Source organism: Pseudopipra pipra, chromosome 1 (genome assembly GCF_036250125.1).
Source record: "Pseudopipra pipra isolate bDixPip1 chromosome 1, bDixPip1.hap1, whole genome shotgun sequence".
In the NCBI taxonomy this organism is placed as follows: Eukaryota; Metazoa; Chordata; class Aves; order Passeriformes; family Pipridae; genus Pseudopipra; species Pseudopipra pipra.
Window position 1 is genome coordinate 84,481,886 of NC_087549.1, and position 286,236 is coordinate 84,768,121.

Below are 286,236 nucleotides of genomic sequence, written 5' to 3' on the forward strand. Positions count from 1 at the left end.
TGTTGATCTGCATACTGTGCTGGTCCTTGTGAATGCCATTTACTTCAAGGGGATATGGAAGAGCGCGTTTAAAGAAGAAGACACTCGGGAAGTGCCCTTCAGTGTGACAAAGGTGGGGGGCACAGACACAGCTTCTGACCAGGGAGACAGGCTATTGGCTTGCACAAACAGTGGGCTGGGTGATGTAAAGACAACATTCTCTTGTTGTCGGCCAAGTGATTTAGCTGGGCCCCTCACTGTCAGATTTGCAAGATCTGTGTCTGACCAGAGCACACAGCAGATGAGAGGAAAATGGAGACACAGCTCTTCTTTAAAGGCAACAAACTTGAAGATCAAACTCTGTCTCTTTCAAAGGGCTTGTACATTTGACTGACCAAAGAAAAACATTGCTCCCCAGTCATATCATCTCACATTTCTGTTTTTGCAGCAAGAGAGCAGACCTGTGCAAATGATGTTTCAGAATGGTACCTTCAATGTAGGAAGAGTGGCTGCAGAGAAAATGAAGATCCTGGAGCTTCCATATACCAGCGGAGAGCTGAGCCTGCTGGTGCTGTTGCCTGATGACATCTTTGGTCTGGAACAGGTATGACTCTGGCAGGGGAAGCAGAAGAGTTATCACTTCAGTGGGGCTTGGCTTCTGTCAGATTTTTTGCTGTCCCTTTACGTCCCAGTTGCCCACACCATGGCTGTGCTGGGCAGGCAGGGGAGCAGAAAAGCCACCCAGGTGCTACCAGGTGCTCAGGCAGAGACTGGCCTCTTAGGAGAACACTGAACTTAGTTTTATAAAAGGAAGGTAAGGCAGCGTAGTGCTGCTGTAGCCCCACAAAAGAGGATGTATATATGCCAGATTTTATTTTTTTTTTAAATTGAGGTAATTTCACACCCATACCATCCTCCCTACCTCTCCTCCCTTGGCTGTAAACTGTTGAGGAAACACTGCTAAAATTGTTGAGAATTAGACATTCTTTGAAGGAATCACTGATGAGTTTTTTAAAATAAAATTATCATCAAACATCATAAGTGGACTGCTTTCAAAAATTGCTGCGATTGTGTCATCATGGAATGAAAATCGAAGTTAGATAAAGCATGATCTTAATAAAATATTCTTGATTTTGAAATTGTGAAACCAATCAAGCTAAACAAACTGATCAAAACCACTTCTTCAGTTAAGACCTCAGAGAGTCTTAAGCATGGAGATGGAAAGGAAATGCATGGAAGATATTTGGAAATTATGCATCGAGCAGGAAAGAGACTTGAGTCTAATTGGATGAATATCAACCACAGAAATAATCCATGAACATAAAAGGACAGAACATGAGAATGATGTAGACAGTAAAAGAAAATGCCAAAACTATTTTTAGTTAGGTTGAATCAGTTTTTTCCAGATTCATCAAAACTAGTAAAAGAAATAGTTTTGTACTTTTAAGAAAAAAAGAGAAAAGTGCGACCAGAATGCAGTGAGGCAAGGATACAAATATAATCTACTGCCTGTGCAACAGGAAATGAAACTTTTTTCTTTGTCTTGGAAGAAAATGAAGCCAAAGACCTGAGTGAATGCAGAATGCTAACAGCAAAGAGGAAAAAAATCGGACAGATGGAAGGGAGAAACAAAACTTGAAAAATTAATTTGATTCAATCACTTAAAATAAAGTTATCAATGTGTTAAAATTTACCTATCTGTACCCAAGAAAGGGAAAAAGCAATGCAGTCTGCATTATATAAACAATTACTCTTATTTCAGCAATACTTTTGAATTAAAAAATAGAATTATTAAAGATGTAGAAGAGTTTGCATTTGTTAGGCACTATTAACCGTAGGTAAATTTTTATGGTCTGTTTTTTTGCAATCTCTTTCACAGGCTGACTAATTTGCTAGGCTGTGAAATTGTTGGGTTGTGCTTTATGAGACGTAAGATTAATTGGACAAGAGGGGATGTGTCAAGTTGATAAAGAACTGAATAAAAGGACAGTGACACAGGCAGTAGTGGAGAAGGATGTCAATAGGATGACTGTAAGAACCACTCTGGTTGGTTGGTTTTTATGACAGCCTTGTCTGAAATGAAGAATTTGCATTTGCATCCCAGGCATTTCATTCCCTGCCTCTCTTTGCAGCTCGAGAACAAAATCAGCTTTGATAAACTTACAGAGTGGACCAGTCCCAGTGTGATGGAGCAGAAGAGGGTGAAAGTGTACCTCCCACGCATGAAGATTGAGGAAAAATATAACCTCACATCTGTCTTAACAGCCTTGGGTATGACCGACCTGTTCAGCCCCTCGGCCAATCTCTCTGGCATCTCTTCAGCAGAGAGCCTGAAGATATCTGAGGCTGTCCATGAGGCGTACATGGAAGTCACTGAGGAGGGCACTGAGGTGACTGGCTCAACTGTTGTGACAGGAGATACTCAAGCATCCTCTGAGTCTGAAGAGTTTAGGGCTGACCACCCATTCCTTTTCTTAATCAAACACAATCCAAGCAACATGATCCTCTTCTTTGGTAGATATTGTTCACCCTAGAGAAAGAATGAGTTGGAAACAATGCTTGCCTTCCCCTCAGAAACAGCCACCCCCCTTACTCTAATATTGTATAATCTCTTCAACATTTTCTCCAAGTGGAAAGGCTCATGTAAGATGCCCATTAAGGAAACTCCCATAGCAAAGAGATACCTGCAGGTGAGGAAACAGTAGCAAGCATGCTTACTTGTGTCCCTTCTCGGACTGTTTTCAGCGTTGCTTGAGCTAAGCAAAGACTGAGCCCACTGAGACTAGAGACTCTCACAAGCCAGGAAGGGGTCAAGTGATTTTCATTCAAGGAACTAGTTGCAGATATGAATGGGATAATCTTTGGGAGTCCATTACATAGAAAGACATGGGCTGTGCTCATCCCATCCCCTGGTAGCATCCTGCTGACAAACCCATGTTGTTGTTCCTGAAACACAGTCCTTGAGATCTCTAGTCTGGAGGAGATGCTTGTGGATAAGACTCTGCTATGCAGGTTATTAATTGGTGCCTATGTAAATTTTATTTTTTTTTATTTAGCTGTTGGGAAATGGTGTACATTATCACCAGAGTTGTCCTCTCACCATGAATACTTCACATAATTCAGAATTTCTTTCAGAGGTTCTTCAAAGTGATGGAGAGTGCAAGGAGATCTAACGTACTTAGGTGCAGTTATGCCTTCTCACAATGTGTAGATTTGAAGCCTTAAACATGGATATCTGGATGATCCAGATTATCCAGGACTCAGAACTACCAGGCAAAAGAGCTGAATTCTTGCCTAAAACACCTGAAGAACTTAAAATTTGAGATTATTTTGATTTTTGTGAAAAATACTGCAAGTGGTGCTAAAGAAACTGATTTTTCCACAAGGAATTTTATGAAAAAACACAGCTTTTAAAATAATCCCATCTCTGTTGGTCTTGCTTAGCTAGTACACTTCAATTAGTCCCTGGAAAGCTCTCAAGTGTTCAAAATTCAAGTACATTATTATTCCATGAATGCAGCTGGGCTTCTTCATTCCCATGATAATTCGAGGCTACATCTCTTGTTCTCAAGAAACACATGAGAATACTAATATTCTCTGTCTTTTGTTCCTATGTGTCTATTGCCATCTCCAAATATGGATATATTGTCTCAATACTATTACCTGTTTTCATTCTAATCATACATTATTGAGTTTGATGCGTACAATTGATTTTTTTGTTAACATAATAAAAGAAAGTCACAAATGCTTGTCATGAAATTATGTTTATTTTCTTAATTTTCTGGACCATAAATCCTTAGAAATATTATTACAGTGATAACTGTTGTGAGCAAAATGGAATTAAGTATAAAATCCTCCTGTTTTAGAATGAATAAGCATGTAGATATGAAGTTTCCTAGGCATTTAGTTAAATGAATGTTAAATGAATGTTTCCAGTTTGTTAAATGAATGAATGCACACATTTAGAGTTTGATTCCCCTCTGTAGCACAGATTACCAAGAAATAGCCTAATGGAATGGAAAACTGATTTCTTCTTATGTATTTTTCAATACAATTCCAATGGGTATTAAAGATGCACTGACAATTAGTATGATAAATATTTCAAGGAACAAGTATTCCATCAACTCTGCCATTTTAGAGGATGAAATCACCTGAAAAATCATACAACTCAAAAAGCATAAGAAAGAATAAGTAAATTGACAACTATTAGGCAAAGCATTTCCCCACTGAGAGTTTTGAGAGGAGGTACTCTATTGTTAATATTGGCTATCAGCTATTCCAATATTAAGAGACAGAACAACCCTGGATGTACATACAGACTGGGGAACAAGATGCTGGAGAGCAGCCCCACAGAAAGGGACCTGATGATCCTGGTTTATGGCAAGTTAAATATAAACCAACACTGTGTCCTGGCAGCCAAAGGGGCCAGCTGTGTCCCAAGTTGCATCCCAGCATGGCCAGCTGGTCAAGGGAGGTGATTGTCCTGCCCTGCGCTGTGCTGGTGCGGCCTCACATTGAATATTGTGTGCAGTTTGGGGCACCACAATATAAGAAAGACATAAATCTGTTAGAGAGCGTCCAAAGGAGGTCTGGTGAAGGGTCTGGAGGGGAAGCAATATGAAGAGTGGCTGAGGTCACTTGATTTTTTCAGCCTGGAGAAGAGGAGACCAAGGGGAGACGTCATTGCAGTCTACAGCTTCCTTGTGAGAGGAAGAGAAGGGGCAGACACTGATCTCTGCTCTGTGTTGATCAGTGACAGGACTTGAGGGAATGTCAGGAAGTTGTCTCAGGTTTAGGTTATATACTAGGAAAAGGTTTTTCACCCAGAGGATGGTTGGGCACTGGAACAGGCTCTCCAGGCATGTGGTTGCAGCACCAAGCTTGACAGAGCTCAAGAAGCATTTGGACAATGCTGTCAGGCACATGATTCTTGGGGTTTCCTTTGCAGGGCCAGGAGCTGGACTTCAGTGATCCCTGTGTGTCCCTTCCAACTCAGGATATTCTATGAAATTCTGTGAAATCTTGGTAGGTCCCTTCCAACTCAGGGTATTCCATGATTCCATGATTCTATTTCCACATTAACATAGGATACTGTATGATAAAAGTGGATCTGTAGAGGAAAGAAGCTGGTGCTACATGTCTGACATCCACAATATTTAAATATCATCAGGATATTTGTGATATAGACTCAATTGTTTTTCAGTGGTAAAAACAGCTATTTTACCAAGTATACATTAATTTTTGTGCTTTAGAAATTAAAGCAGTGGTATGAACAGTTCCAAGAGATGCAAAATTTCAACATCTCAAGGCTTATCATAAGCAGTTTATTCACTTTCTGCCTCTCTTGTAGCCAGAAGTATCTGGTTTCTTCTAGCCAGGAGCAGTTGGTCCAGTTTGTTAAATTTAGAAGCCTGTACACTTAAACAATAAGAAGACTCGAAAAGGGCTACATTTGCAAACTTTCCTTTCTATGATTATTAAACTGGAAAGTGCTTAAAGTACAAAGATACGACTCAGTGACTTATGTTGTTTCCTGAATGACAACAAAGGTCAAAATGAAGGAATGGGAAAAGGGAAAAGGGCCATGACGCTTAAAAGCAAATACAAAGCTTTCCCTTTCCCTAAAGGGAAAATAGAAGACAGCAAAAAGTGCAAATTCAGCAATACTGGACCAAACCTGTAACAAAACACCAATGGTTAGGATGTGGTCTTGTCCATCATGTGATGGGTAGAAGGCAAAATATTTAAAGGGCAGTGGAAAAGTGTTGGCCATGAAGGGGATGGCAGACCTGGACAGTGGAATGATGAATACCTGCTGAGGCCTCCAAGCTCTCCAAAACACTGGAGAGATTTGGAAGAAGCATTCCTTCCTGTGCCCCAGAGAGGCATTGACTGTGGTTCAGCATCCCTGTGTTCTCGCCCACCAAGCAAGCATGTAGTGGAAAGGTGCAGGTGCTCCAGCAGCACGGAGGGACCCCATGCTCTGTCTGAGTACCTGTGTGCTTTCGCCCTCGGGTTTCATTTCCCAGGCATGGATCTGGTTCTCATGCCAGTAGGCAATTGAGCATATATACTTTCAAAAAAAGAAAGAAAGAAAGAAAGAAAGAGAGAGAGAAAGAAAGAAAGAAAGAGAGAGAGAAAGAAAGAGAGAGAGAAAGAAAGAGAGAGAGAGAGAAAGAAAGAAAGAAAGAAAGAAAGAAAGAAAGAAAGAAAGAAAGAAAGAAAGAAAGAAAGAAAGAAAGAAAGAAAGAAAGAAAGAAAGAAAGAAAGAAAGAAAGAAAGAAAGAAAGAAAGAAAGAAAGAAAGAAAGAAAGAAAGAAAGAAAGAAAGAAAGAAAGAAAGAAAGAAAGAAAGAAAGAAAGAAAGAAAGAAAGAAAGAAAGAAAGAAAGAGAAAGAAAGAAAAGGTAACAATATTAAAATGCTCCAGAAGTTTTTCCTTGAAAAAAAGGCAAAAACATAAATAAACCTAGAAAACCTCCTTGTTGCTGCTGGTGTTTTTGTCATAGCCTTCCAAAGGCTTCTGGCTTTTTTGTTTTCTGGAGAACTGAAACCCTGTTTGTCTGACACACTGCTGTGCAGCTCCAGGTGGAAGGTAAGACATGGGGCAACACAAAATCTGAAACCTTCTACACCTCCTGGTGTAAATGACACACCTCCAGAAAGCACAAAGAGAGGTCCAAGGGTCTGCCACTATGAGGCAACGTTACTCTCCATACAACATGGAAACAATTGTTGAACACGCCATACACTCCCATTCCAAGTGAACATGCCATACACTCCTCATCTACACCACAGTATTTTCTTTGAACATCAATATGCAATTACCCCATTGTCTCCATATGCCTTGAGGTTTTCCTCACAAAATCACAGAACAACTAAGATTGGAAATGACTTCTGCTGATTTTCTATTCAGAGTCATCTATGGCAGGTTGCTTGGGACCATGTCCTGTTGGGTTTTGAATATTTCCAAGGATGGAGGATCCACAGCTTCTGCTGTGGATTTACCTCTCTCCTCATAAGAAAATGTATTTTCTTATGTTTAAATGTAATTTATGTTATTTGGGGTTGTGTCTATTCCCTCTTGCCTATTCACAGGAGAAAGTCTGGCTTCATCTTCTTTTTCCCTTCCCATCATGTAGGTTATGCACACGTATAGGATCCTCCCTGCACATTCTCCTCTCCAGGGTAACAAGTCCCATGTCCCATGATCGACATTTTAATCACTTCATCATCTTTGAGGGTAATCTCTGGTCCTGCTCCAGTACATCCACATCTCTTTGATCTGGAAAGCCCAGAGCTGGACATAGCATTCCAACTTTGGTTCCACCAGTGCTGAGCTGAGGGTCCGGATAACCTCCCTTTACATGCTGGCAATGGTTTTCCTAAGGCAGACCATTGTGCAGTTTGACTTTCTTTGCCACAGGGGCACATTGCTGACTCATGGTCAACTTGGTGTCTGCAGGGACTCCCAGTTCTTTAATGCAAAGCTGCCATGATGGCACAGACCTTTGTGCAATGACATCTCTCCTTTTCTGCAGCAGTCTTTTCCTGCAGGAGAAGCAGGAAACGTTAGGAATATTGTTAAGAATCTCAGTAGGCTACTAATCAGAGGAGAGGAAGACTTCATGGAAGGATGTCTGTGTTGAAACAAACCAGGAGGTTAGTTTATCCTATTTCATGCAAAAGAAAAATGCTGTTTTTCCCGGGAGCGTGTGCCAAGATAAAGGACATGCTGGGCAGACTTCCAGTGAGTGATGGGAGGTAAAGTGACAGGCGTGGTGGTATGAGCAGTGTTAGTCACAGGCTGCCATAAACAGTCTTTGTGGGGAGGTAACTAAGTTCCCGTATGGCACAGCCAGTGAACTAGTTGGGTCAGTGGCCAGCTGTCCAGTGCCATGTGTATGCTGGGTGTAAGGACCTGGTTATCCTGCTGCCTCCTCAGGACCCAGTGAGGGAGGCCATACACAGCCTTGTCCTGGCTGTTGGCTGATTCCATGGACTTGAGAGATAAATAAGGGACTTCACATATGCTCTGGTGGTAGATAAAAGGACTACTCTGTGTGTTAGTTCAGAATCTGTATAGCAACAGACCCTGGATGCTGTGGGTGCTGCTAAGCAAATTCAGTGAGCAAGGGTGAAAGACTTGTGACCAAGGTCATCACAGGATCCTTCTGAAGATGCCTTCGCTAGAGAAATTCACTCTGCCAACATTTAGGGATCCACATTTCTGTCACAGCCAGTGAACGAGCAAGGCAGCACTGCAAGCAACAATGTATGACCTTCAGAACGGCACAGGGCTGCTGCAGAAAGGTGCCAGGTGGGCTATGAACTCCTGTCTGAAGGAACTCGACCAGTCAGACTGGGGAAAGAACACAGTCCTAGAGGACAGCTGAGAGGGAAACCATCATTGACAGCTATGGCATCAATGGCAGGTAATGGAACAATCACTGGCACTCACTCTGAGCAAGACAAACATGAAACAATCAGCGTGCTCTTTCCTACTGACAAAAGAACAACAGCATGGATGTGAACAAAATCTTGAGTTCTGCGTGGGATGTTGTGATTGGATGAGAGGCTTTGGTCTGTGAGCTGACCTGGACTTCTTATGCCTTTGTAAAAGTTCAAATGTCCAAGAGTCTGTTGGTTTAGGGACAGCTTCACAATGAAATTCTCGGCAGAGGAAAGGGCAGTACAGCCTTAGCTGACCTCTTTCTTGGGACAAGCATTGTCAAAAAGGACATGTGGATAAACACATCCTTTTGTGTTTGTGCTGCATTACACAGTTGTGCTGGACAGGGCAATCCATTATCTTTTATCCCAGGAAGTGTTTCCACTGCAGGTGAGTTTTGCTTAATCTCACTAGGCTCCATAACAGATCTAAAGTCGCCAAGTTGACTAGGCAGTACCTCTTATATTTTTACAATTCTGTGCTGACAGCTGATCATGATCAAGATTTTTACTTGTGGAATGATTTTGTTTTGCTTCCAGAATGTGCTTTATATTAATCATTAATAAAAATACAAAATAGAAATGCTAAAAAAATCAATAACCTGGGTTGTGTATTAAAATGCGTCTCAAGGAGTGGACTGCTCCTTTTCAACTGTAAACCAACAAATTCCTTTCATTAATGAATATATTCAACTCAGAAGTATTGAACACCACGACAGCAACATTAATGCTGTGAGTTGGCTGCTACAGAACTGTACTGACTCACTGGACATCTTTGTAGCCTACTAAGTTAAAGGCTGTCTATGATGATACAAATGTGATTCAGGTAGATGGTGCACGAATCCAAGGTGGATCACCTGTGGTGAGCTGAAGCATGCCACTAGACAATTTGATTGTCAAGGAAAATGATTCAAGGCATATGCGACAGCTAGAAGTGACAGGGTAGAAGATACTCACAAGTCCTTTGACTTCTGAGCTGTCAAGTATACTACAGTGGACCATGGCTGTGAGCGTTAAAGCCTCTTTGAGAAGAAACAAGGCAGTCTCAAGTGGAAAAGGCAGAAGGGGCAGCAGTTGCGGGAACAGCTTGCAGTCTAGGAAGCACTCCCAGTTGTGTGATTAAGGATTCACCATACACAGACAAATGCGCCCATTTGACCTGTCTTCCACCAGCACGGTAGCACCATTTTCAAGTAAGTGGGACTCACATCAGTGGTGACCAATTTACATACTGCTCCTGCGAAAGAAAAGGTCGTTCTCTTTACAATAGATTTGCAGTGATGAGCCCCCTAAGTGAGTCAAGGTCCAAAGATCTTTCCTCAAAAGCACTTTTGCTGCATAGCAAGGGTTGTAGCAGACTGGTCTGAACTACACACTGTGCCATGTAAAGTATAGTGGTATGTAAGTGCACCAGTCTGGACTGAGCTCTTCATGGTTTCTGTTGCATTAGCAGCTTCATCTAAACAGAATTAGTAAGGACTGTATTAGGGAGAAAAGTATGGATGATTCAGAGGCTTTCTTCTTGCACAGACAACTAAAAGGGTTAAAAAGTCCACCTCTACTCTCCAGAGGCATAATTTGTTCTAGACAATTTCAGAGGCATTTTGTGTATTGACTTTGGATTTCTGTTTTAAAATCACATGGCATTTAGAGAGGTCAAAGCTGTTTCTTTTATTGTCTGTCCATTCTTTTATTTCAAAGGAATTATGTGACTGCTTTCTGCTTTCTATTGTATATTATGACTGTCTTGCAGACCATGAATGTTTCTTCAGCTGGATTGTTCAGCTGATGTGCCATGAAGTTGCTTGTGGAAAACCTGGAAGAATGGTCTCTGTATGTACAAAAGGCACATTTTGAACCTAGCAGCTGGTGCTGTGACCTGTGGAAAAGAACAACTCACCTTAAACTACTCTTCAAAATTCTAGCACTGAGTTCAAATCCTTTTCTGGTAGCATCTGACTGGGATCTAAATATCCTGATGCCTGAATTTAAAAAGCAACAAAAGTCTTTCTTATCTTCTCAACCCTTCTTTCCCCAACACATTTTTCTTTAGCTCTGTAATTCTTTTCTATGCAGATGCTCTGAACATTGCTTTTGAAATTAAGTTGCATTGTCGCAATATGCTCACTGAGTGTTTTTGTTGCACAGATTGTGACTATGTCAGAGTTCCTTGAACTAGATTGCTCTAGCTGTGCTTTGTGAAACGCTGTGTTTATGGTCTTTTACAATGCAGCAAGTGACACCAGACAGTTGCATACAACTTTTTGCAGAAAAATTGACTTCAATATTATTAAATTTAACAACTAAGATTTGAAGAATGTGCTCTTTGTACTCTTTCTCATGTTCCCTAGTAGCAGAATTTTCTCCATTCCTCAGCAAGAGGTATGGATTCTGGTAGGAAGAAAAACTAGTTGTATTGATGGCCCAGCCAACAATAGAAAAAGATTGCAATAAATGCAGTGTGGTCCTGCATATGCTGATCTTACTAAAATTTGTGAGTTCACCAAATGGTGATGCTGAGTGTGATCTGGCCCGTCAATACTCACAGCAGAGGAATAATAAGGAAAATAACAAAAAATTCCTTACAGACATTCTGCAAGACTGAATTCCTCAACTTTTATTCTATTTTAACAAGTTATGCTACACTATTTACTGCCATAACCAAATCTTACTTACTGTTCAAGTTCCATTGAACAGCTTTTATAATTATTTTTGCTTCAGACATTTCGATATGCTCCTTCCTTTTCTGGAAGATTTCACAGGCTATGAATAATGAATCTTCCTTTTCGGAGATTTTAGGGTAAAATCTTTTCATTCAGACTTTTTTTGTTTGTTTCAAAGAATGGACTGATTCCAACTAAAAGTGCATGTTTGACATTGAGCTCCATCCATCACTTTATTGGGTAAACACAGCATGGGGCGTGTCACAAAACAACACAAGATATATTACAAGGAGTTCGTCAGATCTGCCCCACGTACAGCTGAGAAGCTGTGCTGTTGCCTTCGCAGGTGAACCTGATAAGGTAAGCATTTCTTTCAATCATGATTTAAGTTCTAATCTGCAATTTAAAAAAAATTATAAGTATTTTACAGAATTTAGAATCAGATTGATGTAACCTCATGTCTGTGGCCTTCAATATCAGTTGAAGAAACAAATTATTAAAGGATGCCTTCTGCAGAAATCTTACCTACCTTCACATGTGTGTTCTGTATTATTTTACTGTTTTACACTCTGCCATACATAAAGCCAAAGTATTTGTCTGTATATACTACAATTTTGTTTACTAACTCTTCCACACTGAAAAGCAGTGTACATATGTAACACATGTTACAACAGATGTTCTTCCTTCTTCCTTTATTACTTTAATTTTTCATTTAGAATCAAAAGAAAAAAATGAATTTGTTTAAATTCCAGGGGTTATGGAAGATATTCTCTGAATTAAATTAAGGAATGCAGCATGTTCAGGTGACCCCAGCACATTGCAGCTCCGTGTTATCTTTAATAGTTACATTTTCAAAGATTAACAACAAAAACATTTGCTTCATGAATCTCTTCCTTCACCAAGAATATGAATGGAGATTAAAATCTAAAATATAATAGTAAACAGAATAAGCGAATTATAAAAAAATCTACCTTGTATTACCTATATAAGCAGTTCCATTTGGAGAGAGAATGATCATCCATTCTAGCAGGGGAGCAGTTAAATGCATTGTTTTTCAAATTATCCCACATTATGAGATGACTGTCACATGAATGTGTTGATTCCATAGGGATTGTGATACATGTGGCAGAGTACCCTGGATTTTGTTCTCTAGCAGCCACAGAGGGAAACAAATTGCTTGAAGATCCTCAGGAGTTCATATGTTATAAGTGGTATAAACACTATACTGTCGCATTAGACTTTACAGTATTGCATTTTGTACAGTGTGTTGTCTTTACTAAGAAATCCTTCCTTTTGGGGCTAGATGAAGTGCTAGATGCTGAAACTACAGGGAAAATTTTACAAGAATATTAGAGAAAGGGCAGAAAAAATATTTAAATATTGGATATGTGAAGATCTTTGCAAACTAAACATGAGACTAAACAAGCACTGTTTTATTAAAAGACAGATTTTATTTAAAAAGTGCCAATAAAAATTAAAGAACACTTTTTAAAACAGAGTGAGATATTATTGAGTCAATGATGAATGGAATGTATTAGTCATAGATGTTTGTCATAAACTGGATTAATTTATTAAATCATTTGTAGTCTTCATTACTGTGCCTTCATTATTTTACTTAAAAAAAAAGAAGGTAATGTTTTTAACATTTGAGACCTCTGATAAAGTAGGTGGTGTAAGAACCTAGCTTCCATTTACACTGGGGTGAAATTACAGTGAATCTAGTAAAACTTATGCTGTTGCTTCAGCACATTGTATTCTGGAAGTAACTATAGTTTGGATAATAGGGGGCTGCTCCCCTTTTAAGATCACTAATCTTAAAAGTGATGTTAAAAGCTATAGTGAAGAATCTGGTTTGGAGTCTCAAAAAAATTAAGATTTTGAGAACAAACCTATGTGTGTTTTTTTTCCTTAAGGGGTGAGAAATGACTGTCAAGAAGCTTCCTTCAAGATAGCTAATATTCTTTGCAAGATTTTTAACAAGATGGTATACATGTACAGAGAAAGACAAGTTTCAAATACAGGAATCACCAGCCTGTGCATAGCTAGCAGATGTCCAGCATTTTGATTGCTCCTGAATCCAAAAGCATGTCTTTCTTTTAAATCCACACCACTGGATTCTGTTTGCGGAAAAACACCCTGTGCACCAAGTTCAGGGGTTCACGTATACAGACTTTATTGCATTACAATTAACATATTCCATCATAATAAATCAGACTCTTTCTGTTTGCTTCAAACAATCCAGGTTTCACAATGGGCTCCATCAGTGCAGCAAATGCAGAATTTTGTTTTGATGTATACAAAGAGCTGACGGTTCACCATGCCAATGACAACATCATCTTTTCCTCCCTGAGTTTGATTTCAACCCTGTCCATGCTGTATCTGGGAGCAAGAGGTAACACTCAATCTCAGATGGAGAAGGTAAGTTACTCACATGGGTGTAAAGCAACCTCTACTTGTGCTAGTTGTTCCTTCTAAGTAACATCACTGAAAAATATTATCCAATTACAAGGTTCTCGTCTATTTTAATGCACTTTTACGTAAAGAAGTAAGCCAAAGTCACAAAATGGAGAAATGAATCAAGAGTTATATAGAGAAAATAATTTAAAAAATGTGTATTTTCACTATAACAAGCAGTTGGCTTTAATGTAGAAAACAAAATCTCAAGGACAATAGTAAATTTTATTATATGATTTTTTCTAAATTCTCACAACTTCCAGATAATGTAATCAGATTTTTTTTAATATATAAAAATTATATATCCCAAGAAGAGAGGAAGACAGAATATTATTAGCAGTACAAAATATGTAACTCAATTAATTTGTAGATATTAACTATAAAAATATAATCTAAGCAAAGAGTGGTATTTACAGTTTCCAAGAAGGCCACAGAGGGCATAGACCAGTTGTAAGCTCACTTGTAAATTTTTAATTAATCTATATTCTCAGTTAGCACCTGTTTTTTTCCTGAGCCAACAGTTTTACCTCAAGCATCCTGTGTGAATCTGAGTCACATTATTTTTGGTCACGCTTGTAATTTCTACCACTGGTATTTTCTCTTGCAGGTTCTTCACTTTGATAATGTTACAGGAGATAGAGACACTCCTGACTCCCAGGTAGAGAAATAATTTAATCTTTCTTTCTGTCTTATTTTCTCCTTAAAACAAAACTACAATTGTTCTGCCTCTCCTTCTGGCAGTTTCAGACTCTGACAAAAACTCTGGTAATGGCCTCAAACCAAGGGGATCTGTGGAGAGAGGGAAGAAGGGTGTGATTCCCCCGGTTTTTAACAAAGAGAGAAGGACAGCAGGTTGCTCATCTTTCATCAGAACATGGGGCAGAATGCTTTGGACACCAGAGTGCCTTACTGGGCAAGTGCTGGTGGAGGATGGCATGTGAAAGGGACTCATCACCTGGAGCCAGGGTACAGCAGTTAGATTTGCAGCTGAGAGATTCCAAAGCAGGGCAGGAAGATGCAGGGCAGAGAAGAGCCCAGAAGTCTCAGTGACAGGAACACAATGCCATCTTATAAACACCACATTTCAGGGGACTTGTCTTGACGAGGATGAACTTGCCAGTTCAGTGAACTATCACCACAGCACCAGCTGTCCCAAAGGTGACAGCCCTATGTTTGGGGGGGGAGGACTTCTCTGTAGCATGACTCAACTGATAGGGACAATATTTTAGGGTCTTATTTCCTTATGCAATCTGTCTTCTTATTTTCATGTCCTCACCTCAGTGTGGCCCTTCTGAACACATCCACGGTGCATTGAAGGATCTTCTCTTAGACGTCACCAGGCAAAATGCTACATACTCGCTCAGGATTGCTGACAGAATCTATATTGACAAAACATACCCTGTTCTTCAGGTGAGTTACACGGTGAACTGACTTCCATGAGATTTTTTGTAAAAGCCCCTGTGACTCTACCCTAGAGATGCACCACCAACAATTGCCCACTCTCTGTTGATAAAGAGGCAGTTGTGAGCCGTGAGAGGAACTGGTACAGAAGGAGTTTGGACCTACTGTGGCTTTTAGGTGGCTGTTAGTTGGTGGTCAGGGAAAAGTATTGTGGCGTAAAATAAGCCCATGTTACATGTCACGGATACTGGTCAAGATTGCTGTTTGTTTGCTAGGAAAAGGGCTTTTAATGAAAAATGTAACTTTTAAGGGGAATTAAATACATTTTATGACTTGAAATAATGAAGACTAACATTGTCAAATTTGGATTTTTTTCAATGTCAAATATCAAATCTTCCCGGTGAAAGGAAGCTTTGTTTTTGAAATCTAAAAATGTAAGAACACAGTATTCAAAATAAAAGGTAGACAAAAAGAGAAGACAAACATTGTCTGTTCTTGAAAATGTTTGTTAAATTGAGACTGGTTTGGTAAAATAAAGAAAATATTTCAAAATTGTAACTTAGAGCCTTATCTCATCAAAAAGTGCCAGACCTCTATATGTGAAGCAGTCTTTGCTGTACAGCTTTAAGATTCAGTTACAGGAAGACAGCTGTGACTGTTCAATGACTGACATGTTCAATGACTAACGTTCAAACACAGGAGTAAACATTCAATGTCCTTTTAACCATTCTGCTTTATGTCACAATCTTGCATTATACATCTATATAACTCCAAGTTCTCACGAGTCTGACAACTGCAATCTTTCTGCTTATAGGAATACTTAAAGTGTGCAAAGAAATTCTACAAAGCAGAGTTGGAAGAAGTTAACTTCAAAACAGCTGCAGAGGAAGCAAGACAGCTCATTAACTCCTGGGTGGAGAAAGAGACAAATGGTAAGGACTGAAAAATGGGTAGCAAGTATTTTCTCCCACCTACCATAAACTACGTCCTTGTCTTCCACTCCTCATAATGTCTAGAAAAAGTGGGTCAAGCAAGAGCAGGTTGCTTATTGCTACGAAAACAAAACTCCACAAAGCATGACCCCTCACCCTCATCCCTACATTGCAGAGTCTGGTGCATACCAGAGAAGGTGTACCTTACCACTCTCTGCCCTGTCTCTTTATTAAAGGACGGATTCAAGATTTGATTGTGCCAGACTCTGTTGGTCTCGATACTGCGCTAGTCTTTGTGAATGCCATTTACTTCAAAGGGATATGGAAAACCGCGTTTAGAGAAGAAGACACTCGGGAAGTGCCCTTCAATGTGACAGAGGTAGGAGAGCACGGACACAGCTTCTGGCCAGGACAGCTGTTGGCTCACACAGCCAGCAGTCTGGGTGTTACAAATACAACCTATTGCTGTCACAGATTGGGTGATTTAGTTGAGTGCCTCACTGTCAGTGCTTGGCCTAAAGCCAAGTGGTGTTTGCAAGATCTGTGTCTGACCAGGAGTCCGGGGCACACAAGTAGGCAAGAGAGGAAAATGGAGACACAGCTCTTCTTCAAAGGCAACAAACTTGAAGATCAAACTCTGTCTCTTTCAAAGGGCTTGTACATTTGACAGACTAAAGAAAAAAATTGCTCCCCAGTCACATCATCTCACATTTCTGTTTTTGCAGCAAGAGAGCAGACCTGTGCAAATGATGTTTCAGAATGGTACCTTCAAAGTGGGAAGAGTGGCTGCAGAGAAAATGAAGATCCTGGAGCTTCCATATGCCAGCGGAGAGCTGAGCCTGTTGGTGCTGTTGCCTGATGACATCTCTGATCTGGAACAGGTATGACCCTGGCAGGGGAAGCGGAAGAGTTATCACTTCAGTGGGGCTTGGCTGCTGTCAGACTTCTTGATGTCCCAGTTGTCCCAGCTGTGCTGGGCAGGCAGGGGAGCACAAAGGTGACCCAGGTGCTACCAGGTGCTCAGGCAGAGACCTGAGAGAGCCCTGAATTCGGTTTTATAAAATGAAGGTAAGGCAGTGTAGTGCTGCTGTAGTCCTGCAGAAGAGGATGTTGCCATATGCCCCAATCACCATCATGTATCAGAAACTGACACGAAGCCAGATTTTTATCACTTTGAGTGATTTCAAAGGTTTGCTAAAGCAGAAAAGTTTATCCTAGGGGAAATAAAGATTGGAAGTGAGGAGGAAAGCATTCCAAGAGGTGACTAAAAAAAAAAGAGAAATGTAGCACTAGAGAAGAATGACACTGAGGAAAGATATCAATAAAATATGTTCCAAGAGGAACAGTTCTAGGGCCAATTTGATTTGATGTTTTCAAAAACTGTATTTTCACAAAAAAAGACTTGAACTGATGAAAAAAATTTCAGATGACAAAGTTTTAAGGAAATTCCTCAAGACAGATGAAATACAGTCCATAGGAGGAAGCATACTGGATAAACAAACGCATTTAAGATTAAGTATTGGTTCTACTGTGTACATAAAGTAAATGTGAAAAAAAGTAACACATGGTATAAACACAGCTGTTAAGGCCACTGAACTTTTGTTTCAGACATTTCATTCCCTGCCTCTCTTTGCAGCTCGAGAACAAAATCAGCTATGAAAGACTCATGAAGTGGACCAGTCCCAGTGTGATGGAGCAGAAGAGGGTGAAAGTGTACCTCCCGCGCATGAAGGTTGAGAAAAAGTATAACCTCACATCTGTCTTAACAGCCTTGGGTATGACCGACCTGTTCAGCCCCTCGGCCAATCTCTCTGGCATCTCTTCAGCAGAGAGCCTGAAGGTATCTGAGGCTGTCCATGAGGCGTACATGGAAGTCACTGAGGAGGGCACTGAGGTGACTGGCTCAGCTGTTGTGAAAGGAGATATCCAAGAATCCTCTGAGTCTGAAGAGTTTAGGGCTGACCATCCATACCTTTTCTTGATCAGACACAATCCAAGCGACCTGATCCTCTTCTTTGGTAGATATTGTTCTCCTTAAAGAGAAAAAGAGCTGGAAACAGTGCTTTCCTTCCCCTCAGAAACAGCCCCCCTTTACTCTAATATTGTAGTATAGTCTCATCTCTTCACTACTTTCTCTAAGTGGAAAGCTTTCAATATCTAGTAAGATATTCTGGAAGAAGTGTGTGACTTTTCAGATCTTTAGGTGCAGGTATTTCTGCTTACACAAGTTATACTCAGGATTTATGTCCAGGATTAAGCGAGAATTTTGTGAGGTAGCTTAAAAGTATTTCCTATTGTCATTGAATAACTTGAGAGATAGGGCTAGTGTTTTGATTTTTGTGAAAAAATCTGACACTGATATTGAGAATCTGATTTTTCTATAGGAGTTCTCCAAAATAAACACAGCTTTCAGAATAATCTTGTTCCTTTCTGTTGAATTTGTTGAATTGATGCCTGGACAACTTGCAGATGAAATTCTTAACTTCAGCAAAGCATTCTTCTTCCAGGAATGCATTTGTGCTAATTTGTACTGCATGTACTGTAAAGATAGGTGTCTTGTTCTGAGGGAGTATACAGAAATTTTACCATTTCTTCATAAATCATCAAATTCAAATACAACATCTTCCTGATATATAATTTCCCATCTTTATTCCTGTGACATGTCATTGATTTTGTGAATGTTAATTCATGGTCCTTCTATTTATTCTAATAAAAGCATTGCAAACTAAACATGCCTCCACCTGTTCTGGGTTACTGCACCCCACAACCAAAATATATGATACAGTGGGTCGTGATTTTTAACAGAAGTAGTTTAAATAAGGATTTAGATCCTATTTTCAAAACTAGAATGTACCCATATATGAAGTCAATAAAGAGCTTAACATTTTTTTTCTAAAATTTTGAGCTTAAGCAGGTAATTCCTACAGCTCCTACCGTTACCTTGAGCTTATCTCAATATGACACATCAAATAACACCATTTTTTGAATCTGCTATTGTATTTCCAGGGAGTTTTAAAATATTTCCTCTTATTCCCATCAGTAAATATATTGGGGTGATGCTTAAGAGATATATCTTCAAAAACATAAGAGTCTTTTTCTTAGAAGGTAGACAGCTTCAGCTGTCCAATACCCACAGGAACTACATGAGGAAACCTTTGTTCCTGCCTTTCGATAAAATAGTCCCCTAAAGATATTACTTCCTATTTCCCAGTTTTTAGAGGAAGATTCCTTAGGTTGGAGTTTATTCAATTGAAAGAATTATTAGTGGTAATTGCTGACTTAAGAAATCTTCCTTCTGCTGGGATACACATGCAGAACTGCAAATCACAGTATCACTTCCTAAAATGTGCTTAAAGAAAGGAGACACGTGGAGCTGCCTGAGACATTTTCAAAGTCAGTATTAAATATGACTTGAAATGATGATGTTGACTGCAGGGAAACACATTTTCTTACCTGTTATGAAGTCTATGAGAAAACTGCAACTACTAGTCTTCCCAAGATAGTTATAAGAGATTAGATACTGTTAACACAAGTATTTAAGCAAAAAAATTATTTTAATATATATGACATTTCAAGGTTTACTGTGCATATTATGTTTTGCTTCCCTTATGGCCTAAAGCAGTTAACAGAGTTTTGCTACAACTGAAAAAAAAAAAGAAGAGGAAAAGGCAGTATTTATAAAATACTGTTCTAAGGAGCAGAGTGCGAAATGTTATTAAACAATTATAAATCTGTTATCAAGCTGAAACAAGTATATCTGTCACTCTACACTTTCTAGGTACAAAGGCAATAAAATGAACATTTATTATAGAAGTATTTATTACATAACATGAATATAACCCCCCCATTCTGTTTAATTGTTTCTTTGTTTGATGATTATTTTAAAGAAAAGAAATTGAGAAAATCAAGGCTGAAATGGTAAATGGATTCCTAAAACTACATACGAGAGAGGTTTACAAGCCACAGAGTCCACCTAATGTCCTCACTGTGAAACAGAGCTATTTGACTAATTTTGAACAGGCCATTAGGTGTCACTAGGCACACAAAATGATGTCTCAGTCTTCAAAAACTAGGTTTGGTAGCTTAGTGTACGTTCCAATTTTGTTCTTAATTTTTATGCAAGTAGATGGTTATGATCAATATACTGAAAATGTAGACCTGTGGCACTGTGCTTGGAACCTAGTCATTTTTGAAGAAAAATCCAGAAATGTTATTTGATGAAAGATCAGAGGCATTTTAAGAGGTCTGTGTCCTGGATGAAAAAATATCACAAACACTGTAGAAGGAGTAGAGCTATTTGGTTTATGAAAGAGAAAAGATCCTTCATAGAGGCTAAAATGAGAGGTAAAAGTGCAGATTCAGCAAAGTTGAATAATACCCATACCCCTGTATCAATGTCTGGGCCCAGTACTGCACCGGTGCATTGCTGGTCTGGGTCGGCAGGACCTGCTGTAAGGGCACTGCTGTGGTCAGTGTGGCTGCTGCAGCCCCCATGGGAAGCAATTCTGAAAAGAGCAGCATGGATGGTGTTACAAAGGGAGGAGGGAAGGGCAGTCATGAGGAGAGCAAACACTACCTGCTGCTTCTGAGTTCTCCTCTGAAGTCCAGCAAGAGTTTAAAAACATGGATCCCAGCTCCCACGAAGTCTAGGTATTGTCCTAAAGTCCTTTTCATTCCCTGACAGCATCGCTGAAGATGGTATGTCAATAAATTGCCATCTGTCAATCCACTACACTCTGTTTTCACTATGTGCAGTGTTGTTCTGGATACACAGTGCTGGCAGGGGTCTGTGGAATAAAAACAGACATACACATAAAGACAGCATTCAATATGCTCTGTGAATCAAGTGTGCCTTTCCTTCTCATGTCATTTGGGGAAGGGTTAGAGATGGCTTATCTTCTCTGCCCATCTGGGACCATTCCACATCCCTCTGCATATTTGACTTGCAAGATAGGCCCACCTTCTCCTAAGCAAACCAAATCCAACACTGAAAGCACAAGATTTGGCAGGCAGTATGCTGTAACAGAGTCCTCAGAGGAGATGCACTCAGAGAACCTCTTGGACTCCAGGGCAAAGCTGTCCTGGGACCCCAAATGGTATTTGACAAAACATAGCATGCTGAACAAAAACGGAAGCTATATGTATGTTGGGAAGGCTTTGACACAGAGCAGTGGTTCAGTTTTCTTCTGGCTAGTGAGATAAGATTTTTCAATCTGGAAAAGAGACAGCAGAGAGGGGATTGTCAAGGAGCAGAAGGGGTGAGGCTGCCTGGCAAAGGAAGCAGACCCAGGGCAGGAGACGACAGCAAGGCCAGCAGGGCAGTGGCATCCCCCATAAGGTATTCAGTGCTCAAGTACCCTATACTCTTGCTACAGTCCACTAATTCTCAAACAAGTCTGTAGTGATGAGGTAGGTCAAATATCAAGTCTAGAGGTTAAGTCCACACATCATGGTCTGTACCAGCCCTAACCAGAACACTGCTATACACCAGGAATTAGTGACCCACATAAAAATGGACCTGATCAGGCTGACCAATGTGTGCTGTTTCGTGCTAAGTTATGCTGTACAAACTGCTTGGTGTCCTGGACTATACTGTGCTGAACACATCATGTAGCTGTGGGCTAAAATTTAGCTGCTAATGGTAATGGAGAGGCTTGTAGATGGCCCCAAACTGGCACCTGGTGATGATGCTGCCAGCACATCCTTGTCCTCATTGCAGTCTACAATGCAGGAAGAGAAGGGGCAGACACTGATCTCTTCTCTGTGGTGACCAGTGACAGGACCTTAGGGAATGACCTGAAGTTGTGTCAGGGGAGGTTTAGATTGGAGATTAGAAAAAGGGTCTTCACCCAGAGGGGTGGTTGGGCACTGACCAGGCTCCCCAGGGAAGTGGTCACAGCACCAAGCCTGGCAGAGTTCAAGAAGCATTTAGATGATAGTCTCAGGCACATGGTGTGTCTCTTGGGAATGGTCCTGTGCAGGGCTGTGGGTTGAACTTGATGATCCCTGTGGGTCCCTTCAAACTCAGTATATTGTGTGATTCTGTGATTTTGTCATACCGTTATTCATCAGTAGAAATGATAAATGATAAAGAGTTGTTTACTTCTAAGAACATACCTATAAGAGTGTAAAGATCACACAACCAGAGAACCTCTGCATGCACAGGATATCCAGTGCTCTATGCCCTGAATAAAGATTCATCCAGTGCTGCACTGCTTGGGGTTCCTAGCATTGGAAGGGAAATTATCTATGTTATCTCCTTTTTCCCTCCCATGTTATTTCCAATAAAATGCCCTTTAATAATTTTCTTCCTTGTGTCCAAAATAAATACTTGCAGTAGTACATCATGGGGTACATTTTTGTGAGATTCATGGCCAGGCACAGTCATGAAAGCTAGCAAGGACCACAATCAAGAGACTCAGTTTAAATTCTTCTCTCAAGTGAGGGGCAGCCCCATGGAGGCATCTCACAGCTCTATCACAAACAGTGCTCCGATACAAAGCTTGGCAGTTGCTTTGGATGTGCCTAAGCCCAGGCAGTCAAACTCCTAGGAGAGGAATGATGTTTTCAACAGCAGGTTTCTGAAGTCCTGAATTATATGAAGACAATGACAGAGACTGGCTATTCAGTATATCTTCTGACACATAATGGTATTTAAAAAAGTTAGTAGAAAGCAGTTAAAAAAATCGCAGAAGATAGATGAAAACAAACAGGTATTGGAATGATGGAACTCATGGCCAAAGAATGCTGGAGATGATAAAATTTTACATGACTTTAGAGAGAGACTGGACAAAACCATGGAAGAGAAATCCATTGGGAGGTAATAAATATATAGAAAATACTACCACCTATTTAAGTTCCAGGACAGGACTGAATGGCCAATGTCAGAGCCCTGACAGTGTGACCAGCCCCAGCAGGAGATTTCCCCAATACCCTCTGCATATGGGTATGGAGCCTATATTGGGCACTGGCATCATTTTGGTACTAGGCATGGTCTTTGTGAGAGGAGGACACAAACTCCTATGATGAATGAAAAGAACTCATTGTATGCTGAATTTTCAGTAGTATGGCACCTCTGCTCAAGTCTATTTAAGAAAGGGTGGTAAGAGAAATGTGAGAAACATATTTAGAGAAACAAAACAAAAGACACATGGAAGGAGATGTTATTAAGAGCTCAAATAAAGACTCACTCTCGGGAGGCACCTCTGAAGGACTGCAGTCACAAGTAACCTATGTCAGGGTAATGACACCCCTGAAAGGCTGAAACAAGGACATTCCTGTGGAACTGCAGCCTCTGGAGCAGACTATTTTACTCTTTTTTTTTTTCACAGGATAAAAGTGAGCAGCAACAACTGGCAGATAGAAACAGTTATATACCAACCCCGATATCTTCCATTACCTGCTGCTACACCAAAGGGAGTGGGAAGCACTGAGAAGCTTAAACTAATTAGCACAGATTTTTTGTACTGAAGTTGAGTGTGGGGAAGCAGGTTGAAAGGTTTGTTTGTTTCATAGGTTGTTACATTGGTTTTGGTCAATACGCACATTAAGAACAAAAAAATTTTTGTTCATCAGCAAGAAATTATATGAAACTTCTCAAGTCAAGGCTGTTGCCCACAAGAGAAGCCTATTTCAGCCTAGTCTTAGCACTTCAGTCCCTGTCTGAAGTGCACTGCAGATGACCATCTCTAGGCCTGCCTCCTTACAGATCTCAGACTTGTAGCCCTGTCTCCAGGTCCATCTCTTTTGCTTATAAGTGGGTGACAGAGCTCTGAATGCACTAAAGAGCTTTAATAGTCCTGATCAGCCATATCTGGAGGTTCTCTATAGGCCTAGGAGCTCTAAGCTATGCTCTGGACTTTCAGTTCCTCTCTGTGTTACATCAGCAGTATATCAATCTCCAATTCAAACACAGCTGTTCCCATTCCTGGCCAAGGACTCCTAGTGTGACCTTGGCCCTGCTTGTGATCGCTGGACCTGGACCTAGCTCTGATGTGTGAATTGACTTTGTGGTGTGTCTTAGGACCTGCCTCATAGCCATGACATTGCCTTATGATCTGGACTGCCTGTGATCTCTAGACCTGCTCTGCTCAGTTGCTGAGCCCTGGATGGTGAGGCTCCAGCACTGCTAGCTGTGGGATCCCCTTTGCCTCCTGGTTTTTCCCTCTCTGGGGAGAAGCTGGTCCTTGCTGCTCCACTACAGTGAGCCTCAGGCCTCTCTGAGCCCTCTGCCAAGCACTGAGGAGGGTTGTGACCCGAGTCTCTGGTCACACAGGGCCTTGTCCTTACAAATCTTCTTGATCTCCCCATCATGCTCACCTGTTACTCAGACCCAGGCTTCTAAGTGAACCCCCTTCCACCCAGCCAGACCCTCCTTCCCCTGGCTTGTTGCCTACCAGCTTCCGGAGCCATACCTCACTCAGCTCCCAACCTCTCATGCCATGTCTCTTTCCACTGTCCCTGCCCTGGCTCTATGTCCACTGAAACAACCGACCAATATTCCACAGCCATGGGTCACTCTAAAGCAAGTCACAAAATCACAGAATCACAGAATCATTTAGGTTGGAAAAGACCTCCAAGATCATAGAGTCCAACCTTTGACCAATAATCACCTTGTCAACTAGACCAGAGCACTAAGTGCCACATTCAGTCCTTTCTTGAACACCTTCAGGGACAGTGACTCCACCACCTCTTGGCTGTTATGAACCAAAAAATATCTTTCAGAACCTTGAGCACCAGTCTATAATTTAAGTACATAAAGGGCAGGGACATATCAATTCACTCTAAAGCATGTCTCTCCTTAGCCCAGGAGCGAGGACACACCATCCTTGGAGGGGAGGCTGCTGGTCCGAGCCCTGAGGGCACTAACAGCCCTCACTGGTCCTGACCTCCCGTGGGACATCCCCCACCTGCCCACAGCTCAGAATCTCATGTTACCTTCCTGGAGCCATCAGCCCCTGCACTAGCAACACTACATCAGGGCTGTTCTCTTGTTCCCCACAGCCCTGCCCTGCCTGGCCATGGACACTCTTGGTCCCAAATTGTGGACTGATTTCCTCGTTCGCCTTTGAGCCTGCTCTGTCACTGTGGACCTGCCCGGTAGTCACTAGATCTGATCCCAGCCCTCACTTGTGGAAATGACTTCCCAGCTTGGTTTTGGACCTGCCCTCTTGCTATATTGCCTTATGATCTGCAGGCTTTGTTGGACCTGTCACCATTTCAGAGTCTGTCCTATTTCCCTTCCTCAGATGCTCTGGGGCTGGGCCCTGGTCAGTGAGTCTCCCATCCCACAGGCAGCTCTCATTGCTCCCTAGCCCCAGCCTCTGTAAATGGGCCCTGGTCCTGATTCTTCTCTTGCTGTGCCCATGGTTGTTGATGGATCCTGTTACTTGCATTTGGTTCTGCTTTCCTGTGGTCAGATTTTGTGCTGTGGCACTGGCTGGTGAGGGCTCTGCCCACGCTGACCTTTGGCCTGGCTCACTGTCCTCATGGAACAACCCTGCTCTTGCTGCTCCTGGCAGTTAACTTTACACCAAAAACATTGCCTGCATGCTCAGCCTATAGGTCTCCAATCTGATGACAAGGATATTATGGGAGATCATTTTGAAGCCCTTACTGAAGTCAGAGTATAGAACATCCTCTGCTTTTCTCTTGTAGATAGAACAAGCCATCCCATCCTAGAAGTCAATGAGGCTGGTCAGGAGAAATTTGCCCTTGGAAAATCTGTGCCCTTTTTCCCATCATCTTTTATTCCTTGTCTCAAAATGCTCCCAGGAGGCTTTGCTTTGAAGCCTTCTTTAGGGATTTGAGCTTGAATACAATTGCCCACCAAGGTGCATCAAGGACCCACATAACAGTTGACAGAAGAAAGCACAGGCCTATGCTTGCCAAGCATGTAGGTTGTTCTCCGTTCTGTGCTGTGCTGCACATGGCCCTGGGCTGAAGGATGAACTTTGCATGCAAGCCAGAAGGAAGGAACATGCAGGTTCCTCCCACTTGTCATGAGTGACTGCACTCCCTGTGTCCTTGTATTGATTGTAAAGTGAAGTGGCAAGTTTTCATGAACATCCTTTTGTTTCACAGTAGAAATCAATGGTTTTCGTCTTTAAAAATTCCTGGAAGAGCTCTAAAGACCAAAGTATCAGTGAACACCTATCTCCATGGATGGTTCCTGCACTGCAAGCCATTCCGTGACTGGCGGTCTGTCAAATATTGCACGACTTGGGGTTGAGGGAATGTAACCTATGTTATCCTTTTTCCTTCTAATATTAGCTGCAATAAATGGTATTTTAAGCAATATCTTACAGAGTCTGAGTATCTTTCTTGATGCAGATAATAATGAATACTAACCCTTAGTGCCTTGCAGTAGCGTACTATACCTTTTCAGGGCCTGCAGAGATCTGTAGTCTCCTCAATTCTCTTCTTTTATCTTTCTGAAAATTAGTCACTTTTTCAAATCATCAGGAACCTTCTCCAATCGTTCGGACTTTTCCTTAGTCTTTTTGCTGTTCTGTCTAAAGAATCTTTTCTTACTGCCCTTCACATCCCTTGTCAGTTTTCCCTCCAGCACAATTTTTGCTTTTCAAATTCCATTCCTTCATGCAGCAGAAAAGCTCCCATACTCTTGCCTGGTGGATTCTCCTTGCTTTCAACTCTTGTACACTTTCTTTTAGCATTTGAGCTCAGGCAGAATGAAGGCATCTTCATCATCAGAGACACTGTATATTGCTTCCACAGCAAGATATATGGCAAGTGAAAGGCTTTGCATGCATGTGGGGCTAAAACTCATTCAGCCATAGCAAGGATGACTTTCAGGATCTGAGACAAATACTGCCATCCAAACCATTGCTAGCCTGTGGGATGTGATCATTAAAAGTTATACCATGAAGGTCAAACTAATCTATATCAGATCAAATATCCATGGGGGAGCGTTAGGAAATCATCAGCTACACAGTGAAGTCTGAGCCCATGTCAGGTTAAAAGCAGTGTAAGATGTCATATGGGATATTGCAATGACAATTAAGATAAATGCCCCATCATAGCCTGTGAGAGATCAAGGCAGCACTGCAGGCAACAATGTACATCTCCAGAATGGCAAAGAGCTGCTGCAGAAAGGTGCCTTGTGGGCTATGAGCACCTGTCTGAAGGAGCTTGACCACACACCTCATATGTTTTGTACTGGGGAAAAAACAGTCCCACGGAACAACTGAGAGAGAAGTCATCATTGATAGCTACAGCACCTAGGTCTGCAATGATAAGCAGTTAGACAGGCAGCTACAATTGCTAGATGATTTATCCCTCTGTGAATGGTTGCCTCTTCCCCTGATTGAAAGACAGCTTCCAGAGTCACAATGTGAAATGAAGACAAACACAAAACAATCAACATGCTCCTTCCTACTGGCAAAAGAGCAGGAACAAGGAGAATAACAAAATCTTGAGTTCTGCATAGGTTTTTGTGATTGGATGAGAGGCTTTGGTCTGTGAGCTGACCTGGACTTCATATCCTTTTGAGTATGAATTACCTTTTATGCTCTCAGTTGTTCATGGCTCAGGTACTCAAGAGTCTATTGGTTTAGGGACAGCTCCACAGTTAAATGCCTGGTAGAGGAAAGGGCAAGAGTGCCTTAGCTGACCTCTTTCTTGGGACAAGCATTGTCAAACAAGGACGTGGGACTGAACTGTTTGTACTGCTTTGCACAGCTGTGTTGGACAGGGAAATCCATTGCCAATTGTCCCAGGTAAACTTCAACTGCAGGAAGTTTTGCTTACTCTCTCTAGATCCCATGTCAAGCAAACTGTACAAGACCCCCGTGTGTTGATGCTATGCTGATGGTCTGCTCTGATCCAGTTCTGAATTTGCTCATGAGTATATTCAGTTGCTTAAAACTGGCTTGCAATTAATTATCAGTTTCAGCACAGAAAACCACAAGAGACCTCTTAGAAAGAGCACAGCATCCCTTTATCATACACTATAAAAGCGGAGTTTATTATCCTCCACGTATTTGCTTATTGTGGATGTGTTCTGAACCTGAAACTCCAATTCTTGGAGAGAAAATATGGATTTTGCATAACTCATGAAACAGAGCACTGCATCCAACACAAGCAAAGCTGTTCTGCAGGTCTGGAACCAAGACACTATACAGAAGTCAAGTTCACCAGGTATAAAAATATCACCACTGGGATAATTTTAAGTCTGTACTGGTAGTGTGATGGTGTGAAAAAAATGATCATCAGCAAAACTGCAGCTGCTTCCTGGACATGTTTGTAGGTACTAAAATACAGGCCATTTGTGAGGAGCTGGGCTTGTGACACAGGTCTGGACACTTCTGCAATTCAGGCCAGATTAAGGGAAGGGGGATCATGGTTGTTCAGCAGAGAGGCTTGAAGGACATTAGAAAGACAGATTTCACTGAGTTAAATATGCTAGCCAACTCTTACATGCAGCAATGGAAGACCAGCATGGTAGAAGTAGAACTAAACCCCTGTGAACACAAAGTGACCCTAAATAAAAAAGGGATAAAGACTGAAAAGAGTGGCACAAATCCGAGGCTCACTCTAAATAGAGTGAGAAAACAGCTTATTAGATTCAAAGAATCATTGAATATCTCAAGTTGAAAGGGATCATCAAGTCCACCTCTGCAGGACTACCTGTATATAAACCATATGACTGCAGGCATCATCCAGACACTGTAAAGTATCTGGAAGCATCCCTTTAAGGCTAGATGTCTTCTCCAGCATCTGACTGTTTGGTAAACAGTTTCTTGCCTTGGTGAGAGGCAAAACCATCCTCCTTTTCCTTGTTATGTCACTAGGATATCACAGTGTGTCAGGATCATCTGGTCTACATTGATCTGTATATTAACAAACAGATATGAAGAGCCAAGTAGAATAAATGTACAGAACTTGTTACTGGTGTTTGATAGAACAGATGGTGAAGATTTTTGATTGACAATGCACCTGCAAGACTCATTCTCCATTCCTTTTCTCCATTCACATAGCAATATATATTTTATAGGTAAGGACAATGTTTTTTTGAGGAGCACTTTTATCATCACAAAAAGCAGACAAGCTTTTTATGCCTTCTTAAAGGCTGAAACAGAAGTAGTAGGCCTGACTTAAAAAAAAAGTAAGAATTATTCTGTGCTTAAGTATAGATATGTATCTGCCAGTCTACCTGTGGGGAAAAAAACCCAACCCCAAACTAAACCAAAACACTTAGCTGATACCTATGGAGTAGAGATCTAATGAAAAATAACACTTCCACTACAATCTTGTCTTGTTTAAGCCCTCAGACTGCCTTGGTGAGAACAACTCTGCTATCAAGGAGAATGTAGATTTCTACACCATGTTTATTTTTACAAAATAAATCAAACTGAGACAAAGAACACTGCACTGCTTAAACTTTTGACAGCAGTACAGGAGCCTACCTCTTCTTAACAGGGATCACAGTCACGTCCCATATGTTGGAAAGACTTATGTCATACAGACTTCAGGATTTCCCCTCCTCCTTTTTTTAAAATCACATAGTACTTTACAGAGGTCAAAATAGTTTCTTTACTGCTTGTCCCTTCTATTATTTCAATACAGAACAATAGCTTTTATAACTGAAATGTTTTTATAATTGAAATATATTTGCTATTGTACATTATGATTGTCCCACAGGGCATGAACACTCCTCTAGCTGGATTTCACAGTTCCTCTGTCTTCTGTCAGGCCATTAAGTTACTCTTTGAAGATCTGAGAGAGACACTGTAAGTGTATACTACAAACACACTTGGATATTTTTACTTTGTCAAAAGCTATGTTTTGCTATTAAAGCCCTGAGAATAAACCAGTTTGCTATAAAACCACAATCACTAAAAGATTTTTTTTCAACATCCCAGCTTTTCAAAGAAAATGGGCCTGTTTTTAACTTTCGTCTTAACTGTTTTTCCCACATGCACCCTTCTTTAGTTCCCCAGTTTTGTTAGTAGACTAATAGGCCAAGACCTGTTCTCCTTTTCTTCTGTTTGGCATGGCTTGGGTGCATTTTGTGCATTCAGAAAGGATTAATTGATAGAGAGTTCTGGTCTGTTACTACAACCAGAATAACAATTTGACTAATTATTGACAGGTTGACTAATAACTGCTAATTATGTGCTTCACCACTAAGCTGTTCACATTTTTTGTTTTTACTGCCATCCCAGTACCTAGTTGCAAATGAGGCTTTAAGGAACATGAGCATTATTTCCCAGTTTTTTCTTCAGCCTAATGGTACTGATGTACTGATGGAAAGCACTGTTGTATAGAATAAAAAACTAATATTTGCTCTCCCTTCAATCAAAAACAAACCCACTGAAACAAAAAAACTGACCTAATACCATTAAATTATTTTTATGGTGTCAAGGATCAAACTTCTGAAAGGCAGCAGTGGGTGGCTCACAATTCAGACTGTATAAATTCCCAAGGACTCAGCCAGTATGTCTACATACAGCTGGAAAGCTGTATTACTATTGGTGCTGAAACTCAAAAGGTAAGCATTTACTTTCTTACTATATTATTTCAGAATTATGACTAAACTTAAAAAGAGAGTAAATATTGTTCTGTGTTTCATATCTTTGCTCTAGAAAGCATTTTTCAGGACAGAATATTTACATGATAGTTTCTACAAGTCTCACTCGTGTGCATGCATTCCACACTATTTTATTATGTGTAAAATCTGAGTATCTGGGATTTTTTGGAGATTTTTTAAAAGTTATTCATTGTGCTTCAAATATTATTTTGTGCTTAAAATATGATTTTATTTCAGAGCATCCTATCCTACCATTCAGTATCTTTTAAGTTTGATTTTGGCAGTCAAATAATAAGTTTGCTCGGTTGACCTCTGGTTTCAATAGAGTGCACTGAGGGCAAAACTGTGCCATACAGTGAATTTGATAAGTTTATTTTAGTGTGAAATTTCTCTAACAGTTGCAGCCCTGGAAAATATAGCTGGTGAACACTACACGAGATAAAAAGGTGTGTGTGTGTACAGATGTACAATTCTTAAACAACCTATAAATGGGAACATGTATACAGAAAGGAAAGTGAGAGAAATATGTGTGTGAGTGTATGTGTATATCCAAGAGTACAGTCACAAAAAAACCTTGGTGGAGCTTAAGAAGACTACAAACATAAACTTGAGATCCCAGCATTTAGCTCCTACATAAGAGGTTGGATTTTGAAAAACAACAAACTTTCGGAATTCCTATAAATCACAAGATGGAAACTAAATCCATGCTGACCTCAGAAGCTGTGCTTTATATAAGCACAGTGGCTAGACAGGACTTATACCATCCAGCACTCTAGAGCAGCCTCAGACAGAAACAAACATAAAGCTTTTACTGGTCTATGTCACAAACAAATATTCATTTAATTGTGCTAAATGACTGTACACATAGCTATTTTGTCATATCTGCCTTTCTCTTCTACCTGAATGCCACTAACACAATTTAATTTCTCAGGAAGGTTATAGTGTAGTATATTTAAGCAAAGCAAGCTGTATCTGCAAGCACAATAGGATGAAACACAAATTTTGAGCATCAGTCTTGCTCCTAGACTTTGTACCTTAGACAAATTATATCGCCTATCCATACTTCCATTACTAAAACAAAAGTAAAGCTACAGGCCTTTGAAGATCTACTGACAGTAAGTACTGTGCAACAAATAGATATTTTACTGCACTTACTTTTAAAAAACAAAAATAGCCAGCCAACCTCTGATTTTACTTATATCTGTCCAAAATTAGAGCAAGTCTAATGTAATTTGCACTTAAATTTCCAGCTTTGCAAGTATATCAGAGGTAATATTTTCTTGTTTTCATCAAAGCTACTACAAAGTACTAAGGAATTCTAGCCTTCAGTGAATTAAATAAGTACAGGCAACTCTTGTTTGACTGCTTTGAAAAGGTAAACAGACTTAAGACCTCTGAGGAACTGTTACAAAAAGGTAATGATACAAATGCAGAAAGAAACAGATTTATGAATTCAGAGTTTCTAACATTCATGACAGGTGAGAATAACAGTACATGTGTTACCACAGAATGATTTCAAAACCATTTGTTTATATTTCATTGCTCGAAAACTGCTATTAAACCTGCTGTGTTTGTATGCTATGCCATTACATTGTTATTGTACTTCTGCTCTAGACAATACTGGTTTCACAATGGGGTCCATTGGTCCACTAAGCGTGGAGTTTTGTTGTGATGTATTCAAGGAGCTAAGAATCCAGCATGCCCGGGAGAACATCTTCTACTCCCCTGTGACCATCATTTCAGCTCTGTCCATGGTCTACCTAGGTGCAAGAGATAACACCAAGGCTCAGATAGAAAAGGTGAGGCTACAGTTAAGGATTTAAACCCTCCTGCTGCTCAACAGCACTTAATGATATAGCATCCCTTGCATAAATCAGAGGCTAAAAAATGTACATCCAGAGTTATTGAAAGCTATGGCCACCTCAAACTCACGGATTTAAATTTTAACATTGTTAGCAATAGGATTCTCAAAGACAACAACACGTTGTAGTGGTCCTTGATTTGGAGCAAGGAAAGGAGACAAAATCTCTGGGGAAAGAGACAAAATATCTCCAGACTGAGAAGTGTTTCATGTGTTTCCTACAGCTCTCACTACTTCCATAGAGAGTGGCTGGCTTGTTACCTAGAAGAAATTGGTATTATTGATAGTACACACTGGAGCTGATTCCTAGCTGTACAATAGAAAAAAACATCATCCACACAGGCAACAGCAGGCATGGCTATTCACAGATGGTACAGATGGATTGCACTTTTTGAGTCATCCTGCTTCTCAGTTAGCCAATACGTTTGCTTCAAATTTTATGTGTTGATCTCAGCTGCATAACCTTTTTCTTGTCATAACTGTTATTTCAACTACTGTTATTCTCAATTACAGGCTGTTCACTTCGATAAAATCCCAGGATTTGGAGAGAGTATTGAATCTCAGGTACAGAAAAAATTCATCTCCTTCTCTGTGTCACTTTCTCCTGGGAGCAAAAACTATCAGATAAAACAGTCTCTCAGCAGTTCAAACCCTTCTCCAGCGAGCAGTTAGTGCTCTGCATCCAGCATTTTGGGGAACACTACATTCATAAGAAAAGACAGAGAAGGCAGGTAACTAAGGATTCAGAACAAGCATAAAATGAAACCCATTACCATAATATTGGGCAAATAGGGCAAAATTACAGATATTTGTATGATTAGGCAAGGTAGCTGGATGTTACTGGATTAATGGGACTGGTTGGGAATGGAGGAAAGCTTACCTGATCTGCTGGAGCTACACTACTGTAGCAGGTAATTAAGAGTCCCCCTGAGAAAGCTATGAGGAAATTACAGTTAGAAAACCAGCACGGAATTGCACATATCACAAAAACACTATATCATCATAGTTATAGCAACCAGGCTCAAGACAAACAGTTTTACAAGCAGAAATGTCTGAACTACTCTACTCCTTTCATATAGCATATAAAACCTACTAATTATTAAAACTAGGATAACATCATCTGTCTTTTTATTTGTGTTCCTGTCAACGATGCAGTGTGGCACATCTCTGAGCATCCACACTTCACTTAAAGACATATTCAGCCAAATCACCAAACCAAGTGACAATTATACAGTTGGCATTGCCAGTAGACTTTATGCTGAAGAGAAGTACCCAATCCTGCCGGTGAGTTGCTCTAAGATCTGATCTGAATATATTTCCATGTCAAAGCTGTACCTTTCTGTAATGCAAAAAGCACTGTCAGAATTCTAGGTTCTGCAAAAGAAATTTTCTTCCATAAAGAAGAAAGGATTCATGACTTCTCTCTATCACAGCCATAACCCTTGACAGTCTTGAGAAAAAATGTGGCTAGTCAAAAAGATGTTTGTACATTTTTTTTGTGCAAAGTATCATAACAATCCAATAAAGTCAAAGTGTAACTAATAAAGGTAATTTTTGTTGGTAAAAGTTAACTCCAACTGTTTTCTCAACTTGAAAAAACCCCTGAAAAATAACTTCAGATTCTCAAAAATATTCCAATGTTTTCCATTGAAAGGAACATTTACTTTGAAATTAGAGGGAAGTACCATTGAAAAATAAAAATTTTAAAAGTGGGAAAAATGGAAAAAAAATCCATACTTAACTGAAATGAATGCCATTTTTTAACCAAACTAAATTCCAGAAAATATTTTTTAAAAATGTGGGCAGATACTCTTGATTGAAACAATGAATGTAAAATCTTAAAATGCTTATGAACTAGAATAACAGCTTACTGATTAGCCTTAACAAGCACATTATTAATATCTGCTAATTTCATTCTTGCATTTTACATTTGCAAAATGCTTTGACGTTCTGCTCTGAAAATGGCATATTCTTCCTTTGCAGGAATACTTACAATGTATTAAGGAACTGTATAAGGGAGGCTTGGAACCTATCAGCTTTCAAACAGCTGCAGAACAAGCCAGAGAGCTCATAAATTCCTGGGTTGAAAGTCAGACAAATGGTAAGAGGAAGCCAACTATCAGCATAGGTAGTTGTCACTATGTTTGAATAGCATATGAGAAGGAGAAAAAAACTCTAAAACCTCTCCCTCTACTCCTTCTCCTGGATAATAGATCAGTTCCCAATATAGAACTATCATTTAATGAATATTTTTTCCTCAGACATACCATTTTAGAAGGCTCTCTTTATCTGTAGGTGCTTTGTGGATATGTAATACTTCCAGTCTTGATAAAAGGGACAGCACTAAAATATGCTTTGTACTCACTGACAAGTGGTTTGACACTAATGTTTCAACTTTGGTTTGAAGCAAAAGGTATTAAATGTTTGATTTGGAAACCATCCTGAGATAAAAGGTTTCAATGGTTCCTCCCATCGTCACAAAATACACTCATTTTGTAACAAGTAGATCTCTGGGACTTATACCCCTCACTATAACTTTTTATAGCGAGGAAAAATACAGCCATTGCCAACAGCAGTGAGCAAACCAACCATGGAAGTACAAGATAACAGCTACAAAACCAAAACAATGTCCCTGCCATACACTCTTCTCTCCACAAAATTTTTACCCTTCATTTAATGTTGTGATTGCCAAGTAAGGTGTGTTATGCCCAGGTATGTTACACGTGTTCCCTTTTCCTATGTATTCTTACAGGAATTATCAAAAATATCCTTCAACCAAGCTCTGTGAATCCAGAGACTGATATGGTCCTTGTCAATGCCATTTACTTCAAAGGACTGTGGCAGAAAGCATTTAAGGATGAAGGCACCCAGACAGTGCCATTCAGAATTACTGAGGTATGTGTGCATAGATTACCTTAAAGGTGTCATCTTCTAGAATTTAGGAAGGGAGTTGACAAGCTGTTATATATCCTTCCTGAACAGGAGCAATTAGCATTTTAAACCATAAGTAGACATTTCTACACTTTAGGAATGATCTTTGTGGAAACTCTATTATCTTATTTGGTTTTGCAGCAAGAAAGCAAACCTGTGCAGATGATGTTCCAGATTGGTTCATTTAGAGTAGCAGAGATTGCTTCTGAGAAAATTAGGATCCTGGAGCTTCCATATGCCAGTGGGCAGCTGAGCCTGTGGGTGCTGTTGCCTGATGACATCTCTGGCCTGGAGCAGGTATGACCCTGGCAGTTGGGTTTCAGAAAACCATAAAAATGGTGAAATTTAGGTGCTGAAAAGCTCTTCATGATAGAATTGTCTTAAAGCACAGATCTAAATATTGGCAACATGGAATTGGTGCATAGAAGCATGCAGCTGTCTCAGTGGTCCTCCAGTAGTTTGTGATGAGCATGGATTGCTTAAGGAACTGCTATAGTGGGTTAACTATTTGTCACTGCAGAACACATTCTTCTCAGATAAGCAGCTGTTATGCCAGCAGCTTGAACTCCAAAGGTTTTATATCTCCATTCCTGCACACTGACGAGCTTCCTGCGAAATTCATGTTAGCTTGACTATTCGTAATTATTACTTGGTTTGACAGCATTCAACATGTTTCCTTCATACCTTCAAAAATTAAAGTATCTAAAAACTGAATATGAGGAGTAATGGAATGGTTAAAGCAGTTTCAGAAAGCAAAATGTGTATGACATACTATTGTTGATATGAACAGAATACAGTCATGGGATATTGCCACTAGGAGGACTGCAGTTTGAATAGGAAAAGTGATGTAAAAAATCAGAGTTCATTGAAATGACTTTACACTAACTCAAAGAATTTAAATTATAAAAAAAAGAGACATTTGAACATAGCTAAATTTCTTCAGTAATAACTGATCATTCAGGTATTAGTAATAAGCTACCATCAAAACCTTGTTACTTTGCAGTCTTAAATGTAGATAGAGCTTATAACTCATAAGTACAGAATGATTTTTGGAATATATTTCTAAAGAAAAGAAGATAAATAGGCAAGACTTTTGGTGAAATTTGCTGAGTAGCCATCTCATTAAGAAAATTAATTGGCAGTGAGCCTACTAAAGAAATAGAAACAGGACAGCAAAGCAAGGTTTGCTTTTCTCTTCTAGACATATTAATCTGCATACACCTAGAAAACACTATGACAAGAGCAGTTAGTTTAAGAGAAAAAACCCCATAAAGAGTTCTACATTGCCACAAAAGTTGTCCTGTCATCCCAGAGGTCTAATTTGCTTGTCTTCTTGCAGCTTGAGACTGCAATCACCTTTGAAAATCTGAAGGAGTGGACCAGTTCTACTAAGATGGAAGAAAGGAAAATTAAAGTTTATCTCCCTCGCATGAAGATTGAGGAAAAATATAACCTTACATCTGTATTAACGTCCTTGGGTATCACCGACCTGTTCAGCTCATCAGCCAATCTCTCTGGTATCTCTTCAGCAGAGAGACTGAAGGTGTCTTCAGCCTTCCATGGGGCGTCTATGGAAATCAATGAAGCAGGCAGTAAGGTGGTAGAAGCTGGGGTGGATGATACAAGTGTCTCTGAAGAGTTTAGGGTTGACCGCCCTTTCCTTTTCTTGATCAAGCACAACCCAAGCAACAGCATCTTCTTCTTTGGCAGATGCTTTTCACCTTAAAGATAGGGAAGCTGAAAGAGTTTCTGTCTCTCATAGCAAGACCCAAAATGCTGCATTATCAAGGGTAAAAAGAAACACATACTCTCTCTTTCATCCATATTTTCTAAAACCAGAAGGCTTTATTAAAAAAAAAAAAGAAAAAAAAAGAAGTTAGGGCAGAGAAATTATGCCATGAAAACAGAGGCCCTTTGCCTTTCATTCCTGCAGAGGAAGGATTACTTACTTATGCATGAAGAGTTAATGGAGTGAAAATTGGACCCAAAGAAAGCATGAGCATGAACAGAGATGTTTCTGGTGCAAGTTAACAATAATAGTGCCGAATCATCACACTGAGAAAACACAACCCACTTTATCAGCTGAAGTTTTATGAGGGAAAAAAAAATGCATCCTTATAATTAAGCCAGGTTTCTCTATGAACAAATTTTGTGGTGACTTCTCTGGAACAGTCACTGGAAAGTTCTCAGATTAAACTCTAAACTATCATACCAGTAGGTATGGTTGGTACCATACCTACTGACAAAGCAATTGATTTTATTTTCTGCTCCTGATCCTGCAGGGCTCTTCCTCACTATCTGAAGGTCCATTATAGGAATCTTATAATTCATATTTCTCCTTAAATCTTTTTGGCTTAATCATCATGACCAAATATGGCCAGAGTGCTGTTCAAATTTTCTCCATGTATCCATATATAATGGGTCTTGCAGATGTACTCTTTTGCTCCTTTTATCATAATAAAAACATGTTTAAGCAAATGCATTTCATTTAGAGTATTTCAAGTGCACCTGGGATAGGATAATCCTTATTATGCGTACAAACTGGGGGACAAGAGGCTGGAGAACAGCCCTGTAGGAAGAGATACGGGGGTTTGGTTTGATGGCAAGTAGAATATGAGTCAGCAGTGCCCTGGAAGCCAAAAGGACAAACCACGTCCTGGGGTGCATCAGGCAAAGCATCATGGGCCAGTCGAGGGAGGTGGCTGTTCTGTTCCACGTTGAACTGGTTGTGTGTGGCCACACCTCAAGTACTGTGTGCAGTTTTGGGTGCCTCAATGTAAGAACATCACACTAACAGAGTGTGTACAGGGGAGGGTGATCAAGATGGTGAAATCTCTTGAGGGCAAGAGTTACAAGGAGTGGCTGAGGTCATTTGGCTTGTTCAGCTTGGAGAAGAGAAGGCTGAGAGGTGACCTCATCACAGACTACGACTTCCTCAATGGGGGAAGGAAGAGGTGTTGATCTCTCTCTGGTGACCAGGGAGGGCATGAAGATATAGAATGAAGCTGCATCAGGGGAAGTTTAGATTGGACATTAGGAAAAGGATGGTTGGTCACTGTAACAGTCTTTCCAAGAAGTGGTCATGGTACCATGCCTCTAAGAGTTCAAGAAGCGTCTGGACAATGCTCTTAGTCATATGGTTTATTTATAGGTAGTCCTGCGAGGAACAGGGCGTTGGTCCCCTCCAACTTGAGATATTCTATGTTTCTATGATTCTTTTATCAGAATTTGTTCACTGATTTCAGAGAAGTGAGGAATGAGGGGCTGTCCTAACTCTGGGCTACAATATTGATACAATATTGATAAGCAGTGTGGAAGGCAGCTGGATATGCGCAGAATCTACATGTCGCTGAGACCACAGCATTGCCTCAGAGAGTCCAGGGGAATGGGAAATGGGAAGGAGTTTTTCAGTTATCTTTGTGGTTGGTTTGTAAAACTTTACAGGCTTTTATTTAGTAACTGAAGAGAATAACTATGCTAAGAGACATGACATTTATGGCAAGTTAGTTTTTCTCCAGAATTAATTATTCTTCTCTTTGTCACTGAAGCAAGAAGGGAAACAGAACTGTGAGGAACCGTCACAGAGAAGTACCAGAAGAGTGAAAGAGAAAGGTTTTGGAGAGTGCAGTTACTGCAAGAAGGCTATGCTTTTTCCTGATCCCAGTATGTACAGCATAGCATCAGTGCTGGGTGGTCTGTGGCGGAATGTTTTTTCACTTCCACCAGACAGTATTTTGCTTGTTCTACTTGTTTTAGCTTTCCCCCTTCATCCTCCAAGATAACACATACTTTGGCAGGACCTAGGGGACATGACTTGCTGGGAGCAAACATGGTCTTGCAAAAGAAGGAAGATAACATGACACCACCTTCACTAGTTCGTAAATAGTTTAAATATTTTCATTCACTTTCCTTTATCTTAGTTGATTGCTTGCCAAGAGATAACAAGTGGGGAAATTTATTGCAAGAGAGCTAACAATGTGTTTACTATTGACCTGGAGTTTCTGTTGATCTCCACATAGAAATAGGGCACCTAAATTCCTTAGGACACTTACTTTCAGCAGATTTGTTCTAAAACTGCATTATTTTCAGGCTGTTGTAGTTCTTATCAATTAAAACATACTTCTTCACAAACAGAAGACACAAAGAAGTACATTTGCTCCTGTATGTAGACAAATAGTTTCAGTGCTGTCTCCTGATTTCTGTTGACTTCTCCTGCCAGCACAGCAACCAGCAGCCATATTCTTGTCCTCCATAGTCACTTCCTTAACCAGTTGTGCAGTCTGTCCATCCCTAATACACAAAAATAAAATAAATAAATATCCCCTTCCAAAAAAAACAACCCAAAAACAAAACCAAAAAAAGAAATATGCATTCCCAGTCCCATATTTTCAGAGACTGAAAACTTTGAAACCATTCTGGGACTTGGCAAATCACACTCCTATTAAGGAATGGATGCTGGAGTTCTCAGATCTTAAAGAAATATCTGTCTAACCACTAAAATTTTCAACAGCCTTTCACACCTGAGGTACTGTAGCTTCTGTATTAAGAAATACCTAAAGTACAAGACTATAAAGGAACAAGCCTGGACCTAATCCCAAGTTGTATGCCAGATATCAGGCCCCATTGTCCACCATGGAACAAATCCTCTCCTTTGTGCCAATAGATGAGGTTATAGCTTCTTCTCTCCATCCTCAAAGAAGCAAAAAGTAGGACCATGTCACAAAGACTTCAGCCTTCTGCTGTGTCATGAAGTACAGGTAGATTGCCCTCTCATTTACCCCCAGTATTTCTTTCAGCTCAAATATGGAAGAAGGCTCATACTCACAGCTTTAGGCTCCATCTTTAGAGGCTTTTACTGCTCTACCACTACACCCCATATATATTTGCAATTTCACACATGCAAAGACACAAAATTAATTCAAAGGATTAGTGAGTTGTGCAGATATAAGACCACACTTGCTTGCTTTCCTGTGGTCTTACAATGGGAAGATAATTCCATAGAGATGACAGAAAGAGATCTTGGGGCCTTACTGTTTATTCCAGTACTAATTCTTCTAATAAGTAAGAATGAAAGTAATATTACTCAGCTGAACAAAGTCAGTTATTTGCAAAAACTGGTGTCCTGAAGTTCATAGAGTTAGAGAACAACTTGGGTTGGAATAGGAGGCTAACAGTCATCTGGTCTTAACTTCAAAGACACACCAGGTTGCTCAGGGCCCTTCCCAGCAAAATTTTGCATATCTTTAAGTTTAGAGATTCCACAATATTCTGACTAATTTAATTTTAAACATAAACATAAATATCACTATTGTATAAGAGGTGTCAACTATCTAGCCAGCTTAGCTTTCTATCACCAAATCAGAGTTGGACATGTGTGTGAATGAGTCCCACCAGTTCCTTCATTTTGATTCTCCCCTGCTCAGTCCAAAAAGCTCTCATTGTTTTCCCTCACTTTTACCCTCTTGTAGCCAATACAGAATATCTCTGAAAATCCCTAGGAGTGTTTACTCACTCTGTGAACAGCAAATTCCTAGCATGGTTAACAGTGCTTAGGAGCAAAAGTGAGATAATAGACAGCTTCGTGCTGCACATTTTTAGTCCCAGTAGCATAATTTATACTTTATCTCCATTTTATTCTATGTGGATTATCAGTGGGATATCATTTGCACCTGGCCTCTCTTTCCTCACTGTTACAGTATTAAACATCACAAGATACAGAGTTTAATACCATATAGTCCAACTGTCTTGAGACAGGAACAAATGCTCTCACTTGCATTCTACTCCCAGGAAAAAAAATTGTTCCAAATTAATTTTATGTTTTTATTTCTTCAATTTATTAATCATTTTCCTACTTTTTCTAAATGTTAGAAATAGCATGCCTCACTCTAAAATCATTGCAGGCAAACAATGAAATTCTATTAGTGGCATCTTCAGAGAACAGGAACAGGTTCCCAGAGGTGAGCAAATCCTTACAGTGGAAGGCTGACTTCTCAGTCACACAGGTAAAATTCCAGTGTTGTGGGTCTGACAAGAGGCCAAGATGGAGTGGGAGAATAGTGAGATGCCAGTGTTTTTGTAAGGTAGGGAATTAAAGGTCAACAAAGGAGGCAGAGAAGGAATCACTGAACTTTACAGAGATGTGTGTAGAGGTAGTTCCTCTTTCCTCTTCCCTCTTTTCTCTTTCATTCTGCCTCATTTCCCTTGGATGCAGTTCATTAACCACTTTCCCCAAGGTGCTGACTATCCCCACCCTCACCATGACCTCCTTTTTCCTCCTTGCCCTTCAGCAATCTTCTTTGGGCAGTGAGGGAAGACGGCAGGGCTGGGGTCAAGACTTGTTTCTAAGAAGAGAAATGCCAGGGAGAGGAAGGAAGTGGGAGGAGAGTGTTACTGCTCCTGCTGCCTTGAGGGATCATCTGCCATGCAATTATGGTGTGTCAGCTACAGAGTCCAAGCTGCTTCTCAGCTGCATCTGCAGGAGGTGGGGTGAGGGCCCATTCCTCCAGCCACAAGCAGAGAGAAATTGCTCTGCCTCTCCTTACATGTCCTCTGCTAACTTTCCATTTCTCCTGCTAACTTTCCTTAGCCTGATGTTGCCTCTGTACCATTGAATTCAAATTATTCTTCACCTATGTCTTGGTCAGTCTATGTTCCCAGACAGCAACCACATAAGCAAGGGATACTAAGAAAGATAAAGAATATTAAGGAAGATAAAGCCCAAGGTCTAGAAAAGGAACAGAGATAGATCAAGAAGAAAATAAAGCCTAAAGCAGATGGAAGGGACAACTGCACTAGTTTTAAACTATGCAGAGAGAGTTCTGCTTTTGGCTTTGAAAGATCTAAAAAAGCCACAAATACCAGTCCAAAAGATAATGGAGCCATGAAGCTCTGCATGCAGCTGAATCACAAATGGAAAGGACCACTCCAAAGAGTTTGGAAATGCTTTGGTAAAGAAGTGCAGATAATCATCAGGATAGTTTAAAAGAAGGTCTTCAGTGCAATACCCTGCAAGTTCACACTTTTGCAAGCCTCAAGAAAGGTTGAGGAACAAAATGAAAACTTTCCATCTTATTTTACCAGAGAGCAGAAACGAACATGAGATCATCTTGTCTTACTTGTCATGTATCATGTCATTAATTGCCCCTTGGTCACTATTTCTAAAAGCTTGCTAACTTGAACCACGTAAAAGGATGTCAGGTCTCAAGAGTCTGAGATCCTTTGTGCAACAGGCAGTGAATGAGAGAGATGGAAAGATGGAAGAATCTTGCAATGGCAAAGGCATTGATAAGATATGCTCAAGTGATGCTAATGACACCAGCTCACTCAAGGTCCTTCTCAGTCTGAGGGGGAAATTCCATTCCAAGCCCCTCTTTTTGGGGTTACTCTCTTCCATGACAAAGTATTACTGCCTTTGTATGTGCACTTAACCAGATAGTTCAGATCAGTTCCAAGATTAGCCTAAAAGGCATGAAACTGAAGGGCCAGCAAGTGCCAAACAAGTCAGTGAATAGCCGAGATTTCCTCTACACTTCCTTAAGTGAGTATTGGGAAAATTCTCCTGATAAAAATTCCTAAAAATACCAACTGCCTTGGGAAAATCCTGGTCATTTTGCCAAGCAAGAATATTTACAGTCAACCTGTATGAAAAAAAGAGCAAATGTTTAAATGGGTTTCTTAAAAGAGAGTCCTTCCTCTATTCTGTGTTCTGGCACATCAGCACAAGGCTCTGGTTTAGAAATGTGTTTTGAAGATACATCAACTTGATATTCACATTCTTCATCCCATAACTTGGCATATCTTGCACTATTGAACTGGAACAGGAAGCAGGGATCAGCTTTCTGATTCAGTAGTTGTGCAGCTGACATACAGTTACACCCTTTGAGAGATTTCTTCGGAAAAATGACAAGTTTCAGCAGAAGTGCACACAAACCACATATACATCATTACTCATAATGCAGCACTGTGCATCATGATTGAGAAATTCAGGTCACTCTTTCTACTTTTGATGTCACTGCTACCTGGGATACTTTTAAAATGCTCACCACCTGAGTCACTCAAAGGAAAACTGCACCCTTGCACATGTGAAAACAGCGTGCCTTTTCATTAACAGATAAACTCTCTCTCTTCAGATATAGAGATCAGTCCTTTCTCAGAAGTGTTGCGCTTCTTAACAGAGCAGAATTTCTCAGGACAAACACTACCTTTATTAATTACAGTGTCTAAGCTAAAGCATGTAGAAGTAATACTGAAGTATGGTGAATTGTGCCAAATTCCACCACACCTTTGCTTTTGGCAGACGTGGAGCAAAATGCCTCAATAATATCTATACAAGAACCTCACCACACCCTTTGGAAACTCATATGGTTTTAAATAGTGTTAGAGTATGTCAGCAAGGATTGTTTGGCAAGGGAAGGCTTGCAAATTTACTAGTAGGAGGCACACAAAAGATCACTATCTACTCTCTTTCAAAATAAAGACACGTGTACTGACAACCAAAGCTTTAAAGAGAGAAAAGATACTCAAAGAATGAATCTTTTTTAAACTTAAAAACTATTTGAAATTTCAGGTTGATTCAAACTTATTATCCTACATATAATTCCGTTAGAGCACAACCCAAAATCTGTTACAATCAGCCTAGGTGATACATATAGGGGTTTTTTTTCAGTTGACAGCATCAGGAAAAGCTCATGCCATGCTCTCAATAACACCACAACTGAGGCATCACACAAAAAAGAGTTCTTCTTAGCACTGAAAAGTTTATGTTTCTAGTCATAGAATCATAGAATATACTGAGCTGGAAAGAACACATCGGGAACATCGAGTCCAGCTCCTGGTCCTGCACAGAACACCTCAAGAATCACACCATGTGCCTGAGAGCATTGTCCAAACGCTTCTTGAACTCAGACAGGCTTGGGGTTCTGACCACTTCCCTGGGGACTCTGTCGCCTCGTGAGGGGAAGAGGAGGGGCAGGCACCGATCTCTTCATCAGATTCTATGATTCCATGATTGGTACCTGCCCCTCTGCTTCTCCTCACGAGGAAATTGTAACTGCAATGAGGTCTTCCCTCAGTCTCCTCTTCTCCAGGCTGAACAGACCAGGTGACCTCAGCTGCCCCTCACATGGCTTCCCCTCCAGACCCTTCACCATTCTCATGGCCCTACTTTGGATGCTCTCTAATAGCTTAATGTCTTTTTTGTACTGTGTTGGCCAAAGCTGCATACGGTACTCCAGGTAAGGCCACATCAGTGCAGAGTAGAGCACTTAGCACTCTTACTATTTCTTCATTTTCTGTGCCCCTCCTTACAGTTTTTAACTTTAAATCACACAGAGATTTTTTCTAAAAAAATTACATCAGACCTCCAAAGATATTCAAATCTTCTCAGATTTCAAAATCCTTTTCCTCCTCATGCTTCTTGTATCTCCTAAAGTCCTTTTAAAGGTTTGGGGACATTTAAAATTCTTTCATATTTAAAATCTACTGGCCTGCTCTGGCTCAGTCAAAAACTTGAATAGAGTGCTCAGCTGGCTGAATTAGAAATTCTTCCCTCCCAAGTAAATAAACAGTGCTTATACTGGTAAAAAACACTTGAGGATGTCAGGAAAACTGAATAGCTTTCCTTCAAACATCACTTTTTCTTTTGATCTTCCCTGAAATTTAGAACATGTTAATTTTGAATTAAAAGAGATTTCCAAGAGCTGTACAGAGTTGATAGCTAAAATAAGCTACCAATGAGTATGAAAACCAGTCATGGAAAGTTGTATCCTAAAAATCCTGTGGGAGAGGAGAAGCTACTATTTTTCTGCAACAGTAAGTCTTTCTCTCAAGACCCTCAAGAACCTTCACAGAATCACAGAATAATGTTCTGTTCAGACATCAAACATATCATCTACTCCTGAACCCAGATGCTAATGAACAGAGCAACATACTGTGCAAAAAAGTCAAAATGACGTGTGCAAAGTTACACTGAAACTGGAGGAAAACAAAATGCCTTTAAAAGGCTGAGATCTGGCCAGGGCACTGATACCCTGCCAATATTTGTTCTAACCAAATGGAAACACGAATGACTGCAGTGAAAGGGCCCACAGGTTTACTTCCCACAGGAAGGGCACTATTAACACAAATATAAGTCCTCTAGTGTACTGCTGTGTTGACTTAGTAAAGAGTGGGAGTGAGAGTACCACTGCTACTGAGTCAGCAGTAGCACCATTCAAAGAGTCGTGTCCTCTGGTGATACTAACTTAAAAGGATATTAGAAAACATTATCAACCCATCACATGGATTTAGCATATTTTGTCCTTTGAGATGAGTATAATTCTAGTTACTCAGTATGCTATTTTTATTTTTATTTCTTAACTACCAGCTCAAGAAGTGTTCTAAAAAGGTAGCTTTAAAACCTTGTGCAAAGGCACAAGCCTCTCATTCAGTCTAACTGTGCATTTCTGTGTAAATAGAACACCTCAGTCACTTCTTGTAAGGCAGCAAGCAGTATCACAGTGTAGAAAATTAAATTGCTCTGCTTTAAAACCAGAAAATCCACAGTATTGGATTGCTCTAAGAAATGAAGACTTTTCAGGGTATCTATCACTTGTTCAACAACATGGCTAAATTTGCAAACATTATTCAAATCATTTAAGCCTTGGAAACCACTGAACGCCAATATAAACAGATTACAGCTTTCCCAGGTGTAATGGAAGCAATTAATTATGCAGTGAGTATCTCTCCTACACTATGTTGCTGTCTAGAAAACCTAACAGATGAATCTAATTAAAACTCACACTGAAACATGTTCCTTATGTGTTGCTACAATTTTAAAAGACCCGAGGGGTAGGAAAACATCCAATTAAAGTAATGTGGCATCTCACAGGTAGGAAAGCAACTTTAACAAAGCTTTCCTTTCCCAATTATATTGATGCAGAAGGTTCACCATTGGCAGGGAATTGGCAGCTGCGCACCCATATGCCCTACACCAAATTTTGCAGGTATTTCCATAGTTCATTCCTCATTACAGGATCCTCCATGACAGCTGCTGACCATGGAGTCCATGTTTAACCTATGCTCATAGACAGCAGGTCAGAAGAAAGCTCCAAAGGTAGTTTGTGCCGAGGAGAGAGACCTTGTGAGTCCTGCTCGATGTCGAGGAGGCAGCCCTGGAAAGCAACTCCTATCCAGGTTTTCAAGGTGGAGTTTTCAACAATGCAGAGAGGTAAAAAATGAAATAAAGGGCAAGGGTAGGATTACATAGGATGCTTTGGTTAGGTGTCAGAGTGGGGATGGACGGCTACAGGAAGGACAATGGAGGAAGGGACAGCATGATTGCAAGGAAAATCAGGAAAGGAGGCATTTTTGTAACCAAGGAAAGATGAAATGAAAAAAAAAAAAAGGAATATTTTGACTGCTACATCAGTCAAACAGCTTTCAGATTAGGTGGGGAAACAGAAATGAAGTCTAATTTAAGACCCACATTAGATTCTAGTGATGTTGCCACTGACAGTACAAGCAAGGGTCTCATGCCTGTCTCTTAACCTTGCCTATCTCACAGTGGAAGCATTTCTCTGGTTGTACAGTCTTCAAATCCTTCAAGATTAGCAAAACCCATTTTTCCAAAACTGAAACCCACCAGGAATGACCAATTCTTTCTGAGAAGGAAAAGGACAACAGAAAAACTCACACATAAGAAGTCACTCTCTTTTTTTTTTGTCTGTCTGTTTCTCAGAGATAAATTCTTTAGACAAATCATAAAAAAGTAGGTCAGGAACTGCCTTTTTTTAAACTCTCCAAACCACAAAAGAAAGGCTGTTCAAAGTAGTGTGGGTTCAAGTTGTTACTAGCCTGTTGCCACAGAGTGTTTATAGAAATACTTATGTAGTCAGTTTTGTAAAGTTCTTGTATGGTATCATTCTTACCATCACTTCACATCCTACTCTGAGATGATTCAGCTCTCCCACAGGGATGTGGGCTACAGCGCAGAACACATTGCCCAGTCATGAGTCATAAGAACCTTTGCAGAACCGGCCAGGCACACTATAAATTCACCCTACACTTCATGTGAACTGCAGAAACCTTGGAGACACCTGGAGCAGCAGTGTTTCTTCCTGTACAGAACAAGGTACTGTAATGATTTCTAGATACCATTTATTTCATACATTCTTGGATGATGTTGCTTTGTTGACAAATGCATAGCAAAAAAGGAAGCAGGGATCTGAATTGGAAACCATCTAATACTGGGGAAAGTAATTAACTAAAATTGCACAGGCATATTCTAGAAGGTTAAAAGTCTTAAAAATATACAGGAAGAGTAATTTATTGTTCAGAGTTCTATAATTTCTAGGGCTCATTGACTAGCATATATATCATAGCAGAGTAAGAACCACAATGTTTGCTTAAGTCAGCTAATTTGTTCTTGTGCTCTTTAGCGCTTAGAATTATCAGATCAGCTCCTGGTATGCAAGCTACTTGGGGGACAAACTGTCTTTATTCTAAGGCCATCCTATACCAACCAGAAAATCTCCTAGTCCCTGTCTAGAGCTCTCAGTTAAACCTGAAAGACAAATGACAAATAGCAGCATTCGTGGGCTACTGAATACAGAAACTTTGTCCTGCAGAAGTACTGGGAAGCTAGGATCTGGGCTACCACTGTAAGACAGAGCTCAGGACACTTTTGAAAGTCAAAAAGTTAATTTAGGATGCTTAGCATGCAACAGCTGGGGCGGTGCTTCCTCAAGCATAGGAAGGAATCTTTTGTCCTCACCTAAATGAATAATTTGACTCTACTGTTACCAGAGTATTTGTTCACTACAGCAATGAGCATCAAAACGCTCTTGCACAAACTGAAGCATAGAATTTGTCATAAGGGAGAGCTTCTCCATATTTTCTAGTCCAGGCACTGGTGAGTATGTTATCAACTGTTACTCCAAGATGCTGTAAAGGACAGTGCAGCAAATGGTCAACAAATAGGAAACAAGATTGGAGGCTGGTTTATCCCTAAAAATGATGGGTAGTGCCATCAGTGAAATATGGACATGGACAGGACATGCTAAACTTTATATGACTTTATTATAGTTAATCCTCCTCATTCTTCATATAGATAATTTTAGAAAGCCTTTAAATCACAAAAGGAAGTTCAAAAAGTGAAGAGACACATAGCAGCCATAATTAGTCGTTTGTTAATAGCATATTTTCTCCCTTTCTTTGCAGCTTCAGAACAATGGATGCTTTAAATAAAGCAAACACAAGCTTTGCTCTCGACTTTTTCAAACAGCAGTGTCAGGAAGATGGTGACAAGAATATTTTGTTTTCCCCTTTAAGTATTTCATCTGCCCTGGCTGCGGTTTATTTGGGAGCCAGAGGTAACACTGCAGATCAAATGGCAAAGGTGAGTGTGGCCTTCAAAAAGTAGATGTCTGAAAGGGTAGGTCTCTTGGAATAATGTCCTCCATGACAGAATTTTACTGTGATGGAACAGAGGAAAGCCATATATGTGTAGAGTTTTGATTAGAGTGATTTCTCTACTTATGCCAGCTCCCATTTTACCCCTGATGTGCTTTGCAATGAATAGACCAGTTCTCCACTTGTGCAGATCAACTCTACTCTAGCCTCTGCAAATAGGATCCTAAGAAATGACAGAAGTGGCACTGATGCCATTGTCACCTTTTAAATTTCACCAGTAGAAACAAGGAATTTTTATCCCAAAGCTCAGTAACTTGAGCACTCACCAGGAGATTTGGATTCTTCTTCTACTCTGCCACAGAAAATTCTCATCTCATATCTCATCTCATTGGAAATGACTGCACAGAAAAGGACTTTCCCTTATAGTTATTATAAGTTTTACACTTTGCTAAACATAATTCCACATCTCCAAGATTAGAGAAGAAACAAGTTGAGACTACAACCCTTTCTTTAGGATGCATATTTTACTGGCAAAATCACTGACTGAATTCACTAAGTTGCACTTGTTCAAAGCTCATGGTTTCCGCACGTGACAGCAATGACAGCCCCAATGCACGGTTACCTAACACCTAATGCAGTTACCTACCTCCTATCGTAGGAGGTGATCCTTATGAATTTGCATCTGCTAAGGCAGAAGTTGTCCCACCTGCTAGGGCAGTGATGTAACTCCTGATATATAGGAAAAAAGAGAGCCAGTAGGGTAAAAAAGAAAGGAGTGATCTGCTGTTAGGATGAAGGGAAAACAAAACAAAAGCCACAGCTCTTCTCAAAAATGTTCCAAGGTTGATCATGCCCCCTTCTAGCCTGGGTAAGGTGAACAAGACCAGAGAAAGGGATTTAAGGCATGAAACTGTCTGCACAATTTTCAGGCTTTCAAACACATATGCATGCTCCATTTAGACTTCTGTTTTGATAGGCTCCACCTGGAGATAATTGGCTCTTCCTAAGACATAATTCCAAGCAGGCAGATTTCTCTATAAAGACTAGGTATGTTAGAGTTTTGCACTGCAGCCCTCAGCTTAGTGTACACAAGCCATTTTGTACACGAGCCTCAAGACTTAACCAAAGATTTTACATTCAGAAAGGCCTGAATAAAATCTGAGCTTGACTCTCTTCATTACCAGTTCCCATGACATCACTGAAAATTTTAACAGAAACGGCAAATTTTCTATTGATCCATTTATTATTGCTTTTTCCACTACAGGTACTTCACTTTAACAAAGTTGAAGGAGCCAAAAACGTCACCACAACCATAAGAATGCAAGTCTATTCTAGAACAGAAGACAGTCTATCAAATCGATGTGCATGTTTCCAGAAGGTACCTCACCCAAGACAGTGATCAAGCTATGGGCATGGTCACATCTTTTCTTGCTTGTATTTTCCTTCCACATTTGCATTTGCTTACATTTGCCTTCCTCAGAATTAGTGTACACAACTAATTGGTACAACATCCTGTGATACCTTCACCTAATGCAACATTTATTACATGCTTCCCCTTTTTAGGCAGAATTGCAAAAACTAATCTCAAATTTGCAAAATTTAACATTTGATGTTATCATTCTCTGTCAGTAGATCTCTTGTTCTTTCTCTCTTAGCTTTGAGGGCAGATTTCTTTCCCAAATTATTACTGTTCAAAAGCTAGCACACTTCCTACCTCAGAAAGCTAATTCCAAGGATTAGCTGCCCTTCCACACATTTGATTGCATCATTAAGACAATAAAACCAAAACATTAACTTTTCCAAGCTACCTATGGTTGATATGTTTCAGAAATTAGTCTCCATTTCAATTGAGCAGTTAACAAAATAAATTTACATATTGGGATTTCCTGAAGTAGACCAGTTGCCTGCAATAAATCTTAGAGAGATGGGAATAATTATATTCCTGAAATATTTCTTTGCCATACTGGCAGGCATCTTGTCCCAAAGTATATGTAATTGAACATAGCAGAGAAACACAGAAAGGCAAATGTAATCCCTCTGAGGGAAAAAAGCTCTTTTTCCTAGCTGACAATTTAACCAGGGTGGTGTCAAGCTCTTCTCCTTGCTCTTTCCCATCATCCTTATTTGTTATGGGAGTGAGCCATTTCCCTGCAGTCTGCCCACAAAACCCCAACTCCTATGTGTTTTGATGAGTGGCCACTTGGTTCTCCATCCCATGGCCAAATCCCGTGGTGGGAAGATTTATTTTAGGGGTTATGTCAACATCTCATTGGCACTGCATGAACAGGAGAGGGGTTGTTGCTCATGAGTAATGCTTGTCCTAATTGTAAGAATTACAGAGTGCTATGTACAGCACTATGTGTAGTGCTACGGGTTTGAACAGTTTAGAGATTTAAGTGTCTGTTCACGCCTCTGATTCTGAATCAATAACAAGGTGAATACAGCACAGGTGCAGACTTTTAGGTTACTAATTCACAGTTTATCTTCCTTGAGCTCATTTGAGAGTCTGAGCCAACATTCATTTAATCCTGTTGTTACTTTAATATAAATAACCTACTGCAATTACTGAAACATTAAGAAAACCCAACAAAACAAAATAAAAAACCCCAAACAAACCACAAAATTTTAAGAGAAATTAAGAAATTAAGGGCAAACCTTCCATGTAACACCCTTGACTTTCATAAATGAAAGGAGTGACAGAGCCAAATCTTTATGCATTGTTTAACAATTACTCTCTCTCATTTTCTGGATATCCTAAATTTTATAATCTTCACTTATAAATCCTTAAAGATTTTACATAGTTCAGGCTCTTAAGACTTACATTGTGTACCATATCTGCCTGCAACTTTAAAATTATTCTTTTAATATTGACAAGTTTAGAGTACCTCTTCTGTTGTGATACAGGTAACAGATCACCTGAAAAGAAATACTTTACTTGGAGCTGTATGAGAGAAAAAAATGTGAATTTTTAACTATTTTACACAACAGATGAATAACATTTTTTTTCTTTATTCAAGAAAGAAATTGGCAAATCAGATAATATCCATACTGGATTTAAAGCACTAAACTTTGAAATCAATCAACCTACTGAAAATTACCTGCTTAAAAGTGTCAACCAGTTATATGGAGAAAAATCATTGCCTTTCAGTAAGGTAAGCCTTTTATTCAGATTATGCAGTGCCAGTTAACCTTCATAATCTCTCTATGACAATATAAACCACATACTTTTAAATATTTTCACTACATTTGCAAATCATGTTATTATCCTTGACATAAGTGTTTTCTATGAGACTTTTCCTGAGACTTTGGACACTAAAATTTTAGTTTTATGGGATGTGTATCTAATCTAAGAATCATTTGCAGATGTAGTTAGACAAGAACATTTAAACTGAGCATTTCCACTAAAAAAATACATTGCTCCTTTGACAAAATGCTATGCTTTTGTCCATGCAATTTTTATCTCTGGCTGTAGTAGCACTCATATTGTAAAAGAACAAGCCTAATACCAATGTCTCTCTTGCACTGCAGGAATACTTACACTTAGCCAAGAAATATTACAATGCAGAGCCACAATCAGTTGACTTTGTGGGAGCAGCAGATGAAATCAGAAGAGAGATCAATTCCAATGTTGAACAACAGACTGAAGGTAAGTTCCAGCCTCTCCTCTCCAAATCAAAAAGAAGCCATTTTGCTTTCTCTGTACCCAAGGGGCCAATGGCAGGTAAACAATTAACCTCAGAAAGGTAAATCAGATCACTTTTCCTAAAGTACTAATCTCGTTACAAGGCCTTACTAAAATTAGTGTCCTCCATCTGAATGTGGGAGAAATATGGCTTGTTCTTTGTAATTCAAGATTAGCCCAATATATTTGCGAATAATCTCAAAATAGATGGGTGCTATGGCAGCACTTACAATTTCCCTGGCTTATAACCACAGAAGCTGTGCCAACACTTGCACTGAAACAGTAAAAGTACACAGATGTGTGAATGTCCTTCTATTTTCTCTAGGTAAAATCCAAAATCTTCTGACTCCTGGATCCATAGATTCACTCACCAGGCTAGTCCTGATAAATGCACTCTACTTCAAAGGAAATTGGGCAACAAAGTTTGAAGCTGAAGCTACCAGGCAAAGGCCTTTCAGAATAAACACGGTATGGGAATATGCTGCTCTATATGCTACATTGCAGATGGAGAAAACTGAAAGAGAAATTCCTGTCACACTTTAAATCCACGCGGCATAATAGTTACTTCATTTAAAGCATACAATATATTTTCTTCACCACACCTTCAGCACTAAGGCTGCACACACATAGTAGGCCCTGAGCCACAAGTAAAATTGTCAGAAGCTGACTTGAAAAAAGCTTCCATTCTCTGATAGCAGGAAAAACAAAGAGGTGAACAAAACTGTGTGGGTTAGTTCTTCACATATTTATTTTTAACCATACAACAAATCAGAGTGAAATAGAGCTTCCCATAATGGGAGTCATCTGAGACAGATCAGATAGCTTGTCATGCCTCCAAGTGCCTTTCCAGAAGACCAGGGGTCCTCTGAAGATCCTGTGTCCTAGCCATAAGGATATCTCAGATACACTGGGCAGCTTGTAGAGTAAATAAAATAATCATCCACTGTGCTGTTTTAACTCAGTCCTTTAGTGTTCAGAGTACAAATGGAAACCATTTAATTTGATTTGTTGCAGCATACAACTAAACCAGTGCCGATGATGCACCTGAGTGACAAATTTAACTTAAGCTACGTAGAATCAGTCCAGGCTGATGTTCTTGAGCTTCCATACGTCAATAATGACCTCAGCATGTTTATCCTGCTACCAAGTGACCTCACCGGCTTACAAAAGGTAAAACAACTGAGAACATAAATCATCTGAGAAAATAAGAGTTTCATTAACCTACTTACTTTATGCATGTGTGAGGAAAAAGACCAGGCTGCAGTCATGTTTCTAGGAAGGAGGGCACTGATCAGGCTCAAGGTAAAGCAAATCTCAAATTTGGTCTAGTACTGTGAACCTGAACCTCTTGAAGCTCAGACTAGATTTCTTACTCTTGGAAGCTAGCACATCTGTGCTTTCCAGTGTTGATCAGTCCTGGAAACAAGTAACTCAAACCCATAAGATTGCTCCTCTTCCTGCCCAACAAAAACGAAGACAGCCAGGTAGCCCTGCTGAGATCCACTGTCTGTACTGATTTAGACAGATATGATGTCATTCTAAAAAAAACCCACCAAAAATTGGGCAGCCTCTGCTACTTTTCAGGATGTCCAGAACTGATATGTATGGACACTGCCACCTTCTGTAAAAAGACTGATTATGCCTTTGGATAACAAACTCTTAAAAAATTCTCATTTATAGGGTATTCTGTGAGAGGAAAAAAAAAAGCTCTTTTCAATAAATTCTAAAATGCAGGGAAGACAGAACTGGGAACAGAAAATCAACCTATTTCACCCTGCTATATTCCCTGACAATTACTGAAAACAGTTCAAATACTGTGTTGACCAACCATAAGCAACATTGTTGTTTAGTCAAAAAGATTTCCAAACTGGCATTTCCCTACTGTTTTTCTTGTACACTTATGACAGCTTGAAAAGCCCTCCATTTAAGAAAAGAGAAGAACATTCTGTAATTTTCTAATTCTCTTTTTACTTACTGCAGCTGGAAAGAGAATTGACTTTTGAAAACTTGTCTTCATGGACCAACCCAGAACTAATGGAGAAAATGAAAATGGAGGTTTATCTGCCAAGGTTTACGTTGGAAGAGAAATACGACCTCAAATCTACTTTGAGCAGGATGGGGATACAAGATGCCTTCACGGAAGGCCAAGCTGATTTCACAGGAATGTCAAAGGACGGTGATTTGTTTTTGTCACAAGTTTTTCACAAGTGTTACCTGGAAGTCAATGAAGAAGGCACAGAGGCAGCAGCTGCCAGTTCAGCAGCACTGGCATCACGAAGTCTTGGTGCTACTGTTATTTTTGTGGCAGATCACCCTTTCCTCTTCTTTATCAGGCACAACAAGACCAAGACTATCCTCTTCTTGGGAAGATTCTCTTCCCCCTAGAAACTCAACCATTACTAAACAGGTTATTGCAACAACAGTAATGAACAAAATACACACCACGAAGAGCATCTCAATAGTCTGTGCACTTCTTAACTTTCCTTTACTGTTGACAAATGTCTCAATGTTAGAAGAGAGCATATATTAAAAATAACCATGAATTCATGCCTCTGGCTCATTTTCCTGTCCAAAGAACCTGAAAATGCTAGCTTTACCCTGTAAGTACCAGACTGTGCATGGAACAATATGGCTGTGTCTTTTCAGTACTTTCTGAACCAGAACTGCCACCATTCAGAACAGGTTGAGTTGATCTAAACAAGTAATTTTCAATATATGTGTTTTGGTACCTAAGAAGAAAAGAAAATCTTCCTCCAGAATGCTGCTCCATCTCCATTAGTTTCAGCTCACTATGCTGATCCCTGTAGGAGGGCTACCTCACCCACATTCTTGTCAGTTTTTTTACCAACTTTGTGGCCTGGCAGAGCCGATAATGAAATAAACCTGCAAAATCCTCTGTGTTCCTGGTACTGATGCTTCTTTTTTTTTTTTTGAATGAAAAGAGGCTAACGCAAGTACTTTCTAATCTCTGGCCCACAGCAACAGGAAAATATTGAATAACACTATAGAACTGGAGGAAAACAAAACCTTGAAACCTTCTCCTTTGTAACCTTCCATCCATACAATACTGTTTCCAGCCTAGCACTGCACTGCTTTACTCTCACTTTGCTTTGCCACTTATTCCGCTGTTTTGAGGCAAGATCAAATGGGAGAATTAAGTCTAATTTAATACAAGCAATATGTACCCCTAAGTGCTTTCAGGAAGATGACACGCGAAATCCCCCAGGTTGTATTTACTCCTGTCACAGCTCTTTCTCCTAAGAAAGTGTTCTAATCAGTCTTGCATGTTTGCTGCGAGTACTCCTGACTACCTGAATTCACAACAGAGAACAAAGGACTGGTGTTCTTAATGGACTTGCACACACCAACAGCATCTTTCTAGAAACACATCTTCTTGGGACAGCAAGACTCCCTTTTCCTGGCAGAGAAGAGGCTGTTGACTGTCACTGAGTCCTTTCTCTTTTCTTTCAAGTGCTTAACTGCTTCCAGGGTTCCTTCTGCTTTTGATTTCCAAAGGGGAAGGAGCATAGAAAAAGTGTCATGAAGAAAGTACTTTACATTACCCCTATACAACCCCAGCAGCACTGCCTTCTGTCTGTCTCAGTTGTGAAACACGACACAGGATCCCCATGAATTCAGGTCTAATTCTACCTCGCTTCACTAGTACAAGAGCTTCATGTCCCCAGGGATAAGCATCTTAAGCACTTCCTGATGTATCTTGGGAATAAAGACAGGAAAGCCACACCTTGGAGGCCAATGAAAAACAAAATCATGACAACATGCAAACAAACTCACAGGCCTTTAAAGTCAATGGAAATGTGAGTCACCTTTTCTCTCTCCTTCAAATATTTGAAGCACGATTGCAAAGATGACAGACTTAATGTCCTCTTCTCAGTGTCAGGTCATTACCAAGTGGCAATAGCCACAACACTTGAAGGGTGAGTTGTATATTAGGGAACAACCTTTTTCCAAGGTGAGCAGCCGTGAACTGGAGAAGGTTACGCAGAAACATTACGTAATCTCCATCCTTGGAAGGGCTTTGGCTAACCTTATCTACTGGTGGCCCTGCTCCCAGCAGGAGATTGACTTCTGGATGCCTCTTTCAATTAATATGTGATTTTTTTTCTCTCCTGTCAAAAGCCACTCTGCCTTGCCATCTCTCTTTCTCATCCTGCTTGGCATCCTTGCATGTTGACTAGCAAAGGCAGCTAGCTTGCTCACATTCAGCATACTTCTTTGGGACTTGGAAGTCTCCTGGCTTGGGCTTTCCTACCACCTAACCATTCATCTTACCTTTCAGCTATCCAGATTTCTTGAGGACTTACTCACCATACTAAAACCAACACTTGTTTATTTTCTGGCATTTCTCCACTGCCTTGCACAACATTGATTTCTGCCGTTTTTTAGAATTCTTAACCCACTCTGTTCCTGTAATCAGGCTTGCAGCAAAATGCTTAGCACACAATTTCCTTCCCTTCCTTCACCTTCCCCTGTCCTCCAGTTGGTCTCACAGTAGTTGCCACCACCTTCTTCTTTCACCACTGTCTCTCTTCCGGGACTGTAGAGTGACAACTACAGTGCCATGTTTCCCTCCACTGTCTGTTTTCACTCCAACCTTGCTCAAGCCCTCCCAGTGTGGTTGTTTCAATTCTTGTCCTCCTTTACTACATGTAAGTACTGTGCAGTAACTCAGTGTTTTGTAGTGTTTCTCTCAAATGATTCCCATGCATGGTTGCAATGAGATTTCTTCACCAACATAACCAGTGGGGTGTCCATCCTTTACCCTCTGCATGGTCCTTCACGGCTTTGGCTCTGTCTATGTTATTAATGATCTTCAACTTGAAGCTGGACAAGCAGTGTCTAATTCAATCACTAAGCTTGGTGTTTTATGCTGATGTACTGAATTGGAAACACAGGAGTCACAGCTGCACAAAACCAGAGAGAAGAATCAGGCCTTCAATATCTGCTTAAATTCAGAAAAAAAAAAAAGTATTGTGTAACCTTTTTGCTAGTCACTTATTTTAAACAACAGACTTGTTTTCTCCACAACACTAGAAAACCTTTGGAATGGGTGACCTGCTCTGCTATCCTGTCAGTAGACTACTGTGGTGTAACAACAGAGCTGAGACTTTAACTCCATTGTCCTTTTGAAATGTCTAAAACTGAAAAGTGACAAGGTTAACAAAGAGGCCAAAATTATGCAAGATCTTTTGGGGATAGAAAAGAGCTTTGGGTAGAAGGAAACAACATGGATGTAGGGGAGAAGGAAAGGGAGGTGCAAGTAGTACTATATTTCTTAATTTAAAAATTGCTTAACACACAAACGCAGAACCTGACTGAAGACAAGACCTAAGTCTTCTCTCTCACAGGATCAGAGGTAAATATTTAAACTAAAATATTTAAACTTTGAGTAGTAACTTCTACAATGCTTTTAAAAAGCAATCTGTGCCATGCATGTATAGATAAAGTATAATATACCAGTGTTATAGTGCATAATTCTTGCCTCGTGTTTTCCTAAATGTCGACCATTAGACAAAATAAATCTTGAGCCTAAGGAAAACTGCTAATTTGGGGCAGAATTGATTACAAGAAGGAAAGTTTTCTTAGGGCAGTGACTGCCTTTCAATTAAAATCTTCAGTTCAATAAAGGAGTTCCATATTTCAGGTGAAGGCACATTAAGGGACTCAGAGGAGTATTCATTAGCAGACAACAGAGAAATTTCCATCCTGATGCTCTCTTGGTTGTGTTCTCCAAGGGGAGAAAATCACTCAGTGGTCCAGATGTGGTACTGACAGGATACTGGCTGCCAGAAGAACTGTAGTGGTTTGGCAACCAAACACTTGATAAATATCTGTAGACTTCAGAGATTGCTCCACTGTTTCTGATGCTCCATTCCATAGATACAAATATTAATAACAACAACAACAACAACAAAATCAACATTTTTGGTCTTCTGAGTAGAAAACGACATGAGGCAGGTACTACTGGGCAGATATCCTTAGGTCTGGAGTACTTATAACCTCCACTCATCTGCCAGTTTCTGGGGAAAATAAAACTGCTGGAACATACAGAAGGGGTGGTAGGTACACATAACGAATAAAACTCCATCAATCTAAATGGAAGTACCAGCTTTGCTGTTCATGATAGGTGGCTGGGCAGGAAAAGAAAATGAGCCTAAGAATCATGCCTAAATTCTTTCACAGAATCAGCTTTCAATTCTATACAGATCCAAAATGAAGCAGTGGGAAACTCAGACATGCTGTGAATTAATGTATTAAAGATGCATTTACAGTCCCCTGTGAACAATAATTTGATAAATCATTAGTTAAGGATAAAAAGGAAGAAAAATACGCAATTTACAAATTGCATATTTTTGAAAAGCAAAGGCAGAAAGAAACAAGGAGAAAACTGCAGCTCTGTAAAAGAAGACATATTCATAGTTAGAGGAAAATATTATTTGGCTAACAAAAAACCTAGAAGAAATTACTGTTCCTAGTAGGTGGCAAACAGTATCTGTGTGGAAGATAAATACACAAATATGCTATTAGTTTTTGCTGATGTCAATGCATTGTGTTGCACACGTAATATTTCTCACTAATACGTTTTGTGTACAAAATTTTAAACATTCAAACAGTACCATTCTGTCTGTTGCCTCTTTCCAGGCTGTAGCAATGGAAGTGGTCTCAACCTCAGTTGGCAAGTTTACGGTTGATCTTTTCAACAAGCTGAATGAGACCAACAAGGGAAAAAACATTTTCTTTTCCCCTTGGAGCATATCAGCTGCTCTGGCTCTGACATACCTGGGTGCAAAAGGGAATACAGCAACTGAGATGGCAGAGGTAGGTAGCTCTACAAAACATACACCCCATACAATACCTATCTCCTGTACTAGCTACAAATCTTAGTGTTAGAAAAACTTGCCAACATAATGACAAGGAACCAAGGCACATAACAAGTGAATGGCAAATTTTATTAATGTCATAGCACATCACTTTCTTCACTAAGAGAAAGGGTCCTGCTGGTATCACATGCTGTGCACAGAGGTTCTCTGAACCTGACTTCTTCTAAATTATTTGACATCTTCTAATTTGTCTTATGATTCCATGACTTGGTCACAGATGGGACATTGCCTCTGTGAAGCAAAAAGCTGATGCCAATAGCTCCTAACTAATTGGTAGGAGGCTTGCAGGTCCCTGCATTCCCCCTCTCTATCTTGGCCGGGGTGCATCCTTCTATCCTGATTTATGCTTTCCTAAACAACTGCCTGACAATCCAACAGTAAAATATGAAGGGTTTTGGTATATCCACAGCCCCAAACCCAATCCTACTTAATGTCACATGGGCACATTGCTGGCTCAGAAGGAGCTGTGATGCTCAGCACCGCCCAGCACTCTCCTCTGTATCACTGCACTCCTATTCAGAGGCCTTTTACCATTATCATGTGGAGAACAATTTGGGCTTGCACAAACACATTCCTGTTGCTGGAAGCAACAGCTGTGGAAGGGAGATCTGCCTTGCAGTGTGCAGACAGAAGCATTGTGTTGATGCTCTGGGAGAGGGACAGAGCTAATCATTGTTATTCTATGGGTTTTATGTGTACTACAGCTTCAGCATCACTTTGATTAGTCACCTAAGCAGCAGACAGCACAGTGAGTTATCACAAGGAGTGAAACAAGACAACCATTTGATCCCCATTTGTCTTTAAGTAACACCAGTTCCTCCATGCCTGTTTCTTATCTTTAGAAACTCTTCTTGCAGGTTCTTCATTTTACTCAAGCAGCAGGAGCTGAAGCCTCTTCTTCTGCGGTCAGGCCTTCTCGGGGGAGACCGAAGAGAAGAAAAATGGTATCTATTAGAGCTGAAATTCGAAGACAAAGAACCTCCAAATCTAAATGTTCAGATACAGCTTTAGGAGTCCAGTATTTATTGTCTGCACCCCCCTTTAAAGTACAAATGCCCACCATACTTCACAACAGGTTGAAATTCAGTTCCTTTCACTCATTCAGACTCTGAGAAGTGTAAAAGGACAAGTCATTGGGATAGTAGGGAAGGTTTGCTATATGGTTTGATGGTAAACTTGAAAAAATAATGAGTAAGAAAGGGGAACCCAAATTCCTGTCCCACATACATCACTTAGCATGTTTTGAAAGCTTCATGCAAAAATGCAATTGCTGAATGTTTGGTTTCTTTTTCCAAGGATCCTGAGAACAAGCAAGCTGCAGATGTCCATTCTGGCTTCAAAAAGCTCCTGACTGCCATCAACAAACCCAGAAGCACCTACTCGCTGAGAAGTGCCAACCGCATTTACATGGAAAAAAGCTTCCTATTATTACCTGTAAGTTAAATCTCAGAGAGGAGTAAGAAAAGGTGCAAAAAATATTTCTCACTTTAATTACTTGCCATTAATAGAACAGGTTTGAAGCTGACCCTGAATACTGCAAATGAGAGCTCTGGACTCCAGTGATAAACTCAACTGAAAAATACCAGTTGGTCTGCTCACAGAATTTAAGGATGCATTGCCCTTTGACTGTACTGTAGGGATTCCTTTCATGCAACGTGCCTTTAGTATTGGAAACCCCGATAGACAAAACTGTAAAAATTAAGCACATCCATGGGATGCGTGCATCCTTCCTCACTTCTCCAGATAAAACTTGGAACAAATACAGGAAATTTCTGTTCTTCAGTTACTTCTTAATTGTTAACCCACAGTCCAAGAGAGTGCGATAAGGAGAATCTTGCAGTCCTCAAGGCCCAAAAATCTATCAAGTACAAGAGCTAACAACTTCCCTTTGGGACTGAAAAATAGCGTAGTTCTCTAGCACAGAATGTTTTCATTGCTTTTTTGTTATTTTTCAGACATATATACAGCTCAGTAAGAACTACTACAAAGCAGAACCACAGAAGGTTAACTTTAAGACAGCACCAGAACAGTCTGAAAAGGAAATCAATGCTTGGGTTGAAAAACAAACTGAGGGTAAGCTGAGCTTAACCCCAACATCTTTGCTCTCCCATTAAGTCAGCCTGCCATTTCCTTTGGGCAGGTGTCCTTGCTTCCCCAGGTGCTACTGCAGCAGCCAGGTCATGCCTTCCAATGTGGATGTGGACAGTGAGCAGAGATGTGGTAGGAGGACAGAGGAAAAGCAGCACATTTAAACAGCTTCAAATACCTGATCCAGACACCAGTGAGATCCTTGGGGAGACTCCCACTGACTCTGCTGTGCTCTGCATCAGCTGATCCTCCAGTACAACCACTGTCCTGGCACTGCACCCATGCATCACTGGCAGAGTAGACAGAGGGGAAAGACAGCTCTGCCTATCAGTGTGCTCCAGGGCAGGTGGGGATGCCTGCCCAGCTGTGCCATCCTGCACTGGCCAGAGGTGCTGTTCTCCTTCTACCTGGCGCAACCAGCTGGTGAGGCAATATATGGCTTTCTGCTTCTAGCTGCTTGTCACGAAGCTGTGACACTCTTGGGGGAAGGAGTAAATCCCTGTCAGTTAGCCAGGAGGACAGCAAAATGCTTTGGAAATGGTAAAGAAATTCATTGATTTATGTTAAGGAGCATTTTAGGGAGCAGGGCGCTGACGACTTTTTACTAAGAAGTTGAACTGAGGGAAAAAATGATCAAAATGTTCACACTGCTGGAATGAAATTTGACTCTTCTGATTTCAAAAGGCAAAATCAAGAATTTGTTGACTCCACGAGATGTGTCAAACACCACCGAGCTGATCCTGGTAAATGCAATTTACTTCAAGGCAGAATGGGAAGTGAAATTTCAGGGAGAACATACAGATCTGCAAGCCTTCCGACTGAGCAAGGTAAGCTCCTCCTGTGTCCTTCTTACTGTAAACAACCTGGTGACAAAAGCAACTGCTGAAATCATAAGTTTTTTAGGTACCCATGTGGTAACCCTCTGTGAAAAGCTGGTTACAGCAAAATCTGTCAGTGCTCAGCTCACTGAAATATTAAGATACTCAGGTAAATGTTAATGAGCTCCAGATAACAGCTACTGTTTCCAAAAGTACTACAATCACTCAGGCTCCTTTTGCAAAAGAGTGCTAAGAATGACTAGATCATAAAAACATGGTTTTGAGAGCCCAGGCTTCAGGGACAAGAACTACATGGCATGTCACGGCTGAGTAGGGTACCCAGACCTCTGAGGTGTGCAACCTAGCTAGGCACAAACATACCTGACCAAATACAGCTGCAACGGTGTACCCTGAAGTTTTGCATGGTTGGAAGGGACTAGGAGAAATGATAATGGCATGTATCCAGAAGAGATGTTAATGAATTCACATTAAAAGACAAGAACTCTGCACATTTTCCACAAACTCTACCTTCTGCCTTCTGATTAACCTGTATACATTGTCTGGTTCCCTGAATGAAGGGACATAGATGTTAAGGGAGGTTACATACTCCTGACAAGGTGACTGCTTGCCAGGAACTCCCTTCATCATGAGCCCTTTTGCTCTGACACTAGTGTTTTCTTCACTTAAGGGCTGTGACATAAGGAACAATCAGCTGACCATTTTTTATCAACAGAGAGAGGAGACCACTGAAAAACTGCACAATATTTTTCCTCCTAAACCATAGCTGTTTCTCTGCCACAGTGTTGTAAGGCCATATCCCATGCCTCCTCCATCCCCCTAATCCTTGCAGACATTCTAACTCTCTTCCTCCCTCCTCTGTTGGCTGCTGTGCATGTTTTGAGGGGGGAAGAGAAAAATCTGTCAGTTCAGCCCCCAATGAAAGCTTTAGGACAAACATCAAGATGAACAATACAGTCCAGTCAAGAAAAGCTTTGGAAAATGAATGATAAATTGCTGTTTTAAAAGCTGTTTATAAAAGTTTCTGCTCCCTGCACTGTACTGAGACATCATCATCCTTCCATTCAAGGAATGATTTCTTACTTTTAAATAAACACTTTACAGAACAAGACCAAGCCAGTAAAGATGATGTACATGAGAAATACATTTCCAGTTCTCATCATGGAAAGAATGAACTTCAAAATGATTGAGTTGCCATATGTGAAACATGAACTCAGCATGTTCATCCTCCTTCCTGATGACATCAAAGACAACACTACGGGTCTTGAACAGGTAAAAAAACATGATACATCCATTTTGTATTAGCACACAGTCATTTAAAAAAAAAAAAAAGCAGGCTGGCAACCATATCTCCCTTTCTGAGGACATGCTGTCATACTGTTTGACCCCTCCACTAGCTGAGTTAATTTCCTTTGATACTTATCTAATCCCAAGGAAGTTCCTCCACGCTGAGCACCCTTAATTTGGTAAGAACTGAAGAGAGTAAACACTGTGCATAATCAGATGCTTAGCTCTTCAACAGCCCCATGACTGACACCCAATCTTACATGTTCTTTAAGGGTTAAATCTCACTGCACATTCAGGAGGGACAGTACTGCACAAGTAGTAACAACCTCTTCCTAAAATAACAGACCCCTCTTCCCCATGGCCTGGAAGTTTGTTTACCATCTTCTTCTCATTCTGTTTTTCCCCCTTCCCCCCATCACTTGTTTGCTGTCTGAAAAACCAAGATTTTGGTGAGACTGTATTTGCTATAATAATGAGATCTACCACTGTAGTTACTATAATTCCAAGGTTGTTAAATTCTTGGAGTCTATACCATTCATTGCTTTCCTCCATTTGATCTGAGCTGAACTGTCATGGTGTAGTGCCCAGGACACAGAGTGGCAGTGAAAGACCTTGCTGGAAGACGTTTGTTTCAAAGCTGTCATGGTAATATGTGCAATAATGTCAACACCTGTTTTTATAGAACCGGACCAAACTACATGCCACGCAGCTGTCAATCTCACAGCAATTTTCTTCACATCAAGACTGAATTAAAAGAGAGGAAAGAACTCTTAGGGAATGGCAGCTATTCAGTGCCCTCTCTGTCTTCCTTTTGCAATGAATTTGGTAGGGTTGGTGCTCAAAACTTTGCAGTATTTAGACTCAAATATTTGTTGCATATGCTGTCTCTGATAATCAGTAAAATCAGTTTCTATTTCATGCTTTGAGATAGATGTTAAATTTGCTATTTAAAAAATGTTTAATTCATTATATTGCCATAAAGTTGATTAATTCATAGTTAATTAATTGTTTTTCCCTTGCAAACATCAAATTCCTTCTCTTTCTTTTAAATGATAGCTGGAAAGAGAACTGACCTATGAGAAGCTGTCCGAATGGACTGATTCCAAGAAGATGACTGAAACTCTTGTGGATCTGTACCTACCTAAGTTCAAAATGGAAGAGAGATATGACCTCAGTGATAATTTGGTCAGGATGGGAATGCACAGTGCCTTCAGCCGCAATGCTGATTTCAGTGGAATGACTGAGAAGGGTGTTCTGCAGATCTCCAAAGTTTTTCACAAGTCTTTTGTCGCAGTTGATGAAAAGGGCACTGAGGCAGCTGCTGCTACTGCTGTCATTATAAACCTAAAAAGTGCACCTGTTGGCCATGTTCTGAAATTTAAGGTTGATCACCCTTTCTTCTTCTTCATCAGACACAACAAATCCAAGAGCATCCTCTTTTTTGGTAGATTCTGCTCTCCCCTAGAATGAATTATTACTTGCTCTCAGACAGCAACCAAGGTTCACTGCTCAACGGAAAAATGTGAACTGCAGTGCTAAAATCTCAACCTTAAGCCATATAGCCACCTGTACTGAAAATGTATGTTCTTCTCCTCCCACCCCAATCCCCCTCAAAGAAGGCAGCACCCAGAAACCATCCTGTGCCATCAAAGAACGCCCTTCTACTGCTCCTTTCCATTGTCCTAATGAGACAGCCCTCCGCAGAAAACAGTGTGGAATTTTGCTCCCTTGTATCAAACCTGCTCTTCTGGCTTTGTTGTTTGAGAGTAAGGTGGAGTCATAAAAGCCCTCAGCACCTAGCTAGATGGCATCATCTAGCCTGTGTCAAATGCTGACTTCAAGGGAAGTGCAGCTCATTCTCTTGGCTCTCCCAGAGAGAAAAAAATCCCTAAAAATTAAAAAAAAAGAACTTGTAGAAATCTGTTTGACCTCTTTTCCTCACTGAGAAGTGAGGAATTTGCATTTCCTTATGTTAATTTCCAATTTAGGACTGTTGGGGATTAACAAAATTTAATACAAACCCAGAATAATCTTAAAAAGCTCCTTACCTTCTCCTGTCTCACCACACGTATATAGACACATCACACTTCTTCTCTCCTGCTCCTTCAGCTACTTGAAAAAATTAGGCTTTGAGGAAAAATTGTCCAGCCCTTAACATTTAATTGCTGACTTCTAATCATCTTGCATTTTTTCCTCATTTTTCTAAACTTTGTAGTTTAAAGTTGCTGAGAGTTCCAACCATCAAAAATGCTAAGAAAACTATGAGCAACATGCCTTCTTGCTACCTTTTACTGATATGTAGTCTAAATCCTTTAGAATTTAAATCTGCTTCCTCTTTTTAATTTTACTTAATTATACCTGTTTCCTGTCTAATATCTGCACAGCTTTCTTGCTTCCTGTGTTAATGACCAACATTTGATTTGTACCTTATGAGTGCATCTCAGCATAGATATTCGTGGTATTGACAGAAACACCAGTGAAATTTTGATTGATGCTTTACTTGATAATTTTACCATGACCTGCATTTAATAAAGTAAATTAACTAGGAGTTGTGTTGTTATTCAAGACAATTAACTACTTGGTTCTCTTAGAATATCCTGTAATGTGCATGGCTGGAGCATGTTTCCACTCTTGCCATTCCAAATCAACCACACACTATCCCAATATGCCAGTGGGCTTCAAATAGGCCCCAAAATACTGTTATTTCACATGTTGTCCTAGGCATTCACTAAACATATCTGTCCCAACACACTAGAAATAAGAAGTATGACCAGAGGCTATGGCCCAGAAGATCACCTTCCAAACAGCCCATTTGCCCATGTTCAACAGCAAACAAGCAACAAGAAAAAAGTGAATCTTCCACACATCCCTTTTGCCCGTGTACAGTAGCAAACAAGCAATGCTTGTTGGCTTGGGAGGGCAGCAGTTGTGCTATCCTGCGGCCAAAAGGAATAGCATAAAATTTTGTAGACGTTGTGGTACTCTGACTATGTGTCAGAAAGCATTGTCTAAGACAACAACATTTGAATGCAGGCTACTGTAAAAGCATTTACTCTCAGCAAAATTCCAACAATAATTACAACAATAATATAATTACAACTCACTCCACCTCACCAAAAGGTATTCTATGTGGAACTACATCTCCACCCAACAAAGCATACCTGCATCTTGTTCACTGTACCGAAACAGAGAAGTTATTGTTAGGACGGAATAGTCAACATAGCAAGGCTTCAGGAGAAGAAGCACTTGCATGAGGAGATATAAAATATAATTTTTTAAAAGAATGAAAATTTGGAAGGTGACCATTATCAACACGAAGACTGAAACTCTTCTGAGGAGCAACAAAGACCATTCCTCTTCCACTTAAGTGATGCCTGGCCATCAAAGACCCATCAGGGTGGGTAAGCATGTTAATTCTTAGCCTTGTAGCATTGTAATCCTATCTCTCTGCTGTGTGTATTCCACAATAAGTAATAACTGGGAATTCCTAAATAGTGCATACCCAGCCTGAAGGGTCACTACATGTAAGAGCAGAAGTTTACCCAAAAGGTGGCAAGAGTTCCATACCAAACCCAATGAAAGGTCTTCCCACTTCAATTTTTGTGCATCTCCTCACTCATAGCATGCTGCAGGGCTCTGCAAAGCAATACCTCTAAGGCTCTCTGAGGAACTACAGCACAGTGACTGCCATTTAATGAGAGGTGCAAAGGGTCAAACAGACTGGTTTTGGTACCAAACTACTCCCAGTCTCAGCTTTTCTTAAAGTGTATCCCTTCCAGTATAAGACTTGGAATACAGATGAAAAATGTGAAAGAGAAGGAAAGAAACCCTTTCACGGGTGTAACACTCTTCAGGGCTCATCTACTGAAAACAACACACGGAGCTGTTTTGTTTGTGCCTCCCTGCACTATTTTCATGATAACCAGCACCTGGCTCTCAAATCAGGCTAACCCTTACAGAGTCAGAGAATCGTTCAGGCAACAAGTAACCACTTGAGATCATCTGGTCCCATCCACTATGCAAAGAGAGTAAGCTAGTGCAGGTTGCACAAGACCATGTCCAGTTGGATTTTGAATATCTGTCTCCACCAATGGAGACTACACAAACTCTCCAGGCAACCTGTGCCAGTGTTTGATCATCCTCACAGTAAAAAAAGTGTTTATTTATGTTCAGATTGAATTTCACGTTTTCAGTCTGTGCCCATTGCCTCTTGTCCTCTCACTTGGCACCTCTGAGGAGGGCCTGGTTCCTTCTTTTTTGTTGCCTCCTGTAAGGTATTGGCCAAGTAATAGGTGTTACATGACTGCATTTCCCAATAACTATTTACAAGAAGACTTGGATTTATTCTGTATCATCAAGATTTGTAACTTCAGGTCCACAAACTCCTCCTTGAAAAGTCACAGTACTTTGAAAACTAAAGAAAGAAGTACCTACATGAAACTGATAAAACCAGCCTCAATATATAGATGTTGTGAGCGTAGACTGCTTGTCACTTAGTGATTCCATGCCTGTCAAAACATGCTTTCAGTTTACCCTTCAGTGAAAGATGGAGCTTTTGTGTCCCAGTGCAAATCAGCTTCATAAAATAATCCCTGACACCTCTGTGATGGATGAACTTCATGACAAGCAGAAATGGTAGACACAGCACACAAAAACAGAACCAAGAAAATTTACAATGGTTGGTGTACTGTTAGTATTCAAGACAAGGACATATAAAAACTCCACTGCTTTCAAACTTCAAAGCAAATACACTCATACCTTTAAAGGTTTTATTTTGCCATCAATAACAGGCACAAGAAACCCTCTTTTTACATGTTAGTTATTGTCCAGTCCTTTACAGTTCTATTGCAACAGATGTGATAGTTAGTTTCATTTCTCTTCCCAGGGGACATAACTGAATAGGATTTTCTGCAGAGTAAAAATCCATACTTGGACTTAGTCTAACACTGATTTTAAATTCTGCTGCTTTTTACTAGGTGTACCTGTAAGAGAACTGATCTTCAACAGACGCCCCAAAGGCTACTCAGAGTGGACCATTTACAGAGTACAGGTACGGCAATATGGCAAATCAAACAGGCAGAAAGATACAACCTCACTGCTGAGCAAGATGGGGATGAAAGACAGCTTCAAAACAGACCAAAATTACTTCACCATATGCCAGAGGAAAACGACCAGTTTTATCAAAAGACTTTTTTTATGACCATTTGTAAGAGGTCAATCCACTTGAGGTCAACAGGTCAGGTGTTGTGATGCTGTGAAACCTTGTTTCTATCATTCTGGCTTTATCAATTAACTAATTTATCTCACTGTTTTAATCTGGCACAGCAAAACCAAGAGCAGTTCTTCTTCAGCTAATGTGCTCCCCTTTGTAACCCCAATTACTAAAAAGGATCTTGCAGCAACTGGTACATACCACAAAGAGTGTCTACACAATTTGGGTACCCTTTCTTCATTTTCCTGTATTTTTGGCCAATCTTTCCAGCTTACAGTACCACTAACTGCTTGGGTTTTTTTCTTCTCCTATTACTTTATCTAAAAAATAAACAACGGCAGCTTAAGATACATAGCAGAACATTTCTTAGGCTCATAACTAAATATAATAGTGTCTAATATATTTCTGAAGCAAGAAATTAAGAGGATATTCCTGGCATGAAAGCTGCACGCACTTAAAACCAAAAGATAGGAAGAAAGAGAGGCACATATATCCCTCTTGAAACCTTGTGCGGTATACGTACCAGTCAGATTTCAAGTGAATAGAAGCACTAATATATAATTCTTATTCAAAATATGGACTCGTACACTTTACACAGATGCTTTTTCCATATAGGTTGACTGCATGGTAATTGGTTTACTTTGCATTTGTCATACTAGTGGGCAGAGGCCATTACTAACCCTAAATGTAGCAGAAAAGACATATAATGATCACAAATGGAATTTATCAACACAACCTAGTGTAAGTCACACAAACTAGAATCAGAATTACACCAATTTAAAGTAAAACATTTGTGCACATGTAAGTCTTTTATATTTCACCTTTACTGATATCCAGTTTTACACATCCTCCTGTTTTTGCTCTCTACTCCTAGACATCAGTTTCTGCAAAAGTCATTACAAGCAGCACTTTCAAGCAGTTTTGCAGTTTTTGGTGGATGATTCAAAATCCCTCAAACCATCAGACAGGAATAATGAGCTCAGTATAGTGTAGGGCCTGTAGGTATCTAAAGCACCTTCACCTCCTTTGTGAGGAGCAGCGGTCTCTTAAAACAACATCCACCATTTCAAATGAGCCCAGTGTTCACTCTCATTTCATCACTTATTTTAGGTGACTGTGTAAATATCTTCTGAGCTTCCTTTGTGATCTGCTTTCTGTAACAGAAGAGAAAAAATACAAAATATCCCTGTACAAAGTAAGGGCTTTATTTGACCTGAGTGCCACAAGAATTCAAATGCTTTCCCTCTCAAACCTAACCACAGGATGAATGAGACCAACAGTCTATTTCAATATTCTCTTTTAGCCATAGCTTTGAGATCAGTTTCTATTTATTTCCCCAGTTTGTTGAGTAAAAAGAAAAGGAAGCCCTAAAGTTATTTCAACATATCTTGTGCCAACACAGGGTGGTTGATATACTTTTTGCAATTCCTACACTTTTTGCAGGCCAAACACCAACGTTGTGGAGGACATCTGTGGGCAAAAGGCATACTGGCCTTCACGTTCCAGGATATACATCCATGAACAGTGGCCTCGAATTCAGGAGATCTTCCCCTCTTTCTGAGTTCTGAAAGCAGGTGATAGAGAGAAGAACTAGGAATAAATGAGAGAATGTGCACATTAATGCAAGAAGAGGATGTAGATAAGAAAATGGAGGTGCAAACATTTCTTCATTTCCAAAAGTACTTGTTGCCCCACAGACTGTCACAGATCCTGACTGAAGACAGATCTTAACCCTTCTCTCTCTCAGGATTTCACGTAGTGTAAATATTTATATCAAAATAACTAGCTCTTATTTGGAAGTCTTAAAAATTCATGTCAAATTCTTTGGAATGGAGCAGTTAAAAGATGGCATAGAAGTTATGCAGAGGAAGGGAGTGCTTATTATTTAGTACAAAGTGTAGCCCTTAGGGAAACCCTGTGCCAAGGCACAATGGACAGAATGCAAATCGAGGTTGGGCAAAACCTACATAGCCTGGGAAGGCAGAAAGTCTCCTCACCTGTAGCAAGGGTGCTTTAATCACCAGGCTACTGGTCAGTTTAGATCAGAGGACTGAGAACAAACTCCAGGAGAGAACACCCTCCTACTGATGATGGAATTGAACACAAGACAACATGACTCTCTAGAACAGTGTTTTGGATGCCCAGCACTGGGTATATTAGTTCAAGCCTCTAATTTATTACTTTCAAATAACTACTGAATCAAGCATCCAGACCTTTCTTTTGCCAGAAGACCAAAGTTAGGAGACTTTGGAGACCAGTTAGGAGACCAGGGAACCTCGCAGAAATACAAGCCTGAGAAATACTTGATTGCTCCCCAGACACTCTCTGGGAACAGGAGAAGGAGATGTCAGTTTGAAATCCTTCACGTAAAAATATTCAGCTCAGCCCTGTCCCCTGGATATGCTCTGGGAGTATCAGCATCTCCAGGAACAGCAGTAAGATATCACATTTGAAGATCCTAAAAATACTTGGGCATGAGACAGGCTGCATGGTATTCACCTCTGAAGAATGCTTCAAAGCTGTTGCAGATTCTAGGAAGCTTTGAAAACAAAACTTGAGGACCCCAGAGGTTCTAGGCATCTCTGACACTTTGTGGCAGTTCTCTTTAAGGACTGCAGTTTTTGATTTAATCACACAAATTGTGGGTGAAGATAGATTTAAATGTCCGGTTGCCGTTGTTGATCTAATGCTTAACCTTTCACCTGATGCCATTTTGCACTGACTTCACCATATGTTTTTAGTCATTATGCTGGTGAAGACAGTGGAAATTTCTGAGTTTATCCTAATATTTATCAAAGTATTAGATTGATCTAAAATATGCTAATAAGAAGCACAGGTTTGTTCTGGATCCATTACAGAAAATTAGTTTAATCCTGGGGTTGTGGTTATGTGTTTGCTTTGGTTTTGTCCTGTAAAAACATACTTAGAAAAGAAGCAGAACAAGGATGGGAAACCTGCAGATTCTGATAAACCACCAGGAAACCAGAGAAAATTTGTTGTTGGTTACAACGGGAACTACTTGGGGTTCTATGTAAGCTACAAGACTTGAAAAACAGCAATTAACAAATCCAGCTACAGATTCCAAATGTGAGTTTACATACACCAGAAATGTATAAAAATCTACATATCTCTAGTAGCCATCAGGATACATACAGTGAATCACATTAATTCACCATGTTTTTTTCAACGGAAAATAATAGCACAGGAAGTTTAAATAAACAGAAGAAAGCCCAAAGCAGCACAGTGAGAAACTATTTTGTTTCACTCTCTCAGAATTGAAGAATAACTCTATGAAAATTAAGCAAAGAGTGAATGGAGTTTTGAAACAAGTCTGGACTGTGAAAACATTTCTCGCTAAAACTGTACTCAACTGACAAAGAATAAATAAAAAAGCTGAGGACACTGAAAGTTATGTGGAAGGAAGAAATAATGCAGGTCTTAGAAAGAGACCTATTAGCTGACTGTACTTGGCATCTGTGCAGTATTTTACCCATTACAGGGACACCCTCAGACAGTATTTGAGAGGGAGCAGGCAATCCCCCAATAACAGCTTTGTATTCTTTGACAGACATGAAGTAGTCATCACCTCTCTCTGACACTCATTTGTCTCAGGTGTATCAATGGAGTCTCAGTGTCAACCAACAGCTTCACTCTGGACCTTTACAAAAAGCTGAACGAAAATTCCAAAGGACAAAACATTTTCTTTTCTCCTTGGAGTATTGCAACTGCTCTTGCTATGGTCCACCTGGGTGCAAAAGGTGACACCGCAACCAAGACGGCTGAGGTAAGTTCTGAAATTAGCAGTGTGGTTCCTATGTAAATTGCATTGTTATTTTACCTATGGGGAACAGAAAGGAACAATATGGGAGAACAGTGACCTGCCATAATGTGGTACAGGAAATAGCCCCAGGTTACATGGTCAGCACTGGAAATCACTATTCTTCCACTTTATTTCCAAGATCTTCCTGCTCTGCACTACCTCTACATTTAGCTTGTGTTTACAGTTCCCAGAGCAGAACAAGGGGTCTGCCAAAGAGAAGTTATTGATATTAGAGATTACTGCTGGTCTTGTTTGAAACACTACACTCCATTTTAATTGCCCTCTGAACAGAATAATCCACCTAATACAGTGCTTAAATAGTAATGAAGAGACAACTGTATTAAAATAAAGTAATATGGAGCTAAGATATGCTAGAGAAAAGAAATCTAGAGATAATATCAGTGCTTCCAGACATCAGCGGGTTCTGGCAGCAGTATATCTGCTTCCTCATACTGCATGCAGAAGTTAGAAAGCTCTCCCGAACGCATTTTTGGCTGCACAGGAGTGGCATAAATACCTTTGTTTGTGACACAGTAAATCTATAAAAATGGTAATCCTACCATGAATAATGGAGACATATGAGTATTAAAAATATCATAGAATCATAGAATATGCTGAGTTGGAAGGGACACATCAGAATCAAGTCCAACTCTTGGTCCTGCACAGGACACCCCAAGAATCACACCATGTGCCTGAGTGCATTGTCCAAACACTTCTTGAACTCAGACAAGCTTGGTGCTGTGACCACTTCCGTGGGGAGCCTGTTCCAGTGCCCAACCACCCTCTAGGTGAAAAACTTTTTGCTGATATCCAATCTAAACCTCCCCTGACTCAGTTTGATGCTGTTTCCTCAAGTCCTGTCACTGGTCACCAGAACCTGCCCCTCTGGTTCCCCTTGTGAGGATGTTGAAGACCACAATGAGGTCTCCCCTCAGTCTCCTCTTCTTCAGGCTGAACAGACCAAGTGACCTCAGCCACTCCTCATACTACTTCCCCTCCAGACCCTTCACCACTTTTGTTGCCCTCCTTTAGACACTCTGTAATAGCTTAATGTCTTTCTTATATTGTGGTGCCCAAAACTGCACACAATATTCAAGGTGAGGCCACACCAGTGCAGAGCAAAGCAGGACAATCCCGTCCCTCAACTGGCTGGTGACGCTTTGCCTGATGCCCCCCAGGGCATGGTGTGCCCTCCTGGCTGATGGGGCACTGCTGACTCATATTCAACTTGCTATCAACCACGACCTCCAGGTCCCTTTCCACAGTGCTTCCCTCCAGACTCTCATTCCCTCATCTATGCACACAAACAGGGTTGCCCTGTCCCAGGTGCAGAATCTGGCACTTGCCCTCATTAAACTTCATATCACTGGTGATTGTCCATCTCTCTTATTGTCAAAGTCTCTCTGCAAGGCCTCTCTGCCCTAGAGGGAGTTGATGGCTCCTCCCAGTTTGTCATCAGCAAATTTACTTAGTATTCCTTCAAGTTCTGCATCCAAGCCATTAATGAAGATGTTGAAGAGAACTGTGTTGAGACGAAGCCCTGCAGAACCCCACTAGTGACTGGATGCCAGCCTGATGTTACCCCATTCACTATAACTCTTTGTAATTGACCTGTGAGCCAATAGCTCATCCATTGTGTAACATGTTTATCCAGTGTATGCTGGACGTTTTGTCCAGAAGGATCCTGTGAGAGACAGTGTGCGCTCTTTTGCAGAACTTTTCAATATTTGTACTCTTTTAGGTTATACTCATTTACTTAAAAACATTAAATGCAGAGTTTTACATTTATGTCATGTTAGTAAGACTCTAAGTGTGCTATGTTTTTTGTTGTGTTTTGCTATGATCTGAAAATAGAATCCATGCAGCTAAGCACAAACTAACCACTTATCTAAATAAAACCATATTTGAGTCACAATATTGATCTGTTATTAAGCAGTCAATGGGGCTAAAATCTATTTAGCAATGATACAGTTATAGAAATTTATTGGAGGGTCCTCAATAACTTGTCCTCAATAACTTTAATAACTTTAACAGACTAACTATCATTACTTGTGGCTGTTGAATTACCATAGAAAACTAAAATACTTACAACCCTTGGGCATATTTATCTCCAGCAAACAAGCTGTCTTTATGAACATTTATCATCATCACAGGTTCTTCATTTTAACCAGACTGCAAGAGAAGAAGGTTCATCTGAGACAAGGCCTTCTCCAGGGAGACCAAAGAAAAGAAAGATGGTATTTATTACAACAAAAGACTTAAAAATCTCTGAGAATGGAATAGTCCAATGCAGCTACTGCTTTTGTCTTCTAACATCTGCTTATTTTCAGTCTCTTATCTACTGTCTCACTTCATTAAGAACTTTATATACAAAAAGTGAACAAGTAGGTAATATTACTGTAAACTCATGAACTCAGGCCTTCAAAATCAGAACTCAGACACTAACAGCATTTTGATTAGCCCTAAAAGTGTCTTACTTGGTTTTAGCTGGGCTGTTGAAATACCAAGAAAACAACTGTCCTAATAGGCTTTGGACAATTCTATTTCTTATCAGCTTCAGGTTGGTTTTTTTCTCTCTGTAGTGTTAGCAAAAAACAACTACAGCATTCACACCTCACTCCAGCCCTACCCAGTAAAGACCCTTCCACCTTTCTTACGCATGGACACATCAGGTAGACAAAATTTCCCTTTAAGGTAATGCATGTTGACTCACCCTTGCTCATCAGCTCCCCAAAGACTTGCCACCAGGACAAACTGCCCAGATCTTTTTCATCAAAGGAACTCCCTAAACACTGAAAAATTTGTAAACTTGAACAAGCCTTTTTTTTTTTTTCCAGCATAGAAACTAAAAGAAAGCTCAAAGAAATTAAATTAGACAAACTGGAAACAAAAGGGGGTAGGAGGCTATATCATTCTCTCCCTAGATGGTGCAGGGTGATTCTCCAAGATGAATCATTACATTCACATTCATTTTAGCAACTCACTGACTTCATAAGTTGTGGCAAAGTCTGTCTAATCTTGTCTTTCAGATATTTCACTCTATTACCTCTTCATTCTGTTCCCATCCCACAGCAAAACTCAGCCTCTGCTATCCTGTGTCCTCTGGATACCAAATTCTTTCCTAGGTGTCCTTCCTAGCAGCCCATGTCTCAGCATGAGTGAGAAAAGATCAGAGCAAGGAATGTCACCTCACCAATCTTATGACAGGTCACCATGAGTCAGTGGCAGAGACTCTCAGTGTCTCATGTCCAGGGCATGGTACATGACATGGGGGAGGAGATCCAGGCAGCTCATGGGGAACAGCTGACTGGTAGCAACTTATTCCTCCATTAGCAAAGCAACAGCTGGCAAGAAAGCTCATGCTCCCTAAAACCATCAACAATGACATCCAGGACAAGCAGAAATCATGTGAAACAGGGATAATTCGAATAGTTGGTAAGTCCATGGTCTGACACCAGTGTCTATCACAATAGAACACCTCCTCAAAAACTGCAGGCTGCATTGATGGGTCCTTGTGAATCTAAAAGGTCTTGTGAAACTAAAAATTAGGCCTGACCATGACAAAATGAGGAGATTCAACTTCCTGGAAGCACAGTCAGTTGATGTCCCCAAAGGCCTACACTGCACTGCAGAAACAGATCATTGCCCTACAGACAGAAAACAATTTATCCAGTTATATGCAGTGCTGCTAACATGCAACATACACAAAAAAGTGTTTAATTCCCTGAAACTCATTTTTAATTAAAAAAAAATTGAACAATTTAAATAAACATAGCAAGTGCAACAGAAAAAAAAATACTTCATACTAACTGGTATCTCTTTCCAAGGATCCTGAGCATGAGCGAGCTGAAAATATCCACTCTGGCTTCAAAAAGCTCCTATCTGTCATCAACAAAAGGAGAAGCACCTACTTGCTGAAGAGTGCTAACTGGCTGTATAAGGAAAAGACCTACCCATCGCTACCTGTGAGTTGAACATCTTTACTTGAGAATATGTTGACATTATGAGGGATTATCAATAGAGATGATAAAAAAATTCCAAATGATAGCATTGAGGTTTTAGTGAGAATATGAAGACAGCCATACATGGCTATCCTTGGACAGACAAGAGGTCCATTTTTTCCAGCAGTGGGCAACAGTTTAGGAAGTGTGTGAGAAAAAGGCATGTTGTGTAATGATGCTTTTCCAGAATCTGCTGTGGTCACCAAGTGATCTGCAGCTCAGGGACTTTGTGAACCAGGAGGCATGTCTACTTAATAGACTTTGACGAGCTGTTGTTTCGAGACTTTGCAGACTTGTCTTTTGAATGTACTTCAGCCCTCAGCACCAGGATTTCCACAGCTGAACTACACATTGTAGGAAGTGCCTGTGCCTTTTGAGCTTGCTGCCTGTTGGCATCGTTACTGGTTAGTTTATCTTCTAAAGGATGCTTCTCCACATCTCTGGTCACTCTCATCCCCTGTCTCTGTATCTTTTATACTCTAGCATTCCTGAGATTGGGGAAGTCACAGCTGCATTGAGAACTCAGACAGGGGGCACACCAGAGTGCTATATGGTGTCATGCTAGAAGCCTCTCTTTTGTTGCCTACTCCTTTCTTTCTAACTCTAAAATTTTTATTTGCCTTTTTGTCACTATTAGGCAGATTTTTTTTCATGCAACTGTTCATTATAGCTTCAAGACCTCATTCCTAAAGAGTAATAATCCCTTTCTATACCTTACACTTCACTGGATCAATTATGAATATGTTAATATATATATATTTTAATGTAATCATTTAGATTTTGATTTTATAGAAAAATACTTTAGCACAGACCCCAGCACATATACCCCTGTGGTACTCCAGCAGTAACAACCCTTCACTGTGAACATTATTTCCTCCTACACTTGTTTTCCAGTCTTTCAAACATGACCTATCTCTGCAGTCCCACAGATGCTCACCCTTTGGTGAGAAGTCTTACGAAATGCCTTTTGGTAATCCAAAAGACTGTAATGGCTCAATCGTATTACCCATGTGCTTCCTGACACCTCCACAAAAGTCCAACAGATTTTGATTTAGGATTTCCCATTACAAAATGTTGTTGACACTCCTCTGATAAGTCACGTTAATTCATACACCCACTACACCTATTCTTGTTCATTTGCCCCATACTGACTCATGAGCTTGTAATTACCTGTGTCTTCAAAATCTTTTTAAAACTGACATTGTATTAATCATCTTCCAGCTCCTTGGAAGGTGGTTTTAAATGAGATTACTGTTCTTTGATCTTGGAGTGTGTTTGGTTTCCTGAGTAATTAGCAATTTGTCCTTCTGAATGTGTATTGTTCATTTTCTCCATAATCTCATGTACTTAGGCTTTACAGAGAATCTAGGGGATTTCCTACTGGGAATCTCCATTAATTGTTTCACAGCAGACAGCAAGGCAAACATTAATTACGCTTTTCTGCCTTGACTTTATTCAACCAGAACTTCCCCTTGATACCCGATCCCCTATTGTGCTCACAAACTTTTGGCAGGTTCCTCACCTCTGAAGCAAACTAAAAGCCTTTTTTCAACTTTATATGAGACTATTCTTCCACCTTGTACTGAACACTATGTCACAAAGCTGGGAAAAAAGTATTTAAATGATGTAAAAATGTAATTTTGAGAAAGTTAAAAAAAAAGATGAAGAATCTTTTTTTCATGGATATTTCAAAATTACAAATGTGCACCTTTGATTTCAAACACAAAAAAATTTGAAGTAATAGTTTCCTTGAGACTGAAGTTTGATCAGTCCATACTTAATATTTAGTATAGAATGTATCAGGCCTTAAGATAAGGGTTATCTCATCTAGAACAAATTTTATTTTCTTAAATTATGTGTTAGCTGATTGTCTAATTTGTCAGTTATTAATTCTAACATTTTTATAAGTCAAATTTAACTAAATAAGCATACATTTTCAAATCCTATCTTTCAGAAGCTCTTACAGCTCATTACAGGCTATTACAATGCCAAGTCACAAGGTGTAAACTTTAAGACAGCTGCAGAACAAGTTAGAGCACAGATCAGTTCATGGGTTGAAAATAAAACTGAGAGTAAGTATCACTCTGATGGCTTTTTTTCTTGACTCATTTTCAAATTATTTGTATTTCCAGATTTATTGCTCTTGCAGTCAAGGCTCCACAAAAGATGGAAACTCAGAGGAGGGAGGTGATGAGCAAAGTATGGTTAAATAGCTTGAAGAATGCCTATCTCCAAACCTAACTTCTGATCCTTACAAGGTCCTTCCTTTGACTTTTTATGTCGTAGCCTCTTTGAATTATTGCTGTTCAGAGGGATGCATGGCAGATACTGTGTAGTCCTCAATTAGTGAGGGTTTTACTTCTGCATTCTTCGGCTGCTTGCAACCAACTTCAGAGAACATTCAAGCTATATCACTTGACCCACTTTCCAATGCTGTTTACTACCAAAGCTCCAATATTAAAAAAATTAATCATAGAATCATAGATTGGTTTAGCTTGGAAGGGACCGTAAAGACCATCTAGTTCCAATACCTCTGCCGTGGGCAGGGACACCTCCCACTAGACCACTAGTTGTTCAAAGCCCCATCCAACCTGGCTTTGAATACTTCCAGGGATGGTCTTGTTTTAACACAACTTCTCCAGGTAAAAGATACAGAGATACTTAAAACCCCATTTTTACCATATGTACATCATAGAAATGTACAACTAAAAAAACCCCTCCGAAATGCAAACATTTTTGCAACAGGGTTAGGCACAGAGAAGTCACAATTAAACTTGGCAACTTACACAGTCACACTCAAATAACAATCCTGTTTGTCTGATTTTGAAGGGAAAATACAGAGTCTGCTGCCTGCAGGATCTCTCCATTCTCGCACTGTGTTGTTCTTAGTAAATGCCATTTATTTCAAAGGAAAGTGGGAAAAGAAATTTCTGGAGAAAAATACTTCTGAGATGCCCTTCAGATTAAACAAGGTAAATTCCTTGTCTATATGCCTGTTGTGATATGTCAGTATGACTATTATTGAAGACTAAATATTTAACCTGTATTTCATATGCCACTGCAACACTTCTTACAGCTGAGTACATGGTATAAACTCAGTGAGAACAGCAACTCTGAAAATAAGTCAGCATTATCTTATTTACATATATCCATGAGAACAGGATTTTTAATCAATACGTCCTTAGTATCAAAACACTTGAGAACAGTCAAAGTTAAGAAAAGTAAGTTAAGTAAGTTAAGTAGCTTAAGGACATGACGAAATGTCTCTAAGTACCATGTTCGCATTTTCAAATGGGACCAAGTTACTTTTCACAAGTTGTAAGCATTGCTTACACACTCTCTTCTGCTCTTGGGACCTTGAGCTCAAGGGATCTGATCCAGCTGCTCTCTCCACACATCCTGGGTGTTGAGTCAAACTTCACAGGGAATTTTCACAGGAGTTTGTCATTTTAGCTGAGTATGGGAGTATGACCTATTCAGTATTAACTGAGGAGACATTATTGAGCTAACAGTATTTAAACTATCATGCGCTGACAATTCCCAGTAGCTGACTGCATGCATATTTTTGGACTATGTCAAAAGCAAGCAAAATTATTTGTCAATGGAAGCAAGCATTTCTGTGACATGGATTAAGAGTGCAAATACCTTTTGTATGCCAGGCAAAGTGAAGCAATTGTGCTGACGATGTGACTGTGTACCCGAAACCTACTGCACTACATGTCCAGTTTTAGGATCCATCATGGCAGATGGCTGTGGTGGGTCACCTTGGCTGGCCACCAGGTGCCCATCAAGACTCTCTATCACTCCCCCTACTCAACAAGGCAGGGGGAGAAAAATAGGATGAAAAGATCATGGGTCAGGAAAAGGACAGGGAGATCACTTACCGATTACCCTTATGGTCAAAACAGGCTCAACTTAGATAAATGAATTTAATTTATTGCCAATTATTCAGAGTAGGTAAATGAGAAATAAAGTCAAATATATAGCACCTTTCCCCAACTCCTCCCTTCCTAACAGGATCAACTTCACTCCTGATTCTTCCAGCTGTGCCCCAGAGCAGTGCAGGCAGACTGGGAATGGGGATTACAGTTAGCTCATCACATGTTGTCTCTGTCACTCCCTCCTCCTCACACGTTTTCCTTGCCCAAGTGTGGAGTCCCACTCATGGGATACAGTCCTTCACATCCAATGTGGGTCCTTCCCATAGTCTGCAGTTTTTCAAGAACTGCTCCAGTATGGGTCCTTTCCCTGGGGTGCAGTCCTTAGGAATGGGCTGCTCCAGCATGGGTCCACTGCAGGGTCACAGGTGATGCCAGAAAACCTGCTCCTGCATGGGCTCCTCTCCACAGTGCCACAGGTCCTGTCAGGAGCCTGCTCTAGCATGGCTTCTCCATGGGTTGCAGCTTTCTTCAGGGCACATCCACCTGTTCCAGCATGGGGTCATCTACAGGCTGCAGGGTGGACATTAGTACCACCATGGTCTTCACCATGGACTGCAGGGGAATCTCAGCTCCAGCACCTGGAGTGCCTCCTCCCCCTCCTTCCTCACTGACCCTGGTGTCTGCAGAGTTGTTCCTCTCCCATTTTCTCACTTGGCTCTCCCAGTTGCTTTTGTCCAGCAGTTTTTGCCTATTCTTAAATGTGTTATCCCAGAGGCAATACCAACGTCCCTGACTGGCTCAGATTTGGACAGTAGCAGGTCTGCCTTGGAACCAGCTGGAACTGTCTCTGCCTGACACAAAGGCAGCTTCTGATGTCTCCTCACAGAAGTCATCTCTGCAGCTTTCCTGCTACCAAAACCTCACCACACAAACCTAATACATTGGTGCCCAGAGAGGGTTTAACTCACAGGGTGAATAGTGCAGCCTGCAAACAGATAAAACTTTAGCACTTAGTAACAGCTCTGTGAACATAACACAGCACAGGGATTCAGAAGTTTATTGGGCAGTCCAATTCCATTTAGTAATCCAGTCCTATACAGTTTGGGGAAGAGGAAAACCCAGCACAGGTCACAGAAAATATGTTTCAGAGGCAGAGTGTGACAATCAGTATTGCCTGGAAGGAAGGAAGTCAACACTTTTTTCTCCTCCGTCAAGGCTCTCATTTCAAATAACACAACCTTTCAGAGAAAACATGAAACCCTTAACAGTAGTTACTTATCAAAGCTAACTCCTTTACTTTAAATTAAGAAATATATTACGTGGAATTCAGCTGGTAGGTAGTTAGCACATGTGCCTATGCTGACTTTTTATAAAGATCCCAAAGACTTTGAGAAGGGGGTGAATGCAATACTGTCCAAAGGAAAGGGTCCTGGGTATCCAAATGCTGCTCTCATACTTGTTTTCAAATTTTTGCTTTCAGTTTAATGAAGCAAATAAATTTTACCATTCTTTAATGTATAAAGGATTTTTTTAATGCTGATTTTTTTCATAGACCAAGACTAAACCTGTACAGATGATGTTTCTGAGAGATAATTTTTTTGTACTCTATGAAACAACCATGAAATTCAGAATCATTGAACTGCCATATGTGGAAAATGAACTCAGCATGTTCGTGCTCCTCCCAGATGATAACACTACTGGTCTAGAGCTGGTAAAGTTGGCCTATTGTTGCACCACATACACTATGAAAGAGTATCAGAATCAGATTAAAAGAGTGAAGAAGAACAAGTTTCAAATACACAATAGAATAGCTCTGATGTTTGTTTCAGAAACTGTGATATCATGATTTCTCAACTTAGGATTCAGGGCATTTGATAACATTGCCAACATAGTACTTCTAAAACCTATGTCCACACAACTATCTCAGCCTATTTTGTGTCCTCTTTACTATTGCCAGACTAGCAAAAGGAAAGCAAGGACTGCATCTGAATCACTATGCCCTAGAGTTATCTTCTCCTGAAGGCTGCATAAATTCATTTTTATGTCCTTTGCAGTCTGGATTTGCACCTAATAGTTTGTGGTGAGCTTTCTAAAACTAAGTGATGACTACCCTGACCCAGAAGGTGCCAACAGCCACCCAAGACCATGCCAGGATCAGTTTCAGATTCTAAACAGATCAGGGCAAACATATTTTTATTCGTATGTCAGTTCCCATGCATTCTATTTATTTATTACTACTAAGAGAAAAGTTATACACACACAGCAAGCGCCTATTATTATGAGTCACACATTGCAAAACAGCAATATTTTTCACACCAGAGAAAAAATAATAAACTACTCTCAGGGTTCAGGCCTACATCTCACCACCTTTAAGAAAATAAACAGGAGTATAAGTCACTCGGCACTTTGCAGGATCATGCCCTGTGAATATGGTGCACGTTCCATCGGTACTCACTGCTGGTAGCTCGGTTTTGTTTTACATGTTCTTGATGAGCATTAAGACACTGGTCTGTGCATGTCTTGTCTCTGTCCTTCACATTCCAACTATCTTCTTCCCCAACTCACTGCAGGTGGAAAGAGAGCTGACCTATGAGAAATTGGCTGAATGGACCAAATCAGCCAATATGATGAAAGCTGAAGTGGATTTGTACCTGCCCAAGTTGAAGCTGGAAGAGAATTATGACCTTAAATCCCCTTTGAGCAGCATGGGGATACAAAATGCTTTCGACCCAGTTCAGGCTGATTTCACAGGGATGTCAGTGAAGAAGGATCTTTTCATCTCACAAGTAATTCACAAAGCTTTTCTTCAATGAAGAAGGTACTGAGGCAGCAGCTGCAACAGGTGTCTTGGTGATGAGATCAAAAGCACCAACAATGACTTTTAAAGCTGACCACCCTTTTATCTTCTTCATCAGACACACCAAATCCCAAACCATGCTCTTCTTTGGCAGACTCTGCTCACCCTAGTCAGTTACTCCTTGCCCTGCAGAGCAGGTAAGGCTTGCTTGCTAGCATAGAAGCAAATACCAAACCTTGAACTCTTTCTGCAACCCGGGGGGAGCAGAACTTGAACTCTCTCCACCAGGCCAAACACTCTGGGACCTGAGGCACAGCTCCTCTTCCCTCCTACCCTAAAGAGGCAATCAGTGCAGTGCCAAGGGGAGTGCAGATGCTTTGCATCCAGCAAGCAATTCTGATTCTCATTCAGATCAGGCCATCATGGGTAGCTCTGTCCTCATCGCTATTAGCTATGGCATTTCTATCCCTCCCCCTCTCAGCAGTGTGTACAAACGTACTTTAGCAAATTCCATCCCCTCACCCTCATGACAGGGCCCCCGATCCCTGGTCCTAGCCTGCAGCAATTAGCCCCAACTCGTTTTCTAACACTTAATCCTTCTAGCCCTTTAGGTTCTTGTGTTACAGGTGGAGGTAAACCCTGCCAACTCTCACCCTTGCTTTCCTTCCACGTCCCAGCTCTAAGTCTTCATCAGCTCCCAATTAGCCTAACGTCACTCCACAGATTCCTTTTTAAAATAAAATAAAAATAATTAAAAAATAATTAAAAAATAAAATAAAAATAAAAAATTAAAAATAAAAAATAAAAAAAATGAAATAAAATTAAAAAATAAAAAATAAAAAAAATAAATTAAAATAAAATAAAATAAAAAACCCCACACCTCTATAAGGGCTATTTGCCTCACTCAAACCTCAGAAATGCGAGGAAGGGTTAAGCCTGTACGGTCTCTGGCTACAGCAATAGCTGACTTTTGCTCAGAACCACCCCTGCTTCATAAATAAATAACAATAATAATTAACCATTCACGGACTGAGGGTGTTTTCTGTACGCTCTGCCACGAGAGGGAGGCAGAGATGGAAAATCACTGGCTGCAAAGGCTCGGAGCGGGGCGGCTCTCAGGGCAGCCGACTCGCGGTACGGCCGCCATCTTGTCGGGAGGGGCCGCGGCCCCGCGCTGTTGGCGCGGCCCAGGGCGGAGTGTCGCTGCCGCCGGCTGAATCCCGGGAGGGGCCGCGCTCCGCTCCCTCTGCTCGGCTGTGCTTCCAGGAAAAGGGGAGCGCGGAGGCCGGCGGGGTGAGTGCGGCGGTTCCGTTGTCCTGAAGGTTTTCTGCGGGAAGCTTGCGCTTGTGTTTGTTGGTTTTTAGGGTTTTTGTCTTCCTTTTTTTTTTTCCTCTTCCCCCCTTTCCCTTTCCTCCTCCCCCTTTTTTTTCCTTAAAAACAAACAAACAAACCAACCAGCCAACCAACAAGTAGTGCTGTATGGCATTGCTTTCCTTGTGGTTTTCTTTTTTCTTTTTCGGGACGTTCCCTACACACCGCTGCTTCTTGCCAGCTGGAGCCGCGGCGGAGCGCCGGGAGCGCTTCTTGTGTGTGGGAGCGACGGGGGCGCCGCGGCGATGCCGAGCTGAAACGTCCGCCCTGCGGTGCCAAACCCGGGGCGGGGGCGGAGGAGGAACTCTTCGCCCGAGGGAGTGCCAAACCCTAGGCTTCTTGTGCCTCAGCTTGCTGGGTCACTGTCAGGCTCCTCCCTGCCCCCCTCCACTCCGGCTGAGGCACAGGGGCCAAGAGCTGGCGGGGTTGGGCTGTGTCCTCCCACGCATCCCACCGCCTGCCCCTGGACAGGTGTGTTGGGAAGAGCCATTACCAGGAACTGTCAGCGGTCTTACCCTGCAGACGTTTTAACATCGCTCCCAACTCTCCAAATCCTAAAATGAAGCCCTGTTTCTCAAGGAAGCTTGCTTTGGTTCAGAGGGTGGGAAAAGGGGTATCCGTACCACAGACGCAGTTTTCTCTGTGTTTGAAAAAGTAGGCTTGTGGCTCCTCTGAGACAGCTTACAGAAAGTGGGGAAGGTCCTTGTACACTGGACGGTGATCCACGTCACAGTCTTCGTGGGAAATGTCTCTTGGGCTGCAGGCTGGAGAAGAGCTGCACCCTGCTCCGACCGGGTTCCCCCATGGCCCCGCATTGCAGCGTGTGCTGTCTAACCTAGATACAGCTTTTTGGTCCATAAAGACTGTTCTAAAGCATAGGTGTTGATTGCTGAGACAAATGCTTCAAATTCATACTGGTAGGAACACACAGGGTCCAGGCATGCAGAAACGAGCATCAGCACGAGTGCCTTACTGCTGACCTGCAGAGCCCACGGGGAGACCTGAGTGAGGAATGAGTTGCTGTCAGAAAACCTTCTGATCACCGAGGGTTTTGCCGCAAACAGTTTACAATTGATTGACAAATATGTACGTATATCATAAGTTCCTTAAAGTGCAGTCACTCTACGTTGTCTCCAAAGAGGGATGTCAGTAGTTATGTTGGTATTCCTGAGCTGCAGAGAAAGCATAGTTAACTGCACAGATAAAACTCCTAATCGTGTGTCCCAGCTATTGCAATATTACTTATAATTTGGTTAAATGCGCTGGTTTTGAAGCAGGCAAATAGTGTGAGTTGCATCCTTTTGTCTGTACATTCTTGCTTGTCATGGAAGACCTGCAGAAACTTCCTAGGAAATAACTGCTTGCTGCTGTCACTATTCCTGTGTGCTTTGACCTGGAAGTCAAAAGACTTTATTGCTAGCAATCTGCAGGTATTGGGATATTAGTAAAATTCCGGTTTTCACTGTAACTAACATGAACACTATGTGTCTCCTACTTACGCTACAAAGTACTTAAGTTACATGTTTCAGACACAATTGGAGGATTCTTTCCCTCTAAGCTTGCTTGGTTTTTTTGTTCGGTTAGCGTTTTTTTCAGTTATGGGAGAAGAGAAACAGGAGAAAATTGCTACTGCTTATAGTGAAGCTCCTAGCAAGAAATTTTCTTGGGTGGAAAACCATGTATGCAGAAACTGGCACTTTTCAGCTAGTTATCTGAGATAATGAATCAGTAGTATGAATAAGGTGTTGGCTTTATATTTTTTGGCAACGTATAAACAGTAGGCCCTACCTTAAGGGAAGAACAAAACACGGAGACATTTACTACCAGCTGCTATCTTATGATTCATGATACTTATCTGTGGTTAACTCAGTGTTCTAGTATTTATTGCTCTTTTTATAGGTGTGTGGTTTAATCTCAAGTTAACTACCTACAGAGATGAGGATGACAAGCACCAAGTTTTTTCTTGTGTGTGTTTCCGTGTTGTAGGCAATGAAATGGAACTGAAATGGACTTTGATTTTTTCTTTATGCTACAGTAGGAAATTGCTGTAATCTGTCATGCTGATGAAATTAGTTTTTTTTTCTTTCCTTTTTTATCTTGTAGGACAAGTCATTCTGCTGACTTCTCCCAGCCCAGCTGTTTAAAACACAGCGTGCACACGTAGGAGTAAGCTGAAGGTACAGCTGAAGATCTATAGACTTAGAGAAGGTAAGAGTTTGTAATTGGCCATTCTGATGTCTAACTTTTTGGTCTGGTGTTTGTATAAAGGCAAATTATTTTCTTTGTGAGATAAGAGAGCTTTCTTTCAGTGAGTTCTGAAAATAATCCTGTTGTGCCTGATCATCTCAAAAGATGCAATGTTACGTAGGTATGGGATTGAAATACAAAAGCAGACAGTAAATCCCTAAAATAACTCAAGAGGGTTGTATGGGGTTTAAGGTGCTTGTGCCACCAAATCAGTTTTCCATTCAGGGGATAGTTTTCTAGCCTAATGCTGACATTTGCTGGCTAGTTTATGCTGGGAAACGTGAAAGAGAGAACCAGTTTTTTTGTGTTCCAATAAATTCGATCCATTTTTGTTCTGTGTTTTATCTGCCAGGTTTGAAACCATGGCAAGCCTGTGTGCAGCAAATACCACTTTTGCCCTGGACCTCTTAAGACAGCTGTGTGAGAAGAAAAGTGGTCAGAATCTATTCTTTTCCCCTTTTAGTATTTCTTCTGCTTTGTCTATGGTTTTGCTGGGTTCAAAAGGTAACACCGAAGCCCAGATAACAAAGGTAGGTGAAAATAAACTTAGTGGATTGAATGCGATGTGAGCATATGAGCAACAGACATGTCTTATAGTCTGCGATGTGTGCTTCTTCTTAGCTGGGGTTGTCACTCTGCTCTATAAGAACAGAACTCTTCCTTTGGGGTGTGTGTGTGCAAGCAGAACATGTTTTCATTAGGAGGAGCTTCTTTCAGTATGAAATTAAGAGAGTTTTGTTGGGTTTCTGGGTTTTGTTGTGTGTGGGTTTTTGATTTTTTTTTTGAGACAAATCTTTCCATATGTAATTAAAAAGTACCTGGTTTCTTTTTTGGATTTTTTTTTGTTGGTTCCATGAATCTCTAGCTATGTGTAATACTGCCTTCTGCTTTCTTGTTTGCTCTTATTGTCTGATGAAATATATTTTTAAAATGTAGCCAGGCACGTAAAAAAAATAATTTAAAAAATCTACGCTGTCTACATGTCAAAGTGGTACCTGCACCTTGGTTTACTTTTTCTTTTTAAACTTGCTCAGTTGGCAAATACCCCATGGTATATGTTTTACTAATGAATTGGCATTATGAAATGAACAATCAATCATTTGTGTTATGATGTTTGCCTCTTTTGCAAAGTGGAAGAGGAGTGTAACCTCCTATATTGTTACTATTTAAATCTATAAAAATTTCTCCAAAATCATATTTTTGCCATACTGGAGTTATTCAGAGTCCATCTGGACACAGTCCTGGGCCGCTGGCTATAGGTTTTCTGGGTTGGCAGGGGGTCATACTCTGATCTCCAGAGATCCCTTCCCACCTCAGCCATTCTGTGATCCTCCAGTGATTGACCCGAGGGAAGAAAACTCAATACTGCTGACTCTTCTGCTCCTTAATTAATTACTTGTGCAACCAATGAAGATGTTGTCTTTTTGCAGGTGCTTTCTCTGAACAAAGCTGAGGATGCTCACAATGGGTATCAATCCCTTCTCTCTGAAATTAACGATCCAAACACCAAATACATCCTGAGAACTGCAAACCGGCTTTATGGGGAAAAGACGTTTGAGTTTCTCTCAGTAAGTAACCATGAAATATGTGGCATTTCTTAGTCTAATGTACTTGCTACCTGTTTTATTTGGAGGTCAAAGGCAGGCTTTGGGCTCTGCTTTCCAGATTTTCTGAGCTGAGGACTAGCAATGCAATAGATGATGCCAGAGCCTGGTATCTGAATTTGGTGGAGAATCTCCTTTCAGATACCCTGAGTGTTGCAAAATAGGGTAAACTCTGTCAGTCTCTCCATTGTCTGAGTTTTGTGATCCACTAACATTTTTGGCTGTGGGACAAAAGGATGATGTATCTCTTAGCAGAAGTCTTATAAACAAATCATATTTTATCTCACTGAAGCATAAAGTAAAAACAACAAAAAACAGCAGCCACTTAATTTGTCAGTGAAGTTACATAGAGGTTTGTAGCACAGTAAATCAACCATACAGGGGACAATTCCTAGTTCAAATAGTTTGTATACACCTTATAAATGTCAGCCAGAACTTTAAGTGTTCTATGTGAAGCTGGGGGAGGAAAGTAGGCAGATTTTCTTGGTGTGTTTAAGAATCCTGCATGTCTGAATGAGAGCCAAATCTCTTGCTGCAAATCTGTTGGGCATGTCCCTGTTAGTCATTTCTAGAGTCGAGTCAGAAATCCTACCACGCTGGACTGGAACCGACTGACTTCATGAACGCTTGGGAGGATTCCAGAAAACAAATCAATGGCTGGGTGGAGGAAAGGACTGAAGGTGAGTGCTTTGCAAAGGGCCCTGTTGTATTTCCTGGTGGCCATGGCTTGGGTAAGGAGCTATTTCAGGATATGAGGTTGTGAATTAAAACAACCCAACTGTTGAGCTCCTGCTCTGTGTGGTACATAATTCTCTTCTGTATTATGTCTTAATTGCAGAGTCGATAGTCTATGGATAATAATTAGATATGTGTCCAACTCTGAAATGTTGTTTGTTTGTATCACAAAGGTAAAATTCAGAACCTGTTGGCGGAGGGGGTTCTTGATTCCCTGACCAGACTTGTGTTGGTGAATGCCATCTATTTCAAAGGCAACTGGGAAAAGCAGTTCAATAAAGAGAGAACGGAAGAAAGGCCATTTCAGATTAACAAGGTATGATGTGCTGAAATGATGGGAATATGCTGTGAATCTGAAATGAACCCATAGCATTCTGAAGAAATAGCATTCAAGCAAGGTGACCTTGGTTAGGCTATATGAACTTCCATATGCCCCCTCCCTTTCCTATGGATGCTGTCTTTGTTGAGTTTCTGTAAAGTTTCACGTAATTACTAGAAAGTTGAACACAAAGACAGGTGCAAAAACTTGTGGATGTAAGTCTTCTTCAGTCAATGCTTTTTTGCTGCATTTCTACCAGTGAAGTGATCCAAAAGAAATGGGGGAAAAATCTCTTGTGAAGACCTCCAAGTTTTACTGTCTTGCTTTTAGAAGCAGATCAGGGCTAGTGAGGAAGGCTTGGCTACTGTCATGAACAGGGCCTGGCTGCCCCTCAGGATCCCCTGCACCTCTGGGTTGGCCTCCGGTGTCAGGAACAAGACCTGCTAACATGCCTTCCTTAACTCACCTGCTTCAAAGAAGCATTATGCAGAACAGAAGCCCTCCTGGCTGACTTGGAAGTGTCCCTCCCCCAGTGCTGGAACATATCCAAGAATGTTTGAAATGGTTAATACCACTTTTTCAACAGGGAATGTTACTGCTCACCCTATACTACCTACTGCAACAATGAGACTGAAAAGGAGGAAAATAATGATTGAAGCAATAGTAGCTGTTGGTCCATGTGGAAATGGAATGAGAGAGCAGAAAATGAAAATCTCTGCCCTCCTTACTATGCTTATGACTTGTAAGAATTCAAAATAATGCTCTCACTTCCTTGGTATTTTTAGTATAATTTTAAAGTATTTAAATTCTTCTTTTTTGTAGTACTTGGAACCAAATGGACTAAAAATGAAAGTCTATATATTGAAATTACTTTTATTCATTTAGAGCAAGGAACAGAGCCCCTGCTTCTTAGCGGCTCTGTTCAGGGCTTGTCACTAGTTCTTCAGGGAGAAAAAGGGCAAGGACACATATTTGCCATATTTCCTTAGAGGAATCTTCACCGAGATTTCTAACTTTGTAATTAAGAATTAAATCTCAGTGAATCTTAGTGATGTACAGAAGACAGTGCTGTGTCTCTACTCTGTGATGTGTGATTAGTTCTCTTTGGTCAAATTCTCGAAAACTCTCAATAACTGGCTGCCTGCTCTGTATTTTGAGAGCAGCACAGTAGCTCAGCACTAACTGATGACATCTCTTAACTTTTAGAACGAGACCAAGCCTGTGCAGATGATGTTCAAGAAGGATAGATTTAACATGACCTATATTGGAGACTTGCAGACCAAAATCCTTGAGCTGCCCTATGTTGGTAATGAACTCAGCATGATCATCCTGCTCCCTGATGCAATCCAGGATGGATCCACGGGCTTGGAAAGAGTAAGTTGTTGAGCTGAATGCAAGGACAGCCTGTATCCTTCCCGGGAAGAAAGTCTGGTATAGCACATAGACCTCAGTTTGGTTCCAGAGCTATTCTGTCGCTGATGCTCAATGCCAGCTGAAATGTCCAATAGTTCCCTGCCCCCAAAGTGAGTAGCCCACCTGGTGTCACTGCTGCTCAAGCTGGGTGCTGCCTCCTTAGGCAGAGGCTCTGGAAGAAGATCTGACCCTCCTCAGGAGCAGAGGTCAGCTGTGGTTCTGGTGAAGGCGTGGTATGGTGAGCATCATAAGTGGAGAGGGGGAATTTGGGTGGTGTCTTAGGAAGTCCTGCGGCTTCTCCTGTAGATCTTCTATTCTGAGCAGCTGGCAGATGGTCTATGGCACAGCACCTGGCAATAGGCTCACAGGAGAGGGTAGGATCTCCTCTGTTGGAGATGGGATACAAGTTTGGAGTATTTTGTGATCTGGACAAGTTTATTAATAAGGTTTTCTGTCACTGATGGTGAAGGGCCTTATGAGCAGACTTTTTCCTTCCCTGTCAACGTGAAGGAGGAACCATTGGTTAAGAGACAGAAGAACTGAGTTCAGTTGCTTTGGGACTTGGCCAGCAGTTCCTGTGCCATTGCTTCCCATATATAAAAATGTAAAAAACCCCAACAATCCTAACATGTTCTGTAAAAGTAAAGATTACATGGAAGGCATTAATCCCTATTGTCCCTACCAAAAAAAGCATATGGGAATGATCTTGGCTGGGGCCGTAGTCTGTAGTAAGAAGTATAACTTGCACTTTTGGCTTGAGACACTCTAAACCACTGTAAAAAAGATGCATGTCCTGCGCTAGGTAAACAAACCCAGTAATCACTTCTTTTGCTTGTGTCACACTGACTCACTTCTCACTGTAACTAAAAAAATGTGGGGTTTTTCTTTAGCTGGAAAGAGAACTTACATATGAGAAGCTGATAGATTGGATCAATCCTGAAATGATGGACTCTACAGAGGTGAGGGTGTCTTTACCCAGATTTAAACTGGAAGAAAATTATGATCTGAAACCCATTCTGATCTGCATGGGAATGCCTGATGCATTTGACTTGAGGAAGGCAGACTTCTCAGGAATGTCATCTGGCAGTGAGCTGGTGCTCTCTGAAGTGGTTCACAAGTCCTTTGTGGAAGTCAACGAAGAAGGCACTGAAGCGGCTGCTGCCACAGCTGCAATAATGATGATGCGCTGTGCAATGATCGTTCCGGATTTCACTGCTGATCATCCCTTCCTCTTCTTCATCCGGCACAACAAATCTTCCAGCATTTTGTTCTGTGGCAGGTTTTGCTCTCCCTGAAGAGGAGTTGTCTTGGCAGGATAGGGGCCATTACACAATAAAGATTTCTCTAGAATAGGGTGACTCCTTTTGCACTAATTGCCTCTTTGAGCTGTGCCTGAACCCTCTTCTGTGGTCTTGATCTGGGGCTTGGCAAGAATAACTGAGCTGCTTAGAAATCGACAGGAAGCGCTGTGTAAAACACCTCTCTCCCTGTGCACCTGTGTGGAGGTTCTTGCTGACAGAAGTAACATCCCACTTGCTCAGCGAAGGCTTCTCCTGTCCTTGACTTGACTTTTAGTGTCCATGAGGCTGAGTCGGGCAGCCTGTTCCAGGTGTTGCTGAGCACCCTGCCTAGATGTTGTTTTTTTTTTTTTGTCTACTAACTGGACAAGGACTTGGGCAGGAATGGGAATGAAAGTATGTTTTTGTAGCAGATGTCCTTATGGGGTGTTTGTGGGGTGAGAACCTTTGTTTCATCACCACAGAACTCCTGGGTTTACCTGTCTCCTGGTTCTAGTCCTTTAACAAAGAATGTAACAAAAGAGCATATGGTGCCTCTGCAATATTTGCATGACAAAGCTTTAACGTTTTTGCTATCGTTATATATTTATCCTATTCATAGTTTCTTAAACATCATAGCTGAACGGTATAATGCCAAAGACACAGCTGAAACACCTTTCTTAACGCAGGGCTGTGTTTGTGTTTTGGAGTTCCTGTTCCTGAAATAATAAAAAAACCACGAGCACTGTGGGACTCTGTTCCTTTTTTTCAACCCTAACTTATAAATACCTTTTTAAGTCTGTCGTAGGAAGAGAACGATTCTGGACAGAGCACACCTGGGTTCTGTGTGGCTGCCCTGCCCCGGCCCTGGGTCCCCGCCCCAGCCGGGCGGTGTGTCCGCGGTTGTCGCCGCTCCCGCCGGCCGGGCAGGGCTGCGGGCAAGTGAGCTCGGCTGCGCCGGGGCTCCGCAGCCTTCCGCAGGTCTCCGCCCCTACCCCCGCCCCGGGGCGTCCTCGGGCAACGGGGCGGTAACGGGAAGAAAAGCGGCAATGTTTAGTCTTGGCGCAAAATCGGGGCTGTTCTCGGGCAGGGTGGGCTGGAGGCCGTCAGCTGGCTGGTTTGGGTGAAAGGCTTGCTCGGCTGGTGTAAGTAAATCAAAGTGCGCTTTCGGGTATTGGTTTGGTTTGGGGGCGGGAAGGTGGCGGTGGTTTTTCTTTGGTAGAAGAAGATTGCAAAGCTGCCGGGGGGTTATCCCTCTGTCGGAGGGAGCCGGCAGTGATATTTTGCAATTGCTGTAGGAAGGCTGTCCTGGAAATCCCCAAGTTCTGGTGCAAACGCCTCCACGTAGGAGTTTGCAACGGTCTGAAAGGATGCAGCCAAATTGGACAGTTGTGCTGTAAGAAGCAGGGGTAAAGGTGTGGGAGTGAGATGTGTGGGGTGTGCTGGTCCTGGGAAGCTGAACAACTTTAACCTGCAGTCCTGGCACTACACTTGCTTCCAATTTCAAGTTAGAAGGCAAGGAATTCTTTTAAATAATGCCATTAAGTGAGTCTGATAAGTAGGATTGGGATATGTAGTTTATGTGGGGAAAAAATACGGTATTTCAATGTGACTTGGGGGAGTTTTTTGCTTGTTTTTGTAAGAGGATGTTCCAGTGACAATGTTTTTGTTTCTTGTAGGACAAGTCATTCTGCTGACTTCTCCCAGCCCAGCTGTTTAAAACACAGCGTGCACACGTAGGAGTAAGCTGAAGGTACAGCTGAAGATCTATAGACTTAGAGAAGGTAAGAGTTTGTAATTGGCCATTCTGATGTCTAACTTTTTGGTCTGGTGTTTGTATAAAGGCAAATTATTTTCTTTGTGAGATAAGAGAGCTTTCTTTCAGTGAGTTCTGAAAATAATCCTGTTGTGCCTGATCATCTCAAAAGATGTAATGTTACGTAGGTATGGGATTGAAAAACAAAAGCAGACAGTAAATCCCTAAAATAACTCCAGAGAGTTGTATGGGGTTTAAGGTGCTTGTGCCACCAAATCAGTTTTCCATTCAGGGGATAGTTTTCTAGCCTAATGCTGACATTTGCTGGCCAGTTTATGCTGGGAAATGTGAAAGAGAGAAACAGGGTTTTTTGTGTTCAAATAAATTTGATCCATTCTTGTTCTGTGTTTTACCTACCAGGTTTGAAAACATGGCAAGCCTGTGTGCAGCAAATACCACTTTTGCCCTGGACCTCTTAAGAAGGCTGTGTGAGAAGAAAAGTGGTCAGAATCTATTCTTTTCCCCTTTCAGTATTTCTTCTGCTTTGTCTATGATTTTGCTGGGTTCAAAAGGTAACACCGAAGCCCAGATAACAAAGGTAGGTGACAATAGACTTCTTGGATTGAATGTGATCAACAAATGTGTCTTACAGTCTGTGACGTGCACTTCTGCTAAACTAGGGTTGTCATCGTGGTCTGAGAGAGCAGAGATCTTCCTTTGGGAGGGGGTGTGTGTGTGTGTAAGGACAACCTGTTTTCATTGCTTTTATAGGGGAATCTTTGTTTAGTAGAAATTTCAAGGTTTCAAGGTTTTGTTGTGGGTGGGTTTTTTGATTATTTTCACACAGACAGATCTCCTTTCCAAATTTGATTCAGAGGTATCTGGGGTTTTATTTGTTGGTTGGAGAAACCAACTAGCAATGTGTAATAGTTTCTTCTGTTTTCTTGTTTGCACTTAAGATCAGATGACACATGTTTTCAAAATGAATCCAGGCACATAAAAAGAGAAATCCATGCTGTCTGCATGTCAAAGTGGTAACTGCACCTTGGTTTAGCTTTTGGGTTTTTTTTAAATCTGGCTCAGTTTGCAAATACTGCTTGGCATGTGTTTATCATATGCAAATGACAGCATGAAATGAGCAGTCAATCATTTGTGTTATGATGTCTGCCCTTTTTGCAAAGCGGAAGAGGAATATAATATCCTGTTTTGCTACCATGTAAATCTATTAAATTGACTCCAAAATCCTATTTTTTTCATACTGTTGTTATTCCAAGTCCATCTGGACACAGTCCTGAGCTGCTGGCTGTAGATGTCCCTGCTTGGGCAGGTTGTTGTACCCCGGTCTCTTGAGGTCCCTTCCCACCTCAGGCATTCTGTGATCCTCCAGTGCTTGGCTTGATGGAAGGAAAATCAGTATTGCTGAGTCTTGTGCTCCCTAATTTATTCCTTTGACAACGTCTGGCTGGGTGCATCTTATGTGCCTTGTATGAGAAGCTCCAGATGGGAGGTGGGATGAAAAATCTTTTGGGTTCAAGTCACAGTGTTTACCGTAGAAGTCCTTTAAACCTCAAAGTCATTGTGCTGAAGCAGGTGTGTTTCAAGAAGGCCTGTTGAGGATGTTTGTGTTTGTGCAGGTGCTTTCTCTGAACAAAGCTGAGGATGCTCACAATGGGTATCAATCCCTTCTCTCTGAAATTAACAATCCAAACACCAAATACATCCTGAGAACTGCAAACCGGCTTTATGGGGAAAAGACGTTTGAGTTTCTCTCAGTAAGTAACCATGAAATGTGTGGCATTTCTTAGTAGAATGTACTTTTGACCTGTTTGGTTTGGAGGTCAAAGGCAGGCTTTGGGCTCTGCTTTCCAAATTTTCTGAGCTGAGGACTAGCAATGCAGTAGATGATGCCAGAGCCTGGTATCTGAATTTGGTGGAGAATCTCCTTTCAGATACCCTGAATGTTGCAAAGTAGGGTAAAATCCATCAGTCTCTACATCTCTAGGGTTCTGTGATCCACTAACACTGTTGGCTGTGGGACACATGGTTGATGTATTTCTTTTTCCTTCATTGTGTGGAAATATGACCAAAGAAAAGAATTGTTACTGCTCTTCAGCATGGGCAGTATTTTGTAGTTTTTGTCTCCTAGGTAAGTGATCCAGATAGCATTGTGAGAACAATAGAGGACTTTTAAGATTTTCCTTATCAGAAGATCTAAATAAGGATAATAGATACTGTGTTATACATGTTTCTTTCAATGCTTCCCTAGGTGCAAGAACATGTAAGGCTCTATTTTTTTTCCTCTGGGTGTCATTTCCAGTGTTTCTTTTATGAAGAGTGCTATTGTTTCAGTTGTCTAGTAGATAAAAAGTACCCGGACTCTAGTCTCAAACATTGCCTCTGTGTAATAAAGCTATATTAAGTCAGACAGAAGGGATGATTTATCCTGTCTACTAAAGATTAATTTCTCAACTGAACTAAAAGTTTTCCATTGGTCTGGGAAGTGTAACAATTAAATTTATGTAGAGAGTAGCTTAGAAAATCATATGTTCTCTCGCTGAACCATGAAGAAAACCCCACGAAAACAGCAACCACTTCATTTGTCAGTGAAGTTACATAGAGGTTTGTAGCACAGTAAATAAGCCGTTGCTGAAACCATACATGGGACAATTCCTAGTTCAAATAGTTTGTATAAACCTTATAAATGTCAGTCAGAACTTTAAGTGTTCTATGTGAAGCTGGGGGAAGAAAGTAGGCAGATTTTCCTGGTGTGTTTAAGAATCCTGCATGTCTGAATAAGAGACAAATCTCTTGCTGCAAATCTGTTGGGCATGTCCCTGTTAGTCATTTCTAGAGTCGAGTCAGAAATCCTACCACGCTGGACTGGAACCGACTGACTTCATGAACGCTTGGGAGGATTCCAGAAAACAAATCAATGGCTGGGTGGAGGAAAGGACTGAAGGTGAGTGCTTTGCAAAGGGCCCTGTTGTATTTCCTGGTGGCCATGGCTTGGGTAAAGAGCTAGTTCAGGATATGAGGTTGTGAATTAAAACAACCCAACTGTTGAGCTCCTGCTCTGTGTGGTACATAATTCTCTTCTGTATTATGTCTTAATTGCAGAGTCGATAGTCTACTGGATAATAATTAGATATGTGTCCAACTCTTAAATGTTGTTTATCTGTATCATAAAGGTAAAATTCAGAACCTGTTGGCGGAGGGGGTTCTTGATTCCCTGACCAGACTTGTGTTGGTGAATGCCATCTATTTCAAAGGCAACTGGGAAAAGCAGTTCAACAAAGAGAGTACGGAAGAAAGGCCATTTCAGATTAACAAGGTATGATGTGCTGAAATGATGGGAATATGCTGTGAATCTGAAATGAACCCATAGCATTCTGAAGAAAAAGCATTCAAGCAAGGTGACCTTGGTTAGGCTATATGAACTTCCATATGCCCCCTCCCTTTCCTATGAATGCTGTCTTTGTTGAGTTTCTGTAAAGATTCACGTAATTACTAGAAAGTTGAACACAAAGACAGGTGCAAAAACTTGTGGATGTAAGTCTTCTTCAGTCAATGCTTTTTTGCTGCATTTCTACCAGTGAAGTGATCCAAAAGAAATGGGGGAAAAATCTCCTGTGAAGACCTCCATGTTTTACTGTCTTGCTTTTACAAGCAGATCAGGGCTAGTGAGGAAGGCTTGGCTACTGTCATGAACAGGCCATGGCTGCCCCTCAGGATCCCCTGCACCTCTGGGTTGGCCTCCGGTGTCAGGAACAAGACCTGCTAACATACCTTCCTTAACTCACCTGCTTCAAAGAAGCATTATGCAAAACAGAAGCCCTCCTGGCTGACTTGGGAGTGTCCCTCCCCCAGTGGTGAAACATATCCCAGAATGTTTGAAATGGTTAATACCACTTTTTCAACAGGGAATGTTACTGCTCACCCTATACTACCTACTGCAACAATGAGACTGAAAAGGAGGAAAATAATGATTGAAGCAATAGTAGCTGTTGGTCCATGTGGAAATGGAATGAGAGAGCAGAAAATGAAAATCTCTGCCCTCCTTACTATGCTTATGACCTGTAAGAATTCAAAATAATGCTCTCACTTCCTTGGTATTTTTAGTATAATTTTAAAGTATTTTAATTCTTCTTTTTTGTAATACTTGGAACCACATGGACTAAAAATGAAAGCCCATATATTGAAATTACTTTTATTCATTTAGAGTGAGGAACAGAGCCCCTGCTTCTTAGCGGCTCTGTTCAGGGCTTGTCACTAGTTCTTCAGGGAGGAAAAGGGCAAGGACACATATTTACCATATTTCCTTAGAGGAATCTTCACCGAGATTTCTAACTTCGTAATTAAGAATTAAATCTCAGTGAATCTTAGTGATGTACAGAAGACAGTGCTGTGTCTGTGCTCTGTGGTGTGTGATTAGTTCTCTTTGGTCAAATTCTCAAAAACTCTCAATAACTGGCTGCCTGCTCTGTATTTTGAGAGCAGCACAGTAGCTCAGCACTAACTGATGACATCTCTTAACTTTTAGAATGAGACCAAGCCTGTGCAGATGATGTTCAAGAAGGATAGATTTAACATGACCTATATTGGAGACTTGCAGACCAAAATCCTTGAGCTGCCCTATGTTGGTAATGAACTCAGCATGATCATCCTGCTCCCTGATGCAATCCAGGATGGATCTACGGGCTTGGAAAGAGTAAGTTGTTGAGCTGAATGCAAGGACAGCCTGTATCCTTCCCGGGAAGAAAGTCTGGTATAGCACATAGACCTCAGTTTGGTTCCAGAGCTATTCTGTCACTGATGCTCAATGCCAGCTGAAATGTCCAACAGTTCCCTGCCCCCAAAGTGAGTAGCCCACCTGGTGTCACTGCTGCTCAAGCTGGGTGCTGCCTCCTTAGGCAGAGGCTCTGGAAGAAGATCTGTCCCTCCTCAGGAGCAGAGGTCAGCTGTGGTTATGGTGAAGGTGTGGTATGGTGAGCATCATAAGTGCAGAGGGAGAATTTGGGTGGTGTCTTAGGAAGTCCTGCAGCTTCTCCTGTAGATCTTCTATTCTGAGTAGCTGGCAGATGGTCTATGGCACAGCACCTGGCAATAGGCTCACAGGAGAGGGTAGGATCTCTTCTGTTGGAGATGGGATACAAGTTTGGAGTATTTTGTGATCTGGACAAGTTTATTAATAAGGTTTTCTGTCATTGATGATGAAGGGCCTTATGAGCAGACTTTTTCCTTCCCTGTCGACCTGAAGGAGGAACCATTGGTTAAGAGGCAGAAGATCTGAGTTCAGTTGCTTTGGGACTTGGCCAGCAGTTCCTGTGCCATTGCTTCCCATATATAAAAATGTAAAAAACCCCAACAATCCTAACATGTTCTGTAAAAGTAAAGATTACATGGAAGGCATTAATCCCTATTGTCCCTACCAAAAAAAGCATATGGGAATGATCTTGGCTGGGGCCGTAGTCTGTAGTAAGAAGTATAACTTGCACTTTTGGCTTGAGACACTCTAAACCACTGTAAAAAAGGTACATGTTCTGTGCTAGGCAAACAAACCCAGTAATCACTTCTTTTGCTTGTGTCACACTGACTCACTTCTCACTGTAACTAAATAAATGTGGGGTTTTTCTTTAGCTGGAAAGAGAACTTACATATGAGAAGCTGATAGATTGGATCAATCCTGAAATGATGGACTCTACAGAGGTGAGGGTGTCTTTACCCAGATTTAAACTGGAAGAAGATTATGATCTGAAACCCATTCTGAGCTGCATGGGAATGCCTGATGCATTTGACTTGGGGAAGGCAGACTTCTCAGGAATGTCATCTGGCAGTGAGCTGGTGCTCTCTGAAGTGGTTCACAAGTCCTTTGTGGAAGTCAACGAAGAAGGCACTGAAGCAGCTGCTGCCACAGCGGCAAAAATAATGTTGAAGTTCCTTGAAATCGTTCCGGATTTCACTGCTGATCATCCCTTCCTCTTCTTCATCCGGCACAACAAATCTTCCAGCATTTTGTTCTGTGGCAGGTTTTGCTCTCCCTAAAGAGGAGATGTCTTGGCAGGATAGGGGCCATTACACAATAAAGATTTCTCTAGAGTAGGGTGACTGCTTTTGCACTAATTGCCTCTTTGAGCTGTGCCTGAACCCTCTTCTGTGGTCCTGATCTGGAGCTTGGCAAGAATAACTGAGCTGCTTAGAAATCGACAGGAAGCGCTGTGTAAACACCTCTCTCCCTGTGCACCTGTGTGGAGGTTCTTGCTGACAGAAGTAACATCCCACTTGCTCAGCGAAGGCTTCTCCTGTCCTTGACTTGACTTTTAGTGTCCATGAGGCCGAGTCGGGCACTGACAGCACGTGAGAGAGCAGAAGTTACTTTTGCTTCTGACAAGGCTGGAGCACCTTTTTAGCTGCACTCCCCTTTCTTCTTCCAGTCTCATCCATTTAGTGCCTTGATCCATTCCCTAGAGCTGAAAGGAGTCTTTGGCAGCCTGTTCCAGGTGTTGCTGAGCACCCTGCCTCGATGATTTTTTTTTTTTTGTCTACTAACTGGACAAGGACTTGGGCAGGAATGGGAATGAAGGTATGTTTTTGTCCCAGATGTCCTTATGGGGTGTTTGTGGGGTGAGAACCTTTGTTTCATCACCACAGGACTCCTGGGTTTACCTGTCTCCTGGTTCTAGTCCTTTAACAAAGAATGTAACAAAAGAGCATATGGTGCCTCTGCAATATTTCCATGACAAAGCTTTAACGTTTTTGCTATCGTTATATATTTATCCTATTCATAGTTTCTTAAACATCATAGCTGAACAGTATAATGCCAAAGCCACAGCTGAAACACCTTTCTTAACGCAGGGCTGTGTTTGTGTTTTGGAGTTCCTGTTCCTGAAATAATAAAAAAACCAGGAGCGCTGTGGGACTCTGTTCCTTTTTTTCAACCCTAACTTATACATACCTTTTTAAGTCTGTCGTAGGAAGAGAACGATTCTGGACAGAGCACACCTGGGTTCTGTGTGGCTGCCCTGCCCCGCCCCTGGGTCCCCGCCCCAGCCGGGCGGTGTGTCCGCGGTTGTCGCCGCTCCCGCCGGCCGGGCAGGGCTGCGGGCAAGTGAGCTCGGCTGCGCCGGGGCTCCGCAGCCTTCCGCAGGTCTCCGCCCCTACCCCCGCCCCGGGGCGTCCTCGGGCAACGGGGCGGTAACGGGAAGAAATGCGGCAATGTTTCGTCTTGGCGCAAAATCGGGGCTGTTCTCGGGCAGGGTGGGCTGGAGGCCGTCAGCTGGCTGGTTTGGGTGAAAGGCTTGCTCGGCTGGTGTAAGTAAATCATAGTGCGCTTTCGGGTATTGGTTTGGTTTGGGGGCGGGAAGGTGGCGGTGGTTTTTCTTTGGTAGAAGAAGCTTGCAAAGCTGCCGGGGGGTTATCCCTCTGTCGGAGGGAGCCGACAACGATATTTTGCAATTGCTGTAGGAAGGCTGTCCTGGAAATGCCCACGTTGTGGTGCAAACGCCTCCACGTAGGAGTTTGAAACGGTCTGAAAGGATGCAGCCAAATTGGACAGTTGTGCTACAGCACAAGAAGGAGGGGGAAAGGTGTGGGAGTGAGATGTGTGGGGTGTGCTGGGCGTGGGAAGCTGAACAACTTTAACCTGCAGACGTGCCAATACACATGCTTCCAATTTCAAGTTAGAAGGCAAGGAATTCTTTTAAATAATGCCATTAAGTGAGTCGGATAAGTAGGATTGGGATATGTAGTTTATGTGGGGAAAAAATACGGTATTTCAATGTGACTTGGGGGGGTTTTTTGCTTGTTTTTGTAAGAGGATGTTCCAGTGACAATGTTTTTGTTTCTTGTAGGACAAGTCATTCTGCTGACTTCTCCCAGCCCAGCTGTTTAAAACACAGCGTGCACACGTAGGAGTAAGCTGAAGGTACAGCTGAAGATCTGTAGACTTAGAGAAGGTAAGAGTTTGTAATTTGGCCATTCTGATATCTGACTTTTTGGTCTGGTGTTTGTATAAAGGCAAATTATTTTCTTTGTGAGGTCAAGAGAGCTTTCTTTCAGTGAGTTCTGAACAAAATCCTGTTGTGCCTGATCATCTCAAAAGATGTAATATTACGTAGGTATGGGATTGAAATACAAAAGCAGACAGTAAATCCTTAAAATAACTTAAGAGAGTTGTATGGGGTTTAAGGTACTTGTGCCACCAAATCAGTTTTCCATTCAGGCGATAGTTTTCCAGCCGAATGCTGACATTTGCTGGCCAGTTTATGGTGGGAAATGTGAAAGAGAGAACCAGTTTTTTTGTGATCCAATAAATTCGATCCATTCTTGTTCTGTGTTTTATCTGCCAGGTTGAAACCATGGCAAGCCTGTGTGCAGCAAATACCACTTTTGCCCTGGACCTCTTAAGACAGCTGTGTGAGAAGAAAAGTGGTCAGAATCTATTCTTTTCCCCTTTTAGTATTTCTTCTGCTTTGTCTATGGTTTTGCTGGGTTCAAAAGGTAACACCGAAGCCCAGATAACAAAGGTAGGTGACAATAGACTTCTTGGATTGAATGTGATCAACAAATGTGTCTTACAGTCTGTGACGTGCACTTCTGCTAAACTAGGGTTGTCATCGTGGTCTGAGAGAGCAGAGATCTTCCTTTGGGAGGGGGTGTGTGTGTGTGTGTAAGGACAACCTGTTTTCATTGCTTTTATAGGGGCAGCTTTGTTTAGTAGAAATTTCAAGGTTTCAAGGTTTTGTTGTGGGTGAGGTTTTTTTGATTTTTTTCACACAGACAGATCTCCTTTCCAAATTTGATTCAGAGGTATCTGGGGTTTTATTTGTTGGTTGGATAAATCTCTAGCTATGTGTAATAGTTTCTTCTGTTTTCTTGTTTGCACTTAAGATCAGATGACACATGTTTTCAAAATGAATCCATAAAAAAAAGAAATCCGTGCTGTCTGCATGTCAAAGTGGTAACTGCACCTTGGTTTAGTTTTTGGGTTTTTTTATAAATCTTGCTCAGTTTTCAAATACTGCTTGGCATATGTTTAACATATGCAAATGACAGCATGAAATGAGCAGTCAATCATTTGTGTTATGATGTTTGCCCTTTTTGCAAAGCGGAAGAGGAATATAATATCCTGTTTTGCTGCCATTTAAATCTATTAAATTGACTCCAAAATCCTATTTTTTTCGTACTGTTGTTATTCCAAGTCCATCTGGACACAGTCCTGAGCTGCTGGCTGTAGATGTCCCTGCTTGGGCAGGTTGTTGTTCCCCAGTTTCTTGAGGTCCCTTCCCACCTCAGCCATTCTGTGATCCTCCAGTGCTTGGCTTGATGGAAGGAAAATCGGTATTGCTGAGTCTTGGGCTCCCTAATTTATTCCTTTGACAACGTCTGGCTGGGTGCATCTTATGTGCCTTTTATGAGAAGCTGCAGATGGGAGGTGTGATGAAAAATCTTTTGGGTTCAAGTCACAGTGTTTACCGTAGAAGTCCTTTAAACCTCAAAGTCATTGTGCTGAAGCAGGTGTGTTTCGAGAAGGCCTGTTGAGGATGTTTGTGTTTGTGCAGGTGCTTTCTCTGAACAAAGCTGAGGATGCTCACAATGGGTATCAATCCCTTCTCTCTGAAATTAACAATCCAAACACCAAATACATCCTGAGAACTGCAAACCGGCTTTATGGGGAAAAGACGTTTGAGTTTCTCTCAGTAAGTACCCATGAAATGTGTGGCGTTTCTTCCTAGAATGTACTTTTGACCTGTTTGGTTTGGAGGTCAAAGGCAGGCTTTGGGCTCTGCTTTCCAAATTTTCTGAGCTGAGGACTAGCAATGCAGTAGATGATGCCAGAGCCTGGTATCTGAATTTGGTGGAGAATCTCCTTTCAGATACCCTGAATGTTGCAAAGTAGGGTAAAATCCATCAGTCTCTACATCTCGAGGGTTCTGTGATCCACTAACACTGTTGGCTGTGGGACACGTTTGATGTATTTCTTTTACCTTCATTGTGTGGAGATATGACCAAAGAAAAGAATTGTTACTGCTCTTCAGCATGGGCAGTATTTTGTAGTTTTTGTCTCCTAGGTAAGTGATCCAGATAGCATTGTGAGAACAATAGAGGACTTTTAAGATTTTCCTTATCAGAAGATCTAAATAAGGATAATAGATACTGTGTTACACATGTTTCTTTCAATGCTTCCCTAGGTGCAAGAACATGTAAGGCTCTATTGTTTTTCCCCTGGGTGTCATTTCCAGTGTTTCTTTTATGAAGAGTGCTATTGTTTCAGTTGTCTAGTAGATAAAAAGTACCCGGACTCTAGTCTCAAACATTGCCTCTGTGTAATAAAGCTATATTAAGTCAGACAGAAGGGATGATTTATCCTGTCTACTAAAGATTAATTTCTCAACTGAACTAAAAGTTTTCCATTGGTCTGGGAAGTGTAACAATTAAATTTATGTAGAGAGTAGCTTAGAAAATCATATGTTCTCTCGCTGAACCATGAAGAAAACCCCACAAAAACAGCAGCCTCTTCATTTTTCAGTGACGTTACATAGAGGTTTGTTGTACAGTAAATAAGCCATTTGACCTGAAGCGATACAGGGGTCAATTCCTAGTTCAAATAGTTGGTATAAATCTTATAAATGTCAGCCAGAACTTTAAGTGTTCTATGTGAAGCTGGGGGAGGAAAGTAGGCAGATTTTCTTGGTGTGTTTAAGAATCCTGCGTGTCTGAATGAGAGTCAAATCTCTTGCTGCAAATCTGTTGGGCATGTCCCTGTTAGTCATTTCTAGAGTCGAGTCAGAAATCCTACCACGCTGGACTGGAACCGACTGACTTCATCAATGCTTGGGAGGATTCCAGAAAACGAATCAATGGCTGGGTAGAGGAAAGGACTGAAGGTGAGTGCTTTGCCAAGAGCCCTGTTGTATTTCCTGGTGGCCATGGCTTGGGTAAAGAGCTATTTCAGGATATAAGGTTGTGAATTAAAACAACCCAACTGTTGAGCTCCTGCTCTGTGTGGTACATAATTCTCTTCTCTCTTGTGTCTTAATTGCAGAGTCGAAAGTCTACTGGATAATAATTAGATATGTGTCCAACTCTTAAATGTTGTTTGTTTGTATCATAAAGGTAAAATTCAGAACCTATTGGCGAAGGGGGTTCTTGATTCCATGAGCAGACTTGTGTTGGTGAATGCCATCTATTTCAAAGGCAACTGGGAAAAGCAGTTCAACAAAGAGAGAACGGCAAAAAGGCCATTTCAGATTAACAAGGTATGATGTGCTGAAATGATGGGAATATGCTGTTAATCTGAAATGAACCCATAGCATTCTGAAGAAAAAGCATTCAAGCAAGGTGACCTTGGTTAGGCTGTAGGAACTTCTTTATGCCCCCTCCCTTTCCTATGGATGCTGTCTTTGTTGAGTTTCTTTAAAGTTTCCCGTAATTACTAGAAAGTTTAACACAAAGACAGGTGCAAAAACTTGTGGATGTAAATCTTCTTCAGTCAATGCTTTTTTGCTGCATTTCTACCAGTGAAGTGATCCAAAAGAAATGGGGGAAAAATCTCCTGTGAAGACCTCCGTGTTGCAACACTGTCCTGCTTTTAGAAGCAGATCAGGGCTAGTTAGGAAGGCTTGGCTACTGTCATGAACAGGGCCTGGCTGCCCCTCAGGATCCCCTGCACTTCTGGGTTGGCCTCCGGTGTCAGGAAGAAGACCTGCTAACAGGCCTTCCTTAACTCACCTGCTTCAAAGAAGCATTATACAGAACAGAAACCCTCCTGGCTGACTTGGAATTGTCCCTCCCCCAGTGGTAAAACATATCCCAGAATGTTTGAAATGGTTAATACCACTTTTTCAACAGGGAATGTTACTGCTCACCCCATACTACCTACTGCAGCCCTTCAGAGAGTGCTGGACTGACTTGGTTTTGTGGACCTTGCCCTCTCACTGTTGAAATGTGTTGAAAAAGCTGGCAGAGTATCCAGAGACACAATTCTGTTTTCTCGTCTTTGGACCAAGGCAAAGCTAGGGCCAGGTTTCAAGATGTAACAGCAACAGGATGTAGTGCTGGTGAATAATCTGCCTTTGGATTTGTGATGGAATATTGTGCAGTGCTACTGTGTATCAATGGGTTTTACCTCTTGCTTTAGAAAAGGCCACGGTGGGGCTGTACTCCATGGTGTGTGATTAGTTCTCTTTGGTCAAATTCTCAAAAACTCTCAATAACTGGCTGCCTGCTCTGTATTTTGAGAGCAGCACAGTAGCTCAGCACTAATTGTTGACATCTCTATATTTTTAGAACGAGACCAAGCCTGTGCAGATGATGTTCAAGACAGATAGATTTAACATGACCTATATTGGAGACTTGCAGACCAAAATCCTTGAGCTGCCCTATGTCAGTAATGAACTCAGCATGATCATCCTGCTCCCTGATGCAATCCAGGATGGATCCACGGGCTTGGAAAGAGTAAGTTGTTGAGCTGAATGCAAAGAGAGCCTGTATCCTTCCAGGAAAGGAAGTCTGGTACAGCACCTAGACAGGAAAGGGTAGGATCTGTCCTGTTGTGGAGATGGAATAAAAGTTTGGGCTATTTTGTGCTCTGGCAAGGAGCTTAATAATAAGTTTTTCTAACGCTGACTGTGAAGGGCCTTGTGAGCAGACTTTTTCATCATCCTGTCACCATAAGGACAAACGTTTGGTTGAAGAAGAACTGGGATCTGTTTGTTTGGGACTTTGTCAGCAGTTCTGTGCCTTTGTTTCTCATATGTAAGAATGTGAAAATACCCCAACAGAACATGTTACGTACTATGTAAACAAACACGGTAGTTGCTACTTTTGGCCATGTAACATTGACTTTCTTCTCATATTAATTACGTAAATTTGGGATTTTTTTTTAGCTGGAAAGAGAACTTACGTATGAGAAGCTGATAGATTGGATCAATCCTGAAAGGATGTACTCTACAGAGGTGATGGTGTCTTTACCCAGATTTAAACTGGAAGAAGATTATGATCTGAAACCCATTCTGAGCTGCATGGGAATGCCTGATGCATTTGACTTGGAGAAGGCAGACTTCTCAGGAATGTCATCTGACAATGATCTGGTGCTCTCTGAAGTGGTTCACAAGTCCTTTGTGGAAGTCAATGAAGAAGGCACTGAAGCAGCTGCTACCATGGCTGAACTGGTCAGCATTTGCTCTGCAATGATCATTCCGAAATTCACTGCTGATCATCCCTTCCTCTTCTTCATCCGGCACAACAAATCCTGCAGCATTTTGTTCTGTGGCAGGTTTTGCTCTCCCTAAAGAGGGAGAGATAGGGGCAGGATAGGGGCCATTACACAATAAAGATTTCTCTAGAATAGGTGACTCCTTTTGCACTAATTGCCTCTTTGAGCTGTGCCTGAACCCTCTTCTGTGGTCTTGATCTGGGGCTTGGCAAGAATAACTGAGCTGCTTAGTGCTCCACAGCAAGTGCCGTGTAAAACACCTCTCTCCCTGTGCACCTGTGTGGAGGTTCTTGCTGACAGAAGTAACATCCCACTTGCTCAGTGAAGGCTTCTCCTGTCCTTGACTTGACTTTTAGTGTCCATGAGGCCGAGTCGGGCACTGACAGCGCGTGAGAGCAGAAGTTACTTTTGCTTCTGACAAGGCTGGAGCACCTTTTTAGCTGCACTCCCCTTTCTTCTTCCAGTCTCATCCATTTAGTGCCTTGATCCATTCCCTAGAGCTGAAAGGAGTCTTTTTGGCAGCCTGTTCCAGGTGTTGCTGAGCACCCTCTGTCAGAGACTGAAATGGTTAAGGATTTATGCATTCTAAGAGACTTTTGCAGGCTTTCGACTTGCATGATACATCTGATGAGCAGTCAGGCCCCTCCCTCCCTCTGCTAATCTTGAAAGGCGGGAACCAGGCGAGACACAAAAAAAACTCAGCACAGACCTAGGAGATGTTGGAGGCTCGAGGCACGGCCCTCGACACTAACCATGGATATAACTTCTTGGAGTATGGGGGCTTCCCTCCTTCACCCCCAGCAGATCAAGGCCACCACTTCAACTGACAGACATGGAAGCGTCGCTGGACCCTGTGGGCGGTGACTATATACATCTGTCCACTCTCAGCTTTTCTTTCCCTTACTCTCCCTTGCTCTTATCCTGCCTTTCTCTCCCCTATGCATTTTATTTCCCCCCCAAAGGTTATCTCTGTATCACACTGTCGTATGACAGCACCCAAACTGCTAGCATGCTTGTTGATACAGAATTGTTAAAATAAACCTTGCCATTATATGTTTTCAGCCACCGATTATTTAGTGTCATTTCACTTTAATCCACCCCAAGGGAATTATTGATAAAAACCTGAGTTACCCCCTCTCCCCTTTTCCTGGGGCGGGTCGTAACACCCTGCCTACATGTTTTTTTTTTTCCTCTACTAACTGGACAATGACTTAGGCAAGAATGGAAAGAAAGTTTGTTTTTGTCACAGATGTCCTTATGGGGTGTTTGTGGGGTGAGAACCTTTGTTTCATCACCACAGGACTCCTGGGTTTACCTGTCTCCTGGTTCTAGTCCTTTAACAAAGAAGGTAACAAAAGAGCATAGGGTGCCTCTGCAATATTGGCATGACAAAGCTTTAACGTTTTTGCTATCGTTATATATTTATCCTATTCATAGTTTCTTAAACATCATAGCTGAACAGTATAATGCCAAAGCCACAGCTGAAACACCTTTCTTGACACAGGGCTGTGTTTGTGTTTTGGAGTTCCTGTTCCTGAAATAATAAAAAAACCACGAGCGCTGTGGGACTCTGTTCCTTTTTTTCAACCCTAACTTATACATACCTTTTTAAGTCTGTCGTAGGAAGAGAACGATTCTGGACAGAGCACACCTGGGTTCTGTGTGGCCGCCCTGCCCCGGCCCTGGGTCCCCGCCCCAGCCGGGCGGTGTGTCCGCGGTTGTCGCCGCTCCCGCCGGCCGGGCAGGGCTGCGGGCAAGTGAGCTCGGCTGCGCCGGGGCTCCGCAGCCTTCCGCAGGTCTCCGCCCCTACCCCCGCCCCGGGGCGTCCTCGGGCAACGGGGCGGTAACGGGAAGAAATGCGGCAATGTTTCGTCTTGGCGCAAAATCGGGGCGGTTCTCGGGCAGGGTGGGCTGGAGGCCGTCAGCTGGCTGGTTTGGGTGAAAGGCTTGCTCGGCTGGTGTAAGTAAATCATAGTGCGCTTTCGGGTATTGGTTTGGTTTGGGGGCGGGAAGGTGGCGGTGGTTTTTCTTTGCTAGAAGAGGATTGCAAAGCTGCCGGGCGGTTATCCCTCTGTCGGAGGGAGCCGACAATGATATTTTGCAATTGCTGTAGGAAGACTGTCCTGGAAATGCCCACGTTGTGGCGTAAACGCCTCCGCGTAGGAGTTTGAAATGGTCTTAATGGATGCATGCAAATTCAACAGTTGTGCTGTAAGAGGGAGGGGGAAAGGTGTGGGAGTGAGATGCGTGGGATGTGCTGGGCCTGGGAAGCTGAACAACTTTAACTTGCAGACCTGGCACTACACATGCAAGCCCTGCAGAAATAACTGCTTGCTGCTGTCACTATTCCTGTGTGCTTTGACCTGGAGGTCAAAAGACTTTATTGCTAGCAATCTGCAGGTATTGGGATATTAGGAAACTTCCGGTTTTCACCTTAACTAACATGAACACTATGTGTCTCCTACTTACGCTATAAAGTACTTAAGTTACATGTTTCAGACACAAGTGGAGGATTCTTTCCATCTAATCTTGCTTTGTTTCTTTGTTTGGTTAGCGTTTTTTTCAGTTATGGGAGAAGAGAAACAGGAGAAAATTGCTTCTGCTTATAGTGAAGCTCCTAGCAAGAAATTTTCTTGGGTGGAAAACCATGTATGCAGAAACTTGCACTTTTCACCTAGTTATCTGAGATAATGAATCAGTAGTATGAATAAGGTGTTTGTTTTGAATTTTTTGGCAACATATAAACAGTAGGCCCTGCCTTAAGGGAAGAACAAAACATGGAGACATTTACTACCAGCTACTATCTTATGATTCATGATACTTATCTGTGGTTAACTCAGCGTTCTACTATTTATTGCTCTTTTTATAGGTGTGTGGTTTAATCTCAAGTTAACTACCTACAGAGATGAGGATGACAGGCACCAAGATTTTCTTGTGTGTGTTTCCGTGTTGTAGGCAATGAAATGGAACTGAAATGGACTTTGATTTTTTCTTTATGCTACAGTAGGAAATTGCTGTAATCTGTCATGATGATGAAATTAGGTTTTTTTCTTTCCTTTTTTTATCTTGTAGGACAAGTCATTCTGCTGACTTCTCCCAGCCCCGCTGTTTAAAACACAGCGTGCACACGTAGGAGTAAGCTGAAGGTACAGCTGAAGATCTATAGACTTAGAGAAGGTAAGAGTTTGTAATTCGGCCATTCTGATGTCTAACTTTTTGGTCTGGTGTTTGTATAAAGGCAAATTATTTTCTTTGTGAGGTCAAGAGAGCTTTCTTTCAGTGAGTTCTGAACAGAATCCTGTTGTGCCTGATCATCTCAAAAGATGTAATATTACGTAGGTATGGGATTGAAAAACAAAAATATACAGTAAATCCCTAAAATAACTCAAGAGAGTTGTATGGGGTTTAAGGTACTTGTGCCACCAAATCGGTTTTCCATTCAGGCGATGGTTTTCCAGCTGAATGCTGACATTTGCTGGCCAGTTTATGCTGGGAAATGTGAAAGAGAGAAACAGGTTTCTTATGTTCAAATAAATTCGATCCATTCTTGTTCTGTGTTTTGTCTACCAGGTTTGAAACCATGGCAAGCTTGTGTGCAGCAAATACCACTTTTGCCCTGGACCTCTTAAGACAGCTGTGTGAGAAGAAAAGTGGTCAGAATCTATTCTTTTCTCCTTTTAGTATTTCTTCTGCTTTGTCTATGGTTTTGCTGGGTTCAAAAGGTAACACCGAAGCCCAGATAACAAAGGTAGGTGACAATAGACTTCTTGGATTGAATGTGATCAACAAATGTGTCTTACAGTCTGTGACGTGCACTTCTGCTAAACTAGGGTTGTCATCGTGGTCTGAGAGAGCAGAGATCTTCCTTTGGGAGGGGGTGTGTCTGTGTAAGGACAACCTGTTTTCATTGCTGTAATAGGGGAATCTTTGTTTAGTAGAAATTTCAAGGTTTCAAGGTTTTGTTGTGGGTGGGTTTTTTGATTATTTTCACACAGATCTGCTTTCCAAATTTAATTGAGAGGTATCTGGGGTTTTATTTGTTGGTTGGATAAATCTCTAGCTATGTGTAATAGTTTCTTCTGTTTTCTTGTTTGCACTTAAGATCAGATGACACATGTTTTCAAAATGAATCCATAAAAAAAAGAAATCCCTGCTGTCTGCATGTCAAAGTGGTAACTGCACCTTGGTTTAGTTTTTAGTTTTTTTTTAAATCTTGCTCAGTTTGCAAATACTGCCTGGCATATGTTTAACATATGCAAATGACAGCATGAAATGAGCAGTCAATCAGTTGTGTTATGATGTTTGCCCTTTTTGCAAAGCGGAAGAGGAATATAATATCCTGTTTTGCTACCATGTAAATCTATTAAATTGACTCCAAAATCCTATTTTTTTCATACTGTTGTTATTCCAAGTCCATCTGGACACAGTCCTGAGCTGCTGGCTGTAGATGTCCCTGCTTGGGCAGGTTGTTGTACCCTGGTCTCTTGAGGTCCCTTCCCACCTCAGCCATTCTGTGATTCTCCAGTGCTTGGCTCGATGGAAGGAAAATTAGTATTGCTGAGTCTTGTGCTCCCTAAGTTATTCCTTTGAAACGTCTGGCTGGGTGCATCTTATGTGCCTTGTATGAGAAGCTCCAGATGGGAAGTGTGATGAAAAATCTTTTGGGTTCAAGTCACAGTGTTTACCGTAGAAGTCCTTTAAACCTCAAAGTCATTGTGCTGAAGCAGGTGTGTTTCGAGAAGGCCTGTTGAGGATGTTTGTGTTTGTGCAGGTGCTTTCTCTGAACAAAGCTGAGGATGCTCACAATGGGTATCAATCCCTTCTCTCTGAAATTAACAATCCAAACACCAAATACATCCTGAGAACTGCAAACCGGCTTTATGGGGAAAAGACGTTTGAGTTTCTCTCAGTAAGTACCCATGAAATGTGTGGCGTTTCTTCCTAGAATGTACTTTTGACCTGTTTGGTTTGGAGGTCAAAGGCAGGCTTTGGTGTCTGCTTTCCAAATTTTCTGAGCTGAGGACTAGCAATGCAGTAGATGATGCCAGAGCCTGGTATCTGAATTTGGTGGAGAATCTCTTCTCAGATACCCTGAATGTTGCAAAGTAGGGTAAAATCCATCTGCCTCTCCATCTCGAGGGTTCTGTGATCCACTGACACTTTTGGCTGTGGGACACATGGTTGATGTATTTCTTTTTCCTTCATTGTGTGGAGATATGACCAAAGAAAAGAATTGTTACTGCTCTTCAACATGGGCAGTATTTTGTAGTTTTTGTCTCCTAGGTAAGTGATCCAGATAGCATTGTGAGAACAATAGAGGACTTTTAAGATTTTCCTTATCAGAAGATCTAAATAAGGATAATAGATACTGTGTTATACATGTTTCTTTCAATGCTTCCCTAGGTGCAAGAACATGTAAGGCTCAATTTTTTTTCCTCTGGGTGTCATTTCCAGTGTTTCTTTTATGAAGAGTGCTATTGTTTCATTTGTCTAGTAGATAAATAGTACCCGGACTCTAGTCTCAAACATTGCCTCTGTGTAATAAAGCTATATTAAGTCAGACAGAAGGGATGATTTATCCTGTCTACTAAAGATTAATTTCTCAACTGAACTAAAAGTTTTCCATTGGTCTGGGAAGTGTAACAATTAAATTTATGTAGAGAGTAGCTTAGAAAATCATATGTTCTCTCGCTGAACCATGAAGAAAACCCCACAAAAACAGCAGCCTCTTCATTTTTCAGTGACGTTACATAGAGGTTTGTAGCACAGTAAATAAGTCATTTGACCTGAAGCGATACAGGGGACAATTTCTAGTTCAAATAGTTTGTATAAATCTTACAAATGTCAGCCAGAACTTTAAGTGTTCTATGTGAAGCTGGGGGAGGAAAGTAGGCAGATTTTCTTGGTGTGTTTAAGAATCCTGCGTGTCTGAATGAGAGTCAAATCTCTTGCTGCAAATCTGTTGGGCATGTCCCTGTTAGTCATTTCTAGAGTCGAGTCAGAAATCCTACCACGCTGGACTGGAACCGACTGACTTCATCAATGCTTGGGAGGATTCCAGAAAACAAATCAATGGCTGGGTGGAGGAAAGGACTGAAGGTGAGTGTTTTGCAAAGGGCCCTGTTGTATTTCCTGGTGGCCATGGCTTGGGTAAGGAGCTAGTTCAGGATATAAGGTTGTGAATTAAAACAACCCAACTGTTGAGCTCCTGCTCTGTGTGGTACCTAATTCTCTTCTCTCTTGTGTCTTAATTGCAGAGTCGATAGTCTACTGGATAATAATTAGATATGTGTCCAACTCTTAAATGTTGTTTGTCTGTATCATAAAGGTAAAATTCAGAACCTGTTGGCGGAGGGCGTTCTTGATTCCCTGACCAGACTTGTGTTGGTGAATGCCATCTATTTCAAAGGCAACTGGGAAAAGCAGTTCAACAAAGTGGGAACCGCAGAAAGGCCATTTCATATTAACAAGGTATGATGTGCTGAAATGATGGGAATATGCTGTTAATCTGAAATGAACCCATAGCATTCTGAAGAAAAAACATTCAAGCACGGTGACCTTGGTTAGGCTGTAGGAACTTCTTTATGCCCCCTCCCTTTCCTATGGATGCTGTCTTGTTGAGTTTCTGTAAAGTTTCACGTAATTACTAGAAAGTTTAACAAGTATTTCTTTCATTCTCTCTCTCCTTTTTTTCCTTTAACCCTTCTTTGTTTGAGAAAGTTACCTAATGACAGGACTTAGAACTGATGAGGAGAGAACACCTGAGCAACGTTGTCAGGTTATTTCAGTGTCATGAACAATTTCACAGAAATAGTGAACTTGCTTATTTCAGCCTAAAAATGGAGTTGATCAGAAAAATATTTTTTCTTTAGGTTTTAGGCAGAAAAGAGTATTTATACTCCTCCAGAAATTTGTATATCTAAGTCTTCTTCAATCAGTGGTTTTTTGCTGCATTTCTACCAGTGAACTGTTCCAAAAGAAATGGGAGAAAAATCTCCTGTGAAGACCTCCGTGTTTTACTGTCTTGCTTTTAGAAGCAGATCAGGGCTAGTGAGGAAGGCTTGGCTGCTGTCATGAACAGGGCCTGGCTGCCCCTCAGGATCCCCTGCACCTCTGTGTTGGCCTCCGGTGTCAGGAACAAGACCTGCTAACATGCCTTCCTTAACTCACCTGCTTCAAAGAAGCATTATGCAGAACAGAAGCCCTCCTGGCTGACTTGGAAGTGTCCCTCCCCCAGTGGTGAAACATATCCCAGAATGTTTGAAATGGTTAATACCACTTTTTCAACAGGGAATGTTACTGCTCACCCCATACTACCTACTGCAGCCCTTCAGAGAGTGCTGGACTGACTTGGTTTTGTGGACCTTGCCCTCTCACTGTTGAAATGTGTTGAAAAAGCTGGCAGAGTATCCAGAGACACAATTCTGTTTTCTCGTCTTTGGACCAAGGCAAAGCTAGGGCCAGGTTTCAAGATGCAACAGCAACAGGATGTAGTGCTGGTGAATAATCTGCCTTTGGATTTGTGATGGAATATTGTGCAGTGCTACTGTGTATCAATGGGTTTTACCTCTTGCTTTAGAAAAGGCCACGGTGGGGCTGTACTCCATGGTGTGTGATTAGTTCTCTTTGGTTAAATTCTCAAAAGCCCTGAGTAACTGGCTGCCTGCTCTGTATTTTGAGAGCAGCACAGTAGCTCAGCACTAACTGTTGACATCTCTAAATTTTTAGAACGAGACCAAGCCTGTGCAGATGATGTTCAAGACAGATATATTTAACATGACCTATATTGGAGACTTGCAGACCAAAATCCTTGAGCTGCCCTATGTCGGTAATGAACTCAGCATGATCATCCTGCTCCCTGATGCAATCCAGGATGGATCCACGGGCTTGGAAAGAGTAAGTTGTTGAGCTGAATACAAGGACGGCCTATATACTTCCAGGAAAGGAAGTCTGGTACAGCACCTAGACAGGAAAGGGTAGGATCTGTCCTGTTGTGGAGATGGAATAAAAGTTTGGGCTATTTTGTGCTCTGGCAAGGAGCTTATTAAGAAGTTTTTCTAACGCTGACTGTGAAGGGCCTTGTGAGCAGACTTTTTCATCATCCTGTCACCATAAGGACAAACCTTTGTTTGCGACAAGAACTGGGATCTGTCTCTTTGGGACTTTGTCAGCAGTTCTGTGCCTTTGTTTCTCATATGTAAGAATGTAAAGAAACCCCAACAGAACATGTTACGTACTATGTAAACAAACACGGTAGTTGCTACTTTTGGCCATGTAACACTGACTTTCTTCTCATTTTAATTACGTAAATTTGGGATTTTTTTTTAGCTGGAAAGAGAACTTACATATGAGAAGCTGATAGATTGGATCAATCCTGAAAGGATGTACTCTACAGAGGTGAGAGTGTCTTTACCCAGATTTAAGCTGGAGGAAGATTATGATCTGAAACCCATTCTGATCTGCATGGGAATGACTGATTCATTTGACTTGGAGAAGGCAAACTTCTCGGGAATGTCATCTGGCAATGAGCTGGTGCTCTCTGAAGTGGTTCACAAGTCCTTTGTGGAAGTCAACGAAGAAGGCACTGAAGCAGCTGCTGCCACAGCGGCAGTAATGATGTTCCCAACCAGTGTAAGGATCATTCCGGATTTCACTGCTGATCATCCCTTCCTCTTCTTCATCCGGCACAACAAATCTTCCAGCATTTTGTTCTGTGGCAGGTTTTGCTCTCCCTGAAGAGGAGTTGTCTTGGCAGGATAGGGGCCATTACACAATAAAGATTTCTCTTGAATAGGGTGACTCCTTTTGCACTAATTGCCTCTTTGAGCTGTGCCTGAACCCTCTTCTGTGGTCTTGATCTGGGGCTTGGCAAGAATAACAGAGCTGCTTGGAGCTCCACAGCAAATGCCATGTAAAACACCTCTCTCCCTGTGGACCTGTGTGGAGGTTTTTGCTGACAGAAGTAACATCCCATTTGCTCAGAAAAGGCTTCTCCTGTCCTTGACTTGACTTTTAGTGTCCATGAGGCCGAGTCGGGCACTGACAGCGCGTGAGAGAGCAGAAGTTACTTTTGCTTCTGACAAGGCTGGAGCACCCTTTTAGCTGCACTCCCCTTTCTTCTTCCAGTCTCATCCATTTAGTGCCTTGATCCATTCCCTAGAGCTGAAAGGAGTCTTTGGCAGCCTGTTCCAGGTGTTGCTGAGCACCCTGCCTAGATGGTTTTTTTTTTTTGTCTACTAACTGGACAAGGACTTGGGCAGGAATGGGAATGAAAGTATGTTTTTGTCCCAGATGTCCTTATGGGGTGTTTGTGGGGTGAGAACCTTTGTTTCATCACCATAGGACACCTGGGTTTATTACCTGTCTCCTGGTTCTAGTCCTTTAACAAAGAATGTGTTTTAATGGTATAATACCAACGACAGAGCTGCAACAGTTTCCTGCCACAGGGCTGTGTTTTGAGCTTTCTGTTCCCGAAATAATAAAAGCACTGTAGGAGTCTGTTCCTTTTTTTAACCATAAATTGTGCGTATTTAAAAATCAGTTTTATGAATTAAAAAACCCCAGTTGTTCCTTTATAGTATTACTAGGTTCTATGTAGCTTGTTTCATATTCATTGTTAAACATGAGATTTTTTAGATTTTGAAACCTGAGCTGCTTAATTAGGTTGCCATGAAGTGAAGGGGTTAGCCTTGCAAGGCTTTCCGGCAAAGGGTTCCCGAAGCAATTGGTTGTTTCTGTGCAGGAGTGCAATACTGCCTCTTGTTTTTGTGCACAGCTTCAAATCAAGGCTTGCTGGTCGTCATCAAAAGGTGCTAGACGGCTCTACCCTTAATTCAGTGCACAGTTACCCAGCTGTCTCAGATGAAGAAAGTAAAAGCATTATTCCAAGAGCAGGGTGGTGACACCGAACAGTTTTGTCACCAAGACGCATGTCATGCACTCCAGTTAAAGGGCTGGTGGTGTGCACCCGAAACCAATACAGGCATTGTGTGTTCTGGTGGCCAGACCGAGGGCTGTTGGAGATCAAAGATCGCGATAAGCCGAAGAAAACCCTCCATGCTTTTACTTTCTTATGGGGGAAAAAAAAGGCAAAGATGACTGACCTAAAATTTGGAGAGAGAGACGCAGGGTGGGAAGACAGAGACGCGCTGCCCCGAGCGGCCGCGGTGCGCTTGTCCCACGGGGCTAAAAAACCCTCGATCCTGCACCGCTCGCCCGGGAGAGGTTTGTTGGTTATTCCCGCTCCCGAAGCTCCCCCTTTCCTCCGCCGGGACACCCAGGCTTCCCCGTGGGCAGCGGGACGAGCGCGGTCGCGGGGTAACACCTGCGGCCCCGCCTCTCGCTCCGCCCCCCCCGCCCCGGCAGGGTCCCCTGGGTGTCCCGGCGGTGTCACTGCCCGGCTCGGCTCCTTCCGATCCATCCCATCCCGCTCCGCTCCCGCCGCCCCGGCAGGTAGGCGGCCAGGCGGCCCTTGGCTGCGCTGCGGCTCCGTGGGGCTCCCTGGGGCATCCTACAGGAAAGAGGCGGTAACGGGACGAGACGGGGAAATTTTTCCTCCGCACTTCCGTAGCGGTGTGGTCTCTGCGGCGCGGGGGGCGCTTCTTGGGCAGCCTGGATGGAGGCTGTAAAACAGCTGGTTTGGGTGAAAGGCTTGCGCAGAGCGGAGTTCTAAGTAAACGAAAGTGAAAATACGCTTTGGGTTCGTATAATTTTAGGGATGTTAGTGGGCGTTCTTTAGCATAGAGCTCGATAAGAACGTCGCAAAGCTGCCGGCTGTTTACCCGTCTCTCGGAGGAAGCTGAAAGTGATATTCTGAAATTCCTGTAGAAAGACTGTGCAGGAAACACGCAAATTGTGGTGTAAACTCTTCCACGCAGTTGGTCCAGGACAGAAACAGCCACACCGACAGTCCGGCTGCAAGCAAGCACAGAGCAGCCGGCATCTGAGCTGGGCGAGCAGGAAGGTTGTACAGCATCCAGCAGTACTGCCAGTGGCCTTTGGGTGTTTTTTTGTGCCTGACACAGCCCTTCCACCTTTCACCCGCTCCAAGGGCCTCCTCGTGAGCATCTCCCCAAAATGAATCGCTGCTCTGACCGTGCAGTGTCAGTCCTGACGCTTTTTCTGCTCTGCACTTCGCTTCTGCCTTCGCTGACCGGTAGGTCACCTGCAGCTCGAGAACCCCGCTCTCCCTGCCCGAGCCTTTAGGGCCGCCCAGCCCCCTTGGGAGTCGGGTGTGTTTGTTCCTGGATGCAGCGGGCAGGCAGCTCTCTTGCTCTCGGCAGCGCAGGCTGGAGAAGACAGCGGTGTTTTACGTGCTGAAGGTCAGCGTACACGGAATCTTTGGCAGGATTAACACTTTTCAGGGCCTGGTTTTTGTGCCATGAAGACGGGCAGGTTGTTGAAAGGAGTCTGAATGCCCCTAAGCAGATATTGCGAATGTCCTCTGTGCAGGATGTGGGTAGAGGAGTGGGGGGAAAGCGGCTGGAGTGAGATCCTCGGGATGTGCTGGGTCTGTGAGGCTGAGGGACTTTAACTTGCAGTCCTGCCAGAACACGGACTTCAAATTTCAGATCTGAAGGCAAGGAGTTTTTTCAATGATTCTTTAAAGTTAGTGTGATAAGAAAGGTTGGAATATACAATTTATGTGGAAAAAATCCCCTGCTTTTTCAATGTGACTGATTTTTTTTTTTTTTGAGAAGAGAATGCACTGACAATGATATTCTTGCTGTTTCTGTACACAGCTGCATTCTGTTTAATCCAGACATTACTCTCTGAGTCACACAGAGTTAGGCAAGGTGTTTGAAAAGTGTTTCCCAGGGTCCTTATCAATTGTTTTATTTTTCAGCTATAACCATGGAGAACCTGCGTAATGCCAACAGCAGATTTGCACTTGATCTGCTCAGAAGGTTTAGTGAGGCCAACCCAACAGGAAATATTTTCTTCTCTCCTGTCGGTGTCTCTGCTGCTCTGGCCATGGTGCTTTTGGGGGCCAGAGGTAATACAGAGGCCCAGGTGCTGAAGGTTAGTAAAGAACAAATAAAATTCTTTCATATTATATGTTATTTACATTAAAAATGGTTGTGTGTTAGGGCAGGAAGGATGAAAAGAGCATTATTTTTATATGCTCAGGATAAGACTTCTTTCATGTACACTGAGTCTTTCTCAGATTCATTTCTGCAGTTAGTTATCTTCTGCCTGCCCTGCTTCAGAGCCCTCTCTCTATATCTTCTATGGCCCTTGTTGCTAATTTAATTTCACTTGTTGTTTCTCAAAGTAGGAAACTACATTAATCAGTCTCCTTTTAAATTGATTAAAATTTTCAGCAGCAAGGCCTTATGAGAGATTTTGACAAACTATTACTTTATCACAAAAGGTCACTGATAGTATGTTCACTGTTATAACACTGTGTATCTTGTAAAATGCACAATCGTAATAAATAGTTTTATATTTAAAGTGTAACAACTATGACGATACGTGGTATCGATGCTACCTAAGTATCGGTATCTTAGTCAGCTAGGCACTCAGATATCTCTGAGGAGCTAAGCGTGCATGGTTATCCTTAGCATAGCCTTAGATTAGGTAAGATGGTTTAAAAAACCTTCCTTGTGAAAAATGGTGCACATAGGAGTGTTTCTGGCATGGATAAGAGACTTCCTCACTATTATTTTTTGCACCTTTGTTAGGGTAACGCCTGTGAAAGGGCGTATGAGACTTTTCATTGGAGTCATCATTGCCTATGAATAATTTCACCTTTGTATTCTGGACTTTAGGAGGAACTGTTTTATGCCGTTGAGTGTTGCTGTGCTTACTCAACAAGACAATAAAATTACTTTCTAGCTCCGTGTTCAAACAGACTTGAAACATTTTTCATGTAATCAGACTGACAGCCCCACCTAGGATAAACCTACTGACAGCAAAAATCATGCAAAAGAAACTTGGGGGAAATAAATGTGTTTCAACTCAGTCACACTCAATGGGACATGTTCCTGTACCATAATACTTTATTTATGAACATGGTGCTAATTAAGGAGGCAGTGATTAGTAATTGTTGAGGGCTGTTTGCAAGCGTACAGAAATTTGTTTCCGTGATCATATCTTTATTGTAAGTTGCCTACATGATGTTTTTGCTCAGCCATTCATCTGTGCAGCACATCTTGCAGTAAGGTGGGCAGCAGGGCCTGATCAAAAACCCAGTGAGAGAAAGTGAAAGCTTTCCTTTGAATCCAATGACTGCTTCATAGCAGTCTTCCTACTGTGAAATGCATGGTTTAAGTTAGGATGTGAATGTCCCTACTTTGGTCTAGCCTTCCCTGTTTATGAGGTCTGGCAGCTTGTGCTGTCATATCTGTAAGCCTTGGCCAGACAGCTTGACTCTGGAAAAGGAAGTACTGGTAAAGAGAAATTTCAGTAATGCATTTGATTTTTCATTTATTTTGTTATTTAATTATATTTTCACAAAATTATAAAAGACAGTTGTTCCAAGTTTTTTTAAGACCTCACCTGTGCTAGTGGTGATTGTATGTTCTGAAAAGCAAAACCCCAGGTTTTCTTTGGCCAAAGGGGGAACCAATAAAGCAAAAGTGTCTCCATGGCACCATCTCTCTTTTCAATTCCCCACATGGGAATAAGTTCTTGGGCCCAGTGGTCCATGGAGAAGCATACAGACATCATACAGACAGGACTTGGGGTTTTCATCAACAGCTTCAGCTGTGACTGTGTGTAAACCAGGAGCATAATACAAGTGACTGACATGGGCTGTGTAGCACAAAGAAACAGTTTGAGTCATTCTTTGAGGTTTACAGAAGTCTCTAAGCAGCTTCCAGACTCTTCTTTTCTCTTTCTTCAACCTACCTACCTGTTGGATCAGACCTACCCTAGAGATAGGGTAAAATTCTTTTAAGACAGTATTAACAGCAGCTAGTTAATTTCTTTTATTTCAGACACTTCATTTTGACAAAGTTGAAGACATTCATTCAAGATTTCAGACTCTGACAATGGATATAAACAGAAGCAATGCTCCCTATCTCTTACGACTTGCCAGTCGGCTTTTCGGAGAGAAGTCCTACAGCTTTTTGCCGGTATGCTGGTGCACCGCATGATGGTGTGTGGTGGAACCTGGTGGGAAAATGCAACTATCTGAGTATTTATGAAGTAGAAGTATTTCCAGGCATATTTCTAAATGTTACTGGGCAGCTGACAAAAGTATTGCTGCTTGCATATACATTTTCATAGCTGTAGGCATCTGTGCATCTCACCTAAAGGATGTTACACAGCAAACCCTTTTCATTGCGTGTTTGCTTCTGCTGCTCTTGGGCTCAAGAGAAAAATCACTTGTGTAGGTTTTTAGTTTACAGTAACTATCATAACATTCCACTCTGTTGCAAGCAGAGGATACAGGCAGTTAGGATAGGCAGTTTAGGATACAGGCAGTTCTGTTTCTGCTGCAATCAGCTTTTTAGGATTTTCATTGGTCTAGTACCACATTACTTAAATATTTAAATAATATGTTCTTTATTTGGTAGGGGATGCTCAATATGTCTTAACAACATGCCTCTTCGATAGCGAATTATAATTTTGTCTGCATCTAGGTTGCTATTTTTTATCCCTCTTCAGCTATTTCAGAGAGGTTTTTTTTAATTCTAGCTGTGCTTGAGCCCGTTTCAGGAGAATTACAGGTAAATATTGCAACACCTGCAGTAAGAACCCCATCAGCTGTAGATGTGGCTGGTGTACTATGAGGCTTACTCTAAGAGCAGAAAAAACCCAGCCAACCTCAGAATCCCCCTCAGGGAGTGCACTGTTAGAACCACACCTCAAAGCAGCTGACAATCTGTTCGAGTACCTCTTACCTACCTGATAATTATATGTTTTCTTATCTGCATGCAGTGAAAGCTGTTCTTATTGTTCCAAAATCTAGGATTTCCTGACTAATACACGGAAATTATATGGAGCTGATTTGGCTACAGTTGACTTTCTTCAGGCTTGTGATGAAGCCAGGAAAGAAATTAACCAGTGGGTTGAGCAGAAAACTGAAGGTAAACTACTTTGGTTAATAAAGTAACTGGCAGCGTTTCATACTTTGGGAGCAAGAATAGGCTTTATTCTCTGCTGTCTTTCGAACAGTTTGATTCTGCTCTGGGATATTCATTTGATGTATTCACAAAATGAGAAATTACCTAAGCAAGATGTTTAAACAACGTCCTGAGAGTTTTCCTTTTTTGTGTGTTCAGGCTGTGAGTTCAGGAGAGATGCCTGAACATAGTTATGAGTTGGAGAATTTTTTTTAGACAGTCTTGGTCTGTATTGTATATGTATTTCTAAATTCAGTAATCCTTAATGTGGGTGTTTTCTGGTTCTTGTGTGATGGGTCAAATGTGACAGTTTAAGCTAAAAATATTATGTTTTCATCAAATTACTTATCAAAAAAATGTTTCAAAAGTTAAAAAGTATGGTGAAGTAGAGAGACAGGTACTGAAATATATGTCATTACAGAATGGACTAGAGTTTTATATTTGTAGTATTCCCATGGCATCAGTTTCTTCATATATGTTTTTATATACCATCAACTTATTACAAGATTTTGTTGTCACTTTTTTTTTTTGCTGCCTCTGAAGGTAAAATCCCTGATCTGCTGTCTGAGGGCTCAGTTGACAACTCGACCAGGCTTGTGCTGGTGAATGCTATTTATTTCAAAGGGAACTGGGCAGAGAAATTTAAAGAAGCTGACACCACTGACATGCCGTTTCAGTTAAGTAAGGTAATACAGATGTGTCTTGGTAGCGTGTATCTAATGGAAATGTCAAATGATATAGGTGCTAAAGTGAAGCTTTGCTTACAGATAAAATAATTAAGAAATACAAAGTCTTTAATGAATGTTTTCAGTTCACCTGAAAGGACTTTTTTATGGGTTTCAGTGTTTTTCTGTATTCAGCAAGCTATTTTTTGTCTCACTTACTGGAACAGTGTCAGAGACAGTTCTCACCAATAGATTAGGACCTAGCAGAATTTCTGTCCTCTAGAAGTTCAGCAGCTGTGAACTGTGACTGTTTGTGATGGTAGGTAAGTTGTAAAATGATAGCATGTTTTGGTTAAGCTCCATTTTCTTATTCTGTATTCCGCTTATATTAACAGCTTTACAAGTTACTGTATACAGTCACCTGCTTTATGCTGAACAGAGTTGATCTTTGTTTACTTAACATGGTCATTTTTGTGTCTAGAGCAATATAAAGGTCCAGCAACTCACAGAAATTGATTCAGTTCTTGCAAGGTCTGTGCTATAGAAGCTAAACGAGAAGCAAATATAATACAAACTCATTATATCTTCAGAGCAAACTGTTTTTAAACGGGCAGGCAGGAGTCTGACAAAAGCAGTTTTATAATCACCTGATATAATGGAGGAAAAGTTTATGCAAAAATGCAGTTTTAACTTACTTGTTTCCTATCAGTTCTTTAAATGAGTAGTTCCTCAACTGTTACTTTTGTTACCTTTTATCTATCCAGAAAGAAAGAAAGACAGTGAAAATGATGTATCAGAAAAATAAATTTAATTTTGGGTACATTCCTGAAGAGAAGGTCCGTGTTTTAGAGCTGCCTTACGATGGAAGAGAACTTAGTATGATCATCCTGTTACCTGATGGCATTGAAGATGACTCTACTGGGCTGCAGAAGGTGAGCCATCTAAGCTAATGCAGTTGTTCAATAGCCATTAAAAATTAAAGCCTTAATGAACCTGTGTTCTCAGAGCCCCGTATCTATCATTTAGACAACTCTCTATTAGCACAGCAATAAAGAATATGTGCATGTGCTGCACCAGGAAGAGGAGCTGTGTTCTGATTTTGTAGCTTGTGTTCATGTGTCCTCTGGCTTGCTGAACTGAAGCATGATGGAGGTTGAAAACAGAGTTAGCTGTGAAATAAACTTACCTTGATTGTTTTTAATGACAGAACTATTTTTTCATTACCTTTGAAAATCTTTATTTTCTCAGGCATGAAGTAGAGAGACTGTTTTCCATTAAATGACCAGGAACTCATCAGCTTCTTTGAGCTCTCTGATTATGATTTTTGTTACTTGTTTTTAATTAGGTAATTCCATTTAGTTAGATTCAACAGTAACAATGACTGTGTTGCTATCAGTGTGTGTTTTTCCCTTGTGTACATTGCAGCAAGAAGCAAATGTCTGCATCACTTTATAAAGTAAAAACTGCACTGATTCTGCTTAATTTTAATAGTATCTGATCTATATGTAGGTATCAAAGATATGGGTATGGTCATTTTTGTATAGTTGCTTTACCATTGTATAGTGTTCTATAAATAAAGCCTTGTAAATGCTACTGAAAATGAAAGACTACACTGGTGACATGTAATGATCTCCGTCTTTTTAATTCTAGCTGGAAAAGCAGCTTACCTTAGAGAAGCTCCAGGAATGGACACGTCCAGAACACCTATATTCCACTGATGTTAATGTGCGTTTGCCGAAGTTTAAGCTGGAAGAAAGCTATGATCTTAAATCAGATTTAGCTGCTATGGGCTTGTTGGATGTATTTGACAGTGGTAAGGCTGACTTGTCGGGAATGTCAGGGGCACGTGACCTCTTTCTCTCTAAAGTTGTCCACAAAGCTTTTGTAGAAGTGAATGAGGAAGGCACAGAAGCTGCAGCTGCCACTGCTGGCATTGCTATGCTCTGCATGGTTATGGAAGAGGATTTCAATGCTAACCATCCTTTCCTCTTCTTTATTCGCCACAATCCAACACAAACCATACTTTTCTTTGGCAGATATGCTTCTCCATAAAAGAGAACTTAGCATTTGCAGACCAGCTCCTGCCGTTGTTAATGAAAACTTTGCTCCTGAATGAGTTGGATTTTGATGTAGGAAGTTAATGCTCCTGTCTTGAGTTCCTAGTAACTTTCACTGAGATTCTGCCTTTCCCATTAAAACAATTCCAGAGAAATATAGGAGTGTAATTTATTTTTCTTTCTTGAGATTGACATCATCTTTAATGAAATGAGGAAAATCTTGACTGTAGACAGAGGAAACCTTTTGAAATTGGAGTAGAAATAGAAATAGTCTTGAAAGAAATGTGTGTCTCCTCGAGCACAGGAAAACCCTATGTGCGTCCTTACATGGTTTTTTTTGTGTCAACAGCTCCCTGTTGTAATAATCAGTCACTCCTTAATAATCCAGTCACTCCTTATGCATATATGCTAGGATGTTCTTGCAAAGCTGTTCCTCCTAAAGCCTTGCTTTATGAAAATACAGTAATAAAATACTTCTAGGCACCAAAAGGCATATCCTGAACAGCTGAGTTTACCCAGTTCTGTCATGAAATAGAAGGTCAGATAACATTTGTTTATAGTCATCTATTAATAGAAAAAGGATTAAGCTATTTAAACAAAAGTAACCCCTTCCAGTCATTAGCCAGAAAACTTGAAAAAGAGCTTTTGAATGAGGAGGATTTTTAAAATTTACAGGCTGGTGCCATTTTAGTTATTGAAAACGTGAAAATGTGCCAGAGATTAGACATTTTAGGTGCCTTTTTGCAAGTTCAGAAGCTGTCAATATGAGATTAGATTCTGGCCAGAACCTATATCATCCTCAAAAGATACTTCACCTCCCCAGAGGATAACTGGGTATAATCTGAAAGAAATATCTGATGTGTATCTTTATGTACAAGGATTCTATATTTACTGACTTCCACTACCTCTTTATACACAAGCCTCTTGTACTGTACCACAGCCTTGTGCCTGTGAGCCAATATAATTACATACTGTAGTATTCTGTGTTTATTTCTGGAGGTTACATGATACATGCTTGTATCATGTTTATCTTGGGTACTGTAATGTCTACCTGTACAACCTCAGCTCTGAGTGTGGCACAATAATTTCTGTAACTTCAAACTGTATATTAATTTTTTCTTCAAGCAACAAATAAAAGTAATTTTCTTAAACTTGTGTTCAAAATGGAAACTTCTGTGTGCAAGTTAGTATTTCAGAGTACAAAAATAACTGTATACCTGAAGGCTAGTTCCAGGGAAAATCACTGGTGCAGCAGCTGTGACCAGCTGTGTGAAGTCCTTGGCCTGTTCAGAGTATGCGAAAATACTGAAAAACAAATTGGTCAATAGAAGAGGTGATTGCATGAACCATTAGCTTCCTCTGGAAGTGTAACTTTAGCTGCTTACCTCACAGGGAGCAGGGAGAGAGTCACCATCAGTATGAAATGGCACAAACACTTGGTCTGGATGCGTGTGCAATACCCTGGAAGCAAAGGCACTGGTAGGTTTGTAAAGGAGAGTGTATTGCAGAGTGCAGTTGTGAATGTAACCCTTTCTGAGCTGAATGCTTTGAAAACCCGACACTTTGAAAACCAATAAATGAGACAAATACTAGCACAAAACCATGTAAAATTTTGGAACAGTTTGACGTTGCGTTAGTTCTGGGTTTCTGCGCCTTTGTCTTCAGCATTTTAGCAAATAAAACTTCTGCTGCCATGAATGAGTTTTGCCCAAGGAAGGCTCAAAAACTTCATCGTAAATACATCCTTATCCCTATTTGCTTAAACGTAGTCAATGCATGCAAGATATATGATTCCTGCAGGCTTTTAGGGCAGCAATTACCAGATCAGAAGAAAGATAAAACCTTGCATAATTGTACAAATCAGTGTAGCTTTATGAGGAGACTCATGTCTGTATTTATTGCTTTTGTCTCAGTATTCAGTAACTGAACTATTACAGAGATAAATTTGGTTTTCTAGACTATGTGTGCAAAATAAAATCCAGCAATAAGAATCTCAATAGAATCAGCTTCACATTCAAGCATTTACAAAAGCCCAGCCAATACTCCCATCCCATAATTCATGTCCCACAATAAGGTGGTTGTGTTTTTCCTTAACACTGTTCATTTTTTTCCTGTGCTCCTGTAAGAACAAGTGACTGACAAGGGCTGACTCCTGTAGAGAAAACTGGCATGCCAACTTTATTCACATTTCTAAAAAATAATATCCTGCTTCAACTAGCTCTTGAGAAGGATTTTGTTTCTAGATCTACTGAATGAACACAGGTCTCACTGAGTTCAAAGCATAGTAATCTTCAGTATGAGATGATTTAACAGAGGAAAAAAGTAGAAAATATAAAACCAGGAGCTTAGCCTTAGTCTTAGCAAAGTAGCAGTCATAAATCCACACCCACAGTATAAAAAAATACATTACACACATAAAATATTTAGTTTATATTAATCTGGGGGACTCCAACATTAAAACCTTAGCTCACTGCAGTTAAATTTCCTAGGAGGGGACCAGTAAGTACTTGAACAAGAACTTCCCTGTCCAAAACCAATTTGCAACTGGCTGCCAGTATGAGAAGACAACATGGGAGTTTCTTTGAGTGGAAGAGAAGATTACAGCAGCTGGACTTCAGTCTCAATTTTGGCCTTTCCTAAGAAGATCAGGCTTTGTAACAGTACAAAACTCTGAGCAATATTTGCTCACTGTGCTATGATGAGTAGGCCAGACTGTACTACTGCTTACACAGACGCCTTAGGAAAGCTCTTTGATTTTGGTAATTTAAAAAGAAAAACCACCAGTCACCACCACCATCATTTGGCTGCTTTTTGTGATTCATACAGTTTAAGTTGCTCATTCTAGAAAGTAAATACCATAATGTGGATAAGGAGGAGAGTTATCTCTGGGTTTTACATCACCTTATACTTGAGATAAATTTACTCAGATGAGTTAAGACCTTCACTGTTAAATGTTTGCATGTATCTATATACGACCAAAATCCTGGTGAAGTACGTAAACCTGATCAAGTGTTAGAGATGGATGTTTTTCTTGCTTTTTTTTTATTGTGGTTCATTAGACCAGTGCAGTTCACTTGAACCTACTGAGATAAAAATGTACAATTAAAATCAGAACCTGGCTTTTGTTAGTTTAGTTTTGTGGGGGTTTTGTTTTGTTTGTTTGTTTGTTTGTTTTGTTTTTGTTTTTTTAACTGTAATGAACCTCTAGTTCTATCATGTCATCTTATGGTACCAGCTGAAAGCTTATTCTTATCCATATTAATTAAGTGGCCTATGCAATCCCTGACTACTTAGTGACAATGAAAGACAAAAACCACAGACAAAATCCTGGAGAGTGAGTGCAGCCTTTCTGGAAACATACTGAACATGTGCAGTGGCCAGAAAATGTTGTATCTTCAGGATAAATAGAACTTCAAACAACCAGCTTGTACAAATGCTTTTATTTTTAAGTCATTTCATGGAAAATTATAGTCATTTTGGCCAAGAACATTTCTCTCAACACAAGAGAAAACACTTACAGAAAAGGAAGAAAATGCAGTCCAGAGATTACCTGAGGGTTTAAACTCTTTGTGCATGGAAAACAGGACAAGAAGACTAAAATACAAGTAATTATTTTGCATAAATATTTAGCATAAAAGTCCAGACAACTCCTTAGCAGCTGTATCATCCGACTTTTTATCTGTGAGAGTCAAACAAGCTAAATAATGGAAAAAACATTCATTAGGTAATTTTCTAAAAAAGCTGCAGTGGAACTCATTGAGGGAATTATTTAATTGATATTTCTGGTCTGGCTATCCATATCATTGACACTGGCATGTTACTACTGGGAGAAACAACTTACATCAGGACAAGTTGTTTCTCATGTGTACTGAATTCTTCAACACAGGCTACAGCATGGCCTTTCTCATGGCTTGCATTATTTTTTATTGGGACAATTTATATGAGAGAAAAAGAGATCGTGATATGGTGGACTTTGATGGTGCCTCTTACAGTGGAAGCAACTGTTACCTGATGGGATCCAAATCTCATCCGAAATTTTCTAGTGACACTGCAATATTTGGTATTTCCTTAAAGCTCTGCACTCTAAAGATAAATAAATACACCACCATACTACCATTCTTAACTATTCTTGCCCTTCAATGACCTTCAAAAGGTAAGCTCCAGATACTCAAAAGCCAGAAAACGACAAAATGCGCTTAATGATTTTTTAATTTCATTATTTCATTCTGTGGTTTTAAAGCAATTTCACAAGGAGATTGGGTTCCGCTTGTTGAAAGCAGCATTACCAATCCCATGTGAACACGGCATACATCATCCTGAGGAGAAATAGATGGTTTTGCCTTGGGTCTATTTCAGAGGGACAGGAAATGGTGCAGGGTGAAGTGTCCATTTGTGAGTGCATCTGATCCTGATGGACTTTTTAATGGAGCATGGAGTTCTTCAAACAGTGGAGATGACTCTCTTTAGAGGGAATATAAAGATGCACATCAGTGGCAGGGAGAGAATAGAAAGCAGCCACTCTGTTTCCCGTATAGCACATCTTGCTAATTAGAACAGGGAGGAAGAGAAAAGGTAAATAATACTTTCCTTGGAAAGTGGCCATGAGGCACGACAGCTTTGAAACTTAAACTTGTTGTTGCCAACATTTTATAGCCTATTAGATGTCACTGTCTGATGGATCTGACCTGAGGGGCATGAACTTTTTGCCTTCACTGGAGGCTGAGGAATGAAAAACCCTCTGAACCTTTTGCCAATCTGTGCTGCCCCCTGAAGGCAAGCATACGATGCTTAGATTTACTCCAGCACTGGAAGAGACCGCACCTTGCCTTATTCCTCCGTGTGCATTTCAGAGGATCAGTAGGATAAAAATACTAATCTAATTATTATCCCATTAATTTAAGCAACAAGAAAGTTCCACCCAAACTACAACAAAGTGAATTGTATTAAAAAGAAAATCATGCAAACTTACATAAATGAAGCTCGTCAAAAGACTTGCTTTAGAAACAGAGTTTGCTCAAAGCATTCAAAAACTATACTTATTTGAGTAAGGAGAACATAGGAATGTTTAAAGAATCTGACTCAAACCCTTTAACAGCATACAGATTTAATTTCTGAAACATTTCAGTTACACCACGATCTTTGGCTTAAGTCCTACATTTTTGTCATGCAGAACTTCATATGAAGGGAGTCTCACAACAAAATTAATCTCCAATACAAATCACAAAGTTTTGCAGTTGCATATTGAAAACTTTTGATCACGGCCAAGGGCCAGCAATCTGTCTTGAAATGTAAGAGGAGGAAGCTGAATAAAGCTGGCTTCTGGACTTGGCACTGCATCCTCAGACCACAGACCTCCTGGTTTGCTAGTTGCTCTGAATGAACTCCAGATGTGTGGCTGTGGCAATCTCTCTGATCTAAACTCCACACAGCACCAAATACCTCTGCTGTCAAGAAATACCCACCTGCAATTTGTGTATTCCAGGCAGCTGACCTGCAGGTGGTTGGGTGCTATCACAGCTGGAGAGAGGTGCAAAAAGCTCGGTATTGCTCAAATACAAATCAGCTTTCCTTCATCAAAGAACGAAACATTTATTTACAAATTGAATTGGGTAGATGAATAGAAGTTTTTAAAAACTGTTAAATGCAATACTGTAAACGTGAAATGAAGCACCAGTCATTGTTCAGTAAATGTAACACATCACAAAAAGCCAAATGTTTCAGTAATATATAAAAAGAAATATCTATGGTACATAGTCCTTCTGGGGAAGAGTTAGCAACCTTCTGACTACTCTCAAGGAAGTCACCTTTTAGCAGACACATGGCATTTGTAGCTGAACAGCAAAAGACCAGAAGTTATACACAAAGCATTGTAAATTTTGACCTTACCACATTTCCCAAACTAAGCAGGATCAGGACAGGAATCCCTGAAGTCCACCAGTAATCAGCATAGACCCAGTAACAAAAGTATGCGGGGCAGGTAGCAAGCAAACCCTGAGTAGTTACCAAGCAAATCCAGCTGCAATTACACAGCACTATGGTGGTGGTGGTAATTTTTAACCCAGACGTACATCCTCATCACTGGGGGCCAGTTAACTCCATGGTACTTTGACAAGTGTGGACAGTTGCCCCAGTGGCTGGTCAGCATTTCAGTAATTAAAACCTTCTTTGCTAATTATCTGATGAAATTCTAACAAAACACAGTCCTCCTCTCCTACCCAACTGCAAGTTAGCACAGTCATACGTGGTTTTAGCCCTTGCTGTCTTTTCAGCACACTGAGCCACTGCACACCTAAGGAGGATTGAGGAGAAGAAAAATAATCAGCACTTAAATGAAAGAATGTTGTTGACATCAGTAATAACAACATTACTGAAATGTTCAGTCAACAGCAATCTTGGATGTTGTTATGTTTTCAGTAGGAAGAGGAATCCAAACTCGGTATTATAACAGCACTAAGTCAATTTGTGTCTCTAAGCTTTCCAATTTAAAGCTAATGAAATTCTTGATGCACAACTGGGAGTAGACAAACATGTTTCATTACCAGGAATCTCCTCTAAAAAAAACCCTCCCAAAATGTCATCATACAATTAAAATTTTAAGTGATAAAACTTCAAAAATTAACATAATTTGGCTATTTTTATGACTATTTTACTTACAAAATGAATTAAACTTACTCTGGAAAGTAGGGATAATAAAATTAAAGGGATATCAAACTTTCAATACTACATTGCTGTCACAAGAGTATTTAAACAAACACATAGACACTACTTTTAACAGCTTTATTGGTAATAACTGTTGAACAAAATTTGTCTCTGGAATATCATAACAGGAAGAATTACTTTGCAATTATATTTTGTTTACAGTATTTTAGCAAAGGGGGTACATATTACTATTTTCTTGGAAAATAAACATTCTCAAAATCTGAAATTGATACTGATTTTAAAAAGCAGCACAGTAATATTCCTTGTCTCCCAGCAAGAGCCAGATATACAAGTCTCTCATTTTTTCTCCATGTGAACCACAGAGTGACAGCACTATAAGGTTAAAGGTCATGTTTGCATTTCTACATTGCCTAACTGCAACTCTTTACAAAATACCTTCAGAATAACAGCAGTAAAACCAGAAGGATAAAGAAGTATCTGAAAAGCTCATTGGCTTAATCCTTTCAAGCACAGTAACAGATGTCTGTTAGGGGAATTTCTCTCCCAGTAGAAATGTATGAGTCATAGAATCAAAACCCATTCCAAGCACAGCCGTCACGTTTTTTGTTCCTTAAAGAAGTCTGTTCCTTTCAGCTCTTCTGGTAGATAGTCCTGCTCTACAGGTTCCTTGTACATGGGGTTATATTTGTAGCCTTTGCCATAGCCCAGGTTCTTCATGAGCCTTGTTGGGGCATTTCTCAGGTGCAGCGGAACAGGTGGCAGAGGTCCCGTGTGCATCCTCAGACATTCTTTGACGTTGCCATATGCCCTGTACACCTCTATAGACTTTGGTGCTCTGGCAAAGTACACTACACACTGTGCTAGAATCACCTGGAAACAAGAAAAGGGACAATGTTAAATCACTTCTTTTGGGCTCTTTGGGAAAAGGTCTGTTATTCAGGTTGTTTGTATAGCATGGCAGGGGTTATGTTTTTAAACTGACCCTCTACCTGCTACCATAATATGAATACTACTATTTAACAACAACACAGCTTCCTGATTTTCACTACTAGAAAATAATAGCTACTTTGGAATATATTATTTTATTTATAAGAGAGAGAAAAAAATGAACAGAGCAAAATGATATAAGTTCACATATCATATTTTGACAATAAATACACAGTAACATAAAGTGAATTTTATTTTAAACTACAACACATATTTTAAGAGCTACAATGTTCTCCTGTCAAAGAAGGGGCATGCTGAATGAACATGTAACTAAGTTTGCTTTGTCCTTGCAATCAGTTACATTTTATAGTTACAGACAGGTTTTACAGTTTGCAGTACTTTCAAATCAGTGAATTAATGAAGCCTTTACCTCACATTCTGGCATTCCAATAAAGTGACAGCCTTGATAAGCAGCAACTGCTTGTGTTAAAGCCAGAGGATCTGCCAGTCCTACAAAAAGGGATCAGATAAAAGCAGGCTAAAGTTTATGTCTCTTTTTTTTTTCCCCATTTTAATTTTTCCTCTCCTGTGAGATATCCATGCAAATTTCAAAGTTGCTTTCTCAGATGCTGGAATTTCTGGTACAATATCATAGCAGACATAAAATATAGTCCCTCCACCCATAAGCCTTCTCCCTTCTGTCCCCCCTCCCCAAAAAAGAAAGGTCTAAGTCATGGGTACAATTTACGGATTGAATCTGCTGCCACACAGTGGTGGCCTGAGCAGTAGCTGACCAGATATGAATCTCTCACCTTTCAGAATTGATAAAGAAATGGGAAAGTACTGCTATATAGACATAGCTTTCCCAGATCTCCCAACTCTTCACCCATCACACACGTTGTAAAAGTGTTGCTGCACCTTCTACTTTGGATAAGTCAAGCAAGATGCCTTACAACTAGGGAGCCAGCTATCAAATCTGAGGTTTTTAAGGCAGGGTAGGCATTCACCTGCCAGACTCATTAAAAGATCAGACATCCCTGAAATACACTCTCTGTGCCACAAGGTTACTGGAGATTTACAACCACCAGAGTTTAAAAGAATCTATATTAATACACTGCCAAACCTGACCTCAAAAACATGTTTCTACTGCAGCAGGTAATCTTCACAATGACACTGCATGTAGGTCTCTGCCTGCATATATATACAAAGCTTTTTGTTGAATGTGGGGCATTTCAATATTTTGTACCTATTTTGCATATAGCAGGTTTTTTTTGTGTGGTGTGTTTTTTTTTTTTGTTTTGTTTTGTTTTGTTTTGTTTTGTTTTGTTTTTTTTCTCAAAACCCAATTTTTAGAAACCAGAAACTTGGCAGATCTTCATTCAACACAGAATTCCAACATGAAATATTGCAAATACTGACCTATGTCTTCACTTGCAAACCTCACCAGCCTCCTTGCCACATAAAGCGGATCCTCACCACCTTCAAGCATTCGAGCAAGCCAGTAAAGGGAAGCATTTTCATCTGAGCCTCTCATAGACTTGTGCAGGGCAGAGATGCAATTGTAATGTTCTTCTCCTATTTACAATGGGGGAGAAGTGTACAAAGCTGTTAGGAGGAAATTACATGAAATGCATTCAAGAGAACAGAATATATTTTACTAGATCAGTAAACCTAACCTTTTCAAGTTCTAAACTTTTTCAAGTTCTTTTTACGTATATGTGGTTAGCCTTCATTAATGTTTTCAATGCCTTCATGGTTTGCCACATGAATCATTCCACTAACTACATAAGCAAAACAGAGCAACTGTAAACGAAAAGAAGGTGTTTTTTTAAAACATTGCAAGGCAAACAATTTGGTTTTTGTACCCTCATGACCTTTCCTTCAAAAATAAACCAACCCAGATATTTTAATCAGTTAGGAAGAAGACTCTATTTAAGTAGCTCCTAATTGCCAAAAGAGTAAAATATAAGCACATATAAATGATAAAACTTGAAAATAAAATGTGCAGTAAATCAAACATGAGTTTGATGTATTATATGGGAGGGGTGGGGGGAAATGAAATGTTGCTGTGGATATACAGTGATGGAACATTACACAATTTGGAGAGAAAAGAATTGCAGCACACAACCCTGGCAAATGCCTAAGAAATCCTGAGTTCAGTTGTGGAAACCTGCACTGCTGGAAGGCTCCTGAAAACTGAAAGCCGATGAAAGAAAAACACTACACAAACAATACTTGAAATGCAAGACTGCTAAATAAGAAGTGAGAAGACTGAATGAATTACAGGGATTTTTTTTTTTAATATTAAAGTTTAGTATTTGATTAGATATGGACTCCAAGAAGAAACAAATCTATTACACAGATCTTTTAAGGATACACTTAAAAATAGAGGTTCAATATTACAAACACTGAAAAAGAGCCTTCCTGCTTACAATTTTTCTCTGTGCGGCTGGTTTTGATTCTTACACATTTATTTTAATCAAACTTGCAAGAGCATTTTGGCACAGTATTGTTGTTAAACTTTCCATGTAATCTGCCCTTCTTACTTTTTAAAGTGCCTGGCATTCCTTGGCTCACAGCTAAGCATGTATTATAAAGGCAACTGGCTGCATGCACAGCCATCTGTTAATATTTCTCCTTTTCCTCAGGCTAAAAGGATTTACAGCCTGAGGGCCATATCAGAACACACCACCATCACTTGTAGGCCCTGCAAAATAAAAGGCTGCATGGATGAGTTTGAAAACCAAAATCCCCACAATGCTGCAGTTGCTCCTTTCACAGCCAGCAAGACCTCCACCTCCCAGGTCAGAAACTGGGTCCACCTTCCTCCATCTCTGCTCATGCTGGAGTGCAGTTCTGCGGAGAATTCAACACACGCGATGCTGGCAAACACAGGCCGACAGACAGCTATTTTTGCTAGGACTCCACACAAAGAGCCCTGTGGTATGCAGCCATTACTCCTGCCAACACAAACAGCATGTCCATGCTCCATCATGACACTTGAGTTAGTAGCAATAAACCTAAGCAGCTGAACTTGCATCGTCCTCTTGGAAGAGGCGTCTCTTAGTCTCTTAAAAGTAAGAAAGATCGTTTTTAAATATCTCCAGAGGTTGCACTCGCCCAAATTCTTCTGCTGGACTGCTTTTTTATATGCTGTTTGGGCTACTGTAAAGTGTCATATTTGGAGACACCAGCTGGAGAGGCAGAAGGAATGCAGTGGATAGGTTGGGACTAGATATATATACCTGCAGGGGGCTTCAGATTCTGCAGGCTGAGAAAGGGAACAGTTTTCTTCTCCCTTTATCTCCTTCCTCACAAAGTTAATTTTGGTGACTGAGCCATTAACATAATGACAATACTCATACACAAAGACTTGGGACTTCTTCAGAAAAACTGCATTAAATGCAGTTTCAACTAAAGACAAAATACAGTGGCACATTGGACAGAAGTGTTATGTTTCCATTTTAAAAAATATATTTTATAGATATCTTATTTGAGATACCAGAAGCAGCTTAAAAAAAATTAGAACTTTTAGCAGACCTTTATTTATTAGCTCTGTCCCTCACTCTGGTTAGCCAACATATAGATTTTGGCCTTATCAATTCAGCTGAGAGACAGACACATACCAGCTTATCTATCACTGCTGTCCTGCATCCCAGATACCTCTCGAAATCAAAACTATAAAGAGTTTTTGGAATCAAAGTGCATTTGCTCTATGCAGTTCCCACAAAGGCAAATACCTTTCTGAAACAAGATACTACACAAGAGGCTTTGTGGAGGGGAGGATTTTCTAGAGTCTAACGTATACAGACGCACAAATCTTGTTGATATATGCCCATAAACTGCTTTATGTGCTCATGAAGAGTTTTCAGGCTAATTTAAGATGCCAATTTATCTAGAGACTTATTGGTAGACAACTGGGAAAAGGTGTCACTCACTGTCCATAATTAATATTTGGAGTTCTTAAGTCATTCCGTTTTAGTAAGGTAGTGGGCAAAAGTAAAATCACAGTCCCCACCTCACAGTTTTCTATCTTAGCTGCTCATTAATAAAGGGCAGAAGAAAGTCTTGAAAGTAGGACTAGAGCAACAGCACAGACAAACAGACTTCTTGTTCTGGTCCAGCAGAACAAAATTAAGCTGGAAAAAAAGATGGCTGCTGGCAGTGAACTGTGATTAAAGTTGTTTCTTTGTCCTTCCAGCTAAACATGTCTGCACACATATCAGAACAACATCCTAACAACCAGATTATGAATATTTTCTTCCCTAGATTACTTGACAAAAGTACAGAAGAGAATGCCCAACTACATGTATTTGGCAAATTTTGCAGAAGGTAACAAAAAAAAAAAATCATGTAAAAACAAAATTCCATATTTACTCAACTTTGAACACTAATCAGTTATATGGTGCTCTCTACATGAACACACTACATGAACACGTATGTTGCTGCTATCATGATTAGACAGCATCATGTCCCTCCACTTTATAAGGCTGAAGCATTTTATTTTAGAGCATTGTAGATTCCAGCACCACAACTGTGACTCAAAATGTATTAGCTAAAACATGCTACAATTAAAAAAACCTTTATATAGTAGCCTCTCTTCAGAAGCCCTTTGTACACAAAAGGACAAACAACTTACTCTGCTATGGACAGAAGTGGTCAACTAAGACCCAGACTACTCCACAGAAGACAGAAATTCTGTAAAGACAAGTACTCGGGCAACCTGCTGCTATGACAATATCTGTGGCAGGCTCTTTGACATGTGTACAATCAAGAAAAACTAAATTTTCATTGCTTTCACCACTCTCTGATAATCTCTGACCAAAAAACCCCACAATAAACCACAACGAGGGTTTCTGTAACAGAGAAGGGCCTGACACATGCCACCTAGATTGGATGCAAGCCTCAGGAAGAGGCACTGTGTGCCATCTCTAACAGAGCAAGAAGGCATAGGAGGGCTGGGAGCAATGGACACAGTCAAGAGTTCTTCATGACAGTGGCCACAAGGAGACAGCAAACACACAAGGGACCTACACGGCACAAGAGACTCACACTGGCAAACTGGTCAGATTTTCCGCTTCCTTCCAATCATGATCTCTTCCTGCCACAGACTTCATAAAATTTTTCTTCTCCCTCCCCCTGCCTAGCCTGAACTTCTCAGCTGCCATTCTATCAGTATCTGCTCAGCTGCCTTGCTCCTGACAGTGAGTCATCATTATTTCCTTCGAAGGCTGCAAGCAGGCATATGTTATAACCAACCTCAAGAAACCTCTCATCACAGGTTTTGAACAGTGGCAGTTAATTAAGGATTTCAGATACAGTGGCAAAAAAAAAAAAAAAATCAATCAGTTCTTCAAATACTGCTTGGCATAATCATTTGATACTATCCTGGACGGTCATTCAAGTAATTAGATTTATATGACCTGCCCTAAGCAAGCTACAAAATTCATTACCTTAAAAAGCAACTCTAAAAATAAAGCTAACTGCTCAGGTTTTGATGTAACATATTGCTGTGAATGTGAGCACTTCCAAGACTTTCAAAGGAGTAGAAGTGCAATGGAAGATACCTAACCCTCCAAGAAAAATGTTCTCATCAAATTCTTCGCCTTCTTTACATTGCAATTCTCGTAGAAGACAATATTCTAATAACCTTAAATAACAAATAATTCCACCATGCAACTGTTTTCAGGGCAGCAAATGTGTCTTTCAGCTAACCTACACTTCCTAAATGCTGAGAGGAAACCCTGTTTAGAAGGAATTTCTAGCTGAACTGCATTGTACAGGAAAACTACTTTCTAGGGCAAACCACTGTTTCACTAGAGCAAGGGAGAAAAAAAAGAAATTACAGAGACTATCACCTCTTGAGAACACTGCATCTCAGAAACTGTATCAGGTACTCACCTGCTCGGTCATACAGGATGTGGGATCGCTGGAGCCCTTCCTTTACGTGCTCTTCTGTTATCAGAATGCCATCTGCAGAACCATCTTTGGTAATATTCAAAGAAGTGGTCTTCCCTGCTGCTAATCTGGCCTGAACTGCTAACTGGAGTCCATTCAGTCCAGTCCTTGCATCACCGTCGCAAAGGTAGGCAAGTGTGTTTAGAGCTTTGGCCTCTATGAACACCGGGAATCTGCAACAGAATAACCACACAACATGAGCCCCCATCATGCTTATTATGCCAGGGATGATGTTTCTTTACAAAGTTTGTCGAGATGCAGCTGGGCTTAAGATTCATTCTTAACTCATCCTGCCATGATTAAGTACTGCAGAGCCAGGGAGAACACCGTGGGACCCAACCCTCTTCCTCCTGATCCAATGCCTGTTAAATAAAATTGCACATGAAAAATCTAGGGATGAACTCTCATCTATTTGACCCCCTTATTTTTCCTACCTCATTAAACTCAATGGAAACTAGGGTTAGGTTTTTGCCAGAGCACAATTCTCACACAGCCACTTGAACTTTACACAAGGTTTTACTCCATCACCATTTCAAATTTCATTGTTGGAAGAACAATGAAAAGGTAGAAAGCTATCCAAATGCAGCTGAGAGAATATAGTGAGTTATAAAGTAATTAGCATACGGTTTTGAACTAACTATCAATAGCAAGAGCTGCTGTTTTCTTTAAAAAGCAGCAACTGGAAGGATTGTTTATATTGTAAAGTATATGCATCCTGCTTTTCTTTTTTTGGTATGGTATTACAGCTTTAGTCAGTGGGGTACAAAAAAAAAAATCTTCCTATAAAGAAATGGCATCCCAATACATGCATGTCACTCTTCTTGCCATCTACTACTCTAAGTGTGCCAGGACTATACAAATACATGAAAAAGGCCAAATTTCAGCAAACTCACAATCTGAATGAACAACATGGGAAGAGCTAAGAAATGGAGCTGCAGGTGAAGAATCTCCTGAGATCTCATAGTGGGTCTATGAAAACTCTGGGAGAACAACAAAGTCCTCAAGCTTTGTCTCCAGGTTTTCATCTAGCGGGCTGCAGTCCCCACTGTTGGGGCACATACAAACCAGCTCACCCCTGCACATGTCACAGACATACTGTTGAGGATTTAACCCTCAAACTTTAGTTAGGTAGACAAGGTAACACCTACGATGTTTGCCAGGCAGAGGATACAACTGATTTGATGGGAAACAGTAGCTAATGGAGTTAAAACATGGCATTAAGTAATGGCCTAACTGAGCCATTTCCAGTAACTGGACTGTAAATCAAGAGTGACATGTATCAGCAGGGATTAGCACACAGAGTTTGGTGTGAGAGGCACTTTCTTATGAAGCTCTTGTGTGTCAAATAATTAGGGATCCACAACAGCCCTGGACTTCATTCACCAAAAAGATATATTACTGTTATTACCAGTGGTGTACAAAAAGACAATCCCAAGTGTCCCAGGAACATGTACCCACTGATCTTCATCATTACTTGACTCTTCCTCCTTGCAAACCCACTTTGCACTTGTCACACAAAAGAAAAGGACTGTAAGTCCTGAAAAAACTTCAACAGTTAATATTTGAGTCCTCTCATGGCAACACATAAGAGCGAAAAGCTAGTAGAGCTGCAATCTTAATCCACACCACTGCAAGTGAAGGTTAACAAATGTCTTCTAGGGGCAAAACCCATGCTGCAGAGAGTAGGCAGCAGGAATCACACCCTGTGGGAAAAATAAATCTATATACACATCTCGTCATACCTTTTTTCCATCTTCTCATTTCTTCTCTATTTGATAAAGCTAGGTAAAAAATTTAACACACATACAGTGGCACTTTCGCCAGGTGCTTCAAACACCATCTTTGTGTTTAAATGAGGAAACAGAAGAATACAACAGCACAGTCAATTATCTCAGGCATCAAATTCCTTGAAATCAGGGAGCAACGTTCATGCCTCAGCAGTACAGACAGGCATCAGATTTTTCATATGCATTGAAAAAAGCCAGCAAGGGAAGCAAAATCAATTTTTAAAAAAACAGCAGGCGCTACACACAGACATCCTGCTGCTATTACCTTCATCAACAGGGAACAAAACCAAATATACAGTACACTGAATAAACACTTTGGATACACCAGCAGGGCATACTGAAGAGGTTTCACCTGCAAGGACTAAGTTCTTTGCCCGCTGTTGGCAGAGAAGAACACCATGCACTTGAGGCCTCCTCAAACTGACACCCACCACCAACACACACAGCGACTGGCAAGTGGAAGGAAAGTGCTGAAAGTATTAAAAAGCAGGTACTACACTTGGAAGAAGCTGCGTACAGTCTGTACCAAACCAAGTTGAGGCTTCAGGGCACTTTTGCTATTTATCTGCTAACTAGAAGCTTGGCAAAAAAAGCTGAGTTGCATTCCTGTCTCTTCAATTTCACTCTAGGACTCTAAGTGCCCTGCTTGCTCAACACAAGCAATTTATATCACAGAAATTGAAACAAATATTCACAAGAAAGTATGGAAAATCTGGTTACAAGTGAAGATCTTGTCCACTTCCATGGCGAAATTCACCTCTCACCTCAGCAACTCATTTCCTGCAAGGAAATTGGATAGATGTTCCAAATAAGGAGTAATTTTCAAAGGGGTATTGAACACTGAAGACCCAAAGGAATTCCATCTTCAATGTTGTGATTTACAAGCCAGTGAATTTAAAACGTGCCAGAACTTGTGATACAGCCAGTAACTAGATGAATTGCATGATGTCTGAGCTTGCCAACAGGAAACCGGGAATCCTTTCATTTCCCTCAGCTGAGTGCCTTCTGTGCTATCTAACTTCAAAGACATTAATCCACTATCCAGTTTACTGCCTGACTTCAATTAGAGCTACCACTCTGAGGGCAGCACTGGAATGATAAAAATAAAAAGCCAAGAAAAGAATTTGACTTCCTCCATCACTGACACAGTAGTAGTGTCAGAGTACACTATTACTGTACACCTGGCACAGTTTGTGTTACTACTGAGGCAGCATAAACTTCAGAAAGCACAAGCAAAGGTGCAGCAATATGAAGCATCTTCAGTATTGACTTCTTACTCTTCTACATCCTGAATATGTTTCGTCCTTTCCTGTTACCCCATCTTTCAGTTTGATTTACTGCAGACTTCATAGGCACAGTTTGATGGCAGTAATGCTGGTGAAAATGTAACACAAAGCACATCTTATCCTAAAGAAATACAGTAACTAACATAAAAACTGTCAAAGAAGCTTTATGAGCCATGATGACACAACAAAGATGCCAAAGTAGGTAATACCTCCTGCTAGTTCTGTTTCAGCTTTAGAGCAAGAAAAGGTAACAGTGGAATGCAAGAGAAGCCAGGTGACCTAACCCTATCAGAAGCCTGCAACAATGGTGGAAGAAAGATAAGAAAAGTCCACCAAGAAAATTTAAGAGAACAGATTTGGGTAGAGCACATTTTTCTTGTGGAGTGCCGATGATGAAACCATTGAATCACAAAGTGATGGCTGCATTCTTTTTGAGCACAGAAGATGCCTGTAGAGACTAAGGAAGATTCACCCCTCATCTTATTCTTCAAGGTAGTAGGAGAGACCACAAAGAATCATGCTCTTCTTCAGAATCTCATTTAGGTAAGTCGTCATGTCAGACAAGTGATGTGATACCAAAACCATCTGAAAAACTGAGACCAAGCAGCACACTCAGTACTTCATATTGTGGCTTGGAAAAAGGGACTCACATGGGAAATTAAGTCCAAAATTCAATGTACACATATCTTGTGCCTTCTGGCTAGATCTCTGCAACATTTTCAAAGCGGGCATACCCCACCATCTGGGGACACACTGCCTTACAGCTCCTTTTCTAACTCTGGAACAAATGTGAGCACAGTTAACAACCAAATCAATTGTAACTCGTGACTTTAATTTATTCCTCAAGACATCATGAACAGTTACCTTCCTGCATCTAATGACAGTCCTGCGTCATGGAAGCAGGGTGGTCAAAAGGTATGAGACAGCTGCTCCCGCAGAGTAGTAGGTGGAGAAGAAATGAAGGAGCAGAAATGGTATGAACAGTGAAGCAAGAAGATGGAATTAATGAGGCGGCCAAAACCAGAACCACAGTAAGGGACAGGATGGATTATAAAAAACCTAAGTCATCAGCAACTCTATGTAGCCTCTGTGGACCAGAACCAGATAGTGTCAGAAAAGACAAGACCTGACACACAACTGCAACAAACTCTCCTCAATTCAAACCCCTATTTTTATTTTCAAATGCTTGGCTCCCACGTTAGCCATTGGAGTGTGGCCCTCTCTTTTCATGGAGAGATTACTGAAACTGTGCTAGTCTGACAGTCTGCCTGCCAGACTTCTTTCAGTTTGATGAAGCACTACACTATGCTGTTTAAATCACCCATAGCTATTGGAAGGTTACAGATACAGAGTCTAGCGAAACCCAAACCCAAACAACTGCAGCTGAAACTATGCCTTGTACTTTAATCCTGTGTAGCAAAGAAAGTCTCTGAACCCCAGTCAGGGTGTAGCCACAACCACAGCTGTGCCATTACATTAAGGTTGACATGCAGTACTCCCTTCTCTTCTAAAATTCACATTACTACAACATGTAAAAGCAACAAATGAGTAAACTATGAGGCAGGGTAATCTAAAATCAAAAAAGAAATACCTTTCCTTACAGCCCTGACCTCAGCATTCAGATTGGCGATTCTTAGTGCTTACATTCTGTGATAAAGTTCAAGCGGATTCCCTCTCATTTATTTCATACAGACTGCCTGCCAATCACCACCCTGTCAATGCACTGTAAATTACTAGTAGTGTAGCCAAGAACCAACATGAAGGAAGTGTAAGAGCCTGCATGTGAATACCATAGTACCAAGCATTACGCTTATTTGCCAGCCTTCCATTTCAGAAGGCAGATAACATCCCTTATGGACAAATCCGGACCTTGTCTTTTTCCAAAATTTTCTCAAGTATTTAATGTGACTCTATCTGGCCTGGACATTAAGGAGCAGACAAAAATGAAGTCTCTTGACATCTCACAGCAACAGCCTCCTCTCCTCAAAGGATACCATAAAATGTAGCACAGCACAAATCCTGCAACTAAAGAAGAGGAGCAGCAGCATCCTCCCTGATTGTATTAAAAAAAAATTCTCAGAAAACAACAAACTTTTGTCAGGCACTTTCAAATTAATTAAGAGGGGACACTTGGTCCACTACGGAACGGTAACATGATGCTTTTACAACTGGTAACAAGAAGTAACACACACTAGGACATGACAAAGACCCAGTTACAGACTTCCACAGCAAATCCTCAGCAGCAGAATGGATTTAAATATCCTGTGAGGGTGAGTCAGGAGCTACAGATCCAAGCATAAGATTCTCTCCTAATCCAGACGGTAAGATTATGTTTTGGATGGAGAGAGCCAATGCTTTGAATTCTCTCTCTCCTGTCACCCCCGCCCCTGCCATATGCTGCCACTTCTTTTCTTTACTATCAGAAGTGGCTAGGGTTTCTCTTCCCACCCCCCAACTGCTTCATTCTCTCCCTGGCAGGCAGTCAACTCCTCAGGCCGTGTGCGTTAACACCCTGCAGCCCATAAAGTACTCACTCTGAGCTCTCACTGCCGCTGCCAGTTGCAGAGCTGCTGTGCTGGTCGCCCTGGCCCAAAACCTGGACCCCTAAGGACCTGACGGCCCGCATCAGAATTGCCTCCATTGCTTCCACCGAGAGCTTCTCCAGGACAATCACCCGGCACCGGCTCAGAAGAGCGGCGTTGACTTGGAAGGAAGGGTTTTCTGTGGTCGCTCCTATCAGGGTCACCGTCCCGCACTCGACGTGAGGAAGGAAAGTGTCCTGAGGATGGGAGGGAAGCAGAAAAAGCTGATCTCGATCAATGACAACCTGAAACATCCCAGGTGAGTAAGCTGTGGCTTTTTTGCATCTTGTGAGTCTTTGGGTTCCCTGACAAGGCAGTTCATCTGCGCAGATATGTAAATGCTTTAATTTCATGCACCTAACATGCTACAGGCTGTTCATCTTAATAACAAATGGCTGGAATGAGAATGACCTCACCCGATGAAAACAGGGTAAAAAAATCTGCAAATTTTTAGTTTATTTATAGGGATTTGATTTATTGCTTGGCAAATTTCATAAGAAATCATGAAATTGCCTTATCAAGTATTATGAATAGTGAGGCTACGCTATGAACCAACCTTTGGGGCTACAATTCCCTACATAATTCTAAAGGATGGCTCAAAAAACTACAGGAAGATTGCAGTACAGTTCAATATAAAAACTGTAACTTGTAGTGCAACATTCAAGCTTTCTATGTTACAACTAAAGAAATTTTATAACTAGAAAAGGAAAAAGAAAAAAAATACCCAAGTGATGGCTGCAGCGTTATCCCAAAGCACCATGCCATGCCTTACTTTTTCTCACAGAGTAGAGGGGACAACATTAAAATACATACCCTTGGCACATTCACATTCCAGACCTTTTTAAAGGTAATACAGAATGCTACCATGAGGTGGAGGCTGAAATGAAGATGTGTGCAGCAAATACTACTAACATGACTTGGCAGAAATAAAATTTCAGAAAAATATCATATAAGGACTCGCATGTAAGTCAACTATAACTCAGCCTTTCATTTATATCTTTGAATCACAATAATTAAATGCTGGTTGGAAGTAAGTTAAGGAGTTTAATTTTTATGTTTCTTCCTAATTCACCTACTAAAAACATTAACATTGAAATCAAAAGCCCAAAGGAAGGTATCATCTTAAGGCAAAGTAGGAAATTTTACAGAAGTGCTGACAAAAGCTTTTTTCAAAAAGCGGTGTAGTACAATACCTGCTGAGATTTATTGAAACGATGGATCTCGTCAATAAAGAGGATAGTTTTTCTCTTGAAGAGCCTTCTTTCATTCTGGGCTTGGCTGATGACATCTCGAACATCATTTGTCTTGGCACTTGTGGCTGACAGTGTCACAAACCTTGTGCCATTCTTTTTGCTGTTGTTGGCTATGATGTGTGCTAGTGTAGTCTGAAACAGTAATAGGAGAAAGCTTTGTAAAAATCATTTTGGACACAGAAAATACCTATTTGAAGAAAATATGTAAAGAGCAAACCTATATATTTTGGACACAGGGACAGTGTTGACAGTTTATACAGTAAGCCATTTTAGTCCATGTTATTCTAGCACATTGAAGACTTCTAAACTTCCTGCTAGAGGTAGCTGCCAATTCCTCTGCTGCATTTCTAATGCCTGCACTTTTACGTACCAGACCCAGTGAGTCTCAATACTGAAAAGGCCAGCAATGACAGCTGTCTCCTTTATCATGGAAGAAGAACTCTTTGCCAAATACATATCTGTCACAGAAGACAGGCTGACTGCAATTCACTGTGCAGTTATTTTGTAAAGTATGTTAATAGCTAAAGAGCTGGACTATCCCAAGACACCTGCAGCAGAGTTTACAGTGCAATCACATTTCACAGATTCACAGAATATGCTGAGTTGGAAGGGACCCACAAGGATCATCAGGTCCAACCCTTAGCCCTGGACAGGATCAGCCCCAAGAGTCACACCATGTGCCTGAGGGTATCATCCAAAAGCTTCTTGAACTCTGGCAGACTTGGTGCTGTGACCACTTCCCTGGGGAGCCTGTTCCAGTGCCCAACCACCCTCTGAGTGAAGAACCTTTCTCTATCTCTATTCTCATATCCAACCTAAACCACCCCTGACACAACTTCACTGGTCACCACAGAGAAGAGATCAGTGCCTGCCCCTCTTCTTCCCCTCATGAGGAAGTTATGGACTGCAATGAGGTCTCCCCTCAGCCTCCTCTTCTCCAAGCTGAACAGACCAAGTGACCTCAGCCACTCCTCATACGGCTTCCCCTCAAGGCCCTTCACCATCTTTGTTGCTCTCCTTCGGATACTCTCTACTAGCTTAATGTCTTTCTTATATTGTGTACACCAAAAGTGCACACAAAAATATAACCTACAATGTTGTTAATTAAACCCTTTTCTATTTCCAATACATATGAAAATGAAATTAATCAGACAGCAGTTTCTACAAAATCATGGGAATGTTAGTACTGAAAAATTATGTATGTGCTTAAGAAAATGTAACTCTTAAACCTAAATAGTCAACAGTAATCAAATGCTGGCCCAGGGAAGTAAAAGACAGCTGACTGAACAAGTTGTTGGCTGTTTTTAGTGAGCAGCTATGTTGTTTTTCTTTCCTTATGAACAACCTCTTCAAACCAGAATTTATTTATACAGAATTTCTTGAAGCCTAGCAAAGCACAGAAGCAACCTCCAGCAACCTCCTAGGTAGATTTATTACACCTGAAAACATCACAGGCATGATTTTCAGACTTTCCTTCACAACCCTTAGTAAAGGAGGGTGTATCTGCATGTCCCAAGCAGAGTGTATCTCTATTTGAAGTTACTGCTAGAGAAAACAAGTGATTCTTCCATCAAGCACACTCTTCTATTAAAGAAGGAGCCTGAGGAGAATGAAGACAGGAGAGCCTCAAAAGATGAGGAGTGGGACAGGTGCTGGCAAAACCACCTCAGAAGATGTTCCAAGTGCTGAGGTTAAAGCAGCAGGTGCTGTCAACCTGATCCTCTTGCAGGGAGGCTACAGAAACAACCACCTATCACTTGGCTACCAGTGGTGTTGCAGCACTGCTCTGTCTCTTTAATGGATCTCCTTGTCTCAGAAATGGCAACCAGCCCAAGATGGAAAAGCAGGGGCTAAGGAGGAGGATGTATCACTATTTATTCTTGCTTTAGTTTTAGTAAGGGCTTCCTGATTGTTTTCAGAAGTGGTGTCATTTCAGGTCCTGATACAAGACTTGTATTCCATGTCAGATCTTCCCTCATTCCCTGGAGCTCAAGCAACCAGCTCCTCCCCAACTTGTATCACTACAGAAGACAAGACTTGAAAGACACTTAGAAAATGTTTGCAGCAAAGCCTACAGAAATCAGGAAGATCTGGAAAACAAACCAACCAACCAAATATCCTCCCCTCAAAACAAAAAGAAACTATCTTTGAAATTAAGCTACCAAATGAAAACCAACGTTTGTGTTTCCTTAATAAAGGGCCTTGATTCAGAATGTACCTTCAGAAGATATACCCATGCCTTAAAAATCTCTGAAAGCATGGAAAACCCCTAATATATCAAAGCTGAGGATGAAAAAGGAAAAATGTACCTCTTCCTTCTCTAAAAGTGGCAGTGGTGAGAGGAGGAAGAAAAATGAAAAATAAGTCAAATGGCTATTCTTCCTGTAGCTCCACTTGGACTGGTAGCTCACAATGTACCCTGGCTGTCATTCAGAGAGTTTTGTTGTTTACAACAAAAGCTGTGAGGAATTTGTTTTACACACATGCAGGAGTCCATACTTCTAACACTAATTTAGGAAAATGAAATACAAAGAGATTTGTTTGAAAGTTACTGTTAGACCAAGAATCTACTTGAAAACTGCTGCACAGCTCTCAGTCAGCACGTACCCCTCCTGCTCTGCCAAGTTTGGGGTCACTAAAGGTTGTAATAAGAATAACATACATTGCCTTTCAAAAGCAGTGTTAGACATGGACAGGCATGTTCACAGTCTCTTTCTTCTGTTTTGCACAATTAATCATGTAGCAAGTCTAACTGCCTATCACATACAGATCAAACTTTCCCTGCCTCTGAAAGACTATTATTTCCCATGAGCTCAGGTTTTTTATGCTGCTGCGTCTCTCACCATCTCAAGCAGAAGTCAGTAACATTCCACTCTGTTTTCTCCCTGTGTTACTTCAGGTTACAACCTAAGAGAACACATAACCTAGTGGAGACTTAAGTAGGGTTGTTTAAGCATGAAGGCACTAGCACACAACAACTATAACTCATATGCTAGACCCGTAGTTTCCCCTCACTAAGTTCAGAGGCAATGCATTTAAGGGATAAGAAACAAATCAGAAATCTGATACGAAATAAAGTAGAAGAAAACACACTGAATATCCTTCACCAATGAGGTGAGGCCAATACAAGATAGACATATCCAATTGCAAAAGGCACAGCAGAAAGACTCCTTAGGTGATATATTCAGCAAGGCACGATTCTTTCTGCGTTGCCTTTTCTCCTCGAGAGTGATCCTGCGTGCGTTCTCAAAGGAGACAGCTGCGTTATAGATGGTGTGTCTCCAGGCCTCCTGATTTGAGGCCAGAGTAGACCAGTTATGTTGATCAATATGGCCAAGGCTGAGATGATGTTTCAGGGAGTCCTTGTATCTTTTCTTCGGGGCTCCTCTCTTGCGGCAGCCAGTGGCAAGTTCACCATAAAGCAAGATCTTAGGGAGGCGGCATCTCTCAGGAGCTGGCTTCATGATCAAAAACTCTATTGTTCCTAAACTCAAAAATCTGCCGACAGGTCATTCTGACAGCATTATCTCCCTACACCTTCCACTACACAACAAGCAACATGTTGTCCTCCTGAATCATTACTCACCAATCAATAACACCTTCAACTTCAGCCTGTGGTCATTTATTTTCAGACCCACTACACACAGAACAAACACTTAACCGCTGAAGCCCTCCTTTACTGTCCTGTACATTGCTTTGTGTCAGCCCCAAAAGGAATATCCTCTCTTACGGGCTGCAACCATAAAAAACCCAGCAACCAAACACAAAAATAGCCAAACAAGCTCACTGTAAGCCAACTATGCTACCAGTTCTTCCAGGCTTTGATACAAGTTAGGGATGAAACAAAAGGAACCCATAAAGCATGCTTGACTCCACACACCTCAAACTGTCACAGCAGAAAAGTCAGTCCAATTTGCTGTTTGGTTAGCTGGCTGTTTGTACTAGGAGACAAGAATTTTCTGTATACCCACAAGTTTCCGTGACTGGGCAACTCTCTTTAATTTCTTCCCTACTCTCTGCACTGTGACTAGTCAATGCAGCTTCAAACCCCTGGATGGAAGAAAACAAGAAGCAAGTACTAATTAAGCCACTTGTATTGATGCTGATGTTCAGTGACTAACATTATGTTATTAGAATTAAGGTAGTCTTTTGATTTTTGCACTCCTTTACCAGGCCATTAAAATATGCCCATTGTGTTAGCTCACCAAAGCCCCTTACAGGAATGAAGAGTGATACTGCCTAGCTGTCTTCAAAAAGTGGAACTGTAAAAAAGTGGGAAAAGATTAGAATATATGGTCAGATCATAGTCAAGAAGACTTGAGTCAAGAAGTTGACTGTGAAACCTAAGATCATTCCTAACTTTTGTGCAGATCAGGTAGATCTTGTTTAGGGATTTGCCTAAGGTTGTCTGTTCATGGAGACTTCCCTTAATCATTCTTACATTGCATAAATTTAGTGAAACAACCATTGTAGATGTCAGGCACAGAAAACACATGATCTATCAATTACATCTATCCTGTCATCAGCTTTCATGCCAGAGAGCTCCTGCAAGGCATGGAGAAATGCTCATAGTCCTTCTGTTCCAACTTCACAGCCCTTTTCATGAGGAGCTGACATTCACACTACACATTGCAGGAGCACACTGGTGCAAGAGCTCTCCTTCCAGCTGGATGGGTCCCTCCAACATAGACGCTTTGCTCTGCCAGGCCGTGTTTCAGTGACCAAAGCAGATCTGGAACAGATAGTGTTTAGACTGCAGTGGGGCATGGATCATTCCTGAGCAGGGATAATCTAGCCAGCATGTAAGTCTCTCCAACAAGTGACTTTGCTGGTTTGTTCCAGAGCAAACCACTGTGTGAATTATGTTTGTGACAGGGATGACAAAACTAGCATCCTGATTTTCTTTGTGGCTGTTTGACCATGACTTTCTGGGTATTTTTTCCTCTTCCTTTATTCTGGCCAGGATTTCCATACCTTTGTTTACAAGGTGTTGCCATCAATGGCCTCTCCTCACCCTGAACCCTCCCTTTGCTAGCAGCAGGGCCATGCTGTGGATGAAAAGCAGTCAGGAAAGGCCATACTTTGTTTCATTGCCTTGAGGGAGACACCAACACTTCCAGCATTCTTGGATGCCAAAAAGGGGAACAATTCCCTGGCATGCAGCTCAGAAAGCTGGGGTCTGTCCTACCCAACACTGCTGAGCTGACCCAAACTACCACACTGCGTCACAGGAGATAATTCTGGCTGTGTGTCTAAAGGAAACTGGCAGGATAGCAGATGAACATGGCTCGGGGACACTGTCTATACAGATAAACACAATCAAAAGTAGCAGCAGTTGGCATTTATATAAGGGCAGATGCTATTCTTACCCATCTTGTTTGATTCCTCACACCCCAAATAGCCCACTGAGATACTACCGGAGGAGTAAGTGTCACTGAACAAGAGCCACAACATGTGGTTTACAGCACTTCCAGAATCCAAGCCCAACCAAGCATAAACAGATGCAAGGTCATTGCATAATGTTTACTGAAATGGAGTTGTGGCCTCCATTTGCTGTATCCAGATTTGTCTCCTTATATTCCAACTTTTTCATGAACACAATTGTGTTTTCTCCTCCAGATTTCTCTACCTAGAGAGTTATCCTAAGTTATTCCTGATTTAGATTGGCATAAACAAAAACAAGCGCACTGTATTAGAAGACTTCTCCCAGGCAACTGCAAAGACAAATCCATTTTTCAGAGTTGTTCTGGACTTTCAGTGTATGCTACTGCAAAAGACATCATGCATTTTCAGTTAAAAATTTCATGGTAATCAATCAAAAGAACTCATTACTTCAAATGGTTCAAATCAGGCCCCAAGCTGTATGAATAAGAGAAGATGAAATACACTCAAGTAATCAAACAGCCCTTTAGGTAACCACTTGAATTAGCAAAACAGAAAGCACTGGAGGGAAGGGATGATAAATATGCAGGGAGCAAAAAAAAAGTCTTATCTTTTGTAGGGAGTGGGTTCATGCCACTTGCTATCAAGTTTTTTCTTGTTAAACAACACACATAAGAGGGAATGTTTACTGTATTTAAATACAGAATGTTCAGGTTTATAAGGTTAAACTGCATCTGTGGCCGCAGAATTATTCAGTGCTCAAGTTACGCTGTATCCCCTTGCTAACTCTTTACTAAAATTGGTGTCCCAATGGCAGACAAGCAAAAATCTAAATCCCTGCATTAAGGTGCCATAAATCACAGTACAGCTTACTCAGATTACATTAGGATTCATACAGGCTTTAAAAAATTTGCATAGTCAGGATGAACAAGTTAACTGTTCCTAAGTTTATAAGCATGGCAATTCTTTTAGGCAGTGTTTCTTCTGGCATGTGTGTGGTCAACTTCTTAAAAGCAGAAAATAGGTTCTCGTGTTCAACACTTAGGAGTGACAAAAGTACAAAGAGAGAATCAAAGCCTCTTCACCAAGAGCACCTCGGCTCCCTAAGAAATTAGGATGACAAATTCAAAGACCATGCTCCCTTAAAGGAAGAGGACTCAATACAGATGGAAACTCATGAGAAATGATCATAACAGAAGTACATCAATTTTGTCTTTTCAGTTTTGAGGGTGCTTTTTTGAATATTCAAGTGCAGCTGAGGCCAAAGTTCACTTGGGCAAAGCAGTTACAAAGCATATGTATTTTTACTCCAGTACCTAAGCTTTCATGATTAAAATTCTCCAAAAGTAGTCATGACCTACAATGTGAAATACTGCAGTTATAGCACTTTAACAGGCAAGATTATTTTCTTCTTGCTTAGAAAAGTCTGTTGAACTACTACTTCTTATAAGGGTCCAAATTGAAAAATAATACACAGATTGATTTGAAATTTGGCCCTGATGATTTATTCCATCTCCAGTTATTTTATTTTTTTCAGTTAGTCCTGCTCTACCCTTTGCAAAAGTATCAGTTAGCATGGCATTTGGCTGTAGAAATGGAAGAAGGCATAGATGGGCTGCAATAACCGGATTCCATGGGTAGCAAGAGCATGAAGAGGTTTAAGAAGTGTATGACTATCTTACACAGCACTTCTGAATTTAGACCAACATATCTAATTATGCTCCTATTTTAGCTCTTTGATGGGCAGAGCTTAGCATGTCGCCTTGTTACATATGAAGCTACATAACATGCAATTATTTCTTATGATTTTTCCTTCTGAAAAACACTGTACTTAACGGAAGAAGCTTTCCAACCAGGTCTTGAGGTAGTGAGAATACTTATTTCTCCCTCACAGCTTCTTCCAAGTTTCAAGCACTAAGTTACTTTCTCATTAAATGTTTTCTTAGACATGTTATATACATAGAACCCAAATAGTAAGTGAATGGGACAGGCAGGCAACCACAGACTTCTTTTCCCATCTTTTGGGGGACTACTTTGCTTGCATGTTACATCTGTAAGGAGAGGAATTTAATAAAAAATATCCTTAAAAAAAGGATGGAACTTTCAGATATTTCCCTGAGACAGAGAATATGATTTCTGGGGAAGAAGGCCTGAGATGAACCTATACTCTGGTACCATCCTAGAAATACTGATAAGCATGAGTGAAGGAAAAAGTTCAAGTTTTTGCCATAGGAATTTCTGGTTCAGCCAGTAATGGATGTTCCACCAGAAGGTAGCTGAAAACACGTAGACTCAAAACTGTTTGCTGAGAAGGAGTAACCTAGAAAGTAGACGAGTTACCCAACAATTAAAATACTTTGAGAGTGAAAAAGTAACAGATAAATTGTGGAACTGTTCCTTGATGGGTCAAAAGGCACAGAATTGATGCATGTCAGCTGACTGATAAGCAGTAGAATTTAAACTCTGTGAGAAGCAAGCTTACTAAATATAATTCTGCATAAAGCATCTGGGTGAAGAAGATGGGTCATAAAAAAGGAGAGTGAAAGGTGCAATATTACAGGCATAAAACAGATCACACATTCAAAGGCAGTCTTAGTACTGAAACACAACTGTTAAGCTGTCACAAGCTCATGAAAAAGCGTGTCCATGGCCAAAACCAGGGGTATGCATCAAATCACAACCCGAAGGCCCCTGAATTCAGTGCCAGTTTTCAGAGACTGTATGGAGCCTTTGCTATGCTACCACTGCATTTGTAACAGATCTTTTTTTCCAGAAGAAAGAGGGCTTCGAGAAAGAGTAAGCACATGCTGTTGACACAAGTAACATGAAACAAAAGGCAGAAGAGTACAAATAAATAGAGAAGGAAGCCCCTGGATGCATTACACATTCAGTAAGGAGGATTCCTATTTATTAAAGAATTTAATTCCACTTCTCTCTCTGGCCATCTTACTTCGGTCAATTCACCTCCCCTTTAATGAGTTTTTAGAAACTCATTACTTTTAGAAACAGCCCTTCTTTACCCCATTTCTTCTGAGCTCTTGCTTTCTGCTATTACCTTGTTATTTTAAAGGAAATTACAATTATTTAAGTTCACCAGTTGGTTCTTTTTGGGTGTATGTTACCTAGTCTAAACAACCTGTTGTATCATTGCTAACAATATTCATCTATCAATAGTTCTCATACTTGTGCCTTATTAACTGTGATTAACTGGCATTATTATTCAAGTACCATCCATATCAAGTCTCCTTTTATTTTCAAGCATACTGCTGCTCTGTCCTTAACTTCTCTGCTAAGAATTAATTCCTTATTTTTCCTGTCCCAGATTTCTCACACATACTCTCCACATAGCCAAGACACCTACCTATACATATAACATGCAAAACTTAATGCTATGCACACATCAGACTGACAGAGATAACTGTCTATTTTGCTTGCCCTGCCACCCCACACCCAAATATGAAATACAAGAACAAAAAGGAAGGCAAGATCTTAAGAGTGGTCTCTCCTGACCACACTTGAGGCATTCCTTTGGTCCCTCCCTCACTACTGCTGTGTTGTAATTACAGGGCCTTTTGGGATTCACCATGGTCTGCCCCTGGTATCTTAAAGGAGGCAAAACGAGAAGCTGCAGCAGTCAGATCCTGCAAAAAACAGTTTCAGAGTATTTAAAGGAGGACGAGTGCCTGTCCATTAGGCTACTTCCCTTCCACACGAGAGCTGCCTTCTCTCAGGGGCTGGAATTTGTAGGCTAAAGCAAACCCAGCACTTGCAAACCGCTGTATTAATCTGCTTGTATCTCACACTGTTTCCTAGATATATTTACAGATTCTGTGTTGTTGCTGCTTTTAAGCTTCTCAGCCACTGACTAAAACACATCTTATGTTTTAGGCAATGGGTTTGGAGTTTACAAAATATCTTAAACCAAGAGGGGCCAGTGCAACCAAATGTCAAGATGCAGGGAGTGGGACTGGTGGGGGTGAACCACTTCTACTTTATTCAGGAGGCAGGTTGTGTTTCTGTAATCTTAAGTGAAAACTAGTGGAAAACCGGCCAACATAAGAAACGGTAAGACAAAAAAGAGCCAGTTCAAAAAGAAACGGGTCCCGCTCATCCTTTAAGTTCATCTGGCTCAAGAGTGAAAAAGCGCAGGACATGAACCTCCACGCCGTGAGCCTGCGGCGGGGCGCCCACCGCCCGCACTCACCTTGCCGCAGCCCGGCGGTCCCCAGAGGATGAGGGAGGGGATTTCGTGGGACTCCAGCAGGGACCGCAGCAGGGTCTGCGCCCCCAGGACCCGCTCCTGCCCCACGTAATCCCCCAATGTGTCCGGCCGCAACAGCTCCGCCAGGGGTTTCCCCTCCAGCTTCTGCGCCAGGCTGGCCCCGCGCAGCGCCGCCGCCGCCGCCGCAGAGCATCCATCCCCCGGCTGCACGGCGGCCTCGTCCCGCCCCGCTCCGCTCCTCCTGCCGCCGGCCCCCGGGCTCTGCCCGCCGCCGCGGCCCTTCTGGAAGAGGGAGAAGACGGGGGGGCCCTCGCCCGGGCGGGCCTCCTCCGGCTCCCCCTCGGCCCGGCTGCCCGGCGGGGCGGCGGCGAGGCGCGGCCGCTTGCTGGGGGGCTCGGCCGCGGCCTCCCCGGCCTGCAAGCAGCGGTCCAGGTGCGAGTTGATGTGCGCGCCCGGCAGCTCCCGCAAGCACACGGGGCACCGCACCAGCGCCTCCTCCTCCTCGGCGCCGTCCGTCGGCTCCATCGGCTCCCCAGGCCCGCGCAGGAAGCGAGGCCGCTGGCCCTGGGCGCCCGCAGCCCTTCGGGAGCTGTAGTCCGGGAGGCGCCGCTCCCCGCCCCCGGCAGCGAGGCTTTCGTGCCCCGCGGAGCTACTATGGGATCATGCTGATCAATATTGTCGGTGTCTGTGAGTTTGGGGTCCGCTGGGTCTTTCACTGAAATATGTAAAAACCTCATTCTCGGTGGAAGACCTACCAATAAATTACTTTTTTTCCCTTTCCCCCCCTTTTTTTAATTAAAAAAACCCCAGCTCTTGTGTATTATGCAGAATGCAGGGCATGCAGGTTGTATTTCAAAGCAGGGTGCAGTAAGCAGAACCATTCACATCCTGATTTACCACCTGAACTTGACCCATTGGTAATTCTTTCCACATTACATCTTGTTTTCTTTCTTAAATTGTATATTTAGGTTTAATTATACATGGTGACATAATAGTTCCCAGCTTGTAAAATTCAGGTCAGCCTAATGTCAGATGTATGAGGAGGTAAACAAGTCTGCCTACTGGCTAACAGTACCCCCAGGCTTAAAATTTGAAAGTGGCTGGTTAGAAAATGGCCAATGGATCAGAAATAAAGTTTTTATTTGAACTGAAGATGGAAGCCAAAGGACTGAGTTTCAAGCAAAATGCTTTACAGCCCGTCATGTAAATCTAGTTCTGACTGAAGGGATTACAATCTAAACCCAAATGTTGAAACAAAAAGGGGTTGTTTATGTGTTCTTCTTTGTGGCTAATACCTATTTCTGAGTAGTTTTATAAACATTTACTATATTGTTTATATTTTTTATTGTGCAAATATATTAGTTTTCTGCTATTGGGCAGAAAAAGCAGAAGGGCTGTAGGTATGTACTGCCTTTTCTTACAGCCGGGCAAATTTCTGTTGGTTTATGATGTGTGTGTGGTTTCTGAGTGTGTAAGTGAAGATGTAGTTCATGAAGCAAGTTATTTTGCTTGAAGTGAGAAAGTGGCTTGCTGAAGATGACCCAGAAGAAAGTATCTCCCTGGCCAAAACTGGGGAATGGAAATGATTGGAGAAAGGTTTTCACCCTCCTTTGTGGGAAATGGAGCTCCACACCATGTGAAGGTCATAGTTTCCTGTTGTTCAGTGGCATATGACCAGGGTGAGATTTCTTCTCTGGGACTATGGAGGAGGTACTTGCAAACGAATTTCAGTGTGTGCATCCTAGAAACTTTCCATTGTTTAGCTTATTGTTTCAGGGATGTCTTAGGATAATAATAGGGGAGAGGGAAATCACGTTTGAGTCTCTGCTTGGCAATAGAGCCCAGTAAGATGTTTGAGCTTGCCATCCCATAAATATTTTCCCAGATAACTGACTCACCGGTCAGCTTGAAGGAACAACGTGTCCTTTAATTAGGACATGTCATTCTGATTAGATTGATGGGCACATTTGGTGATCAAAGTCTGGAGGATGATGTGCTCTTGGAAGAGCTATGGAGAGCCTGAATCGGTTTTTCTTGGTTGCAGTCATGTCAGGCCAGAGGCAGTCTTCACAGCCAGGCCACTGTAGAACACTGTAGGATTTGATTAGCTGGAGACACTGAGGCAGGAAGAGGGCATCTAGAAACATCTCCTGTTTTTTTCTGACAGCTTTGGATTATATTGCATCACCCCTTGGCTTGGAGTAGATCAAAGAATCTGTAGAATAATGGCTCGAAGGTTACACTGAGCCCTTGGGTATGTCACCTGTGGTTGTCAGAGCCTTTAGGAAAACTCAAGAACCTGCTCTTGAGAAATGGGGGAAGAAAATGTCATGAAGTATTCTTTCAGCTGAAGGGGATGGAAAGGGATGTCAGAGCCATGAAAGCTGGTGAGAGGCTAGAAGCAACAGACTGGATATTTTTACAGACTTCTTCAGATGATGAATGTCTTACAGTCCAATGATGGTGTTTGTGCCCCTCCCATATTAACAGCATGATCTAGGACTGCAATAACATGGTAGCAGAAATATCTCTGGAAGACTTATTTGAAAGCTGCTTGCATGGTCCATTGCTGTCTATTATCTCTAAATGTCACCACTAGCTAACCATCTCCTGCATCACATGTGATATCACGTGGTATCTTTCTCATCTGGGAAGTCTGGGGGGCTAACTGTGGGCAGAGGAGATAGTTAATGTAGGTACACATCTAATCTGTTGCGTGTGCACAGATGCGAGGTCAAAACACTGAGAAACATTTCCTCTTGGAAGGTGTTCAGGTAAAAGTAACTGATTTAATTGGGTCTCTGGTTGTACACTGAAAGCTGTTTCTCTGTGCTTCTAATGACTGTAAGGTTGTATATATATATATACTTAATTACACCATATAGTTTATGGTATTAATGCAACTTAAATTGAAAACTATGAGCTGTGTAATGAGATTTAACAGATTCGGCTTTCTAGAGGTAAGGCACTGGGACTGTGCTTTTGTACCTGGATTTCCAGTACAGGGAAGGAAGATGTAATAATAAAAATGAAAATGTTTTTGTCTTCTCTTTCATGGGTCTACACGGAGATGCTAAGAGGAATTTTAGAGTAGTTTCTCTTGCTCTTTTAAAATAATTCTTTGTGCAAAAGAACATATATTCAAAGTGTAGAACATATATTCTACATATATTCAAATATATGTAGAACATATATTCAAACTGTAGAACATATACTCAAAATAGTGATTACTTGAGGGGGGAACCCACCACCTTGCTGTGGAATAAAATCCCTTCTAAAGAAAATCAAAACTGACAGCTTGACTTGGAATAACCTTCCAGCCAATCTTACCATTAAACAAGCCTCAATGATCCTACATCATGTAAGTACCAGGTGCATCACGAGAGCCTACAGTGGGAGGGAACCCAACTGAGGACTGTGCTTTTCTACAGCCTTCAACAGAGGGCCTAAAATCTCCACCATTTTGGCAATTACCTATTTCTGTAGTACAGAAGAGTGAGAAGAGAGGGAAGGCTGTGTTCATGCCTAAACTACTTCGTTTAGTATCTAAAATCCTTATGGACCTAATAACAGGGTCTTTGCATGTTAACTTGCAGGAACTGCAACAGAAAAGAGAACATGTTGAGAAACAGGGAACCACTGAAGTAGCTAAACAGTGGAGAGTGGTCCATAAGCAAGGTCTACAAGCAACAGCAATACGTATTGATTTGATAGAGCTACATAGTTTCTGTGAACAAATTAAATTACATCGGTCTTGTAGCCTGCTTGAATTATCTGATGTTGAATGTAGAATTCTATCTGTGATCAGCTAGTGCTGTAAACTCTGTGTATTGGTTCAGCAAGTATAAGGAGAGAGAGTTGAAATATGAAGTGTTGCAACACAGTAGTTTTCTAAGCTAAAATGCATAAATAACACTAATGCCTCTTATTTGTCTTTCTTTTGTACAGCCAAGAAGGAGGAGAAATCAGAAGTTACGAGTGTTCATTGGTTTATGAATCTAAGATGGAGAGGAGAACAGACAGTAAATTAACTGGACATAGTATGAAGCTACTTAAGATTAGCAGGCTGGAAGAGATAAATACACAATACAACAGAAACAGACTAGAAAAAACAGCCTTTTTTCAGAGTATGGAAAAAATGGAGATGACTAGAAGCTTTAAGGAAGAAAAATTCAGTGAACCACATCCTAGAACAGAAGATGAAAAGGTAACTAACTAACTGCATAATTAATTTCCTCTTCCTAAAGCACTGCCTTTTTCTTTTTTCCAGCTAGTTAAGGAGTTTACTATGTGTATTTCCCAGTAGAATTGAATCTTTCATTATCGTCTGTGAAAATGTACTTTAACTGTGAAAAACTGGTCAGCATCTTTTAATCTTTTGCATTCATAGAAGCAAGCACATCTATTGTTATTCAGGGGTTTATTTACGGCTGGACTTAATATTCAGAAATTGTAAAAAAAGTTGTGTGGTTCTGCCACTCTTCAAAATCAGAACTTAAACATGGATTTTGTTGAATTCATGTTTTGAAAGCATTTGTCCTATCTAACAGCACTGGAGTTAGTGGGGACTGAATGAATCCCATGGAAAGAACAGATTTCCCAGAGGAACTAAGGTAACTTTGTCCTTCACTCCCCATTAACTGGTGAACAGAGCATGGTTAATGCAGTGCACCATATGTGCAGGGATGAGTGTTGTCCAGTATAGCTCTGTGCTGCACCTGTGTCCGGTAAGAACAGTGCTGGGCATTGTGGTATGGGGTCTCTGGTAGGAAAATGACTCTATGATTGGCCAAAATGTGTTTAGAAGTAGTAACACGTTTTCTTGTATTATGCTTTTTTCTATGCAAGAGCCTAGGGGAAACAGTATTTTTACCGACGCATCATTTAGACAAGAACTGAGAAAATCTGCTTGCAGTAGGACAATGAGTGATTAGTTTTACACACCAGTTTGTGAAAAGACTTGAAAAATTTGTGCTGTGGCTGTTTGTATGCTGATTGTGCTGATATGATAAAGCAGTTTTTCAAGTATTCTGAATATTTTTGTGTTCAGATGATAGGTAAATTCCATATGTTTTCATTTGTATTATCAATTTGGGAAGCTGAATTTTTGATAATTCTTAATCTGTTGTGTCACTTTTGTTCAAAATTATTCCAGTCTTTACTTTATAGACATAGAAAATGATCTGTATATTAAAACAAACAAAATATGTCTCGTATAAGTAGGATGTGTTTATTTTAGAGAGTTTCATTTAGTGTTACAGTGAAAATGAGTACTAAAGAAAAAAAAATAGAATTGGGTGGTCAGGGTTTGGAGAATGTCAATGATTCTTCTAAAAGAGAGTTTTCTTCCCTTGTGAAAATAACAAGTTGCACAAGTGAGACAGCAAAACCTGCTGTTTCTGCTATGTAGCTCTTCCCTTAAGTTTGTTATCCTTAGGGTAAGGAAAAAGACTGAGAGCTGCTTTGCCTGTGTTAATGTATCTTAGCTTGATGATGAATTGCAAATAGTAACTGAAGTGGTGGGATTTTTCACCTCTTTGTGCTGCAGTCTCTTAACTCATTGCCTTGATGTTTGCTTCTTCAGTCTGATGGTTGGAACTGGCTCTTTCTTAAGAGTGTTGTGAGAAAAAACAGGGAGAGTTTGGAGGTGCACTAGAGAAGAAAGGAATACATTTAGAAGATGAACAGCTGGTGGCTAGTTGCAAGCCGGAGAAATAGCTCTGTATTCCCATTTTAGCTCATCGGTCTCCTGGGAACAAGACTTCAAAGGTGAAAGGCAATCTAACTGAACTCTGGTAATATACCTCACCAGAGTGAGGTTTGCAAATACATAAACATTAGTTATATTTCTCCTAAGCTTTTAAAATTTCACTTTCACACAGGTTGTTTTTTAAGGAATTTCTCAATGGGATAAAATATTAGGCCTTAACTGTGGTGTTGCTATCAATGAAAGGAAAACCAAAACCTTCCTTTGAAAGGTCTTACCTTGGTCTGCTGGTCTGATGAGCAGTTTTATCTTACTGACCAGGAGAGGAAGGAAAGAAGAATGTGCTGGCAGGAAATATCAGCTGTATGCATTTAAATGTGTATGTTTGAGGGCATATGTATGTAACTTCTATGGAAGAAGTTGAAAGCAATGACAGAACATCTATTCATTTAAATAGGAGTGGATGGGAACCCTAGAAACACAGAAGGAAGTGTCCTTCCAAGTTGGAAGGAATCCACAAGGATCATTGAGTCCAACTCTTTGCCCTGCACAGGACCATCCCCAAGAGTCACACCATGTGCCTGAGAACATTGTCCAAATGCTTCTTGAACTCTGTCAGCTTGACCACTTCCCTGGGGAGCCTGTTCCAGTGCTCAATCACCCTCTGGGTAAAGAACCTTTTTCTAATACCTAACCTAAACCTCCAAGAGACCATCTAGAGGAGAGTGGTCAAAGTGTGTACTTGCTGGAAGAAATAATTCTGGCTGAAACTAAATGATTATAATTAAAGAAGAAAATGATCCACTTCCTTAAAACAACTATTTTTCTAGATACAACTAAAAAAAATAAAACAAACACAATTTTCATATTTTGGTACAGCATGTTTTTGTAAAAAAACCCCCAAAACTAATATAGTAATAATAATGATAATAATAATAACGATAATAATAATAACTTTCAGAGCTATTAAAAGACTGCTGGGGAAAGTAGACCCAGGAATTGTTGACCATCAACTATGAACAATTGGTGTTGTCGAGAAGCTGTGCCGCTGCTTCCCTCTAGATGGCACCCTTTGCACAGCAGCTCTTTACCGACCATTTCCCTTTTGGACGGAACGACAACTCATGACAAACCTGCTCCTGACCGTGTTTTGTTTAGAGTGCCCTCTTGTCCCCCATTTGTACTGTTGGCAGCACACGTCTTTGTGGCTTGCTATGTTCTGTCTTCAGGAATGAAGTTTTGCTTCAGGTTATATGTTAACAAGTGAGAGACATTTTGTTTTATAGGAACATTTTCGTGTGTGAGAACCAGATTGAAGAAAGAATAAAAATCCAGACCTATCCTTGACCCATTGCACTGAATAGACACATCAAGGTGTCTGAAGTTAGTGGTCCAAGGGAGGGGGTGGCACAGGGTAGGAAGAAGCAGATGTGAGAAGGTGAAACAATCCCTTCTGACAACAGCACCATCTTATGCAAATGTAAATTGATTGTGAAGCAACCACACATTTACCCAGCTGCATTACCCGATGAGCTCCAAGCTGACCACCTAGACTGCTTTTGATGGCCCAACCAGAGCTGCACATCTGATGAATTGGTCATCAAATGTGCTATCTCTTCCTCTGGCTCTTACCTGGTTAATATTTGGGTTGCAAATGCAATTAGAATTGTTTAATTTATAACTGCTATCTGCAAAAAGTGGTCATGAAATTAGTATCCAATGTGGGTGAATTAACTGGGTAAATAGGAGCCTAGGAGCTTCTACAGTTCTGAACGTCACTAATGGAAAAGAATCAAGTTGCACGCACGCGAATCATGGAGCCGAGATTTAAACGCAAGTCACTGACCCTGAAGAGGATAATTTTAGAGCATTTTTTATGCAAACATATCCTTTTGATAATATTCTGAAAACATTTTAAAGACTAATTTCTAGATATTTAGTTCAGCTAGAACTATTTGATGCATTCAATATTTGATGGTAAGTTAAGCTAGGCCTGGGGATGGCTAATTGTCCTCTAATTCCTTGTCTCCAGGCAGAATGTTATTAGCCTTGTCTAGTTTGAGTGTTCTTTCACCCCCTTCACCACCACCACCATTTCTGTGGCAGTTACTTTCTCTGCAGCTTCTGTGTTGGAAACGATTGTGCTGTGGTAATGTTACTTTTCCAAGTTCCTTTTTTCAGGGGAGGCCAGAGTCATGGCAAAAAATTATTGCATAATTAAGCCAAAATAACTTTCCTCTGCCCCCAACACTGTTCAAGATATTGATCTAAGTATATTGACAGAAACTTATTTCTTGTTTTACAATTTTAATCAAAAATGACTCTTTAAAAAAATCCTGCAAGGGACTCAGTACATTTGTAGTACAACTTCTTAACTAATGAAGAAGAGATCAAAACCCTCAAGGCTTTCTTCAGCCTTGAAATTGAAGAACCATGGCTGAAGCTTGCCTTGGTATGGTCAGAAAAGTGGAAGTGGACTTCAGCCAAGTTTGGGCCCATTTTGTTTTACCAATTGCCTTTTTAACTTGCTTGGAATGCTGTTATCAGATATCACTCTGTCAACCTCAGTCTGCTGCAGCTTTACAGAGTGTACTTTTTGTGGTGCACTCTTCACCTCCCAACTTCACGGCACTCTGTTGTCATGCGGCAATGTGTGTGATTCCACGATTCCAGGCAGCTTTGTTTTAGCTAATGCTCCCCATTCCCATGCTTGTGAAAATATTTGTCTGTCTTTCTCAGAAAGAAAGAGAAGAATATCAATGTTTCCCAGCTGAAAAAAACCTCCCCACAACTAAACTGACCCTCCTCGACATAATGACTACATAATAACTCAAAAGGTGGCTTGAGAGTGCTTTGAAGTCACAGAAGTCAGGAGTTGACTAAGGAAAGGAAAACAGTCAATTTTTTAATTTCTTTATTTTCTTTACTTTTCTTTAATTTCTTTACTTTTTTTTCCAAATTATGTAATTTTTGTAGCTTGATTTGTGAATTTTTTAGCACTCGAGATTTCTGGTACTCATATTGTTTGCTTATTCACCTCTAATCAGGTAAGTACCCAAGCAGAGGAGAAATGACTGCTTAATCTTCCACAATGACTCTTAGTGCCCTATAATTATGGGCAGCTGTTGCATGGAAGATGTATAATCCTTACATATAAGGACTCCTTATATAATGGTCCTTTAGAATTCATACATATATCCTTATATCCTTATGTATTACAGAATAAACCACAACGTGCTTTGTTCCTCAGATTTTTATTTTTCCATCTCTAGAAGAAAAACAGCTTCCCAGGACTTACAATGGAGCTGATAGAAGGATTTTTTACTAAAGTTGCTTACCACTTCCAGTTTTAAGACCTGTTTTCAGTTTAAAAATTTCCCAGGTTTTGTCTGTTTAATTGAAAATTTTCCATGCAGAATTGGTGTCACATTGAATTGCTTCGGAAAATTCAACAGAAGCAGTCTTATGTGTTTCTGGAAATTTTAGGGGAAAGAAGATACCTTGATGATATTGAAAGTTTCACATCCATGTGGTTGAAATAATTGAGTACCTCCATCCTTTTGATGAAGGACTTGAAGGTTGACAGGTGAGCAGATGCTGGATATGAGATGAGGAGACAGCTAGGACCCCGTTTCTGCATGGTGTTGGCTTGGACATGGGAACCACATAGATAGACTGCAAGCACAGGAACAGAAGGGACTGCACACAGTAAAGCTATGGCATTTCAAACTGACCTTTCTGTGCATGTGCACCATGACACATTTTAAGTTGTTGCCTTGAATTTTTTTTTCCATTTCTTGCCTATTAAAAGGGAAAAAAAAAAAAAGATGACCAATGGCCTGAAATGCTAACTGCAAACGGAATGCACTAACAGTTTGCTTTCGTTTGAGAAGTTCTGGAATGTCAGAGTAATTGCCTTTCAAGTCCATGCAACACGCATCTCGTGTAGATCCCTGCACCTGTTTCATGCTTGTCAGTAGTCCATCACTTCTTTTCCTTATAGGTTCAGGGAATGCGTAGAAGTGTGAGATGGGATCTTGCTGTGTGTCTGAGCCTTGTCTAGCTAGGTGGTACTTACAGAGCTGGGGAGGGTTTTGAGGGTGTCTGCCAAATTACATCTGCTAGAGTGGGAGAACCAAGTTAATCAGATGATTAAAATTAAAGGGATGGATCTAATCCTGCAAAGAAATGCTGCCTGGATTGTAGATAATTTCTGCCTTTTGGCTTCATATCTCTGGCACACCTTGTGGACTGTGTTAAGCTGTGGAAGAAAGAAAGGGATCCCTGCATCTGGAAATGCACAGGTAGTAGATATACTTTTAATAAGTTAGATATATTTCACTGCTTGGTATCAATATTGTTTAACTGGATGAATGCTGCTTGTGTTCCAATGTAGCCATGTATCTCTTTTTTCATGGAGCGGCATGTGTCTCTCTCTTTTACAAGAGTCTACCTGGCAGTCAATCCTAGGCAGATGATGTACTTTTCAGAAAGGTGCATCTTTCCCCTTGCTGTTGGAGGGCTTTGTCTTGCTATTAAAACTTGATGCATCCTCTAGTGACCTCTACTGGGTACAGTAAAAGGGACTGCCTCAAGGTTACCCTTTTTGGCCGTGGTGGGAGCAAGATTGCCAGCCCTTCTTGCCGTGGGTCTCAGAGCTCCCTAGTAAGGCGCACGACCCTCATTTTCCTGTCGTTGTCAAGTGACCGTAGCATTATATCCCCTAAGAAGTAACATCACTAGTTATTATATCACTAGATGTTCCAAAGATAGTATCCACATTTGCTGTGATTTCCCAGAGAGTAATGCAGTAATGACCCATCATGATGTAGCTCAAGACCTGTCAGAAGAATTCTTAACAGGAGACATTACTTAAACAAAAGAAATATATGAGTTTAGAAAGGCAAAAACACTTGTTCTAAAGTAGCTCCAAGGATGTAGATTGCCAGAATGTTTAGGATTTTAGTTAGTTTGTCACAAGTGACATTTTTCTTTCTTTCTGTGAAGAAACCCACCTGTCAAAATCTCTGTTTTCATGTCAAAGGTTTGAGATCTGAAAAGTCTGCAACCTCACACTTATATTCTTCTAGTACTATTAGCCAAAAGAGCCACGACCTAGTGTGTGAATATATAACAGAATTTAACAGAATTTTTCACACATAATGTGAGGAGCACATAAGTCAGTGATAAGTAGAATGACTGAAATATTGCTACACATATCAGCAGTCAAGATTAATAAGATTCACAAAGAAATCACCCAGTAAATAGAAAAAAAATCAAGTCTGTGATTGGTATTTTGCATTTTGTCTCTGATGCAGTCTGAAACCTCCTGCACTCACACATGAGCTTGAAAAAAGATCCACTCTTTCGCTTATGCCTAGTTCATTAAGATTTTGCGTTTTGTTTTGAGTGAATTGTAATTCGAAATGAAAAAAAAGTTCATTTCATTCCACTGTCCTATTTGTATTGCACTTCTACTGTTTTGCTACTGTCAATTTATTTTCCAGTTTTTAAGACCTAAGGCCAATGTAATAAATGATATTTGTTAGCAAGAGAACTATATACATTGCATTGTGAAGAAAGCAGATTTTAAAATGCTCTGTATTAAGACCACCAGAGATTGTTTTCTAGGCCTTATCAGCACTAAAATATTTTTCCTGAATTTTGCATAAGTCAGTGTCTGTCAGAGCTCTTTGCTAGTTTTGTTGCATGTCATAAACCCACTTTTGAAATTCAGAGTGGTAATATCTGTCAGACTTTTTTTTTTTAATTGGTCTGCCTATGTTACATTTGTTCTTTTGAGTTAAAAGGTCTTTCATAAAGTGCAAGTTTCCTAGGCTGTCTCATAAGTCCTCATACATAGAAAGGTGGCATGACTCACAAGTATTCCAAGGGCAGGGCAAGTGTCCTTGCCAGGGACTGGCAGCAGGGCTGTGCTCATGCAGGGACTCCTGGGTAATCTGAATCCTTAGCTTTGGGAGGAAATGAGCCAACAGCAGCCTGCAACCAAGATTGTTGTGTCATCTCAGGACCCCACGGCATGTCCATTCCAGACTCATCCTTCCCCTTCCCTTTCTAGACAAACGTTGTTGTCAACTGCAAGTAAACAGTTCCTAGAGCTGCCTTGTTCCTCTGCATGCAGATATGTGTCCTGTGGCTCTCAGACCTGTGAAGATTTGGACTGCTATGATGAGAAAGGCTAGGCTTGTGTTCTCTGCCAGAGATCATATTTGAGAGTGGTACTTCCTTGAACTCCCACAGTGAGGAAAAAAGGGGCTGAGATCGAAAGAACTCTGTGAGGTCTTGCTCATTTTTCTGTGGTTCAGATGAAAATGAGAGTCTGGCTTCTTAAGGGAGCGTGAGGGAATAGTGCTACCCTTTGGTCATGATGCTCCTTCCTCAAAGGACTGTTAATTGAGAAAGAAGCATTAGAGCTATAACAAGTAGCTAGCAGTAAATCCATTTTGTTTCTGTATGTGATACTGAAGCAGAATACTACTGCCAGTGGAGGTAGCTGTACCTTTGGTAAGTGTGTATTTGTTTAGTGGGTTGTGAAGGGTCTTTGGTAATAATTACGTGTGTTATTATGAGCAAGCAGAGACCCTAACTGGGATTGTGTGAGGCATAGTACAGGTTGGATCCACTCCACAGAATTCATTGTCTGAACATCTGGGTGAGGAAGAAGTGAAATGGGAAAATGGTACAGAGGTGGCTGAGGATTATGCTCAGGTATGCTCTCAGTCAGTGACATCTGCGCAGAGACATCTGCAATATGGAAATGAAATTGCTGACTCTCTGTCTAGTCCCCTCTTTACATAGCTGTATGCTGAGGTCTGAGGGGAGGCATGCCTCTGAACCCTCAGCCTGCTGGATCCCAGCCATTTCATGAATGCTGATTACTTTGTAAAGGTCCTGCACACCATTTGATTCAGGATCAAAAATTTCAAGCGTTTGTAGTATCTTCTAGTTGTCTTCTTTATTTTTCTGGTGTTCCTTTACATGCAATTCACTCCTTCTTCACACAATTAATTCTCCTTGTTTTTTATTTAGTTCCTATGAATACCATGGGGAGAGGTTTATCATAACCTTTGGAATATGTGACTGCTAAAACATATGAAAATCAAATGAGTTTCAGTACAGCAAAGGCATATGTATTTATTTCTGTGTAAAAGATGTTGCATCTTGTCTGTCTTCTCTTGAAAGCTCCTTTTTGACCTTAGGTGCACGGCTTCGCAAAGAATTCTTTTGGCCCTGATCATTCAAAAGTGTCTTGTTACAGATTACCTATCCAACCAATTTGTAATATACACGGAGGTCCAGGGAGAGACACTCAGACAGTCCCTGTGACCTTTCTTTTCTGGCGCCCTTGTGCAATGTCTAGTGAACACATTTAGCAGAAGTCACGGTGCAGTAAAAGTGACTTTCCAGTGCTGAGTGTGGCATGAGGATTCAAACAAGGGCCCTTGCATGGGAGTGGTCACATTTCTAACACCTTGAATGGAAACTTAACATGTAATGAGCATTTTGAGGAGTTGAGAATCTTCATTTTTCCCCTTATATGGACAATGCAATGTAATTCCTGGAGTTTGGTCCTTATGTGTTTGCTGAAAATGGTTTATTTTTCCGTCGAGTTAAACAAATTGCTTAATTGCTTGTATTGAAAACATAAGTTAGGCATGCATTGTATCACATGTAAGGAAGAATTTTTTTTAAGTGCTAGGTAGTCAAGTGCTTTTAAGTGCTTATTTGACATTTACAAAAGAAATTCCTGGGAGAAATTAAAATGGGGCTCTATAATATGACTTTATGCTAAAGAAAGTACACAGGATGTTGTTATAATGTACATAAATTAATTTGTTATTGATATTAAAAACGGAAGAAAGTATTTTTCAATAGTTCCCTATTTTCAAGGCTAACCAAGCAGGCATACTGGTACACAAGATCTCCCTAACACCATGCCTGGACTAAATGGTGACAGAGCAGATATGTGGACAGACAGGTTTAATTTCAGTTAGGACCCAATCTGGTTATGAGTCTGTCTAATTTATCTCATATCTTGAATAGTGACTGTAGTTGGTGACTATAGAGAAAATCACAGCCTTTTAACTTAACTATTGGCAGGGAGGCAACAAGGTGTGGGATGATTTTCTCTTGACCTTTGATGCTGCCATAGACATTAATATAATTGCATTTTAAAGGACATGTTCACTAAAGGAATTGTTGCTTTCATCAAACCAAAGAGGTTTCTGAAACTTGTTTGGTAGTTCTAAATCTGGAGAAGTCGCCTAAAGCCTCTTGGACCTGCATGTTTTAGACCATAACAGAGGCGTCCCACATTCTCCTATTTATACCTACGCTATGTATTTCTTCCAACTCGTATCTTAACAGGGCTTTATTACGGTTTCATAAGAAACCTATTCTATAAGAATAGAAATGTACAGTATGGAAATGTGTCTTGATGGTGAGGACATCTAAAAAGTTGGAGGTCTAAACCTAACTCCATATAGCATCACTAAAATGGAAGAATGAGCAAAATTTAGAAGTCTAGGACAAATGAATCAGACAAACTTACTAAAACTATTAATTTGTGTTTTTGTTTTAGTCACTTCTAATCCTTTAAGCTGTCCTTCTTTCCAGCACTTACATCTAAGATCTGTACCTTTAATCTTCCTTGTGTGTGTGTGCTTCATTTTTAGTTATAGAATAATTCACTGTCTGTTAAAATAGAGACACAGGCAAAGGCAGGAATTTATCCAAAAACTTAAATTTGGCCCGTTTTTGAAAGAATTTTTTCTTCCTTATGCTGATTACACATGCAACTACTGCCTCTCCTGTCATGGTTAGTTACTGGCCTTCTTAAACACAGTATTTACAGCACTTTTCTTGCTATAAGGATAACACCTTGTACACTTAATGCTGCATAAAAATTGCACTAAAAATGATTTGTCAGGCAGCTACTCCAGAGAATAGGCATGCAAATCTTTGGATAGGAATTCTGCCAGCAGTTGCCAATGGAGTGATTCAAAATGTTTGTGAGGGCTAGCATGGGACTTGAAAGAAACCTTGTGGGATGCCTCTGCATTAATCCTGGCTCACACTATGCCTTACGAGGTCACCCTGCTTCATTAGCAGTAGTTTCATGCATGGTTAGATATTTCAGGAGGCCAGCTCAGGATGAGAATTTGCTCCTTATATCCTCAGACAATATGAAGTTTAAATGCATCAGAGATTATTTATGTACACTCTGACAGTTGTCACATCAGAGACATTACTGTCTAAGTAGATAGACCATTCGGAAACTGAGTGGAGAAGCAGGAGCTTACAGGGATGGAAATAAGTATCCAAGATCACCCAGCAGATCTGTGAGAGAAGCAAGGCTGTAAGTCAGACTTTCTGACTTCCAGGTCAGGGCCTGAGTTATGCTGCTACTGCAGCAGGACTCCCTTGCAATGAAAGAAATGTCTTCCTTATCGCACCTGTTTCTTTTATCTGGGATTGTATTCTCTGACACATGTTGTATGAAAGCCTTCACGTTATTAACTAGCATTTGCCAAGTATGTGGGAGATATTTCCCCCCCCCCCCCCACAAATTCTTCAGTCTTCTCCATTTCACTGTGGTAGAGAATATTGGCTTCTTAGCTATCTCTAGGTTCCAAAATCAGTGGAATGCATAATTGAAAGAATATGGGTTGGCAATAATGATTTAAGCTCTATTTCCAGATCTACCGATTCTCCTATAGTTCCCAGGATCTCCTCCATCTGGAATCGTACTCTTAATGTATGCAGTGTCTGGAACTATGAATGGTTTTCCAAAATGTTCAGCAGACACCAGAGTAAAAACTAGACTCTTAAATATCCCCCCTCCCATTATCTTTCAATGACATTTGACTTTAGAAACTGCATTTTGTGATTTACTTTGGAAATCTTAATAATTTATAAAGACCTATCAATACAAGGAAAGTCAAGAAGAGAGATGCTTCTCTGTAGTGAGTTTTATCAACATGAATTTGGAATGAGAATTAATTTGTCAAATGAAACACCGATGTTTATGCCAAATAAACATTTTCTAGAAAAAAACACCAACAAAACATTGCTTTTGAGCACCTGTTTATCCATTGTTCAATATCTGTCCTGGGTTTTTTTCTCAGCTTATGAAGGTATGCTTTCTTTGGTCTTTGTGATACTCCACTGTAGCTCAAAAGATTCATTCAGTATTAGAAAGAAGTAGATGAAACTAAAGCCTAGCTTTCTGAACTGTGTAAGACATTTAAAGTACTGCTCTCTGTTAGTCAATTATAATTGCAGGCAAGCAAGTACTGTTTGTTCCAGTGGAAAGATGGGATTTCTTACCTTCCAGTAAGCTAAAATGACATGCTAAAGGATATGGCTAGAGATGCTTCACGATGTGGGTGGTCTCAGATTACACATTAATTACAGTGAGTCTATTCACATGCTTGAAATTAAACATGTGCTGAAATGCTTTGTTAAATCAGGACTGTTGGGTATTATGTATTTGTTTACATTGAGGTTGTCTGAGCATACATCCAGTAAAAAGACAATTACTCTTTCAAGGCACTCATATTCTATGTGTAAATAAAAATGAAAGGAGAATGACACAACAGATCAATGATATTACTGTTCAGCGAACTTGTCTTTTTAGCTAGCTTTGCTTAACCAGTATAATGCTTTAATCACATCTGAAGGTTTTTTTCAAGCTTCATTCTGCAAGGTTTGGTCTTAGGATTTTGCTGTACCATGGACTGTGGGATGAGCCTTCTGCTGCTGATTCCTTGAAATAGGTTAAAGTGCATAAGAATAAAGGGAAAACTAAAAGATAAATAGGAGGAGTGAAGAAAAGCTGGTCCCTTCTTAATTTATTTTCAGTTTTTCAGACACCCAGATTAGTTGTCTTTTACAGAAGTTCTCCGTTTAGATCAAACTAGGCCAAACTCCTTTGGAGTTATTCTGGTTGTTAGCAGCCAAGAATTGATCTGTTGTGTTTCACTGAGCAGAAAATACAGAAACCTGCATTGGGATGATTCCCCTTCTGTATCAAAATGCTGCCCAGCTGCCACTGATTTGTTGTCAGAATTGTGGTCAAATGGGAGTTTCAGATGTGTCCTTGAAATGTAAATTCTTTGGTTTATGAAGCTACATATTTATTTTTTTTAATACATCTGGAATTAGCTGATCTCATTTATCTTTATTCTTTTCCAGTGCTTTCAAATTTATTTCCCCTGAAAGTGGCCCAACATCTCTGTTTTGTGAGCATCGTCTGTTCCTTCCGATATTCGTATCAGTGGGACTCCTACAGTATGGGAGACAGGAACTTAGACATCTCTTCACTGTCTGAGCATCAGTTTAAAATCTATAATGTATATAGTATGTATGCACTGCTGTCTGATTGAATGGGGTGAGCTAGAAATTGTTTGATTGTTCCCAATAATGATTATCTGAATGCAATGAAAAGGAAGAAGAAAATTGCATTCAGATGAGCAGTGATCTATGGTTTACATAGGATTCAAATCTTCAAACCTAGTAGGCTTAAGTTTTTATTAGGAACTGTTGTCAAACTTTTGTCTTTTTTTCTAGAGATCCTGATGCTGATAATCCTACCTTTGTTTTCTAAAAAACCCCGTGTGAATTTCATGATCTGCAATAGTAGGTCTCCCATTGTGTCCCCATCACCTTACCTGTTGTTAGCTTGCTGGTGTCCAGGAGAGTCTACAAGAGCAGGAAGAGAGGCAGGCAAATGCAGTCTCGTGTATTCACAGGCACATGTTTAAACTCTCAGTAGTCTGCCAGTTGCTCTGCTTGGAATTAGTTGAAACAAGACTGTCTCCAGCAAAGAGAAGCCCTCCCCAATTAGCTAGAGGTGTTTTTCAAACAAGTGATATTTCAGTTCTGTCTCACCTCAGATCCTGGATCCTAGATAACATGTGTTCAATGTTTTTATTTTCTTTTGAGAGACTGATAAAGAGCAACCACAGTTTACAGTGACCTCCAGTGGTGAAAAACCTCTTTTGGAAGAAGGATGGAGCTAATACCCCAATTTTGTCTGAAAGTCGTTCCTCAGAGGGTTTAGATGATGCAGGCTTCAGTCCTATAAAGCATATTACATTCAGATTGATTTATAATGGGTTTTTTTTGCTGAGTTTCTGTTGTTGTTTTTTTAGAAAAATAAATCTTAGATTTTTTGATTTTTCTTCTTTTTGCTCTTTCTCCTCTCAGAATCTTCTTGCTTTTTGGATTGACAATAGTTGCACATAGTCATACTAGAGCTGTATTGTGTATGCACTGTATGAGGTTTTGCTTGAGTAGGTGTCTCCTGGTATAATGGCATGAGATCAGTTCTGGTCTTCCTCCCCTCAGAAATCTTTTTATAGTCTCTTCAATGCTCATAATTTCTTTTAAGCTTTTTCCACGTCTGCCTTTCTGGCTTTCCCACATATTTACATAGTTTCTTGTATGTTGTTCATTGAGGAATCTTTCCATTTCACTTCAGCCAGTTTCTTCAGTGTTTTATGTTGAGAGCTGATTCTGCAATGGTTTAGCCATCTGGCTAGCCTAGACCCCACAAATAGAGTATATTTTTTGAATTGGTGGTGCTGGAATATGATTTTAGGGATGGAGGGAAGACATTTCCATGTTCTACAAGGCAGAATATACCTTTATGCTTTAGAGTCCTTCATAGCAATTTTAATGGAAGAATACTTGTCTTTGCCTACACTGACTTCTGTACTATGGACAGCACCAAATAGCCTGCATTCTTTACTTCCATTTCTTAGCATTAATGACCTTTCCCTATAGAAAAGAGAGATCTATCTTCAGGAATGAAAATAGAGCTGGATTCTACAAAGAACCGTCAAGATGTCACTGGTTGTTTGTGGTTTTATAGGAGTGGGGAGGAAATTTTTGGGGGTTAATACGAAACAGGAATCACTTGCCTTTCCCAGATGATTTTCATTTTTTTACACTTCATATACCAAGTGCATGTGCTCTGTGGTAGACATGCAAGGGATCAGAAATCACCAGACTTACGACAGCTGCTGTGAATGTAAATTAACATATGCGTGACTTGAGTGGACATATTCTTAGTTGCTAACAGGGTTATAATGGGAGTTACCTTTTCCTGGGAATATCTGGATAAACAGAAAAAAGCCAAACAGGTATGAAGATAAGATTTCAGAATTTGCAAATGAAGTCTTGTTTGTTGACTTTCTGAATCAGATTTTGCTGATTATAATGGATCCTTAGTTCTCATGGATTTTCTTCAGGATGCTATTGAGAGATTGTTGCAGTGCCTTGTCTTTCTTGAGACAGGTAAAAATTTGGAAAACAAACTAAACAACTAAACAACACAGCAGAGCAGCCTACTGAATTCTACTACAAATTTTTTTTTCTGGCTTTTCTCTAAGTCCTTCCCAAACAGATCAGTTGACTGCTGTTGTGTTTCCTTTAGAAAGGTTTTCTGTACCTTTGCCGCAATCACAGTGACTGAAAGATCCTGTTGTTATTGTAAAAGAAAAGGGAATGTTGCCCTTGACCACATTTCTGCATCCCTTACTCTGGGCTGCAAGGGGGAACTATGCTTGTAAATGGGAATATTCAGATCCTAAGAGAGAGGGAACTTGGGTGCCATGCTGGAAAGGAGCCAGTTAGCTTCCTGGGAATCTCTGTGTAGCCTGATCCTTGTGAACTCTGTAAACGCCTGGAAATTGAATGCATATTTTTAATAGCTGTGGAGTAAACATGGATAAGAATAGCCCATTCATCTGATTTTCCAGGCTGAGAAAACGGCAAGGCTCATTTTTGAGTTGAGGTGAAGAACTGGTGACAGACATAACCACGGATGGTTCTGCAGTGACAGGCGCGTGGTGCTCACCCTGTAAGGTTTTACTGGTAATCTCTGGGCAGTTGAATGCAGACACCAGGTTTCATGCCTCTCTGAGAGACTGTGGACCTCTGAAGAAATGCTGATGGTGTCAGAGCAGCTTGAAAAGTTAGAAGACTGTAGTTGCCACCAGCGCAGCAGGTGTTGTAGCAACAAAGGTTGAGACCTATGACGCAAAATGTAATGGTGCAAGGCTGTAGCTGGCTCTGCTTTCTGGCTTATAAAACATTTCTATCAAGGCTAACTGGGAACTGAAGTACCTGCAGAGAGTGATGAGTTTTGTGGGCTGATAAGACTTTCTAATCGTGGTGTTCAGTGTTATGAATGTTAACCATAAGAAGTCCACGTCTTCCCAATTGTTTCTGCTCCTTAAATGGCTCCAGACATATTCCTTTATCCCTGCTAATAATAGATGGGATTTACAGATGGCTCGTATATCAAGGACTTAATACCAAGCACTATCAAAATGTGTCATAGTTTCAAACCATCATTTTGGATGTTCTCTGTGAACCTACTTGTGCCAGTACTTTCCAGAAGTGCTTCCTGAGGACAATGGTGGTTCCTTTTTTGGTTCAGCAGTGGTAGGCTTGTTGACGATGAGCTGTTTTCTGGGGGATACTTGAGAATCACAAGATAATTTTTAGGAACTAATGCAAACTAGTTAGAATACATAATTATAAACTGCCCATCCTATCCTAAAATCTACAGATTTATGACTTTGTGTATTAGCATAAGAAAAAAAAGTTAAAGCTGCTTGCATCCACCAACCTTATTTCCCAGCTCAAGATGAAGCAGGGCAGAAACAAAATTTATGTCTCCAGATGATCCTTGTCTAGATAAGGAGTGAATGATATCACTGTACAAGGAACTTCTGATGCCTTCCTTAGAGACTTGTATCTATCCCACCCTGGATGAAGGAAAGATAGGATGCAAGCCACTGAAACGCTTTGCAGTTCAAATGCGTTTGCAGGGTTTCATGTTTCAAATGCTAATTACATCTACCCATAGTTTGGGGAGGCAAGGTGGGGAGAGAGCGAAGAGGGAATAGATGAATTTATTTTTAATTTATTTTTCAATTTATTTTTTCTTTCATTCTGCCTGTCTTTCTCCTTTGTACTTTGTCTCAGATTTTTTGTGTTAAGTATTTAAAAAAAGACCTAAATTTTAAAACAATTGTACTCAAATAGTCTGTCCTAAGCTTGAGCAGACTAATTTACAGTGCTGTGAGGGGCACTGCAGCATTAATGAAGCATCTGAAACCTTTTACTTTGCAATCAGATTTAACTCTGTCTATGAAATTTCTAATGAGCTCTGAAACCCTGAGAAACAAATTGCATTGGTTATTCATATTAAAGCACATCTCTAAGTATCTATTTGGGACATGTAAATTATTTTACCCCACAGTGGAATAAGGTATTCAAGGTTCATGTAAATTTTTTGGTGTGTGTAATGCTCCGTCAGTGCCCCTGTCCAGTGAATGTTTTCCTTGATTTGGATTAGTCTATTCAGGCGGGTGAATGCATGTTAGTGCTCTGAAATGGGGTGAATTTATAGCCTATCAGAATCTCCCTACTTAATCTTCACATATTCAGTATTAGCACATGGATTAAGTAATTGATTCTTCTTTGAATGTTTCTTCATATTTTGAGAGCCTAAGAGATGCTGTGCATGGAGTTAGGGAGAGGCAGGGACTATGCTGCCGATGGGTGTTCTGTCACATTTAAACACCCAGGTAAGAAGATTCAACAGCTTTGCACAAAATGCTTCAGAACAATGACAGAATTACAGTGATAATGTGTTTGAGAGGAGCAGATGGCTGACTGGTCCTTGATATTCAAGTTAGACCATTTGGAAGAATCATGTCTCTTTGGATTGACCTTAGTTCCGTGATATCTTCCCTTGATCTCAAAAAGCTGAACCTGAAACAAGATACAAATGAGAGAAAATATTTAATTTTTTTTTACTATTAAAAAAAAAATCCTAGGGTTTTTTTTCTTCCTATTTTTTTCTTTTCTTCCTCTTCTACTACAGTTGCCAGTTTTGGCTAAGTCTTAAGGCACTGGGCATACTGATAGTATTTTCAAGTGTTCAAGAGGAGCAGAGGGCAATGGCAGGTCCTCGAGATTCAAACTGCACCTTTTCAAGAAATCATGCCCCTTTGGCTCCCTTCAGGAGCACTGCTATGCATGTTTGGGGTGTTCCCTTGTCATTACATGCACTTAGGAAATATTCCTTAAAAAAACATGTACATATTTATATACTGAGCAGCAAGTCAAAGGCATGGCTAGCAGCATCTGAAAAGATTACCTGCACACACAGAACTGCAGGTACTGCCTGCCTAGAGACACACCTATATGACCAAGTCAATGTTTGGCAAGGAAACATTGTGTTCCCCTAAGAAAACAATAATTTAACCATCTTTGCCTTTGCTGTATTAGTCCTTGACATCCAGTGGTGAAGCTACAGAGGCACAGAGAGAGATAATGTCTGCTCTCTGCTCTGCCACACATGACATTTCATTCCTTGCGGTTACAATCCTGATCCATGACACTTGATTCTGTATGGTGGCAATGCAGACATCTGTTCCTTCATGCTTGATCTCTGACACTGGATCTTTATTAGGAAAATTGCTGGTACCTGATCTGCCTGATTACAGCTACTTGATATATGGTGATGTTCCTCATTGTGGAATGTTTACCACTGAAAGTAAATTTGAAACAGCTAGTACAGCAGAATCAAAGAATTGAAGGATTTGGCTGTACTATGAGGATACTGTGAAACTTGATGTTAAGAAAGCATATCTTCTAAGGAAAATGTCAGGAAGTAGTGGGGTAGGGGTGAAAGGAGAAAAGAGAGAAGAAAGAGTAAAAAAATCAGTGCAGATCCCAACAATTATACCTGTTGTCAGAGCTTCATGCTCTACCTTGACTCTGTATGCTGTGTTCAACACAGACTAGCATTTAAAACCAAAATCAGCTACCTTCAACTTCATGTAAAACCATGTTTTTATGTCAAATTTAGTTGATCTTATTTCACAATAAGTACATTTCAGTTTGGTCAGTAGGTTTCTAGAAGATAAAAACGCTTTTGACTAAGCAAGCTGGTTGAGATCAGTTTGCAAAGAAATTTATAATCTGGCTTGTTTCATAAGGTTTTCAGTTTCATTGTAATAATTTTGTGCCCTAGAAGAGAGGCTGCAAAAGAAAAACTGCACTGAAATGAAAAATAGATGTGCTTCATTTCAGTAGGGTTGCAAGTATTCCTTTTCTTTCTTCCTCAGTTAATTTTATCTGTAAGAGCACATCATGTGTCCATCAGTCTTCTGTTTTCATGAGCCATCATTTTCCAACACATTCCAGTGTTCTGTTTGAAAACTCTTTGGTTAGCTCTAGTGACAGCTATTTTTAATTCCCATGCTGGATCATATGAATTGGTCAGGGAATAGAGGCTTGTGCTCTGGGTAATCACAGTTCATTTTCCATAGTGTCAGATGAAAAATTTAAGTAAAAAAAATGCAGCAGTCATGAAATTGAACCCCACAGGCAGAAAGGTGAGTGAGGTCACGGCAAGGCTTCCAAATGTTTCCAGGTGCAAGCACTATGTTCTAGTAGCAGAAAGAAAGGCTTACAAGCAATAAAGCAGGGGTTCTCATATGAATATTTTTGAACTAGAGGTTGGCCAGCATCCCAGCTGCAGGTGGCCAGTAGCAGTATCTAAAACTGGGGAACATGAGGTGAGATATTCTTATTCAGGGAGGCCTTCTGAGTTTCAGTGAGACAGCAGCCCATGGTCAGAAGTTAATCTTCCACGGTGCAGAGGCCATGGAAATCAGCCAGAAGTTTCTGTATGGAACCCAAAAAGTTGTGATCAAATTAGAGTGAGTAACGTTAATGGAGTTCCATAAATAGAAGATATGAACAGATGAGGATAGGTCAGGGGAAGAGAGGAGAGTGCCTTTGAGGTAAGAGGAGAGTTTGTTTCATAACATGACTGCTCTTCTCATGTTTCCCTGTCCCAGAAGCAGAGACACTAGACACTCAGGAATCCAGATCTGATCTTTCATTAACGTAAATACAACAAACCTTTTCTAAGCAATGTTATGTTTCCTTTTTCTTCAATACAAAAATTGTGTAACAATTTAGCCTGAAAACACATCAGTAAATGCAAAAGGTCTGGCTCCTAGGGAATATTAGTTTTCTTACATTGCATAGATATAACATTTCCAAATCCTGCTGCATTTTCAAGTCAGAGTTTCCTATTTATGAGGTTTATTAATTGTTATTGCATAACACAGGGTGTTTGCTGTGGTCAGCTGTGCAACACAGCAAGAGCCCTAACATTTTTGGTCCCTGTTTCACTGTGCAAAGTTAGAGAGTCTATAGCCACCAACCCCCCCCCTTATGCAGAAGCACAGGGAAGTTACAGGTTCAAGCAGGCCATGTTGCCTAAACATCATCACCCCCTTTTCTATTCTCAGATAGGAGAAGAAATCCAATTAGTTATTGGGCCAACTATGTGGGGGAAGTGGGAAAAGTAAGGGTACAATTCTTCACCTGTCTTTCTTTTTGCTGGACAAGTTTTTAGGAGAGCACTGCTCTGACCATCTCCTTTGCTAAGAAACTAGGCCTGTTTACCAGCACGTGTGGCTGATGCCCTGCATCAGTTGTTCAGAATGCTCTTCTCTTCAGCTTCTGGAGCGTTCCCATTAGTATCACATAGCAGCACAGTTGTTTTGATCTGAGCACTCAAGAAGGCACTTTGGAAGTTCACAAGTATGAACATCAGGCGAAACTTTTCCCCAAAGGCTTTTCAAAAAGCAGTCAGAAACGTTTCTGGATGCACCTAAATGACATCAGATGCGGAAACACACTGAAACACGACTACTGTTGGCAAAGGTTGCCTCGCACCTGTTCTGGCCGCCTGTGTGGAAGTGCTCTCCTAAATGGATCATACCTCAGCTCTAGTGTCTGTAGCTTAAAATCACCCTCATAAAACTAATGCTTAATCCTGCATCAAGGACTTCATAAAGGCTTAAAGCCTTCACTTTGGTAGCCTGCAGGTGGGCACTGTAACAGACTTTTAATTTGGAGCGGGTGACAACAGGAAAGCATTTTGGCAAAGAAGTGATACAACTGCTGAGCTTGAGCTTGAGATTGTGTCCATTAGTTGGGTTCTTCTGTACTCGCTAGGAGAAAATACTTGGTCTTAAGACACTTGTGATCTATTCTGTTATTGTGTTATATCTGTTATATGTGAGCCATTCTATTAATACAAGGCTTTCATTTTGGACTCTAGTTTAACAATGCTGACTACTGGAGTTCTTTAAAGTCTAATGAAAGACTGCATTGCATTTCTGGAAGAAAAAAAGAAAGAGAAAACACTGGTAGTTGCATGAAATCAGGAATTTAAGAGGTAGGACTGCAAGTGTCTAACTGATACAATATGGTAGGGAGGTGAGGCTTCTCGGCAGGCAGCATAGAACTAATAAATTTTTTGTCTAAAAACAAACCCCCAGCATTACCTCAGTATTTACAGACTGAAACACACTGTTTCAGGAGTGGAATATTAATGAATCAGTAATGCCAGCCTCTGTTTTATTTAGCCAACTTCTGTAATACTGGTGTATTTTATTATTTACTCAAACTGCAGACTTATTCAGTATTACAGGTTGATAAAATTTCTATGAAAAGAAACTTCTGTTTAGGAAAAGCTATGGCTGGCCAAAGGAAGCGCTCTTTTTGCTTAGCTAGTTGGCCCAAAGGCCAAGCACTTTAAATCTTGTATGGTTTTACTTAACCTGCACATTAAAGCTGGGGAAACAGTGTTTCAGTTATGGGCACTGTAATCCAACTGTGCGTCTTTTGGGTTCTTGCGCTCATCAGATGCCCAAACTGACGGTTGAAAGCACTTTTCCTGCAGCATTTCTATGAAATAAAAACTTAGCTCTTCTTCTTTCCTGAACGATACAGCTGTTATTTTACTCCTGGCCTGCCTTAAGGAGCACTGTTTCCCAAGAAAAGCATTGAAAAGTTGAAAAATGTCAAATGTGCAGCCTCAGAGTTTCTCCCCTAGGTCTTATGGACTGTCCTAACATCTGGATGCATACCGCTTTTTTGGGACCCTTCTGGATGGTAAACAGGAACATGTTCACAACAGCTTGATTTTCAAAACTTTTGCTTCTTCCTATTTAGTGCATCCTTCCTTGTGATACTCACTCCACTCCATTTAAACAGGTTCTTTACTTATTCTAGAATGCCTGGAGGGTGTCATAGACAGAAGTGAAAGCGTGGGGAAAAAAAGATCAGTGCTCAGGGATGCGTCTGCCAGGGCCACTGTGGGCTCTTGAAAGTGAAAGAAGCATCTGCAAGGTAAATCTTGCTCAGACTTCCTGCATCTGCAAGGAAAGTCCCCCCTTAACTTGGCCTCCAGGAGCACAAGATCTGTGCAGCTTGCATGTGGCTTTGAATAGACTCCATGAATGCTTTTTTATTCAGTTAGTAAAGGCAAGTACTTGACAGCAGGAGTCCTCTCTCCAGATTTTTTGTAAATGGTCGTAGGTATATATTTAGTACACACAAAATATCTTTAAAATTTCTGAGTTTTTCCTGGAAATAATTTAATTTGAAATTTCTTGCAACAATGATGACAAGACTGATGTTCATTTTTGGAAGTTGAATAAAGCTTGAAAAATGAAAACAAAAAGGCTTTGTTATAGAAGATATTGGGTGAATCTTGGCTTATTTTATATATCAGTGTCCTGCCAGCTACCATAGCACCTTCTAGAACTCACCAGGTAACTGAAATTTGAAGAAGTGCCGTGCAGGATCTTTGTAACAGCTGTTGATATTCTTAATTTGCTGAATGTCTTTGGTTGGGCCCTGAAGGTGGCTAATCTTTGCAGCCAGGTGGCCAGGCATCTGGAATGATCATTCAGTTGAAATATGTGGGGTTTAAAGGAGACAAAAATAGGTGAGAGCTTTCAAAATTCAGCTATAAGGCTGAGAACTTGCCATGTTTCATTTTGGAATGGACACTTTAGGGGGAAGAAAATAGCTGAAAAAGAAGACGTGTGGCTAAAAGGCATTTCTGTTGCTGAAAATATCCACCAGTGCAAAATGGTATTAGCATGTGCACCCTGAGCAGAACAGGAAGATAGGGAGAAAGATTTCTGTGACCTTTATTTACCTGATGTCCATTCATTCTGTCATAAAATTGAGAAGAATGGGCTATTTGTGTTGGTATAAAACAGACAGATGACAGGGGAGAACAACTGTAATACTTATCTTTCTGGATTTTAGAGCTTTTTAATGTAGCTCAGAAGTTAAATTTTAGATAACACCCTTCCTTTGAATTCTTCATCCCCAAAGAATAAAGTTATACTGTGGAAACTTGCCAGGCACAAGTTACAATCTGTTAAAATATCAATAAACATTCACCAGAATTAGCCAACTCTACAGATAAAATAAGCTCCAATTGCACCTTCCCTAAAAACACTGGTCTCCAGTATATGCATCTCATGGTGCTTTCCCTTCTTCTTCTACACAGTCCTGGATCCTGACATTAATGCTTAATATGAACGTGCCATTTATTTAACTTTTTCTGACACTAAATTTTCAAGAAGAAGAGATGAGTCAAGGTATTTTCTGCACACAGTTTTTGTGCTGATTTACTTAGTTAAAGTCTGTTTAATTTCAACTCTGGCTGCAGCGATACTGGTAAAAAAATGTTTGCTTCAGCAGAGACTGCCTGGATAAATAATCAGTACCCTGGCTCACCTACAGAATAAGTGAATTTCTGTTTTTTGGTGCAGTAAGTATATGATATGGCTAATAGTAGTTGTGGAGACCGTTTACTATTATTCTAAAAAACAAACAAGCAAAAATCCACAAGCCTTCCTTCCCGCTTCTGCAGTCCCATAGCCGGTCTCACAGTAGAAGGCAGCGGGGAACAAACTACCACAAGTGAAAATGAATCAGTAGTCATTCATCAGAAAAGCACTACATTCCCCTCTGCCACACTGGGATCTTCACTAACGTGGGTGTTATTATCTTTGCAGTGTTCTTATAGCAGAGAATATAGGTTAACTGAGTGAATTAAAAGATAATTGCCTTTGCATTGTAAGGATTAGTTCATAAACCTAGCTGGTCACAGAGTGACAGCCCAAGACGTGTGGATCTTCAATGCTCTTTCTGTTGGTGCTGCCTGTTGAGAGGGCAGTCACCAGAGAGGATGCCCACTGTTTCTGACTAAGGCTCTGATACTGTGGGCTGGACAGTAGGTAAGTTTAGCGACTTGAAGAAAGCTGAACTACCAGTATGTGTCTTCTGGAGAGGATAATACAAAATTTGTAAAACTTCTACCTCCCAACAGGCCAGGCAGCTCTGGGGCTCTTCTCTGCAGCTCTTTTAAAGATCTTTTAATCAGCACAGTTTCCCTTTCTCACTGAAATTGCATTTACTGTATTTTTAGTATGTTCTGATGGACTGAAAGGTGTTACTTACATCCAATTTTCCATATAACCACTTCTGATGACTGTCCCTTTCAAGTCTTTTCAGCCTATCCATACTGAATTAACTTTTTTGTAAGAAAAGGCCTTTCGTGGTTTATAAATTTTAATACAGGATGCTAGCTGCCAGAAAGTTTTGGATTGCAACCAAAGATTTTAACCAGTCTACCCAGCAGATGAAATGAGGTACAGCTCCTGCTGCACCTGGAGACAGTACTTCTTTCATTGCTCTGTTTCAGAGTTATGACACCTCTGCTTTAGCCTCAGAAAGTCAGGAATTTTCCTTTAAGCAGGCTTCCTGGAAATAGAGTTTTAGGCTATTAATGGGTAATTTATCACACAGTATTTTTCAGCCATAAGAAATGCTGGGTTTTGAGGTTTGTTTTGTTTTTAGTACAGTTAATTGGGGACAGCTAAGCAAAGGTGAGTCTCTTGATGTGATATCTTGACAGCAGGAGACGATAGTGGCGACCGACTCTCAGTGAAAGAACATCGTGCACTTTGATGGTGAAGTGCTTTGAACTTCAGCTGTTAAACAGAGAGATGCTGATTCTGGTGGCTTTTTTATGTGCTGTGCAGTTCTTCTTCATCCAAAGAAACCTATTAACAGTGGGATGCCAAGTGTGAGTTAGCTGTGCTTGACCTGGATAAATGCTGCACCGTGCAACTTGCAGTTGCACTGCTTTTCCTATGCAAATGTTTTTCCACATGTAAGAGATCTGCAGAGTTCCAGAGTACAAGAGATCTCACCCCCAGAACATGCATAGTGCCTTCTATTATCATTTTCATCTTCAAAGATCTGGATATTTTCTACAGAGGGATGTACAGATCAATTAACCTGTTTTTTTTTTTCCTGCAAAAAGGGGTCATACAAATGCTTACAGAGAGGCTCAAAATTTGAAGGTAGTAGTATATCTAAAAGACCAGTACCAGACTGCTGCAGATTGATCACTGAACTCTAACAGGATATCTTTGTAGTTTATTTCAGGGACTTGCTCTCATCATTTATCACTAGGATATGTCCAGGATACTTAGTTACCAGAGTCATTATAGCAAAGGAAGTCAGAATTCATAATTAATTAGCAGGTTGTAGAGTAGTTGTGTGCAGAGGGCCCTGTGGAGCAGTAAATTCCCTAGCCCTACTTCATGAAGTTCAGTGCCAGACTTTTCTTGCTGTATGCTCCTGCACTGTATGAAGCTGTTTCTTTTTCTGACCTTAAGCAGAATTCCAGTCAAGTGTTTTGGGCAGACCCCAGAGGAGCCATAAAGGTATATCACTTATGACACAGTATGTCACTTAATCTTAGGCATACAATTATTTCAGCCCCCATGGTGAAAGAGTCCAACATGATTGCTGACTGTAGAAATATGTAATTTTGGATAAATTCCCTCATCTATCTTGATGTATCTTTTTTGATTGGGAGGGAGGAGGGCAGGGGGAAGAGAATAGTTTCTCTGTTCTACCATCACTGACATCTGTGAACTTTCAGTAAACAGCATGACTTTCTGAATCTGGTTCATAGCTTTCATGCTTGCTTTCTAATCTCTTTCAGAGCTGAGCAGCTGTAAGCTTATATTGTTTCTCAGGGAGCTGTTGTTGTGTACTAGAGAAAGAGCAGACCTACTTTGGCTCTCATCTGCACTACTGTGTACCAGCGTTCTCTGCTTTGTGCCTAGCACAAAGAAATCCTTGAATATTTTAAATAGTGGCTTTCCTGTTCCCCAGTCTCAAGTTATTTCTTCTTTGAGATTTACTGGGATATGAATCTTACTGAGACTTCTACAGAAATATTCTGTGCATGATAAAATGGTTTTCTTCAAAACACCTCATTTGCAAATTATTAACAGAGGCAGACTTTGCTAGGGATATCTACAGTTTATGACCACTATCACAATAGGGAAAAATACAAAGATATGGTTTATCTGTGAAAGACAATTGGTGATTCAGATATAAAAGATACTATTGGAACTTCTCTACTAGGTGCTATGGCCAGTCCAGCCACAAGATATGCATCTGCTTGGAAGATCAGAGAACAAAATCTGTTTCTCTCTTAATCAGAGTTGCAGAAAAAGAAGTGGTTTGTTGGTTGGTTTTTTGTTTATTTGTTTTTGATTGTTGTTTTGGTTTGTTTTTTGGTGGTTTTTTTTTCTTACTTGTAAAGGATAGAGCATCAGAATATTTAATTTGAACTAGAGCTTCATAAATGTAGGCTAGCAAATATTCCCTGACCTTTCTTAGTTTATGACTGAGTTTTCATTAACTGAATACAGATCAACCATAGGATAAATGCTGAAGACAAAAAAGTGGTCAAGGTTGCAGGAGAGAATTAATTTTTAAGGAAGGAAGAAGAACATGAAAGTTCCAGATATATGGGCTGGGATATATAAGGCATGAACTAGACACTGAAAAGAATAAAAATAAATGAGAAGTCAGCAGAAAAGTAAGAGTATGGTAGATAAGGATAATCTTACAAAAGGTCTTATTTAAGTCATTGAAATATAAAACAGTAGATAGTAATTTTATTATGTGAGCTTCTGAAAAGTTGACTCCTGCTGTATGTTTATAAATTGATGTTTTTCTTTTATCTGTACTGAGATTTTATTTTAGAGATTTAAGCTATTTTTTTTTTTAAATAGGAGAGGAGATCTATATGTTCAAAGGAAAGCCAAATCTTACATTCTTTTCTGGGAGATACAGTGTAAGATGTTAACTTGTACCATTTTCACAAAGGAATTTATTATATGTCCACAAACACATGAATATCTTCAATTCCTTGTCAACTAGGAAGGCAACATCTCCAGAAAAATATTCCAGAAAAAATGTCCCTGTTTTTCTCAAAACTGATCACTTCTAGGAAATGGTAATATATTTTTGTGCACAATATAACTATATATTTGAGAGAATACTGAGAGGGAATTGAAATAAAAAAATTTTAATATTTGGAAAAGAGAAGAGAACAAATTATTCTAGTCGTCCATGGATGGGACAAGAAGAAATCAACTTCAATTTCACCAAGTGAATTTTAGATAATGCTTTAGGAAAACTCTTAACAGAGAAAATTTTTAGCACTGAAACAGGTTGCTTAGAGAAGTTGTGGAAGGTTCAGCAATGGAAGTTTTTGAGAATGTATGAGACAAACTTTTATACAAGTTCAAGAAATGTATTTGCACCACATTGTCTTTTAGCTACATAAAGACAGCTGAATTTCCCACTATTTTAGTAATAAACATGCAGGAAGATTCAATATGGGTATGACTTGAGACACATCATTCCCTACCCACTCTAACCTAGATTGTATAGAATTTCATATAATTCACCTCTGAGTGATCAAGAGATGTTTGTTTTGTAATGTCTTTTCTTTCAAAGATGGAGGTCACAGTGGCCAGGTCTAAATTACCACTTGTAAATCAGAGCTAATTGTTCACATACCCACTCCCTTTAATATACAACTGATGCAAACCTAACCCTTGCCAGGACATAGGTACAGAAATGTCGGGAGAACGTGTGCTGTTTACACATATGAGTTAGGAATGGCTGGAATGTGGACTGTGCATCATACGCGTGCTGCCATCTCATGCATGGCAGGTGGCCCCATGTTATTTCTGGGGGAAAAACACCCCAAGCCTCCACAACAGTAAAATATTAAACTGTACATAGGGATTTTGGAGATACCTTGTCTGGAACAACTCAAGACTGATGACCGTGGTTCTCCAGATAAACTTCAGTGGTAGCTGTCTTCCATAAAATGTGGCATATCCTGGTACATGGTTTACAGCCCAAAAAATTTGGAATAAGACTCTATAACTCAAACATTTCCACTTGTACTCTTGTTTATAATGTTTGATGCCAGCAGCCATAAATTTACAAGGTGCTCTGTCTGGACCTGTAATTGTTGGGAAAAAGGAAGAACTGAGCTGAACTAAATAGAAAAGACTCAGGCTAAAAAGACAGGGAGGGCAAGGGAAACTTCATTTCACATGGGTCCAGTAGAACAAGATAAGATAAGGCAGGGTAGTTAATAGTTCAGCAGTATGATCGGAGGACCAAGAGTTGGTGAAAACTTAGTGAACAACTTTTTTAAGCAGAAAGCAGGTTTTCTTTGAACTGGTAAGTTGTCACGTGAAATTAAACACCCCAAAATATTACCTCTTTTTGCTGATTAGAGACTGTTTTGATGTTTTGGGCTATGATAATTTTTTAATTTTTTTTTCTCTAATACCTCTGGGACTGAGATCACATACGGTGGCATTGGGGTCCTTCTGCCCTTCACAGGCTTTGGGTCACAGAATATTCTGAGTTGTAAGGGACCCATGAGGATCATCAAGTCCAACTCTTAAAATGAATGGCTCATAGAGAGATTGAAACCACAACCTTGGTGTTGTTAGCACCAGGCTCTAACCAACTGAACTAGTCTCAGGGTCAGGGTTAGAATGTGCTAAAATCTTGGTCTGCACACCCTTGAACTGGAGGATCACTGTTCAGAAGCAGACAGCTAAGAGAGCTAGGGCAGCAAACACACATGCTGTGCTAATTTCCTAATGCTAGCCAGCTTTCTGTATCTGTGCAGAGAAAATAACACTGACTGCAGTTTGAGTTCACAAGAGAAATTAAAAGAAAAACTTTACTTCTCTAGTCTGTCTAATCTTCACCTTTAGCCCTTTTTACTATGTCTCTATGAAGGATGGAGTTTTATCACATCTCTTACAGGCTCACTGTATCACGTCTGCAGACATGCTAAAAATGTGAAAGTCACAGTAGGAGCAATGTATCCATTGCTACTACATTACTATTTCTTCCAAATTTTAGATGCCACTACACTTTGAAAATTGCACATGATGCTTTAAAGCCTTTTGCAAATGAACTTGAAATAAAAGAGAACTATGGGTTAATTTTTTTTGATGTAAAAGCCACTCAAAAGAATTCATCATCAATGGAGCCGCAGTTGTATAAAAGAAATAAAACTGTATGGCAGATTATCAAACACCACACGTTTTATCAGTTGATTAGCAGGTGTTTGTGGAAAAATTCCCAGAGTTTAGAGTCAGCCTCTAGGCTGATATTGTCACTGCCATGGTGTAGCGGCCTAGTGTTAATATTCTGAATTGTAATATTAGGCAGCGTTTGGCATATGGGGAATCGTGTCATCTTTAAAGCTAGTGAAATTGCTTTCTCTCTAAAGTATTTTAGTTGGTTGTGTTTCTTTGTTTTCAGTTCATGAAAGGTAGCCATTGCTGCAACTCACACCATTAACTTCCAACACACTTTTTAGCAGTTTTGGTGCTGTGCAAATCCATTGACCAGTCATCATTAAAATTTGTGAGATGAAAATAAGAAAGCTGTTATATCAGCTTTGTGCCTTTATGACAGGTACAGTTGCTAAGAGGTTATTTTAGTGACTAGGAAAAGTGCATTCAGGTATTTGGTTATTATAAATGGCTCAAATTATTTACATATAATATTTTTGAATTTAGTAAAGTAGCTGTAATGAGTCATCACCCTAAAAAAGAAATGTTCAAATACTTTAAATGACACTATTTTTTACAGAACACTTTCCCTTATCAATTAATTCTCACTGAACTCCTCAAAAGTATCTAAATATGTAAGGTTATTTCCACTTTACAAAGCAAGAGGCAGGGATCACAGATTCCAGTTATGAAGAAGTTACTGGCAAGAGCTTTCTGAGCCTAGAAAGCAAGCCGATGTTAGTTTTTTTCTTTTATTCCTATTTCTAGCCCCTACACAGCAGTTCTCTCTTCCACTTCAGATTCAGACAGAACTGCTAACATGTACTGATGAGTTTTTAATGAAGCATTTTTATACTGTGCTTTCTACGTTTTCAGTGTCTGGCATTTTTGTATGTCATGGTATAATATTAAATCAATAGGACTTTACCGATGATACTTGATAATAGGATCTTACCTCACGGAGCTTAAAATTTTTATTAGTGTTTATAGTACTGGTTTGAGGTATTTCACATAACATTTCCCTGGGTAACTGTTAGGAGAGATTTAAATGTTTAACATATGTGGCTATGCACACTAGTATAACACATGATTTTACCATTGCTATCTGTATGTGCTTTTCTTTTTTCTTTTAATAAGTTCTTGCTTTCACAAAATGTTCCTTTTGGAGAGAATTCTTGTGACTGACAGGCTTTGCCTAGGAAATCCCCCAGAGCAGGAGTCCTAGATGAGTGGGTGGCAAGGTCTAATAAACCTTTCACCTTTTTTTTTGTGCAGGGGGGGCAGAGGACAGGTGAAAGTTCACCATGAACTCCTGCAGGGATGTTTCATCCAAGCTAAATGGCTCTTCCAACCTGGCCATTTTACAGACATGAGAACACCTCTTCTGGACATTTGTGTCCAACAGGGGCTTCTGCAGATACAAAACTATTAGGAGGGTTTAATTCATGTTTCTGACAGAGATAAACAGAAGAAGCCAAAAGAGTTCAAGCATAACTACTCTGCTGGAACTGATGTGCTATTCTTTGCTTTGGTATTACTTTGTCTTTTTTTAAATGCTGTCCTGTATATTATTCTTTCCATGAAATAGGGATCTCTAAACTCCTTGTCTTTTTGTTTGTTTATTTGTTTGCTTGTTTTGTATCCCGTTTCCTATTTTAAAATAATTGAACCTTAATCTGCTCAGTGAATATGCTGTGCACAATAACACATGATGGTCACCTCTTGGTAATGTCTGTTATGTAAAGAGATTTCGATCCATGTTTTAGGGTCATGCATGAACACAGTTCACCTTTCATTTGCAGTAACATGCTGATCTCATAAGGTGACAAATGTACTGATGAACTTTTTTCCTTTATTAACCTGCAGTAACCAGAGAACAAGCTCCTGAATTAGCTTATCCTTGTCAACACTGACTACATGTTGAGTCATAAATGATTGTGGGAGAATGCCTTTGGAAGCTTTTGAAAACCTCAGCTATGATTGTTTGTAAAAGACATGTTTGGCACCTAGAATTAAGAGAAGACCATGCAATTTTGAAAAGCTATTTAGTGTTTTAGATATTCAGAACTCACTATGTGCCTTACCTAATTATCTCTCAGGCTCCCCATTTAAAGGATGGAGAAACTGAGACTGGCAAAAGAAATAGTTGACTGGGATCACAAAAGAAGCTCTTGATCCTTTGAACAGAGCAGCAGTCTGGATGTTTTTCAACCAAAACATGGCTTTATGTGTTTATTTCTATAAGAGGTATGGCACAAGTGCAGACTGACCTATGTGTGGTCAATCTGTGACTGTCATTTGTCCAAGTTAGCCTTTTCTTTGTATTTCAGAGGCAGCCTGTCTCCATCAAGCTGATCCATACTGATTTGCTTTTTGCTCATGTGGAGTATAGTTGACTTAAGATGAGAAGTAGTTCTGGTTTTATTCTTTCCTTTTAATTCTGTTTTTATTTTTCTAACCAAGATGAGAGGTGTTCAGCAATTCAGACCTACACTTAAATAAACTGTTTAAGTCAGACCTACATTTAAATAAACTGTCTGAGTTATGAATACTAATCACTGGTTTTGAGACCTTTACTGTCAGGCAAACAAAGAAAAGAGCTGAGTCTCTATCAAATGTTCTATTTTGGTATTATATGACCTCATGATAGTGAGACATAAAAGCCTCTTCATTTGTGGCAAATTAGCACAGTCTTGATAAATACACAGAAGTACACAAAGATACTGGCTATGAAGTTAATTGCTTGTGTATAGCTGGCTATGTGGTAGCTGAGACATAGGATAGATAAAAAGGCTCTGAATTTTTTTTCAAATATTTGCATTCCAGTGTCTCCTTCTTATTTTACTTTCTTTCTTGTATTTGTTTTTTAACCACTCTATTGACTTCCTGCCTGGCATAACAGGCTTTTCATGGAATAGAAGTTTTCATCTGAAAAGTTTACCTTGAAATATAGCAATTTCAAGCAGCCACATTTGAGTTCCCTGTAAGGACCCTTATTCTCTTCAGAGCAGGGATCACATTACATACTAGGCTTTTGAAAAGCAACAACACCACTGCCAAAGTGTTCCTACCCTTAAAGACTTCTCACGTATCGTGTAGCCTTTTTGCTGTCAAATGCCATTCGAGTGCAAATAGTTCAGTCCCTGCTAGGGCTAAAGTCACTGAACCGAGTCAATTTAGGATATGCATCTCCATATTCACATCATTTGGAAAGAGATAGAGATATATATATATGTAAAAAAAAGAATAGACGAAAGACATTTTTCTTCCTAAATAATTTGGGTTTCTCTTCCCTCTGTTTTAGTCAAATATATGAGAGTAGTTTATAAATTAGTTGAGCTGGAGTTACCAAACTTGGCTGTATATCTGAGCAGCCTGGATGGGAAGCCTTTGCAACTGACAAGCAGCTGATCATCAGGGCGTTTCCTTCCCATACCCAAACCAGCAAGGCAGACCTCTTCTACGTCTGTGGTCAACAACATGGCCAAAATATTTGATCCAAACACTTTGCAAAACCAAGGGCCTGATACTGGAATGGAACCTCCTCAAATTCTTCGTGTTGAAAGCGGTGATGTCAGCACATCTGAAAGTTTTAACATCATGGATATGAAGTTTTCCTTACTTGAACAGAAAATTGATAAGCTGTTGACTCTGCAAGAGAATGTTCTTAAGAAGCTTAACAGTGTTTCTCAAGAAATATGTTGCATTGAAAAAGACATTGAGATGGTAAAGGTGGAAACATCAGAACCTGGATCAAGGATGGAAAGAAACAAAAAACTGAGAAGTAACGAAATGAAGAGACTTTGCCTTAAAATGAAAAAATCTCTTTGTGATATAAACAAGAATGCAGAGCAGCAGGTTAAAAGACTAGATGGACTTGAACAAAGTGTTTCTGGACTACAGAAACTTGTAGGGCCTCTGGTTGAGAAGGTGAAAACATTAATAATTCATAATTCAAGCGTAAAACACCATGTTCCAAAACGTAAAATTTGCAGGGTAGGTGATTATAGAAAAGGAGTTGGAAATCCCTTTAGGATGCACATTTTCTCGGAGACAACAGCTGGTGACCTGCTCAAGAAGAAAAATGAAAAGGTGAGCCCGGGTTTGTGTTTCATCTTGTCAAGGATCATTGCAAGCTACGGATATGTTCTGCTATATATTCAGCTTTTTCATTTTGTTGGCATTTAAGAGACAACCACCAATATACTCTAAAAGAGAGAAGTATAGGAACAAACTGTGCAAGTTTCAGTGGAAAAGATATAGAAAACCTACTTATTTACACAGACCTTCATTTTTTTCTAATTATTTCTTTGCAGTTGTAAAACCTAACTAGGAGTCACTGACATGGGTGACAAAGATTGACACAGACTTCAGGAGTCTTGGGTTCTGGCCATGCATTTTACTATGATCTTCTCTGGATTTATAATTATCTGGGGGAATCAAGTTGCAGCAGTAATATTATGTGTTCTGGGGTCTAGAGATTAGTGAAACTGGTAAAAATCCTCCTTGGGTCAGGAAATGTACATATGTTTGTCCTTTATTTCAAAGAACATCTTAAGTGTGCTGTTCCAATCTGGTATTTCTGCTGACATTGGTGAGGACTAGGAGACTTCTAAACTGGGATCTGAGGTAGGGTTACTGTAACTGGAGCTGCAGCTTGTGTAAACTTCCCTGGGTAAAAAATGCCTGCGTCGCCGTAATGGGAGTTTCATCATGTTCTTTACAGTTCAGATTAAAACCACCAAAAATCTCTTGAAAGTCTCCATTGACTATAATATGCTCTTGTAAGGTAGTTTGAGTATTCTTTGTTTGGTAAAGAAAATTAAGGAATTCCTTGTGAACAGAGTATGTCGGTATTTAATTAACCTACAGTGAACAAAAAGGTTGCCCTTCATGTTTTGTTCTGTTTTGCCTTACTTTTTTTCTCTCAAAAAAGTCACATTCAGGTCACATTGGTTCATTTAAAGAATGGTTCTTGAGATTGTTTTTCTAAAAGCAAAGAAGCATTTGAGCCATCAAAGGAAACTATAATAATAGCAGTCAGTACTGAGTAGCAGCATAGAAGCATCTTATAAAGCTCTGTCAACTGAACTGGGTGATCTACCACTATGTAAGGATATAAATTGTGCATCCCTGTTTCCTGAATTTGATTATCTGAAGGGAAAAATTGCTTCCTTGCCCAAGAAGATTGACAACAAAAATGGTCATTACAGGCCCTTCTTGAATATCAGGCTGGACTGGTTTCAACAAAGAAGTTTCAAAAAAAAGAGAGGTTTTCTTGTTTTGTACCATTACTTTGATTAGAAAAGATTACTTATTTTGATGATCTGAGTTTAGGACTTCTTTTACTTTTCAAAGCATCAATGAAAACATCTGTTTTAAAAGCCCTATCAGAGTGAGACCCACAGGTCACCTCTGTAATGCGGCTGTCAATGCAGTTTGTGGTAGAGCTCTACATATCTTGGTGAAATTACATATTCATCTAAACTACTTATAAATGTAAACTGAAACAGGCCTGGCATGTTAATGAACTGGCAGCTCCTGGAGACCAGAGTAGATGTGAAGCTCTCTGTACTAGAAATGCAGGGTCAGGGGAAAGGAGGGGATCTTGCAGGCTTTACTGGTGAGTTTGTGGGAGCCGATGGGTGTAGCGGAAGAGGCACATCAAAGGAGGAGGTTGTGCTTCTGGCAGACCAGAGGGGAGCCAGGATGGCAGAGGTTCAGGTGCCCCATGGAGAGTTCACAGCTATAAAAGGCACGGAAGTAGAGGCAAGGGGGGCTTGAACATGACAGAAACAGAGGCTACTCACAAGGACCCGAAAAGGACAGGAGCAAGTGGAGTCACTGTCTTTTTCCAACAGCAGCTACATTTGTAATCCCCTCACTGATTCATTTTATTTAGGCAAACTCTCAGCGATGTTGAGTGGACTTGGTAGGAACTTGTCTCACATGTGCTTAGGAAGGGCGGCACAAGCACGTCTGGAAGCACGCTGGTGATATTATTACATTGTTTATATTTTGTTTGTTTTATGAGATAGCATACATATGTTTGCTTGTCATTACCTACTCTGTTCATTTGATTTATTAGAAAAGGGCCATCATAAAATTATCAAGCTATCCCATGAAGAACAGCTGGCTTTAGTAAACACTTAGTCATCTTGGGTTTAAGTAAAAACAGACTTGAAGTCATCCCTGCGTTAAGAGTAATGGAACCATGGTATGATATCCTTCAGCAGAGATTGCTGAGCTTGGTTGTCGGCTTAGTAGGAGAAAGTGTGTGCCAGCATTCAGGGCAAACAGACTGTCCTCTGGGTGAGGGGATAGGAACAGCATCCCTGAGCAAGTTAGTCAAAAGACTGGTCCATGAGATGCTGTGAAGCTGGTTGCTTGTGCCTCTTCTTGACACGAACTGGATTTACAAGTGATGTTTTATATAGTTGTGATTAAAGTAAAAAGAAAAGCAAAAGAATAGAGAAATAGGGGGTCTCACTCCTGCAGAGTTTTACACCTGAAAGGTACCACTGATACTTGGTGACATAGCAATTTACCTGATTGTGCAGATATCAATCTTTATTTCTCACAATCTCCACTCCTGACTAATCCCCACCTAATGACAATTGAGAATAATGCTGGCCCTGCAGAAGTGCAAGCTTCCAGGCAGTAAGAACAACATCTCTTGTATCCTCGGTGGACTTTGTATGGCAACATGAGCAACTCTTCAATCATTTTAGACATATACAGAATTCTGTTCCTGTGCAGCCATCAACAAGGCAATACATTCACTACAGTTAATTCAGAAGGACAGTACCCACTTCTATGCACTGTGGGAGATGGTCAGATGTTTTGGATGATGTGCCTGTTTGTCATCCACCCTGCCCCACTATGAGCAAATGCCATCTCTTAGTTCTAATAGCTGAACTGTCTGTCAAATATTTGTTTTTCCCCAGCCTGGTTCTGCAAAATAATCCAGTCATTCTTATGAATGAATTACTAGTAGGTAGTGCAATAGCTGGCCACGGGTACAACTGGATAAGGCAATGAATTGTGTTTACATACTGCTTAATCTCCTGCCTTTCCATTCTTCCTTCTCTAGAAAGGTGCTGCACTTTGCTTAATGTAGTATTGTTTTCTAATTTTTTCTAGCTCTCTCTTTTTACAGAACCGGATTAAATAGAGAGCTTTGGAAGAGGCATAACAACGGGGAGGGAAAAGGGAGAATGAGAGGTAAAGAAGGGGTGATAAGCAGCTGGGATGTGTAATCTCTTTTCTGGCTTCAGCAGCAACTGAAACAGTTTCCTCATCACAAGCTCCACAGGCACATTTTGTGTTCTTGCAAAATACAGGGTTTACTCTCTTCTGAAGCAAATTTCTGCTTTCCTGCCTTTTACTGCCATCCTGAAATACCTCCACTGCCTCATACAGGAGTTTAGTTTATTTCTGGTTTGGGTTGGAGTTATAATATTGTGTAGCCTGGAGACACTTCATGCTTTGTCGATGCTGCCAAATGTCTCCCAGCTGTTTTCCACTGAGTGCAGCATGACCCTAACACCACATGGCTGAGAGTAGTAGCATGTATTACTTGTCGTTTTAAGTTATTTTGTTACTATTACCACCCAGGGAAATCAGCAGTTCTACAATAAGGGTCTTTAAAAGTCTTGAGGTTTTCCTCAAATTCACCTTTTTAAGTAGTCTGTGATAATCCTGTTTCAAAATGATTCTTTAACTCCATTTTCAGTCCTATTTCTCCTATTTATAAAGAAATAGGGTAAAATAATACTTCATTTATTTCCTCCAAATTAAACAGTTCAGAGATTCTGTACTATTAAACTGCAAATACTCACCTGGAGAGTCAGAAAGTCCATTTTGTTGCCATCATAAAACAGTGTTGAACTTCCTGCAGTTGCCTGCAGGTGTCTGTAACTTTGGTTTCCTGACATTTCTACTGGCTTTGCTGTAGGACTAACAACTATTAGCAGTTTGGGGCTGTTTTCCACGCTAAAGACACTTCACCAGTGGGAGCTGTGTTTTCTGCTTGAACCCTCCTGTCTCTCCACTGCAATTGCAGCTCATGGGCTGCTTTAGTAGGAGCTCACAATGAAACTGCTGTTTGCCACATGTGTTTTAAGATCCATTCAGCCTCAGACTATAACAGTTCTTCTGATTCCTTCATTTTGCCTACAAATACTAACAGGTCCCTTATGCATTATTTAAATTCTCTTCAGATTGGCCATGTTCTGTGTATTTTTCATCTTCCTGCCAAATAGGCAGGAATTGTTTCTTTTTTTTATTTTTTTTTATTTTTTTTTTTAGCATCTGTTTGCCAGAGTTTCTGCTGTATTTGGTGGTTTTAGGGGTAGAGGCTTTCTGCAGAATCTCAGCTGATAGTTGTCTTTTGCTTGGGCAATGCAGCTGGTCAGCACTGTCAGGTGCCATTATACTCCAGAATGCTCTTCTTCCCCTCAGGACTGATGCTTTACCTAAATATGTTCTTGGTAGAAGTATTTCAGGTTTTGGGTGATCTATAATACATTAGAGTTATAATTCTTCCTCTGAATGTCTATAAAACTGGTGTGTTTTCTCAGGACAATGTTTTCATCTTGTTTTGCCCCATTCTCTCCCTTACTGACAACCCTAAGAGTCTTTTCACGCCCTTCCAATTCAGAATAGTGTTTAATTTTGTTTTCATTTATCTTCAGAACTTGCTGTGTGCTGTACAATATCCCATGCATAGGATCGTGCCCTGGGCACTGTTGTTGTGGTTTTGCTCTCTCTACAAATCTGAGGAATGTGTGAAATCAAAGCAGGTACAGCTGATTTCTAAATACCTGCGTGCCACATCAGATGTCTTGTGGGCATGACGTTAATGCCTATGTGTTAGAGTGACCATTTTAGGAATCTAATACAACTCCTTTGCAAAACTCGGGAGACCTCATGATGAAGATCAAGAGCTGGTAAGTGCAGGAAAGCAATGCAAGACAGGTCATCAGAGGTTAGTCTTGTAAAAGCAGAAAGTTCCTCAAAGAGGTGAGAGAGAGGTAGAAAGGATTTGCTCAGGGAATAAGTATTTGTCCACTGCAGTCATCTAAGATTCACCTTTTGTAATCAGATGTCCTAGCTATCTAGGCAGTTTTCTGGTGATGACTCCTCTCAGCCCCAATCAGAAATAGTAGGGGTACCATGCTTGACTACTTTCTCTGGTAGGAGAGCTGGGTTGCAATTAAATGTGGAGTCTCCACCACACTGACTTTTAATGACAACAGTGGCTGCTCTGAAACACAACTAATTTTGTGCCATCCTAGCAGCACCCTGGGTTTTGCATACATGTGCAGCAGTGAGGATGAGTGGTGATGGGTGGCTAGGCAGCAGCCCCAAGAGAGCCTGGAAAGAGTCCCACCACATTCCATTCGCTGAGTTCTACATGGTGAGAAACCATAGTTTGCAGAACTGTATTATGGCAAGATATCCTGGTTTTGTGTAAGGTCTAATCACCATTCATTTATCAAAATGAAGGAGAAGATCTGTCTATAAAGGGGAAATAAAAAAATCCCAGGTCTTTCCCCTCCACCCAAACCCCCTTCCCGTTAAATGAAGTGCATTAATAGGAAACCTGCGTTTCTGGAGTACAATTATAAGTGAGTCATCAAAGCTCTAGGGGATAATTTCTTAAGTTCATAACCCTTTGGATGGAAATCTCCCAACTATGATTCCTCCAAAACAGATTAGGAAGGGCAGTTCAAAAAGTCTGAAGATATTTGCCATTCATGTCATTGCAAGCTTAGTTCAGCTAAGTTAGTAAAGCTGAGAAACATCCTCTTTATGGTGGGAATACTTAACTGATATTGTAGCAAAAAAAAATTACTGGAATAGTTTGACAAATGGGTGGCTTATGCCCACAGTTAAAAAGATCTGCCAATGATTTGTTTTTCAAGATGGATTTTTTTGCTCCTTTCTTACACTGTGAGAATAGTGGAACCCACTTTGGAAGATGACCCATTTAATAGTAATGGAGAAAAGGTGAAGAACAGCACCTGGAAAATTTTGGGGTTATGGCACAGGTGCATATGAGGCACACATGCTCCCTATCAGTCATCACACAGGTATGGACATTGAGCAGTATAGAGAAGGGAGAGATGTTTGGCTGTCCAATGTGTTGGTAAGACAAGCAGCTGAATTCTTCACTGGTTGTGCTTGCCTGACATTGCCTCTGCTTTGTTCAGATGAGAAATCCAAAAATGATATTAATCGGTTGATTTGATTTCCCAAATGCAGGGATAGAATGTGTCAAAGCCAGGTAATGCTGAATGCTCTGGTCTTAGTGGGTGTATTGGTAGCCTCAGATTTGTTGGTGGTTATTATAGGCCTTTGTGTATTCCAGAGACATTGCAATTATACCAGTCAATTGGAGTTAAAAATCTACCTCCAAAGCTCTTCTTGTGCTTAATACTGCCTCTGTTAAATGACAGTGGCTAGACCTCAAGGCAAAAGTAAAGATGTTTAGAATCTAACTGTTACTGTTAGTGCAATATATTGCATCTTCATTGAGGCCATGGGCTCTATCAGGAGACTGGTTGCATGAAAGCCTTTTCTACTCTTCAGTGTAAGATCCCCTGTTTTGAAAAGAATGGCTTGTCAGGAGGAAGCATCTGTTTGAAACAGGATAGGCATTGCTTCTCCAGCACAGCAGCTGGGAAGTCAGCAAACTGAAGTAGGGAATGGACAAGGCTTTGGTTTCACTGATCCGCAGCTTCTCCCCTAGGATGGTGTTGTTCTGAGGGATTTTTCACAAGCAGACGTTGTTATCTCATTACCAATGTATTTGTAAGGCAGCAGGTCTCACAGAAATTCTCTTGTATTTCCTATTGGGAGAATCATGATTCTCGTGGCTCAGAGCTTATTTTTTGTGTGTGATTAGAGTATATTTGTGGTTTGAGTTTGGTTTTTACAGAAGAATGCTTTATTTATCTACTTCAAGGAGCTCTATAAAAATCATGGAACAGTCAAAACCTTTGCCCGAAGGTGCCAGCAGTTGTTGTAGTGTAGCAAAAAAAATAATGACATGGAAATGGATGTACTGCCTGCCAGTAAAAGCAGAATTCCCATGTGTACGCTTTGTAGCATTTATAAGTTTGTATCAGAAATACTTTCACTGAATATTTTACATTGCTGGGGGGAAAAGGAATGTGTATTGAAGGGGAACAGAAAAGGGCAGGAGGGGATGAATTCCAGCTTTGAGAGATAGCACAGGAAGCATCACCGTGCATGTGGTTGCCCCAAGGTCTCTGTGGAATGTGATGAATTCTCCTGTGTACTGATGAGGAGATGCTGGGAGCATTCACAGCACAGTGCTCAGGTGGCAAAGCCCATGGCTGACTTGTGGCTGTTAGGGAAATTCATTAATTACAAATCTCAAGGAACTTAATCATGACTTAATCATTTTGATAATGGTGATTGGACCTTACACGACACCAGGATATCTTGCCATAATACAGTTCTGCAAACAGTCAAGAATATGAGAAAGCGACACTGAGTTAAAATGTGGGTTAGGCATATGCAAAGATTTGTGACAGGTGGAAGTTGAGAATAATGTCTTGATATAAAATGAAATCACAGAATCAACTAGGTTGGAAAAGACCTCTGAGATCATCAAGTCCAACCTTTGACCAAACACCACGTTGTCAACTAGGCCATGACACTAAGTGCTACATCCAATCTCTTCCTAAACACCTCCAGGGACAGCACCTCCACCACCTCCCTGGGCAGCCCATTCCATTGCCCAGTCACTCTCTCTGTAAAGAACTTCTTCCTAATGTCTAACCTAAACCTCCCCTGGCACAGCTTAAGGCTGTGCCATCTTGTTCTACAGCTGGTTGCCTGGGAGAAGAGACCAACCCACACCTGACTACAACCTCCTTTCAGGTAGTTGTAGAGAGTGATAGGGTCTCCCATCTCTCCTCTTCTCCAGGCTAAACAACCCATGCTTCCTTAGTGTGACGGGGTGATAAAGGATGGGTGATAAAGGATGTCTAACTAAATGGTTGAGACTGCTTCATGAGGCCATTCATTACAAAAATTTTTGCAGTAGGAAAAAAAAAAGAATCAAAGAGTTTTATTAGGTGAATAAAAAAATTTGAAAGTTAGCTAAAAAAACATTCCAAGGGTAGGACTGCTGCAGTATAAAGAAGGAATTTAACTATGTAGAGCTCATTAAAAAGGAGTCAGATGTCTACAAAAGACATTAATTTCTTGCTGGATTTGAAATTTCTGTTAGAATATATTATATTTGTGTATATAATTGCTTATGGCTTAATTTCTGCAGGTTTCTAAAGTCAATTTAAATAATTTCCAAAAGGGATTTTTTTCCATTGGTCTACACTGAAGTTTCAGCTTCTGGGCTATCTCACATTATTCTATATCATCACCTGGGCTTTTATTCTATCTCTATTACTTAGAGTCTAGCAATACTTTGTATGAAAGACTATGTTTAATCCTGGAAAATGTATTTTTGAAGATGCAGTAACAAATTGCGTGGATACAGACACATTTTTGCTTTGGTATACATTACAAGGTCACAATGCAGGCTTTTATATTTAACCTTTTGTGAAATGAAAATGAAAAATTAATTGAAAGCTTTTGGCTTGTGTGAATAGGAAAAATGACTGCACTGCCATTAACCCAATTGTGCCTATTCAAGTCCTTAAGAAAGGAGAAAAAATAACATGGAGGCCTAATTTCCACTAAGGATTATTAATTCCTTTAATTTTAGAAAATACAGACTGGAAATAGTCACATGTCACCAAAGTGCAGGAAGAATAATACATCAATAAATAAAATATTATTAGAGATAAAGTTAAAACGATCCTTAAGAAAGCACTGCTGAGGGAAGATGAGTAGTACGAAGTGTACTCAGGTGGGGTAGATGCAATTAACAAACCACATGATCTTTCACCTGAGATTTTCAGAAGAGTGTCAAAGCTTTTGGGACCAATGGGCTCTCAGAGCAGCTACCTGGGATCGGACTTCACACATGTCCCTGAAAAACTACAAGGAGAACTACAAGGAGGTCTTTGTACCTCCTGTGGCTGGGATGGGAAGGATACGTTGACTTCTGTCAGCTCCAGAGAACCCAGTGAACCCCTACCCCTACAGGGGAGAAATAATGAGCAAAATTTCTTGGGTTTATTGCCAGGTCAAGATTTGACAAGTTGAAGTCACATGTTACTGCAAATAGCTAAACATGTAGAAGACTTGGATGTTCATGTTTAAATTATTCATGTGTCTACAGATATCTAGTCCTTATATTTGTATTTCTTATCCTAGTGCACTATTGCCCCTGCATTTATTGCACATTGATTCTGAAGAATACCAGTAAATGTTTCATTTGTATTCTTTTTTTCCCCCCATCATTTAAATTAGTATGAGCTCCTCGTCTGCTGTTAAAATGTAAGAGATCAGAAATGGTGCTTGAATAAACATTATAGTATTTCATGTAATGCCCTGGCAGTCTCAGGTATTCAGCACCATCCAGTGTTCCTTCTACTTGACAGATTTTCAAAAACTGGCTTCTGTATTTCACACCTGCAAACTACAGCAAAATTTAGTAGGAAGCTCTGTGTGTCTGCAATTAATTCTGAATGCAGAAGTGAAATCTGGCCCTATGCATCAAAGGGCTTGGAGGCCATTTCTCTGATTATTTGCTCAGCTGACTGTGTTTGATCAGAGCTGATGTCCTCAGTGGTCTGGTGAGATTGATATACTTACAGAAATCTGAGTGCATTACTAATTGCAGTCACATTGCAGAATAAATAAGTCTGAGTTTTCCCCCCCCCCTTTTTTTTTGGTGCCTTTCACCATTAAAATAGCAAAATGAGCGTTGGTTGATTCCCTGTGATCCATCTGGAATAATTACATTTACATTTAAGTTCTGTGGGAACAAGGCTCTGATTTATATTTCAAGAGTACTTACCTAGTTGTATTGAGGCCTTTTTCATTTTGTGGCCTGCAACCTCCTGGGACCAACTGCATCCCAGATAATTGTCAGTCTCAGATCTTACAGTTTCAGATATTACAGTTTCCTTGTCCCTTGCAGATCAAGATTTTCTGAAAAAGTTTTGTTGAAGTCCTTCATGCAGTTATATCCAGTTTTCCTCAACTCTTTTTTGCTTCTCATGGAATTTCCTTTCCCTTGAACTCTGTTTATAGTGGATACACATTGCTTCGATTTCATGCCTATTTTCTATACAGCCTGATGACATTAAAATAAAAAAAAAAATAAAGCATAAAAAGTGCAGAGGGCTTACCAGAACAAATGTTTAGTAATAGAACTGGTTCATGCCCAGAGTACAATATGACTAAGCTGTGGGACTAATCGTTTGATTAAGACACTCAAAATTTAGTTCCTGACTCTGTATATGTTGTTGGGATACACATAACACTGCTGTAGCTGGCAGTTCCTCTTGAAAATATTTGGAGGTATCTGCATTTTTCACACCTTGTAGATCTATTAATAATAATGTTAGTGCCAGTTTCATAATACTGTGGGAAGAAGAAGGCAGATGAAAAAGGAGCACCAAGCAACAGCAGAGACCATGGTCACCACCCTACTAACAAGTCTGAGAGTGGCAAGTGAAGAAACAGTACACAGCGTAAGAATATGAGTAAATATCCAGAACAGGAATAGGAGTAAATATCCACAAAGGTAACTGAAAGAGCAGAGGTTTTAAGAGGACCTGAATTGGTATGAAGCGCCTCTAGATGTCACTGCAACATTGTAAAGTGTAGGTAAGAGAAGGCTACAAAGCTGAAGTTATGTCTTGTATGCTCCAATTCCTGGTTACTGTCTCAGTCAGCCCATAATAAATTGTTGCATCATTAAAAAAGCCGTTACCAGATGTTGATTAACAGCAAGAAACTTTTTGATATCTATCATTAAGACTGTTACCGAAGATTTTACTAGAATATTAAATATTCCGAGCTTTGGTTTAACCTGGATTTTAACAGCAAAAGCTAGCGCAGGGCAACAGCTCATTTCTAGATTTTTCTTTCTTTTAGTCTCTGAGGTTCAGTCCTGATTTTTTCTGGGCTGTTTTTATGCCAACACTGATGCTGATCACAACTGAGATAATTTCTCTTGCTTTACACTGGTACCAATTCAATCAGCTTGGTAGTGATTATAATAAGGACCGCCATTTATAGGAAATGTGTGAATTACAACACAGAGTATTTGTATTTGACCCAAAAAAATCAGGTTGCAATTTCATGAGGACCAATATCATATGTAAACTGTATACATTGACTAATATGTCAATTGCCTTTTCCACAGGTCATCAAAGAAAAGTTACATTTGAATGAAACAGAAACAAAAGAAAAGAAGCCACCAGATTCAACAGGTTGGACTATTTTTTCTCTGATTGGTTTCTAGTTCCTAAGAAATAGCACAAAACTAGCCATTATGTTCCTGAGCAGCTCCAATGAAGTTGTTTGAGTTACATGTGTGCTCAACAGCATGAGTGAAAATTGTTGAAGCGACATCAATCAACTTTTCACATGCCTGTGCACAGGGTCTCAAACTCAAGCTCAAAGAAGTGCTTTGCCTGAGAAGTTCATTAACCTTGACTTGGCTGACAATAATTTTGAGTGACAAAAACATTTTCTAGTGCTGTGTGTCAAAGGAAGCATTTGTGACCCATGACATCTCTGTTTTGAATAAGTAGTCTGCTCTTGCTTAGGAGACACTTGAACTGACCTCGACAGTGGAAGAGAAAAGCAAATGCCCAGTTCCAAATGCAACTAAATTTATGCTAAGTGTGCAGCCCTACTTTAATGTTGTTACTGACTATCAGAAAACCACTGACAGATTCCTTTGTAATCTCTTCACTTACAGAGGGGCCCATCCAGAAGAGCCAGTCCTGCTCTCAAGAAGAAGAAGTTGATAAGCTCAATGAGGAAAATGCCAAGAGGGAAAGTTCTGTTCTGCTTGAAGTGGATCCTCCCAGATTTCATACTGAAGGATCAGAGAAGGAAGAAGAAAGTTTGGCTTTCGAAAGTTATTATGAACAGAGGAGAAACTCTGTTCAGGAAGAACAGAATATAGAAGAATATAGGAGAAATTCAGTTCAGGAAGAACAGAATATAGGAGAATATAGGAGAAACTCTGTTCAGGAGTCATTGGCTCCAGCAGAACAGCAGGAAGAAGATGCTGTTGATGATGCTTGTCAAAGGCTAATTGTGCAAGAGATAGAGAGTGAGCCCCCAACAGATGAGGAGAGGAAGGAGGAACATCAGGTGCTTAGAGATGAACAACAAGAGGAGAGGGAGAACGAAGGGGTGGGAAATGCTGATAAGAGTGAAAAAAGTGTTGAGGAACCACCAGCTCCTTCCCAAAAGGAAGATGAGGCAGAACAAAGCCATGATCAAGAGGCACCAGAGGGAAGGTAAGGCCTGAAGCTTATACTGCACATTCTTAAGAGACCCATGCTTTAGAAAAATGTGTCATTCAAGTTTCAAGTCAAAGTGGCTGGTTAATATAAATATTGTTGAAAATTTAGCCCAGTGCAGAAGTGAAAAAAATATGTTTATCTCTCTGAGTGAAATTATACTCTTAAAACAGACAGTCAAACAATCTACCATACATGGAATTAGCAGTGTGCTTTGGTTGTTTGCTTGGGTAATATTAAGAACATGGGTATTACGTTATGCTATTCTTTATCTCTGAGGAGAATGCTCCCATTTTTCAGTTTATATACTGCAGTGTCTTATAACATATGAGCAAAATAAGGTTAGATTAGACCATTGGGAATTAGGCCATTGCCAACTAGGAATTAACTTACTGCAAAATGTAGTAACTTAAGGGATAATATAACAATGTCAAACTTGAAACTTGGCCCAGACAATTAAACTGATAAATTTATTTACTGTAATTCTTTCTTTGCTACATTGTATGCAGCCCTTCAGGGTTTAAGCTCTCAGGAACCTATATGAACATAGTTGAATTCCAATACTCTCCCCTTGTTTTAAAGGTGAGATTGATAGCCAAATGTTAAGTTTAGAAGATCTCAGGTGAGAATTTGAGTAATTGAGAAATATTTTGCTGACGTGATTAATTTAGGGGCCATTTTTATTTCTCAAAGTGAATATTAAACCACTTTATTTTACACCATGAAACAAAATAACATAATGTTATTTGAATGCAATGTATGTGTAGGCATTTTTCACCTGTGTTTCTAAATTTGCTCTGCTTTAAGTGTATCCTGCACTAATGCCATGTTTTGTCCTTGCAGGTGTAAAAGCTGCGAAAAAGGTACAGGAAATTATAGTTCAATACTGAGCAGACCTGCCAATTTGAGCATAGCAGTAGCAGTAAGCATTGAGTGAATGATGAAGGTCTAATCAAAGATGATAACAAAAAGAGCAGGATAGTTGCAGAAAGCGCTGATGACATATTTAAAACTATAAAAAGCTCCTAAAGGAAGTATCTTAAAGGCAAAACATTTAATTCCATGGGTATTAAGGTGATGAACAGAGAGAGATATCTGTAGAAGAGAATTATTTTGTGATTGTAATCGGTAGGGGAGAAAGATGTGCATGGTAGCTCTGGCAGGAAACAGTTGTTCATGGACCATGTCCTAAGCTGATGAGAAATAACACAGTTCTGCTTGCTTCCATCCTAGAGGGTTCTGTTCTGTCAGAAATTATACACAATTAATTTGCTTCTGCCACAACTACTCCACTAATACTATCCTCTCTCCCTCTTCTTTTAACAAAAGAGCTAAGACTCCGAACTATAAAGTGGAGGGAGAAATTATATCATGCGTGGCAAAATTGGTTGACCTGTGGAAGTGCTGAAAATGTGTGTTAGCAGGGAATCTGCAGTGCTCTGGATGTAGCCTGAAAAACCAGCTTGCTTATATTTGTACCATTGTAGTGTGAAGTGAGAACAACTGTGCCTATAAAGAAATACAGACTTTTGTGTGGAAGCCTGAGTGATGCTGTTGAACAGTCAGATAAATGGTGCTCAGGCACCAAACTCTGAAGCATGCTCACCATGCTGAGGCAGAGATTTCTAATATTAGATCTCTGGCTTGAGAATTTCAGTGCCTATCCCTGTATGTGAAATTGTGGCACATGAGGAGGGGGCCTGAAAGATTTGAAGCTATTTGTGTGTGCATGTGCATGCATAGGACTCAGAATGAATTTCTTTGCTTTGGAAATGGGGGGAAAGTGTGGAAGGGAAACATTTGTTACATGCTTGTGCTAGGTTTGTGTAGCAGGAAACAGGAGATAGTGTACTAAAACTTTAAAATTTATAAACTGTCCTGAGCTCTGGCAAATTGTTAGGGATGGCATTAAGGTTAGAGTGTCTCTGCTGGAACATCTTTGATCTGTAATAGGAGGTCATTCTTGAATAGGGAGAAATCCCCTCTGGTTTTCAGGAAAAGAAAAATAGAAATTCTGTCGCTGGGAACGTCTTGAAGGCAAAAACTTACGTAGTTTTAAAAAGCAGACTGACCTCTTTAAAAGAACATTTCCTTGCCCAAAGTTGGGTAGTGGTTTGGAGCTGAGCTTTTATAAAGACATTTTCTTCTGTCACTTACATTCTGGAGCCCTTGGAATTTGTGTTGTTAGAGTCAAATTCTGCCTTAGGGTAGAGGTTTTCTTGGCATTTTGTGGGTCTTGGTAAGACACAAAGACCCATACTTATGGTTGTGCAATTCAAACTCTGCAGAATCCCAACTAGGTGGCAAACTTCCAGAAGCCCCAGCTTTTCACAATTCCTTGACCATGAACTAACTTCCTGACCATGTAAGTTATTAATACTGTCAAAAAAAAAATCTAGGTACACAGCTGGTGTCCAGGAAAAATGGACATTCACTGTGAATAAGGACAATCTACTGCTACATTAATGACCAAAGTGTTCCTGCCAGCTACATGCTGTCATGGGGTTTTTTGTTTGTGTTTTTGATCCTTTTCACTGGAGTAATGGATGGTTTTAAAATTGCTCAACAAACCTCACACAAAAAGGAGCTGGCATTCCAAACCAGAGAGCTCATGTGGAAACACTGGGGCTGTAGCCCTCCCAAACAGTTGAAGAAGTATTTGTCACCTTGGTCAGCCAAAGGTCACTCTTGGGAATATCAATCAAATGAAAAACAACGTGGGTATGAAATTGAAGTCGCAACAGCCTGCAAAAAGTCCAAATTAGGCATGGAGGGCTGGTCTCCAGCAGGGATTTTGACATTAGGATGGCAGAAAGGTCCAGCATGTGGAGGTCCAGACAATAACACCAGAGACTTGCTGAAACTCCATAGCTGCTGCAGTGTGATGTTGGGAACACATCCCTTCTCTGTGCCCCTCCTTACCTTTTATCTGTCATCCTTTTTTAAGGACAAAAATTCCTCAGAGCACCGTGTGTCAGTTACCACGTGTTCTACCATACCAGATCCGGAGCCATACTGGAAACCCTAAATGCTATCTGCCAGGGTAAAACTTCCCCATGTGCATAAGCTCTAAAAGTGATCTTTAAAGGTGATGACCACACTGCAGAAAAAGACAAGTTGTGTCAATCAGTAGAGAAGAGGATTCTTCACTGTGAATGGCAAAAGCTGGGAAATAGCCTTTCTTAACTGAGTCTGGAGGAGAGTTCCGTTTCTTTTCCTACCCCACTGGAGAGTTACAGTACATGCTCACCTATTAACAGTACCTGAGGAGGAAAAGAATATTTAAAAAAATCAGAGATAGGGGTGAGTTGCTGAGGCCCTTTGTGGGCACGAAGCTACACTGATACAGCCTAGTGGTCCTACTGTTGTGCAGAATATGATAACTTAATAAAGGAGTCCTTGTCTTAGTGTAGCTCCCAAACAACAACCTTTTTTCTGAGCCAGAGTTTCTGAAATAAACCCCTTCTTAAATAACAGGGAAAGACTTATCTATAAAGGTTGCAGTAAGTGTATTCAGTTCTTAAATGAACTTATCTGGGCAAAAAAGGAAATAAAATATGAGACAGACAAGCACTGCATGTGACCACTCATATGCTATCTGTCTGTTTTTATTTTTGTAGATGATATTCCTACTCCACCAGCACCATTTGATCACCGGATTGTCTCAGCCAAAAGGGTGGGGATCAACAATTATTATAATGTCAATGAGGATGAAATTCTGGGAGGGTAAGTCAGACAAAGCAAATTATCTTGGAAAGCAAGGCATAAATTTACAACGAAGCAGCTTGGGAGGTGAATGGAGGCAACATGCCCCACTAGATCCAAAGTCATGGAAGTCTTTATAGAGGGATAAAAAGAGGAGGCTGATTTTAGTGTGAGTGAATTTTGGCTAACTATTTGGCACCAGCAGACTTGGCCTGTGTTTGATATTGTTCTAGGTCAGCAAGATGCCCTCAGGGTTTATGACAGGGCTCCTAAGATGCTGTAATACTTCACCTCACATTACAGCCAGCAGGACATAGAGACATGTTGTAGTCTTCTTTCTCTCAGTGGGTCTCATCCCCGAAAAGACATGCATTTTCAGATAGATTAGCAGGTTAATCTGGCAGGCCATGTAATTCCTTGATCTCTCATGCTGACATTGTTTAGGATAGAGGGATATTGTAATTTTTGATGGCAGCATGCTCTTGGGTAAGGCTTTGATTCTTCATGGAATCACAACCCTCCCATGGAGGAGAATGATGCGATGGAGAGAGGCAGATTGTGCATGAGTCGTTATCCTTAGAGTATGTTGACTGCTCTGGGATTAGTCATTGCATGTTATGAGGTGAGTATAGTGAATCATATAAGTGCGATATACCAGATAGAACATTGTGTGACTTTTGGTGTGCCTAAATAAATAGTAGCAAGTATAATCTACACAACAAAATAGCAACAACAGAGCAATTGAAATGCAATCAAGAAGGGAGAGGATAATTTATGTTGTTTATATTGCAGTTTACATTCAGAGTTGACACCAGTACCACTGGATGATGTTTTTTTCCTCTTCCTTTTCTCTAGAGGGCGATTTGGGCAAGTGCACAAATGTGAAGAGAAAGCAACAGGTCTCAAGCTAGCAGCCAAAATTATAAAAGCAAAAGGTCCAAAACAGAAGGTTGGTAGAGTGTGATATTAGTCTTTTGTTCCCAAAGGGATCCCAACCTGTTCTTCAGCAACACAACAGACCATGACCAAGTGTCTCACGAGCCATGACACTCATAGGACCTGCTGGATTAGCATTGACTCTAGTGCTATTTCCCTTCTCCTTCAAAACTTCTATTAACTCTTTTTTTTTTCTTTCTGCTGTTAATCCTATTAGCATTTTTTTTAATAGTAAAAACATTTGTCAGGCCCAAGACAAAGCATATTGCCTCCAAACGCACGGTAGCCTTTGCTGCAATGACTTGATGTCACTGTGGGGGATGCTGATAACAGGCATGATCTGTGCTCCTGAAATCAACACAAATACAGATGAGAGGAATTAATCTGGCCTGTTTTGCAAACCTCCTGGCCATGTGGCTTGCTTTCTCATATCATGATGCATATCATCCTTTGTGTGACAGCAGTGTCATTAATGGTATTCAGGAGTGGGATTTGTCTCAGCTAACTGAGGTTGCTAAGGTATAGCTGTGGCCAAGCTGATCAGAAAGAATCCCTTTGTAGTCAATGGGGAGAGACTGACACCATCACAGAATGATTCATCCCATCCTAAACTGCATGCCTAAAATAGTTGGGCTGAATGGAGGTACCATTCTCTCTCCTCTGATTACAAAGTTAGGTTTTGAGGACTGTCCTGGACTTTTCTTAGCCTAATTTTGTACACCTACAGCTGTTTGAACCAAGCCATTTTCTGCCTCTCTTTTTTCTTTACATCCCTATGAACCCACCACTTGTCCAAGTGGGCTCTCTTCTTCCTTTTCCACCAAAGAGTTATTACTGAAGCAGTCCCCCACTCAAGCTCTGGGTTCAGTCTAGTAACTCCTATAGCCTTGATATCTACCACTGCAGGAGCAATCAAAGGAAAGCCCCGTGTTTGGTTGCCACAAGCAAATACATGAGGATAATGTACATTTGCTTCAAACTGTGTCCTGTTTCATGTAGCTTTCTTAGAAAAAAGGCATCTGAAGCAATACTTACGACTCTTTACAGGATGAAGTTAAAAACGAAATCAATGTCATGAACCAGCTGAATCACGTGAACCTCATCCAGCTATATGATGCCTTTGAATCTAAAAATGACATTGTACTTGTCATGGAATAGTAAGTGTGTTTTCTTTCCCTTTCTGTCTTTACCACTTTTGCTAGAATTGTCAATTTCCTTCTTGCTTTCTCCTGAAATTAGAAATAGAGCTTCTTACAGGAAAGAACATGTGAAATATGTATTCAAAAACAACAGGGAAAAAAAAGGGAATTTAAAAGAAAAATTTTCCCATCAGCCATTTATGCTTTTCCAGTGATGTGCCACATTACTGGTGCTATAAAGCCACTGCTCCGTTTCAAGAAAGACCTCTGTTATATATCTTCTCTTTGGTTTATAATTTTATTTTGTGTCATCTAAGAAACAAACTTCTCAGAATATCTCCAATTCTGGGAGGCAAATGAAGACATCTTACACCGAAGAGGAGCCAGATGTAGGTGTTGTGCCTAATCCTTATACTCAGTGCCTAAAAGGATAATCCTGATTTTTATGCTGGTTTATAAGGCTAATTAGGCACAAAATAATTACCTTAAATTTAAGAACCCAGATTTGGGAAAATTCAGATCAAGGTACAAGCTTATATTGTAGACCCATCTTACTGCACTTGACTGTCAATGATGAAAATAGTCAGTGGTGTAAATTCTGTATTAATCTAACTGCATGGGATTGGATTTGGACTTGGTCACTGCTTTATTGTCTTTCTCTCCTCAGTGTGGAAGGAGGAGAGTTATTTGACCGAATTATTGATGAAAACTACAATTTGACAGAGATGGATACTATCTCATTCATAAAACAGATCTGCAAGGGAATTCAGTACATGCACCAAATGTACATTCTTCATTTGGATCTCAAGGTAGAGTATTACGATGTATATTTTGTGCAATGACAAATGTGGAAATTCTTATTCTTAATGGTAGACCATATAGCTTAGCAGATTCCCATGGCAGAAACAACAGAGGGCCTTATTCTACTTTCCTTATACCAATGCATATTTACTTTACCACATTGAGATCAGTTAAATTACTACAGGACTAAGTAAATTAGATGAGAATTCTGCTCATTTGTCATCGAGCCTCATAGTGCTTGAATTTTCCACAGGCTGATTTTACAGAAAGCCAGCAGCTGAGTACAAATACCTTACTGTTTTCAATTTTGACGTTTGAATCTCAAGATATTGTGCAAATATTATTTAATTAGCAATTATCCCAATTTTTTACTATGCAGAAATCAAGACATGAGTGAGTGGAACTAAATTCAAGGGTCATTCAGGATCAGCATAAACCCTGCACAAGTTTCTGAAGACTACACTAAACTGCTGTAGTCATGAAAAAATAGCCAGATTAAGGGAAAGTGCATTAAAAAGTACTTGCTAAAATGAAAGAACTAAAAATAGTCAGTGGCTAATGTAACAAATACAGTATGTCTTTGTTGGATTAGTCAATAACTGCCAGTGTAGCTGAAGGCCCAGAGAAAGGTGGCAGATCCTCTACCCTGTACTTAGTTAAATCTTCTGCTTAGTTATATAAACTACTTGACTATATACACAAAAAGTCTCCTCACTTCTTTTCAAAAACAAATCCACCGGTTGCACACCCTTACTCTGTTTGGCTGCAAATGGTTAACTATCACCCCTAAGAAAACTTTTGTTGCTATTTTTCATTAAATTGTATATTTAAGCTGGCTTTCTCCCTTAGCACAAGTTTTTTATTGAATAATAGAATTGTTTCTTACCTCTATTTAGTGCAGGAATAAAATGGGATGATGGCTTTAGTTTTATGACTGTCTATAAACTTCCTAGTGATCCCTGAGCTTTACAACAAAGCAAAAAGAAACATAAAGTGCACAACATGGTTTTCTCTTTGGTGAGATTTTTATTATGGTTGCTGTTCTTGGCTTGTAATGACTGAGTTAATATAGTACATCCTTAATGTTGTTAGCATATATATTGTTGCAGTGGTTAAGCAAATGAGCAGATGCTTGTTGGGACCTGCTTCAGTAGCTGATCAGTGACCAGACTCACTTTTCTCTTTATAAACATCCAGTTACCTAGAAACCTGTCAAACAGAAGTTCACACGGTTCTTTGGGACACATTAATTATGATCTTGGAGATGGCACAGTTTTAATATGAGGTCAAACTGCTGACAAAAAGATACATATACAGTCCAAGAAATTAATCCCAGAGACCTTTTTTCATGTGCTCGCCAGCTACAGCTTCTCCCTTCTGTTTTGCTTGTTCATAGATTGCTGTCAGTAACAAATGAGTTTGGGAAAGAAAGCTTAAAATGGAAAGAAAATAATCTTGACCATAGTCATCCAGGACTTCAGAAACTATGGACATATGGTGTTTAAAAGTCCTAATGTAAAATGAATTAGTAATGGTGACAAAGGTTAACTAATGTTTTAAGTGTTAAGGGCTGTTTTGTTTCAAAGAGGACTCACTGAGCAATAAGACAGAGTAGCTATAAAAGTGCTGGCAATGAATATGAGACTGTATTTTAGGTATTTACGTTTCAAAGACAATTGGCCAAATCCTGTTCTCAGTCCCTTCTGTATGAATTTGCAGTAATTCTTGGAAGTTAAAGGATTCTTGCCAGGAAAGTGAAGAGTAGCATTTGGCCCTGAAGAAATCCAGAGGGATCTAACCTGTGAATCCTATCTTTTGCTAAAATGTCTGAGAAAAGCATAAAGTTGATGTGACTAGCTTAATATATTAATGTTCAATCTGACAGAACATCTGTGAACTCAGAAATGTAAAGCTGTAAGATAAATTTCAAAGCCCAACAAATTCTATTTTTTTTAAATCAGTATCAGCAGTGACACCATTCTGAAACCCCTCTTTGGAAGTCTGCTTTCCCTGTCCCCCTCACCCTAATGTGTTCTTTATCTGAACTGCTGCTTTATGTCAAGTTGAAAAGCCATGGAGAGGAAAAAGCAGTTGCAAAGCACAGAATGCGCAGCTCCAATGGCTGCGTGACAGCAAGAGGGCTACCCATGCAGAGAAATCTGAACAAGGAGGAAAGCAAAAGATGCTTAGAAGATATTTACTCTGCTTTTAGTGTTTTTCTGCCTACAGTTTGCTAAAAGCCCAGTTTTTCATAGTCATTAAAGTGCATTTTTTTCTTTTGTTTCTCTTGGCAGCCTGAGAATATCCTGTGTGTGAACCGAGAGGCAAATCAAATAAAAATTATTGATTTTGGATTGGCAAGAAGGTACATGCATGTGTTTTCACTAATCTTGAATGGATTAGGAAACAATGGAAAAAATATTGCATCTCTACAGTTATGTATTTCATTAATAATGGCCTTCTACTGTTGTTAGGACAAATTAATTTTTTATTTTAACAAGGGATATCTTTTAATATGGAATGTTTGGAGCTGAGTGGAAAACATTTGTTCTGAAGCCTTTTTCAGGTATATGGTTGAAAGAGGGTTGATTCTGACTAAGCAGGCATAAAAGTATCTTGGAACAGCTAAAATGGACAAAACCAGTAGTATGTCTTGTCTAGTCTCTTGTCTGCAATATTAAGAGATTCTTCAAAAGAGAGTGTAACGTACCATCAAGGGCTGTTACAATATATCCCATGCTATATCACTTTCTAGTTTAATTAGGTACCATAACCTCAGTGAAGGATTTACTGGTTAAAAATTTCATGCCTATGATATGGAGAAGTCCCAAAAGGATGGTAAAAGCTGCTCTGAGAAGTCCTTGAAATATGAATTTCTTCCTTTTTATAGCAGTTGCATTTTGCCCTAGTATGATATAAAACTTGCAAACTGTTTTCATTCGATATATGGGTATACTTCTTTTTACTTTGTACCGTTGTCTGTCCTTGTTTTCCTACCGAATTTCCTTCCAGAATTCCTTTAATAAGACCTGTAATTGATGTTCCCATTTCCTAGATATAAACCCAGAGAAAAGCTTCGAGTTAACTTTGGGACTCCAGAATTTCTTGCTCCTGAAGTTGTGAATTATGAGTTTGTCTCTTTTCCTACAGACATGTGGAGTTTAGGAGTCATTGCTTATATGCTGTAAGTAGGATTCAGTATCTGCTTTGTAAGCTGTTTCTAGGTTGAACTGTGTAAGTCACCCAAGTTTGCTGCTATGCTGGCAGATTGAAAAAATCTGAACTCAAGATAGGAAATGTAGACTTCTTTCCAAATTCCATATTGAGCAATCTCTCCTCTTTTCCAATTGCCATGAGCTTTTCTTCTTTGTTTCATTGCATATCCCTCATGAGTGTTTGAGCATCACACTTCCAGAATAATGTAAACTGCTTGGTAAATTCCTGGTGAGTAGTGCAAGAGTGGTCAGAGGTCTGGAAAATATGACCTACCACGAAAGACAGTAATGACTGGTTTATTAGAGAAGAAGGGTAATTATTTAAACATGTAAATAGATGAAAAATGGGAATGATCTGGGGACCTTCTTAGACAATAACATTTTGCAACACAGGCCAGTAGGGACAGAACAATCATAGGTAGCACACTGGAGGTCATGTACAGGAAGGGGAAAGACAGGAGGACTGAACGTATTTCTTTTAACTTCAGCCTCAGTGGATTGTCTCCTTTTTTGGGTGATGATGACAACGAGACCCTCAACAATATCCTGGCCTGTAACTGGGATTTTGAAGAAGAGGAATTTCGAAATGTTTCTGATGAGGCCAAAGATTTCATCTCAAAGCTTCTCATCAAGGAAAAATGGTATATAATCCCTATAACTTTGAAACGTGTGTTCCATGCCATCATGACACAGCTGTGTCATTTGTGCTGCTCCATTGCAGAACTAATATGACTTAAGTTTTTTATGTCCATGGAGAATATTATAATGCCACTTCACTGGTGTTGTTCATTGTATCCATAAAATGCTCTGAAGTTACCTGAATATATTTTTTCTGTGAAACAAAACTTAATTCACGGATTAGCTGCCATCTGGCACAGTGTTCTGAAATGACAGCATTGCATGATGGCAGAACACGTGACCTGTAGCGGATAATTGCTGAACTGTAAGATTCTGGGGAAAACTCTTAATAGCATTCTGTTTTTCCTTTAGCTGGAGATTAAGTGCAACTGCTGCCTTAAAACACCCATGGTTAACAGACCACCAGCTCCACTACAGACTCCAGGTCCTTAAATTTAGATATCTTGTGCATCTGCTGTTGCCCTCTTGTGTTGCCACATCACTATTTGCTTTGACATTTTCCTTAACTTCCTCTGAGTCTTTGTTGCTGATTCATTTCTTGCCATTGTGAGGTACATGTGCTCCCTTGCTTTTTTTTTAGCTGTTCCAATTTGCATGCTCACACTTGCTCATCAGTTCTTGCACATCTGGGAAGAAATATAAGATCATGCAAAGCTGTGTGTTGCTGAGTGGATCTATTTCTTAGCAAAATAAGAGTATTTACAAAATGAACACTGAATTACCATATGAAAAGGATTTTCCAGCTGGGGATGATTCTTATTCCTGCTTTGAAGATCCTTTCAGGCTCTCCTGAAGTCCCACATGAGTCTGATTTCATCCTGTCTCTTCCCAAGGGATACCTTTCCCAGCAGAGCTTGGAATTTCACCTTGTGCATCTCTTAGTACTTAAGAGCCTTCTTGCCCTTCAGATGTAGCCAGCTTTGTGGGCAGCACAAAAAAATAAGTTGTTTGTTCAAGCGAGCAATTCAGTTGGTTTGAGTTGGGGGATCAACAAGATTTTAAATCACTTTGGTTATTCCCATGTTAGGTAGTCAGTAATTTTTCTGGAGATTTATGCTGTTGGTGACCTTGCTGTCGGCTGTTTCTGTGAGTCCACTCTGTGGTTCAGTGGTTTGCAAGGGGATAATTTTAATCAGGTTTCAGAATTTTTACGGCATTTGAAGTGCAATATTCACTTCCTCCTTTGCAGGCAAAGCGCATTGATGTTAAATAAAATGACTGCTATGTTGCTGAGGATGTATATGTCAAGGTGCCTTTTGATATACAGCTATTATTAAGAATCAATGGCTAATTTACAAAATAATGTTATTAAAGTAAGAGCAAAGATTATGATGATAATCAGGCAGTGGTAGCTCTGCTGATGAGGTGGTGTGGGTTCTGGGCAGGATGGACTGAATAGTGCCTTGACAGCTCTGTCCTTGCAACATGTTCCTGTTATACAGAGTAAGGATAACCAGAATTACTATAAAACAGAATATAATAACATAAGAATATTCTAATTGTCATTGAAATTTTGTTTTCTTTATAATCTCCCAAAACAGTAATGCCTATGAGATTACTAGAAGATTTATAAGTGTGTGTGCACAGTAAAAATAGGAGAGTTTGTCACAGATAATATCTCTTCAGAGATATCCTCCTCAGATATCCTATGAAACCCATAGCATACAATTTGTCTCCTTTAGTTGGGCTCCAGAGAAGCTCTGATTTCTGCAATATGGGGAACAGACAGTCTTTTCCAAATGCTGCAAGAACACAAGCTGGGCTGTGTTGCTTCCCGTCACCAATTTTTTTCTCAGGGAAACCCTACCCTAATACAAACCTTACAACTCATGTTGTCCTTTGTATCTTCTCCCCTAGTATTTTTTATTCGTATTTCTTGTGCTTTGCAAGATAGCTTCACTAAACATCTGATGTTGCTGTGTTTTTCTGCCATTACCTTAACTAGAGGTAAGATGTGGCTGATCTTCAATTAATGCTCTAATAATGGTATCTTTCTTTTTTTTTGTTGTCATTTTTCTTTTCCCTTAGAAAAAGGCTAAAGGTCACTGTGTGTCTCAAGCACCCCTGGCTCAATAACCTTTCTGAAAGAGCTGCCAAACAGAAGGTTTGTTTCAGGTCCCAAGTGTTTCTTCAGATGTAAGTGCTGTAGCCCCTGCAGAAGGGATCAGTGGGCAGCCAACAACCTTGCATAGTCCAAAGTACAGGGTCTAAACTGTGTTCACCACCACCATCCCCGCTTCTGTCTGGAAATCATTCAAAATGTAAACTGGCCCTATCACTTATACCAAGTAACAGTAATGTGCAAAAAAATTAATGTGCACGAAGCAATATGTGCTGCAAACCCTGACCATTTTAGAAGGAATGGTTATGCTCCCGCTAGCTCTCATGGGGCAGGATTTCACCCAATAATTTTTCAGTGTTGAAAGCTTTCAGGTTTTCATGCTGTGGTTAGAAGTATAGTTTAAAAAGGGTAGAAATATGAAAAGTAATAACTTTTTAGCAGAGGCACGGGCCAGGCCCTCAGGGCAGCTCCACTAACTGTAACAAAATCAAAGCAAGGTGTCCCCTAAAAGAGGCTGCTCCACACTTCTGAGGACCCACTTCTGACAGGGCACTTATCTTCTCTTTTAGCAACCCAAACAATTTTGACAGAGCATCTCTCTCTCTGTCCTTTTTTCCTGGCTCCTTGTCTTTGCCCTTTCATTAACAAACACTTCATTAGTGGTTCTCAGACTGGCTTGGTTGCCTCCCCCCAGGGATCAGGGCGTCTCAAGTCTGCTCTCATGTTCTGTCTCTGGTTTTTGACCAAAGCGTATTCACTCAGCCATTTTAAAATCAGGCTACCTCAGGTGGTGCAGTATCTCCGTAAACCAAAACACCAATTCCCACAGCCACTTTTACCAACCACCACAGAAGTTGGTGCCTCTGTTGAAGGACCATGGGAACCACTCAGAGGTTCTGGAGGCCATCTCTGGGCAAAACGTAGTGGAGGGTCAAGATGTGAATTAGACTGAGAACACACACATACACTGTAAAACCACTTCCTTTTAGTAGTGCGTCATGATTAACAACAGGATGCCAAAATAAAAGTATTCTACCTTTCACCACAAGCAAGTTTTTGATGGTGCCATTATCTGTCATCTGCTTGGTAGGCAAGTGTTGGGGTTTTTTGCAACAAGTTTTGTCCAGAAACATGTGAAAAAGAGTGTATTGAAAGAGGCTGGAAATTTTTTTCTGTTTTGACTAAGTAAGATTAGAACAGATTTTATACAGTGCAGTGTAGTAACACAGAAGTTAATGATCTTTAAATCTCAGGGACTTGAAGCTGCTTTTCCATCATACAGTGGAGGCCAGTAAGGACTAAGGTGTCATGATTATATCCTACTTGCTCTCTGAAGTCATATAACTTCCTGATACGGTAGTATCTGAGCATCAGCTTCTGTAGTGGAAATCCAGTGGGAATTAATATCTCTTTGTGATTCTCAGTATTTGTCCTCACTTCACTGGTGCTGACACAGATTGCATGAAGGTTTGGTCCGCTCACCTGTGTGCTTCTACATAGTAGTTTTCTAAACAAGTTTCCCTGACCTGTTGTAAGACTAGTGTTTTTATATGTATTTCCCATTTCAAGACACTACCTTGTGTCAACAAGCACAGCAATAAAATGGCGAAAATTCTCCTTCTCTAATGCAGGAAGCACTGTATTGCACAATTTTCTATTACAACCAAAGTCAACTCTGAGATAAATTGACAGTCCAAAAGCGGTCAAAATTATTTTCAAATAAACTTTTAATAGCTCTGTAACATAGTAACCTACCCATGATCTAACTTGCAGGAAAATCTGGTTTTGGCTTTAGCGGTGTTATTTCCTCTGTGTGTGTTTTTCTTTTTGGAGTTTATTTGAGTTTACTTAATGAGTGGATCTAAAATCATAGCAGTTTTTAAAGAATAGTCATAGCATATTTTTAAACAATCCCTTTAGCTATTTTTGTCAGGCAAGTTGTATAGTTACCACGTTTAACCCAAAATAATGTGCTCAAGTGCCAGTTGATTTAGACCTGGCATTATAAATGCTTGCAGTGGTAACACAAATAAATGGAGAGGTTTGCAGCATGCCTTTTCATGCTGTGATCTGTATGATAAGAGACGCAAAAAAGCAGAGTAGCTGCATTTCAAGAGAGACCTCCAGGATCAATTCTCCACTTAACAAAAGGGCCTTGTCTTTATAATGTTGTATAAAAGATTTCACAAAAAAGTGGCTGCAAGAACCCTTTGTAAGCAAGAAGCTTCAGTGCTGCTTACTTTTCTTTATGCACAAAGAAACCACCATGTGGTTGTTCTAGAACACTTAACCAAATAAAAAAATACACTGCTGAATTAACTGGATTCTTGTTTTACATATTTTGCAGAAAAGCTGCTGTGTGGTTGCTGCTGCTAAGAGATTTGAAAATATCAGCAGTCTTGGTGCTTTACCCCCCTGCCATGACTGAGACTTCTCCTAAATGGACCAACAGCACTTTTAGTTGCAGGACAGCAACTAAAGGACAACAAGTCCCAGAATTGAGGAGCTGCTTCTTCTCTATTCAGCTGTTGAAAGAAGGAAAATATTTCTCCAGGTTGTAGGAAGGTGTTTCTTCTGGAGCAGCATGTTCTCCATGTCTTGGAGTGCTACATTAGCTTGGTTTCATGAACTTATCTCTATCTAGTCTTATATCCTTATTTTCCTATCAAAGGCTTCTTGAAGTCCAAATTATCATGGAAAATTAACTGTTCCTCATCTCAGCCCAGAAGAAAGTCTGTCACTATGTCATATCTGTAGCCAAGGTTGATTTGAAACCAGAGTCAAATAATTTTGGGGAAAAAATTGCAGCAAATTTAAAGCTGCCTTATGTAGAAGATTTGAAGTTTGTTTTTCCTATCACATTAAAATGAGTTAAGGATTAGCTCAACCATAGTTAAAGCCATGTAAATGTAACACCAGTGGAAGTGAGAAATGAGGCTTTCCTTGCATGTAAGTGAATTTGCTGCATCTGTGATATGGTATATTTCAGGATTTTTTAGCCTGATGAATTACTGCTTGCTTTAAATACACTTGGATTAATTAAACAAGAAACAGAACAAGGCACTATTCATTTGTACCCATGCAAACTCTGTTCTCCAATATGCAAGTAGAATTCAGAGTTATTTTAACAGCAGTGATTTTATAACAACTAATCTGTTTAATGCTAATATGACTGATTAGGACCATTGGCAAAGAGGAGACTTAGTGCTTTGCCCATTATAACCTCTGAGTATAGGCCCAAATGAAAATCCACTGTTTTTCTGAAGTGTTCTTATCTTGCGTCCAAGACTTTCTGACTCTTAACTAGGTAAAAAACTGGGACTCAGAACTGCTGAATTCTTTACCTGAGATTGTTTGAATGTGGCAAATCATTAAGTGAATCTGAGCCTTAGTTTCCTAGTCCCGAGGTTAAAATATTCCCTGCTCTATATGGCTTTCTTACTGATTAGTTTCAGAACTACATGAATGAAAATGATAGTATTTTATTCAATGATGCTGATATATTGTGGTGCCTTTAGATTTTTTTGTTTAACCCAATTCTAATCAAACTACATATTAACATAGCTATCTCTATATATTTATCTATATATTTCATAGGTTTATATATTTAAATTCTCTCTTTTTTAAAAGGGGATCAACATAAAGACAAAACAGTATTATTCATCACCACCCAATGATTGGTTTTCACACCTTTGTCCTTTCTGGATAGCATTCATATTGAAATAAAAGGGGCCCATTAGTGGGACATAGTGGCCATCACATTCTCTACAGCCAGTTCTATCCAATGTTTTAAAGCCATTGTAGTAGATCTCTTTAGACTGTTCCTGTAAATGAATAGGGCTTCTTATAGCTGTGAAATCTGAGAAATGCTGATGTGTTGTACTAGTGGTTGCAAATGCATGAGACCCATTACTACTATCACACACTGACACACCATGTAACCTTTATACAATGTAGAGCACTGCCACCTTCAAGTCCTCATCTGTAGTCTTAACTGAAGTTAACTTTGACAGGGAGAAATTGGAGTTTATTTGGGAAAAGACTGAATAGTCTCAAAGCAAGAAAACGAGCATATAATATTTAGGTAGAAACTGGGCTGCTTGTTTTCGCTACCTTTCTGTTAGGTCTGGAGTTCCCACTCCTGTTCATTGTAGCTTTTTGTCCAGTAAACAACTCGATGATCAGACTAAAATGCAGCAAACCACTTTGGAATGACAGGATGTCATTATGCACTTTAGTGCCAGTATTGTAGGATTGGGCTGGGACTTTGTTTGTCCTGTGGTATATTTTACATGGATATGAATAAATTGCTTGTAATTTTGAATTTTTTTCACTATACTAAAATAGCAGTGTGACTACAGTCTTTTCTGCTTGTTGCTCAGTTGAATTAAGGGGATTTATCATTTGTTGATATATACATCTGAGTAGTAATTAAGAGCTTAGTGCCATGAAGATCAGCCCAGTGTTAGAGTGTACTGTGCTGAGTCAACCATAAATCCTCCAGGAGCCCTAGGAGAACATGGCCTCTGTTAAGCACATCCACACAGTGCTCTGTCAGAAACAGGCACATGTGGGAGGGTGGAATAGCTGGATGTATTTCCCTCACATTGAGAAGTTAGGCCCTTTGACAAGGCATGTGTTGAAGAGAGGACACCTCACTAGCTTCTGGCTTGTGCAACAGGGCAGTGTGCTTACATAATCAAGGCATTAACTTTCATTCTCAATAACATGGATAATGATGGTCCCACTCTAGAGTCCTATCTGTAAACTGCCCCACTGTTTCATCCTTGGAACAGCTCCTGCAGTGGGGTGTGAGGTTGAGGGGGGGGCAGTTGGAGGAGTTTGGACTGAGGAAGTCTCTACAGTGACTGAAGATGCCATTTTGTGCCTAGGGTTAAACACAAGCATGGCCCTGCAGGTGTACAGTGGAGGAGGAAAGAATCCCAAATGCACTTCTTATTGCCCTATAGACTCTGAATCTGCAGCACTGAGTCAGAAAGGAGGTGCATTACCAAGATTCTTATTGTTATTAAGGGTAAAAAAATTATACTACTGCGTAATCATCACTGCTATGTGTTCCAACGTGCCTGAGAAAAGTGTTTCCAGAGAGGTTCATTGGTATCTTGTATCCACCTCAGTAAGAGGAAGAACTTCTTTACATTGACGGTAGCAGGGCACTGGAACAGGCTGCCCAGGGAGGTCGTGGAGTTTCCCTCTCTGGAGACATTCAAACTCCACCTGGATGCATTCCTGCTCTAGGTGGCCCTGCCTTGGCATGGACATTGGACTGGATGATCTCCAAAGGTCCCTTCCAACCTTAACAATTCTGTGATCTTTTCTGGCTGTTGTAATTTTAGTTAAATAATCACTTGACACAGCTTCTTTTTAATGGCTTTCTAATTCTGTCTCATTGCACTTTGAGCAGCATGCTGTTTTGTGTGTGCGTGCGCGTGTGCAAGTTTGATTTTGGTTCTGTTTTACCCTGCCCTATCCCTGGAAACATTCAAGGTTGAGTTGGAGAGGGCTTTGAGCAACCTGATTTAGTGGAAGATGTCATTGCTCATTGCAGAAGGGTTGGTCTAGACGATCTTTAAAGGTCCCTTCCAACACAAACTATTCTATGATTCTATGATTTTATGATTTAAATGTGTTCTGTAATGACTAATAGCTAAAGCCTTCTGTGTTAAATTATTGTTTTGACACATCATTATTTATTTTCTACTAGGTAATAATAATAAGGTGCCTAGGTTCTAATAAGTCACCGGCATCTGTTTGAGTTTGCTTATAATAATCTTTTTATGTATTGGCTTATGTGGTTGCATTTGGAGGCTGTGAATTATTGTACTTGTGAGCAGATTTGTGTGTGAAAGGTACTATACTAATGTTGTTACTCCATTTAGCTGAATATCCACAGACAGTCAGAGGCGACTGCAGATAACTCAAGAATGATATAGAAACATCAATTGTGGTGGAAGGGGTAAAATGCCAAGATGCAGTCTTTGTTTTGTGTACACCATAGTATTCTTCCTGACATGTAAAAATTAAAGGCCGTTTCATGGGAACATGGCAGCTATCACCTGACTCCCATAAAAATTAACATGCTGTTATTCCCATTCCTATAGATACAGGGGGTATACTAGATGCAAGATATACTAGAGTAGTTTAACATTGACATCAGGATTAGAATCAAAAAGGCACAAGATGGGACATTACAGGTTTTCCAACTCTTTTTATATGTTGTACATTGCAGAGGTTATGAAATGGGTGAAAACTTTTACTGCAGAAAGATGTCCATACTATTATGTCTATATTTGTGAGCACCTGCAGCCAGTCACTCCTCTGGGTACCCTCACAGCATAAGCAGTTGACAACTCGGGATAATCCACTCTGGAGACTACAAAAGGAGTTATTTTTAATTTTATTTTCATATTCCTTCTAATGTTAGAAGCTGAATAAAGTTAAAGCCAAACTAAATACTGCTATAGCTTGATTCCAAGCAGGAATAACAGTGCAGCTCTACAGAATTAAATAAGGGAAGTACTAGATCCACCTTTTGTGATGTGAGTAGTACAAGAGCCCAATTTAACTTCCCTGCCTCCCTGCCAAAAAAAAAAATCTACTTTGCACCAATCCTGATCAGTAAAAATAAAAAAGAACCTTAATTTTTTTAACAGTTAAGGAATCTCAATCAAGAGACAGTTTTTCTGCAGTGGTTAAATTGCTGCAGTAAGAGTCAAGGTATTTTAGCATTTTGAATTTAATGCTGACACTACAAATCACCGTCGGTCTCTTTCAGCAAAATGTCCCTCACCAACAGGAGTTGTGAGAAAAGAAGGTGTTTGTCAGCTCTTCTCCACTAATGGAGATCTGGAAGCATTGCATGCCCTTCCCCTAGACCCACCAGTAAGCAGGAGAGTTCTCAGTTTGGGAATGGAATGTGTGATAGCAATGGAAGTTTTGCACCCACAGCAGTGATAAACGAATGAGCATTGATGCTTCTAACTCCTTCCAGGGGGATGATGCATCTTCATGTACTACTTTTATCATCACCGATAAATACTTGTTCTTGTATCTCCTGTGAATAAAACTAAACACTGCATGAATCCATTTAGGGACGTTAGACTGTTTCACCTTCCATGAAGGCTTGGTAGCTGAACAACTAACTACCTGTTTCAAACTTAGATGACAATTGGTAGAGATAACACTTTGTAAATATGTTTTTTAGCTATGTCCATAGAGTTAGTGATCACATTTTGGTGTGGCAGAACTAATGTTTGTGTACCTCACAGCAACTTCTCTTGAATTTAAGTGACAGGTGTGTGGCAACTACATCACAAAGCGCGTGGATTTTCATGTACCTTATCACTTTGGTTTGAATATCTGGTTTTGTAGATTAACTCATGTATCTCTGGTATGTGTTCTTTTGTGAAAACATGAAGCAATCTTGTAAAAAGATGACTGAGGAATAAATGCAGATTTTGTTTACTCCAGAGTTTTTGTTTGCTGTATTTAATATGTCTGTCATTTATACTAGTGACAGAAAGAACCATGAGCTTTTCCCCAAGTGCTCTCTCTAGATACATGAAGAGAAATTTCGATTGACACAAATATACCTAAGCCAAAGGTAGACTCAGGCTCACAGCTTGTACTCACCCCCTGTAAGAAAGCCTCAGCTCTCTCTGCAAATAACTGGGACTTAAATTGATCTCGACTGCAGTCTTGATCTAAATCCTTAAGATCAGGTCACTAAGAAAGAAAGAAGAAATTGCTGAAATTTCTCGTGCTTGGTCAATTAAGGTGGACCTGATGTCCTTTTCTCCCTAAATTGTCACACTTGCACCATTGCCTTATTATTCAGTATTGCTGTCTGGGGGATTCACTTTTACCTTACCCCGTCTAGGTGTTCACTGACTAACAAAACAGTCTGAAATCAGAATGAATGTTTCCCGCAGAGTTAAATCAACCTTCAACTGGGCTGGCTAGTGAAAAAATAAAGAGCAAGAGCAGGAAGCAACCTCTGACTAGCACTGGCTTATATTCTGTAAGTAACACTTTTTCTGCCTGGTTTATCTGTAGCTCTGATTGCAGCACATAAGATATTTACCATACTTGAGAAACAACTTTAGCTTCTTACACTGGAAAATTCCCATTCAATATCAGCCTGTATTTGACAAACCTGAAGTTTGCAGATGTAAGACCTAAGCATACAAGATGACACCCTCCTGATTAAGCCGTAAGTTAAATCAACCAAAGAGTTGCATTCATCCCCTGGGGAGCTCAGTGTTCCTGGGCCAACATGGAAAAAGGCCATCACAATCCAGTTGGCAGAGCTTTGGGGGCTGGAGAAATTGGCAAGAGAACAATTTTACAGTAGCTGACCACAGGACATGTAGCTGCTGCCCCTTTACCCCTGCTCAAGACAGCCCCAAGACCACCAGCCATTTCAAGAGTGCCATGCTGGTTAGCCAAGGCAAAGCCCATTCCGGTAGGTGAGAGATTTCCCTTCCAATATGCAGGCTGCAAAATCTTCACACAAAGGCTTTGTTTCTTCCTTCTGAAAAATGTGTTCTAGCAGAGTCCCTAATGTAGTCAGTGCTGGCAGTGATGCTGAGCTGCTGGGAACGTGGCATTGTGTGTCCGTCTGCATGGGGCCCTGATGAATTCAGTAGGTGTCTGAAAATCTTTTGGGGTGACAGCCCAGATCAAGTTCCTACGCATGACCAGGCCTTATACATTTGCTCTTCATTTGCCTTTTTTGAAACCAGTTGCTGTGTTTAAGTTTTCAGTGCCTTTGACCCTGGTGTAGGAGTTTTTGTCCATAAAATATTAACATCTGTGCTTTGTAGCTGTTGAGGAAGACTTTACCATAGTACCTTGGTCCTCTCAACAGCTCCTGCTGAATGCGTGCCACTGGCGAAAATAAAATAAATGGGGATAAAATAATGCTCAGCTCCCTGTAAGTGTCTGTAAAGCAACTCCACATTTTTAAAATGTGTTCACTAAGTTCATGTGGTTAAAAGTATGTTGACTATAGGAAAAAAACCCAACAAGGGATATTCATAATTCTTCATTAATTAATACTCAGCCCTTTTTCTCCCCCAATTATTTCAAACACCTGCTCACAGTAAATTTCCTTTGCTATTTTTTAATGCTACTCTAATATTACCCAGAACTTGGAAACATACACTAAGGTTCTCCTATTTTTAATTATTTTCAAATTAATTTTAATTTTCTGAATATTTTCAGTGCTGCTCATTTGTTCAATAAAACTGAATTTTAATTTCAATTTTTTTTTCCTTAAAGGCCTCCTAAAGTTTCCAGAGAAACTTTATGGGCTGTTTTAATGAAAGCTTTTGGAAAAGGGACTGGAGATTTCAAAATTCCTCTCTGGAAGGCTCCTCATCCAAAAAAAAGGGGGTGGGAGAAACCCCTTAATCGGGTGACTCACATCTCTTACATACAGTAGATGTTCATCCAGGAGCAAAACCATCTTGGAGTGCAGGCTAGTGATGTATATGGGGGAGAGGGACCTGACTCTTTTTGGCTCTGAGTGACTGCAGTGAGAACTGAGGGTGCCTGGCCATGGACAGGATCAAGCTCTCACAGCTCCAGGCTATGCCATTAGTAGGCCTACTATAAACTTTGCAGAAAGCAAGGAGCACGTTCACCCTTTTTGGATTGGGATGTAAATCAATGAAAGCTTTGGCAGGGAGTGCAGCACGTGGGGATCTGACCCCACTGCTGGTGGTGGGACTAACTGCATAGGGAGGCAGTAGTGGAGGGTTTGCTTTATGAGTAAATGAGTCATCACCTCCAGCAATGCCTCTCTGAGTGGGCTGTATCTACCCTCAGGCTTCCAGCTTGTGCCCATCATCAGTGAGTGCACAACAAACATCTTTCCTACCATCATGAATCAGATGTGAAGCTGTCTCCAGGGCTCAACATACTGTTGCCTCTTGGGGACACAAAGCTATGACTGTGGCAGAGATGAGGAAGAAAAGGTGAAAGTTGTTATTTTCCAGAGCTGTCCACTCTTTACCAGCTGATTTAAATGCATGTTATCTCCTTCCTTTAAGTGCCCAATCACTGTTTCATAAAGTCTTATCTTTGTCTATCTCTATAACTGATGTAGGTGTGACATCTGACCACTGAAAACAGGTCTGGCGAAGAACCTTCAGGATGACCTCAGTCCTTCAATAACATGAGTATTTTCACAGAGAGGGTATCAAGACACCCCTGCTCTGAACCTTGAATGTGTTCACCCCATTTCAGTCTGTATGGCCTCAGGGGTCAAAGATGATTTAGAGACAGGTGGCAGGGTCTTGCTTTGTTCAAATGTGGTGACCTCATTGTGGCAACTGAGATTCCTGCTGCATCACCGTGTCACCTACTACTTGTACCCCTCTGCTTTGTCAGGCAGTACATAATGGGTTCCTAATCCCTCACTGACAAAACTCACTTCATAGATAACACTTGGGAAAGCCAAACCACTAGACTGTTGAAAGGACCTATTTAACTGGCACTGATATTTGCTAAGTTTCTTCATTTTGCTTTAGCTTTATTTTTTGTTATGATTCCCTTCTGCAGACTCAAAAAATATCCATTGCGAGGAGCTTTCATCTACTCTGCTCTTAATCCCTGAATATACCCATGTTTCACCGACTGGAATTTCTACAATTTCTAATTGTAGAAAGCTATGGCCTGAAATGTCAGATTTAGTCCCACAGGCATTAGTAGACAGAGAAAAAAAGCAATAGCAAAAACAATTGCTGCAATAGAAGCAAGTTGGATCCTGACCATGGAAAAGTCCCTGAGCTGGAGCCAAAGCTGGCGGTGAGTTGGTCAGTACTACCAGGGTGGAACTGGTAGCAATGGGAAGGCAATGCCCCCATTGCGGAAAGCATTTCAAGAGATGATGTGTGGGTGGTGTGCCAGTTCCCTTTGCACCTCGCCAGGGCAGGGGAGCCTCAGACGCTCGTGGTCCCCGGCAGAGCCCGGCAGCTGCGTACGGCTGATGCACGGACGGCACTGGTGACACTGTGCTGCGGGGGCCCGAGCGGCCACGAGGGGTCAGCATTGGCGTTCGTGAGCCGAGACAGCGGCCACTTTCCGCGCCTGCCGAGGGAAGGAATCCTTTGGAAAGGCAAGCTGCGCACAGAACCGCCAGCACCGGCTGGGACATGTGGTGCTCTGGCACTCCCAAATCGCAGTTAGGAACCGCTGTGCCAGCCCATGCACGGGGAGATGGGTGGCCTTTAAAATATCTCTGGCTGATATAACACTGTTTATTTTCAGGTACAAACTGCACTAAATATAGTTTTTAACCTCTCCCCATCCCTAACCTGTCCTTAACGCACCAAGTAGGAGGACCCAGGGAAGTGCCTTAGGTGTGATGTCAGGAAAAGATTGGAGAGTTTGCACAGTGTGAGACTGGCCAAGACAAATGTGGGGAAATGTACCGTGTAGCTGGGAGTGCTTCTTACTTACTGCCATTTTACATCATTCTCCCTTTGGCAATAGCACTACTTTAGGTTGCCTGCAAAACACAAACAGAAAATAGATGTGATTTAGGATTTGCATGTAAATCAGCTGACAGGAGTAGAAAAACATGAAGAAGCTTGCACACTCCTGCTCTAAATAGAAATCACAGCATATAGTTTGTGTGTTGAGAAAGAATTCCTGTAAGAAGCTAAACACACGATGGGTACTTCTCTACTGGCTTGAATGGGGTGTGAGAACGTTAGGCAACTAGGAGGGTTGGTTCTTTGTGTGTGAAAACATTTATTTTTTATTTGCCCTGTGCACAGAAGTCCTGTTGCTGTCCTGAGAGAAAGAGCAAGAATGGAGGTCTCAAGCTCCATATTGTTATCCTCTTTTTATTCATATGGAAGCTGAATTATTATTCATGAAATAAAACAAGAAATTGTATGGTCAGAGAAGGCCTTTGTGATGGCCTTGTCTGATCATCAGTACATAGATGACATAAGAATTCCCCCAATTATTTTCTTCTTGCACATTTTAAAAAAAAAGTCTTCTTGTCTGATTTTGTTCACCTTCTAGCTATTGGCTCTTGCTTTACATTTGCCAAACTGAATAAATCTCTACTATCAAATGCCTCCTCACCTTTGTACTTCTAGACTGACTGTCCAAACCCACTCTCTACTTTCTTTTTGCAACAAGCAGGGTGGCTCTTTCCCATCTTTCACCACAGAACATAAGAAATGTTCTTAAAAGTCTTTTTTTATGTATATGTTGGTTTTCTGAAACCATTTTTATACTGTTGGCATTGTAATACAACACAGCATACCAGTAGTTGTCACCTCAGTGTCAGGTATAACAGGAGAACAGAACTTATCTCTTCCCACGCTCTTGATCACTGTTAGCCTCACTGGTTATTAGGTCACTAAATTTTGGCTATGACCTGCAGGTTGCCAGTGCCTGGCTTTCCCTGCTAGCCAGGACAGAAGTTCCCAGCCCACAAGCAGGTCCTTTGTCGTCTGGTTAACAACGTTGATACACAGGTAGCAGTCCCTGGACTCCGTAAACAACGTCATTTTTCACTGAGTGGCCTCACCTTCTCTCTACGTACCTGTTGAAGACCCTGTGTGACAACAGAGCCTCAGGTCAGTCCAGAGGTTTTCCCCCTAGCCATCAACAGGATGCAGCTACATATTCCTTCAATCAAAGTGTAAATTTGAAAGAAATCAGTAGGGTCAACAGAGGAAAAAGTTGTTAATGGAAATATGACATAAATCAGGGAAGGTGCCGTTTGGGTGGATCAAGGGAAGGTAGGTATCCAAAGGTAGTATGAGAGCAAGATAGAAAGTCCTACACTTTGGCCACAATAATCCCACGAAGTACTACAGGCTGGGGGCAGAGTGGCTGGAAAGGTGCCCAGTAGAAAAGGACTTGGGGGTGCTGGTCAACAGGAAGCTGAACATGAGCCAGCAGTATGCCCAGGTGGCCAAGAAGGCCAATGGCACCTTGGGCTGTATCAAGAATAGTGTGACCAGCAGGACCAGGGCAGTGATCATCCTCTTGTACTCGACACTGGCGAGGCCACACCTCAAGTACTGCATTTGATTCTGAGCCCCACACTTTAAAAAAGACATTGAGGTGCAGGAGCGTGTCCAGAGAAGGACAACAAGGCTTGTGGAAGGACTAGAGTACGTGCCTTATGAGGAGCTGAGTGAGTTGGGTTTGTTTAGTCTGGAGGAGAGGACGCTCAGGGGGGACCTCATCGCTCTCTACAACTACCTGTGAAAGGAGGTTGTAGTGAGGTGGGTATCAGACTCTTCTACAGTGCCTGCAGTGAGAGGACATGAGGAAATGGCCTTAAAATGAGACAGTGGAGATTCAGATTAGATATTATAAAAAATGTTTTCACTGTTAAGGTGGTCAGGCTTTTTTTCCACTGTTAGGTTGCCCAGGGAGGTGGTGGAGTCACCATCCCTGGATGGTGATATGGTTTAGTGGTTTAGGGGTTACAGTGGTAGTGCTGGTTGATGATTGGACTTGATGATCTTGTAGATCTGTTCCAAACTCATGATTCTATGATTCCATGGTTCTCTAATCCAGCCTTAAGAAGAGTCAGAAATCTGGCTTACTCTAAGCACACGATGTTGATGGAGGATCTCCATCAGTATCATGTTTGCCAGTGTGTAAAAAAATACTCCTGAGGTTTTATCAGAATTTTTTTAAGTAAGGCCTAAAATATCTGAGACCAAATTCATCTGCTGTCATTCATTCTGGTCTTCCAATCCACAGTTAAGAGAGAGTCTCTTGCTTATGCAGTTTACAATCCAAGTAGATAAACAAGGCAAAGGCATCAAGGAGAGCAGAGGTGCAAAGTGGTTTGACCAGAGTTTGCTTGTCTTCCAGGTTTGGTCACACATTTCCTCTTCAGTCCCATCTCAACAAGCTACATTACCAGCTGCTGGCCACGACCTATCCATATTATCACAAACCCCTGCCATCCAGGTGTGTTTCTTTACATCTAGTGTGCGCCTTCCACAGTCTTTCCTGAGCAAACCCCAAGCTCAGGTGGTAGATCATTGCTAACTTGGCTGATGCTGACGGAGACCAGCTAATAGACATCCAAAAAGCAGCTCTGGCAACAGCTCTGGCAGATGGTAGACAGCAAACAGACAGGGTTGGGGTGAAGCTCCTCATGTGCACAGCCAGGTCAGCTGCAGTCTAGTGGTTCAGTCAGCATGCTCTGTGGAAAAGCATTAACTCAAGTCTCTGGGACTTATCCCAGCTACAGCTTGTGCTGCCTGCATAAATCCCTGGCATAGACAGGGAATGGGAATAGCTCCCTTGGAAAAAAAGTGAATGAGAGCTTCAGCAACCCAGTCAGGCAGTGATGAATCTGGTAGAATATTAGTGGATGAAGGATATCAAAAGAAAGGAGTTTGTCACAAATGTGCAAAACTGGACAGCAGAAGATGGAAGACATGGGTCATTGACTTACACTTTACTTCCTGACATGGTGATCACCACTGAAGTTATGGCAATGTTATCGGTGATTTTGCTAAACAGGGTCGGGCCCTTTGGCTGCAGGGAAGGATCTCACTGCAGGACAGTGAGAGATCATCCACTGGCCTCATTCTCCTGTGAATCCCAACTCTGTGTTCATGTCTTCTCATTTCAATAATAAAACATCTCCACACTGTACAGTGTGTGCTTAAACCAGCTCTCTTGTACGTGGTAAGATGTCACGAGAGTCTAACTAGCGAAGTTGTGAAGGATGGGCAGCCTCCAAAGGCAGCAAAGGTGAGATGGCCGGTGACTTCTCTCCTTGCCACCACTTGCATCAAGAGAACAAGGAACATGTTGAAAGGGCTGATGCAGCATATGGAGGGAGTTCTTACTCTTAATTTCTTGAGCAAATTTGTGCATGGCGGCACACTCAACATAAAGGCAGCACTGTCAATTTCGAGCATCAAAGCATCACGCCTTCCAAAACCCCGAGAGTGGCTTAAAGATCCTGAGACTTCTTAAAACCAACAAATGTCAATTTCCTTTTATTTTCCTTTGGGTTTTGGAGCCTTTTGGGGAGAATTTTCTTCCTCTTTGTTGTAAAAGTAAGGTTTACCTTCTGCTCTGAATGCACACGAAGGGCCTTATGCACTCCCTTGATTCCAGGTTCTGGGTCTTTAACGGAAACACCAAAAGTCATTAAGATGTGCAATTAAATCACAACCGTGGCTAACACAGCAAATATAAAGGCAAACCCTGCCCTAGAGAACAAAGACTCATTCATTCTGCTTAAATTGGTCTTGAGACTTACTTGCTGCTTCTTTTTTTTTTTCTTTCCCCCCCCACCCCCCGTCTGTATTTCTTCAGAAGGAGGGGGAACTTTCTTGGCTTATGCCACATCCTGGATAGTCAGAAAAGCCTGTGCTCAGCGGCCTGAGTCTGTCTTGCCTCCTGTCTGCCAACCCTCTAGAAAAGTGAGGTTACAGGCAAACATCAGCAATGAGTGAGCAATAATAAAGAGCCTTGATAACTGAGGTAAAGTGACCATTATGCAACTACGAATGATAGGTAGAAAAATAGGAGCCGGAAATGTTGAAAGGCAGCTGAGGTTACATTCCTCATTGGAAATAAAAGGTGAAGGAAGATCAGTTGGCAGCAAGCGCTCTTGCTGCGTATATATAGAGGGATTTGCCAGCAAAGGATATTAATGATCTGAGAGTGAATTGCAAGTCCACAAGGGAAATCTGAACTGAAAATGGAAAAGACAGAAAGCTAGGCAGGGGGATTTGTATCGGGTTAAAATGTCAACATTTGGAGATGGATGAATCACTGGAGCTCAGACTAGGAGGAACAAAAAAACCCACCCTCTCAACAAAGAAACCAAAGGAAACAGCAAAACATAATACCAGTGTCTGCTTTTGTACCAAAATTAAAGCTCTGCCAGCCTGATCTTTTTTTTGGTTGGTCATATTTGTGCAACAGGATTGTCTCAGAGGTGAAAAGTGATGGTCTACAGAATGAGACAGATTGCCTCTACCAACTTTCAAAAACTGGGTTTGCTCCTTTTCCCCCACCCCCCTCTTTTTTAAACAGTCAAGAGACACCTCTGTCTCTGTGGTATTCAGTAAGCTCTACCTGACCAAATCTTTGTTACCAGATGAAGGGCGTTCAGAAGCTAATCCATCTAAAGGGATCATTGGACAGGAAAAAGGAAAGACCACAGTGCAATGTTTGGGGATTTGATTTTTTGGAGATCACAGTTTGTATTGGACTGCTCTGTTCTATAATCCTATCTCTGTTTCTGTCAAAAATATATTATAAGATGTCAAAAACATCTCCTATATTTTTCACTCAGTGGACTTCATTTTAAACATGAGGACTACAAATCTGAAATTTTTGAAACTAAGTAAGTTCTGTGCCAGTGCTGCAATTTACAGGATGGGTTGGGACTTTGATTTCATTTTTCTGTTCCTTTTTAGGAGTCAGTTGAGCTTCAGGCATTTTCAGGGCTATTTATTCCTGTTAATCCCTAGAAACTGGCTGAGAGCCTTGGATTTGTCTTCCTCTTTCTGAAATGAAGCATGGTCCACTCGGGTCCTGTAGCTTGCTAATGAAAATAATGGCAGAGCATGAGGCAGGTGAGGGGCTGAGAGGAGGACAGGGAGGTCTGTGCTCCCCTCTCCACTCTGCCCCAGCATGGGGCAGGTCACAGAAGAACCCCTCCTGAAGAGGCGTTCAAGTGTCAGTCCAAGGGACCACATTAAACTGGCACAACATACCTTTCTCTTTCAAACTGGAGGATTTTTCTATCAAATGGGAATTTTATCAGCGAGATGTGATTTTTGGCTACTCTAAGCTTAATTTATTAACAGCTTAATCAAAACTTTCAGGCAATTAGCCAAACTTGTTACTTTGTATGGCCAAACTAGAAATTAGTCCTTGTTTCATTGAAGAAAGAGAATCCTTGCAAGTTCCCAAGGATGACTTGGTTTTAGATATCTGAGAAATGCAGGTCCACCAAAATCTATTCACCCACCCTGGTTTCACTCAGTCTTTTTCCACTTCTAGATGTAAAATACGCTGAAGTGTGTGAAAAACATTTACACGCAGTTCCCACATTTTCCCAAAGCCCAGCCTGTATTTCAGGGGAATTTGTGAGCTAACTTTTCCCCAAAGCCATCTAGCCTTCGCTGTATAATGTAAAAGAAAGAGTCACGCTACTTCAGGGTCTCACAATGTGGTGTTATTGTTGTTGATTTTCATATTAACTGGAAACTGCTCAAATCTTCCTTAATGTTACCTTTTTGGTGACACTTTCCCTTAAATCCTGGTGGCCTCCCATAAGTATTTCCTCATGAGTTTTTCCTGACATTTTTTCTAAAGTTGTGAATAAATGTTCTACAGCATCAGGATTTGCAGAGAGTTTAAAACAAAACTAAAGCACCGGCACAAGTAATAATAGTGTTCTGAAATTTTCCTGTGTGTTTTTGTTGTGTTTAAGCAGAAAGGTCGATTAGAAAAACACCTAATCCAGCTAGGATTGAATGTGACCATTCCCTTGTTCTTACAAGAAAGGCTTAAGACATTAAGAAGTCAAATCTGTGATGAAGGCTCCTGACTTTCATCACTTAGCTCAGTGAGTTTTCAATTAAGTCTCCCTGGACTAAAGCAACTGCCCTGCTTGCTTCTATTTTATGACATAAAGTTAGCACCCACAAATTTTCCAGGAGTCCCGACAAGACTGGCTCATTTCTGGAGCATTTCTTTCATCAGGACATGAGAAAGAACAGAATATTTGTGAAGGGTGGGATTCAAGAATAGCACAATGTATTTATTAACTGGCAACTACAGCAGAAGGCCAGAGGAGTGAGCAGGGAGAGGAGCTGGGCACATGCTCTGAGGAAATTCACCTCTCCAATATTGCAGTGAATACCTCTGACACTGCTCTTCTTTCTTTCTTTTTTGTTGTTGTTGTTGTTGTTCTTGTTGTTGTTGTTTAATCTGACTTGTAAAGAAGAACTGGATTTTCACTGGTCTAGAAACTGCCATTGACTAGTTAAAATTCACCCTGGGTCAACAGAGAGCAAAGCCCAGATGCATACAGGCTTTGAGGTAGCTCATTTGAAATGATGTATCTGTGTCCGCCTGCAGACCTGGCTTCCAGGTTGTGCAAGCCAGACATGGGAGCTGAGGGGCAGGGGCTGCTGCTTCTAATCCCAGGGGTCAAACACCTCCTACCAGAAGGTGAAGCCACACAGCTGAACTTCACAGTGCATGAGAAGCCACAGGGCACAGCCAGAAGAAGGCCAGGTAGGTAAACACTGGAAAACCATGCTCCTGCACTTGGAGTGAGAGGTATAAAGGCAGGAGCTTTTGGGAAACACCTAATGTGAAAGGGTCAGGGGGCTGCCACATCCAACCAGGGCTGGTTCTTGACTTGTGGTGACACTGGCTGAGTCACTGCTGGCAAATAGTGTCCCAAGGAAGTCACTGAGACTGCTTCATGTGAGTAATCGCTTTCTGGCGCAGACCTCCCAGCCTGTCTCTCCCATGCTCTTGGCAATGGTGCTTAGAATGAAAACAAATAAATAAACCCAAAAAACCTCCCTCAAACCCCCAGCAAGTGTTTTCCAACAAGTTCAAAACCTTTAACAAAACATTTGGAACCTATTTTCAGAAAAAGTTCCAAAGGTTTTGCAAAGCCCAGATTTGTCTAGACTCTCCCATCCTCGGCACAGGGAAACAGGGTGAATGGATAGGGTGTGATATGGATTTTTTTGAAAGTTTGTTTGGATTTCAGGAAGTGAACAAGATAAGCCAAATGGCCCTTTCCTGCTTTTGCTCTTTTAATACTTTTTTTCTCTCACTAAGTCTTGACAAGAAGTGTTTGAACTAAAGGAACTCAGATGAGTTTGTTGAGTTCCCCCCACCCCTCACCTCTGCTAAAAACCCACCCACACCTGTGACTGGGAGATAGCACCAAATCAGTCTTTACAGTTTGAACCCTTGGGCACATATGAGAGCTGTTTCCTTTGTCATTTCCACAACATAGAAAATTGTTTTCCTTCTTTTTCCATCTCGTTCAAAACTTGCAAGGAGGCAGTGGGGAATAATCCCCTGGGGACTTCAGGATGCACCAGAGGCATGAAGGGTTTGATCCAGAGAGGAAGAAAAGGAATATTCCCCATTGCATTAAGAGCTACAGGTGCTGATGTGCGAAGGAGCCTTTTGATGTCACATCAGCTTTGCTGCCAGGAAAGCCTGAGCAAAGACAAGTTGGAGAAGTGGATCTCCAGCCCAGCCATCACACGCCCGATGAAGAGGTCTGCATAATGACAAGAAATCACTTCTCCTCTGTACAGGTTTTTCCCTAAGCACACTCACTGGCTTGGCATATGATCTGGTGAAAGAAACTTCATGATCCCTCCATTTTTAGTTTGATGTATCCATGAGCGCAAAGGTGCCTAACCTGAACACAGCCCTTCATGTCATAAGTTGGACACACCTCTGAATTTTAACTGTAAGAAATCTGGATTTCATACTGATGCATTTATATCCACAAACTTGTTTCTGTGAGCACCCCCATCTAGAATAAAACATTTTTAAAAAAGAGAAAATAATCTATCCCAGTATAAATTAATTGTCTTTCGCGACCACACAACTCCAGCACTACCATGTCACTCTCCTTTCCTCCTAGGTCCCTGGCCTTGCTCAGGTACATAAATTAAAAAAAAAAAAATAAAATTGCCTACCCTGCTTTGTAGCTGAGTTTTAATATTTGATCAGAAAAACCTTTGTAATCCTGAATATTATCGTAACTTTGAGGCTGGGGAAATAAATTCTGCTCCTCTGCTGGAACATACTGACCTTCCTACCCTGTTGTTTATTTGTACGATGTGAACTAATTTCTCATTTGAAATCTACACCACCTAAAAGCATTTCCTAGAACTATATTTTAATGTAGCTTGGTAAACTAACTCTAGAAGTTGCTTGGCGGTTTCTTGGTATTTAAAAGTCATTTACTATAGTAGAGACTTTTCCACCAGCAGATGTTAGCATAGCATAACAGGACAACGGAGAAGGACCACACTAGGCAGGATATTAATGCAGCTAAAGGGATGTAAAGGGTTAATTCACCAAATAGATAACCTTTGGAAAGATACACAGTAAATGCTCAGAACATTTTGAAATCTGTAGCAGCTAAGTGAGCAACTTGTCACACAGGATCTATAATGACAAGACATTGTTTTGAGGCAGAATTTCTTTTTGCAATATCAGGAAATCTGTACTGTTCCTGTAAGAGTTTCTGAAAATTTATTTTTTTTTTTTGTTGCAGGTTACTAAGTTGTTTGCAGATGGTGGTCCTTTCTTTGAAGATACATCCATGTTGTGAAAATGTAAGTATTGAAAAAATCTGAATAAAGTACACATAGCAGTACAAACATCTGCCCTTCCAAGCGGCTTCATCTCAGCTTTGGAGATCTTTAAAATGGAGGAGGGGCAGTTTATTTTCCAAATTTCTTAAGTTCTTACCCTTTTTGATGAGGCTGTCAACAGCGTTATCTAGGCTCCAACATGACATAGCTTTGGAGATGTCTGAATACTTTTCCGTAATTGTCACTGTTGACCTAATACTTTTCTTCCAACCTGTCCCTAATTCACAAGGCTTACTGGCTCTGAAAAACAGAACTAATTCTGTGCCATAAGGTTGCTGTTAATTCAAGAAACAGCAATATGAAATCATTCTAAGCCTTCCAGGTAAAACGTGTGCTAGTCATGTTTTTCTCATAGTGCCAGGTTATGCCAGTCATGTGTCAGGATATGTGAACGTGCGTGTTTGCATAACTGTGTGTCTGTCTGATGCTTGTTCCTCTTCACTAGGAGGTCTCCCAAAATAGAACTGCTGTCAAATTATAAAGCCGTGACCTCCCCAGCAGTCCAGTCTTTTGCAGACTCAAACTACATTGCTATAAAGCCCTTCCCTACATAGTGATTTTAAACAAGAGTATGTGTGTTTCATCACTTGTTCTGCTGCAGATGCTCTTTTTGCTTATTTTCTCATTTTGTTGCTTTCAACTATTCATTTGTCTCCCTGTGGGCAGAGATATGAGACAGTAATGTACAAAAACTGTAAATAGCCTCACTTTTAGGATATCTGGAACAATGACAGAGATATTGTCATTTGGGGTTGTCTAAAGAAAGAGACCCCCAAAGAAATTTCCACCAAAGAGTCCCTATTGCTCCAACCAGCTTATTATTGTGTATTTTGGGCTGCCCAATTGCTAGTAGCATAGGCTTGGATTAAAATTTCAGAAGAGAAGTGCATAAATTGCACGCACGGGACACTACAAAAGCATACTCCTTATACCTTTGCATGTCTCATTCTAATTTGATCAGTACCTGTTGCAAAGAGAATTCTTCTTTAAAGATTTGACTGCTCCAATTGTACCTAAAACATCTGAGGGGCCAAGGACGCTCTTTTCCGTGTGGGTGGCTGTACAAAACTCAAACCCATCTGGCAGGCAGTTAGACTACAAGTCTCAATCTGTCATGCCTAATTTCACCATTTATGGCTGCAATACATTATCCTTGGAGAGGGAGTATCAGCGGCATGCCATGCATTAATCCAAAGGCTGCATTCCTTAACAGGCTAAATAGCCTTCGTTTCTGATAAGTGATTGCATTTCTGGTGCATGAATGGTGCTGCAAAGCACATAATATTGTTAATAGCTGGAAAAGAGTACAGCATGAGAAAGTCCCTTTCCAGACTCACTTCCTCAGGATGTTGTTTGGACTTAGAAATATCTGTGGGCTGCAAAGCTTCCACCCACATTTCTAACTTCAGTCTTTCCTGGATGCTTGGGTTCCCTTAGGACCAACATATCATGGTATACCAAAAAATATTATATATAGCTTTGCCCTCTAGATCAGCAGTGCCCTCTGGAAGAACTCTTGGCTTTACTGGCAGCAGCAAACACACGTTATCCAAAGTTGCAAGACCAGCAGAAATGAGAAGCTTTTCTCTTTGACAGCAGCTGTAGCTGTCTGGTCTAAAATACCTCAGATTAGAATGACAGTTTACCACAAAATATCCCAATCCTGCCAAAGCAGCTTGCCCAAAACATGCCCTTTCTCTCCTTACCTTCCAATCTTGGCAGCATGTGAATGCTTGTTTTCCCAGTCTATCGCATAAGAAGCTCTTAAGAAATGTTCCTTCCTCAGTAATTTCTGCTAACTCTGTAACAAAAGGTTAAAATGCAAGAGGACAAAACTACAGAAAACTATTTATCAAGGGAACAGGGAAAATGATGTATCTACAACACAGAAGCAATAGAGAGCAGTCTATAACCAAAGACTGAAGCCAAATCTGCTTTTGTATCTGAGATAATCACCAAACTATTTAGCTGAACAGAATGCTATATTTTATGGCACTCTATGAAAACTCCTACTTAATGGTCTGGGGTGACAGTAAAAGAAAAGGCATGTTTCTAAGAACTTGGACAGCACAATTTACTCTGAGAAGTAAGACATGGCTTTGTACTCTAAAAGCTGAAATAAATGTGGAATTAAGTGTATTGATGAATAAAAACAAAGTTAATTTGCTAGCTTCACTTTTAGATCTAAAAATATCAAGCTAAGCTCTTGCTGGCTTCAGAGACATTATTAATAATAAAGATTCTGAAAATCAAATTCTGCACTCCATTTTCTGCTACATCCTCCAGTTCCAGATATAACTGAAGGAGCAGTTTGGTCTTTTTGACTGAACTTAGAAATTCTCTTGGTGATGTAGGAATCAGAAGACACCATAGGTCACTCTTCTGGAGGTGCACTATGTCTCAGAAATATTATGAGGAACAGTAGTTACGAATTATTGATGAGACACTTAGATTAATTCTCCATGTCTGAGCAGCATAACACGCTGTTACTGCTCATCCACAATCTCATTTCCCAGGATTCTGACTGTATTGCCTCAGCAAACCTGTATATTTTGGTGTTGTTTTACGTGTATATTTGAAATAGGTACCCTCTTCAAGAATCATGTGCATGTATGAAGTCAGGGACAAAACCCCAGTTTCTTTGTTTCCTCCCATGTCTTGCTGCAAAGGAGTGTAATTCCATCTGGAGAGCGCAAATGTACTCAGTGATACAACTGTGTCTTCTGACTTGATGGATTGGTCCTGAAGGTTGTTCTCAATGTTTGCTTGATCCCTTTTTTCACTGATTGTAGTCTCTGGGGCCATGTTCCAGGGAGTTTGGCCTAGGCAGCAGTTCTTTAGAGTCTGGCTAAGTAGATGAGGGGTAAAATGTGAAGTCTCAGTTCTTCTCCTGCTGGTGTAGTCATCTTGCTCTGAAGATATCACAGCTAGATTAGAAGAAAATAAGGATTCTGAGATTGGAACTCACAGCTGGTGATCAGCTCAGGGAAACCATGAACTTTTCCTACTTGCTGTGAGCTACCTAGCTTACTAGGGACAGTGAACACGAAAGCTCTTTAGGAGCAACATTACAAGTAAAACACAAGCTCTTGTATTTCAGTTTGGTGAAGTTCACTCAGGTTAGCTTTTCTCACGTTTGGTTGTCATTTTGCATTAATTTGTGAAATGATGTGATAAACCACCTCAACTCTGTGAATTTTAAGTATTAAAGAGGTCAAAATCTATTACCCACTGTGGTCCAAAAACGAAAATGAGATTTTCCCCTTTAGCATCACTTGAGCGTTGGCTGCCTTTATAACACACTAGTCACATGGCTGGGCATCACGAACGAAGATTTGGGAAGGCTCTATCCACATTTGTTACAAGCACGCTGGTGGCTAATAAGGCCAATACGAGATAGACACGTCCGATTGCAAAAGGCACAGCAGAAAGACTCTTTAGATGGTATATTCTGCAAGATACGATTCTTTCTGCGTTGTCTTTTCTCCTTGAGAGTGATCCTGCGTGTGTTCTCAAAGGAAGCAGCAGAGTTATAGATGGTGTGTCTCCAGGCCTCCCGATTTGAGGCCAGAGTAGACCAGTTATGTTGATCAATATGGCCAAGGCTGAGATGTTGTTTCAGGGAGTCCTTGTATCTTCTCTTTGGGGCTCCTCTCTTGCAGCAGTCAGTGGCAAGTTCACCATAAAGCAAGATTTTAGGGAGGTGGTGGTCCTTCATCCTGGAGACGTGCCCTGCCCAATGCAGCTCTGTTCTCAGCAACATGGCTTCTATGCTTGTGACTGCTGCTTGTTCTAGAACAGATGTATTGGTCACATAATCTGACCAGTGGATGTTTAGGATTGTACGGAGGCAGCGTTGATGGAAGCGTTCTAGGAGACGCAGGTGGTGGCGGTAGATGACCCACGATTCGGAACCATACAAGAGAGTAGGCAGCACAATGGCTCTGTAAACACTGATCTTTGTACTTTTCTTCAAGTGTTTATTACGCCAGACTCTTTTATGGAGTTTTCCAAAAGCACTATATGCCTTTGCTAGCCTGTTGTCTATCTCCCCGTCAGTCTTACCATCCGAGGAGATGAGGCTGCCTAGGTAATTAAACTGCTGAACTGATTTGAGCTCTGATTGGCCAATAGTGATATGGGGATGATGGAAGACTTCCTGAGGTGCAGGTTGATAGAGAACTTCTGTCTTCTTTAAGCTGACTTCCAGCCCAAAGAGCTCAGCAGCATCTGCAAAGCAGGATGTTGAACACTGCAGAGCTGCTTCTGTGTGGGCCACAAGGGCGGCATCATCAGCATAAAGCAGCTCCCAGACAAGATGGTTTAAGGTCTTGGTGTGGGCCTTCAGTTGCCTTAAGTTGAAAAGGCTTCCAGAAGTACGGTATCGAATGCAGATACCGTCCTGATCATCGAGGTCTGCCGTGGCCCTTTGGAGCATCATATTGTGAATAGGGTTGGAGCAAGAACGCAGCCTTGTTTCACACCATTGGTAATTGGAAAGGGCTCAGAAAGTGCATTGCCATATCTGACTTGGCCGTGCTGATCCTCATGGAGTGAGATGATCATTTTAAGAAACTTGGGGAGACAACCTAAACGTTCCAAAATCTGCCACAGACCTTTTCTGCTCACAGTATTGAAAGCCTTGGTGAGGTCGATAAAGGTTACATAGAGACCTCTGTTCTGTTCCCTATACTTCTCTTGCAGTTGTCTGAGAACAAACACCATGTCTGTGGTACTCCTGTTGGCTCTGAAGCCACACTGACTTTCAGGTAGAATTCTTTCTGTTATAGCGGGTATTAGTCTGTTCAAGAGTATTCTTGCCAGGATTTTGCCAGCAATGGAGAGCAGAGTAATACCACGGTAATTTGAGCAGTCTGATTTAGTTCCTTTCTTCTTAAGCAGTCTGATTTAGTTCCTTTCTTCTTAAAGAAGAATAACACACTAGTCAGTAGAAAAATGTCCATCTGCAAAAAGATTACACTTTTAATAGAGTCTGTGTATGTCCACATAAATACTCTTCATTAATGCACAAACTCACTCGGAGTACAGCTGTAAGGGTAGCTGTACCTGCTTACTTGCTGGGCAGGCAATGGCTGGTAAACCAGGGCATTTGTTAGAGGGCTTTTATGGGCATCCTTAATAGGATAAGTTGTGATGAGTGTCTCAGCCATGGCCTGGAGGCACATATGAGATCACTGAAAAGTACTCTGGGGTGTATCAGACCTTAGGTTGATTTTTGCTTCTGTTTGAGGGGATCTGATTGTGCATTATACACCTTCACTGGAAGTAGATTTGAGCCATGACCAAGCCATAAATGGTGTTCCAGGCCCAGCCTTTCCCACCACTGAAGCTGTTTTGCTTTGTTGGTAATAACTCTTCACCAGACTGGAGAAGGTGAAGTCTAGAGGTCAGGGCATTTTTGTGGGAATATGGAGATCTGCATCATTCCTCCCAAGGGGAGGCTCTGTGTGTGGCCTGTGACATTATCACTCACTTTCCTTCTGGCACACTGGCTATTTATACAGGTTCAAATTACTGCAGACAGAGGAAAGATCTGAACCAGGGTCTCCCAGATCTTCAGTGAGTGCTTTAACCTTTCAGACCTTTGCATTTGTTGGTGAGGGGGCATCACCTTCCCTGGCTGCGTTTTCTGTAGGCAACAATCCAGTTGGACTGGCCAAGATCAACTTTAGAAGTGAAATGGGCAAGGCTCTTGGTGCTTGGTGTGCATTTGGAAAAAGAGTTTTCTGGATACAAAGCCCACCTTTACTGGAATGAGACAGTTTTCTCTCCATCTCTGCTGCAAGTGGAAGGAGAGGCTTCAGGTGATCCATACCATAATGAACCAAAATTCCTGGATTGGCTTCATCTGGCCCTGGTTTCATTAGAGTCACTACATAAGTATGATAGCCATATAATAAATAGATCAGAAAAAGAGCTCATAAGGCAGCATAGCAGGAAGCAGAACTAGAAATGGCAAAGTATGTTTTTCCCTCCTGATGGAAAAAGAGAGGCACATTTTCTGAGATCTGTCAGAAACAAATATTGGTGTTGAGACTCATGCTCTCCTGCAGAGTTCAGCACTGACTAAGTCATCTTTACTGGAGTCTGGCAAGGAGCAGTACAAGTGAAGAGACTGAAATGGAGTGATTATTTAGCACCAGTAGGTTAATGAGTCTCTGCAGCAGAGAGTTAACGTGTGATATGACAGCAAATCATGGCATAATGCTGCCACTTCAGATTCAGTGAATTTTAGTTGCAGGAGTTACGCAAACACAGCTATAATCAGAGCTCTGCTGTTACTATCTATAGAAGACCAAATTTGACAGGGAAGCCCTGAGTGTCCCCAGTAATGGAAATGTTCTTTCTTAGTTAAAAGTCTTTGTGGGTTTTCCCTGAGTGGGCTGTGCAACCTACAGCAAGATAGGTGAGCAGTTACTCATCACATTCATCCCAGTGTGACTAAGCATCTCTGTAAGTGCTCACAAACATGTACAAAGGTTATGAAAACTACAGTATAGCATTCACTCTGTTCTCATGTATGGAAATTCTCATTGAAGGCAATGGGAGATTTTTGCCAAAATAAAGACTGAATTAGTACTCAAACATTCGGTTGTTACAGCCTGTTTCTTGTTTGCACTAATCTTTTCCGTAGTTGGGGTATCTCAAAAGAACCTGGGACCCAACTTATTTTGCATATGGTCCATCTATGGATATCATATACATATATATATGTTATCATAACATAAAATAAGCACAGCACAAGTGGGAATCTTCTCCTTTGCAGTTTTTTTTTTTTTCCACAGATTTAGTTAAGAAGACTGGAAAAAGCATATTACTTCAGGGAGCAAAAAAAAAAATCATTTTAAGGGCACTGAAACTTTCTCAAAACATCCAAATATTAGTCAGCTCAGAAACTCAAAATTAAGATTCCCCTTGAAAGAGAGAGGGCAAGATTCAAAGCAGGAATGCACAAGGCAGTATGCATAAGGGCTAAATTCTGCAGGGACGTATGTCCTGCCTGGAAATCTGTGGTGTTGCAAAAGCAGACAAGCCCTATTCAGCTACCAGTCACCACAGTTTGCATTGAAGCCTCCACTGGGGAAACTGGGAAAGGATGTATGCAGAGGATTTAGACAGAGTTACTGAATTTCCAACCCCACTGCTGTCAGGGGACAAGACCAGCAGCTGGAAACTCCTGCAGAACCAGATGACCCATTTAACTTCCTCTGCCCAGATGCTACCCCTGAAGAAATCCTTGAGATAGCAGGCACCTGCTCTGACAGGGCTGGGTTTGTGGTCTCCTTCATAGCACAGCATGGCCAGAGGAGCAAGGCCCTGGAGTTTACAGCCTTATGGCTAGTTGGGAATGGCAATGGTGAAGCCCAGGCTCCAAAGGAGGAGGTAGCAGGGATGAAAGGCAGAAAGCCTAGCAAGGGCTAAGAGTGCGCAGGCTACACAAGGCAAAGGCTGAAACCCAGGGGTGAGTAGGTAGTGACGTGAATAAAAGACAGCAGATGGGAAGGGTAGGCACTGCAGAGCCTTCCTCCATTCCCTGCTTCAGGGCCCATCTGGATATTGTTAGGCCCTCTGCCCACCCACCCACCATGCCTGGAACGTGCAAGTACCTTATCTTGCATTTCTTGTAATGCAGAACACCAACTTCTTTTTATGGTTCTTGGCACAGTTTATGACCTTTTTACAACTCCTTCCCTGTCAGGATATAGGCCATAAAGATATTTTAAATGGCTTCTCTTGGTGGTGATCTATTAGTTGGAATAATAGCTCCATATGCAAAATATGAACCCATAACCACTGTAAGCTAGCTCTGTACCTTCACATCGTTCAAATCCTGCCTGGAGAGCCACTTGTGCTTTGAAGCTATGAGAAAAAAGCCAGCAAATAATTAAGTAGAAGGACTGTTGAGCATAATTTATGTAACCTTTCCCATTTTCAAACTGCAATTACCTGTGTAGGGACTGGATGAATAATGGGTTTTCAGTTCAGTTGCTGAACAGAATTATCAGAGGAAAAAACATTTGGTTTAAACCAAAGCAGAATTTTTCAGATTTTCATGAAATGTAAGACAGGAATTATTTATTTTCTGTTTCAAATTACTTAATCCTTTTAAAATGCTTTAGAGCTGTAGATTGCCTGTGAAGTGAAAAATGTCATTTCACAGTGAAAAGTCATGGTGTCGCTTCAGCCTTCAAACAGAGAAATTTGGTTTCCCAAAACTTATTGCTTTATAAGACTATCAGTACAAACTCCTCTAGCAATTTAAAATCTTCTGATAAGCACGTTTTTTTGGTGGTTTGTTTTCCAAATTTGCAAGTAGCCTTTTCCCAGAAATGCATTTTTTCAACCCAATTTATAGTTCAGAAGAAGAAAGAGAAGACCAGAAATAGAGGGCTGTGTTTTATGCTGTCTATTACACTGACCCCTCTGCCTCTTTGCTGTCTTTCTACCCTGTGCCATTCATCCATTTGTATCATTTGGGGTTGTGCTGGTTATGTAAGCCCAGAGCACAGCCATCACTCTGTGGGTATTCCCAAGCCTGAGGAGACAACTCTTTTCCCCCCAGGTACAGGCATACAGCACCCTTAGTTAAGAGGTTGCACTCCTGTTCTGGAGAGGAAAGGATTTTCCTATGGTATGTAGGGAATGCAGGGATGAATTAAACAAGCAGCAAGACTTTGTCCATTCATCCAGGCAACTTAATCAAGGTGCAAGGAACATAAACAGATTGTTGTGGTAGGTGTTTGGTTTTCTTTTCTGAATTCCTACAGGTCTTTGAACTGCCAGAAGAAGAGAAGTGGACAGACTTGGAGCCCTTCCCACAGCCCAGCATACCATTGGTATTCTTGATCTCTCTGGTTCATCACACTTCCTCATTGATGCTCACATGCTTGATGCATTGCACAGTATATTGGCTAGCAAAAGAAAATATGAATTCAAGAAGATGAGAGACAAAAGCTGTCAAAGACCTGTGGAACAGCCAGGGCCAAAAATAGCTGTTTCTCCAACCTTTTGTAGGCTTTCTCTGGCAATTCATAGCACTGTCACATTTTGGGGTGAAGGGATTTCTGCTCCTAACCGCTTGTGCTGTTCATTCAGCTGCTGCACAAAACACGCTGCTATACACTCAGGAACGGATGATTGCAAACTGGTATTATATATTTATGTGTGTACATATATGTATATGTACGTATATTGTGTTTAAAAATCAATAAAAGAGGATTGCTCTGGGTCATCTGTCTTGAAGTTCAATAAGAAATGCCAGATATTAGGTGCCAGACACTGAGTTATAGGAGAAACACTTGTCAAAAGCCTCTTGCACTTCAGTGGTGCTACTGAGATAAGGAATGATTATACCATGGGGTGACAGACTGATTGCAAATAGTGGTTGGTGAGAAAAGATGTTTCAGTGTATCACACTGTGAGCTGAGTTCACAGCAAATAAAACCATCCACCCAGGACATGCTTTTAAAGTAAATTTGCACCAGCTTTTACCCAGTTGCCTCAGAAATGTATGTGTCCATAAGCATAGCTCCAAAGCTGTCATTACAGTGATTTCTTCGTATGTTGAGAAACACAAAGATTGTAAGACGTCTTCTTAATGATGATTGTCCATAATGTGGGCTACACACTGCACTTCAGCGACAGAGGAGTGCCTGGGAGCTACAGCATGGACAGGTGTCTGCCTGAGGAAGCAGGCAGGCAAGCTTCCAGGAGTACCAGCAACACACAACACACACAGCAACATGCAGCAGCACACCACAACACAGAGTAGCTATAGAGTCCTAATGCTCTCTTGCACACCAAGGTGGTGTAGTCATGCAGCAGATTTGAGCAGGATAAAGTGACGAATGTCCAGACACAGCTGTTATAGCCAAAAATCTTAGACAGTAATTATGAATCTCTCCTATAAGCTGGTGAAATGCTTTTGTTACTTCGTTTTCAAACTCACGAAGGCACTTCCTATTGCAGGAGTCCAACTGATGTTTATGGTGGTCGCACACCTTGAATGTCCCTGCGTGGTGCCTTGAAAGTTTAGCTGGCAATTTTTTGGACTTCAGCTGCTTACCTGGGAGATAATGCTGAGATGACCAGAAGGACAGGAGTTTAAAACCAAAGACAGTCTATTATGGCACACGAGGTCTTCATCGCCTGCTCAACCTTCCCTTACAGTGTACAGGACCCTGTGGGGATCTCATGTCATTACAGCTGGTTTCTCTTGGGAGCCACCCCCTTCCCCTCAGGGAAGTGGTTGGGAGGTTAAAATTTAGAAAGTGATTCTCTGTGGCTGAAAAATGTGCGGTTTTACCCCAACCATAAAATATCTCAAATCATTGGGATTAGGCCTTTTCAGCTTTCCCGTGTGCCTTCAATTAGCCGCATGAAAGTGAACCCGTGGCTTTAGGACTGAAAATAGCTGGAGCAAAGTGACGCAGGCTTCGCCCGAGATGAAAGAGCAGCTTCCAGAAGCCTAATTAAAAGCAACTGAGAAACCAGTACTTGATACAGCCTCTACTCACCTGAAAAAATAAACGGAGAGCTGCAGCCAGGCTTCGGCGCGGCGTTGTGGGAAAGCGGCTGGAGGGTTTTGCCTAGGTCACAGGAAGGCCCAGCTCCGCTGGAGCACAAAATCTTTCTGTTTCTGCCTGCCCTGAGTCAGCAGGAGGTCAGGCAGCCAGCTGAGGCCACCGCTGCACTGGCAGTCCTTCACCCTACTTTGGGTTAAAGGATGGTGACATCTGCCACCGTGGAAGTCCCCACTGCCCCTCTCCCTCCACTGTGTTCCGGCCATCCTGGCCATGGGTTGAGGGAGAAATGGAGCTTTAGGCAGGTTTTCCAAATTTTCCTGCAGATCCATATTCATAAACAACCCTATCTCTCTGTAAAACAAGGTATGGATTAGCTGTCATTTAGAAAATAGCCAGGCAAGCTGACAAGTTACTAAACCCTATCATTTTTCTTTTAAAATTCACTCTCATCCAAATCATCCCTGTGCTGCCCCTCTGTCTCTGGTTTCATCAATTTTTGTTCTTCAATTTTTGTTCTTCAATTTGACACTCTTTTTTTTCCCCATCAAATTTCCCTCTTTTAGCTCACCTGCACTAAAAATCACAGGCAGGGGTAGTGAAAAAAGTCTTGCAGGATGCTTTAGCCACAACTTAAAAGTACTTCTGTGTCCATGTTCCATACCCTTGGTGCTCGGTCCATTTTCTGATATCTGTGAAGGATCTTGACTGGGAAAAAAAACCCCTCCACAGAATGTAGGGAAACTTTACAATACTGATTTGAGACTCCTAAACTAAAGTAGCTCAGTTTTTCTTCTGAAAATAAAACTATTTCAAGACATAATTTATTGAAATTAAATTTTAAGTGGCAAGGCGATCCAGGAAACGAAATGCCTTCAATAAAATATTTGGTTCACAATAAATTTTTATCTTGATAGGGTGAAAAAAAATATTTGCAGGATCAGGTGAAAATGCTGAAGGAAATACTGTGTTTTTACCAATTATCTGAAAAACCAAATAGCTTTATAGTTACACATTAATTAGGATTGCTACATCTGCACTAACATAGGTATGAATTCAAAATTTATACCTTAATGTTAAGAAGTAAGCAGTTGCTTGTAATATGCAGTTATCATCCTATGACACAGGCACAGAGAATGGGACAACACAGTTTGAATAGATTTTAAATTCCAGGAGGTAAAACTGAAAACATCAAAAGAGAACAGAATGAGACAAAACATGTTGTCACATTTATTTGCCACGGGCTTTTCTCATTCACAGATGAAGCATTGGGTTTTGTTCAGAAATACTCATGTATTTTGCTGATTTTCATCCGTAAGGAAAACAGCAGCCAGCTGATTCCTACAGCAGGCTTCTGTGTGTTTCACAGGTAGCCTGAATTAGGAGCCGACAAGCTGTCAAGAAACCTTGCTTAGAAGCAGCAATATGCAATGAAGAAAAACAGTGCTCATAACTTCAATCTGATTTAGAATCTCATAAAGTGGATAGAAGTCACTCAGAAGTTGTAGCTCAGAGTCCTGAGCAGAGACCCACAGTGCACTCAAAGGGATCATCATGCACAGCACAGAGGTTTCTTAAATTATAGAGCAAGGTGAGACTTGAAACCTTTTTATCTTGTTACAGGATAGATCAAATAGTTTAGACAAAATTAAAACCTAAGCAGGCAATAGGCAGATTTTGCTGTAGGGATTTTCTGTGGTGTTCCCTGTAAATGCTGCTTAAACTATAAGTTAATGAGAAGGGGCCTTTTTCATTAGTATATTGTTTATACCCCGTGGGAACAGATGTGTGTGTTATCTGTGACTACGGTGCATATTTTGCTACTGTGATAGAGCTGTGAATTCAAAATTGAGAGAAACAGGAAATGTTTTAAAAAAACGCAAACCAAAAAAAAACCTGAAAAAAACCCCAAACCAAGCAAAAATCAGAGAAGAAGTGTTGAGGGTTTTGAGAAACACTTTGCGAGGGGGCAAGGGTGGAACCAGCAAACACTGAAAACTCAGTAATAAAATCAGGGTACATGGGACTAGGCTGGCCAAAGAGACCAAAGAATATGGGTAATTAATTCACACCAAAGGAAAAACAGTCATATGGAGGCAAAACTTGACAGAAAACACTGCTGTATTTTAAGGGGCTCTGTGAGGAACACTTTTCCTTAGAAATCGTTGGGGTAACTTTCTCGAGTTTGCTGAAGTGTGAAACATTATCCCAAAAGCAGTTTATTTATGAGTCCTCCGCAAGGCACATGGAATTCTCTAGGACATAATCTCTCAATTTCTTATAAAAATATTTGAAAAGCATTTCAGAGGCCTCACTGCCCCTCTCAATCCACCACTACTGACTCAACAGCTGCACTTACAGGACAGAATCATTTTGGGGCTCCTTTGAAGAGTCACACCAGAGATGAATTTTTACCTGCTTTTTTCTGTGCAGCACTCAGCATGAAACGGGCTCAGCCTACGCAGTGCAGTCTGAAATTAGCAGTGAGCATTAGACTCTCAATTTTAAAGTCTAACTTCAAGGTTTATGGATATCATTTCTAGAAGCATGCCTAGAAATAAAGTACAACTAGTCCTACGTAGGATCAGGCAGGATTAACAAACAGAAATATGAAGGAATAGTCTTAGAGATTTTTCTTGGGGAAATTACCATTTCTCTTAGTAAAAAAAAATAAAAAAAATTGGAAAGGTTTCATTTTGAATGATCCAAATTTCAAAGAAATGTTTTCCAGAAAACATTAAAAATTTCAGTTAGTACTCGAATGTGAAAAAAGGTTTATGTTTAAATGTGAATAATTTAATTGGCTTTATTTCTAAAATGTTAGGACATTTAAATTATTAAATTTATTATATTCTTTAGTTAGAATTTAAAAATGTTTTTTATTTATTATATTCCTTTAATATAATAAGGATATTATTTATTTATTTAATAAGGATATTATTATATTATTTATTATATTCTTTAGTTGGAATTTTAAAAATGCTTTTTATTCTTGACATCAAGAAAAACCTGTTTTCTTGTTCTGTTGTTCTTTATATGAATGTGTGAGCTATGAGTGAGGGTTTTTTTGTGGGAGAGATTAGGTGTGAAAAGAAACTTTTGTGTATGACAGAGAGAGAAAAATATATGGATATGTGATGAGGCACATGTTTAAAAAGTAAAGTTTTTAAGAAGATAAAATTACTACTAGTTCTGTACCGCAGGCATTAGTAATCATCTTAATATTTTAAAAATGTGTGTAAAAATTCAGGTAAGGAAGGAAGTGTATAATGTACATTGCCCAAAGAGCTTCAATCTTCTATTTACAGATTTAGAGATCAATGTGTGCTTTATAGAATAGTTCTCACTTGGATGTTTACCAATCAGTAACTGCAAAATTTACTAGCAAACTGCAATTTACTAGCAGTACTAATAAAATCACATCACTTCAAGTCTTGGGTGTTAGTTTTCTTAATGTAGTTGCCATTTTTTAACAGACTTTAACAGACCTTTTTGGCACTTCAATCCCTCACTAGCTTTTTTTAAAGTTGCACTGTCATTTGCTTATGAAGTGTCACTGTAAGTCTTGAAAAATACAGTGAATAGGGGAACAAAAGGCCCTAGTCAATGTTCCTAATATTTTTGCAAGACAAAGTTCATATTCACTTAGCTGCAGTCAAAAGATTTTTCTGTGAAAAGCGTACAAAAGGGGGTCTAAATAGGAATCAGAAAAGTAACATAAAACAGTATAAGTCCCCTTAAAACTCTCTGAAGAAGTAGATGGCTCTGCTACTCACTTTGCTTTCTCCCCCAGACCTGTGCCTGCCTCCCCCAGAACCTTATTTTCAGAAAAAAACTCATCCATCACAACAGAGATTAACATGAGATTTGGGTGCTTAGCAGCACCTTGAGACTGGAAATTTCCAGGACATTGTGCAAATCCCAGTGAAATTATTAACTTCAAATGACTACTGACCAGGCCTGTGTGGAGGAGCAGAATTTATGCAAGTATGCCCAGTTACCCATGGGATTTCTCTGTGCTGGTGGGGATGTCGGGGCCAGGATCTCTCTGTTGGCTGCTGCATGGAGGCTTGCAGGGAAGCTGGCAATTCTGAGAACGAGGGAAAAGGGTGGAGGAGAGGTCCAGCGTAGGGAGAACAGGTGACAGGACCTAAAGAAGAAAGATGTAAAACTAAATAGCCCAAGGCAGCTAACGATGTTATTCTTTTGCATTTGTAGGTCATTGGTACGAGTGGATCTGCCTCTCCACCTGACCCTTCACAGCCCCGTCAGCTTCACAGGTGAAGTCAGTTTAACGGTAAAAGGGTTACAGGCTGCTGTGTTTCCCAAACTGATAGAAGATACCTTCACTATTTGTTTTATTCCTCACAACTTGATCTGGGCAGTAGAAGCCTGGTGGCAGCAGGAAGATCTTGCTCTTGATTACACGCTGGGGTGTCAGGATTAACCCATATTTTTCTCAGTCTTAATTCTCTGAACCAGAGTCCAACCATGAAAAGATTAATTTTTTTCAACTCACCTCTTACTTTCCTCTTCCCTAGTGTCTTCTCAGCTAAGGAAAAACAGGAGAGAAATTTAGCCCTCCCAGGAGGCGACTTATTCATTACATGCCTCAGCATGTGGGGAAAAACAGAAGTTAAAATTTAATTTTAATGTCACTAAATTAAGCCACTAAATTATCTTCTTAAAATGAGTCTGGTAATCCAAGAGGGAAAATGTCTCTCTCTGGGCTTAATTGAGAAAACAATTAGATCTAGATAAAGCCAGCTTTTGCCAGATGACACAGTCCAGAGCAGACTGAAAGAAACCAAATCCTCAAAAGCAGAAGCAAGAAAATATTGTTATAAAAGGTGTCTTTCCCAGATTTCTCTGGTATTTCTGTGGAATCTCTTGCAACTGTCCTGTGGAGCTTCATGGAAGATGGAGCAAGCTTGTGTAGCCTGTACCACAGAATGACAGCTCCTGAGCAAAACCCTGAAGGCAGAGCCCTGGGACAGAGATATGTGTCCCTCGGGGGCACTATGCTCACCCTGATGTGATGCTCACCAGTAAGTCAGCTTCAGCAGGTGAGGAGCTAGGCAGAGAAGGGAGATATTACTATGTGGTAGGGCCTTCTAAAAATCAATTTGAGGTCCCTGCTGTTCTGCTGGGATCAAGATTGAGCTTTGGTCCCAGGGTGTAGATGTCTTTGAAGTTATCTGAGAGCTGAAAACATGAAGCAAGCACCAGAGTGGAAAGCTAGTTTGTGAGTGTTTTTTTTGTTCTTTTTTTTTTTTTTTTTGGTTGGTTGGTTTTTTGGTTTGTTGTTGTTTTGTTTTTTGTTTGGGGTTTTTTGGTATTTTTTGCCCCTTTGTTGTTGTTGTTGTTGTTGTTTTTTGCTAAAAGCCTTCAATTATTCTTGCTTCCTATAGGTTTGCCTGGTGTTGCCTGGTGGAGGAGCTCCCCAGGCCAGTCTGGGAGCAGGGAGTGTTGATGCAGCTGGGTCTGGCGGCCCCAGGAAACCAGTCCCTGCAACAAACCAGCAATTGTTTGGTGGCCCTAGGGGCCCCAGGGAGCCTCCGTGCCCCCCAGGCAGGGGGTCGGTGGAGTAGGGCAGGGAGCTCTTGCAGCCCCTGTCTAGAGTCAGTGCCTTCAGTCACACTGTATCACCATCCTGTCTCCACTCACTTCCAGTCATCCTCTTTTTTTTTTTTGCTCTTTCATCTGACAAACTTTTTTTTCTAACTTTGCTTTATGAAAACTATTTGGTTTTAATACAATAAAATAAAATATCTGTCTCCTTATCTGCTCACTCTGAACAGCTCTAGAGATAACAGCAGGTAGTGGAGCCCCAGTGGGAATTCACTCCCCTTCTTTCTCTTCCAGTGACAGAACAGAAACACCATCACCTTTTCAAACAGATTTTATCCAATAAGCTGGCAGCACAAAGTTGTTGTTCTTACTTTCCATACCTCTCAAACTTCATTTTGTGTGTCAGCATGATAAAGTCTTCCAAGAAACTGTGACTCCCCCTCCAACCCCCTAAAAAAGGACTATAACTGAGCAACTACATAGCAATCATCGTTTTATTAATGGATATGTGTATGCATGTGTGTGCTAGTGGGACAGGAAGAATTAAATACCATACATGCCTACAGCAACAACGGACTTCTGTCTTTATGCACAGTTAAAATCTTTGGAGAATATAAGTCACTTAAATTTCAACAAAATAGCAGAAGTTTGTTTACTTGCAAAGCAGATCACAAGTAGTACATACAAGATATCTTATGTTTATCCTTTATGTTCACTGGTTAGGAAATTCTTCTTTGTTCCCAAGCTGAAGGAAGTGGTCTGCTGGGAATAAAAGGCATGTCATGTCTTCCAAGCTATGTGAAGTCTAGTGCATTTTGCAAAGAAAGGTGGGTCTTCCAAAACCCACTTCATACTTTCTCGCTGCTGCCTGCTAGAATGACTATCACATAGGCCAACTGGCAACTATTCATCTGCATTCTTACTTCAGTGGGGAGTGAAACAAGGAAAACATTTTTATAAGACTCCTTAAAAATTATATGCAAGGGAAACAATTAAAAAAATGTGCAGCTATTTTCTTGATGGTGCAGAAATGCCATATCCAATGACAAATTTAAATGGGCCAATTTTCTCCAACTGGATTTATGTTGCAAAACCTGCCAGGCAGACAGAAAGCTAAATAGTGAAGTGTTTCATTTTAATATAACTTTAAGTTAACAATAATGCCAGAAATACCCAGACAGGTTTATAGTGCACAAATTATACTATTCCACTACTCCTCTTCTGGTTGCCCCCAGATGATAGTCAGGTTCTTGTACACCTTTTGAAAAAACTGGTTAGTGGGTAAATGGTTTGGGTTTAAAATCTACCAAACTTTCTTAGGACCTAAGTTTTCAACTTTAACCTCTCAATTGCCATGTCTTTGGGCATACTCAGGCCACTAACTTCAAGGGGCTACTTATTGCTTCAAATATATCTCACCAACTATATTCACTATTGATCTGTCTGTGCTTAATTTTTGCAGCATTTTGACAATGCAAAAATAACAGGATAAAGTGCTGAATGCCATAAAAAAAAATCAATGTTTTTTTGTTTGAACACAAGAATAATAAGAAACTCTACCTACCACCTATAACTCGTTCCAGCCTGTACTACACTTCATTCTGTGAACTCATTGTAAGGGCTTGTGAGAACAACAGTTTTTCCCATAAGCTTAACTTTTTTTCAGGGGAAGAAAAGTGTCCAAGGTGTAACGAAAAAAACTAATTTTTTGATTGTAATAAGACTGCTGAGTCAGATTGTTTTATAATGTGCATAGGAGGTCAAGCTAAAAGGGCAATGGTGTTCCATTCTGCCCTTAAATCTGGGATATATAAATTTGCCTGTGCCCTGAATCACAAAGTGGAGATGGGATTTGTTGCACTGGGAGAGGCTCCATCCCCCACTCATCCTTTGCCTAGCAGATGGAGATGCTGCTGAACAGCTGTGTTTTACAGCACAGTATTTTAGGGTAAACCCTCACTAATATCAGTTTGCCTTTGAATGTCTCTCTAGAAATTGCAGGAAGTCAGAGGTTTGCACATGTAAAGATGAACTGCCCCCCCACATAAGATGGAGAATACATTCTGAGACTATTTTCTTCTCAGCTGCAACTACCATGACAGCCCTATGTGAATTAGAGCCCCAAGGCTAACTAACAAAACTTTTAGGTGTGGCTGGCAGGGTAAATATATAGATGTTCTTGATGGTTTCTCTGAATGATACACATCCTTGAGTGCGGAAAAAAATCTCTTACCCAATACCCAGTAGTAGGTTACTTCAGATAAGCTGGCAGTCCTCAAAGAGAAAGCTTATGATTTTAGTTGATGCTTTCACATGATACTTCAGCACAGGTAGAAGAGAAGGCATGCAAAGGTAGGCAAAAAATACACACATACCTATTTTTTTAAGTTGAAGCAACAAGAGTGGACTAAAGCATGTGTAGGGGTTGGGAACTGGATAAAATTTGTGCATCTGTTGCACATCTTCTCCATGCCTTTCACAAAGAACATAGGTGAGGTTGGGATACTCTGATTTCACTCTCACCTACGCGTCTAGGTGTCTGTAGATGAGACTGTTTCCCTTTATATGAAATGGAGATAAATAGCTCAGTATTGCACACAAACATAGCCTGATTTAGTGTACTCATATGGATAAAGCAATTAAATTCCTGAACAGTCTGCAGAATTTTTTCACAGAGCTCTGCAGCAAAGTTAGCTGTTTCTGAGCATGTTCCCACATAACTAGGAGACCAAGGTTGCTGTTTGGCTGTGCATCTTATCCAAGTCAATGGAAAAAATCAAACATTTGTGAAGATCAACTAATTTTGAGGAAAAAGGGAACTACACTACCTCTAGAAGTGATAGGATGATATTTTCTACTGTAATCAACAAACAAAATACATATTGAATCACAGTTTGTGATTATTTGAGATCTGAGAAAAGGAAATAGGAAATTAAGTCAGCTGAAAGATCCTGACATTTCTCAGACCACAAGATTGCACCAAGAAAACCCATCCTTAAAGAAAAAAAACATTCTGAAATCCATTTCTTTCTACCTTTTCTTCTTTCTCATAACTTAAAATTTGCTGACTTTTGAATAGAGTACTTTCTCTTGTAACGTTGTTGTCTAACTTAGAAATATTAAATTGTCTGTTGTCCTTTTGCTACAGAAAGAGATGTATGGTAAACAAACATTAATTATATTCTGACTTTCTGGCCATCTAGTATTGTACAAATGGGTCATTTCTTCCCAGAACTCACTTCTGATTTATTTGACACCTTTTAAATATTATAGATCACTTGAACACTAATCCTATTTCAGAAAGTAATTATGTTTGATTTTAACTCTAAAGATTTATTTAAAAAAATGGAGAAAAGTAAAACCCGTGTGGATTTCTGGGGAGAAAAAAAAAAGTAAATTTTCTAAGCACTTGCTGGAACTAAAATTCTTCAAAAAAAATCAGTATAATACTACTGACTGCATGTATCCCTCCACAGAATGCGTAAATATTTTTGTCCTTCTTTCTGCACTTATCATGTATTTTGCCATTTCCAGCAAGATTTCTGATATATTACGTTAAACCAGATCTTTTTCTTTTCCTATTTTTATTTTATTAAACAAAAAAACCCCCCAAAATAAAAGATAAATATTTATAGTTCTGAATTTACAGAATTTCACATTAAAAATGTGTGATATATAAAAAGCAAAAGAAAAACAGTACAAGATTTTGTAGAGAGAAAACCTAGAAACCAGAACCTCTAAAAAACCACTTTATTCCAACCTGTTTTGGTCAATTCCTTCATTCTTAAGGTGTGTTTCTGTTGAAGTTTTGACATTCTTTCTGCTTATATGTCCTTCCTGTGGATGTGATCTATTTCAACCAGCTTAAATAAGTTGGCTCGCTTTTTTTTTCTTGGTACCTTAAATATTTTGCTTTTATTGTTAGACTGTGGCTCTTGGAAAACATGTGGTGGAAAGAAAGAGGAAAAGCATACATCATTGTAAAATAGCTTCCTGAAAAAACAATGAAGTACTGAGATTTTGGATTTTAAACAAATTCTGTCTTCTTATATTTTAACTGAAAAAATGAAAAGGAGTTAGGAAAAATTGTTCTGAATGGATGTAAGCATTAGAATGAGGTTTGAGAGAAGGCAGGTGACAAATCAGGATTGGTGGAGTTGTGTCAGCTGCAGCACAAAGACCAAATGAGCCACCCTGTGTTACTCTGCTACCATGATCCCCAGCTCCTCCATGTATAGGGGCACTGAATTGCTTTCAGGGCTTTATCCCCTCCTTGTCTTCTCAGCCTGCCCATGGTGACCAACACTCTGATCTTCCCGCTGCTGCCCTTCAGCCAGTGACTTTTGTCTCCGCAACTTAGAAGGCAAAAATCCCCAAACTCAATGACTTTCCATTTGATCTGTCTGTTCCCTAAAGATCATGTGGAGGGGCCAAGAAACACTGCCGATGCTAACTTGATGGTTACCTTGTGGTGAGCTGACTTTGTTACTCTGTGTGAACTTTGTCAGCTTAGAAAGGGCCATGCAGTGTGCACAGCCACCTAAACAAGGCTGATGTGGGTGGAGGGAAGCATCTCACCAGTAGAAATTAGGACTGTTTTCTTTTTTGATTGTTCCCATTCTTTTCTGTGATTCACAGCCTAGAGAAACAACACAAGAATGAGGAGAATTTTGGTAGGTCTGGTGCAAAAGTGAGGCAGAATGTCAGAAGTGAATGAAAGATAAGAAGTTTCACTTGCTTAGAGTTTGGGAAAGTTGGACTGGCAGTTTGTGGAACAACTACGTGGAGGTATTCAGGACAGCAAGTGTGGAGATCAATGATCAATTTTGTACTACCCAATCAAAAAGAATAGCTATTATGATTCTTGCCATTATGGTCACCAGTGCCTTACTCCTATCTATAGGAAATGCAAGTGACAGAGGCTAAAAGAGCATACGGAAGCTAAGAAGCACATCCTAAGTGGGCATGCTGTGGGCATGCATTCATCCACATCTTGTCTCTCTGTCCCAGATCTGGGTGACTCCCTGCCAAGTAAATGAATGGAGGAGAACCACGACCTACATAGTGATGTGGCCTCAATCAGCCTGATGACAGGCTCAAAGTAACAGCCCAAACAACATACACAGATATACGGCTAAGAGCAGTTTTGGGGTTCTTTTTAAAGGAAAGCTACAGCCAGAAGAGATGGGCAGATAGAAATGAATTTCCACAGTGCTTGCCAAATGCCAGAAGAGATATATCATGGTATTGAATTTATGAGGCTAGGGATCCTGCAAAGATGTCATAGACACCATTTGTAGAAAGCTGCTGTAGGAAACACCACAAAGCCATGAAGACCATGAAAAGAAGTTACTCAGTTACTAGCACCCAAGGGGCCTAGAAGTGACTGGAGGAGACATCCAAATACTTTATGGCTTTCCATCTCCCTTGGCCTGCCTAAGAATGTGACACTTACAAAAATAGTTCCTAAAAATGATTGGTTTGGATTGGATGGACAGAAATATTTTGACTCTAGTATTCAGCTCCTCCTTTGGTTTATGGCCAGTGTTCATCTCAGCATCCTTTGTTCAGAGCTCTGTCATGCAATCAGAAACTGCACATTTGTATGGTATGCAGAAATGCTTGCTCCATGGGAGCAGTCAGAAAAGCAAGGTATGATATCTTCATTACATAGCACTTTAAAAAAGGGGACCATGAAAAATTATGAGAACACTTTCAAAACTGAATTCCTTTCAGACCCTGAGTACACAGATGGAGCATGCAAATGGAGTGTCTTTTTTGAGAACCCCAAAGAGTACATGAATTAGTGTGTTAGATATTAGCTATTGAATATTGAAGGAAATGGGTAAACATATCTTTTTGCATTTTCTTGAACCTTTCATATCAGATAGCAGCCAGTTCTCTTGCATTGTATGTTTAAGAGAGGGAACATTCAGCTTTTTTGTTTGTTTCGTTTTTTTGAGATGTTAACATATAAAAATTCTAAGGGAAATTAGTAATTTTTTTCCTCAGTTAAGACATCTTTCCTTGCAAGAAGCTATACAGATGTTTTATATTTTTTATAGCATTTTTGTTTTGGAAAATATGGAGAAATACTTATGAAAAACTCCAACAATATCATTCTTTTTATTCCTTTATTACAATCTAGCTTAGGGAGTTGCTTTGATGCAATTTAAAATGTCTCTGTGAGGATTATTATTTTATACAAACGGGCTTGTTTGATTAATTTTGTTAAGGTAAGACATTTAGATGGTATGATAAATATATGTTACAAATATAATTTCTTAATCTTCATGGCAGGTGAAACTTCCTATAAAATGAGACATAAGAGATGCTGTTGCAAAGAAAAATGATTGACAAAGCAAAATATGACAAAATGGAAAAAAGGGACTTGGAAAATAGATAATAGATCAAAGAAAATGTGCCCCATGCTTTGTCCTGAAGGTTCCTCAAGTGAAGCATAGACAAATGACAGGGTGAGGAGTTACAGAGTATGTTTTTATGGCATCTTCTGTCCAGCAGGTTCACAGAGTGTTTTACAGAGCATCTTGCATGAGCAAGAGACACCAGTGGAATGCCACAAATTTATGGGTAATAAAATATGTTGCCAGGGTGTAGTTAATTAGAGATGTCACTAGTCTTTGTGTGGGGCCAGAAACCTCTGAAATTCTTTCATTTCTGCGTTTACCAGAAGTCACGAAAGACGCTGGCTTTGAGGGCATGATGATACACTGCACTGGGAAAGGGTGTCAGAACTGTGTGTTGTTTCAAACTTTGTAGCATCCCAGGAGCTAATCACACTAGAAGTGACTGTATCTGGGGGCAGGAGGACTCGGGATGCTCAGGCGCTGAAGCTGGAGAACCAGGTTGGGTTTTGCCGTCTAGAAGTGGGAGCAAGTTTGGTATTTGTGCAAAAAGAACAGGAAAGTATGACAACAACAAAAATAGTTCAGTTCTCTCTTTACCTCAGACAGCAACCTAAGTGCTTTTCTAAGGAGGGTGACAAAGTTGAACAGCTCTTTGCAGACAGGTCTCCTTACCAGCCTACTATGCCCAGGCAGAAAGGCGTGGAGAACCAGCAGAAGCCTCTCTGCAACTAATTTACAGGGATGCAGGAGATATGTGACAGGCAGGGTTGAGGAGTTCACCTCCCTGCTTTCTTTTTTTTCTTTTTACATCAGAACACATGCAGAGAAATATCTGATTGCACTAATAGCTTTATTACTTTTAGCATGTACTCACTTAGCCAAACAGGTGAAACTGATTTGTGCCAGGTTTTTACGAGCCCAAGGGCCAAGCAAGCAAAACGGGAGTTTTGTGTGACAGGGTCCAGCTTCTTCTGGTTCTCATCCCAGTTTGAAATTTGTGAGAAAATTCAATTTAAGCAAAGCACCCTTTTCAACTCTGAGACAAGCTCGTGGCCACCTGAATCAAAACCAGATGTACTTATCAGGCCTAAAGATAACAAATAGCAGCTTGAGATCCTGTCAGCAGAGGACCACCGGAGCAAGGGCTACAAAACTCGCTTGCCTCATGAAATTCTAGCACGATGCATATTAATGCTCACCAGATCTGGAGTCAAGTCTCCTCAGCTCCTTTTTTCCCTCCTCTTTAATAAATTCTGAAGAACATCGCTGCATTGTAAACTGGTTATTTGAGACTGTTTAAGTAAAACCAAAAGCCCCTACATCCCTCTAATTCCTCCCCCTTGCCCCCCTCCCTTTCCCTCTTCCCCCCGGCTGACAAAAGCAGGTCTTTTCAAGTATGCCCATAGCAGGAGATGGTTTGTTTTGGCAAGGGAGCAGGTGCCTTCCCCAGCTCAGAGATCTGGAGTGTCAGCAGTGACCCTGAGGTCTTGGGTGGCCAGCTTCACGCTTACACTTCCCCATGTCAGCCGATACACCTACCACCCACAAGCTGAAAGCTTCCAGCAAGCTCAGAAATGCTTAAAAAGGGAGCTGACCTTTCCCTCCTCTCTTCCCTCCTCCTTCTCCTCCTCCTCCTCCATCCCTAGTCCTCTCCTCCTGTCCCCTTGGAACAGCCTGGGAACGTTATGAATGTCAGGCCCACTTTTTATAAACAGTAAGGTAGGGGATAGTTTAAACGCTGGGGTTATGTAACCTTAGCTTCTTGCAGATGATTAAAATATGACCATGTAAACAAATGATGCCTTAAATCCCTGGAATATTCTGCTCTTATCTAAAGAGAAAGAGAAGATGGAGGATTACATGGATATTTTTCAGAGTAATTTTATTTGGTGCTCCTAAGCCCAGGGTGTCTGTTTCAGCACTAAGTGGACCTGTCTTCTGTTACTTTTTGATTATTCTTTTTTATTTGCATTTTCCAAACAAAATCATTTTCCCACATGATGTTTTAATAAGATTCAGTAGTCTCCACAGTGAAAAACAGGGCTTGAAAATTACATAGCAAGATTTCTTCTTTTTCCTTGAACCTGTTCTGTTTATTGAAATATGCCAAATGGCTACTTTTTTCCTTCTTGTTTTGCCTTTGAGGGCAACAGGGAAAAAAGAAACCTGTTCTGCAGTCCTGCAGGATAACGGCCACGCTCTGTTATGAAGTGAGAATCCAGTCTTTCTCATGGATTTTGCTTTTGATGTTCAGGTCCTGTGAGCCTGATTTTCAGCTAATAATCTTAGAACTAACATGATCACAGAAAGTGTGGAGATGCTCACACCAGACATCCTCCACGGCCCACAGAGACCCAGCCTCAGGGATCTTACCATGACCAAGCTTCGGGGACATACAACATAGTTGGGCAGGGAGACAGTGTAGCTAAAATGCACCACCAAAAAGAAGTGTAAAGCACAACTTAAACCAGTCCTAAGGATGTTCTACACTGACATGTAGCAGACCCTAGAAAGGCTCTAGCTGCTTGCGTTGAAGGGTTTCCAGCCCATGCTGAGGTGAAGTGATAAGTACATTGACTTAAGCCATTAATCTAGCAGAACTAAGGAAAATCTCACCTTCACTTTCCAGCATTTAATAATACAACCATAATATATGTCATAATATACATAATATAATTTACCATTGCATAGTTGTTCCTGGCCTATATGACCCAGCACTGAAATGAATGTCTATGGCACTGTAAATTTTTGCTTTAACACACACACACACAGAGACACACACAGACACACACAACCCCTTGCCTCAAAATGGCTCTCAAGATATAATTCTCGAGTTCAGCATATATAATGATGACAGACTGATAGCTACGGCACATCCCAGGCCCAAATTTTTCTCTCAGGCAACCCCATTGAAACCTTATCACTTATCCAAGCAGCCACCCAGGGGAAAGAGAGGCACATTTTGACCCAATAAGGAACTGTGAAATGGCTTTTTGTGGGGAGAAAGCCACTAAGGGCCCAATGTATTAAGAAAGTTGATGTTCCTTGTGTGTACATTCAAGGAAAATTACACAAGCAGTATCAGTAAGCTTGATTCAGCAGTTTCTTTACCAGTTACTTAACTTTCCAGTTAACACTACCAATGTGGTCACTGGAGCACAGGGAACAAAGTTCCCATGATTATAATCAGGCCAAATAAGCCACTTCCTCTGCTAAGTGCTAATCAACATTTTCCTTTTGCCTTCCTAAGAAGTTGCAAGGGAATACTGCCTCCTCCATGCAGGCCAAAAGAATTAGGCAACCAAAACACAACCTTACTAGAATTGTACGTCCCCCTTGCCCTGGCCATGGCAGATTGGATACAACACTCACGGTAACTTTCTGAAATGGGCCAGCAACCCTCAGGCTCCCACCCAGCTTCTGCTTTCTTTCTCCATTCACTCACCCTAATCAAGTCATGCCCTCCTTCCAACTGGCTCTTGGTAGGGGTGTCACATTTCCAGGAACTTTTGGGTCATTTGTCATGTCAAGGCTTTTCTTTTGTGTTTACACTTTTGGTTGGTTTTTGTTCCCTGATCCTCCATGGGGGGCTCACAACTCAGTGTTGGCCACTTCTTTTTTTGCTGAAGATTTTGGAGTCTGATGTTCCCTTTCCCTCTCCCTCAAGCTCCTTTTCTGTTTACCTGCATCTCAATATTATTATTTATAGAATTATGTTTATTTATAATCTTTATTATTATTGTTATTATTTTATATAGTCTACAACTACCTGAGAGGAGGTTGTAGCAAGGAGGGGATTGGTATGTTCTCCCAGACAACTAGTGACAGGAAAAGAAGCTGAAGCTGTACCAGCAGAAGTTCAGTTTGGACAACAGGAAAAATTTCTTCATGCAAGGGGTTGTTAAGCATCAGAATGGATTGCCCAGGGAGGAGGTGGAGTCACCATCCTTGGAGGTGTTCAAGAAACGACTGGATGTGGCACTTAGTGCTGCGATCTAGTTTTCAGAGTGGTGATCAGTCAAAGGTTGGACTCAATGACCTTGGAGTTCTTTTCAAACCTAAATGATTCAGTGATTCTGTGTTTCTGTGATTATTCAGGTACTTTTCAGTAGTCCTCTGAATCATAAATCCAGCTGCAGCTTAAACTGCAAAGGTTCAAAAAAAGTGGCTGGATTTGCATTTTCTCTCTCAAGCCTATGACTACTCTAAAGCCCTATTTTGCTTCTGCCTAGTGGCGCCTTACTTCTCTAGAAGTAGCAGCATTGGTTTCACAGGACTAATTTTTGCCTCTTGTTGACAGTCACCTGCGCTGGCAGAACCTGGCCACAGGATGGCAATGTGTATATGGAGTCAGCAGATGTGCCGCTGTCCTGCTGGGAGGTTCAGGATGAGGGATGAAGTTGAAAAAGCTAGAGCGGGAAGAAGAGGGGAGAGGCCACAATTTTTCTGGGCTCTTCTGTGTTTTGTAGTTATTGTATAAGTCAAATACACTTTTGGCTGGAAAGTATCTCTCTCCAAGAAGAGATCATATTTAGCTAATTATCCCCATCCAAGCTATGTGTAATTACAGCTTCTGATTTCAAAGGCATTTGCCAGTTTGGGCCAGTTGCCATTTTGTGAATAATTCTCTGTCACATAAGCCTGTTGGCAGGCTGATGCAAGTGGCTGCTATGTATTAAATTTGAGCTATATGATTGGTCATGTATTTTATAATGGAATATAACTCTTCTCTCTTTTGGTGACTGTAAGTCTTAAAAAGAACCTGTTAGGGAGGAAGAAAGGCACAATGATTAACAGCTCCGTATGGACTACAGAAGACCTGAGGTTCAAGACCTTGGACTGCTGCAACCTTCCTATGCAATCTTTGGCAAACCTTGTAATGATAGATCCAAAAGACTACCTAAGTGCCTGAAAGTCATGTGTGAAAAGCTTAGGTTTTGGCAGAAATTAAATCCAGAATGGTATATTAAGAACCAGTGCTCCCCATCCACTGTGTGGGAACAGCATTGCCCTTCCAAAAGGAATTCACTGCCCCTTCCTCCTGCCCCCTGACAAGCAGGGAAGTGCCTGCCACTGGCTAGTAGGATCTGAAATGGAGTAAGGTCAGCCTGCAGCCCTGTTCCTTTCTCCTGCATCCTAGAGGTGCCTTAATTTGCTTTGGAGCTGCAGCTTGGAGCCTTCTCCTCAGGTAGGCACCATCAGCATTTCTTTCCAAGCAAGGTTTCATGCTGTTATGTGGTAAAACTTTCCTCCACTGTCCTGTGCCTGGATTTTGTCCTTAATTTCCCTGTGTTTCTCCTTGCCACTCCGCAACAGCATGTGGGGGTATTCTGCCAACATTTCTCTTTTTAAGGATCATAACATTTGAGGCACTTTAGTAAGGAAGGATTGCATGAAGATTTGGGTGTTGACTGCTTTTGGAAATGCAGTTCAAACAAATGCATAAGGCAGTGTAGAACTCTCAAGATGTCTGCTGTCCTTAAACAACTTACAGTGAGCTTTACACTAGCAACAGATTTGAAGTTGGATGCTTCAAGTGTGAGGGCAACAGTTATAGTTCTCAGAGGGAACTCAACTCTAGGAATCAAATAAAAATATACCCAAAAGTGTCATTTCTCAGCAACCTCCCTATTAGAGACCCTCACTTTACAAGGAATTATTTCCATTCCTCCTGCAGTAAGCCCTTGTTCTCAGCTGGTAATCAGAGTCTGTTTTATTTTGGCTTTTTTCCTGACCTACATAAAGGGTCTTAGGGCCTCCTGGGAAACTGGAGCCCTTCAAATAGCAGTTGAGGGGCAGGGGGAGCCAAGCAGTGTTTGGCAGAAGCGGGTTTGGGGGACCTGTAGTTCCCCTGCCCTGCTCTGTGTCCAGGACTTTGGCTGCTGGGGACCTGGGAGAGAACTATTCAAAATTTTCCTGTGATAATTGCAGCAGGGCATTGGGCAACAGCAGCTGCTGTTGAGCTCCTTGTACCTCTGCTCCGGCTGACCGAAGGCTAACTTAGCTTTAAATATTTAATATTCTGACTTTAAGTCAGAAGAAAGTTTCAGTGTTTGGGCGTTTTTCCACCTTGGCTGCTCTTTAAAGATTTCCATTTTCATCAGCCAATCATATTCCACTGTTGAAATAATTCCTTTTAATTCTGAAGCCATCATTCTGTTGTCGCATGTTGCTACAGTGGTTATAAGCTTCCACCTGTGTCACTTGCTACATCCTGACTCTATGATTCTCTGTGTCAGAGCCTCTCATGAACAACAGGATCCCTGAAGGCCTTATTGAGGGTAGGGTATAACTCTGTTGGGCTGGAAACCACCCGGGGAAAGAAGAGCAGGGGCTGCTGATATGAAGTTAAAGACTTCACTGGCTTTAGTTGGCTTTGGAAATGAAGGACAAAAGTAATTTATTTTACTCCTTATATGTCCTGCAGGGTAAATAAAACATTTGAATTCATTCAGGACCTGGAGTCTTTCCCAAAAGGGAAGGACTGTGTTTGTGTAGGTGGACTAAAAACTATTCTTCAGCTGAGAAATACAATAAATACTACTACTTTTCTGTGACTGTATTTTCAGGCACAAAATCTAAATGGAAACTCTTCTTTCTGTTCCTTGTGAGATTCCTACACATTTCTGTGGTCTTTCTAGGCATAAAGATCAATTGAATGTAGACTGCACTTATATAAATCACACAAATATTGTCTTTCATGCCATCTGATATACTCTATATGGTGATACTGCTGTGATACATTCTGGAAATGCTGTGAAGTTAAAATATCTGTTTCTTGCTCTGAAGAACTTGCCAAGAGTATAATATTGGTGGGTGGTAGAAATCCTTGATGGCAATGAACAGTCAAATAGTTGGTGTATTCCAGCCACCTTGCATTACCACAGCACTGAAAATCAGAGATGTAGAATATACCAGTCCTACAAGATGCATATTTGGCAGCTGTAATCCATAATGTTAAGATAATACGTGCATCTCCATAATATTTGTGTGTCTTGACTTGAATATAATTTACAAGTTCTCTTGTAGATAACTTCACTCAGACTGTAGAGTCCTGAAGTCCTCTTGAACAAATCTGCATTAGAGTCAAATGATTTTAAGCCTGCACATACTGAAAGATTGAGTCCTCTAGGAAAAAAACCCATTTCAGGAAAGAAAGGCCCCTTTACATTTTTCCATCTCTTTCCTCCTTCAGCTTTCACTAGTGTCCTTTCTTTGCAGGGAGGGCTGAGTTTGCAGTGTCTCTGCCCATCCTGTCCTGGGGTTAGGTGCTTCATGTGTGTCTATGTGCCTCCATATGGTTTCCCCTTATTTTGCCCTAGTTCTTCATTTGTGGCTTTCTTAGATCCTGCCCCAGGGGAGATGCCAAACAGGAGTCTTAGGTCTGAGGAACAAATCCCCTGTTGTGTAGCTCCTACAACAACAGGCATGCAATACTAGCAGGAGTTATGTGACTTGCTATGTGTGGGTTGAGGTAAAGCTGCTGAGGTTTAGTAATTTAGGTCAGGATAGGGCTGAAGCTTTGAAATAAATGCCTCTGCTTCCAAATGCCCTATGGAGATGACTAGGATTTGCCAGCAACGCAAAACAGTAGATAAGGCTGTCAGACTGACATCATACAAAAAGAATGAATGGTGATGTCCTCTAAAAAAACACTTATAAGCCCAAAAGCCAGGAAAATAAAGGATTATAGTGTTTAAGCTGAGTAGAGGAATTAAATAAGAAGGCCATATGCATGATAAAAGAACAGACTTGCTCCTATTTTGATGTCTTTTTTTCCTAGTTTTCTTTCGGTTTTGTTTGTTTGGTTGTTTGTTGTTTGTTTGGTTTTGGTTTTGTTTTGATTTTGGTTTTGGTTTTGTTTGGGGTTTTTTGTTTGTTTAGTTTTTTTTTTCTTTATTTCCTCACCCTGCACTTGGTATGTCTGTTATGATGTGATTAGAGCAATAAGTTGACCAAAATCCTTCTGCCTTTTGGTTGAGCAGTGCAGTGCCAATTTCTGGGATCTGGTTTTATATGTTGAGAAATGATTTGGGTGGGAAAAGGGTCAAATCACCTCAAAATCAGACTGTGCTCACATGTTATGAGGTTAAAATGTTGTAAGGCTTCTTCATGATAACCAACTTGTCTGACTCAGGATTGAATAATGTTGATGTTAAAAGGTCTGACAGGTCTGTTCTTCCACACCAGATCTGGCTAGTCAGTTGGACATCAGTTCATTCCTAGTATATAAAACAGTGAGACAAAAACAAATAACTTGGTGAAAGAGCTCTGAGAGTGATTGTGGAATTACCTAATTGTGGATAAATAAGAGTAGAGGTCATCAGCATCCCAACTTTTACTAAATTTAGGTTAAGTACTTAAGAAAGGAAATAGCTTTCAAGAAAATGTGTAATGCTCACCAAGCAGACAGATAGAAAAATCGAGGATCATAGAGGGACTTTACGTTCTACAGTGCAAAGCTGAAGGATAACTGAAAACTTTTCTGATTGTGCAGCAACAAACTATAGGAGAGAGTCCCTATTGTGCCATCAGAACACAGCAAGTTTAGAGACTGAACAAAGACATTTCTGGAAAAACCAAGTGTGAAAAATGCAAATGTTCTCTTACATGTACATGCCCTAACCAGAACAAGCTACATAAAGTGAACAAAATCTGATTGGTTACAGTTAGTTTACAATGGATCTGTAAAAAAAAAAAAATAAAAAAAAAATCATAGATTAATTTTAAAGACGACAAACATAACTCTTTAGAATAACATTTAAAAGTTCCCTTCTCTTTTCCTTCCCTCCGCCAGCATCAGTTCTTCCTTGTATCAACCTTCCCTAGACACTTTTTCTTTCCTTAGCATGCAGTGACTCAAACAATTGGCTAACATTTGCTGCAACCGAGAGGATGGAAGCTTAGGGGGAGAGGGAGAAGCAGTAAGATAAGAAGCAATTGACTGGACACATTTTCTGCCAGTAAGTTTGCTTTAGGAGACTCTACTCACTTCTGGAAATCCCAGTTTCCTTGGGATCTTCTTGTGTGAAATATGTTGGAAAAGGTTGGACTGATAAATACATGAAGAACAATCCTTTTTTAGTGTAAAATAAATAAAAACCCATTTACTTACTCTGATCCTGTCACACAGTGTGAGCAACATTCACTACTTCAGCAGTAAGGCCAAGTAAATTTAAAACTAAGTAAGTTATATAGAATGTAATTCACAGTTGATTTCTTTTCCATATTGGTTCAGTGTTATATCTGGATTTTTTTAAAAATTGCTAAATACTTCTATGACCGATGATGACTTCTGCGATGAGTAAATTGATAAACACCAGCAGTCAATACCAATATGTGTTTGTGTCTGTGTGTTTGAGGGATCTGAGTCAGAAGGGAGAAGGTGAAGAGACCAATAAAAAAGAAAAGGAGAATTAAACTGCCAGTCAGGCTTCAGTTGCTTTTTAGTCACTAACTTCTAGTTGATCTATTAAATAGCCATTTATTTAAGTTTAAATTTAAAAACAAATATTTCACAGTCTGTTTTTCAACCAACTTTTTTAAAATTTTTTTAAACAGTGAGACAGTGCTGATGTGATTATGGCAATAAATTATTATGGGCTGAAAAAAAAAGAAAACCGGAAGATTTACATTGCATTTTGAATTCTGTGAAACTTACAGTAAGTCTATGGTTCCAATACCAGTAACTAGTTCTTATTATATTACAGAATAACTATTCTTTGTCTGGAGACTGAAAGCAGAAATTAAAAAATATGGTTCATATATGAAAACATATTTAAAAAATATCTCATAAGGTCATACTATTTCAGCGAAAAAGCTGAAACCAAAAAACCCTCAACAAGTGCCCTATTTCAGGATATGATGAGTGGTGTGACAGAGCAAGCTAGATGACTGGATATTGCACCAAAACCAATTATATATGAACCAGATGATTTCAGATCCATTGCTCCATTACTGCATTACATCATTGCCTTGACAGCAGGCTCATTGTAAGGCTTGGGATATGCAGAATCATCATGCCCTTAAGCTGTCACACATTGGTTCCGAGGTCTATGAAGACTTAGAATAGTCATCTTTTTTGCTTTGGCATCATGATGCCATTTATTATGCAGCCCAAGGTCTGTTCTCCAGGCTGTGCTGACCTGTCTCTCACTTAAACAGTTTTGTTATGTCAAATGGTAGTAAAACCTCCCAAAGGGAATGTCATCTCAAAAGAACTCCTGAAATATCTTGTGCTTGAATACAGTGATGATGGGTGACTCTGGGAGGATCTAGCTCCAGTGTTACAGAGAGAACTGACTTCTCACAATGGTCAGATGTTGGGACCGCTGGGTAAAAGGTGGTAACGTGTTTACTGAGCACTGGATCATTTTGAGGGCCTACTAAAATACTGCTCAGTGCCTTAGAGATTGCTCAAGTATTTGCAGCAGGAAGGTACGCCTGGCTTGCAACCAGACTGCCTGCATGTAACTACCCTTACCCTTGTGCGATGCTGCTGCTGCAACTGTACATAACTGCTGCAGTGCTCCTAGAGTCCCTGAAGCTTGGATGTGACACTTGGCCAACAAGATTTTGGGTTTGATAAACCCTCAGGCCAGGTACCAGCCCTTTCTTGGAAAGGTATAAGAGGGATGTGTTGAGGACCTGGCCTGTGTGAGGAGGCAAGAGAGGGATTCAGTCACTGCAGGGCACAACTGTTGTGGTGCTGGTTGCCTCAGGATGGGAATTGCCTGTGGGGTTCAGCTCCATGATAAAACACAAATTAAGGTTTCTGCATGTAAGTGTGTAAATGTGAGTTACTATCTAAGATCCTGTTACTGGAAGGCTCATCAATACAGTCAGTGGCATACGGCAAAAAGAGCTGGCTTACCTGAGATATACACTTCCTTTAATAAGTACTCCTGTGGCTCTGTTGTTTATATTTGTCATGTTGAAAAGTCTTAATAAAGGCATTAACCCACTCTGTGCATTAGTACTACGTTTGTTCATTTGAAGTGCCTTGAATTTGAAAGGGGTATATCATATCCTTAAAAATAAATAAATAGAGAGACCACATGTTTCTCAGCTGAGGGAACTCATGTAGTAAGACTGAAAGTGTATATAGTTATGCTGGTGAGGAAAAGAGACCTGTGTAAGTCTATAGGTCTGTGGTGGAGTCTGCTGAAAGAAGTCATGTGCTGGCTGTATTAGAGGAAACTTCTTGCGATGAACTGCATGATTTGTATTTTACTGGAGTACTGGGAGGAGTTGGATGTATGTCCTTAGAAAAGTAGATTGTTTGGTCTTGGCAGAATGACGTGGCAGGGATGATTCTTTATCTCTGATAATGTTTCTACTGTCAAGGAAAACATGTGGAGACTGATGCATTCTCTCCTGAAATGCCCATTGTTCCTGATACTATATTTCTTTAGTGGATTTGTGTATCCTCCAGAGTTGTATTACAGAGAGGAAGCTTTTCATAAACAGTCATCTCTCTTTACCTCGATGAGTCCCTTGAAAATGTTGCAAATAGCTAAATGTTTTGTGCCTGCAAAGGGTCAATCATGGAACAAAGAGAGACTGATTCATCTTTTTAATTGCCATTAAGTACAGCAGAGTCTGAAAATCAACATGATTTTTTTAAGCACTAGCAAAGGATACACCCTTTCAGGAGCTTTCTCTGCTAGTTTGAATGAGAAATATTATTTTTAGCCAGAGACGATTTGCCAGAATTGAGTGTATAGTGCATTACTAATTATGCAAGTGAAGTGCCATTCAGGCTGCTCATTAGGCTTATTTCTAAATCCTTTTAGAAATACTCTAAGAATTTTCTTTGGGGTTTTCCCTAGTTATGGAGATAATTAAATTTTTAACTAACATAGATATTTCCCATAGGTTGCAGGGAACAGAGAAGAATAGAAAAGTCTTACCTTTGCAATTACTTTCATCTTCAAACATGCAGGAAGGGATGGCATAATATAGATTGTGAGCAATGGATGAGAGAATTGAAGGAAAATATGGAATGACAGAAAAAATAAGGCAATAAGATTCATCAACATCCCTATGAATTGCAACTGTAAAGATGAGCCTGTGTTAAGAAAAACTAAGAGACCAAGGAATAGCCCAGACTGAAATAAGCAACATACTGAGTCCTTCGCTCAATGGATAAAAGGGAATAACTCAATTGAATTAAATATTTTCTTTCTTTCTTTCTTTCTTCTTTCTTTCTTTCTTTCTTTCTTTCTTTCTTTCTTTCTTTCTTTCTTTCTTTCTTTCTTTCTTTCTTTCTTTCTTTCTTCTTTCTTTCTTTCTTTCTTTCTTTCTTTCTTTCTTTCTTTCTTTCTTTCTTTCTTTCTTTCTTTCTTTCTTTCTTTCTTTCTTTCTTTCTTTCTTTCTTTCTTTCTTTCTTTCTTTCTTTCTTTCTTTCTTTCTCTCTTTCTCTCTTTCTCTCTTTCTCTCTTTCTCTTTCTCCTCTTTCTCTCTTTCTCTCTTTCTCTCTTTCTCTCTTTCTCTCTTTCTTTCTTTCTTTTTCTTTCTTTCTTTCTTTCTTTCTTTCTTTTTCTTTCTTTCTTTCTTTCTTTCTTTCTTTTTCTTTCTTTCTTTCTTTCTTTCTTTCTTTCTTTCTTTCTTTCTTTCTTTCTTTCTTTCTTTCTTTCTTTCTTTCTTTCTTTCTTTCTTTCTTTCTTTCTTTCTTTCTTTGTCTCTTTTCTTTCTTTCTTTTTTTTTTTCACTTTTCTGTCTTTTTCTATTTAAATCAAATTCACATTTATATTCCTATGGTGGTTCATCTTTTGATTAGCAATATAAAGTTCTATGTATGCAATTGTCTCTCTGCTTAATATGTTATCTTTTATATTGCAAGACAAGACTCCATTAATCTATTTTCCTGGCTGTCTCTAATAATTTAATGCTTCTTTAGTTTCCTTTCCTAACCTTTTAAGGGTGAAATCTTGCCTCCACCCATGGTCAGTACCAAAGCTTGTGTTGACTAAAGTGGTATTCAAATCTCCAAGAAAAACTCTTAAGAAAAGGGGGTGGGATTAAGGTGCAATGAAACACTTTCAGGAACAGTTTTTTCCTGTGTGTATGAGTAGTTTTAGGACAGTTCAGATGTATAAAACAGGAATTTTTACTTAAATAGCTCTGAATAATTTTGAAAGCAAGGAGTTGCACGATGCTGACCGTCTAATAACATCTGAGGTAATGGCATCTCATAATGACAGCGACACATGTAAATGTAAGAAAACAATTAAATTCTTTATTGAATCAAGGCAATGATGTCTTTTGCATTGCCCTACACATTTGGTTTTAACCAGATCAGTCTTTGGCAAACGCTTAAGACACTGTGTTGACAGTCTTTCATTTGATTTTAAAACCAAATGTTACTATTTGGTCTTCATTTCTAGTTCACACCCTTGAGGGATGGACACTGGAAGATGGAAGAAGGAAAGTGCTTTCCATGAAAAAAGTAGTAGAGTTGAGGTATCAACAATCTAAAAGACAAGCAGAAGCGCAGAATTGTTTATCTGTGATGGCATTCGTGTATCACATTATTTCATGGTATTGCAACAAGGAGATGGATGAATAGAAAATGCTTCACTGAGAGGATGGCTGGAAACAAGTCATGTTAAGCTTTATTGTAACCTGGTCTTTATAACAGCAAAGTATCTGGATCACTTTGTCACTTCTAACTTTTTTAATCACTTTTCTCAAAACTAAGGAATATAGATAATGTATTTGGCAACTCCCAACAACAATTAGCTGATTAGTTTGACAGGTCTAGGGAAAGAAGAAATATCAACAGCTATTTTTCACCTTGTGTTATTAGACTGAACAAGCCTGAACAATAAGATGTATGAATGGCCAAATTATTTTGAGAAGTGTAATATAAAAAGAGGTAACAGCAACCATTACCTAAATGGCATGGTGGATTGGCATTATGGCACTGTTAAACAAAATCATCATTCACCAAGGTTTGCACTGAGGCAGAAAGCGTGTTACTGTCATTAAAATAATTAGCATACGTAGAACAGTGAGGGAAAAAACAAAGTCCCTCACTGAAATTATATAGTGCTGATTTAGACCAGATGAATCTAAAGATAAGGATTTGATAACATACCTAAATTGAAATTACTGGATGTTGCAAATGCTGAGTTTTTTTCTCCTTCTAACTTATTTTCAAATATTGTCATTTCATATCAATTATTTATTTAAAGCCACCTTCATTCTTAAGGTCCTGCAGATTCTTACATGCAGTCTCTGTGATGGCATTTTTTCCATTTAAAAACAAAAATAAGGAACCTCTCTCTTTCTCTTTGCAGTAGTCACAGTGAATATTGTGTGCAGTGTCTAAAGGAGGGCAACGAAGATGGTGAAGGGCCTTGATGGGAAGTTTTATGAGGAGAGGCTGAGGTCACTTATTCTGTTCAGCCTGGAGAGGAGGAAACTGAGAGGAGACCTCATTGCAGTCTAGAGATTCCTTATGAGGGGAAGAGGGCGGGCAGACATTGATCTCTGCTCTGTGATTACAAGTGATAGGACCAGAGAGAATAGTAAGTTGGGTCAGGGGAGGTTTAAGTAAGATATTAGAAAAAGGTTCTTCACCCGGAGAGTGGTTGGGTGCTCGAACAGTCTCCCCAGGGAAGTGGTCATAGCATCAAGCCTGACAGAGTTCAAGAAGCATTTGGATGATACCCTCAGGCACATGGTGTGACTCTTGGGGCTGGTCCTGTGCAGGGCCAGGAGTCAGACTTGATGATCCTTGTGGGTCCCTTCCAAATCAACATATTCTGTGATTCTGTGATAAACACAGAGAGAAGACAGAACTGGCTATTGGGTTGAAAACAGCTCATCTGCTGGTAAGAATTCCCATAAAGGTTAAAGTATTTTAAAGGTTTTGCTGCAGTTTGGTACCATTTCTCCCCTGGAGAAATTTTAAAGTTATTCTTCATCTCTTCATGATTTTAAAGAATAGATTGTTTTAGCCTTCAAGAAGAATAATATTTCTTGTTTCCTTCAGTGATTTTAAATCTAGGGCACAAACCTTCTGTGTCTCCAGAGCATAGAACACCATGGCTTTCTGTGTTATAAGTCCAGTCCAACTGACTTGAAGGGAGACAGGGCTTTGTCTTTTCTTCAACTTTCTGTAACAGCTGAGATTGTTAATGGAGCCCAAAGGACCTTTTATGTTTATATAGCGCATTCATCAATTTATGCAGTTATTTCCCACACTAATCGATGTTATGTCTCCAAAATCTGCTTCTGAGTAAAAGGAGCTCTTGGTTGTGGGGTTTGGGGCAGGGGGTGGGGAGCAGTAAAGGTATGAATCAAGATCAGAGTTACAGACTGGGCAGGATTTAAACATTGTTTTATTTCCAATCGTACCCACTTCTAATTAATTTTATTAACTGTTCCAATTGTCACTAGAGAAAAGGAAATGTACTTGAAGTAATTCTTCTGTTTTTTAGTATTCCAGTCTAACATTTTCCATGTATTCAAGAAATGTCAAGGGATGAAATGATGGGCATTTGGTATTAAAATCTATGTCCTATGAAAAAGTTTGCTATGAATCAACTGTGCAAAATCCACAGCATTTTTGTTCTCTTATAAATTGCTATTCAGACAGCCAGGCTGTTCACTTTTAATCTTGCTGTCATCAGTGATTGGATTTCACTCTGGCATTTTTTTGGACAGAAACCGAAAATGTCTGACAAGCTCCATAAAGACATGATTTTTGGCAAAAGGGACTTTTTTCAGCAATTAAAACATATTTTTCTGCAATTTCCATCAGGGCTCAACTAGGTCAGACCTAGTCCATTTTTCTGTCTGATTTTTTTTTTTTTTAAACATTCAGAGTAAAAGATCAATTATTCTGGTAAATGTTCCTTTTGTGTTTAAAAAGGCATATATTTCGTTGGAAGAAGAATGCTTTGCTGGAAGCAAAAATGGCTCCAGGGGTAGATAAATTCATAACTGGTGTAAACTCTAGTAGCTCTAGGGGATGTCCTGTGGTGACTTAGCCACCTGCATTGTAATAGTGATTCCCAAATTAGAAGGTATATTCCTGGTGTTTAAGAGTGAGCTCATGAGTTTGACTGAGAAAATCGACCTAATCCACTGTTTACAATTTGGTTAAAACACATAATGTGCCAGGCTACGATGATTGCAATGGCCAAACTCATTGCTTCCCAGAATATAGATGCTCTTCTTTGATGGACAGATATTTTAGACTTGATACCTCCCACCCTTTTTCTCTCATATTCTGGGAGCCTGAGGAACTTCTTATATTGTGCTTTGTGAGATCAAAGCTTGTTTGGGTTTGTTTGGGTGATTCAGGCACTCTAATAAGAAATGCAAAATGTGGGGCAGTGTTGCCTCAGCTGTGGTGCAGACTCAGTTCATTCTGTTCTGCCAAAGTCCCTCTTGGCCAACATTTAACACTGTGGCTGGCATAGCAGAAATTGCTCTGGAGCCTAGTTCACACACGTTTGCTCCATAGGAACAGCTGGACTCCTCTTTTGTGCTACTAATAAAAATTCTGCATGCTTAAATTGATCTTACTCTCAGAAATTATTTAAATGCTCCATAATAAAGTGCCATTTGAAACTCATGGGTTTTTTAAATGTGCATTTATAGAGAGTGTGTGTGCAATAATGCACAGAATACCCAAAGGGAAATTTAGAGTGACATAAGTACTTCTTGGGTCTTTCATGATTTATGATGTCAGTATGACTCAGCTGTAATTATCCACATCTTCATAGCTTTCCTTTTTTTTTTTTTATTTACTTTGTCATACATGAATTTTGTTACAAATAAAAATTAACTAGAGTTGGCTATGGTCTAGAGGTCTGGACTTTAAAAAAATAATAAATAGATTAACATTCTGTCTTGATATTTAAGGTTGTTTCTCACCCCTTGAAATGGAGGGAGGGAAAAAGGGGGAAGAAGTGTTGCAATATTACTTCCTTCTGGCTACATCCTTAGCCATTCTTCATGTTATGTTTATACGTGCAATACATATTCTGTTGTGAACTCTTTCATGTGCTGTTCAGTAACCACATTTGAGGACAACCATCTGGTTGAAAACTTGCTGCAAAGATGGTCCAGGAACCCTTAGAACAGTGCAGCATGAACGCAACTATGGAAGGACACCCTGAAGTGTGAAAGATTTTCCATTATGAAGTGGAAGCGTTGGTGATGTCTTGTATAAGACAGCAATGGAAAGCAGTTTTTGAGTTGGGAACTGAGAGACCCTTTGGAAAGGAATCCCCTCTGGAGGGGGAATGTTCATGTCCTGATGGAGAGCTTCAGGCAAACAGCATGGGTGTGCAAATCTGTCTTCTGCAATACCATAGCCACTTCTGTCAGGGATAATAAGAAGTGCTTCTACAAATACATCAATAGCAAAAGGAGGGGCAATGAAAACCTCCATTCTTTGTTGGACATGGATGGGAACATAGTCACCAAAGATGAGGAAAACGCTGCGGTACTTAATAACTTCTTTGTCTCAGTTTTCAACAGTAAGACACGTTGTCCTCAGGATAACTGGCCTCTGAAGCTGGTAGACAGAGACAGGAAGCTGAATAGTCCCCTGTAATCCAGGAGGAAACAGTTAGTGACCTGCTGAGCCACTTGCATCCCCACAAGTCTATGAGACCAGATGGGATCCATCATAGGGTGATGAGGGACCTGGTGGAAGAGCTTACCAAGCTGTTCTCTGTCATTTACCAACAGTCCTGGCTCACTGGGGAGGTCCCAGATGATTGGAAGTTGGCAAATGTCATGCTGATCCACAAAAAAGGCTGCAAAGAGGACCCAGGAAACTACAGACCTGTCAACCTGACCTCGGTGCCTGGCAAAGTTATGGAGCAGATCATCCTAAGTGCAATCACACAACAGCTACAGGACAGAAAAGGGATCAGACCCAGCCAGCATGGGTTTAGGAAGGGCAGGTCCTGTTTGACCAATTTGATCTCCTTTTATGATCAGGTGACCCGCCTGGTGGATGAGGGGAAGGCTGTGGATGTGTCTACCTGGACTTCAACAAAGCCTTTGACACTACCTCCCACAGCATTCCCCTGAAAAACCGGGCCCAGAGAGTGGTGGTGAACGGTGCTGCATCCAGTTGGCGGCCAGTCACTAGTGGTGTCCCCCAGGGATCAGTGTTGGGCACAGGTCTATTTAATATTTTTATTGATGATCTGGATAAGGGGATCGAGTGTACCATTAGCAAATTTGCAGATGACACTAAGCTGGGGGGGAGTGTCGATCAGCTGGAAGGCAGGAGGGCTCTGCAGGGGGACCTGGGCAGGTTGGAGACATGGTCTGATTCCAACGGAATGAGGTTCAACAAGGCCAAGTGCCGGGTCCTGCACTTTGGCCACAACAACCCCCTGCAGTGCTACAGGCTGGGCACAGAGTGGCTGGAGAGCAGCCAGACAGAAAGAGACCTGGGAGTTTGGATTGACAGGAAGCTGAACATGAGCCAGCAGTGTGCCCAGGTGGCCAAGAGGGCCAATGACATCTTGGCCTGTATCAAAAACAGTGTGGTCAACAGGACCAGGGAAGTGATTCTTCACCTGTACTCAGCACTGGTGAGGCCACACCTTGAGTTCTGTGTTCAGTTCTGGGCCCCTCAGTTCAGGAAGGATATTGAGGTGCTGGAGCAGGTCCAGAGAAGAGCAACAAGGCTGGTGAAGGGACTCGAGCACGAGTCCTGTGAGAAGAGGCTGAGGGAACTGGGATTGTTTAGCCTGGAGAAGAGGAGGCTCAGGGGAGAGAGACCTCATCACTCTCTACAACTCCCTGAAAGGAGGCTGTAGCCAGGTGGGCGTCGGTCTCTTCTCCCAGGCAACCACCAGCTCTAATGGGGAGGTTTAGTTTGGATATTAGGAAGAAATTTTTTACAGAGAGAGTAATTAGACATTGGAATGGGCTGCCCAGGGAGGTGGTGGATTCACCATCCCTGGAGATTCTTAAGATGAGACTGGGTGTGGCACTGAGTGCCATGGTCCAGTAACCATGGAGGTGTTGGATCAAGAGCTGGGCTTGATGATTTTGGAGGTCTTTTCCAACCCAGTTGATTCTATGATTCTGTGATTCTTGTCGTTTTGGAGGTTCTTAGATCTGATAAATACCTTGATTTTACATTCAAGGTTTCTTTTAAAATGATTTGGTAGGACTTGAAATTTATTTATTCCGTAAGTTGTTCTCCTCAACTCTGTTCTATAGAGTATGAATGAAGATCAGGTCAAGGCAATAGTGTAATCCCAAGAGATGTATTGTTCACTGTGGTGTGACACAGTGTTGGAGACAAGTTAAATATAAATAATTTGAGGTTTGGAGGGTTTGGTGTGCTGGCTAACTAGTGAAAAAGAAATAAATGATCTTGGGCTGACCTAAAAATGAATGTGCATTTTTGGAATTGTTAGCAAAACAGAAAGTAGAAACTTGAGTTGTAACCTATGTTCTACATGGTGGACCACGGTTACTCATCAAGGAGCTGAGAGGAAGAAAGTTTATATTGCGTCTTTACCTGATTCAGAGCAGACATTCTTCGTTGAGAAATGTTATATTTAATTTCAGTTTCCATTTCCTTGTCTTGTCCTCTTGCAGTTACTCCATATTATAGGAGAATTTAGATGACTTAGTCATAAAAAGACAGAATAAGAACAGATAACACATATTCTGGTTATGACTCTCACAAAGGAGTGAGGGCGAGATACTTCTTTTCATCCTAATTCTAGTGTGTACTATATAGTAAGATCTATTTATCTGTCTCTAACTAGAAATTTTGTGTAGCCTATTCTGGTTTTGTGGCATGTGCTGGAGTGCTCTTGGAATTCAGTTATGTTAGTTAAAGTATTTGAAACTAGTAAAATAACATGTTAGCACTTCCAAACCCAGTTATTTTCTTCCTTATTTTTATCCATCTTCCAACTACAACTAAGATTAAGTGGTTTTGAGTAGAGAACCATCCTGGAAATTCTAAAAATCTTCTGTCTTATCATGAGCTTGTTTTACTAAAACAACTTAAGCTATGAGAAGTGTAGTGCTTCCTACCGGCTTCATTGTGGCCATAGCTATGAGATAATTGAAGCACTACCAGGATTTCATTCATATGACAAATATTGCCCTCACTTTCAACCCATGAAAACTTACTGGAATTGAATGCTACAGAACTTGGCCCTTTAAACCTGTCTGCTTCTCCTGCCTGCCTTTCCTTCTTAGTCTAAAGAAAGAACTAAACTTGACTGGAAAATTTGACTCTCTTGAATTGATAAGATTTTATTCCCAGGAATTTTCATCTATATATTATTTCCAGTGATTCAAAGAATGTCGCATGGGGCAACACATGCAGAGCACTGGATGCTTCTGCATTATTTCCATTAGTGCTCAACAGCAGCATGCAACAAAATTATGCAGTACTACCATTAGCAGCACATAGCATGAAAAGTTTTTTCTCCTCAATGGAAGGCTATGGAGCAAGTCTGCAGGCTGTGGAAACTGTCAGTGAATGGATCCATCTTGATTCACTTCATCACATATCTGCAAGTGTTCCCTCTGATCACTACACCAAATGTTGGTTTGTGAAGTGTTGCCTGAAGGACTAATACTGTAAAAAATGGAGTTTATTTCAAAATGCCCCCAGGATTTCTACAGGAGTGTCCACTATATTGCTTTTCAGCTCCTAGATGTCTCTGGTAACAACTTGGGTAAGACCAGTATGAGCTGTAGCTGAGAGGGTAACGGTAGGGTAATACAGAGTGAGTTGTTCCTATCTATGTTAGAGGAACTGGTTTAGACAGGAACAAGAAGGTAAGTAATAGATGCTTTAATGGATGCTTTTAAACTTGATGGTAAAAGACAGACTTTCTCAGGTGCTTTGAATGATGTACGTCATCCAGACTTCTCCTGAGACCGTTTAAAGTTATTATTTGCTGCCCCTAAATCCTCCAGAAACTATTACCTTGTATGAAATGCAAAGCCACTAAATTCTTTCCTAATGACAGTCATTCAAAATGGATAGTTTAGAAGAGTTATAGCTAGCCTTATGCCAGGAACTTTTTACAGTGAAACAAGACCTAAGCAATACCTTTCTCAAGTATACCTTTCAATCAATGTAACAAAAACTGTCTCAGTCTAACAGGACAGAGAATTATACAGGAGAAAGGTAATGGTTTTCTTCTCTCTCTGCCTAGCCATATTCATACTGACCATGCTGTGCTGAAGCAGAACAGGTTTGACACCAGGGTGTTCTTATTTTAGTAAGAGCAACATTTATAACCAAATTCTTTGTGTTCTTGTCTAGCTGCACCCAGCTTATGATTAACTGATGACACAGATTTCAATGATTGCATAAAGATTTAATTTGCATTAAATATTTGGGCTACAACCGTTTTAATTTAGGGTGTTACTGTGTTTAAAAAGTGCTTTTTGGGCTGTTCACTAGTTTTTTCACTTGTTTCTTCCTTATGTTCCTGTTTAAATATGTCCACAGGACTGAACATGTTTAGTTACTCAGCAAGGAATCAGAAACACGATTATGGGGCCTAAGTGATGAATTACACAGCAGAAATGGTGCATGGAGAAAGTAGGTCCCTTGTGAACAACTTTCAAGAAAGAAATCGTTGACTCGAACTACCTGAACACTTACAAGTAATTAATCCAGTCAAAACCATCTGGATTATGTTTTTTAAAGGTGATGTAAATTTTACAACTATTTAAGGCTCTGTCCCTTTATAGATTTCTTCAGATTTATAAGGCTTTCCTCAATATCATACAGCTAGTGGGAAATAAAGATTTTAATCTTGCAGCAGCCTGGCAGCAAGGTGGCTTCTCTTCAATACAAAAAGTTCTTAACCTGGGACCAAAGCAGGTGTCAGTGTGTCTCCTTTCTGTGAGCCTACATGGAGAGGCCTTTAATTTTCATATAGTTCATGTCAGCAAAGAAAATAACTTCTGATTAATTTAATTTGGTTATATATTCATGTTCACTCTCTCCAAAGTGCAACGGAGTCCAGAAAGCCATACTGCCAGGCCATCCAAGATTTTATCAGATGTCTCTGACTGGTTCATTTGCATAAAATGAAACCTAGGTAGTTCTACAGCCAAATATAACACACACTGGCTAACAAGAATACCTATAACACACAGGTCAAAGATTATTAGTGAACTTTACCGAACAGCCTCTGGCACTTACATTTGTTTTCCATCAGTGGGGGAGTTGAAAGTAGCTGCCAGGTACAACTTTCACAAACCTGAATATTTTCAGGATGTATTCAGACCAGGTCCTTCTTCAGCAGCTTTGAAGCCTGAGCCTGAAACAGGGACAAGACTGGAGAGGTGAAGGCTGCAAAAGTAGTGTACACCCTCTGCATGCCTCAGAAGATGTGAAGGTCAGCTATTTCACTCTAACATGAGTATGAGGTGCTTCCTGCACTTAAAGTTTGACACCATCTCTCTCATTGTATTTCACGTGGTTTCTCTTAGTACTTCAAACATACAGAAACAGTTTATGGTTAAAGTGTTTAATGTCTCTCATCGGTAAGCGGGCACAGTTGTAAGCTATCAGCCAGCCCAATATCACATATGGTCTCCAATAGTCACACATGTTTGCATGAAATCTAGTTGCAGCAGCTCTACGTTTTTCAGAAGGTCCTGAAATGCCTCTGAATTACTCCAGGGCAAGTGTATGTGCTAATAGGAAAGGGTATACGGACAGGACCTCATTAATATGTATCTCTGTGTACAACTGTGGGATAATGCTTCCCAAGACCTCTAATACCACAGTTGGAGACGGAAGAGACATCATCGTCATGAGCCATGCTGAAGTACTTGGTTTTTAGAGTGGGTTGATGAAATTTCACCTCTTGATTTGTACGCCAAAATGTGTGTATAGAGGTTCACCCTGCCTCTTCTGAGAATATCCATTCAGCCCAAACACTGCTTTCTAAAATACTGTAGGATCACCACGGGAGCAACAGGGGAAAGATTGACTCAAGGTAGGAAGGTAATTAACCTTTTCTGGTATCCTAAATTGCTCCCAAGGTTGATTTCCTTCCTTTATTAGTTGTACTATGATCTGCTGGGTTGTGTGGAGCATCTTGGAAGGATGACTACACTCGGGCTTATTCAACAATATCTTGGTGGAATTAGAGCTTGTGGAAAGGAATGGGCTCAGCCCCTCTGCTGTTTGAGACTGACTCTTGTAGAACTACCAGCATGAGGAGCCCCATTGTAGCTGCCTCACCTGATCAATTTTCCACACTTATGGAAAAACTGCAAGGGTCATGCCCTGAGTGAGGGAACATTACTGTTCTTCCATCTCAACCCCTTCAGATAAGTGCAGGTAACCTGGTCACTTGTCCTCTGGAAAGGAAGATCACCTGTACTGTAACTCACTGTGAGTCCCACTCCTAATAATGAGTTACTCTGTTCTTTCTTTCCAGTATCCTCTTATATCTACTATTGAATTATGGAGCAATTTTTAAAAGGTCCTTCATGCTCTATGCCAATTCCCAAATCTCCACCATTTGCAAGTCCAGAGTAAGACACATGACTTCTGTATCCTCCATTCACAGGACATTAAGTCAATTTAACATTTCAGACATCTTACGCAGGAAGGCTCAATATTTTTTTTCAAGAGTTGAAGGAAACAGTAAGCTATTTATTTCCATCTCCAAGATCCATAAGGGCCAATGTTGTGAAGAACTGGTGTGTGCATGACTGCCAGCTAGTGCAGACTCTGTACCACATCAGAGCACCTTCTGGTACTGACCTCTGGCCAGACTACTAGCCAGAGCTAGTGTCTTTTACATGTTTTTATTTTATGCACTTAAAATAAGGCATTACCTCTCTCTAATGGCCTGTATCACCTCCCTTTGATCCTTAGACTGTTATTTAAAAAAAAAAAAAAATTAAAAACTCATTCCTGTCTCCCCCTCATCACAATCTTTAAAAGTACAAGGAGTGATAAGAAACATGAGGAATTATTGCCAGATAGATGTATAGGCGGTATGTCCAAACTTCCTCTAGCCAGCTTTGTCTTTCAGCCTCATCTGCAGCAGCCTTTTTTGTCAGAAGACAATTTAAAATATATTGCAGATGATGATAAATTGTGGAGGAATTTTGCAATATGGGCCATTAGTCACTGGACAATAGGTTTGGAGACCACTGAGCTCATTTATAGGTCTCACAAAACAGTAAGACATATTATCTCCACCAAATTATGTACTAGTCTTCCAATAAATGCAGCTCAGTGATCCTGGTTAAGGTAATTGCAAGCAACAAAGAATACGCCAGCACAAAGCACTGATTCTGTATGTCATGGTAATATAACTTATTGGCCCCTGGGATTCAGAATGACTCTATTTCTCTTCCCCAAGACAGACAGCTATGAAAAGGAGGATGGCCTTGTGGTTAAGGATTTGGATGCTAAAGATATGGTCTCAGTTTCCAGCCCTCTCTCAGGCTTCCTGTGTGGCCTCAAACAAACCATTAATGCCTTTGTGTTTTTCTTCTCTGTCAGTAAGATGATGATTATACTAGCAGGAAAGATCTGAACTGGACTGGACCCAGTTCTTTCTGTTTTTTTTTTTTTCTTCTTCCTCCCCCCCTTCTCAAATTTGTAGTTTCCTTACAGCTTGATATTCTTTGGTTTTACACCAATTCCTGGCTGACAAACATGCTTAATCCATTCTGTATTTACAGATGAACAATGGCATTTGATTTTGAGTGCCTTTATTGAGTTCCTGAGGAATGTAGATAACCCAAATACCCTCTGAATTCAGTACCGTGTGCTGAACTACTCTGCATCAGAGCTGAACATCCTTCTTGCCTTCCGGACGTATGCACCTCTCCCTCCAGTGACTGTAGAGGGAGATCAGGATGACAGCACTCAAAATCTTGATGGGAAGAATGCAAGCAACTGGCTTGTGGCTGCAGTGGATCCACCAGGGCTGAAGGCAGGCTCCCCTGCCCAAGCACTGCTGTTGAGTTTGAGACTTTTTGAGGAAACACTTTGTGCTCAACAGATTTTTTATGACATTTTGCAACTATCTCTCTATATAGAAGCACTCCAAGTGAAAAAGAAAAACAGCATTAAAAGCCTGTTAAATGCTCTGCTGAGAGATTCCTGTCTTGCTCTGTTTTTCTTCTCACCACAGCCTGTCGTGTTTTCAGAGCTTTTGAATGGAATGTAGACCCAGCTTCCTAATAATAATTATCTTATTTTTTCATTGTGACATAAACAATAGTTTATTTTCTGTGCTGTATGTGGACTTAGTCCAAAGCCCTAATTTTTGATAGTCTGCATGAGGAACATTGCAAATCAGATCAGCATCTGAACTTTTTTTAGCCCCTAATTCAAGAAGTTGAACCCAGCTCTCCATCTGAAGACCCATGAACTCTGACAAACTCAGTCTGAGTCCAAGCTTTGTATTATCTCTCTGGTATCAATCAAATCAACTATAGGAACAGTTTCAAATATAAGCCTTCTCTTCCCATGCCCCTTTTTCATTCTTGCAGTGTCAAGGCAGTGTTAAGGATAGTTTGGTGTGCTGCCAGCTGTAAGACTGCAAAGAATGGTTAACCCTGCCTTGCTTTTGACCTTCTGAAAGCAGACAGCACTAGCAACAGAAGGGATGTGCAAATGGTAGAGATGGTGGAGTACACTTGTGACCCCCCCTACCTCCTCCAAACTTTTTCAGTCGTTCCTCAGAGAGTAACTGCTTTAAATTTTTTTTGATAACATGGAGAAGATCTCAGACACAGCTGCTGTCTCCTCCTGTACATGCACACACATTTTTGCCTAAATACCGGTTAACTACACTAAGGTGCTGAAATTCCAAGTTATTCCAGGAAATGAGTTGAAGACCTTTCCTGGAGATCACAGCGAGGATGAATTATGTTTTTTCAAAATTATTTTCTATTTCTTTTTCTTTCCCTCTTTTTTTTTTCCACAGAGCAAGGTGCCATCAGCTGGGTCTCCCTATTGGCAATGATATGATAGATGGTGATGCATCTTACGTTTGCAGCGAAAGCTGCTTGGGCTTGTGTCTGTGCAGCTAGCAAAACAGAGGGAGCTGCCAAAAAAACCAGCCCGAGGTATGAAAGTTAACAGTTAGCAAAAACTGTGGCGTGAAATATTCCCATGAAATCCAGACATCAAGGATGCTACTTGGAATAGTTTGAATGTCCTGCATTCTTTTCCAGTGAAAACAGAGTAATAGACCAGCAGCGTGGGAGACAGCAGCCAAGGAAGAACACATGAGTCCCAGAGAACAAGCCATCAATTTTCTTGCTGTGGCTGACTGAAGGAAACTGAAATGTATATTGCAGTGGCTTCTAATACCAGCCACTGCTATGCATGTTGCACTTCAAACTCAGAATATGCTACCCTAAAAATTAAACAAAAAATCCCCAAGCTATTAATAGATTTGTAAAAAGAAA

General features: G+C 40.5%; 13 protein-coding genes across 20 annotated transcripts in view; 12 read left to right on the forward strand and 1 right to left on the reverse strand.

Annotated features, from left to right (window-relative positions):
• Positions 1-3,724, forward strand: part of LOC135417967 (ovalbumin-related protein X-like) — a 9,053-nt gene extending 5,329 nt beyond the window's left edge. Inside the window, exons 6-8 of the mRNA XM_064662731.1 lie at positions 1-112; positions 428-583; positions 2,112-3,724. The exon at positions 1-112 is cut by the window's left edge and continues 31 nt beyond it. Coding sequence (XP_064518801.1) covers positions 1-112; positions 428-583; positions 2,112-2,513 — 670 coding nt within the window. The 3' untranslated portion in view covers positions 2,514-3,724. The remainder of the gene's footprint in view (positions 113-427; positions 584-2,111) is intronic.
• A 7,532-nt stretch (positions 3,725-11,256) lies between these two features.
• Positions 11,257-18,600, forward strand: LOC135417992 (ovalbumin-related protein Y-like). The gene is made up of 8 exons (XM_064662762.1): positions 11,257-11,451; positions 13,334-13,509; positions 14,153-14,203; positions 14,827-14,955; positions 15,761-15,878; positions 16,115-16,257; positions 16,604-16,759; positions 17,515-18,600. Exons 2-8 carry the CDS (start codon positions 13,342-13,344, stop codon positions 17,914-17,916), a joined length of 1,167 nt encoding a protein of 388 aa, XP_064518832.1. The 5' UTR covers positions 11,257-11,451; positions 13,334-13,341; the 3' UTR covers positions 17,917-18,600.
• Positions 18,601-31,970: 13,370 nt separating this feature from the next.
• Positions 31,971-37,690, forward strand: LOC135418060 (ovalbumin-like). Its single transcript, XM_064662911.1, has 7 exons — positions 31,971-32,228; positions 32,804-32,854; positions 33,446-33,574; positions 34,274-34,391; positions 35,043-35,185; positions 35,363-35,518; positions 36,561-37,690. The coding sequence occupies exons 1-7, from the start codon at positions 32,010-32,012 to the stop codon at positions 36,945-36,947; spliced, it is 1,203 nt and encodes a 400-aa protein (XP_064518981.1). The 5' UTR covers positions 31,971-32,009; the 3' UTR covers positions 36,948-37,690.
• Positions 37,691-47,197: 9,507 nt separating this feature from the next.
• Positions 47,198-55,192, forward strand: LOC135418016 (serpin B10-like). The gene is made up of 8 exons (XM_064662805.1): positions 47,198-47,330; positions 48,419-48,596; positions 49,875-49,988; positions 51,628-51,762; positions 52,139-52,256; positions 52,618-52,760; positions 53,307-53,462; positions 54,273-55,192. Exons 2-8 carry the CDS (start codon positions 48,429-48,431, stop codon positions 54,675-54,677), a joined length of 1,239 nt encoding a protein of 412 aa, XP_064518875.1. The 5' UTR covers positions 47,198-47,330; positions 48,419-48,428; the 3' UTR covers positions 54,678-55,192.
• Positions 55,193-55,296: 104 nt separating this feature from the next.
• On the forward strand, positions 55,297-65,953 carry LOC135418019 (heterochromatin-associated protein MENT-like). Its single transcript, XM_064662819.1, has 8 exons — positions 55,297-57,669; positions 58,956-59,132; positions 60,052-60,138; positions 60,491-60,628; positions 61,150-61,267; positions 61,967-62,109; positions 63,223-63,390; positions 64,462-65,953. Exons 2-8 carry the CDS (start codon positions 58,965-58,967, stop codon positions 64,873-64,875), a joined length of 1,236 nt encoding a protein of 411 aa, XP_064518889.1. The 5' UTR covers positions 55,297-57,669; positions 58,956-58,964; the 3' UTR covers positions 64,876-65,953.
• Positions 65,954-71,562: 5,609 nt separating this feature from the next.
• LOC135421087 (heterochromatin-associated protein MENT-like) lies at positions 71,563-83,832 on the forward strand. Its single transcript, XM_064669674.1, is given in 9 exon segments — positions 71,563-71,648; positions 72,194-72,401; positions 74,591-74,674; positions 76,265-76,402; positions 78,393-78,510; positions 79,268-79,410; positions 81,872-82,030; positions 82,890-83,125; positions 83,127-83,832. Coding segments are annotated over 9 exon segments (1,332 nt in total). The 3' UTR covers positions 83,287-83,832.
• Positions 83,833-84,267: 435 nt separating this feature from the next.
• Positions 84,268-92,155, forward strand: LOC135418033 (serpin B6-like). Of its 2 annotated transcripts, XM_064662855.1 has the most exons (8): positions 84,268-84,409; positions 86,591-86,695; positions 87,087-87,264; positions 88,165-88,302; positions 88,901-89,018; positions 89,247-89,389; positions 90,599-90,766; positions 91,696-92,155. In XM_064662855.1, the coding sequence occupies exons 3-8, from the start codon at positions 87,097-87,099 to the stop codon at positions 92,098-92,100; spliced, it is 1,140 nt and encodes a 379-aa protein (XP_064518925.1). In that variant the 5' UTR covers positions 84,268-84,409; positions 86,591-86,695; positions 87,087-87,096; the 3' UTR covers positions 92,101-92,155. The 2 variants fall into 2 exon arrangements, with proteins under 2 accessions (XP_064518925.1, XP_064518934.1); XM_064662864.1 differs by lacking the exons at positions 84,268-84,409; positions 86,591-86,695; positions 87,087-87,264 and having other exon boundaries at positions 88,171-88,302; positions 88,911-89,018.
• A 1,606-nt stretch (positions 92,156-93,761) lies between these two features.
• LOC135418041 (serpin B6-like) lies at positions 93,762-100,749 on the forward strand. The gene is made up of 7 exons (XM_064662877.1): positions 93,762-93,866; positions 94,259-94,436; positions 95,473-95,610; positions 96,680-96,797; positions 97,027-97,169; positions 98,379-98,546; positions 99,476-100,749. The coding sequence occupies exons 2-7, from the start codon at positions 94,269-94,271 to the stop codon at positions 99,878-99,880; spliced, it is 1,140 nt and encodes a 379-aa protein (XP_064518947.1). The 5' UTR covers positions 93,762-93,866; positions 94,259-94,268; the 3' UTR covers positions 99,881-100,749.
• LOC135418050 (serpin B6-like) lies at positions 93,784-107,142 on the forward strand. 2 transcript variants are annotated; one of them, XM_064662898.1, is made up of 7 exons: positions 93,784-93,866; positions 102,184-102,360; positions 103,396-103,533; positions 104,604-104,721; positions 104,951-105,093; positions 106,124-106,291; positions 106,723-107,142. In XM_064662898.1, the coding sequence occupies exons 2-7, from the start codon at positions 102,193-102,195 to the stop codon at positions 107,125-107,127; spliced, it is 1,140 nt and encodes a 379-aa protein (XP_064518968.1). In that variant the 5' UTR covers positions 93,784-93,866; positions 102,184-102,192; the 3' UTR covers positions 107,128-107,142. The 2 variants fall into 2 exon arrangements, with proteins under 2 accessions (XP_064518968.1, XP_064518959.1); XM_064662889.1 differs by lacking the exon at positions 93,784-93,866 and adding an exon at positions 101,686-101,790.
• On the forward strand, positions 101,703-115,838 carry LOC135418023 (serpin B6-like). 2 transcript variants are annotated; one of them, XM_064662842.1, is made up of 8 exons: positions 108,744-109,011; positions 110,124-110,228; positions 110,622-110,799; positions 111,823-111,960; positions 113,033-113,150; positions 113,380-113,522; positions 114,780-114,947; positions 115,380-115,838. In XM_064662842.1, the coding sequence occupies exons 3-8, from the start codon at positions 110,632-110,634 to the stop codon at positions 115,785-115,787; spliced, it is 1,143 nt and encodes a 380-aa protein (XP_064518912.1). In that variant the 5' UTR covers positions 108,744-109,011; positions 110,124-110,228; positions 110,622-110,631; the 3' UTR covers positions 115,788-115,838. The 2 variants fall into 2 exon arrangements, with proteins under 2 accessions (XP_064518902.1, XP_064518912.1); XM_064662832.1 differs by lacking the exons at positions 108,744-109,011; positions 110,124-110,228 and adding an exon at positions 101,703-101,790.
• A 1,538-nt stretch (positions 115,839-117,376) lies between these two features.
• On the forward strand, positions 117,377-125,995 carry LOC135417997 (leukocyte elastase inhibitor-like). 3 transcript variants are annotated; one of them, XM_064662777.1, is made up of 7 exons: positions 117,377-117,503; positions 118,897-119,072; positions 120,992-121,129; positions 121,969-122,086; positions 122,666-122,808; positions 123,552-123,719; positions 124,438-125,995. In XM_064662777.1, exons 2-7 carry the CDS (start codon positions 118,905-118,907, stop codon positions 124,837-124,839), a joined length of 1,137 nt encoding a protein of 378 aa, XP_064518847.1. In that variant the 5' UTR covers positions 117,377-117,503; positions 118,897-118,904; the 3' UTR covers positions 124,840-125,995. The 3 variants fall into 3 exon arrangements, with proteins under 3 accessions (XP_064518847.1, XP_064518855.1, XP_064518861.1); XM_064662785.1 differs by lacking the exon at positions 117,377-117,503 and adding an exon at positions 117,809-118,206; XM_064662791.1 differs by lacking the exon at positions 117,377-117,503 and adding an exon at positions 118,219-118,372.
• A 5,612-nt stretch (positions 125,996-131,607) lies between these two features.
• Positions 131,608-155,456, reverse strand: WRNIP1 (WRN helicase interacting protein 1). Its single transcript, XM_064662953.1, has 7 exons — positions 154,884-155,456; positions 145,238-145,429; positions 143,997-144,241; positions 138,333-138,562; positions 133,851-134,006; positions 132,862-132,941; positions 131,608-132,374 (listed from the first exon to the last, which is right to left on the reverse strand). The coding sequence occupies exons 1-7, from the start codon at positions 155,424-155,426 to the stop codon at positions 132,099-132,101; spliced, it is 1,722 nt and encodes a 573-aa protein (XP_064519023.1). The 5' UTR covers positions 155,427-155,456; the 3' UTR covers positions 131,608-132,098.
• MYLK4 (myosin light chain kinase family member 4) lies at positions 144,220-224,388 on the forward strand. Of its 3 annotated transcripts, XM_064662939.1 has the most exons (15): positions 144,220-144,303; positions 158,850-159,108; positions 203,293-203,359; positions 203,854-204,403; positions 205,250-205,269; positions 208,027-208,132; positions 208,967-209,060; positions 210,095-210,204; positions 210,854-210,995; positions 213,282-213,352; positions 214,043-214,171; positions 214,691-214,843; positions 215,193-215,265; positions 216,870-216,945; positions 219,251-224,388. In XM_064662939.1, exons 1-14 carry the CDS (start codon positions 144,248-144,250, stop codon positions 216,915-216,917), a joined length of 1,878 nt encoding a protein of 625 aa, XP_064519009.1. In that variant the 5' UTR covers positions 144,220-144,247; the 3' UTR covers positions 216,918-216,945; positions 219,251-224,388. The 3 variants fall into 3 exon arrangements, 2 of the variants coding, with proteins under 2 accessions (XP_064519009.1, XP_064518995.1); XR_010432305.1 differs by lacking the exons at positions 144,220-144,303; positions 158,850-159,108 and adding an exon at positions 191,118-192,065 and having other exon boundaries at positions 216,870-216,977; XM_064662925.1 differs by lacking the exons at positions 144,220-144,303; positions 158,850-159,108 and adding an exon at positions 191,118-192,065.
• The last annotated feature ends 61,848 nt before the right edge of the window (positions 224,389-286,236 follow it).

Bases quoted from the DNA above. Each gene is read 5' to 3' on its own strand.
- LOC135417992 (XM_064662762.1), top strand. From the start codon at position 13,342: ATGGGCTCCATCAGTGCAGCAAATGCAGAATTTTGTTTTGATGTATAC. The intron at 14,956-15,760 runs GTGAGTTACACG...TTCTGCTTATAG, and splicing joins AAACATACCCTGTTCTTCAG to GAATACTTAAAGTGTGCAAA. The intron at 16,258-16,603 runs GTAGGAGAGCAC...CTGTTTTTGCAG, and splicing joins TGCCCTTCAATGTGACAGAG to CAAGAGAGCAGACCTGTGCA.
- LOC135418060 (XM_064662911.1), top strand. From the start codon at position 32,010: ATGCCATTACATTGTTATTGTACTTCTGCTCTAGACAATACTGGTTTC. The intron at 32,855-33,445 runs GTACAGAAAAAA...TCAACGATGCAG, and splicing joins GAGAGAGTATTGAATCTCAG to TGTGGCACATCTCTGAGCAT. The intron at 35,519-36,560 runs GTATGACCCTGG...GTCTTCTTGCAG, and splicing joins ACATCTCTGGCCTGGAGCAG to CTTGAGACTGCAATCACCTT.
- LOC135418016 (XM_064662805.1), top strand. From the start codon at position 48,429: ATGGATGCTTTAAATAAAGCAAACACAAGCTTTGCTCTCGACTTTTTC. The intron at 48,597-49,874 runs GTGAGTGTGGCC...TTTCCACTACAG, and splicing joins CTGCAGATCAAATGGCAAAG to GTACTTCACTTTAACAAAGT. The intron at 53,463-54,272 runs GTAAAACAACTG...TACTTACTGCAG, and splicing joins ACCTCACCGGCTTACAAAAG to CTGGAAAGAGAATTGACTTT.
- LOC135418019 (XM_064662819.1), top strand. From the start codon at position 58,965: ATGGAAGTGGTCTCAACCTCAGTTGGCAAGTTTACGGTTGATCTTTTC. The intron at 60,139-60,490 runs GTATCTATTAGA...TCTTTTTCCAAG, and splicing joins GACCGAAGAGAAGAAAAATG to GATCCTGAGAACAAGCAAGC. The intron at 60,629-61,149 runs GTAAGTTAAATC...GTTATTTTTCAG, and splicing joins AAAGCTTCCTATTATTACCT to ACATATATACAGCTCAGTAA.
- LOC135418033 (XM_064662855.1), top strand. From the start codon at position 87,097: ATGGCAAGCCTGTGTGCAGCAAATACCACTTTTGCCCTGGACCTCTTA. The intron at 87,265-88,164 runs GTAGGTGAAAAT...GTCTTTTTGCAG, and splicing joins CCGAAGCCCAGATAACAAAG to GTGCTTTCTCTGAACAAAGC. The intron at 89,390-90,598 runs GTATGATGTGCT...CTTAACTTTTAG, and splicing joins GGCCATTTCAGATTAACAAG to AACGAGACCAAGCCTGTGCA.
- LOC135418041 (XM_064662877.1), top strand. From the start codon at position 94,269: ATGGCAAGCCTGTGTGCAGCAAATACCACTTTTGCCCTGGACCTCTTA. The intron at 96,798-97,026 runs GTGAGTGCTTTG...TGTATCATAAAG, and splicing joins GGTGGAGGAAAGGACTGAAG to GTAAAATTCAGAACCTGTTG. The intron at 97,170-98,378 runs GTATGATGTGCT...CTTAACTTTTAG, and splicing joins GGCCATTTCAGATTAACAAG to AATGAGACCAAGCCTGTGCA.
- LOC135418050 (XM_064662898.1), top strand. From the start codon at position 102,193: ATGGCAAGCCTGTGTGCAGCAAATACCACTTTTGCCCTGGACCTCTTA. The intron at 104,722-104,950 runs GTGAGTGCTTTG...TGTATCATAAAG, and splicing joins GGTAGAGGAAAGGACTGAAG to GTAAAATTCAGAACCTATTG. The intron at 106,292-106,722 runs GTAAGTTGTTGA...ATTTTTTTTTAG, and splicing joins GATCCACGGGCTTGGAAAGA to CTGGAAAGAGAACTTACGTA.
- LOC135418023 (XM_064662832.1), top strand. From the start codon at position 110,632: ATGGCAAGCTTGTGTGCAGCAAATACCACTTTTGCCCTGGACCTCTTA. The intron at 110,800-111,822 runs GTAGGTGACAAT...GTGTTTGTGCAG, and splicing joins CCGAAGCCCAGATAACAAAG to GTGCTTTCTCTGAACAAAGC. The intron at 114,948-115,379 runs GTAAGTTGTTGA...ATTTTTTTTTAG, and splicing joins GATCCACGGGCTTGGAAAGA to CTGGAAAGAGAACTTACATA.
- LOC135417997 (XM_064662785.1), top strand. From the start codon at position 118,128: ATGAATCGCTGCTCTGACCGTGCAGTGTCAGTCCTGACGCTTTTTCTG. The intron at 119,073-120,991 runs GTTAGTAAAGAA...CTTTTATTTCAG, and splicing joins CAGAGGCCCAGGTGCTGAAG to ACACTTCATTTTGACAAAGT. The intron at 122,809-123,551 runs GTAATACAGATG...TTATCTATCCAG, and splicing joins TGCCGTTTCAGTTAAGTAAG to AAAGAAAGAAAGACAGTGAA.
- WRNIP1 (XM_064662953.1), bottom strand. From the start codon at position 155,426: ATGGAGCCGACGGACGGCGCCGAGGAGGAGGAGGCGCTGGTGCGGTGC. The intron at 134,007-138,332 runs GTGAGTACCTGA...CATTGTAAATAG, and splicing joins CATCCTGTATGACCGAGCAG to GAGAAGAACATTACAATTGC. The intron at 132,942-133,850 runs GTCAGTATTTGC...CCCTTTTTGTAG, and splicing joins GTTTGCAAGTGAAGACATAG to GACTGGCAGATCCTCTGGCT.
- MYLK4 (XM_064662925.1), top strand. From the start codon at position 191,454: ATGGCCAAAATATTTGATCCAAACACTTTGCAAAACCAAGGGCCTGAT. The intron at 210,205-210,853 runs GTAAGTGTGTTT...TTCTCTCCTCAG, and splicing joins ATTGTACTTGTCATGGAATA to TGTGGAAGGAGGAGAGTTAT. The intron at 214,172-214,690 runs GTAAGTAGGATT...TTTTAACTTCAG, and splicing joins GGAGTCATTGCTTATATGCT to CCTCAGTGGATTGTCTCCTT.